We start from the raw sequence: 288,358 nt of genomic DNA, 5'->3' as shown, positions 1-288,358 counted from the left end.
TTGGATGGTGAATATAATTTGCAAGTTATAATGATAATCGGCTTAATCTTAATGGAATTTTTGTTCTGAGTGCCGCTCAAGAAAATGGTTGTGTGAATACGGAACATTTTGTCTTCGATAAGCATGATGAAATTTTGAATTAAATCTAATCTTTTCAACATATTTATTCAACCACTACTGCAATGCTAACCAGACTGAACTTTAAATCTTTAAACAAGTACATTCAATTTAAAAAAAAATCCTTCTCGTAGAAACGAAGCATCACATTCCCTTTATCAAAACAAAATGATAAGTAACGCTCTTGCAACACTGAATAAAACAAAAGGGATATAAACTCAGAACTGCCTAACTTTGTCCGACCATCCGGAAATATTCTAAACAATGCTCACTGTGTCAGCCCCCCCTACGTTGGCCACAGCCTCCGTTCCATTGCTATTCACCCCTTTTTTCCGTTTTGTTCTACCCAAAAGAAATAACCAGTCGGACGGGTTGGAACACAAACCGAGAAAGTCATTTTGATAAATAACTTTTGCTATTAGATAGACACATAACTTTTTCTAACACTCCCGCCACCACCGTCACCACCACCCGCCGTGATCTTCTGATTCTGATAGTATGGCTTTTCAAATCCCCCAAGAATGCCCGAACCTGTCGAATGACCACTGAGACTGCCGCCATTCCTGAGCCCCGAGTTTTGTGCCATTCGCACAAAAGAAAATGTGACCACTTTTCACCTAGCTGTGAAACTCTTTTCCTATTTCGATGTCGCACACCGGTTCCTTACCCCCTTTGTTATGGTGTGTGTGTGTGGCAATGCTCAGGAGATAAGCCGGAGATAAATAGGAATGAAAAGTGAACGAATTGCTGGCAAAAGTTAGAGACTTGAAATGAAATGATGCTTAATTTACAATGGCTGACAACAAGAACGACGGGTGGAAGAGATGCAGTCGTGAGCTTGGAGACGATGGTTGTAGATACGGAACATTCGTGGAATGATTAGTTTAGTGTATATTGACAACCGGAGAATTAAAGCGAATTTGTAGAAATCTTTGATTCGAAAACTTTTGTAATTTTTTAGTTAGATCATGAAAAATAATCGAAAATACATCTTGAGAACCATTCGCTAGATACAATTAAAGCATCAACTGAACGGAGGAACGGTTCGTTTCGTTGTTTTTACAGAACTTTTAATCAAAACTGGTTCTTCCAAGTGAACTATTTTGCCTAATTTTTAGTATATGTCCCTTCACACAACGTAGAGATCAATGGTGTGGTAAGTCTCCAAAGTATCTCAACACATGATTATATTTCAAACACAATTTTATTTTTAAAAACTTACCCAAGCTCTAGAAACACTAACTCAACTCAAGACTCGACAAAACAAAAAAAAATAGTGTAAGATTAAAAGTAAACACCAGTTCCATTCCCCTAAATGTTTATACCACACGTCCTCATTTCATAAACAAACCCAATTTTCCACTCTCTTTACAAGACAAACATCACACAAATGGAAGCTTTCTCCTGCAAATAAAACGCACATTCCGGAGGCCACAGAAAGACCTTCTTTTCCCATCAGCAAACAGTACCACATTCACCTCACATTGTATTCGAACAGACCTGCTGAAAGCTGCTGCTTGCAAGAAACACATACATACACGCACATACCCCCACATTGTGTCAGAGAGTAAAAACAATAACAATTTCCTGCCCCAGTTGGCCCACTCTTCCAAGTTCATGTAGAAAAACCAAACAGAAAACATCCGTTTCCACACGACCTGTAAACCCTGTTCCCCCTCCCCCGTGAAAGTGTGAGTAACGAAACCGGAATCAAAACGACAGAAAACAAAAAAAAAACGAAACACATGCAAAAAATGAAGCAAATCGGTTACAAATGTTATTCATACGGCTTTTCCGTCTCACTTCCGTCGACCGGATTTTCAAAGCGTAAAGAAGCGTGCTTGCTTGCTTGCCTGCTTGCGAAAAGCTTCTGGAAAGTTGGAAATCCTCGCCGGTCCTCTCCTTACAGCAGCCACCGACTCGTTTCGTTTCCCCTTCGTCGTGTGGTGGTTCGGATCGAGTAGGTAAAGTGGTTGATGTTTTTCGAAAGTCGGCACACGAAAGTGAATATTTCTTAACAACCATATGCAACGGTAGGGGGCCCGAGAAGTGATCCTGTTTTGATTACACCCAGCATTTACTCTTCGAGTCATTGGAAAATTTAATGCGAGGTACAATTACGTGCAGTGGTAGAGCGGGAGCGCCGTAGGATTCATGAATCGATGTCAGATGCAACAAATTGCAGGCGTTCTGCTTACTGAACTAGAGGTGGAGTTCTGGGTTTGATATAATGCCAAACACACACGCTCCTCCCTTGTTATTTAGAAATGATTTTACTTTGTAAGGTCATATAATTTTAGGATTATGCTTTTTTTATTCAGTCTGTTTATTTGAAAAGCATAACAGGTTTAAGGTGCCATTTTACTTTTTTTTTAACTACAATGAGCTTTTTAAAACCATATTCAAAAAACAAAAGTGCAATTTTTGGACTATCTTAAAATAAGCGACAATTTTAGACTAGCTAAAACTTAATAACGCCCTGGTAATAAGGAGAGCGATTAAGTATTTACGAAGTTACGAGCACGTTGACGTACAAACGCTCGAATCCTTCTTGATGATACACGCGATTGCGAAGTCCCTACGTCCGCACATATATGAACCGTACAATGAATATCACACTCAGAATCATGGCCCGCTGCAATTGGCCTTAAGCAGTGCTTTAGTGGGTGACAAGTCTCGTCTCGTGTGTAATTGTAGTGAGTGGTTCTGCCGAGAATCAAACTCTATAGCTCCAGTGGGACAACTCTCGAAAAAAAAGAAATAAATGCGAGTAAAAACAGAATATTCAAATATTTTCTATGTCTTTTGTATTCAAAAGGACTTGTTCTTTACGCAGATTTTCCAATCACGCATTTTTTTTCTTGTGGGTTTTTAAACAGAATAGTATCGCGTGTGACAGAAGACAAGTGAAAGCTATCGCCAATTTCAAAACCAGGAAACAGACCCCGATCATAACTCGTAACTCGATTGAAATTGCAATTATCCTACAAAACCTCGACAATCGCATTGAGGCGAATTGCTTGCTATCAGTTACCCAGTTTTGTTTTTGGAGAAGAAAAGGAACGAAGCGATACTGTTATCAGAAATCTAACTCATGTGCACAAGAAAAAAAAGAAGCTAGTTGTCTGGATTCTAAGCCATGGAGGGGCTTTCGACTCAGGATTTTCTTTGAATAAAACTGGAGTTTTGTAAAGGGACTTTTTAAGATTGTACCAAAACGCAATATTTTTATACGGATAGTCCCGACTCCATTTTATTTTTAGACACGTCAACGCAAGAACAATCTCGTGGAATTGCAAATCGCCCACGCTCGCTGGACAACCCTCACCCTATTCACAATTAAATGCCATGACGTTTACTGCCACAAAATATTCAACATTGAGTGGTCGCGAACAGATTAAACTTGCAGAACATGCCTCTGGCTACAAAGCCCTTCTAACAGCAGTTTACCATACTCTTGGAATCATTGAAACTTCACTTCTGAGCGATCATCGAATCTTGATAGCACTGTTCGACACAACATCGGGAAACAGAAAAAACAGAAACAATTTTTGAAAAAAAAAAAAATGGAACCGGGCGTTACAGTTTAAAGCCACAGTTTATAAGCGAGAACTAGAGATGTATAATAAAAAAGATTCCCCGATTCTGTACCCGGTTCAGTTTACGTTCGAAGCATAATGGGCTGGCCATCGAACGAAATCAGTTTACTTCCATCGTCAAAGAGATGGAGCTTCGAACAAAAACTGTTCAAGAAGTGTGACTCGGTGCATGTAATTGGGTCATTAAGCTGTTTCCCGTTCCATTCGTTAAATATATAGTTTTCCGTTCCATTCGATAAATTTTAGGTCCAATGTACATAATATAACATTATTTGAAAAAAAAAAACGTTGTAATACGTAAAAACGATTTTTTTGTTTTTTAAAATAAATCTTATGTAAACTTGGAAACCATACATAGGAAAACTGCGGTTGTTCACATCTGGCCTATCAAGACAACACCCAAAATGAAAAAAATCTATATCCATTGAATGGTGTTTATGTCAAATAAAAACCCTGCGGGAAAACCGGGAAAGCATGTATTAATTTTTTTTCTGACAGGGCATCATTTATCGTGAAATTCGATATTCTGATAGTGTCAAATCCAGACTGTCAACATATTTCTTTATTTTAAATTTTAATATTAGTTTCTGAGTTGGAAAAAAAAACATGGTTGCAATCACGAAAATCAGCTTTATCGATGTATGTCATAAAAAATATTTTTTTTTCTTCATTTAATGACCCAATTAGCGGGAACCAACCAGTAACGAGCTTCAGTCAGACGATTTAAAATCAGTATTCAGTTAAATCAGTTAAACTGAGTTAAATAATGGTTGATGACGGAAAAGATTTTAAAATTTAATTCTTGGGTGATGGTTTGAGAGCGCTGATAAGGGTTAATTTGTTTTCCAAAGAAATGTTCTCTGGGTGAAAGATTTTTGTTCCAATTGGCCCCCGTTACGTTGACTAATAGAAACCGACTTAAATCACAATTATTTTTGTTCAACATTTGCGGCTCGGTGCATGAAATTAGTGAATTGGCTTCGGTCGAATGTATTGAAATCCGGTTTTTCGTTATGTATGCTACTCTCTGACCATCAGAAATGAAAATAATTGCCTCTGCTAGTAGTAGGTAATGACACAAACTGATTCATTCACCAGCCGTGTACAGCTACAGTGTACACGGCGCTGACCGAGATGGGTTGAAATTTTTTACCATTTCCGAGTAGTTTTCGAAAGAAATTTCAAAATAGTTTTTCGTTATTAATGCCTGTCATACATGCCCCAAAATTTTATAGAACATTGTTGAATTTATTTTCGATAAAATGGCTAATAAATTGACTAAATCCATGCAGCAAAGCAAAATATATAGGCTTTCCAAACCTCACACGACTTTCCTTTCGAAATTTTAAAAAGGATCCCTATAATGAAAGGTAAGTCGTTAGTGACGATAAAAATGGAGTGGAACTTCCTAGTATGAAGGGTTACGCCGTGGTACAGCTTTTGAAAAAGCCATTTTTATTGGCCTACTTTCAGGCCCCAAAAATAATATGCTACTTAGTAGTTTGGATTGGATTAGTTGTTTGCATTTCTATGACCTCATGTGGAATATCATTCCACAGTATTGATTTGTATTGGCCAGTTTGGAAGTAATGTTTGGTATCAGAAACGACTAAAAATTCACCGTCCGGCATTCAACCCTATTAACAATTTGGATTTTGTCGAAGTTTTATTGCCACCCATAATACTTAGATTGCACTTGTAGCGTGCTATAAAACTACAAGTGTTAATTGGGCAATTATCCATCCTTTGCATACTACCAAAATATCAGTTCCCAACTCGAACAACCAATATCAATAGAGTTGGGTTTGCATCACATGGCACATCTCGAGGCGACCAACGAGCACCGACGGCAACAACGTACACCACATTTCTGCGGCAATAACGAGCAACATGCGCGATGAAACGAACAAAACAAAATGCCAATACCCAGCCGGTTCAGTCTGTACTGCGAGAGCGATCGGCAAGCGCCGGCAACAATATTTCAGTTCTCGCAGGAGTCGATCCGCCGATGCGAGAAAATCCACACAAAGCAAAATTGAAATATCTGGCGATTTACCCCCGACTGGACAGGCAGCGCAGTTGGGCATGCGCGGTTTGCTTGTTTGCAAGGTGCTAGGGGATGCTGAAAATAAAAGAATAGATATTCACAGCGCATTGGGTACGCTTCTTCCGTTCCGCGAGAGATAACCAACGAGCACTGACGCGCGGCACTATGCACCACCTCTCTGAGGCGAGAGCGGAAAGATCCACACAAAGCATAAAGCAAACAGTATTTTTATATTTTTCTTTTTTGTTCGTCATACCGAAAAGGAAATATAAAAAATTGTTGTAAAACCACATAGCGAAAAACTGACATCCAATACAAGCTTTCCAATAGCATGACATTTGTGCACTAGTGCTATATAATAGCATTAGTACCACATAAGCGGGCTGTCAATCTCTGCACTGTGCCTTTTCTGGCATAATACTGACATTATATCAGGATTAGCGGCTCTTTAAGACTATATGTAGATCTAATGTAGATATTAGGCTACGTTATAATGCTTATCGGTTACCTGGGACTAACAGTACTGACTGCATTCGTCCTAATCTTCTCTACCGACAGTGTTGCACACTGTCAGACTGTTCTTTTATTTCTATTTTAAACCTCTTTAACGATAGCAATCAGAACATGGACCTATGAGAGTTTGTTAACTTTTTCAGTCTCTCATTGGACCATTATTACCGGAAAGATTTCTGATGAATTTGACATTTTAAAGTCCATAGTGATGTAACGTGACCGACAAATCTCAGCTCTGAAATTTGGCATCAACATTACAAATTCGAGCATTTTGCAGTTCCAGATTTTACGTAAGCATGAGCCGTTCTAGGCCGCCAATGTGGTTAAAGCGACTTTGGTTAGTCATTTTTGATCTAGACTGGCAAGTTCAAGTAATTTTGCACCCATTTTAATATGTTTTGCCTGGTTTTGATATCATTGCTATGTGGCCGCACTTTTCAACCCGTAACTCCGGAACCGGAACTCCGGATCGAGAAAAAATTCAATAGCGGCCGATGCACAGTGGATTTTTTTTGCCAAAAATGCGCGAAGAATTATTCACGCGAAAACGGTAAAGCGTACAGCAATGATGTCTTCTAGGATGTTTGATAAAGATCCAAGACTTTCATTATGATGTTAGAGTTATTGTGATTAATTCCTCTTGAAGATATTTGATACAGTTTGAAAGTATGAAAAGTAGGATGAAGTCTTCCGAAATGTCAAAGAACTTGTTTTTGCGAACATCTTTACTGCAGACCAAAAATCTCTATTTATAGTACACTCGAAGTTATTGACCGTTGTTTGTGAATTACCCCTTCAAAGCTTTTATTCAACATAACTTCTTAAATATCGTAGATAAAGTTTCAGCATGGTCAAGAAAGTTGTTCGTCTTATCAAGATACACATTTTTCCAGAAGAAATCATTGGTCTATCTCTTGCGACTTAGAAGTAACAATTTTTGGTAAAATTAGCAAAAGTTTTAAAACCTTGTCCTGGAAGACGTATTTAACTTCAGAACAGTCCCGTCAAAGATCACCCGATACGAGTTTTGAGGGATACATAATTTAGTCCCATCCAGTGCGATTGCCATTCAAAATCTTGGTTCCGCCGACCCCGTGCTCCAGTAGATCTACGCAAAATCCGATAAACTCGAATCAATGACCACACCGTCTAACTCAACTTTGCGAGCGGGCATGTAGACGCGGTAGTGTTCATGAAAGACTTGTCGCAAACGTCAATTTGCTTGCTTCAGGTGGAATACCACGATTTTAAGCTATTTCGAGCGAACTCTCAAGATATGTGACTGAATATTTCAGCGTCAGTTTGTTCGAAATGTTAAGCATAATTAGCGGATTATCGTTGATCTCAAAGAAGATCAGATATCGTCCAATCGAGTGCATGGGGTGCTGCTATGAAAACCAAGCGAAACCGTGAAAAGCTGAACAGAACATTCCGGCTGATGGCCGTACGATTCGCGAGTGCCTACAGAACAATTCGTCGGAGGCAGTATGCGTTATTGCCGGGATGATCCCCATCTGCATCGCCCTGGTTGAGGACATGGAATGCTACCAGCGAAGAAATTCACGTAACGCAAGGAGACTGGCCCGAGCGGACTCTTTGGCTAAATGACAGCAGGAGTGAGACGGAGAAAGGAAGGTGGACCACCGACTCAGGGGTGTGAACTACCATTTGACGCAGTTTTCGTCCGGGCACGGCAGTACTTGCATCGCTTTGGACATGCTTTGTCACCCCTTTACCCCTGGAGTGTGCGAACGTACAAGAGACACGGGAACACGTGGTCTTCGAATGGCCTAGGTTCGAGGAAGTTCGTAGGGGTATGCCTGGTGTGACAGTTGATAATACAGTCGAAGAGATGTGCTACGACGAGCATACCTGGGACGCTGTCAACAGAGTGGCTACGAGCATACTCTCCGAGCTGCAGAGGAAGTGGCGAAGGGATCTACAAGAAGCCACAAATCGGGTTTCGAGAGAAATTCCGCGGCCGGGGAACTCTCCGACTGTGTAGACTAGATCCACCGCCGGGGACCAGTTGAGTAGTACGTGACGAGTTTGGATCGTCGGAGCGCTTGTGAACCGGACGTCAAGCTGGACCGACCTCGACACCCTACCGGGTAGCTCGTGAGTAAGCTAGATCCACCGCCTGGGATTAGACCGAGTAGACCGCGTCGCACAGTTAGCAGTAGGTCGTTGGAGCACCTACTGGATGGCCCGTTGAGTAGGCTAGATTCACTGCCGGGGACTAGATCGAGTAGTTCGCGAACAAGTGAGGGTAGGAGCCGAATGGCTCATAAGGAAAGTAGAGCGAAATGGAACGAGAGGGAGCCTAAGGGCTCAATAAATTATAGTGCTAAAACCAAAGAAGAATCGGTATCGGGAGAACTTTCTTCGCTGGGGAACTTTCCGTCCACATAAGCTAGATTCACCACCGGGGACTAGACTGAGTAGAGCGCGACTAGACACCACCAGTCGCGGGTCGTCGGGGCACCAGCGAACCGGACGCCCTGCTCCACCGGAATCACCGAACTGACCTCGACACCTGGCTGGTTGGCTCGGTTTCGGGAGAACTGCTCTCGCCGGGGAATTCTCCGTCGAGGTAGGCTAAGCCAACCGTCGGGGACTAGACCGAGTAGCTCGCGAACAAGTCGGGAGCTCAACGAGTAAATGGCGCTGAATTGTACGAGAAGGTAGCTTGCGGTGCTAACTGGCACAAAGGGAGCCAAGTCGTGGTGCTGAATGGCATAAGGGAGCCCAAGGGCTCGGTGAATTAGACAATCGGAAGTTTGCCGCCCAGATTGTCTTCGTAGGGGACTACTACTAAATAGTTGAATTAGAGTGGGTGCTATGCACATACAAACCCCTCCCCGAAGTAATGCCGTAAGGTAGTGCCGGGCAGGAATCAGGTTCTGGGCCCAAGCCCAAGCCCGTTCTCTGAGACATTTGGGTTTTTGCACATTTTTTCCGTCTCAGGGTTTTCTTGGAAATTTTTAATGCTCTCTAAAAAACACATGCACACATAGACACACACACATACAGACTTTTTCCGATCTCGACCTACTGAGTCGAATGGTATACGACACTCGGCCCTCTGGGCCGGAATTACGTTGGCTATTTTCAGAGTGATTTTTTTTTCTCAAATTCGAAAAACAAATATATCATGGTGATGGGCGATGGTTTCAGAATTTTTTTCTGCGAATTTGGGTGAAGCGAATTGATAAAAACTTTTATGCATTATAATGTATCATTTCATTAACATTCTGTAATTTTTTCATGCAAAAATTTCGACAAGCGACTCGGTGACGAATCTTTCTGGAGAACGTCTCTGGAAAAACACGATTTGCAGTGTTAACTGCCATTCAAAAACTACTTAACCGATTTATTTCAAACTTTTCATACACATTCTATGAAAAAAATGCATAATCCCTACGTTGAGTTTTCGAGTAGTTCGTCGAATCTTTTGCAAGAAAAAATTAAATTGAAATGATACAATATAATGTACAAAAGTTTTGAGCAATTCACTTCGCCCAAATTAAAAAAAAAATCACAAAAAAATTGTTTGTGCTGAAACACTTAACGCCCCCTTAATTAAATCTGTGACATTACAGAAAAATCGGCGAATGTGGCAAGACGAGTGTGTGTATATTCCAACGTTGCCGAAAATCAGTAGCGTCTACCACTTATTATACGTCCAGACAATACAGTCCACATGTTGCTCGTTTGGCAAGTGAGCATCGACTGATATAAAACGAGCATGCACGACTTGTATGAATAACTTTTCCGTGTGTGATTAGCCTCTTGTCCAGTTACTCCTATCCCTATCACCCCGCGGTTCCAGCTGGGGTACAAGTAACCATAGGAAAGATCGGGCAACCAACCCCGGTGGGACCATAGTCGTATGCTGACAGGGAAGGGGGGCTCCTCTTTTCGGAGGGTGAGTCCATCCAAGCGTCTGTTCCCCATGTTAAAGGCGGCTCAAAACAGCGTCTGTTCTCCATGTTAGGGGCGGCTGATGTATCGTCCTCGTGTCAGCGTGGGACTCTAAACAGAGCTGACACGATGGTCTTCCGGCGAGATAGGGGGTTGGGGTAGGCCCAACAAGCCGTCCTAGAAACCTAACCGTTACGAACAATGCAGAAGAAAGTACGAATCAGAATGCAACACGGAACGAGACAGAATGTGGAGCGATACAAACAAGCACGGAACAGGCAAACCTCGGTCCTCCGGAGAAAGAAGCGGCAACAGGAGGAACGAGATCGCGAAGCGATGGAACAACTTTGCCAAGTAAACGACACATGGAAGTTCTTTGAGAAGCTGAACAATTCGCGAAAAGGCTACGTTCCGCAAGCCGATATGTGCAGGGACTTAGACGGTAACCTTCTTACCAACGAGTGTGAGGTGATTGAGAGGTAGAAGCAGTACTATGACGAGCACCTCAACAGCAGGTGATGCAGCAGAGGAAGAAGGTGGTATGGCAACGGATCTAGGAGCACGCGCAGAAGACGATAGGCTGCCAGCCCCTGATCTTCAAGAAGTCAAGGAGGAGATCGGTCGGCTGAAAAACAACAAAGCTGCCGGTGTAGATCAACTACCCAGCGAGCTGCTATTAAAATACGGTTGTGAAACACTGGCCAGAACGCTGCACTGGGTAATCGCCAAAATTTGGGAGGAGGAGATTCTTCCGGAGGAGTGGATGGAGGGTGTCGTTTGCCCAATCTACAAAAAGTTGGTGATAAGTTGGATTGCTGCAACTACCGTGCGATCACATTACTTAGCGCTGCCTACAAGGGGAGCTCGTGGGACACACATCATTTATTCAAATCGGCGTATGAAACAATCGATTGAGATCAGCTATGGCAGATAATGCACGTGTACGGTTTTCCGGATAAGCCAGCACGATCAGTCAAAGCGACGATGGATCGGATGATGTGCGTTGTTCGAGTATCAGGGACACCCTCGAGTCCCTTTGAATCTCGAAGAGGATTACGGCAAGGTGATGGTCTATCGTGCCTGCTGTTCAACGTTGTGTTAGAAGGTGTAATAAGGAGAGCGGGGATAGACACGAGTGACACGATCTTCAGGAGGTCCGTCCAGCTTCTTGGCTTCGCCGAAGACATTGACATAATAGCACGGAATTTTGAGGCGATGTCGGAAACGTACATCGGACTGAAAGCTGAAGCCAGCAGGATTGGACTTGCCATCAACGTTTCGAAGACATAATACATGAGAGGAAGAGGTTCTAGAGACGACAATGTGGACGTCCCATCGTGAGTTCGGATTGACGGTGACGAAATCGAGATCGTCGATGAATGATACCAGCAGAGAAATTCAGAGACGGATCTTGGCGGGAAATCGTGTCTACTTTGGACTCCGGTCGAACAAAATTCGTCGCCGCACGACGACCTTTATTAGACCGGTGGTCCTCTACGGCCACGAGACCTGGACTATGCTCGTGGAGGACCAACGCGCCCTTGGAGTTTTCGAACGAAAGGTGTGTCTATGGTGGCGTGCAGATGGAAGACGGAACGTGGCTCAGGTGAATGAACCATGAGTTGCATCAGCTGCTGGAAGAACCATCCATCGCGCATACCGCAAAAATTGGACGTTTGCGGTGGGCTGGACACGTCGTAAGAATGTCGGACGAAGATCCGGTGAAGATGGTTCTTGAGGGCGACCCTACAGGAGCACGGTGGATCGACCAGATAGAGGACGATCTGCGGACCCTTCGAAGACTGCGAGGCTGGCGGCAAGCAGCAATGGACCGAGTGGAATGGAGACGGCTTCTGCATACAGCAAGAGACAACAAGGCTCTAGCCTGAACGGTAAGGTAAGTAAGTGTGTGATGAAACGCTTAGTTGTTTCTTTTTGATGGCTCTGCCTGAAATAGGCTTTCAAATTTTGCGGTTTCCCTGTTGTTTTCGAAGGGTTTCCTAAAAATCCTTTTTTGATTTATTTATGATAGTCGTATATTTTGCGAAATTGAATACAAAACACGTGCACATACTTTCGATCAGATAGTACAAAAATATTGCGATTTCGTTCAATAGAACGACATTTAAAAACTGGGAAAATTTCTCAGCAGAAATTTTTGCAACGGAACGCCAGTATTGAAACGTTAGGAAGTATTCTACATAAAAAATAGTTTCGTCATGTTTTGCTTCTGTGAATGTATCTAGTTGTGGTAAATATTGGGAAAACCCGTTTAGCGCTACTGCAATTTACCAACTGCAACTGAAACTGTAGATTGATATATTTGTCAATATTCTCCCAGTTATTTCAAACCACATCCAGACCACCATTTCACATACTGTGTGAGAATAGCAGTTCAGCATCTCCAAGAGAATCTAACCGGAAACCACAATCAACTTCGGATCAACAGACTGAAGTGCTGTCCTTGCTTCATCATCGACCTTGCGTGAGGTGTATTTTGGCAAGTGACATATCACCTGCGTAACGTTCACCGCAGTTTGAGATAGAGAAATACTGCTTGATTGGCTAATACAAGGGAGATGCTGGGGAAATTTGTTAAACCGCAATTCCAGCAGTAACTGTGCGGTATTTCGGTGTAGCTTACCACTCAATGAAAATTATTGATATGTCAGCATTAACGGGTGTCACTAGGCACTGTTTGTTCGAAGTGTTGATTAATGATGCAGTAAATTTTTTTTTTAACTCGAGTGTCTGGTTCGGCGGTTCCAAAGTGAGGTGTTAATCTCAAAAACCAATCTTGGTGGTTTCTGAATCCAACCAAGAACAAATCCTAATATCAGGCGTGAGCAGATTCGTTAGTTCGACGTAGTAGGCCATGTTTCACGATCCAGTACCCAGGTTTCCCTTTTGCTTTATTCCACCTTTAACCGTCACTCGCAGAATCGTCCAATGTATGGGCACACTACCTATATGCCAGCTCATGACAATTCGCCAAACAAAACATCCCGTTTTCGTTTGCGCTGTTGTATACAGATTTGATAGCCAACAGCAAATTACAGCTGCAGCAGCACATGCACAGATGACGCCTCGGAAAAGCTCTCCTCCTCCACCAGTGCAGTGCCTACATACAACAAGCACAGCTCACTGTGATGCTTCGCCGGAAAAACAGGATGCTGAGCTGACTTTTCTTGTTTGTTTTCATTAGTTGAAATTTTAATTAACTGTTTGTCGAATACGAACGCTTTGTGTGACCGCTGCAACGGTGTGCACACGACGCTGCATTTCCCATTCCTTCGATCACGATTGTGAAGTGGTTAGTTTGTTGTTTGAGACTACCTACCTACTACTACTACTACTAGGTACTACTACTATTGCTGCTACTACTGCTGCTATTCTGCCGGATGCGAAAGTTTTAGACAGAGCATCTATTATTCAAAATTTGGCCACCGCAAATGACTCAATTGTTGACACGGTAGTCGGAATGAGTAAGAGCAATGTTAAAGTAAATTGTCAACTGGAATTCGGGATGAGTTTTAGCGAGAGTTGAAAAACTCTGCTCCGATGATAATAAATGATTAATTTTAACTTTTCATCGCAGTAAGCTTTGGTATTCGTTTCCGCGTAGTGTGTTTTTTTTCTTCGCTCAAAACCGCCCTGAAACTTTGGGACGCTGATTAATCCAAATTTTGGAAGACAGTGCAGTAAGCCGTTTTTAATGCCGAAAATCAATTTATCCGTAATTGCTACAACTAAACTTTTCCATCCAGTGAAACCGAAGCAATGCGACATGATATGACTACGCTGAATTGCCAGTAATACCCGACTTCGTTACAGTATGGAATCGATTTAGTCCCCAGGGCGGCTAAGCCTCCCTCACCGGAACCGATTCAATGTTCGTTTATTACTGCAGGTCTCAGCAAATCTTCCCTTCGTGGTTACGCCCAATGACCTTAATCTTCCATTTGCGGTTTGATCGTTAAATAATTTTCGTTTAACGTTTTACGATAAGTACCTACCGTTCGGGAAAACGTAACCTTTCTCCACCAGCATCAGTTTGGTTCGGCAGTGCTCAACATTTTTGATCCTGTTCCGTTCGTTCGCTTCAAATTCGTTTCATTCGTTCGGTAATTTTATTTATCGTTCGACTCCGACCACCTTTACCACGTCAAGCTTCAGTGGAAATCCCCCCAGTATCTGCAGCGTAAGATACCTCGAGTAATGTTACGCGCCAATGCCGCGCCACACCGATACAACCGAGCTCCTTAAAAACTGTAATTTGCATATCGAAGGTATTAAATTCAATAACATATTTCTCTGCTTTCCGCTAAATTGGCTTCATCTTTTTTTCCAGAGAACACCAGGTATTTCGTGTCGAACTGATTCTTCCGTGGGGGAAAATCCTTCGAAATCGGTGTTACGTTACGGGAGATGGGCCCCCGAAAATCAATTTATTGCAATATACGGTTATGGAAATTGAACACCAATTCGGTGCGGAACATTGGCCGCCCGGGGTGGTACCGAGTCAACCGACCTACTGTGAGCAACGGATGACACCCAAATCGAGAAGAAAAAGTCCTTCTCCCCGGTGGTGGTGCTTGAAGCGTTTGCCTGTTTAGCGGATTATTGAATTCTTTTCGGCTTGCCGAAAGTGATTGAGTGTTTGAAATTTGACCTGCCCTTATCAAGTTGATATCAGCGAGCAGGGAATAGATTGTTTGTCGTTGGTTAAGCGTTGTATCGTTTATCGGTTTATGAATCTTTTTCCAGGTTTTCGACGGATAATAAATGCTTTTAGCGAAAATCTATACAAAGTCAGGCGCTAGTCTCTAATTTAGCAAAATAAAAAGTGTCCCAAGCTACTGATGATTTGGCCATAAGACCATGTATCTCACTTTTTAGATATGAACAGTATTGTTGTAACAGAGAACAGCTGAGGTTACAAAATGTTTTTTTTTTGTATAAATCTTATTCTATTCAACCGGATTACTCTTTTTGGTGTTCTATGGTAAACTGTACACAATCTCCCGAATCAATTATTTAGACCCGAAAACACTCCCACAACTAAATTAGAGGCTAAGAACAAGAATGGGTAAAAGTTTTGTTCAACAGGGTGAGTTTAAATTTTCTGCTAGATTATCATATTTGGTATATTTAGCACAACCTTGGGCAAAAGTGGATCAAATGGTTTGACAAAACATTCAGGGTAAGATAGATATGGAATATTATCATATTTTTGCGGAAAGAAATTAAGAAGAGATTGGCGTCAATCATCAATTTCCGTCATCTGCTGACTACCCCCTTCCAAATCACACACATATGGTGATTTGCAGAGTTTATACTAAATAAATTCTGAAACCATTCTTATGAAGAAATGGAATATTTCTCATCTCAGAGATAAAGTGGTATATCGTTATAAACCATCTTTGCGCTAAGCTTCTTATGTTCCATTTTTTATCCTGCAAGAAAAAATAAGAATTTAAGCTGTTTCTTTAATTAAAATTCCAACCGGAGTCACTGGCACAAGTCACTTGAAAATATTGAAATTTTCACAGATTCATTGAATTATCAAACTTTCATTTCGGTAAAATATATAAAAAAGTTGTTTTGGTTCTCTATTCCATTGAGTCTTATTTATTCAAATTTTTTGCCTTTCTCATATAGAAAGGTTATGCAATCACTCTGAAAATAGTGAAACTAATCTGTCATATGCCTTTTGGCTCAGTTCGTCGAGATCTGAAAAAGTCTGTATGTGTGTATGTGTCAAAAATGTCATCCATTTTTCTCAGGAAATGCAATCTCATCGGCTGCTATAAAATAACGATTCCGGGGTTAATAATCACTACTTTGGATGAGCCGTATTAGTCCTTTTCCCTAAATGTAAAACCTGGTTTAACTTGAATATAGAATTATAGAAAGAATACATGGTAAAACAGGTTGACACATTTCATGCGGCCATTCTAACTATCTACAATCGATTCCTAGGATCTTTTTGTATAAGCAATGCAACTATAGATCAACTGCATGTAGACTCTTTCCGAAATATTTTGCCATGTTTAATTTCCCGTTTTGAGTTTGAGAAAAAATGGGGTAAAACGGGTTCACATGTTTCGTGCGGTTATCTATCTATCTTCACTCGTTTCTTGAATTTTTTTGCATATGAAACACTAGCTATGGTAACCCACATTCAGTTTTCTTCCAAGCTAAATAGCCAGTAATAAACATAGACACAATCAAAAAGGGGAATTATTGGCAAAACAACCATGACAGCGTTATTTACGGTCATTTTAAATGCATGCAATCGATTCCCCAGCTATTTTGACATAAGGAGTGCACATTTTCGATAGCCGCACTTAGCGTTCTATCACGCTATGGAATAAAGTCGCGTTTTTTATACTTTTTTCCCACTGTGCAGCCCCATAATCCTTTGATTATTGATCATAATATTACAGAGCAAAATTAAAAAAAATGTTTTTTTTAATCTTTAAGGTAAGAAAATATGCACAACAAAGCTTTTATACATTCCAATTGTATTTGTTTCGTTTGCCAGAGCCCATCAGGAGTAGCCAAATCGGGTCTTTACTGTAGGTCAACAATTCTCTATAAAACAAACAAAATGGAGATTTTCGGAAGAAAGTTAACGAGTAAATGACAGAAATCAATGCATTAAATACATTTTGATGTATGATATGGCAGATTCTGGTTGAGCAAAATTATTATTGTGCTTAACATTATTAATATTTTCGAAATGAGGTACAAGATTTAATGTCAGAAAGCGATTATCGGTGCCATCTTACATTCTTAAATGGCGCCACCTTGTAAAACAAAATTTCCCAACTATATGGGTATTTTTAACCGTTGTGTGTTCAACAAAAAACATCTTTAACAGGCCGGATACCCGCAAATTGAAGTGGTCATAACTATAACTTTCTTAAACCGATCTGAATACTTTTAGATATTCTGGATTCGTTCCAAAAATAGCAGTATTGTAAGAGTTTTAGCAAATTTTGCACGACCGGAAGTCGCCATCTTGGATTCCAAAATAACGTCACTCATCGATTTCCGCAATTTACCTGTCATGCCCGTTGCAAAAATATCGAATATCTGTTATGTAATCGTCAAGCCGGTTGCCAGAATATCTTGATTCACTTCACTTGCTTTTTGATCGTTTCATTCTATCTGCTATTTTTTACAGCGTTTATACATGTAGATCTTTAGACCTGTCCTTCCGTTGAATCTCATACTATATATTTAATACAGATTTTTTGGACAATTCTTGACAATGTTGAGAATACAATATCCTCTGGCAGCTTGGGTTGCAAATTTTGACAGTAGAGTCTGTATTCTAGTCGCAATCGAAATGGAAGTTTCAGGCGTTCACACACATACACACACACACTTCGTAAACGAGTCTAAATGCATGTTACATGTATTTATATCATGATGATGATGGTCCCACCTCATACCCCCCAAAGGTGTCTCAGTCTCCTACACTACCGTGAAATTTAATACCCAAAACTGCACGAGGTGTTAACTGCTTGTGCGAAAAAGAAACTTCTATCAGCAATCCTCATAGGGCAGATTGATTCCAAACCGTGTGTCAGCGCTGAATTGAGTCAGTAATTTATCTCCGGCCAGACAAATGGGTCATTAAATGAGAAAAAAAAAATTCTTTTTTTATTACATTTTTTTATTACATCGATAAAGCTGATTTTCGTGATTACAACAATGTTTGTTTTCCAACTCAGGAAACGTGAAAATAATTTAAATTTAAAATAAAGATATATGTTGACAGTCTTGATTTGACACTATCAGAAGCATTTGGCATATCGAATTTCACGGCAAATGGTGCCCTGTCAGAAAAAATGAATGTTTTCCCGGTTTCCCCTAAAAGAAGAGACGACAACAGGCTTCTTGCTCTTCTTAATTTTATCTACCAGGTCCTGTAGTAATTCCAAAGACAAGCATCCATCGTTGCCGGATTCCATTTGCATGACTTTCACAATTGCTGTACCTCAAATATCGACCCTCAGTCAAGAATTCACAATACTGCGCACCAAAAAAATCTGAATTTTATCGTTGACGTAATTGCAAACATGACACAATTCAACAACTCGTAATTCACGAAATGACGGAACATTACCGTGTTCCGTTTAATTTTACATGATACGTATACTTTACATGCGCAATGACATAAAATTACACTTCATACCATTCAGAACAAACGCTCTATGTAGAGTAAAATTACATGATTCAGGAAATTAAAAATTAAAATCAAACGTAAAACTAAGTCATTTTTGATGCTCGTATATGTCAGGAGACGTAAATTTACATTATTTTTTCTAGGTGTGTAGCTGCATTTAAAAATTGAATTTTAAGTTTATTTGTGTCTCTCTTAACAATACACGTAGTTATATCGTCATTCAGGGCATTTATTCAATTTGCAATTTGCATGTATATGAAATGTAGCCAAAATAAACTCAGCAGCACTGTTTTTCATTCCGTTTGAAAATATTATCAACGCTCTTGACTGGCAAAACGACCAATCAGAAGCTGATTCAATATTGAGGTTAGGACTGGATCAAATTGGCTACGCGATTGTCTTCTCTTCTCTTAGGGTTTCCCGCAGGGTTATTTTTATTTGACATAAACACTATCCAATGCATATAGTTTTTTTCATTCTGGGTGTTGTCATAATAGGCCAGATGTAAACAATCGCAGTTTTCCTATGTATGGTTGTCTATGTTCACACGAGATTTGTTTTAAAAAACAAAAAAATCTTTTTACGTATTACAACGAATTTTTTATTGAAATAGTGTTATATTGGACCTAAAATTTATCGAATGGAACGGGAAACTATATATATATATATATATATATATATATATATATATATATATATATATATATATATATATATATATATATATATATATATATATATATATATATATATATATATATATATATATATATATATATATATATATATATATATATATATATATATATATATATATATATATATATATATATATATATATATATATATATATATATATATATATATATATATATATATATATATATATATATATATATATATATATATATATATATATATATATATATATATATATATATATATATATATATATATATATATATATATATATATATATATATATATATATATATAATGTGTGGAATTGAACTGATTAGCAGCGAAGCAGGCGCTGATTTATGTACCTACGTACCTTGCTGCGGCAATTTGTTGACACAAACGGGGATGCGCGACTAATGACAGAAACTTGATTAAAGTGCTCAACCAAAGAGCAGTTTAAACTCACCGCAAGAGGATAATCCTATGTTCTCGAACCACAAACTCAGATAACACTCTTGCTGCTTATTTCACTAAATTGAAGGTATACCACTCGTTGCTCGTTTGTATAGGTACACAGATTTTTTAAACGGGCCGCGCACAAATTTTTCGAAATATCACCTGGCATCCCTGGATTATCCGCTAATCGAGTAATTATTGAGAGCTTAATCGGTTAATCGACCTACATAATCGAGCAGAGATAACAGCGCCTCTATAGTATGAAGGTTGGAAGCTCGATGTAAAAGTGGATACGTGTGCGTGTATAGAAAGTACCACTTTTAGCTGAAAAAAGTGTTGCTATTACTGTCTCAAAACAGAGTTGCCAGTTTTCCTGAAACGGGGTGGATTTGATTAAGTTCAATATCGAAAGTACTCAATTTCGAATAGGCGGAAGAAATAATGACAACACTATGTTTTCGATCTACAAGTATCCTTTGTTCCAGGTCGTTCTATCATTTTCGTTTTCTCAAAGCTTTGACTGTGTGAAAAGCAGCGTCGTTCTTTCGTCTTTTTCGCCTGATTTTGGTAAATGAAAAAGACCTTCTTCGACTATGGTTCCGAGACAAGATTCAGGATCTTGAGGTACCCGTGAAATCTCTCAGTAAATACCGATAGAGAACATATTTTCGTAAGGCTTCTCGCGCTTTCCTAATGTAGACATGTAACGGCTACGTCACATTTAAAACATTTTGAATGCGACTCGAAATCGGAGGGATCCCCTCCTTTCCACAAACTATGGTGACAATGTCTTCGGCGTAGTTCGTTCTTTCGAATCCCAAACCTTTCAGTTCGTTGAGGAGGCCGTCTACTAGCAGAGACAACAGAAGTGGTGACAGTACCCTTCCTTGTGGGTTGCCACTAATGGTTCTCACGATTACTATCTAGCATCCCAACGACGGTGGCACATTCCAGCAATGCAACATTTCACCGAATCGCTCGACAGTAGCTTGCTTTGTATGTCTTTCGATTCAGTCGAAAGCCGAATCGATTCGAAGACAGCATTGTCGAAGGCTCCCTCAATGTCTGTGAAGAACGACACTGCTTATTAATTGGAGTGTAGGGCATGCTGAACCTTTTTGACAAGATTGTGCAATGTCGTAACGGTTAATTGTCCTGGATGATAGGGTAATTGTTTATTGTTCAATGGTTGCCCTATGAGAAATTTGACTTGTGAGCGAGTTTTGTACGTCTTGGGCTGATCAACGTCATGCCTACCATAAACAGTATGAATACCCTCATTCTCCTCCAGTATACTGACACAAATCCAAAAAAATATAGCTCCACCTAAAAACCTGTTTCATACGTGGTAATACGATATCCAACCCTTTTTTTGAAGCTGAAATATTTCTTCCAAATTATTATTTTTCCTTTTACTTCTATATCTTAAGTTAGATTCATACTAACACTCACCAACATAATCAATTGCATGCCCTTTCATATACACTTACAATCTGTCTCATTCCAAACGTACAAACACTTGTGGCCTTCGCCATAATACAAACCTGATCACATACGCGAACATGCAATTGCAATCATCCAGACATACTTACGCCCGCGATCTCGCCAACTTGAAAATACCCTGGTAATTAATTAAAAGTGCACCTATAAATTTACAAACGCAGTCTCAAGCATTCACCCACCATTCGCGTGATCATGAATCGGCCTCCTAGATAATATAAAATATAAAATCACAATACGGGTCAATGAATTAACCAAGTCAGCACTTGCATAGTTCTATTTACTTCAGACCCGGTGTTGTAACCACACCGTTGATCTCTACTACCAGGGCGGGTATGTAAACACGGTTCTTGCTAATTAATCCCCACAATATTTATTCACAGAAAATAGTAAGTAAAGTAAACTTTCGTAAACATTTCCGTAAATATCACGAATAACCATCATTCTAATACTTAACAGTGCTGATTATCAAACATCGATCCTAAAAGATCGGATTTAAAAATATGTGATTTTTTTATAAACGATATCTTCATGCTATATGCACATATTTAGTAAAATAACGAAACTTTTCGTTTCAATAATGAAAAATAGCTTCGTTTTCGACGATACATTTCGTGCAACCTACACTAAATAATTAAAATTACGAAAATTTTATAATTTGTTATAATCAATTATTGGGCTATTTAAATCAGGGCTTCATCTGTTCAACTTTAATAATTCTTCATGTACCATGGAGAAATTTATCGTTTCGTTTTGATAATAGAATGGAATGTCACTCCGACCTTATAGTTAAGAATGTCGTAGTCCTACGCCAACAATAAAACATAATTCCAGATTGTATTCCCAAGTTAATATTCCAACGCTGTATCTGCAATTTCCCCGAAGCATACTTCCAAACAGTCCGAAAGCATTATTCATTTCCTTGATGAATTGGTACGATGAAGATGACGATGATGATGACGGGTGATGAGTTGAGTTATTTGAAGAGAGGACAACATCAAACGCTGACATTGGAATAAAACCAACGCAGAACTCGATCTGGCACTGTCGCATAAACGAAGATGAAGAAAAAAGTTATCGCGATAATGATAATCGTGGACACAGGGAGGCAATAAAGCGAGAACTAGAGGAGTAGGAAAATAAACTACTTGAAAGTAAATAAAAGTCACCAGCACACAAAGACAAACCGGGTGGTGGAAACAAACGGTGCGAAGAAAAGATTTACCAGATGAACAAACGGGAAAATTCTGCTAGTTTTAGGAAGAGGAAAATCTCAAACCAGACGTTCCCTGTTTAAGAAGGCGAAACCCACCGTTGGTGAGTGCTGTTTGGCGTTTTGGTTTTGTGTTTTTTTTTTTTTCTTCGCTTCCCATCCCTTCCCTAGCTCGGACGTGGGTTCCCGCGGGCTTGGTAAACAAAGGAAAACTAAATCCATAAAATATGAGCAAGATTGTGATCGCGGATCCCGTCGTGTGGGGGTGCGGAAGTATCTTTCGCGCTATGCGACGCTTTTTTCGCTCTTCTTCGCCACATTCATTGTAAATTTCGGAAGGCAACTTCGAAAATGGGGTCGGAAGAGTGAAAGTGCTGAAAATAGAACACTAGGAAATGCTTTTTGTCGGATGGGGAGACGCCTCGAGCAGAGCGGAGGGTGCAGTCTTACCGCACCCAAACGGCAGAACCGGGAATTGAACGAAGCAGTTTTCGCTAAAAGCTTCGTGGCATAAAGGGTGCACACGGACGGAGATCGGGTGTAGGGTTAATGCAACATTCATAACGTAATTTAAAACATAAATTTAAATTTATGCTTTACACAGTAGCACGGTAGCAAAGTTTTGACCATCTTGCCCGAAGTTTAACGACGATAAAACTGGAAAGACAAATTATATTGGGAGCTGCATCCGTGGTGTTTGGAGTTTTACGAAGTTGAGTTTTGTTTTATCCGGGAGGTGTAGAGCTTTGCCAGCTGTCACTGGGTGGACGTCCGAGCTTGTGATCGAATTATTTGTTTATTCGTTTTTCCAAACATACCGCATCAGCCGGCACTTGGTCCATCATGTCAAAATTTCACGCGAATCTTCGTGCGAAAGTTCACGCGGAATTTCACGCGAAGTCTCACGTGAAATTTCATGCATAATTTTCACACGCAATTCTGCGTAAGATTTTGCTCGAAATTACCCATGAAATATCGAGTGAAATTCCGCGTGAAATTCCGCATGAAATTTCGCGTGAAATTTTGCCTGAGATTCCATGTGAAATTTCACGAAATTAAAAAATTTCACGAAATCACATGAAATTTCTCACGGAATTTCACGAGAATTTTCACGCGGAATTCCATGAGCAATTTCGCGCGTAATTTCACGCGGAATTTCACGCGAAATTTCACGCATAATTCCACGTGAAATTTCAAATTAAAATATATCCAACTTGAAAAGGGTTTTCCCACTCGATCCATTTAGACTCCAATCCGATGAATAGAAAATCAGTAGCAAGATCTACATAGTCTCTATGAATTCATTAAATGACGTTTCAAAGGTAAAATTTAAAAGTATGTTTCATGATGTATGTCCTACAGTAAGCTTGGAACATAATGATTGTAATAATTATTTTGCTTAATAAGGATAAGTTCAAATATTTACTTCATTTCATATAATTTTGATTTAGAAGGAGGGGGAATAACCACAACACCTATTGCATCTAGATACGTCACTTACTCAAGTTCATTTCTTAACTTTTATTTTTTTAGGTTCTTTGCCAAATTAGCCTCTCAATTAGTTATGGAATTAGCGTTTCGGCTTCATCTTATCAGAATCCGACAATAACTTAGTGACAGGACTAAGCCAGTTAGCTTCATTTGCTGTTTCAATTTACCCCCTTTTGCTTGTGTATCTTTCTTTTAGTTTATTAGTCAGTAAAAAGATCATACACATATTTATTTATATATTTAGCATATTGAACAGTGCTCCCTTCACTGCAGTCAGCAATCTCACACACACTAAATGACGCATCAGAGATCGACAATCCCTTGCTGAAAACAAGAAGGTACACGGAAAACCCCGCAATCACAAAAAATGAATATTGCAATTTTTGATTTTTGTCTGGACTGTTTCAACTAAAAATTGTTGATTCAACTAACTGTCCTGTTGATTTTCGCATCATCAATTGGCTGAATAAATTAGTTGTTTTTGAAAGCTGTCAGTTTTCAGAAAATAAAGACAGCAAAAAGGAAACAAAAATTTGCAAATTTTATTTAACCATTTCTTTAGTTGAAAAGGATACGTCAATTTTCTCGCTATGTTCATTTTGTAAAATTTTTGAGGCTAACATAAAAGAGCTTGATTTTGAAGTTTAGATTAATAAACCAGTTATAATACTTAGAAGTGCCTACCTAATTTAGTGATATATATGTGAATTTATGGAAGTATTTTTATATAATACATCAGGTAGACAACAAATTGCATGATTCGACTGATGTTCGAACGTGAGCAAATCTTCTGGAACCAGGTGTGTATGTTTCATGTGTTTTTACAAATCAGCCATCCAATTTTCTCACATGTTAACAAATGTTAGACATTAGAATAGGACATTAGTCTCCATCAGTAAATTGATCTGTATATTCTATCATTGCATAAATAATTGTTCCATGCAAATAGAGAATCTAGTGGAACATGGAACCATAATTCGTATAGAAAGATTGACTTTCTATACTTTTTATAAAATAGAATAATTGTAAACGTATTGGCGCTGAACAGTGTTAATATTTATATTTTCTAGTGATACAACGCGTTTGGATAAATCAAGCCATTGATATGATAGCAATAAACTTCTTCGAAGATAATTTGGCTTTTTATTACTGGGTAATAAATCCTCCTTATAATTAACAAAATCGTTAGCTGTTACAACTGGTTGGGATATTTTCAATAATACAATTGATTGAAACAACCATCTTGGTTTTTAGTTTCAACACGCACCAATCTTGAAATCAACAATTATATTAGTTGTTACAACTGTTTGGGAATTATTCCAATATTACAATTGACTGAAACAACCATCTCGGTTTTCAGTTTCAACTCGCACCAATCTTGAAATCAACAATTATATTAGTTGTTACAACTGTTTGGGAATTATTCCAATATTACAATTGACTGAAACAACCATCTGGGTTTTCAGTTTCAACTCGCACCAATCTTGAAATCAACAATTATATTAGTTGTTACAACTGGTTGGGAATTATTCCAATATTACAATTGACTGAAACAACCATCTCGGTTTTCAGTTTCAACTCGCACCAATCTTGAAATCGACAATTATATTAGTTGTTACAGCTATTTGATGAGCTGATTTGGATGATGTGTGTCTTTGCTAACTGACAGCATCACATTTTCAACTAGATGATTTAGTTGTTTCAGCAACTGTTTTGTTCATTCAAAAACAAAAATGAAAGTTTAGAAAAATCAACAATCGTTTAGCTGTACCAAATTTTAACCAATCGATTTCAGAAATTCGACTAATATATTAGTTGCTATGCGATCGGGAGCGTTTCCGTGTATGTTCTACATTTTTGTAGCAGTAAGAAAAGAAATTTCCAACCACCAGAACCCCCAAAGGGATCCAAGTGTTACAGAGGATAGGAAATTAACAAGAGAGTAAGAAAACGTGCTACGTTTAGCAAACTCTGCTACATACTAAGACAGAGACAGAAGCAAGACGAAATTTCCTCTCCCCACCTAAAAACATATCACATCAGCAGGCACGGTTCATTATCTTGGATCCCCTAAGCGCACGTCGAAAAGTCAAACAATTCCTCCTTCGTCCGACGATCCAAGCAAGCTAGCTAGCTAGCAAACAAGCAACCAACGCTCGCCGTACCCGCGACGACTCTGAGGCGTGCCACTGCGGATGACTTTCATTTGTGATTTATTTATGAAACTTTTCGATGCGAAATTTCGCCATGTTCCCCTGCTGATACGGGACACGCACCGGGACACTGACACACGAGCGACACTGAGGACAGATAGGCCACGACAAACGCCACATTCGAACCAACGACGTTGGAACAATTGAGAGACTCACGCAGACGTTGGACCACACGTCACAGCACCACCATCCATGTGGGACAACGTCAAAAGCGTCGAGGATGACACGACACGCACGGAACTTCTGGGTGCTGATTTTTTTGTGGCGTTCCTCGTATAGACTAACTTATGTATGTGTATATGTTCTGCTGAAAATCGGAAGACGAAACAACAATAAAAGAGCCATAAGATAAATTCAATTAAAATCTTGCTCGGTCTTCCTTTTATCGGATGGTTCCCTTGAGGTCGCTGGGTACCGGGGGAATTGGAGGAGTCATTTGGCAGGGGGTCTAAGTTTTGGCGACATATTCGCTTTAAAGATTTCACTCGATCGATAAAAACGAACTTAATTTACTGTTTTGCCAAGACAGTTCTAACCTATAAAAACAGCATTAGAATAAAGTACCCATTCAAAAAATCGATTACGTCTCCTCAGTATACGACAGCCGACTGGACCAGTAGACGTCAAATACTTTTTGTGTTTGCTCAAAACGACTGATAATGAATGACATCCCGTTAGAATAGAAGTTCTAATTCTGATAGCTAGACTACTTTGCTTCCGGGACTTCACTCTGAAGCAGTTATTTGCATTGTAGACACAAGTTTGAATTTAGCGTCTATCTGGTGCCCAATCGATGCTAAATTCTGATGAGACGAAGTCGAAATGCAATCCATGACTTATTAAGTTATGGATAATGTGCCCTTCTCGCGCAAAAAGGGTATTCATTCAAATTTCTCCTTAGAGAGTAATAGAGCACGGAATAAATTTAACCATTCATAGCATAATTTCCATGAATTATGATCTCCGCTACCTCATTCGAGAGACCAACCACAAAAATGTAAATTTTCGTAATTTGCACCGTGTCACACACACCAAAGTATCAACCTGCATTCGTTCTCAATTTTAAATGGCTGCGCAAAAAAAAGCGACAATCATTTGTTTAGCAAGTCTTTTTTGCTGTTGTTGTTGTTGTTGTTGTTGTGAGTACGTGTTTTGATTAAAACAAAACTTCGCGTATATAAAATTGTGAAATTTGCATCGTTGCACCCCACAAACGTGACACGCCCCGCAGCGACAGCACAGAAATGAGTGCGCTGAAGCTGCACCTCAACAAGACCCGTTCATTCCGCAAGTGAGAGGATGGGGCGAGAGGGGTTAGTCCAGAACACGGGTACCTATACGGAAATCGCTGGTAATTATTTTGTGCAGCCATTGTAAATGTGTGTTTGCTTCCTTGCAGTTGTTTTTTTTGTGTCCGTGGCGGTAGATTCAACAATAGTTGTGCAACGCAGGCAGGGAAGAAATGATTTTGTTTCAATATGTAGTAAAAAACACTTTCCCACTCTTTTCTGAGTTGGTCTAGTTCCCACGAGTAATTGGTGCGAGAGTTGGACTTTTAGTTTAGCTTATTTTGCTTTCAAAGTTTATTTCCCCCTTTTTGTCATGCCTTTGTGGTATAATAATACAGCATACTTCGTTTTTTTTTCGAGAGTTGTTCAGAATCACTGACTACAATTGCAGATGAGACGGGAATTGTCACCCACTAAAATACTGCTTGTACGGTTCAAATAATATATGCGGGCGTTGGGACTATACAATGGCGTGTATCATCGCGAAGGGCTCGAGCATTTGTATGTTAGCGTGTTCGATCGGGTGGGCGTTTGTATGTCGCGTGTGCTAGCGTGTATTTAATTTCGCGTGTAGAACTGCGATTTTATAACCGCATGTCCATTTGCATATTCACGTGTGTTTTTAGATGATCGCGCGCGGATCATGCATCTGAAACTTAATTTTAGGTGTACAGTTCAGATGCAAGAATAGAGTAAGCTCTCCCATATTTTTAGAGATCATAGTCACGTCACCATGTAACGTGTTGTGTGGCGGATACAAGTATCATTTTATTGGTCTAATTGAAGGCGTGGACCTGGGCTGTTAGGGCCGAAAGTAGGAATTTCCGGACGTTACCGATTCATGATCGCGCGGACACGAGCGTTTGTAGGTTCACTCTTGAAACCACGTTTATAAATTTATTAGTGCTTAAAGCTTTACTTAGTCATCGGGACGTTATCCTGTTTCTTTGATCGTGGGCGCAGATGATCGCGAAGGACTCGAGCGTTTGTATGTTAACGTGTTTGTCGCGTATGCTAAAGTTCCCGATCATGTCGCCATGGTATTGTCTAGCGAATATGAACGTAATTTTTTATTGGTTCAACTGTAGGTGTGAGGCTGGGCTGCTAGGACCGAGAGTAAAGACGTCCGGACGTGACCGATTCATATTTGCGCGAACGGTGGGATTGTAAATTTAAAGGTGCTAAAACGTTCATTTAATTACCGGGGCGTTCTAATGTTGGCAAAATAGGCGTAGATATGTGTGGATGATTGCAATTGCATGTTCGCGTTTGTCAGCAGGTTTGTGTTATCGCGAAGGCCACGAGCGTTCGTACTTTTGGAAGAGGAGAGATTGTGCAAATATATGAGAGAATATACAATTGATTGTGTTAGTATGAATCAAATTTAAGATAAATAAGAAAATATAAAATGCCGAATAAAGCAAAAAAAGATTCAAAAGGATTAAGTGTATAAATTAACCGATATTATTTTTGGTACATATAAGTAATGGAAAATCAAACTACTTGAAGTAGTCTAAATGCCAGTTAATGATAATTATATACCATTAACGACAATATCATTCTGTTAGCATTTTATCATGATATTTTGACCAGGAATGAATGATTCGCGAGCGTCGGTAAATTAATCGTACCTTATTTTATCGAATCCGATCTTTCCGAATGAGTGTAATTGAATGCACGAATTGAACATCGGAAAAAAGTAATCAACGAATCTTAGGAGGCCACTATTCTATCATATACGTCAGTTCTGTATTCATTCCCTGACCCAATTGTCACGAGTACTCAGACGAACACATACAAAGATAGACATGCGACTAGCACATAACAATTGTACTCTAGTACTAAAAACTATAAAGATTACTACTCTAACACTACTAGGTTCCTACTTTTACATTTATTTAATTAGCCTGTGCATGATGACGAAGTCGACTGATAAATGTCCACCAACACTGCAATTAAACATAAACAAGGTCCATAAAACCTCTCGGCTTACTCGATGCACCACTATCGAGGCGTAATGCAATAACCATCGTGAAGCAATTGTCTGTCAGGCGTTCCTTAAAACTGGTGCACGAAACTATGCTTGATGATGTTTGAAATACAGTCAAACTTATCAACCTAGAGGAGGGAAACACGATCAATTGTGTTTTTGCCGCATTAGTGAAAATATTCCAACCAAACCATTGAAAATATTCAAGCTTCGTTGCAGTCAACTGCAGATAATTCTGAGGCTTCTACCTGAGGCGGAGATGTCAGTATCATCACTGAAAATTTACTTTTTAAAGCCTGCGGATTTATTTGGAAGAAAAATTTGATATAGGATTGGTGCGACGCTTGACCCTTGAGGGACGTCTTGAATTTCCGCGCGAAATTTCGCGTGAAATACCACACAAAATTTCGCGTGACATTTTGCACGAAATTTTGCGTAAAATTCCGCACGAAATTTCACATGAGACTTCGCGTGCAATTCCGCGCGAAATTGCACGCGAAATCTCGCGTGAAACTCCGCACGAAGTTTCGCGTGAAATTCCACGTAGAATTCTGAGCGAAATTGCGTGTGATGTTTTCTACGAAATTCTGCATGAAATTCCACGAAAAATGCCGTGTGAAATTTCGCGTCAAATTCACGCTGAATTTCGCACAAAATTTCGCGCGGAATTTCACGTGAATTTCACGTGAAATTTCGTTCGAAATTTCAAGCGAAACTTCACACCAAATTTCGTGCGGAATTTCATGCGAAATTTAATGGGGGATTACACGCGAAATTTCGAGCCAAATTTCGCGAGAAATTTCACGCGGAATTTTACGCAAAATTTCGTACGGAAATTCCCGCGAAATTGCGAATGGAATTTTACTCGTAATTTTATGCGATATTTCACGCAAAATTTCGAGTAGAATTTTTTGCGAAATTCCGTGCAGAATTTCACGCAAAATTCCGGGCAAAATTTCGTGCGGATTTTCACGCAAAATTTCATGCGGGAATTCTCGCGAAATTTTATGCGGAATTTCACACAAAATTCCACGAGGACTTTCATGGGAAATTCCACGCGAAGTTTCACGTGAAATTCAACGCGGCATTTTGTTAGAAATTTCACTCAAAATTTCGTATAGAATCTTACGCGAAATTTTTTTGCGGATTTTCACGTAAATTTGTGTTGAATTTTACGCGAAATTTCGCGCGGAATTTCACGCTAAATTGCCAGCGGAATCTCACGCAAAATTTCGTTCGGAATTTCACGCAATATTTCGCACGGAATTTCACGTGGTGTTTCAAGTCGAATTTCGTGCGGAATTTTACATAAAATTTCCATGTGTAGTTTCACGCTAAGTTTTGTGCGGAATTTCACACAAAGTTTAACGCGGAATTTCGCGCAAAATTTCGTGTGGAATGTCACGCAAAGTTTCGTGCAAAATTTCATGCGAAATTTCGTGCGGAATTTCACGCAAAATTTTCTTACGGAATATGTAAATTTCGTGAAAAATTTCACGCGAAATTTTGTGAGGTATTTTGCTCCAAATTCTACGCGGAATTTCACGCGGAATCTCACACGAAATTTCGTGCGGAATTTCAAACAAAATTTCGTGCAGAATTTCACGCAAAACTTCGCGCGGAATATCACGCGAATCTTCGCGCTGTATATCACGCTAAAGTTTGTGCGTAATTTCACGTGAATTTTTTTGCGGTATTTTATCCGAAATTTCACATGATTTTTTTTCGCAGGATTTGACGTCAAATTTCACAGGTAGTCTCACGTCGTATTGCTAGCTGAACTTTACGCAAAAATTTACGTGAAATTTCATATGAAATTTCACGCAGAATTTCACAACAAATTTCACGTTAAATTTCACGAGGAAGTTGTCTCATAGTTTCGCGAGAAATTCTTAGCTCAATTTTACGTGAAATTTTATGTAAAGTTCAGCGTTAAATTTCACGGAAAATTTCATGTGGAATTTTAGTTTAAGTATCACGCGGAATTACACGCGAATATTCGTGTGAAATTTTTCGCGCAAGATCACGTGAAATTACACGCATAATGTCACGTGAAATTTCACGCGGGATTTGAGAAGAAATTTCACCGGCATTTTCATGTGAAATTGAGTGAGGAACTTCACGTGAGACTACGTATGAAATCTGATGTGAAATTCCGCGTAAAAATTTATATGACATTCCGCCTGAAATTTCACGAAAAAAGCTGCGGAATCACGCAGAACTTCAAGTAAAATTTCGCGTTGAAATTTACACAGAATATTAAGCGAAATTCCACGTGGAATTTCACACGGAATTTCATCTTAAGTTTCACGGGGCATTTCAAGTAAAATTTAACGCTGGACTTCACACGGAATTTGACGTTTAATTTTAAGCGTGATTTCATGTGAAAGTTCACATGAAGTTTACACTGAATTTCACGTGAAACTTCACGTTGAATTCCACGCGGAGTTTCACTTAAAATTTCACGTGACATGTCAGGCACAGCTTGACGGGAATTTATACGCGATATTTGACGTGAAATTTCACACGTATTCTCACGTCAAATACCTCGCTGAATTTTACGAGAAATTTCATGTGGAATTTCAAAGGAAATTTACGAGGGATTTTTTAAAGGAAATTTCACACGGAATTTCATGGGTATTTCCACGCGAATTTTCAAGGAAAATTTCAAGCTTAATCTCACGTGATATTTCAGGTTGACTTTGAATGAATTTTTACGGAGAATCTAACGTGAAATTTTACGCGGAATTAATGCGAAATTTCCAGGGAAATTTTACAATGAATCACGGCGGAATTTCATGCGGGATTCACATTAAATTTGACTTAAAATTTTTCTCGCGTTAAATTTCAGGTGCATTACACGTGGAATTTCACGGAGAACTTCAGGTGAAATTATACACGGAATTTCCAGGGAAACTTTACGTGGAAACTTACGTGGAATTTTACGCGGAATTCATGTGGAATTTCATGTGTAATTTGACGTGAAATTTCTGTCGAAATTTCAAGCAAAAGTTCAAATGAATTTTCCCGCGAATTTCCAAGTGAAATTTTTGTGGGATTCCGCAGGAAATCTCGCGCGAAATGTGAAATTTCAGGTTGATTTCATGCGTAATTTCACGTGAAATTTTACGCGGAATTTCAAGAGAAATTTTATTTGGAATTACACGCTTAATCTTACATGAAATTTTAGGTTTATTTCACGTGATATTTCAAGGGAAATTTCACGTGAAATTTCACGCGGAATTTCCAGGGAAATTTCATTCGGAATTTCCAGAGAATTTTTTTTGCGGAAATACGGCAACATTACACGCGGAATTTCACATGAAATTTGACGCGAAATTTTGGTTCACATGAAATTTCTCGCGGAATATCGCGCGAAATTTTACGCGTTATTGCGGCGAAATTTCACATAAAATAAGATATGAAATTTCTGTCGGAATTTCTCGCAAATGTTCACATTAAATATCACAGGGAATTTCAAGGGATATTTTATGTGGGCTTTCACGGGTGATTACACGCGTAATCTCACGTAAAATTTACGATTCACTTCGCTTGAAATTTCAGGAGGAAATTTCACAAGCATGCGAAATCCCGTAAAATTTCACGCGGAATTTCCGGAGAAATTGTACGCGGAATTACGGCGGAATTTTACGCGGAAATTCATATGCAATTAGACTTAAAATTTTGGTCGGAAATTCCCGCGAAAGTTCTCATGAAATTTCATGAAGAATTTCACGGGAAATTTCAAAAAGAATTTCATATGAAATTTTACGAGGTATTTACAAAGAAATTTCACCCGGAACTCCACGAAAAATTTTACGCTGAAATAAAACGAAATTTCACGGGGAATTCACGTGAAATTTCACATGAAATTTCACATGAAATTTCACATGAAATTTGACATGAAATTTCTAAAGGAATTTCTCGCAAATGGTCGCATGAATTTTCGCGAGGCTTTTCAAGGGAAATTTTTTGTGGAATTTCACGAAAAAATCCCGCGTAATCTCACGTCAAATTTCAGGTTGATTTCAATGTGACGTGAAATTTCGGTCGGGATTTCTCGCAATAATTCACATGAAATTTCATGCGGGATGTTACTTGGAATTTCACGAGTAATTTCACTCGTAATATCACGTGAAGCTTGAGGTTAATTTCACGGTTAATTTGAAGAAGAATTGTACACGGAATTTCACGCGGAATTTCACATGAAATTGACTTAAAATATCAGCAGTAATTTCTCGCGAAAGTTCACGGTCAATTTCTGGTCGAATTCACGCGGAATTTCTAGAGAAATTTTATGCAGAATTTCACACGAACTTTTACGCAGAACTATCGCGGAATTTCGCATGAAGACATGAAATTTAACCTGATTTTTACGGCATTTTACGTGAAATATCAAGAAGAATTTTATGTGAAATATCGCGCGGGAGTTTCATGCGGAATTTCAGGTGAAACTTCACCTGGCATTTTGTGTGAAATATTACGCGGAATTTATTTTACATCAAATAGTTCGCGAAGGTGGCGGGGGAATGGCGGTCCTTAATAACCCGGCTCACCAGACGTCCCCTAATTAAGATCGTCCGATTCGCACTCGTGTTAAGGTATGGGAGCGTGATGATTAGGGCATTGTAGAAAATCATTCATTTTTGAATTCTCAAAGCCCCTTTCCTTTCATATTGTGACAAATGTCAAAGTAAGCTCAGATACCAAATTTCACATCATTTGGACAATTTTGGACCCCCGTCCACTTCGATTGAAGATTTTGAAATTGATTCTATTGGAAAATATGGAGGAAAAATATATTGAATGCTGTAACATTTATTCCTGAACTTTACCGGTAACGAATCTATTATTATTTTGTTCCTAAGAATTTTCCACGTTCAAAAAGGAGCATTTTTTGAAAATTGATTGAAGAATAATACAGTTAGATAGTGAGGTTGTATGGCCTAATTATTTGCATTTAGTGTAGCTAGTGAACGGCTCCACAAAAATGCGAACGAGCAGGTTTTAGCAATACAGTCCCGGTGAAAGTTACTCAAAACGAATTCGTTTTGAAATGTGTGATTGATCCTAGGCGATTGATACTAAATGTAATTGTTTTCCATCCAGTATCTTTATCCGATCTTTTCGTAGACCACACCGTCGATCTTTACTTCACGCGATGGCACATTGACGCGATAGTAGCGCGTTAAAGGCATATTTGGATACACTCTCATTTACTTGCTGTTGGTTGGAAACGAAAACTGCGAGCTCAAAAGAAATTTCCAAAAGATTAAGCCAATGCTGATTTTTGTTCTGGGTAAGGACTACATAAACCCTAGTAAGCAGTTCTACAAACACTTCACATTCTCCGGTGCATTTATTGTAAAGTTTTAAACGGTATTGTTAGACATTCTGACCCAATTCCTGCCACTGCCATTCGATCGATTCTATTAAATCCAATCGATCATCCCCTGTTACAACTTACAAACAGCGGCATCATCCCCTAACCTCAGTCAGTGACCTTGTAATATCGGTTAACTGTCACCACATCACCATGTACCTACCGATCAAATCCCATACACACACACACACGCACGCACACATACACACAAGCAACGGTATAGAAAACGAGGATATGCAAATTAATCGACACACGCAAGAGATGTCGAAATGCTGCTGAATGTTCTGCCTTCTTTGCATGTCGAGATGAGGTTTCAGCGCGCCCCACATCAAATGTGACAGCCAAGTGCGACATCAAGAGTCGCGCGGGTTGGGTGAATGAGAGGGGGTCGGGAAAAATTTGGTTTTCAAGTTCTCCGCTCCACGGGCGTCCACCAATGTGCGGTGTGTTTATGTATGTGTATGTGATTCCCATCCGATCGGATGGACTCAGGGCGCGCGCGGATTGCAGAAGGAAAAGACCGGTGTGTCATAACATTAGCTCCACTGATGGATAAATTTGTTCCTCGTATGTAACCCCCTTGTGCTGGGCGGATTGGGAGTAGGAAGGGACTGTCAGGATAATGCGGATGAGTGTCGGTTTGGAGTTGTAGAGAGGTACGAAAAAATTTGAGGGATGATATGTAGGATGAGAATTTGTATGAAAAAGATAAATGTCGGAACAAATTTTCCTAACCACAGAATGATTTTTTTTACAAAAATCAATCAATTGACTATTTTAACTCACAGCTTGAAGGAAGCACCCTTGCCGAACTGAGAGAACCTTTGAATATTCGCGTTGCTACAAAGTGGGAAAATATTATGCTAATCGAATACATCATTTCTCATTGCGAATGCTAAAACATGTACAGGACGACCTTTCCGTTGTGCTGCACCATCATCGGCGTCAGAGTCCTACTTAGCGCGTACGGGTAGTGGCGGCAGAAGGACCCGCTGATGGCTGGGGTACTTACACGCGGGCTAAAGAAACAGTGAGAACAGAAATGTTGAACCCCATTTTAACGAATGTAATAAATGTACCAAGCTGAGCTTATGATAATGAGAGTGTGACTGAAAGTGGTACTTGGCCAGTAACCTCAATACGCTAGTTGAACAAATTGTTGGGTTTTTGTTTCATTAAACGGTGACAGAGTGGCCAGTTCAGGTTTGCGTCATTTTATGGTTTTGAGGAGGATGGTACATACTTTGAAACGTATCACAAAATTAGTGTCATTACTTTCGACAGAATGGTGCCGGAATTTAGTGATTACGATCAGTACAATAGCGGTTATCAACGTTCAAAATCTCACTCTACTATTCTACCAAAATTTCGAAACGTAGCTCACGTCAAGATATATAACTGAACACACGTACTGAACCCCGTAAAATGAATACATAAAATTAAAAACAATTAAATATCAGTCCTCAAAAACCTCACGGCGTAAGTGTTCGGTAACAAAAGCCGTTATTCACACATAAACACGAGCAACAACAAAAAAATTGCCCGACCACATTCGTGTTATTAAATTTGCCAACTGCCTGGAACCCACTGTTCCGTTAAATTGTTCGACAATTTCGTAGCATATAATTGGGCATTCATAGTTCGGGAAACAATCAGATACCTACACCTACCCACAGCTCTCGTTTGGATTTTCAGCACGTTATCCGCACATCGGAACGCGTAAGCCAAAAGTTCTCCCGTACAGGCAAGTCCCACTGCACCCGAACTGCAACCGACGGCGACGACAACGACGACGATGGTCACAAGAGATACCATTCCCTCCTGGGGGACCCATCCAGTTCCCAACGGGATAATATTAAATTAATTTTCAATGGATATCCACCGACTCTCCGACACGTTCGGTTTTTCCGTTCCGTTCGCAGTTCGGGGGTCCATAATTATGCATTAGCGAAAAGTTAATCCTGTTGTGTTGGCTGGCTGCTGGCTGGCTGCTGCTGCTACAGGATTCCATTCTTTCTTGTTTTATTCGCTTCTCTGGGTTTCGCGAAAGTTTTGACCGGAAAATGCTTCTTGTCCACAGTGTACCGTGTCGTACCGATGCTTGGCTTAAAATATGCTTCCTCCTACGAAAGAAAACTTCGGCAGTCCGCGCGCCGAAATTCAATGGCCATCCAATGGACTGGAGCTAGGAAAGAAGCGACGCTGATCGAGTGCCCCGAGGTAGGACTCCAAACGGCGAAAGGAAAATGTTTATTTTTCGAACAAGCGTTCACTATCAGCGCGCCTCGGCATCGAAATTGTCATGAATATTAATCGTCCGCGGTGGCGACTGCAGCAGTTGTAGCAGCGGGAACAGTGGTACCCCAGTCAGCAGGAAAGTTTCGGGGCCAAGCTGATGTTCTGACCTACGATGTGAACTGTGATGAGATGCCTAGAATTGGGGGTGGAGAGTGTAACGAATCCAAACTCCCGGTTATTAGCAGCACGTTTCAATTTCCGCAAGGGCTCTGTGAAATATATTAAGATTAGTTAGGTTGTAAACTTTTTCTTACAAATTCACGCGATATTTCACATGCAATTCCACTTGAAATTTCACGTGATATTCCGCCTGATATTTCGCGTGGAATTCCATGTGAAATTCGGCCTGAAATTCAGCGCGAAATGTCGTGTGAAATTCTGAGTAAAACCAGGCATGAAGTTCCGCGTGAAATTTGTCGAGAAATTCGGCGTAAAATATCACGTGGAATTCCGCGTGAACCTCCACCTAAAATTGAGCGTGAAATTTCGCGTGAAATTTCGCATGAAATATTGCGTTAAATCCCGCGTGAAATTCCACGTGAAATTCTGCGTGAAATTGTACGTAAAAATACAAGTGAAATTTCAGCAATTCCGCGTAAAATTGCGCGTGGAATTTCGCGTGAAACTCCGCCTGAAATTCAGCGCGAAATTTTGCGTGAATTTCCGCATGAAATAATGTGTGAAATCCCGCGTGAAATTCCATGTGAAACTTCACGTGAAATTTCACGTAAAAATCCACGTGAAACATCGCGTGAAATTTGACGTGAAATACCGCGCGATATTCGCTTGAAATTCGGCTGAAATTTCACCCAAAATTCCGTGAAAAAAAAATCATGTAAAATTTCACATTAAATACTACATTAAATTCCGCATGAAATTCGGCGTGAAATTTCACGTGGAATACGACGTGAAATTACTCTTAAAATTTCACGTAAAATCAACGACAAATTCCGCGTGAAATTCAACGCGGAATTTCACGTGAATTTCCTAGTGAAATTTCACGTAAGATTCCGTGTGAAACTTCTCGTGAAATACTGCGCAAAATTCCGCGTGAAGTTTCACAAAAAAATTCACGTGAAATTTCGCATGAAATGCCTCGTCAAATTCCTCGTGGAATTCCACGTACAATTCCGCGTGAAATTTCACGTAAAAATTGACGAGAAATTGCGCGTGAACAGCCCGGTGAAGTTTGTCGTGCGATTTCACATCAAATTCCTCGCGAAATTCGTCATGATATTTCACATGACATTCGGTGTGGGGAAAATTTCACGTCAAATCCCGCTTGAAATTTCGCATAAAATTTCACGTAAAGTCAACGTGTAATATCGCGTGAAATTGCGCGAAAAATTTCACGCGGATATCCACGTTAAATTTCGCATGAAATGCCCGGTGAAATTCCCCGTGAAATTTCGCTTGAAATTACCTGAAATTCCGCTTGTAATTTCAAGTGAAATTCCCCTTGAAATTTCATATCAAATTCCACGCAAAATTTCGCGTAAAATTCCGCGTGAAATTCGGCCTGAAATTCAGCGCGAAATTTCGTGTAAAATTCTGAGTAAAACCACGCATGAAATTCCACGTGAAATTTGACGAGAAATTCGGCGTGAAATATCACGTGAAATTCCGCGTGAACCTTCGCCCAAAATTCAGCCCGAAATTTCGCGTGAAATTGTGCGTGAAATTGTGCGTAAAAATATACGTTAAATTTCAGCAATCCCGCGTGAAATTCCGCGTAAAATTTCGCTTGGAATCTCGCGTGAAGCTCTGCCTGAAATTCAGCGCGAAATTTTGCATGAAATTCTGCATGAAATTCAGCCTAATATTCAATGCGAAATTTTGCGTGAAATTCCACATGAAATAATGTGTGAATTCCCGCGTGAAATTCCATGTGAAACTTCACGTGAAATTTCTCCACGTGAAAAATCGCGTGAAATTTGACGTGAAATATCGCGCGATATTTCGCTTGAAATTCGGCTGAAATTTCACCCAAAATTCCGCGTGAAATTTCACGTATAAATTCATGTGAAATTTCACTTAAATGCCACATTAAATTCCGCATGAAATTCGGTGTGAAATTTCACGTGGAATACGACGTGAAATTACCATCAAAATTTCACGTAAAATCCACGAAAAATTCCGCGTGAAATTTTACATGAAATTCCGCGTAAAATCTTAAATGAAATTCCGCGTGTTTGACGCGAAATTCAGCGCGATATTTCGCATGAAATTGGGCATGAAATTTTACGTGAAATTCGTCGTGAAATACCTCGTGAAATTCCACGTAAAATCCGCGTGAAATTTCACTTAAAAATTCACGTGAAATTTCTCGTGAAAATTTTCGTGAAGTTTGGCGTAAAATTTCACATCAAATTCGGCGTGAAATTCCCCTTGTATTTCACGTCAAATTCCGCGCGAAATTTCGCGTGCTTTTCCGAGTGAAATTTCACGTGAAATGCCGTGTAAAATTCCGCGTGAAATTTTACAGGAATTTCCGCATGTAATTTGACGCGAAATTCCGCGCGAAATGTCGTAGGAAATTCGGCGTGAAAATTGACGTGAAATTCGGAGTGGAATTTACCTTGAAATTTCACATCAAATTCCAAACGAAATTTGACATGAAATTCCGCGCGATATTTCGCGTGAAATTCGTCATAAAATTTCACATGAAATTCGTTGTGGGAAAAATTACACGTCAAATTCTGCTTGAAATTTCACGTAAAGTTTGCGTGTGAAATTTCGAGTGAAATGTCCCGTGAAATTCCGTGCGAAATTTCGCATGGAATTTTACGTGAAATTCCACCTGAAAATGCAAGTGAAATTTCACGCAGAAATCCACGTGTAATTAAGTGTGAAATTTCGCATGAAATGCCCGGTGAAATTCCGCGTGAAATTCCCCGTAAAATTACGCTTGAAATTTCGTGCAATATTTCGCATGAAATTCCACTTGTAATTTCACGTAAAATTCTGCCTGAAATTACACGTGAAATTTCACCCAAAAATCCACGTGTAATTTCGCGTGAAATTTAGCTTGAAATGCACCATGAAATTGCCTGTGATTCTGCGTGAAATTCCATGTGAAATTTCACGTGAAATTCCCCTTGAAATTCACGTCAAATTTCACGTGAAATTTCGCATGGAAGCTCGCGTGATATTCCGTCCGAAATCGCGCGCGTTATTTCACGTGAATTATCGCATAAATTTTTTTTTTGTCAAATGCCTCGTGAAATTGCGCGTCAAATTTCATATGAAATTCCGTGCGATACTTCGCGTTAAATTTCGCTTGAAATTGTGCGTAATATTCGACGTGAAATATCTATTGAAGTTTCACGTTAAATTCCGCCTGGAATTATGCCTGAAATTCCGCCAGAGACTCAGCGCAAAATTTCCCATGAAATTCTGCGTGAAATGCCCCGTAAAATTTCGCGTAAAAATTCACATGAAAGTCCGCTTGAAATTTCGTGTGGAATTCCGCCTGAAATTCTGCGCGAAGTTTTGCGTAAAATTTCACGTGAAATTTCGCTTGAAGTTTCACATAAAATTTGATGTTAAATTTCTTTTGAAATTTCCCGCGAAATTTCGCGTAAATTCACATTAAAATTTTACTTGAAACTTCGCGCGAAATGAAAATTCCACATGAAATTCCGAGTGAATTTTTGCGTGAAATTCCACCTGGAATGCCCCATGAAACTCCGCGCGATATTTCGTGTGAAATTCGGCGTGCAAAATCACCTGAAATTCGGCATGAAATTTCCCGTGAAATTTGGCGTGAAATTCCGCGTAAAATTTCACGTGAAAATTCGCGTGAAATTTGACGAAAAAACTCCCTTAAAATTTCACGTTAAATTCCGCGTGAAATACCGCCTGAAATTACACGTGAAATTTCACGTAAAATTCTGCGTGAAATTTCACGTAAAAATTCATATAAAATTTCACATGAAATTCCTTGTAAAATCTTGATTGACGTGAAAATTTGCGCAATATTTCGCATGAAATGAAATTTCACGTGAAATACCTCGTGAAATTTCACGTAAAATCTGTGTGAAATTTCACGTAAAAATTCACGTGAAATTTCTCGTAAAAAATTTTGTGAAGTTTGACGTAAAATTTCACATCAAATTCGGCGTGAACTTTTTCCGCTCGTTTTCTCAGTTTCATAGGAACAATGTGGTCATTGTCAGTAAAGCAGGCCACCTTTTTATAGCTGTAGCAAAGTAAGCTAGATCAATATCCTCGAAAAGATAACAAAGTTGCCGGTTCCCAACCTAAGTCTACGTTGAATCTCTGATTGAAATGTTACATGATTTTTGGTGTTCCTGGAAAGGTTTGAAACTCTTTGTTTTTTTCTGAATTGACGTGGTGCTGTGGCAGAGTTTTTTCTTGCTGGTATATTTGGCAGCCTTTCAAAAGAGAAACAAATATTGTCACAAAGGTTCATTTGCTTGCAATTAGTGCAATACTGCTTACATGATGAGCGGCACAAGCAACCGACCATGCAGACGATCCTTGTCGAAGAAGACTGAAAGCAGTCTCGCCAAAAGGTCACCCGACACTAGTTTGAAGGTCCGGTGTGATTGTCACTCAAAATCTTCGCTCACTGGAGCAAGGGGTCATGGAAACAGACCTTCCCATCCTTCAGTAGATCCACGCATGACAAGTTCAAATCGATAACTACACCATCGATCTCAATTTTATGAGTAGGCATGTAAGCGCGTCAGTTCTTCATGAAAGTTTTGTCGCCAGTAACTTTATTTGATTGCTTTGAACCAAACATCACAATATAATAGAATCGGAAGACCGGATACGGTCGAACCTAGTTCAATGTGTTTGATTTTAAATGGAAGCTGGGATCTTTGGCAACGTCTTGTTCGACATCCATTTTAGGATCATTTGGGTCAGTTGAGTTTTTTATTTAAAAATCTCTCTTTAAAAATTAAAAATACCAGAGAGGCAACTTTTGCCAAAACATGAGAAGATACAAGATCCGTTGTTTCATGCAGTTCTAAGATATTTGGCATAGAAAATAAATTAAAAGCAACCTTTTCAAACCCCAGTATCAACTCAAATCCAGTATTTTCCAAGTTTCATAAAGGTTATCTTAAAACGAAATTCAGGGTGGCAGTAGATCTCGACGTTTCATTACACATCCTAAGCCGTTTAGCATAAAAAATTCGAATTCAATTTTTGAATATTCTAAGAGTCTTTTTGTGTTTTTTTCACGGATGAAAATTTTTGCACTTTAGCCGTTTTGCGCAACCTCTTAATTATTATTTGGAGGTCTACCTGAAAAAGAAAGCCAAAGAAGGGGCCCAAAACTGAGACTCCGACAATGGCGCCAGAAGACCACGCTACGGCTCTGACTGTATGGTTTTGCTTTACTCCTCTTTCAATTTTTTATCGTACTGCTCTTGATTGTCACAATATTCATATATTTTTTTCTAATATATTCTAGTACGTAGTACGAATATTATGTCTGTCTTTTTTCTGAGCGACATTCAAAATCCAATGGAAAGTTGCAAACGACCACACGGCTATAGAAAGGCATTGGGACACGCGAAATTACGAACGTGCTAGCCTACGCTATAAAAAAAACTACATACAAGCGGTCGATTCTTTTACAATAATACAAATGCGGTCGTAAACGCGATCAATCCCGCAATCATGAAATCAAGAAATATTTGCTAACATTTTTTTGCCGCGCGTTCAAAAAAAGTTCACGCTATTGAATACATTCCAATGAAATTCCTTCCGAACATGAAAATATATCGCGCGATTAACTACCTGAACATTGCCTATAAATCCTTTTGAACTAATATGCCACTCCGAACAAGCACCGCCACATCCAAATTTCGTTCTAATGAATTATCCCCTCAGGCCCTCACTTACCTATATTCCATCGCATCGAAAGGTACGCTTCCTAAGAGTTCTTTCGAACTTGGCCTGTTGTTGATGATGACGGCGGCGGTAAGTGGCTGTTGACTGGTTATTCGTCGTTGTTGTTGTTGCTGTTTGTTGCTTGTTACTTGTTGTGCCAAGACTCGAAACTTGATGCGCCATCAGAAGAATGCCAGCCACTCACTCCGTTCACTCAGGTCGCACGGTTGTAAAATGTAATTTAAAATGGTAATATTGCTACTTTTAGCTTCAGCTAGAGCTGATGGAAAAGTAGGGTAACTCTGCTAAGATACCGAACCGACTGACTAACACGACACGAACAATTTGCGAACATCACGACGATGAAGAGCTAAAAGCGTTTGGAATTATTCAAATTTTGAAAACGGTAGCAGCTCCGGTAGATCTGTGTCTTCGCTCTAGTTCATCTTGAGTTGTTTCTAAGAAATCGGTAGTTAGCCAAAAGTGTTTGTTTTGAAAGTCGTCAACATGATTTAGTTAATACTTTCAAATTAGTACAAGTCAGTCATTATCTATCTTATTTTTACAAATGTATTTTGAAACAAGAGTTCAACCAAACTAGTCTAACAAAATTGGAAAAAAATTCTTCAATTCTACAAACGATTCCGTTTTCTATATCCAAAGCACAGAATGCTCCTTTCGAAAATTTCCCACAATGAACACACTTAACGAACCACATAATACTTGACTTTCACTGAAAATGGTACATTTGATCCTCTTACATTCTGATGGTTGAAATAATTTGCATAATGCATGACCAGAAAAGATAAACTTCTACAGATATGCAGCACTTTTTTCTACGACCGAGCAAACCCAGCAGCAACCAACCCCTCTTTTGACCCACAGAACCCGCAGGCATGCGACTGAGAGCATTTCAAAACAAGTCAAGCTAAAATTAACCAAACTACGTACATATCTACATACATACAGGGGAACATGAGTGGGGGGAGAAAAGGGGCCACGTCTCTGCTCATGTCCAGGAGCAAAATGTCACATGAGACGGAAATCATCATCCCCAGTTTGGCAGCTTAGCTAGTTTCAGCTGGGTTGGGCTGGGCTGGGATAACATTTCGCACAGGATGTGTACCCCAGTTGGCTGACCAGACTGATCTCCTCAGTTCGAGTGAGTGAGAGTCATCGTTTCTGTATGACTCTGTGTAAACCAAACGACGACGTGAATGGAGGGAAGTTCAGAGACATCATCATTAGCATAATTGAAGAAAAATTGGATGTGGTGTATTATGGCAGTTATCGCATCGCTGTCCAACTGCAGTTATAGCATGCAAGTTAACCATGCATGTTTCCTGAGCATTAGGAGCCACTTGGCTTATATTTTCGAGCCATGAAACAAGAAAGCGAACAGTTACTGGAATGACATCGTATCTTTTGAGAAGTGGCCGGCGGCAGCTTGAGCATTTTTGTAAATATTGTCACTAGTCGTATTCATGAAGATGAAATAGTAATTTTATAAAAGGTTAGCAATCATGTTAAATCAGATTTTTAGTGTTTCGAATTTTCCTCGTCAGTAGCTAAGAGCTGACTGGGTCGCTAACTAGACACTTAAAGGTGCCCCACATCAAATTTTATCAGTAGAAAATCAACCCATTGGGTATTTTCTCTTGAAAATTGAGTAGAACAAGTTTAGAGTGTATTGTTTACACTGTATTTTTATCGCTGTCAGGTCTTCGAAAATTATAAAAAAATGGCGTTACCCGAAAAGCAACATCGCGAATTGATTTTGCTCAAGCAACTGGAAAATCAAACTCTCTCGTCGGGACATCGGAAAACAACTTGGAATCCTGCAGTCAACGGTGAGTCGAAAGCGTCTGCTTTCTTTGTTGCAGCAACACGAGGGTCCTACGATCTTCTGGCCGGATCTAGCTTCGTGTCACTATCCAAATGTTGTCCTGGAGTGGAATGAAACCAACAGGGTCAACGGGTCGAAGAATACTGGGCAAATATGAAGCAGGCACTACGGAAGCGGTGGTGGGTTTCCGTACAGAGGAAGCCGCAGCCAGATGTTGTATGGAACCTACTCAGCAAGCAACGAAAGTTGAACAAGCCTTTATTACGAGGGAACAAGTTGAACAAGAATTGGACAAGCCATTATCCAGCATAATTGTTTGTTGGGCTAATGAGTGGAGTTAACCGTAAGGTGCGATCGTACGGTTATGGTATTGAAGTTGAATGAAATAAATACGCCAAAGGCTTACTAATGAGTTATATATTATTGTCAGCAGCGTACATTCTGTGATGCCATTTAATGTGGAACACCCTTTAAATCAACAAAAGACACACGATGTATGTGTGTGGATGACACTATAATTTCCGAATTAATCTCTAAATATATCTCTAAATAACCACGGTTCAATGCCAGATAAATCTCGGATCAATCTTAAATCAACTTTTGCCAGAATTGTAATATGCTACAATTAGCATGAATTATGGCAAAAATAAATTTCGAATTCTAATGTGAAGGATGCTGCGATCGAAACTTTGAACTCGTTTTTCTCGAAATCAATACGATGTCACTTAGTCCGGTCTGACTTAACACCGACCATATTGTTGCCGGATTGATCCCGGATCAATTTCAAATTAAGACCGGATTTCAAATTAGGACCTGATTCCGGATTATTCGATTCCGGATTGAGCTCCCAGAGCAATCCCAGATCAATCAATCAGAGCCGGATAATAATCGGGTCAATCCCGGATAAATACCGACTATTTCCAGATACCAGTACCGGATCCGTACCATTGCCGGACCAATCGCGAAATAATCACGGATCAAAGCCAGATTAATCTCGGGTCAATCGCGAAAGAAATATAGATCACTCCTATTACAGATTTATCCCAAGTCAATTCCGGATCAAATAATCAGTGCCGGATTAGCATCGAATTAAATCTCGATCAACCCGCTCCAATCCGACCTCGGATTAATCCTGGATCTACATTATATCAATATTGGAATAATGCCGGATTAATCCCGTGTGAATTCCAGGTCAGTGTCGAGTTAGTTTTGGGTCAGTATCAGATCAGTGCCGACTAATTGTCAGATCAATCTCGATTATATCCCGAATCAATGATGGATTAATCCCGGCTCGATCACGGATCAGTACGATATCCGTAAAGAATTGGTGACAGATCAATTCCGAATCATTCGGCATTTGGATCAATCACAGCAATTCTGGATCAATCAAACAGTATTGTATCAGAGTCTAATCAATCACGGATCAGTACTGTACCAGTGGCGGATCGATGAGGGACCTTTCCCTGATCAACCACGGAGTGATCTCGGATCAATCAGTTCAGTGTCGTATCAGTGACGGATCAATTACTGATCACGGCAGGACTGGCCATAGATCTACCCCTGAATAATCACGGATTAATTCTGCAGCGGTACCGAAAAAAACGTATATTTCCTTTTCAGTACAGGATAATATAAGATTTACACCTTTAGGATTTGATTCAATGTAGGTTCAGTACCGTGCACGGCCATTAATATTCTACCATATTTTCAAGTGCGAATGCGCACATATAGGTTATGTGGAAGAATGTTAGTGAATATTGATCTATCACCTATTATTATTGGCTTCTGATCAATCACGGATCAGTGTCGGATCGGTGACGGATCCGTCGACTATCAACCAAGGATCAATCTCGGAATAATAAATCAGAATGGAATCAATGCCGGATCGACACGGTCCATTCATGGATGAATCGCGTGGCCAGCCCGGATCACTCAATCAGTACCGGACCAGTATCGGGTCAATACCCACTTAGCCTCTGATCAATCTCTGGTAGATACCGAATCAATAACGGATCAATATTGGATGAATCTCGCAACAATTCTGAGTCAATCCCGTGTCAGTACTGATGAGTCAACGCCCGGTAAATACCGCATCACGCAGTAATCCAGGATTAATCAGTGCCAAAACAGCGACGGATCAATAACAGATCAGTGTCGAATCGGTGACGTATCTTTCCCTTTGCCATCGCATATTAATTCTACGGTAATCCCGATTCAATGAATAAAGGGCGAACACGAAATTATTGCGACACCGAAAATGTCATGCCAATTTTCTTATAATGTTTAAAATCAAACCAAAATTTTAGGGTAGTTTTATACATATATTTACTTCAAAAATCAAAAGAAAAGTTAATCGATGGAGCCTTAAGTATAAAATTGAACGCATTTTCGCTTGATGTCCTCCATCAAAGTCTTTACAGTGTCATCCGGTACCAGTTTCTCAGTTTTTTTCCATTTTCTTAACATGTCCTTCTCGTCTTTGACTGTCTTCTTGCTCTTCCGAAGTTCCCGCTTCATCATTGCCCAGTACTGCTCCACCGGGCGCAGCTCCGGACAGTTTGGCGGATTCATGTCCTTTGGAACAAAATGAACAGGATTGGCCTCATACCACTCCAGGACACTTTTAGAATAGTGGCATGATGCCAAATCTGGCCAAAATAGCGGAGCTTCGTCGTGCTGCTGCAAGAACGGCAAAAGGCGCTTCTCGAGGCACTCAGATTTGTAGATCTAGCCATTTACTGTGCCCTTTGTCATGAAAGGCTCACTCCTCAGTCCGCAAGAGCAGATGGCCTGCCAAATGAGATATTTAGAGGTGAACTTCGACATTTTCTTCTTTATAAATTTGTCGTCCACATAGAACTTGCTCTTGCCGGTGAATAACTCCAACCCCGGAATTTGCTTAATGTCGGCTTTTATATACGTTTCGTCGTCCATCACACAGCAGCCATATTTTGTCAGCATCTTCTCGTAGAGCTTCCGTGCCCGAGTTTTAGCCGTCGATTGTTGCCGCTCGTCGCGGTTTGGGAAGTTCTGTACCTTGTATGTATGTAGTCCAGCTCTCTTCTTTGCATTCTGGACGTATCTCTGCAACATGCCGATCTTTTTAGCCAAATCACGGCTTGAGACGTTGGGATTTGCTTTAATCATCCGCTTCACCTTTCCCTCCGTCTTTTTGTTCTCCGGTCCCGGTTTTCTTCCAGCTCCTTTGTCGTGGTTCAGCGTCAACCGCTCCTGGAACCGCTTCAACACTCTGGAGACGGTTGAATGGTGAATGTTCAACATTTTTCCCAACTGCCGGTGCGACAGGTCAGGAAATTCCAGGTGTTTGGAAAGAATTTGTTCTCTCGACTCGCGTTGGTTCACCTCCATTTTCGTTGAATCGAAAAACACGACTTCGAGTTTGACAGCATGTAAACAATACACATCAATGAGAAAGTGTGCAAAATTTGGTTGATTTTTACCCAATGGTAAAAAAGTTATGCCCTGTTGAATGTGTCGCAATAATTTTGTGTTCGCTCTTTAAGTTCAGGATCAATTCTCGATCTACCTTAGATCAATCGCGGGCACATACTGAACTAGCGACGGAACAGTGCCGGATCGATGACGGAGTATAATCTGATTAATCAAGGTAGGCAATCCCGGGAAATTGAATCAGTATTGGATCAATACCGGATATACGATGGATTTATCCCTTATCAATCGCGGATCGATCACGGATTAGTCTGTATCAGTACTGGAACAAAGGTAGGTCCTTCACTAATGAATCCCTGATCAGTACCGAAGCAAATCCCGAGCAACCTTGGTTCATACTGGATAAATACCAGATCAATTATTGGATCATTAATGAAGCGATTCAGAATCGGATCTCCTATCAGTCCATGGTCAGTAGAGCATCAGCTCAGTGCCGCAGCATTGTCGTACAAATCTCGGATTAACGATGCCCGATCAGTTACGTAACCGTGCCGTATCGATGTCAAGTGTATCCCGAATTAACCACAAATCCATCTTGCAGCACTCCCTGATCATCACCGGACAATTCACGGATCAACTACGAATCGATAAATCATTTAGTAGTTTGTTTACATAGTGTTTACGTTATTTTAGCTCTAGTAAAAGATCTATTTTATGTATGTTATACCTACCGTTTTTCGGTGAAAACAACTCCAGTCGCTTGACTCACCAGTGAAATTGTTATGCAAAAGTACCTTATTTTGCCGTGTGAAAACATTGCCAGTCTACGGGGCAATTGTGACACTGCGACACTGTGTGTAGTTCCCCATCAAACACTTTACACGCTCATTTCGTCATCTGCACGCGAGTAGTGGGAAGTGCTCCCCACACTCCAACTTGGCGCACAGCGACACGGAATAAAAAAGTTGGATATAAGGCGGCTTGAAATAAACAAGGAGTTATAGTTGCAAAGTCATGCGACTCGCCCGTTAATGAGATTGAGAAAACTGCGTGCCGCGGACTATTGATGTATTAAACAAATAAACAAATCGGTAATATCACAAACAAATTCTTCGGCAATTTAGGATCGATCAACCAGTGCAGAAGCAGTGCCGGGTCGGGGTCGAATCAGTATCAGAGAAGTGTCAAACTAGTATCGAATCAGATCCGGGTCAGTGTCTGATCAGTGCCGAATCATTATCGGATCTGCATAGAGCCAATCGGAAACCGATTCTGCATAAATCCGCATAAATTATTAGCACCGTATCAGTGTCGGTGAAATCTATCTGAAGGAACCATTCCGGTTCGATTTCACAGAAATTTCGGATCACTCAATCAGTGCGGGATCAACCACGGATCAGTACAAGATTAGAGCCGGATTAATGCCTGGATTGGTGCCATATCAGTGTTCGATCAGTATTCGAACAGTGCCGAATCAATGTCAGATAAGTTGGGATCAATATCGGGACAGCACAAAAATCAAGAAGAAACAGGATCTTCGGGAAGTCAGTTTCAGCGTTGAGTAGATTTGCTACTAATACTGTTTGAGGAAACTTTCTACATTTTTGCAGTGTGTCGAGACCGATCAGACGACATCGAGCAGGATACGGTGGAAGGTCTAGAGTAGTCCGCCATAGAAGATCTCGTAGTGCAAGTCGGATAGATCTCTTCTGAACCCGTTCAATTGGTAAGTTCTATGTAAGCTGGCGAGGACTCCAACTCAAAGAAGCATTTTCAAGTAGTGGGTGAACCAACGAACAGTATAACGCCTTCATACAATGCGAATCCTTGAAATCCCGGCCGAGCATATAAATGAAATTGAGTTATCGGGTTGCATTAGAGATTAAAGCTGAGCGATGCTGATTAAATGTTAGCTTCGTATCCAACAAAACGTCGAGACACAATCAACTCTAGTGATTCTGTGCTCATCGATTCGGTAGTCGTCGTATATCGGACTAAACATGGGTTGAAAAGTTGTAACTTGGCATTTTGCAATGCTAATAATTAACCAGTTTTTACGGATTTAGTCGTCGATAGATAGGACTACGAGGTACAATTTTAAATCATCGGCGTAAACCAGTTTGCACACCAAACCAAGCAGCAAAGCAGCGTCGTTGAAGAATAATACAAACAGTAGAGGTCACATGTTGCTGCCTTGAGGGACTCTAGATTTGTTCGTAAATTTAGATGAAACACAAGAGCCAAGCTCACGTAGGGAGTGACAAGTGTACATGTAGGATTCTGTCACTCAAGTACGAATTTAGCCATTTAACAAAATTCCATGACGCGCCCAACCGTGACATTTTTGTTAATATTATTCGAAGGTCAATCCGGTCGAATGCAGCTTTTAAGTCGATTTGTGCCTATTTTCTATCTGCCTCTAGAGCGAGATCACAACTACAACCACCGTTGCCAAGAGCCTCAAACACCAACTGTCAAAAATTCACTTTGGGGGGAAATTCCGGACGAACCGTTAATCGTCCAGCATAGCCGTTAACAGCTAGCAAGAGAGAAAAGTTTTTTTCTATCGTTGACTGCTATGTACCGTGCTGGGATAATTACGGCTTCTACAGAAGTTCTCTTCAAAGTGAATTTTGACATTTGGCTTTTGAGCCCTAATCATATGTTTGTCGAGATTTGATCTATTTAATTTCCCTGCTAGCCAAGGGATAGCATAAGGGTTTGTGTATTGGGCCTGAGTCCCAAGGGTTGCAGGTTCCAATCCTGCCTCTGGGAGGATTTTTTTTCGCATGATTGCTTTCGTTTAACTCGCCATTTCGATCTGCTTTCCCCGTTGGATACCAACAAAAAAGTCTTGAACAGGGTATTTGTATTTACGTCAAAACCAACAATATGAGTTAATTTCTATATTAACCTGCTATACTCCGAAACTTTCCAAGAATATCTCTGATAATAATTTTAACGATGGAAGCAAAAAAATCGCATTTTGAAGCTGGTTGATGAGTAGACTCCCTGAAGACAAATGTTTATCATTATAGTGGAATCAAACCGAAAACATTTCTTATATGAGCGTTAATCAAGATAACACGAAATGAATAATTTTGAAACAGGCAGTTTTTATTCGAAATCACTGTTCATTAGACTGGTTCAATTTTTGACTTTTAACTCCACCAGACTCTACTGATTCCTTTTATGGCTCTGAGTAATTGTGCAAATTTTGGTACCGATCGGTTGTGTCTACGGACCCTCCAAAAATTTCAAAGTTTATATGGAAGTTTGTATGGAAAATTGGTTAACATTGAAAATAAATTCTTAAAAAATCACCTCATCAATCAATTAATCAGAACTCTATTTATTTCTAAAGGTATTCTTCTACTGAACACATTCGGGGAACATTTTAAGTTTATGAAAATTCACTGAAAAAAGCTATTAACTAAAGAAACAGCATGACTTCAAAATAAGTGGATTTTATTATTAATCATAACAACCCTGTCTGAATAGCTCCATCGTTATAAAGGGCGAACACGAAATTATTGCGACACATTCAACAGGGCATAACTTTTTTACCATTGGGTAAAAATCAACCAAATTTTGCACACTTTCTCATTGATGTGTATTGTTTACATGCTGTCAAACTCGAAGTCGTGTTTTTCGATTCAGCGAAAATGGAGGTGAACCAACGCGAGTCGAGAGAACAAATTCTTTCCAAACACCTGGAATTTCCTGACCTGTCGCACCGGCAGTTGGGAAAAATGTTGAACTTTCATCATTCAACCGTCTCCAGACTGTTTGAAGCGGTTCCAGGAGCGGTTGACGTTGGACCACGGCAAAGGAGCTGGAAGAAAACCGGGACCGGAGAACAAAAAGACGGAGGGAAAGGTGAAGCGGATGACGTCCAGAATGCAAAGAAGAGAGGTACAGAACTTCCCAAACCGCGATGAGCGGCAACAATCTACGGCTAAAACTCGGGCACGGAAGCTCTACGAGAAGATGCTGACAAAATATGGCTGCTGTGTGATGGACGACGAAACGTATATAAAAGCCGATTTTAAGCAAATTCCGGGGTTGGAGTTTTTCACCGGCAAGAGCAAGTTCTATGTGGACGACAAATTTAAGAAGAAAATGTCGAAGTTCGCCTCCAAATATCTCATTTGGCAGGCCATTTGCTCTTGCGAACTGAGGAGTGAGCCTTTCGTGACAAAGGGCACAGTAAATGGCGAGATCTACAAATCTGAGTGCCTCGAGAAGCGCCTTTTGTCGTTCTTGCAGCAGTACGACGAAGCTCCGCTATTTTGGCCAGATTTGGCATCATGCCACTATTCTAAAAGTGTCCTGGAGTGGTATGAGACCAATTCTGTCCATTTTGTTCCAAAGGACATGAATCCGCCAAACTGTCCGGAGCTGCGCCTGGTGGAGCAGTACTGGGCAATGATGAAGCGGGAACTTCGGAAGAGCAAGAAGACAGTCAAAGACGAGAAGAACATTTTAAGAAAATGGAAAAAAAACTGAGAAACTGGTACCGGATGACACTGTAAAGACTTTGATGGAGGGCAGCAAGCGAAAATGCGTTCAATTTTACACTCAAGGCTCCATCGATCAACTTTTCTTTTGATTTTTGAAGTAAATATATGTATAAAACTACCCTAAAATTTTGGTTTGATTTTAAACATAAACATAAGAAAATTGGCATGACATTTTCGGTGTCGCAATAATTTCGTGTTCGCCCTTTACAAGTGTAAACTAGACTTGCCATCCACCGTTCACGTATCCCAGTCAAAAAGGGAAAGTTGCTGGCTAACGGGGGGCTATTTGCCAACTCGGATGCGCTAATTGCCCATCAATTTGCCAGCAAATTGCTGGCAATCAGGGGGCTATTTCAAATGCAACATTTGGGCGATTTGCCGCCGTCATTTTTTGCCGCCCTACCCGCCCTCAAATCGCGCCCAAATCGCCCAGGGAACGCGCCATTTAATCGCCCTTAATTGCCTAATATGAAAATTACAAATAATACTTATTTTCGGATTCATTATCTACTCATATAAACTTATCAGTACACTAGGTAATCACCACCAAACCATAGAAAGAATCAATGGTGAAATTGGTATTGCACAACAAGACTTACAACAATCTGACGATCATTATGACTTTAGGTCCGAGATCTTGTTACACTGTACTTACACACGATTCCACAATTTCCCACATTCGTTGGCTAAATGAAGTGCACTAGGCAAACAAAATACCAGCGAGAACACGGCAATTGTTTAAAAAACAATTTTAAGCTTAAACCAAACCTGAACCGCCATGTTTGAAAAACGCAAAAAATAACCAAGTCCATTTCAGCCGCCAGAAAATTTGTCTAAGTGTTGAAATTGTCTTTAAATCGCATTCGCAAATTGCATTTGTTCCTAGGGGCAATTAGCCCAGGCGAGTTGAGTCAAACGTCAAACTGATTAAATCGCCTGACCATGTTCGTCCGCATTTTTTTTTGACCGGGATGGCAAATGCAGCTATTCAAACAGGGTTGCTATGATAAATAATAAAATCCACTTGTTTTGAACTCATGCTGCTTCTTTAGTTAATAACTTTTCTCAGCGAATTTTCATAAACTTAAAATGTTTCCCGAATATGTTCAGTAGAAGAATACCTTTAGAAATAAATAGAGCTTTGATTAATTGATTGATGAGGTGGTTTTTTAAGAATTTATTTTCAATGTTAACCGATTTTCCATACAAACTTCCATATAAACTTTGAAATTTTTGGAGGGTCCGTAGACACAACCGATCGGTACCAAAATTTGCACAATTAGTAAGGACCATAAAAGGAATCAGTAGAGCCTGGTGGAGCTAGAAGTCAAAAATTGAACCAGTCTACTGTTCATAGTCATGTACTGGAGCGGCGCTTACAACGCAATAATATTTTCGCTCGTCGGTCAAATTGCATTGACTAATCACTACGCAGATATTGACTGCTTTCACAATAACAAATACAAATTTCTCTTCGAAAAACGCGTTTTAAAACAATCACCTGATGCGAAAAAAACCCACAAGGACATCACGAGGAGGAGATACGGGCACACAACGTGTCCACGTTTGAAATTAAGATTTTCTACCTACGCCATATATGAACGGCCCCTATTACTATTATGTTTGGATAACCAACAATTGAAAAAATATTAATATTATACCGTTCATCCTCTCTTACCATCGTATCTACTCTTATCTTTTAATGTTTGTGCTTCCGCCATATGGGTAGTACAAGCATTAAAAGAAAGTACAACTCCTAAGCCCGTACGATAGCAACACTACGAGAAACGGAGCCCACAGGTGCGACAAAGTGACGAGCAGCGGAGGATGGGGGGACAAGGAAAAACTTTCACACCGCTCGAAATTAGTTCTTCAGGGTATTTAATGGCTACTTGTGTCAAGTATCTCTTACCCCTTCATAGTCGGACCCGAGTGGTGGAGCAGCGCAGCGAGCCTCGGCAGGTCCGGGACTTTAAACAGCACTTGTGTGGTACTTGGGTTCGGGAAGCTTGGGAAAATACTGCACCCCAACGACTGCAGTGAGCAGCGCAAAAGGGTGTCGAGAAGAACCAACAATCTCTCTCTATCTCTATCTCGCTCGAGCAATACGACTTTGAGGTTATAAATGATTCAAAGATAAACAGGCAAGCAAAAGTGGTAAGTGCATTCTGAAGCTTCGCTTGGAAATGGAAGGCATTTTTAATCTATTCAGGTTGGTGTTTGCTCTTCTGGTCCCTTTTATGTCACCATTGCGGGGATGCTTGCCTGCACTGCTGACATAACTGTACAAGATCGTCATTATTTATTAAAAAATTGGATTCATGTCGTCGACGGTTCCGTCGGTAATTTCATTTGGATGAGATTAAATGGAATGCGAACGTCCACTTATGGGTCCAATTGCTCTAAATCATTCTTAAATGTTTTTGTAAACAAGCAAGTTTGAAACCATAACTGTCCTTTCTGTTTTAAAGGGTGAACAGTATTAACAAATATCACCATCTGCACTAGGCATCGTATCCAAAGACAAGAAGTCGACCACCCAGAATTGTCACAGAAAGCAGCAATCGCAGAATGAGAACTTCAGGATCAGGAACAGCCCCAAGCACGTACGCACACACATACGAACGTGTATAGAAACATTTGACCATTTAACTGTCAGCAAGTAGGGAGGAGTCTGAAGTCACATTTTCTCCGTCGGTCCTCGGGCGAAGGGAAAACGTGCAGGGAAACGAAATTAATCTCTTTTTTCATTCGTTCACAAGCTCAACTGATGACACTTTACACGTAACACTTAATTTCCGCGTTTACGCTGCTGGCTGCCGGTTGTGAAAACGGGAGATGGGGAGGGGGATAATGGAGCTAAGTTGGGTTGAAGAATGTTCGGAAGTATCTAGCGAACAAACGAGCCAGCTGCCGTCATGCTGGGCTTAATCCGCAGCGAACCCCTCCGCGCGTTCACAGAAAGAACCGTACCGTACGCAGGAATGTTGAACAGGTACAATTGCCTCAGTTCTGAAAAGGTGTGTGGCGGGAAGCATTCCGCCGGAGGCGTCACAACAACAAAACCTGGGAAAGGCGTTATTAAGTCGTAATTAATGCGTGCCATATCGTAGTCATTATCACCATCGCTTCGATGTGTCTGCGTTTGAGTTAGATTTCCCTTCCGCCGGAATGTCGCTGTTCGTAGCATGATTTCCGCAATTATTAGTTAACACGTTTCGGTTCAAATTTTAATGAGCGTAACAAGTTCGCAGCTGCCGTGGACGCTTAGTCTGTGAAGTAGTACATAATCGGCTGAAGCGATTTAAGGGAATCCAATTGCATCACAAGAAGAGGTTCATCCAATTCGCCCGTTCAGCCTATTGTTGTCCAAACATTCAGGGAATAAAATAAAACGTTAAACTTTGTCCACGTTCGTTTTTTTAATTCTATAGCCATATCCAAATGAACAAACCTTTTTCTTACCATTGCTCAGATCTTATACAACGTTTGGGCCAACATGTTTTTGTGCGGAAACCTATTTTCACTCATGTTTGGATTCAATTGCGCTACCTTAGAATGCATTCGGAACTGTGCTGAGCTCCAGCCCGGCACTGATGGTAAATCTACTAGACAATTAAGAACGAAACGTTTAAGCAGTCAAAACAGTAAATGATGCTTATATTGAGCTCTGGTTCTCACTCCAATGAATTGACAAATGTATGTAACGTTCTTCTTTGAATCTCTCACTAATTGGAATCATCATTGAGTGGAATTGAAAAGGACCATCATTTTATTTACAGTATGAATATGGTTAAAACGGTCATTTTATTACAAACAACGTACTAGTATTAACCAAAAGGCGTTTTCACACAAATAACTTGTCATAAAATAAACAGAAAGGTGGAGAAAAATAAATCAACACTGCACCGCATGCTGCCTGAGTACAAGTACAAGTAAAATCTTTACGGACACAGTTAACCTCATTTTTCTTGACAGATCAATAGTACTGTTTACATGGACATTAACGACGCTGAATTCCCTGGATAAAGCCTCGCAATCTTCATCGTTTGTTTACCATTTATCTGTCTGCTCTCAATCCAAAGAAAATTACAGACACTTTATATAACAGACTAGTGGAGAGAAAAACAGTAAACAGTACTTCGCTAGACTGTGTATAAAGTGTCTGTAAAGAAAATCACTTTGAATTCTTCTCGAACGCCGGGCGAATGACCAGGAGGGCAACTTACTTTTCACCACTGTTCCATATGTTCGTTCACTTTTCCTGTAAAATCTTCTTTATATTTTTGTTCGTGAAGGTGTAGAAAATTTTGTTGTGTAATTGTAAACACGTAATATAGGATTTAGGTAGGTCTCCGCTCTCCTTTTAAAAAATACGTGTGGGATGGTTAAGCTGCTCATCGATGACAGCTATGCGACGAGGCGGTTGGTGTTTGTTATGATCGAGTGCGGAAGGCGGCCATCGTGAAAAGAGAGATAGCGACGGTAGTCCAGAAGATTATTGCGCGTGTGCGACGGTAGATTCCCGTCGAAAGTGCCGGCCCGTGGTTCGGGTGCGTAAGTTTGTGGTGTTGGATCGCCGGAAAAGGAGACACTTGCTTCCCCGGGTAACTACAAAGAACCCTGTGATACCACGTCGCTGTGGAGGATCAACTGAACGAGCATAGCTCTCCTCTACAGTTCATCGCAAAGAAGGGATAACGGATCCACCAGAGGTAGTTTACTGCGGTATCTACCTGTGCCATTCATGGTCAGTGATTGGACCCGGCGATTAGTCGCCCTGTCGCTAGGGAAGTTCCAACAAAAGAGCCTTGCTCACCTCCCTAGCTAATCGAAAAGGACCACTACGATAGCAGCCAAAGAAAATCGGGATAACTTGGCCGTTGTAGTCCCTGCCGGTCGAACGACCCCGTCACCTTCCTGCCAGAACTAGCAGTAGCGAATCAGCAGTGACAGCGAACAGCCAAAAGGGAGAGTTGGACAAAATAAAAACGGTAAAATTTAGTCGGTTCTCACGGTAAAGAGGGACAAGTCTGTCTTTGCCAGGAGACATGCTGTGGACTTAATAATCTACGACGAGCTACACGCCCGCAACTTCGATATCGTGGCGCTGCAGGAACTTTGCTGGACGGGACAGAAGGTGTGGAAAAGCGGGCATCGAGCGGGTACCTTCTACCAGAGCTGTGGTACAACCAACGAGCTGGGAACCGGTTTCATAGTGCTGGGCAAGATGCGCCAACGTGTGATTGGGTGGCAGCCGATCAACGCAAGGATGTGCAAGTTGAGGATCAAAGGCCGTTTCTTCAACTACAGCATCATCAACGTGCACTGCCCACACGAAGGGAGACCCGACGACGAGAACGAAGCGTTCTATATGCAGCTGGAGCAGACATACGACAGTTGTCCTCTGCGAGACGTGAAAATTGTCATCGGCGACATGAACGCACAGGTAGGAATGGAGGCAATGTACAGACCGGTGATCGGGCCTAACAGCCTGCATTCCGTATCAAATGACAACGGCCAACGATGTGTGAACTTCGCAGCCTCCCGTGGAATGGTAATCCGAAGCACCTTCTTCCCTCGCAAAGATATCCACAAAGTCACCTGGAGATCACCGGACCAAGTAACAAAAAATCAAATCGACCACGTTCTAATCGACGGTAGATTCTTCTCGGACATCACAAACGTCCGCACTTATCGCAGTGCGAATATAGATTCGGACCACCACCTGGTTGCAGTATGCTTGCGCTTAAAACTTTCGACAGTGCATAGCTCTCGTCGAAGCCGAACGCCGCGGCTAAACATCGAGCGGCTACAAGATGGCAGAGTGGCTCAAGAATACGCGCAGCAGCTGGAAGTGGCACTACCAACGGAAGAGCAGCTAGGTGCAGTTGCCCTTGAAGATTGCTGGAGAGATATCCGATCCGCCATAGGTAGCACCGCAGCCACTGCACTAGGTACGGTGGGCCCGGACCGAAGAAGCGACTGGTACGACGGCGAATGCGAGCAGTTAGTCGAAGAGAAGAATGCAGCATGGGCGAGAATGCTGCAACACCGCACGAGGGCGAACGAGGCGCGATATAAACAGGCACGGAACAGGCAGAACTCGGTTTGCCGGACCAAAAAGCGCCAGCAGGAAGACCGAGATCGCGAAGCGATGGAGCAGCTGTACCGCGCTAAAGACACACGGAAATTCTACGAGAAGTTGAACCGCTCGCGCAGGGGCCACGTACCACAGGCCGACATGTGCAGAGATACAAACGGGAATCTTCTCACGGACCAGTGTGAGGTGATCCAGAGGTGGCGGCAGCACTACGAAGAACACCTGAACGGCGATGCAGCAGACGACGAGGATGTCACGGTAACGCACCTGGGAGCACGCGCGGAACACATTACACTACCGGCTCCGGATCTCCAAGAAATCCAGGAGGAGATCAGCCAGCTCAAAAATAATAAAGCCGCTGGGGTTGACCAAATACCAAGCGAGCTACTAAAACACGGTGGCGAGCCACTGGCTAAAGCGCCGCACTGGGTTATTACCAAGATTTGGGAGGAGGAGATTTTACCGGAGGAGTGGATGGAAGGTGTCGTGTGTCCTATCTACAAAAAGGGCGACAAGCTGGATTGCTGTAATTACCGAGCAATCACCCTGCTGAACGCCGCCTACAAGGTACTCTCCCAAATACTATGCCGTCGATTATCACCAATTGCAAGAGAGTTCGTGGGACAGTATCAGGCGGGTTTCATGAGCGAACGATCTACCACGGACCAGGTGTTCGCTCTTCGTCAAGTACTGCAGAAATGCCGCGAGTACAATGTGCCCACACATGATTTGTTCATCGACTTCAAAGCCGCATACGACACTATCGATCGAGATCAGCTATGGCAGATTATGCACGAGTACGGATTCCCGGACAAACTGACGCGATTAGTGAAGGCGACGATGGATCGGGTGATGTGCGTAGTACGTGTCTCAGGGACGCTCTCGAGTCCCTTCGAATCACGCAGAGGGTTACGGCAAGGTGATGGTCTCTCGTGTCTGTTATTCAACATCGCGCTGGAAGATGTAATAAGAAGAGCAGAGATCGACACGAGTGGTACGATTTTCACAAAGTCCGTTCAGCTACTTGGCTTCGCCGATGACGTTGATATTATTGCACGAAACTTTGAGAAGATGGAGGAAGCCTACATCAGACTGAAAAGAGAAGCCAAGCGCGTCGGACTTGCCATCAACACGTCGAAGACAAAGTACATGATAGGAAGAGGCTCACGAGAAGAGAATGAGAACCGCCCGCTTCGAGTTTGCATCGGTGGCGACGAAATCGAGGTGGTTGAAGAGTTCGTGTACTTGGGCTCACTGGTGACCGCCGACAATGATACCAGCAGAGAGATTCGTAGTCGCATCGTGGCAGGAAATCGTGCTTACTTTGGCCTCCGTAAGACACTTCGGTCGAACAGAGTTCGCCGTCGTACGAAGTTGACCATCTACAAGACGCTGATTAGACCGGTAGTTCTCTACGGGCACGAGACCTGGACCATGCTCGTGGAGGACCAACGCGCACTTGGTGTCTTCGAACGGAAAGTGCTGCGTACCATCTACGGTGGAGTGCAGATGGAAGACGGCACATGGAGACGGCGAATGAACCATGAGTTGCATCAGCTGTTGGGGGAGCCGCCCATCTGTCATACCGCGAAAATCGGACGACTACGGTGGGCCGGGCACGTAGCCAGAATGTCGGACAATAGCCCGGTGAAAACGGTTCTCAATTGCAATCCGACCGGTACAAGAAGACGTGGCGCGCAGCGAGCACGATGGATCGACCAGGTGGAAGACGATTTGCGGACCCTTCGCAGACTGCGTGGCTGGCGATGCGCGGCCATGGACCGAGTGGAATGGAGGAATCTTTTGTATACGGCACAGGCCACTTCGGCCTTAATCTGTTAATAAATAAATAAATAAATGCTGTGGACTTTAGTGATTCGTAGTTATGCTGCTCAAGCTCGACCCCCATTAGCAGAAGACAAATTTAGGATATTAAGCCTGTTCTAATGACCCTGCCACTCCTGGTTTTCCGATCTGTGTACTTCACATCATTGCTCTCCCTTGGCTCTAAATTTTCATAACTTTCCCTACCCAGTACTATATTATATTTCCTGATTGTACATCATATTAACATGATTGAATCTGTTTCACAATATTCCGCCACGTTACTCGGTCAGTTGCTGCTTGTCTCCAACCTCTCAGGTGCCCGATACTCGCCAGGTTCTGCTCCACTTGGTCCAGCCACCGGGAACGCTGAGCTTCTCTCCGTCTTGTACCTGCCGGGTTGGAGATGAAAACCAACTTGGTGGGGTTGTTGTCCGGCATCCTCACAACATGGCTCGCCCACCGTACCCTTGCAGCTTTCGGATACTTGGCTCATCATAGAGTCGCGCAAGTTCGTGGTTCATCCTTCTTTTCCACACGCCATCTTCCTGCACACCACCGAAGATCGTTCTCAGCACCCTTCTTTCGAAGACTTCGAGTGCTTGCAGATCCTCCTCGAGCATTGTCCACGTTTCGTGCCCGTAGAGAACCACCGGTCTAATCAGTGTTTCGTTCGGTGGTGAAGCTTCCTGGATCTCAAAGTTTTGTGGAGCCCATAGTAAGCACGACTTCCAGAGATAATACGCCTTCTGATCTCCCGACTGGTGTTATTGTCCGCAGTCACCAATGAGCTTAGATAGATGAACTCGTCAACCATCTCGAACTCATCGCCGTCGATCGTAATACTACTGCCCAAGCGTTCCCTATCGCGATCGGTTCCGCCAGCCAGCACGTACTTCGTCTTAGACACATTTATCTTCAGTCCTACTCATGCTGCTTCGCGCTTCAGTCGGGTATGCAGATCTGCTACCGTCTCCTTGTTTCTACCGAACTGTCCGGACCTCGTGAAAATCGTGCCCCGCATGTTGAACCACGCTCTTCGCATTACACCTTCCAACGCTATATTGAACAGCAGGCAGGCAGGACAACCCGTCGCCTTGTCTTAGTCCCCTGCGTGTTTCAAACGGACCCGAGAGTTCGCCCGAAATTTTGACACAACACCTTACACCATCCACCGTAGCCTTAATCAGTCTTGTCAGCTTCCCAGGGAAGCCGTTCTCGTCCATCATTTTCCATATGCGGCTTTAAAATTGATGAACAGGTGATGTGTAGGGACCTGGTACTCACGGCATTTTTGGAGGATTTGCCGTATAATAAAGATTTGGTCGTTTGTTGATCTTCCGTTGATGAAACCGGCCTAATAACTCCCGACAAATCCATTTACCAGCGGTGATAGGCGCCGGAACAGAATCTGGGATAGCACTTTGTAAGTGGCATTTGTCACTGTGATCGCTCTGTAGTTTTCACAGTCCAATTTGTCGCCTTTCTTGCATATCGGGGTGATGACCGCTTTCTTCCACTCATTCGGTTGCTGTTCTCTGTCCCAGATTCTTTCGATTTTCACCTTGAAGAGTTCCGCACCTAGACCATGCTTACCAGCTGCCTTGCTGTTCTTGAGCTGTTGAACAGCCTCGTTAACCTCATTCATAGTGGGCGCCGGTACATCCCCGTCGGCTGTGACACTGACATAATCATCCTCCTCGAACGCCCGGTTGTCCGCCCACGTACCATTCAGATGTTCATTGTAGTACTGCCTCCGCCTTTCGACTACCTCACGTTCGTCTGTCAAGATGCCACCTTCCTTGTCTCTACACATTCCGGCCCGCGGCACAAAACCGTTGCGAGAGTCATTCAGCTTCTTGAAGAATGTCCGCATTTCCTGAGAGTGATACAGCAGCTCCATCTCCTCTCTCTCAGACTCAACCAGGCGGCGCTTTTTGTCCTGAAAAAGACGAGTCGCTTCCATCGATATGACTCCACGTTCTGATGAGTGACTTGAAGCAACCTCGCTGCGCGTGCTGCATTCTTCTCGTCCAAAATCTCTTGGCACTCGCCATCGAACCAATTGTTCCGTCGACTCCTCTGTACGTATCCCAGGACGCTCTCCGCAGTGCTGCTTATGGTTGCTTTAGTCCTGGTCCAGCAGTCCTCAAAGGGAGCATCGATGAGCTCCTCCTCCGGTGGCAGCGCTACTTCAAAATGCTGCGCGTACGTTGTCGCGACGTTGATTTCCCTCAGTCGGTCCAGGTTATACCGCGGCGGGCGCCGGTATCTTACACTGTTCACTACGGATAGTTTTGAACGCAGTTTAACCATTACCAGATAGTGGTCCGAGTCGATGTTAGCGTCGATCATGTCCGAGAAGTGCCGTTCATCAATCAGAACATGATCAATTTGCGTCTCTGTTTGTTGCGGTGATCTCCAGGTGTATCGGTGCAGGAAGCGGCGCTGGAAGAAGGTACTCCTTATGGCCATGTTCTTGGAGGTGGGGAAACCGATTAGTCTTAGGCCGTTCTCGTTCGTCTGCTGGTGGGCGCTGAATCTTCCAATTACCGGTCTGTATTCCACCTCCTGGCCAACCTGAGCATTAAGGTCGCCGATGACGATCTTGACATCATGTCTTGGGCAGCGATCGTATTCACGCTCCAGCGGCGCGTAGAATTCGTCCTTGTCGTCATCGCTACTTCCGAAGTGGGGACTATGTACGTTAATTATGCTAATGTTGAAGAACCGGCCCTAGATCCTCAACCTGCATATTCTGTCGCTGACCGGGCACCATCCGATCACACGCTTTTGCATCTCCCCCACCACCATAAAAGCTGTTCCCAGCTCGTGTGTATTGCCGCAGCTCTGGTAGATGGTGTGGTTCCCACGAAAGACCCGCACCGTAGACCCCTTCCAACACACCACCTGCAGCACCACAATGTCGAACTTGCGGTCTTTCACTATATCGGCAAGTATGCGAGTGCTCCCGATAAAGTTAAGCGACCTGCAGTTCCATGTCTCAAGTTTCCAGTCTCTTGTCCGTTTCCGTTGCGTACATCCGTGCCAATTTTGTCCATCCGAAATTTCTTGTTGAACTTCCTGACCATGTTATTTTTATGGGAGGCTAGCTAGGCCTGCGCCAACCTTGCAGTAACGCTGAAGGATCACGGGAGGAGAGAGATTTGAGCTAGGCGCTTATTTAAAGGCGGTGCTGGCTCGCCTTGTCAGGGCTGCTTTAGGGCATGTCGTATTTAGGCCTAGAATGTGTAGGGCCAACTACCTCGTCCTACCACACCCGCAGTCAGCCCCAGCTACTGGTTCAGGTCGCGAATCACAACTAGTAGCTATCGCGACTAAGCATTATCCACCACCTATGACCCGCCCGGTTGCTTGTAGCTCAGCTTCCCACATAGCGTTTCTCTACCACCACAGGTTCCCTACCCAGTAATCTCTAGCTAATTGAATGTCGTTAAAATGTAAAAAAGAAAATGTGACTACATAAGTCGAAATAAAAAAGGGAAAAAAGTAAAATTTAGTTTATTTGTTTTCCCCTTTAGTTTGTTTACATACGAAAATCCGGAATTCTTGTAGAGGCACCTAAGCCGCCCTGACAAAAGGGTCTGCCGAGCAAATAAGAACTCGAGTAGTGGCCAAACCGCTGCTTACATACAATATCATAAATTAGATTCATACTAACACTCACTAACACAATCAATTGCATATTCTCTCATATATGCTCACAAATTCTCTCATTCAAATCACACAAGCGCTCGTGACCTTCGTGATAACACAAACCTGGTCACAAAGGCGAATATGCAATTGCAATCATCCACGTATTACTACGCTCGTAATCTCGTCAACATGGAAACACCCTGGTAATAAATTAAAAGTTCTAGCACCTATAAATTTACACACGCGGTCTCAAGTATTAACTCACCGCTAGGGCGATCATGAATTGGTCATGTCCGGAAGTCCCTACTCGAGGCCCTAGCAGCCTAGGTCCACGCTCTCTGTCGGATCATGAAAATAAAGCTCATATCCACTAGATAACACGTTCCAAGGCGACATGACCGGGAACTCCAGTGATATGGAAGAACTCACTCTCTTCTAGTATTTGAACCGCACACCGAAAATTAAGTATCAGATGCAAGAACTCACGCGAATATGCGAATGAATACACGGTTATAAAATCGAATTTATACATGCGAACGTACATACACGCTAGCACACGCGACGTGCAAACACCCATGCGATCGGACACGTTAACGTACAAACGTTCGAGCCTTTCGCGATGATACACGCGATCGTGAAATCCTTACGATCGCACATATCTGAATCGTACAATGAATATCCCATTCAGAAACACGGCGCACTGCAATTAATTTTAAGCAGCAGTGTTCTAGTGAGTGACAGTTTCCCGTCTCGTCTGCAATTGTAGTGAGTGATTGTGACGGGGAGTCCTCCAAGACCCTAGCGCTTCAGCTCCAGTAGGGCAACTCTCGAAAAAATGATTAATAACACTGAAGAGGCAAAAGACTAACGAATAACTCCCCGGTCACTGTGTTCATTGGTAAGGTTTGGTTAAATTGATGAAATCAAAATACTTAATTTTAGCAGCAGCTATTAAAGCTATTTAAAAACACATGGCACGCAGTAAGTCAGCATATATGTAGGAATGTAGGTAGGTGCACAGAAAAATGAAGCACCCAAGTACGTACTCCATTTGTATACTGCAGGTGGCAATGACAGTAGTAGTAGCAGCAGCAGCAGCGTTCCACAGGGGAGAACTGTCATCGTTAATTCAAAATGAAACATTGCAGAACGCTCCCATACGGGTACATCCTCGTATAGTAACATTGCACATATATGGAAACTGGTCCCCATTCAAACGCTGCTGCTGCTGCTGCTGCCGTTGCTACTGCCGCACCTAGATAGCTATGAGAGCTTATCATGATGATGCACAGAGACTGACGAAAAGCAAATGAAAAATTGCAGATGCCACCCGAGAGAAAGAAAGTGGTCCTGATGGCGAAAAATGGATATTTGCTCAGCGGGTGCACTTCTTTCGAGAAGCGTCTTTCTAGAGTGGTTTTAATTTCACTGCTTTGAGAGAAACTTCAAAAAAAAAATCACTACACAGATACGAAGAGTCTCAATCGTGGGAAAATTAGTGACCAGGTCAACACATTGATCCGCCACCGTTTATTCAACGCTAAATGCTAATGCGTTGGTATGCGATGGCATCTGAAAACAGCCAAAAACTCCCTCGAGATTTCCACCCATCCGGGATTTGCTGCAATGGAACAATTTACCAGTCAGCATTGTTATTGTTGATCTTGCCAGTACCAACTCCAAAAACTACCGCATTTGACTTCGACTTTTCCGTTCCGACGGTACCGGATGTGCGGCGGCAACCAGCGCGGTATTACGTTAGTACATACGCTCTTGTAATCCTTTTGTGGACGCACAAAGTGGGTTCAGAATTAAAGCTTGAGGACACTGGCTGTCGCTATCGGATACCCACAGCATGTTCTGTTCCGTGCACAGTCGGAAGTATATAGGAAGTGTTTCTTTCGAGTTTTCGTTTGTGTTGCGCAAATGCAATAGCAGTGTGCTGGTGGCGGAAATTTCAAAACTTTTCCAGCAACCGCTCATAGTTGCAAACCAAAAATCAACATACAATTCGTTTCGTATGTTAGATTGTTCATCCTGTGTGTGTGCGGCAACATTTATGGGTAACCGGCTAGAGTGCGGCGTCGTCTTCGTTCAAGTTTGATGGAACGGTATGTAATTGTTCCATCCTGATACATAAACTTTCACAAATGGGAATATTTTCGGCATCAACATCTCCGACGCGGCTTTCGTTGGGTGTTCATGCCCAAAACAAACAGCTATTTTGCTAATTATAAAGTTCACATTCTACAGAACTTCAACAGTCATCTCCCGGGGAATTTGACAACTTTATCGATAGTCGATAATTAGGCCAAAAGTTTGCTACCCACCCGGAAGACGGTAAAGTTGAGTCCCGTAACTCGTACCGTATGCGCGTGTTCAACTATAGTACCTCACATACTCAACTGTTTCCGGAGTTGCTTGCCTGCTTGCCGGCTCGTACCTCGACCGATTCAGTTCGGTTTTATTGGTGGGAAACTTTTCCGTATCCTTTCCGTAGCCTGCCTGCTTCACTGAACTGAGGCAACCTCAGCTGGGTTGGGGAAAAGCAATGCAAAATTAAAAATTAACCCACCATGAAGTACTTTTACTTGTACCCTACCGGGGATTCCCACGTGTGGCTATATTGCTCAGGTGGTGCACATGTGAGTACAACATCATGCCTTTTACTCTGTATATATGTACCAGCATCACAGAGGAGACACCAGAAATAAAAGTGTTGTCTCTTCGTTCCAGACTCGACTCTGTCGAACCCAGCCAAGTCATAAGATACCAGGTTGCCTGTATTTGCGTACGCCGATGCTAACGGTAAAGTTTTGCAATTAAACTTTTCAAATTAGCATGATTTATATGGTACATGGTTGCAACTGACAGGCACACGTGGTGATCGGATGATTTCGATTTCTGCGATTCGGATCCTGCTATTATCGGTAATCATTTAGATTGGTTTCATAAACCACCTACTTTGTGCGATGATTTCTTCGTTTGCGGGAGACCGTACTGAAAATTGCATTTGAAACATAATATTTGATTAAAGATGTCCTGTCTCGAGTTTCTATTAAGTTACGGCTGACTTTTAAACTGCCTTAAGATTTTCGACTTAAATTTTTAATCAAAATTTGGAAATTCTCACAGAATTTCAGATATCTCAAAACAAGAGTTCTTTTAACTCCGTCAACTTTTGCAGCTACTAATGTCGTTTTCGATTGCGAACCTAGAAACTAACCCAGGTTAGTTGCCTCAAACAAACGTTTTTAATGGAACTGAGTTGGGTTCTCGCAAAACAGCGGTGGTTAGAGCGAACCCGAAATATATTTCAGGTTAGAACCCAACCCCGTTTTCAGTTTTGTGGCTCATAACCTAGATTTATTTATTTATTTATTTATTTATTTATTTATGTATCATCGGACATTATAGTCTAAATGATTCGAGTGGGAAAAAGTCCGTTTGAGTTGGCCTCCTCCTACCAGGCGCCACCCTCAAATGGACGTAAAAACCACTATCTTTTCGTAAGGTTAAAGTATAAAGTCAAGTAAAATTACATGTCAGGTTTCTTATTACTAATACACATAATAATCACAGTAAACGCAATCTTCTTAAATTGCTTGCAAATATTTTCGAGGAGTCACCAAACTCAAAAGCAGCGTCAGCACGAGAAAAGGTTCGAATCATTGAAGACAGTGGCTCATGGAATCCAAAAGACGTCCGATGGAACCTCTGCAATAATAATGATGTATCTCGTGTTCTCCTTGCTACTCGGAAATCTAAGCGGGACAGCAATTCAGGCGCATCGCATTCTCCATTTAAGATTTTCACCAAGGTAGTAGCTTGCTGGATACTACGACGACATTCTAAAGTCTCCAAATTGAGCAGCTGGCAACGGTCACGATACGGTGGTAAATTTTGCGGGTCCCGCCAAGGCAAGTTCCTAAGAGCTAAGCGTATAAACCTTTTCTGGACTCTTTCCAATTTTAAGCACCAAGTTAGATGATGCGGATTCCAAACCGGTGAGACGAACTCGAGGATTGGTCTAACCAATGCGCAGTATAGGGATTTTAGACAGTAAGGATCCGTAAAATCCCGTGAAATCTTCGAAATAAATCCCAACTGCCGATTTGCTTTCGCAATTATGTTGGTCATGTGAGAATTGAAGGACAGTTTGTGGTCAAGAATTACACCCAGGTCACAGACTTCTTTGACTCTTTGTAGCGCAACCCCGTCGATACTGTAATCGAAGATTAACGGATCGTTCTTCCTATGGAACGTCATCACGGAGCATTTGGCAATATTTACGGTAAGCTGATTCATTCGACACCACTTCACAAAGCGATCCAAAAGTGCTTGCAGCTGGCGGCAGTCCTCGACTGACTGGATGACTAAGTACAGCTTAAGGTCGTCAGCAAATATGAGCTTGCACCCGGAACCTAACACTACTGCTACATCATTAAAAAACAGTGAGAAAAGTAGTGGGCCCAGATTGCTGCCTTGCGGTACACCTGATCTATTGGTAAACGGAGCCGATATACAAGAGTCCAATTTCACACAAAGCGTTCTGTGCGTAAGATAGGAGCGTAGCCACGATGTAAGCTTGTCGGACGCTCCTAACTTGTACAACTTCTTGAGAAGAATTTCATGGTCGATTCGGTCAAAAGCTGCTTTCAAATCTGTGTATATAGTGTCCACTTGTGTTTTCTTCTCCATGCAATTGATGCAAGTTGACGTAAATTCGAGCAGGTTTGTTAAAACGGATCGCCCGGGCATGAAGCCATGTTGGTCTGGGGAGATGAAACTTCCTGTACGGCTGAGGATGAATTGATTGACAACAATTTCAAACAACTTAGATCCAGCTGAAAGATTCGTTATTCCGCGGTACTGCTTGATATTTCGCTTATCTCCGGCTTTGAACACTGGGAACATGTAGGATTGCTTCCAAACTTCGGGGAACTTAGCCTGGTCAAATGATTGGTTAAAGATGCGAGACAAAGGTTCAGCCAAAGCGACGGCACAGCGACAGTAAACTGCAGCTGGAATCCCATCTGGTCCAGGGGAGAAAGAGCTTTTTAGCTTTCTTGCAGCTGCTATTACCATGTCGGGTGAAACCAAAAAGGTACTTAAATCAGCGATATCTTGCGGAACAGTTCCTAATGCGATTTCGGTTTCCTGATCAGACGCTGAACAGGGAGCAAAGACGGAGGCGAAATGATTGGCAAACAATTCACAGGCTGTTGCAGTGGACGACGCTGCCTTTCCATCGAGGTACACATTGGAAGGAACGCTGTGATTTTTCCGTTTAGAATTCACAAAGTTCCAAAATCCTTTGGGATTACTTCGTAAGCCTACTTGAACTCGTTGTACATACGATCTATACAGAACAGCGTTGAGATTCCGGTATGCTTCACTGGCAACGTGAAAATCGTGACTTGTAGCCGGCGATCGTTTGCGACGAAGTTTGCGTTGGCATGCATTTCGTTTTCGGCGAAGGGATCGCAGCGTCGATGTACTCCACGCCGGGGAAACAGGCTGTCGTTTTACCGGGAGATTATTCTGCAACCAGTCCTGAATTACTCGGCAGAAGTTCATAGTCATAGTCGCTGTTTTCTAGATGCATTGACCAATCCAGATGGAGCAAATAATCACACAGCTCGGAAAAGTCAATCCTGCGATAATTCAGCTGTTGGCTAGTTGGAACAACTACCGGCATAGCCGGACAACTAGGCGATTGCATCGTGACAACTAGCGGAGGGTGCTGCGTGTCGACGGGTAGAAGGGGGGATACTGACTTCTCGACCGAAATGTTGTGGTGCATCGAGCAGAAAACTAAGTCAAGGACCCGTCCGATTTGATTGGCGTGTACATTAAACTGGTTAAGATTTAAAAAATCCATTCCCTCAATTAAGGCGGAACTTGTTGGCGGTAACTGGGCAGCATTTTTAACTTGGATTACGTTGTCTTGCGATAACCAACTCAAGCGTGGTTGATTGTAATCTCCGCAAACCAAGACAGTGTCCTCAATTGATCCCTTGTCACAAAGCTCACGCACTGATGCAATGTGTGACTCAATCATACAGACATCTCTACTGTTGTTTGGAGGAATATATATTGCGCAAAGAAAAAGCTTACGTCCATTGATGAATGCCGATACGCAGACTTGTTCCAAATTAGTCCCATGGGTAATGTTCACACGTGAACTAGAATGTTGCTGAGCAACAGCGATCAGAACACCTCCGAAGGTGGATTTCGTACTGTTGGTTTTGTTCCTATCGCAGCGGAATACATTATAGGAACTGCCGAAAAGTTGAAGAGACTCGATCCGATCATCAAGACCAGTTTCTGTCATAATAATGACATCGAAATTGCAATCGCGTACAGCAAGAAAGGCAGCATCAATTTTGGTTCGTAAGCCACGTACGTTCTGGTAATAAAGCCAGATACCGTTGAGGTGATCATGTGAAACAGTGGGAGATTGTGTCTGCAAATGGGTAAACTCTTTCAACGTGTGTGTAGCATCAGACCTAGCTTCGGGAAGACATATACGCTCTATATTTTTACCTGACGAACCAGGGTTGGCACTAGTTTCCAAATGATTTCCCGAGCTTGTAGTTTGAGGCCCAGGTAGGTTGGCGTGCGTGAACTGCAACGGCTGTAATTGCGAGGTTTCTCTCAATGTGATTGCAGTATCAATCCTAGCTTCGTGAAGACATATACTCTCGAATTTTTTACCTGGCCAACCAGGGTAGGCACTGGTTTCCTTTCCGGACAGCTCGCTTATTACAGGTAATTGCTACGAGTAATCAATCCTCGATCTAGCCAGCTTTAGGCGCCTTGAATAAAGCGGGCAATCCAAACTCCACGCAGCGTGATTCTCGTTCATTTTCTCGGTGGCAGACTGTGCTGCTGCATTCATTCCAACACAGTTCACACACTTCGCGTTAGCGGCTTCGCAGTTTTTGGCTTTGTGGCCTTCCGCACATTTTGGGCAACATACTGGCTTGGAGCAGGCCTGTGCTTTGTGGCCATATTCAGAGCAATTGTAGCATCGGAAAACATCGACGTCTTCGAAGATTCGGCAGCGGTCCCAGCCAATGTTGACACGTTGAAGTTTTAGCAAGCAGTTGTAGGTGTTGGCATCAGTTTCCAATGTTATTACAAAGGGATTGTTCTTCACATGCTCTCGTTTCTGTGATTTCACGATCTTAAGCTCACAGGATTCCGGCAGACTGTTCTGTGCTTTTAGTTTTCCAATAATTTCATCCTGGGAAAACTCTTCCGAGATTCCAGTCACTTTGATTCTCGGTTTGAGCGGTTTTTGAATCTCGATATCATATTTCTCGGAGAGCAACTCTTTGGAAGTAGACACTAGTTTTAGAGCGAGTTCGCTAGAATCACATCTAACGGCCACCGCGCCATTATCTTTAAATCTCACATCTTTGACAGAGAATGTAGTCGGATCAAGGTTAATTCGGATGTCTTTTTTAGTTATTTCAGCTACTTGAGAAGTTTTAGGCTTGAAAATCACCGTTTGTTCAATCTTTCGCACAGTTTTTGACTTCGGTACTGGCGTTTTATTTTCACACTCAGTAAAAGCTGGCGAAAGATTTTCATTCTGCACAACATCGTGCTCGTTATCACGGATGATTCTGCGACGCTTTCCAGACCTTAAAAGACCACCTTCCTCAATTGTGGGAAAATCGCATGAGCTATTTTTCAGTGCTGGTCGCTCTATCGTACCTGTCCGTTTTGCCTTCGAGCGTGACAGAGCTTCTGTGCCACGTACTGCGCTTGCGTATGTACTGGTTGTATTGGGACGAGCAATTGAGTCGACTTCGATCGAATTATGAGCTGCAGCAACTTCATTTCTTATCACTTCCTTTAGTGCAGACATCATTCGGGGGAGCATGGATTTTTCAGCCTCGCAAATACCAGCTATAATGCCCTTTTGTATCACGCCTTCGAGATTATCCACAACATCACTCAACACTTGCATTTTCTCGGCAATCTCAACGCATCTCTTACTCGCGAAATTAAGGCAGAGTTGTTTTTTGCGACACTCCGAACACACGTACTTCAGAGCAACGTTGTCCTTCATAGCATTCGCCGCGGAAATGCTCAAATTCGAACATTTGATGTGCAGAATTTGCATGCATCCACCAAAACAATGAACCCGATCAGAGTCGGTAGAAATCTGCTGCGAACACGCATTACACAGCGCCGACGACATGGCCTTCTGTGTTTGCTTTGGTCCGCACCTCTTTCTTCGCCCGGGCGCGGGCTTTGAACGTTGTGCTGTTGCTGTTGTCGGTGTTTATTTTTGTTTGCCGCGGGAGAAGAAACAGATTAAAGAATTTACGCCTTGATGCGAAATCACTCGTTCAACTTCACAAACAAACTAGCTCAAAATTTGAAACTGGTTTCAAACAAACGGTTTGACAGTAGTTAGGTTCAAAGCTGAGTTCTAGAGAAAATTTTCAATAGGACGTAAGTAACAATGAGAGATTCTCTCTTCTGTTCATTGCTCGGCCATTTCAACATTTACTACTCTACTCTTTGCATCATATTCTAGTAAAAACCGTCGGCTTTCGATATGTACTGGAAAATTAGTGCAAAGTGTGGTAATGACGTCGTAATAAACGAAAGAGAAAGTAAACAAAGAGAGGCTCTCAATGTTACTTACGTCCTATTGAAAATTTTCTCTAGAGTTAGTTTTTGCCTCAAGCGAAAACAATCAGGGATTCCAGGTGCACAGATTTATCTGTGTTTCACAGATTTTCAACATGCTGCACAGATTGCAAAAAACTGCACAGATATCAACAGTTTTCTGTCTTAACGCACAGTTTTCCACAGCATTCTTTTAGAATGCACAGATTAGCACAGATTTCTCAATATTTAACCTTGCGCTTAATTTTTGACTCGCGCAAAAACCAAAAAAAAGGTCACCACATCTTGTTTTCAGCCAAATTTGTACGTTTTCCGTTACACAGAGAGACACAGATTTTTCAAAAAATTACTTGGTATCCCTGAAAACATAATAAGTAGACGGCTTGGCATCACTGCAGTATAATTGAATGGTTTCATTGTTGCTCCAAAAGAAATATTTTTTTGATAGGTTTGCAACAACCATTAATGTGGTTTTCGTTTGAGGCGAAACTGAGTCAGTTCCTAACCCCAACTGCTGTCAAAATGTATAAACTGACAGCGGTTGGGGTTAGAACCTGACTCAGTTTCAGGTTCAAGCGAAATCGCCATAAGTGAAAAAGATATAAATCTAGAGAAAATTTTCAATAGGACGTAAATAACAATGAGAGATTCTCTTTGAGGTCTTTCTCTTCTTTTCATTACTCGGCCATTTCAACATTTACTACTCTATTCTTTGCATAATATTGTAGTAAAAACCGTCGGCTTTCGATATGTACTAGAAAATTAGTACAAAGTGTTGTAATGATGTCGTAATAAACGAAAGAGAAAGTAAACAAAGAGAGGCTCTCATTGTTACTTACGTCCTATTGAAAATTTTCTCTAGAAATATACAGTTTTGATAAAGTACTTGTTGTGCAATGTGAAGAAAGTGAAAAATTTGGTGCATAGCAGTCGAAAGTTTCAAGTGCTGGGGCAGAGCTACGCGCCCAATTCCTACATACAAGGGAGTATATTTTTTCTTTCTTTTTTCAAATTCATTATCCAATTGGAGTTTTTACTGTCACTGCTGATTTGCCTTTGTGGAGGGGTTGCGGTTGACCGAGTGAAAATTACATTATGACCGAACACAAAACCACCACACATTGTTAATTCCCCTCGAACTTGATGTAGTATCTTATTGATGCTCACAAATTATTGTCCACAAAAGCCGGATTTATGTCGATTGTGATGTATCGTAAGAAATAGAATTTCCCTGGTCATTCGCTCACTGGATGATGTTTTCAATATCCTGGTTCTCAATCACCCAACAGCGCTGTCAAAGACGGCAAGGTCAACTGTGGGCATTTTTACATAATGTTTACCGAATGAACTTGAATTGACAGTTCTCGGTGGCTTGTTTACATAGTGAACATCCGTGGCAGGCAAACCCCAAAACTGACAAAGCAAACAAAATATATCATGAATTGTCAAACATGAACTTTAATCCCTCTAGAGTTCTGTCTTGACCTTGTAAAACTCAATAGTTAAGTGAAAGGTTAGCATACAGAGGTGTTTTCAGTGTTTTTTCTTCTATTAAATGGATTTCTCGACAAACATATGATTACGGCCTAAAAGCCAACTGTCAAAATCCACTTTGAATGGAAATTCCGGACAAACCGTTACGCGCCAATCACAGATGTTGGTAAAAAACGAAAGAGAAAAGTTTTCTCTTTCATAAACTGTTGTGAACTGTGTTCGACTAGTAACGGTTTGTCCGGAATTTCCATTCAAAGTGGATTTTGACAGTTGGCTTTTAGGCCGTAATCATATGTTTGTCGAGATTTGAACAATAGATGCAGAATTAGTAGGTTTGTTCCAGTAACAGGAAAGGCTGGATGTACTGGGAGAATAGGGTGAGAATATTCGCTTATCTGTGTTTCTGTTCCGGTAGCGCAGAAACATGTTTTTTATACATGAGTAACTGGGAGTAGGAGTTGAGTACTGGGACACACTTATTATGAGTTCAATCAGGAATATGTAAAGAAAAAGGCTTACGGGTAGCCGCCGTGACTTTAGATTGGTTTATGTCGTGTGTGAATTATGTTGTGTAAGTTATCGACCTTTAGTCACAAGGAGGTTGTTTCCCTTTCATTTATTGATATGCCCTTCTCATAGAGCAATTTGGAACTACTTCAATGCATACAGAGTCAAGTTTCTTTTACAGCAACAGTGCCGATTTTAAAATTTTAGAAAACAGACATCCATGATCGAACAAAAATATTTAAAAAACGTGTGTAAACATTTGAATTAATATACGATAAACACTAGCGCCGCCACACCAACCTATCCCAACTATCCGTCAAATTCATTCCGGAACCGGTTCGAAATCCTGAATGGATTCAGTATGGAATCTTACTAAAAGAAAACAACCGATTCCAACTCTATCGGTTGATGCATTTAAGCTGGAATTCATGCTGGAAGTCTGAACCGGTTCCGGACTAGTTTGACTGGGTAGAGGAATAACCGCTGTCAATTCTGTCGAACTCAGCCACAAAAAACATGACGACAGTAGCGCACCTTGTTTTGGATATCCCAACTACCTTCGAAACCGTTAGATATTTTACACAAGTTGAATGCTGAAGATGGACGTCTGTTCTCTTTGGTGATACTATTCGTTTTTCATGACTTTGAATAGGTTTTACATAACTTTAATAGGTACATACACAAAATTGTATAGCGTCTGCTCAGATTCGTAGAGGTGCGTGTGCATGGGGTGACGAATCCTATTTTTTACTTCAAACTGTTATGGTTGAAATAAAGACAACTGTTAACTAGGCATGCGACATTCCTTTGGCTTTTGAATATCCAGAGATGAAGACTTTCAAAGGGTCCAGTCTGCGAGGGAGTGTCTCTCCGGCGAATTACTCGGTCACATTTCAATCTTTTCTTTATGAAACTCAAATATAAGCTCAGTAACCCATTGGTCAGTACACCTTTTTATTGACAGTCATTAACTGTAACTAAAATAAGGGGTGAGGTGTATAGATCATAGAGGTAGATTTGGTACATCCTAGTGGATCGGGGGATGGAGACTGGCTTGGGATTGGTCATTTTTGCTGAAGTCTTAGAAGATACACTTTGGGGTTTTTGCCTACTAAAAAAGTGTTGGTTTTTGTAATTTTTCGTACACAGGGGTTGAGTAACGGGTCAGCATTTCATTTCATCGGTTTAGGGCGAAACTCATTAAAAGCATGGGCTGTTCGGGCTGAGTAGGCAAACCGGTTTACAAAGCTAGCATAAAAAACGCGCGGTTGTACTCGGTTTTGTGTTCGATTTTTAAGCTCGGTCGTTCCAGGTGGTGGGGTGCTTATTTTATACCGTTCATGGTGCAGTCCAGCTAGCATAACAACGTGCGCGAATAGTGATAACATATGAGGCGGCACCTTATTCAATATTTTTCGGAAAATGAAACAGATGGATGTCTCGAGACAGTAGAATAATCGGTTTTCATTATATCGTATTACTCTTAGAATGTCGTCTTGCGCCGGAATAAAGAAGAGAGGAATGATAAAATCGCCATTTGATTCAATTAAACACAAGCAACACTCCCAACAGTTGGCTGTCCTAATTGAAATTGCGTTTTTTTCTTTTCAAAACCGAACACTTCCGTATTTAACCAACACACGATAAATCTATCACAAATTCTCGGCAGCCGGCTGCCCAGAGCAATAAACACATGATAACATTTTTGAGAGAGGCATAGATCGCATCACTTATCAAGGTGAATCCAGACTTGTGCAACTTTTCACCCCATCCTACTAACAAATATTCCTTCCCGTGACAAACGTGGAGATGCAGAGGTATACACGGTCTCCATAACAACGTTTGTTACACTAACAATCCTTTCCTTCCTCGATGACTGTAAGGGCGTGGCCAGCGCTGTTATTGGCATTTCAAAGTATAGAGCTCTCGAAACGTGCATATTGTGGATGGATAGCTACTCCCAAGCCCCATTCGTTGATTCTCTGTGCAATTTCGCTAGTTCTGGCCAATCACGGAGTAGCAACTACGAATTGTGCGGTCATCATGCTCATGCTCAAGCGAAAACAACATAATAGATCTTGTCGGTATCAAGATCAACCGAATAGTCTCTTTAGAGAAAACACCGACATTGGCAGCACGGCCGAGTGGTCGAGGACGAACCCAGTTAAACTTATTCCGGAATCGGTTCGGATTTCTGAATGGAATCATTATGGATTCCAAATCAAATGCAACAACCGATTCCGACTCAGAATCGGCTGTTGCATTTGATTTGGAATCCATGCTGACTCCATTCAGGATTACGAATCAAATTCGGAATGGTTTGACCGGGAATGTGTGCGATCAAGACGGATACAGGTGTGCACATTTTTTTCTACCTGTAAGTGCGGTTGTCATTTTCCGTCGATAAAGCCGAAAAAACAAGAGGATATTAAGAAGAAAAGCCCAAACAAATGACGTAGTGGGTCTTTCCGTTGCCATAAGTTATGTTTCGGTTCAGTCATAATTATTTTAATCGGTATTTTCGAGGTAAAAAGTGTCCCTAAGTGTTCGAATCGGTAGAACCGAGGAAAAGGCTTTTTCTCACTTTTCATCGTGTGCCAAAGAATCAGAATGCTTGTTCGGATGTTTACGTTTACTTCAAGGGCTCCGGACGCCATGCTTAATTTTGCAAGTATGAAACTAATACACTCAAAAGCGTCAAATGTTTCCACCTCTCTTTCTCTTCATCTTGGTGTGCGATAAACTAAACTACCCTCTAAGAACGGTTAATTTCAAAATCGTCCAATGAAGGACGTTCGTTGAACCAATGTTGGACGACATCCAAATAACCGTTCTACAGCTGTCGATTTTGAAACAATTTTTTGGACGTCTCAGTGGGTAGCTAAGCGTTTGCGTGTAAATCGTTACGGAATAAAGAACGTGTATAACCGCTACATGATTAGTGTATCCAATAATTGAACGATAGCTCCGAATCATTTATTAGCGACGAAGGACAAAAATACGAGAACGGGCAAATTTTTAGTGTAGTTAGTAGCTGCTTTAACTTGTTTACTTATGATCTTCCTAGAACCGGGTAATCCGATAGAACCTTAGATTCTGAAACAAAAACCGTAAAAATGAGTTGGACCAAAATGGCCTGTAAAACTGGTAAAGTAGTTTCAGGGGGAAAGTTTTTCAAAACTAAATTAAATCACATCCGAACTGTTGCGCTTGTACACCGGAAAGAGATATTTCATGTTTCATTTTCATCAGATCAACTGACGGCAGTGTTGCACGATTGCGCTAAATGATTTGCTGAATACACGCTAAAGTGTAACTAACCGCTTAACGTGTAACTACAACGGACCCGAGTGGGTCACAATTTCACAATACACTCGCTTGCTTTACATTCACATAAAAACACTTGCGGTGCGTTTGTGCAAATGAAATCATGGTCTATCGAGGATTTCAATCGCGTGATACCGGGTCCTTCGGACACTTTCCGAAGCACTATTTTTCACTATTAAAACTGTATTACGAGAACACTGGTCTTTCGAACCGCATGTGTATCAGTGCAGTGGTTTTCGGACGCTTTCAGAAACGGGTAGATCAAAAAGTGATGGACAGTTCACGTGAAAATAAGTGGTCAGTGAACTATTAACATGAGCAGTATCGCCAAGTGAAGACCGCCAAAGTGCATCGAAAGAGGATTTTTAACAAAGCTAGTAGAAAGCGTCGCCATTTTGGATGCCACTCGGCACTATGGTAAAGACGTTGCGGCACCATGGCGAAGTGTACGGGTCTACTCATTCGGACGACATCGCAGGATTGGACTTGCCGGCGGCAGATCACCGCACAGAGATAGCCAGCGCTTGATGTTGGTAAGCTAGATAATAGAAAAAAATCAAGATTTTTTCTTGACAGATGTGTCCCTGATTTTAATCGACCTGGAATTACCATGGTGACAGTGTAGTTTAGTACAGTGAATGACAATAGTATCCGAGTGTCGATCCCGGCGGATACACGAGCATCAGCTTTTAAAGACCTTAGAGGGTGTGCACCTGTTGGTCCAGAATTACAAAGAGGGCAGATATGGACAAGACTCCGAATGCATGGACTGAAGGAATCTCACAATATTTCGCATTTGTTAATAAGCTTGATTTGTTTAAAGACGCTGGGCCTAAGAAATATGCCGATTCAGATCCAGATGTGAAGCAATAAGCAGTGGAACATTGGAACATCTGAACTATGAGAATGATCGAGTGTTGCAGGAATTCGAAGAAGGTTACAATGCTTTAAATCATCTATACTGATCTTGCTGCCGAATTTCTTACCACCATCGCCGCTAGGACTCCAGCTATCGATTACTGGAGATGATGGTTTTGGTACGCACCAAGTAGCGAAATTTTCAAAGGTGAAGTTGCCTGAAATATGTGTACGCTCTGGTTAAAGAAGTAGTACGAAGGAACTAAGACGGCGATGATTCGTCTACCCCTAACCACTTCTGGCAAGGCGCTGTTCGCAGGCAAAGTTACGGTCGGATGATCGAGATACCAATTGAGAGCCGCCCTACGAGTGAACAAACAATTGTTTGGGCTTTGGATATTTGGCAGGAGCTTGTAAAGCCTAGGATGTGCAGGAAATGCGGGGAGACGGATCATATGGCGAGAGACTGCACGCAGAGACCGAAGTGCATACTTTGCACTCCAGAGGACAGAAACAACCATAAAACGGGTGGCTTCGTGATCGCCAACATCAACGGCGCCTAGTGTGCGGCTGTTACGCACCTCCAAGGTGAAAAAAGGAGCAGTTTACCTTAATCCTGGTGCAGGTAACTAGTCGGTGGTTATTTCAATGTCTGGGGTGTGGCATCCTGCAAGAGCTCAAGTATTCAACAAACACCTCGTTGAGGCACTTCGGCTGAACAGCGGGACCGAGAACGTTAGGACAGCATATGTAACAATAAATATTGGGACGGCTTGTGACGCCACATTGCTGCGAAAACTGGAGCAATGCAATAGATGGCGTCCAGCTTACTGATGTAATGAGACGACCTGTACGCTACGTATTTTTGGTCTCAGATCCAGAAGGCGAGTTCAGAGAACAAGATCGGAGCCAGTTAGAGAGGAACACATGGCGGCATTTCTAGGCGGAAGCTAGGGCCGCTTTGAAATGGGAGTCCAAGATTGCTACAAGGAGCTGTACTGAGAAGCAGACACCAATACCTGGGGGACGCGTACCGAGTTGTGATGGTGAAGATGAAGGGCTTGTCGACACCACTTAAAATGTGCCAGGGTAAGCTGAGAATAATCGTTGAGTCTCCTTTCGAAGAACAAACCGACTACTGCCGTCGACACTGTACGGCGAAGAGAAAGGAGCAAACACGAACCATCGGCAATTGATTAACGACGAGCTCCCAGAAGCGTCGATGTGAATAAAATCTAAGAAAGCCCACAGTCCGGATGGAATACCAAACGTGGCGATGAAATCTGCTGACATGCCCGGCCATATTCAGGATGGTGCTGCAAAAATGTCTAGATGAAGGTAACTTTCCCGAAATGTGGAAGGTACAAAAGCTGGTGTTGCTACCAAAGCCAGGGAAGCTATCTGGCGATCCGGTCTAGTTTGGGCCCATATGCCTGCTGGATACAAACGGAAAACTCCTAGAAAGAATCTTCCTTAACATGATCATGAAATGCACGGAGGGCGAACGCGGACTGTCCAAGATTTAGTTCGGATTCCGCAACGGAGTATCGACAGTGGAAGCAGTGCCGGAGAGTGCCGAAAAGATATCTAGACAGAAGTGATAAGGAGATCGATACTGCGCTGTGGTCCCGATGAGTGTAAAGCATCTAAAGCAGAGTACGGCTGTAGGAGACAAACGAAGCGCAGAAGTCAAAGCGATTCACAGCGGGCCTTCCTCAGGGCTCCATTCTCGGCCCAACTCTTTGAAACGGAACGACGTGCCTATAACGGTGATAGGTGAGACACTTGAGAAAGCGAAGGTGTCGGTGAAGAAGTCAATAGACGCGATCGAGACGTCGGAGGGTATGTGATTGCATCGAATCGTGCAATTAAGCAATTGGGAGTGACATCGATACTATGATATGGGGTTTCTAACAGGGATGCGATGTTGAAAACCCAACAGAACCGCGAGAAGCTGAAAAAGACGTTCCGGCTGATGGCCGTAACAGTCGCGAGCGCGTGCAGGAAAATATCATCGGAGGCAGTATGGTCCATCGCCGGGATGATCCCCATATGCATAAGACTGACGGAGGATATCGAGCTCTACAATCGAAGAAACACCAGAAATGTGAAGAAGATGGAAAGAATCGATTCGATGGCGAGTTAGCAGCAGGAATGGGACAATACGGAGAAGAGAAGGAGGACCTACCGGCTCATCTTAAACCTGTCGATGTGGGTCAATAGAAAGCACGGAGAGATGAACTTCTACCTAACACAGCTCATGTTGGGCCTGGGCTACTTCAGGGAGTATCTTCATCGGTTCAGCTACGCAATGTCACCGTTGTGTCTGGAGTGTGGGAGGAATCAGCGGAACATCTGGTCTTCGAATGTCAGAGGTTCGAAACGACTCGTAGGGAGATGCTTGAAACGGGAGGACCGGATATCGACCCGGATAATGTCACCTACAGATTGACAAGCGACGTAAACACATGGAACACGGTCAAAAGAGTGGTGAGGCAGATCATGATCGACTTACAGCGGAAATGGAGTGTTAATCAGCAACAACAGTTTCAGGAAAGCATTCACCACCGGAGTAATCGCTCAACCCGGAATCATCGGACCGACCACGGTACCCTACCGGTTGGCCCGAGAGAAATATAGCGAACACCAAAGAAGAATCGGTATCGTGAGAACTTCTTTACGCGGGGAACTCTCAGTCGACGTAAGCTAGATTCACCGCCAGAGACTAGACTGAGTAGACCGCTAGGAGACACCACTAGTCGCGGGTCGTCGGGGCACCAGCGGACCGGACGCCTTGCTTCACCGGAATAGCCTGACCGACCACGACACGTGGCTGGTTGGCTCGGTTTCGGGAGTACTTCTCTTTCCGATGGAATAGGCTAAGTCCATAAACGGGGATTAGACCGAGTAGTTCGCGAACAAGTCTGGACTGGATGGCTCAACGAGGACATGGTACCAATTAGAACAAGAAGGCAAAGGGCTCAAGAAGTGTGGCTGCTATGCACATAAAATAACCCTTCCCTGAAGTAATGCCGCAAGGTAGTTCCGGGGAGGATTCAGGAAATAATAGTTGTTTTGGTGGGCAGGGTCGCTCCCCAACCCCACTCCCTGAGCTATCTTTTCAGGCTGCAGTTGCAGGAATCCTCTACATATTTCGCCAGTTCAAGGAATCGGATCAACCCGATAAGTTTCCGCCAAACTGATGAAAGCAGAGGGCAGTCCCAGATTCAGGATTATACCAGCTTCCACCGAAGAAATGGAGTTCTCTGTCCTACCTGTACTTCTATAGTGGGCGAGTTGCAATCCTGCCGAGTGGGATTTTCCAGAGTATTACATAGACCTGCTGAATGAAAAGCGAAAGAAAGCTACACTATCGGGACCGACTCCGAAATAAAAACTAACGTAGCAATAATATTTGTAGATAATTTTGTTATGTAATGTCCATTTTTTGGTGTTTATCAACACTTTTGAGAATAATGTTAACCATTACTGTTTCCTACAGCTTTATCGCCACCAACCGGTCCGAACGGTGTTGACCTGATCGACCGACAGCCGAAATAACAATCCCTGGAGCACAATTATCCAATTTTGAAAATAACTCGTTCAAACTCTCGGAATACACACGCACACAAAGCATTCATTTAGCACCGGTTGTATGGTTGTGTCAGCGCCTGTTCCTGCCGGTTTGATGATTTGTTTCCCGCTGTGTAGCTGTGTTTAGCTCAGCTACATCCTGTATACCGGGGCTTGGAATTGGATCTGCATGGAGAGTAAAGTTTACTTTCCAATTCCCACTGCTGTGATGAAGTTTTGTTTGGCTTCTGTTGGCAGAGCGGGACAATTCTTGCGGCTAAACTTCATCCCCGCAGAACTAATGTGGACATTATTTGCGTTCCCCCGTGTCGTGGTACGGGGGATTGCTGGTTTAACGTGGGGGCTGTCGTGTTAGGATGAAAGCTTGAATACTGTACCACCAATTATCAATTAGTAATTTTCCGAAGATAGCACATGTCACTTAAATGTCATACGTAGTTAGTGATTTAAGAAAAACAACAAGGTTGAAGCGAAGGTCAAGTTCCGGTCGCGATGTAGCACCAAGAAAAAGTATCGGTGCATACGGTTTTCTCTTCGCTGCTGCTGCTGGATCACATCAACAATAGGGGGGAAAACTGGCGAGCAAAAGTTTAATGAATCTGCCAATTACAGACGGCACTGAACGAGGTAATTATTGTACACTTCGAACAGCGATGACAACTGGTAGTAATTTTCATTTCCTCTAGTGCTTCATATTGTTTGCCCGGTCGATGATTAATTAGAAGGGGAGATTCATCGTTCTGCTGCCAGTAAATGCCGGGGAATAAGACGTGCACTGCAAGTTTTCCATTTCATTAATTAATTCTACAACCAATGATCTCCAGCTTTTCCCATACTCCATTTCCTGGGCTGATCCGCGAAACTCCGACTCGGAGGGAATGGGAAACCTCATCTCGGGTCGAGAAATATATATGTATGTATAGAAAAAATGGTCCGGATTCATTTGCATAACTAATCCTCTCCATTACGAGGGAGAGCTTTTAATTCATTAAAAGAATTTATAACATAAACCATTCGAGCCTTTCGCGCTTAATAAAAGTAGCCACCGCAACTCATTCGTTCAACCCCTTTTTATTTTCCACGTTTCTCTTTTTCCACGTCTCGTGAGAATAGAAACTCCTGTCGGACTTTTCGCTGAATGGATCACATCGTCGATTCAGAGGTTATGTCGGTTGCTTTTCACTGTTTTTATTTACCAGATGCCCGACTCTGACTTCAAAGAAGAATAAGTTTTTGTCGTCTTTAGTTTGACGATATCTGACATAAAGCCTAACTCACGTTATGCATAAAAATGCGGTTATTTTGATTGACTTACGGGGACATATTTTTTCCACATTCACTTTTAAGTATCTGCCAGTTTATTCGCGCAACCCAAAAAGCCATTAAATCCCCGCTTTCAACTCCCTCGCCCATCATGCGTAACATCGCAGACACCGGCGTCGGTCATGCGATTCACTTTATAACTCACCGAACTTAAGGGGGTATATAGATATATTGAAACGGATAATCCAGGAAATCATGCACACTTTTATCGCTGGGGATTTATTTTCATTTTACCTGTCGATTTTGAACACTTGCCAGGAATCAAAGTACAACCGTCGTTCCCCCGCCCGGACGCTGCGCTGGTGCTGATATACCCTACCAAGCACCAACACCAGACACCATATCGACGCGAGCGAGCGAGCGTGGAAATGAAATTTAACGATTGGGAGTAAATTTTCGCACTTGACGCGCCTGATCCAGGCTTATTCCACGCTTCGGCTGTCTCGCTGGGAAATTGGGAAAACCAGTGTGCGTGTGTGGGAAGAAGGTGTCGCGTTTCGCACCATTGCAATTTAATGTCAATCTTCTTGCCGTCGCGTGTCAAGCAGCTGCGGATGGCGATTCTTTTGGTTTTTGGGCTACCGGGGGAGAAAAAAGCGACCGTCTTTGAGAAATTCGAGTTCTTGGTACGGAGCGGTACTTGGATCGGCATAGAAGCAATGAATCTTTTCGCGGAATTTTTCTACTGATCGGTGGCTGATTTCGTAAATCCTGAAACATTATTTAACATTTTTTTTCGTCTCAGAGAGTATTGAAGTGGATTGTATAAAATATGGCGCCGATAGAAACGGTGTTTGGATGGACTATTTCCGACTATTGTCGACCGACCATCCGGAACCATCCTCGAACGTCGTTTGCTACACGGAAAAATAAAATAACCCAAAGAATAAGTCCTTTAAACGTACTTTTGAGTTGTGCGTTGCCTTCGCTCTTATTAGTGTTGTCAAAAACAAAACTAGAGATTCGACTCAGTCGAGGTTTTCCGTGGAATAAGGTACTTTTGAGTTGTTTGGGGTATACTCAAAATCAGGTAAATGCAACTTAAATTTAAGTATATTGAACTCAAGGTTGTGTATAAGTAATACCATTCCGTAAAGAGCTAAAAATCCTTGGCGTGATAATCGACCGTAAGATGACATTCCTTCCACACTTTAAAGTCTTTCAGCAAGGAGCTGAAACAGAGCCTGCTGGTTCTCCGGAAGGCTGTTCGTGTCGCAAGACAGGCACAGCAGGCTTACGCCAAGAGGGTGGAGTGTCGGGAGAAGTCCGACATAGGTACCCAGACAGGGGCCTTCCCCTTCCTCTTCTATGGAGCAACCATATCGCTCGAAGCGGCGGCTGAGTTCCTCTCGAAGGGCAAGGGCAAGCGCAAGACGGCGTCGAACGCGAAGCGCCCTAGGAAGTCACCAGGCGAGGGAGCAAAAACCAACACCACACGACGTGTAACCGTCACGGCCGAACGCCGTTTGTTCGAGGTAAACCGGGGCAACAATGAACCCGCCGGGCAGAGAGAAGGCACCAGCAACTCGGTGCAACCGGGGCAGGGGGCCGTAAACCCCTGGACGCTGGTCACCAAGAAGAAGCCAACACCGACACCGGATGCACCGCGGCCCGCGAAGAAGGCCAAGGACAGAGGCAAGCCTTGTGGTTAAAAACCGACAAGGACAAATATGCCAACGTCCTAAAGTCGATGAGCCTCTCGGCCCTCGGGCAAGACGTGCGCAGCGTGAGACGCACCAATACAGGCGAAATGCTTTTGGTGCTGAAGCGAGGCGCATAATCCAGTGCAGTGTATAAGGCCTTGGCCCAAGAGGTCCTGGGTGAAGGCGCCCAGGTGAGGTCGTTAGGGGCGGAAATTACTCTCCAGTGTAAACAACTGGACGAGTTCATGACCGCAAGGAGCAATGCGACTTAACAATCGAGCGGGCCTCTGTGCGCTTGAGAGGGGGACTCTCCGGCACCCAAGTAGCCTACCTCAGGCTACTGAAGGCAGATGCCAAAAAGGTTACCGTGAAAGGTAAACTGAAGATCGGCTGGTCAGTATGCCCAATTAGCATACCCCAGCCGCCTTCAGTGGATAGGTGCTATCGGTGTCTTGAGTCCGGCCATAAATCGTACGATTGTAAGGGTACAGACAGGAGCAAACTATGTCGTCGCTGCGGCGAGGAGGGGCATAAGGAGCGGGGCTGCACTAAGGCGCATAAATGCCTTATCTGCACCGCTAAGAAGCAAGCCCGTAATCATGCTATGGGCGGACCTTCGTGTCCCTTCGGTGAGGCAAATAAGAAGAAGCCGTGAACGTTACACAGCTAAATCTTAACCATTGTGCAGCAGCCCAACAGCTGCTGTGGCAGTCGGTCTCGGAGTCGAGGACAGATGTCGAACCTCCTATCGGACCCGTACAACATCCCTGCCGGCAAGGGCAATTGGGTGTCGGACGGGCCTGGGATGGTGGCAATCTGTACAACGGGACGGTTCCCGGGTCAAGAGGTAATAAACTCCTCCGCCGAGGGTGTTGCGATTGCCAAGATCAATGGTGTGTTCTATTGCAGCTGCTACGCTCCACCAAGGTGGCCCATAGAACAGTTCTACCAGATGAACGATAGGCTCTCGTCAGACCTAGTGGGCCGGAAACCGGTAGTTATAGCGGGAGACTTTAACGCTTGGGCAGTGGAGTGGGGCAGCCGCTGTACAAATAGCAGGGGCCAAGCGCTAATTTAGGCGCTTGCGAAACTCGACGCTGTGTTATCCAATGATAGCTCCCCCAAGTAACAATTGAAGTTTTATAGCACGCTATAAGTGCAATCTAGGTTTTATGAATGGCTATAAAACTACCATAAAATCTAAATTGTTACTAGGGCCGCTAGCACATTCCGTAGAAACGGGGTGGAGGCATCGATTGACGTAACGTTTGCCAGCCCGGGTCTGGTTCCAGGCATGGATTGGAGGGTAGACGAAGGCTACACCCATAGCAATCACTTAGCAATGGTGTGCAGTATCCGAAGGCGGGAGATCCCTGTCAGGTACGCGGGCGGAAGTCCAATCACTTCGACAGCGAAGCTTTCACGGCGGCCCTGGGACTGGAGGCCAACACCGACAGTCTAAGCGGGGATGCGCTGGTAGCTGTTCTGTCACGCGCGTGCGATGCCACTATGCCGAGAAAAACACTGCCAAGAAACGGCAGATGCCCGGTATACTGGGGGAGTGGCGAGATTGCTGCTCTACGGTCAGCCTGCCTCAGAGCTAGACGTAGGATGCAAAGAGCTCGCACCGAGGATGCAAGAGAGAACCGCCGTGAAGTGTTTCGAGCTGCGAAATTGGCCCTTAACAAGGTCATTAAAAGCAGCAAGAGAGCGTGTTTCGACAACCTGTGTGAGAGTGCCAACGCGAATCCGTGGGAAAACGCCTACAGAATCGTGATGGCCAAGACCAAGGGGTGCCCCTCACCCCCAGAACGGTCTCCGGACCGGATGGCGACGATTATCGAAGTACTCTTCTCGTCTCGAGCCGCAAGCCCCTGGCCACCTGCACCACGAGACAGTGTGGGCGCGGCCGAAATGGTGGCTCCGGTGACGAATGAAGAACTACTCGCAGTGGCTAATTCCCTAGCAATGAACAAAGGTCCAGGGCCGGATGGAGTTCCAAACAGCGCTCTCAAGGCAGCGATCATAGCGAACCCGAACATGCTCAGGCTAGCTATGCAGGAGATGCCTTGACGAGTGCCGCTTCCCCGATAGATGGAAAAGGCAGAAATTGGTGCTGTTTCCGAAGCCCGGGAAGCCGCCAGGCGACCCATCGGCTTACAGACCAATCGACACGACTGGAAAATTGTTTGAGAGGATCATCCTCAACAGGCTAACCCCGTACTCAGAAGGTACGGACGGCCTGTCAAGCAACCAGTTTGGTTTTCGAAAGGGTAAGTCAACGGAGGACGCTATCAACTCAGTGATAAAGACCGCTGAGATAGCGATCCAACAAAAAAGGCGAGGCATTTGATACTGTGCGTTAGTGACACTTGTTGTGAAGAACAGATTCAACAGCGCAAGCTGGGATGCCATCGCGCTCTCGTTACACCGGCTTAGCCTACCGGTGGGTCTGTACCGGATTCTGGAAAGTTACTTCCAGAACCACGTACTGCTATACGAGACCGATACCGGTCAGAAAAGGGTCCCGATTACTGCCGGAGTCCCGCAGGGCTCGATCCTAGGCCCGGTGCTATGGAACCTCTTGTATGACGGGGTTCTGAGACTGAAGTTCCCTCCTGGGGTCAAGATCGTCGGCTTTGCTGACGACGTATCCTTTGAGGTCTACGGAGAGTCAATCCCTGAGGTAGAACTAACCGCAGAACACGCGATCAACACGATGGAGCAATGGATGAGCGCGTGAGGCCTGGAGCTCGCTCATCATAAGACGGAGGTAGTTATCGTCAACAACCGCAAGTCGGCACAACATGCAGTTATCCATGTGGGAGAGGTCGCGATCACTTCACAGCGATGTCTGAAGTCTCTCGGAGTAATCCTAGACGACAAGCCGACCTTCGGCAGCCATGTCGACTATACATGAAAGAGAGCGTCGACTGTTGTTGCGGCTCTATCGAGGATGATGTCCAACAGCTCAAAGATGTGCGCCAGTAGACGTAGGTTACTGGCAGGCGTTGCCGTATCTATCCTCAGGTACGACGGCCCGTCATGGTCAAGAGCACTGAGGGTAACCAGTTACCTACAGAAACTGGAGAGCACCTACCGCGTGATGTGCCTCAGAGTGATATCTGCCTACCGCACGGTATCACACGATGCATCCTGCGTGATAGCGAGCATGATGCCAGTCGGGCTGGTCATTCGGGAAGATGAGGAGTGCTTCGAGCTACGTGGAAATAGAGGAGCCCGCGAGCGTACCAGGGTGACCTCGGTCGCCAGATGGCAGCGTGAGTGGGATAACTCCTCGAAAGGTAGGTGGACCAACCGGCTGATACCTAACATATCGAGCTGGGTGGGTAGACCCCATGGCTGCTTCCGACAGTACCTCCACAGGTTCGGGCACGCGGAGGTCCCAGCCTGCCCGGACTGCCCAGGTGTAGACAAAACTGCCGAACACATACTGTTCGTATGTCATCGGTTCGACGTCGAAAGAAGAGCAATGCTTGAAGTCTGTGGCTGGGACACAACCCCTAGTACCCTTATTCAGCGGATGTGTCAATCGGTGGAGAAGTGGAACGCAGTCTCGGCTGCTACCACCCAGATTGCCTGTAGGCCTGTACTCACATGGTATGTCAGAAGTGGGGCCTAAGAAAAATGTCCCACATGGGATGCCAGGGGGAGTGACAAAGGTACAATAGAGTGGCACGATTGAGAGTGAATCAGGTGATAGGGTGAGCACCCAAGTCAGCCTCACATGGTATGGGTGGGGCGAGCACAAAAGTAAGCCTAGCAAGGAACGAAAAAGGTGAGCACAAAAGTCAGCCTCATGTGGAGTGTTTGAGAGTGAATCAAGGTGCGATAGAGAGAGCACCCAAGTAAGTCTCATACAGGACGTATGGACGCGTGCGTGAGAGTGAATGAGTTCATTAAGTACAGCCACCCACCCCCCCCCCCCCCAGAAGTAATACCCAGAGGTAGATCCTGGGAGGAACGATGACGGAGCCCAATGGGGTTTAGTCGGTATTAATGGCAGCGTCACCATTCGAGCCCGACACGCTCCCAGTACACACCGTGCGGTAGCTTGGACACCTACCAATAGCACGTGTACTGGGCTAGGACGTAAACGTCTTCTCCATTGTAAAAAAATGCCCCTCTTCCCACAGTCGCACAGCTACATCGGATCAATAATTGCACCTGGCACGACCGCGGTCCACCAGAGCAGGAGATCCTCCCCGGGCTGCCAGAGCCAAATTCCTGCAGATGGTCGAACAAAAATACTCAAACCATCTGCACATCTACACAGACGGCTCAAACTTGGCGAGGGGGTGGGCGCGGGGGTGAGCGGAATCGGAGGGGGCCTCGCCCGTCGTCTACCCTCCATGTGTTCCGTGTTCTCCGCGGAAGTCGCCGCCATCGCAATTGCGGTTACCAACAAACCCGAAGACACACCGACTGTGATCTTCTCCGATTCTCTCTCAGTCATCAAAGCGCTGGAATCAGGGGAGTCCAAGCACCGCTACGCCCAAGCCATAGAACAATCCTGTGACCCATTAACTACCATATGCTGGGTACCCGGATACAGCGGAATCCGCGGTAACGAGGATGCTGACCACTTGGCCGCGCTCGGGCGACACTCTCGCGCCCTATTCTCTAATGGGGTACCGTCATCCGACATCATCAGGGAATTCAAGGCGAAGACCTCTGCGCACTTCATCACTCACTGGAGGATCCTCCGAGGCTTCCCCTGAGAAGGTAAAGGGAGACCTCGAAAAGTGGACAGACCGCGAAAACCGAGTTGAACAAAGAGCGCTATCCCGCCTTCGCGTGGGACATACGAGGCTCACCCATGCCCACACCATTACCCGCGTCGACCCTCCAATATGTTCATCTTGCAGTACTAGACTCACGGTGGAGCACCCACTAATAAACTGCAGGGAGTTCGACAACCTACGGCGGCATCACAACTTGCCCTCCTTGATTCGAGAAACACTGGCAAACGACCCAGCGCACGAAGAGGCACTACTTGCCTTCCTGAAAGATGCCAATCTTCACTAAAGCAGACCGCGAACAGGCTAACTTCACACCATCCACTACTGCAACCACTACCACTACTGTTCAGCGGGCACTCCGCCACACCCGGACCGGGTGCGGGGGAGGTTTTCCTGTGGCCCTTCTACAATCGCAATTCTTCAACCAAACTACTACCACCGCCCAGCGGGCCCTCCGCCACACTTGGACCGGGTGCTGGGAAGGTTCTCCCGCGGCCCTTCTACAACCGCAAGCCGTCAGCCTAACTACTACCACCGCCCAGCGAGCCCTCTGCCACGCCCAAACCGGGTGCGGGGGAGGTTCTCCCGCGGCCCTTCTACAACCGCAAGCCGTCAGCCCAACTGCTACCACCGCCCAGCGGGCCCTCCGCCACACTCGGACCGGATACTGGGGAGGTTCTCCCGCGGCCCTTCTACAACCGCAAGCCGTCAGCCTAACTACTACCACCGCCCAGTGGGCCCTCCGCCACACTCGGACCGGGTTCTGGGAAGGTTCTCCCGCGGCCCTTCTACAACCGCAATTCGTCAGCCCAACTCCTTCCACCACACAGTGGGCCCTCCGCCACACTCGGACCGGGTGCTGGGAAGGTTCTCCCGCGGCCCTTATACAACCACAAGCCGTCAGCCCAACTACTACCACCGCCCAGCGGGCCACCGCCACACTCGGACCGGGTGCAAGGGCCTTCTACAACCGCAATTCGTCAGCCAAAATGCTACCAACGCCCAGCGGGGCCCTTCGCCACACCCGGACCGGGTTCAGGGGAGGTCCCATCACTAACCGAAAATAACCAAGTCACCCACCACCATCGTTCAGCGGGTCCACCGACATACCACTACCGGGCGCTGGGGAGGCTCTCCTGCGGCCCTGGCAAGCTGCCTTTATTCCGGCGCTCAACACCTCATCGACCCAATAGCCACTGAACTCAAAGAACATAAACTTAATTCTGTGAAATGTATTGTAACTATCTCCCTTCTTATGGCGAATGACCCTGCGCGGTTAAAGCCCAATAAATAAATAATAATAATAATGATTTAAGTGCTAAAACCCGAATCATTTTTTGTTCCATATGCTTTTTGTTGAATGTGTAAAGTACACTATTATAACGAAAACAAAGAAAAATCCTTTACAAAACTGCAAAACTGTAATGTGTGATGGATATGATCAAACATAAAGAATAAAGCTAAATATCAAATACAATGACAGCATCTGAACAGAAAAAAATATCTGGCTAAATGAATACCCAATCTGTTGAAGCTAGTTTCCAATTTTTTCTGCGCCTGAACATTCCACACATCATCCACGGTAGAGTATAGAAATTTGCCATCCCGCACACATCTGATAACGAAAGCATCATTTGAACCAATTTTTGTTGATTATTTATGCAAGGTCAACAGTTAGTAACTTGTGACAACACCACGGGGACATTAATTGGTTTTGAATCGCCAGCAGCCCACTAAACCAAACCAACTCACTCTCTAATAATCTCCCTAGCCGGGGACCAGCCAGAACCGTGGAAACCGAAGCGTGAATGAGTTGGTTTCAATTAAAATTGAAAATAGAGCGGTTTTGTGCAGTATCGAAATCCACTACACAGCTCATTCTGACCCAATTCGCAAAGCTAGCGTAAACTACTCGAACAGCCTAAGTTGTAACGTCAGCTTTGCCATCATCCGTAGCGAGGGGGAAGCGTCTGTCCATCCACATGACAGGCGAAACCGACCAGAGCCAGTGATGACCCACCCGGCCCAGGCAACCGGTCGGACATCAAACATATCTCGGTACGCGCGCTAGGCAACTCAACTCAACTCAACTCAAACTCAACCAACCAACACTCTTCAAAGTCACATTGCATCAAAGTCGACAAATTCCGCCATCCACGGTACGGTTACGGACTACGTATGGTCCTGCATCGTCGTATCGCACCACCAACCGATCAACCAACCAACCGACCGGGCATCGATAGTCGAGGTAGGTGCGCTCACACCCTCCCATGTTGTTTGTGTACGGGAAATCAATTTTCCGTTCACATATTTGTGCAATCTGGCCACGGGCTTCGTGCGGTTCGATTGACGAAAAATTGCATTTCCATATGTACCGAAGAGGTGCGCGTGGTTCTATCGAAAAACATTCGCTACGCCAACAATTAAGTAATTGGAGGTGGGTTTTATGATCACACTGAAAATATTATTTCTTCATTTTTCCCTTTTTTTCAAATGGACACAGATTTGTGATGGGATGAAAATAAAAGTTCTACGATAAATTGAATCAACCGGCAAGTTTCAAACTGTTAGGAAGCGTATCCATCTCACAGTGTAGTGTAACGTTGATAACATTCGACTTGCGCCAGGATCAATCGTTGAATGGGACTGTTAATGTTCACAGTTTGTTACTTTGAAATAAACTCTCAATCGAAAGTCTGCTGGCGCCACTAACTTGCGTCTCAACAAACATCAACTTTAGCACTCATTTCTCGATAGCGATAGCGATAGAACGAAAACCGCTCGGAGCTTCTTTCAAAAGTCGTAAAATTGTTATCGGGAAGCCCAACTTTTCGTCTCACATTTACCCTGTCGCCCCGAAAACTCACTCCAACACATACGAAGGGACTTGGTGAAACGAAACTTCATATCGGCTGCCTTCCATCGGTTGCTCTTCGAAGCCACTCAATTACTTTGGCCATAAAATAAAGTTCAGCGCTCCGTCATCAGTCGCATTCGAACCAAATTGAAACACTTCTTCCGTTTCAATCAAATCTACTTTCCGAGCATCCCATCCCATCCCTCCGACCGACGATCGACTAGACTAGTCCCTTCGTTCAGGGCTTCCGGCTAGCAATCGACATAAATTACAACCTACTTCCGCCCTTTTCAAGGTGCATTATTGCTTCGTCTCGTTTCCCCCTGATTCCTAGATCCTGGATTCCAACCGAAAGGGTTGCAGCCAAATTTCGGCTGCTGCTATTCATCTTTTATCTTCCACTGTTAAGACCGCCTGTCGATTGCCTGCTTATAAAGTCAGCCAATCACTTGCACACACTTTTCGGAATAGAGGCACTTTTGGAAAGTGCACACCCCCTTAGAAAGGGTGTTCGCCTACGCTGAAATTCAGAGTCGAGTTTCTCGTTAAACAATTCTCCGATGATGAGAGGTTAGGTTTAGTTTTCTCCCTGCTGCAAAATTGATTCCGTTTGTCTAGGCAGCCAGAATGCATGGCAGTGTTTGAAAATCACTTGGAAATGAGTCTTGAGAGTTCGCTGATTAGATTCACATTCGTATTGAAGTACGGTGGAATGGCAAAGCTGGATAAATGTTACTTGGTTGATCCCAATGAAACTAGATGGATGGGTAGCTGAGAACATCTCAGCTATGCATCTATCTGTGGATTGCAGCCATTTGTTATAACATTAAATTTAACTTTGGCACTTCTAATACACAAGAAAATTGACTAGTTCTACACTGAAAAGCTGGCTCATTTGGTGCTGAAATTTTCACAGGACAATCTGGTCGCCGAAATAGATCCTGAAAGTATCTGAGGTAAACTTCTCATAATGGAACTTTAGTCTGTCCTGCTTCGTTCCTATTGATGGTTGACTGTAAAGGAGAAATTTACTTGACTATCTTCACAGCGATAACGGACGAAAAAACTCCTCTACAGTAAGCTTCTTCCTACAAAAATGATTTTTCCAACGCAAACTCACATGCAGCACAGCATTTCTATAATCGTTCGTTTCAAATAGCCCAGCATGACATAGAAAAGTGCACACGATAAACTTTGCACACAGAAAAAAACGGGTGTAAATTCGTAAACGGTTAACGGTGTTTAACCGCTTATTGTACCGTCCGAACGTTAGAGTCATGATGTTGCTCGTTTGGCATGCGAGCGACGAATGATTCTAACGTATACGCGTTACCTCTATTTAAAACTTCTCGTATTTGATTGAGTCTTTTAGGTGCCCCATATTGACTGACCAATGAGCGATCTGCGTTTGACGGCCAAATGCAATCATGCTGCCGCTGCTACGGCGTCAAAACGCAAACTGATTATTTGTTTCTGGACCATGTCTTATACGTGTGTCGTAATTTATTTGACGACATAGAGGCCGTGCTAACAACGCTGGCTCGCATGGTACTGGTAATTACTACTTTCACAAAATCCGTTATTTCCGTTATTAATGTACGATTAGTTCACGGAAATAGTTGGTGCATATTTCCAATCAAAAAGCGCAACAATCAATTTATTCCATTTAATACAACGGCGGAAATTCACGTTCAATAAATTGAGTAAAACTACTGCCGAAAATTTCGGAACGGAGCCCCTGTATTGGGACGTTGGAAGTCTTTTACTTGAGAAAAAAAAACTTGTTCTGGACGATATCCGTCCCGCCTGATGATGTCCATTTTATCTAGCCCGGGGACAACTTGACAGCTGCTATACAGTCGGGTCTCCTACTACGCGGATTCCTACTGCGCGGTACCCGCGTTGTAGGATACCCGTATCTTATGGGATTTCGACTAATTGGGGCTGTGGCCGATTATTTCGTCCGTGTCAACATGTAGCGCCATACTTTCTTCGGCAAAGCTGTTGTACTCACTTGGGCCTACAACTAAGAGTAATTGGGTATCCGATTAGTTGAGAACTATGCCACCAGGGGTGCTATGAAGAAAGAGTAAATAAATCGAAATTCTCGTCGTAAATTCGACTATCATCAAATGGATTCAATGTCAAATATATCAAGACCCTTATTATTTTGAAAGGTGGTGTCTTCGGGGAATTTATAAAAGAAGTCCAGAGCTTCTGGATGGTAGAAAGTAAAACTCGCAATTACCCCACCAGGCGGCGCTAGTGCTAATGCGAATATTCAACACATGTTAAAATAATTCTATATCTCAACATCCTGATTAGATAGAGTAGTACTGTCTTCAGCAAAGTTGCTCGAGAGGTCGAGGACTACCCAACGGTAACAGATTAGTTTGGAATACTCGCACTATGCGGCGCTAGTGAGCGTAGAAGCTTTCAACATTTGGTAGATTATAATATATCTCAAAACTCTAATAACTTGGAAAAATGGTGTTTTCGGCAAAGTTCTCGAGGAGGTCAAAAGGTACTAGATTATGAATAGATTAAACTGAAATGGACCCACCAGGCGGCGCTAGTGAGCATTTTCTTTCAAAGCATGTATCTCGAGATCATGATCATTTGGAAGGGTGGTGTCTTTGGCAATATTTATAGGCAGGTCGAGCTCTGTCGTACGGCGAACAAATTAGTTCAGAACTCGCCCACTAGATGGCGCTAATGAGAATAAAACTTTCTTAACATTATAGATATATTTGTAAAGTCTGATAATTTAGGAAAACGCTGTTTTTGGTAAAGTTCTCCAGGGGGACAAGTGCTGTTTGACAATGTATAGAAAAATTTCGATTTTACCCACTAGGTGACGCTTGTGAGCACGAATTTTTCCTTTAAATTTCAGCATCTCAATATAAAGGCAGTTTAGAAGGGTGGTGTCTTCAGCAAAGTTTCTCGAGAGGTCGAGGACTACCCGACGGTAACAGATTAGTTTAGAATACTCTCACTATGTGGCGCTAGTGAGCATAGATGCTTTCAGCATGTGGTAGATTGTGATATATCTCAAATGTCTAATAACTTAGAAAGATGGTGTTTTCGGCAAAGTTCTTTAGGAGATCAAAGGCTACTCGATTATGGATAGGTTAAGGTTGAATGGACCCGCCAGTTGGCGCTAGTGAGCATTATTTTTCATACCCTGTATCTCGAGATCATGATTATTTGGAAGGGTGGTGTCCTTTGGCAATATTCATAGACAGGTCGAGCTCTGTCTTAAGGCGAATAAATTAGTTTTGAACTTGGCCACTAGGCGTCGCTAATGAGAATGCAACTTTCTCAACATTATAAATATATTTCTAAAGTCCGATAATTCAGGAGAACGCTGTTTTTGATAAAGTTCTCCAGGGGGACAAGTGCTGTGTTTTGGATTAACCCGGTAGGTGACACTAGTGAGCACGCATTTTTCCTTTCAGTTTTTGCATCTCAACATAAAGGCAGTTTAGAAGGGTGGTATCTTCCACAAAGTTGGTCGAGAACTACCCAACGATTAATTTAGAATACTCTCACTATGCAGCGCTAGTGAGCGCAGAAACTTTTAAGACCTGATAAATTATGGTACATCTCAAGAGTGTCACTTAGAAAGATGGTGTTTTCGGCAAAGTTCTTGAGGAAATCAAGGGCTGCTCGATTATAGACAGACTGAATTAGAATGGACCCGCCAGGCGGCGCTAGTGAGCAAGCTTTTCATATTTTATTTCTCGGGATAAGGATAATTTGGATGTGTGGTATCTTCGGCTAGATTCATCGACAGGTTGAGTTATATCTTACTGTGATCAGATTAGTTCAGAACTCACTCATTGCTAGGGAGAATACAACTTCTAGTACGTAATAGCTTAAGTCAAAAGTTTGATAATTCATGAAAATGGTGTTGTCAGATTAACGTGGATTTCAGTTACTATGTGGCATTAAAAAGAAAAAAATGTTTACGAATTATAGCACCTCAAAATCATGACAGTTTAAAAGAAGGCTTTCTTCAGTGAAATTCATCGGTAGTTCTAGAGCTGTCTGAAGATGGCTGATTGGTTTTGAATACTCTCATAATGCGCCAGAGAATGGGTTGATGAATTTATCTTCTTATCCGTTTTGAGGCTACTTCAGAAATTTAAATCAAATTAATAAAAAATCAGAGCAGTAAATAATCTATTCATAATCGAGTAGCCCTTATTCTTCCTCAAAAACTTTTCCGACAACACCATCTTTCTAATTTATTAGACTTCTGAGATAATTCATAATCAATCATATGCTGAAAGCTTCAACGCCCACTAACACCGCATAGTGAGAGTATATCAAACTAATGGGTTACCATTGGGTAGTCCTTGACCTGTCAAACAATTTTGTTGAAGACACCACCTTTCTAAACTGCCTTAATATTGAAATGATGAAATTGAAAAATTTGCTTGCTTACTAATGTCACCCAGAACACGTGCTTATTCGCGTAACCTAGTATTTACCAGACTTTTAAAAAAGATCTACAATATTCTGAAAGTTTTATCCTCCTTAGCGCCGCCTAATTAGTGAGTTTTAAACTAATCTGTTCACCGTAAGGCAGAACTCGACCTGCCGATGAATATTACCAAAGACATCACCGTTGCAAATTATTATGATCTCGAGATACAGAATATAATATATACTGGCTCACTATCGTAACCTTGCGGATCCATTCCAATTTAATCTATCCATGATCGAGTAGTCCTAGAACTCTTCAAGAACTTTGCCGAAAGCGCAATCATTAGACATTTGAGATATATCACAATCTACCGCATGCTGAAAGCATCTACGCTCACTAGCGCCACATAGGGAGAGTATTCAAAACTAATCTCTTACCGTCGGGAAGTCCTCGACCTCTCGAGAAACTTTGTTGAAGACACCACCCTTCTAAACTGCCTTTATATTGAGATGCAGAAATTTAAAGAAAAAAATCGTGCTCACTAGCGCCACCTAGTGGGTAAAATCGAAATTTTTCTATACATTGTCAAACAGCACTTGTTCCCCTGGAGAACTTTACCAAAAACAGCGTTTTCCTAAATTATCAGACTTTAGAAATATATCTATAATATTAAGAAAGTTTCATTCTCATTAGCGCCATCTAGTGGGCGAGTTCTGAACTAATTTGTTCGCCGTAGGACAGAGCTCGACCTGCCTATAAATATTGCCAAAGACACCACCCTTCCAAATGATCATGATCTCGAGATACATGCTTTGAAAGAAAATGCTCACTAGCGCCGCCTGGTGGGTACATTCCAGTTCAATCTATCCATAATCTAGTATCTTTTGACCTCCTCGAGAACTTTGCCGAAAACACCATTTTTCCAAGTTATTAGAGTTTTGAGATATATTATAATCTACCAAATGTTGAAAGCTTCTACACTCACTAGCGCCGCATAGTGCGAGTATTCCAAACTAATCTGTTACCGTTGGGTAGTCCTCGACCTCTCGAGCAACTTTGCTGAAGACAGTACTACTCTATCTAATCACGATGTTGAGATATAGAATTATTTTAACATGTGTTGAATATTTGCATTAGCACTAGCGCCGCCTGGTGGGGTAATTGCGAGTAATACTTTCTACCATCCAGAAGCTCTGGACTTTTTTTATAAATTCCCCGAAGACACCACCTTTCAAAATAATAAGGGTCTTGATATATTTGACATTGAATCCATTTGATGATAGTCGAGTTTACGACGAGAATTTCGATTTAATTACTCTTTCTTCATAGCACCCCTGGTAGCATAGTTCTCAACTAATCGGATACCCAATTACTCTTAGTTGTAGGCCCAAGCGAGTACAACAACTTTCCCGAAGAAAGTATGGCGCTACATGTTGACACGGACGAAATAATCGGCCACAGCCCCAATTTGTCGAAATCCCATAAGCTATGGGTATCCTACAACGCGGATTCCTTTTTCACGCCCCCAGTTAATCGCGTAGTAGGAGACTCGACTGTATATTGAACTCATAAGCTACAAAAATAAGTTCATTTCATGGCGAATTGGCGGCTCAAATGAAGTAACATTTGAAAAAGGTACATTGTACTAGCCGCAAAGTGGTTTTTTGCCCCTATTTAATAATTTCCAAAGTTGTTTGATTTGCATATAGGGCAGACTAACCATTAAATCTAATATTCTTATATAATGCCAGAAAAGGCGAAATATTGTGCAATTACTGTGCAGAGATTGACAGCCCGTTCTCTGCATTAATAATGCCATTTTATGGCACCAATGTACAACTGTAAAATTTGTAAGCCTATCATTCAGCTTCCGGCCTTATCACGATCTACATGGATAGTCCCCAATGGTGAACTCACCCTACTCCGACTGATAGCTCCCCGACGGAGGAATTCCCCCGACACCGATGCCCGCTTCCTTGAGCAATTCAGCTCCCAGATTTATCGAGATCCACTCGGATATTATCCTACTCCGACTGAGAGTTCTCCAGCAACGGGATTTCTCTCGGTACCGATGTTTGTTTCGTAAGCCTATTAGCTCCCCTTTTCGTCACGATTCTGTCGGGTACTCCACGGTGGCGAATCTACCCTACCGTGAGTTCCCCAGGCGGTAGATCGCTCCCGATACCGATGTACCTTACTGTGAGCCATTTAGCATCCCCCGCTCCGTCTACTCGGTCTGGTCCCCTAGGGTGGATCTAGCCTACTCACGAGCTACCCGGTAGGATGTCGAGGTCGGTCCGGTGATTCCGGTGAAGCCTGACGTCGGGTTCACTGGCGCTCCGACGACCCGAACTCGGTGCTACGCCGCGTACCAGTACCGTACTCCACGGCGGTGAAGCCAGTCTACACCGTCGGAGAGTTCCCCTGTGGTGGAATTTCTCCCGAAACCCGATTTGTGGTTCCACGGCGGCGTTCTAGGCAATGGTGCCACTTTGTTGGTCCCTTCACCACTTCCTCTGCAGCTCGGGTACACTCGTTACCACTGTTTTTTTATTTCTATTATAGAGGTTTTTAACCTTAAGGTCATACGCCTCTTCAGGTTAGAAAAAGCCCTTATGAAAAATTTCTAACCCTATGTGCGGGGTCGGGACTCGAACCCAGGTGCGCCGCGCACAAGGCAATCGATTTACCAACTACGCTACGACTACCCCCAACCAATTTGTTGAAAGTGTCCCAGATATGCTCGTCGTGACACATCTCTTCGACGATATTGTCAACTGTCACATCAGGCATACTCCATCGGACTTCTTCGAACCTAGGGCTTTCGAAGACCACGTGGTCCGGTATCTCTTGCACGTTCACACACTCCTGGCAAAGCGGTAACGAAGCGTGTCCAAACCGATGCAGGTACTTCCGGAAGCCATTCCCGGACTGCGTGAAATGGAAGTTCACCTCTCCATGTTTCCTATGTACCCATGCAGACACATTTGGGATGAGTCGGTGGGTCCACCTTCCTTTCTGCGCGTTATCTCACTCTTGTTGCCACTTAGCCAACGAGTCCACTCGAACCAGTCTCCTTGCATTACGTGTATTTCTCCGCCGGTAGCATTCCATGTCCTCAGCCTGAGTGATACAGATGCGAATCATTCCGGTAATTACGCATACCGCCTCCGACGATATCGTTCTGCAAGCGCTCGCTTCACGAACAGCCATTGGGTTGCGCTTTGAGTTCAGCGAAGCAGCCATACCTCAGTACCCTCCAGGAGACGTCTCGTGCTGCCTCTTGCTCCTCTGTGATTCAGTATAACCCTTGCAAATGCGTTAGTTGTCCTCGCAGTCTTCTCACATACATAGTCGACATGGCTGTTGTAATTTAACCGATGGTTGACCATCACACTCAGCTGCTTCAGCGCACGCATCGATGGGATGGATTGTCCCCCGACCCAGATCCCGACATGCTGGATTTTTTTACGGTTGCTGACCAGCACTACCTCGGTCTTCTGATGAGCCAGCTGCAACTTGACGTCAGCCATCCAGGTTTCCACGCTGCCTATTGTCTCTGTCGTGAACATCTCCATCTCTTCAAGGGTCTCGCCTGTTATCGTTAGGACAACATCGTCTACAAAACTGACGATTACAACTCCCCTGGGCAGCATGCTATCCCACTCCACGGCCCAAGCGTCTAAGTCTCCTCCTATAACAACCAACGTTCGTCCGACTAACGAGTCGGTTAGTGCGTCCAGCATCCTATTGTACTGCTCGGGTATCCATCTCGGGGGAGCATAGCAGCTAGAGAAAAATACGCTGTTGATCCTAGCGATTACGAAGCCATCGTGTGTGTTATCAACCACCTCTTGGAGACTGGGAAGCCGTCCATTACTTGTATTCCAGCCATCCCTGCACTATCCACCACCTAGTTACCATTATCGGGAGGAACACGATACGGCTCTGCAATAATTGCAACGTCGCACTTCGGTTCTATTGTCGACTGCCACAACAGTTGCTGTGCAATGCCGCAATGATTGAGATTAAGTTGGGTACCTTGGTTGCTTGCAGTTCCTCGCCAGGTGTCCGAGGTCAAAGCATCTGAAGCATCGCTCCAATTGCTTGGAAACTCGCGGAGTGACTCCGGATAGCCGCCGGTACATCCAGTTTGCAATGCTCGATCAGTGCACTCTTCAGTTCCTTAACGGTCGTTATCTCATCTAGACCCTTGCACTCGACTACCGCTTCCTGCGGCAGGGCTCTCACGTTCGCTTCGCATTCCAACGATTTAGCAACGAGCTCGCGGTAGGTCGAGCTCTTGACGGAAGGATTCTTCTTCAGCTCGAAGATCATCTCGCCCTTCTGAGTGCGCCTCGTTCTGACAACGTTCTCTCCCAACTCCTTTAGCTCTGTATCCTCTGTCACTTTCTTGAGAAGAGCGGCGTAGGACGTCGTATCGTTCGCTTCGTCGATCAGTGCATCTCCTTTTGGCGCCTTCTGACGAGCCGAAGGTTTTGCTTCCTTCTTCTGCTCCCTTTTCGCTGTTCCTTCTTCTTCTGCTGTTTCCCGTGTTTCTCCTTCCGACCTACAACGGTACTCCAGCTTTCTCCCGGTTGGGCGTCATCTTTTTCATCGGCATCGGACACAGCATCCTCGAGCGTCTGCTTTTCGGGTTCACCTGGTCTTCCGTCTCCTGGCGAGGATGTTGCTCTCTTTGGGGTCACCGAAACTGGCGTGTTCTCCACACCAATCTGCTTCTCCTTACACTGCTTCGAAGGGGCTAGGAAGATAGTAGCCTTAGCCGACGCCAATGCCCGCTCAGCTACATCAGCCCTCAGCGTTGCCGTGTCATACTCATTCACGGCAGACAGTAGCGCCTTCTAGATTTTAATGACCATCTCCGTAATGTCCTTATGGACATTGTTTCTCGCGTCCACAAACTTGTGCAGCTCCTTCAGCAAGCACTTCGCTGCCACTACTTTTGACGTCTGTGGGGTGTAACTCATCCCGCTCTGCTGTAGCTGTTGTTGCCACTGCTGCTGCTGCTGTTGCTTCCCCTTCTTCTCCTGCTCTTGCTGAATGACTTCAGCTACTATTGGTGGTGGTGACCTCACCAAACCACCTCTGGCGAACGGATTCACTGCGCCTGCTCCCTATGTCCAATTCGTGATCCGTGTCCTGTCCGTTGACGTTCGCCATGTCATAATCAGGATGTTACTGGCGTCGATCCTGATGTGCCGGTTGGCACTCCGGTTGGACTAGAGTGTTTTTATTGTTAAGATCTTAGATTATTGGAATCTTAGGATCTTAGCAGAAGCGACACAGACTCGCTTCGTCGGAGCTGCTTTCGAAGTTATGGCTTTTTTAGAGGTTTAGAAGAGCCCAATCTAAACCCCACCATATCCTAGTAAAAATCCCTAACTCGCAGTAGGGCTCTTCGTTAAGCCCCTAGACTCCCGTCCCTCCTGTCCCTGCTGCCGCTTTGTGTGTGTGTATGTGTCAAGTATGTCACTCATTTTTCTCAGAGATGGCTAGACCGATTTGTCCCAACTTAGTGAAAGGTTCAATCTTCTTATCGATTGCTATTGAACTTTGTGTCAAACTTAATTCCGGTTCCGGAGTTACGAGTGCGATAGCACAGAAATTTCCCATATAAACTGGTACCACTATAATATCAAAAAGATTGACTTTTTTGGATTTTGGCACATTTTTGCCTTTCTCATATAGAAAGGTTATGCAAACACTCTGAAATTCGTCAACCTAATCGACTGACATAGGGTTTTTAGGAGTTTAACAGAAGCGTATCAAGGGGGGTACGAAGAGAGGTTCCCTACTTTCGCTGATAACCCCCTTTCTCCCATTTAAACCCCTCTTAGATTACCCCCATCAGACCACCTGCCCATCCATCCCTCGTACCCCCGCCCCCCTCACCCACATCATCTTTATACCACCACTATATCACAAGTCATACCAAATTAAGCCGGGGAGTGGCTCGTTCATGGGTTGTTCACCCTCCTCACCCACCTACCTCCGCATGACCAAATTAGCCAGCAGGAAGACAACATTGAACTAATGCTGATTAGGCTAAGTATGATATTTTTTTTGTTTCAAGTGTGTAACCGTCGACACGTAGCTCATCAGGTTCGTGGCAGATGCAAAGTGTACTAAGAATGTAATAGACATTTCTACAATTGGTCGGTGTTAAGTCAGACCGGACTAAGTGACATTTTATTGATTTAGAGAAAAACGAGTTTAAAGTTTTAATCGCAGCATTCTTTACATTATAATTCGAAAATAGTGTTTGCCATAATTCATGCATATTGTAACATATTACAATTCTGCCACAAGTGGAATGTAGCCCAAGCATCTTGCGGTTTGATTTTGTCAAAACGAGGGGTGATTCAATTGACACAAAAATTTGGATTTTTATATATTGGACCTAGATGAGTAATAATTACTCCAAAATTGGTTCAAATCTGTGAAGGTTGATTTCAAGTTTCCATCTTTTTTTATCACTTCGCGTCAAAAGACCTACATTTATTAATCCAGTACTCTACAAACACCTACTAGTGGACTCCACAAGAAACAAATCGTCCGAACATTTTGATTGATTTTATTCGTTTTTTTTTGTCCCTAACACCCTCCTAGCCCAAGCACACCTGAAATACGAATCAATTCAGTTCCACCCATAACTTACCTGAAGAGTAATTGAAATCACGCTGATTTACAACTGACCCCGTACCACGCTCGGGGAACAGTATACAGGACGCAATATGAAATATGAACTCGAGCAAAGAATATTTCATTCACCTTCTCAAGGCTCGTTTCTGGTTCAACTTCAGACCGCAATTTCATCATTCATTATTTCCCACACTATACATACCGATTCGAGCTTGCTCCATCACACAATGGGGGGATTTTCCGTTGCTCTGTTGCTCCACATCACAGCGATGGAAGGGGAAAGTTCCGGAAAACGGGAAAGAAAGAATGAAAATATTGCACCCATGTTTGGATGTTGTGGCCCGGTCCTGCTGCCCCTCTCGCGCCGGATCGGATCGGATCGGTGGAATGATTCACAGCACCAATTTGAATAGAAATCCGCAACACGGTGTGTTGACTTTCAGGGAACCGAAACCGGGACTCTCTGTAAAGAGTACTACTACTCCGTAGCTCTTAGCTAGGTAGGTAGGTAGGTTAGGTTAGGTACATAAATAAAGCAATTTTGCTGCGGGGAGCAAACAGCAAAGCTCAAAAAAGCGAATCATTGCTGTGGATTATGGTGGGTGTTGCTCTGTCCCAATTGAGCAAACAAATAATAGATCCCTTGGCGAATGGATTCTTGGAATGTGATTGGAGAAAATTAGAATTCACTTTGGCGGTTCGCTGTTTGGGATGTTTCGAGCGGGGAAGGTAGGCATAGCAGCTGAAATGGATGAGCGATTTCGTTCGGTTGGCACCTTTAAAATTTTGCGAAAATTAGGTCTTCGAATGACCTTTTCTTACTAATGGTCAATCGGCAAGTCGAGCATGGTGGTGGTACTAGAGCTGGATTCTGATTGTGCTCGACGGGTTTTTTTTGACTACGTCTTATACTGTTCTTCATAAACTGTTCTGCACAGTTCTTAGCTGTATAATAGCACCAGTGACGAAAGGAATACTATGCACTACACACTGATGCAATAAAGATGGAACAGTGGACGGCCAAGTGTGGTCACTTTTGCATTTGGTCAGATCCGTAGATTTGCTCCTAGTTACTTCTATTCGCTTTCTTGTGTCTAGATGAAGCTGAATTGTAACTTTGGAGCGTTTTTCAGTAATTTAAGTTAATACTTTTCAGTTTTACATCCAGAAATAGTCCATATTTTGTTTTTGAACGAGGAATCAGTTCTTCTCTTTTCGCTGGAACTACCAATTTATGACATCACACAATTATTTCTAGTAGCTCTTTTTATTATAGTTAATAATTGAAAAAACCACATCTTTATTAGATTTGCACACTATGCTTTACCTACAAAAGAACGAACACCGACGCTAGTTCATAGTTGGCCTGCGAGCGGAGACAATAGCAATTTTTATCGATGCGCGACAGAGAGAAGCATGCAAGCTGATAGCTGATATATGCGAAATCTAAAATGTGAAGGTTCCAACTTTGAGAACTAATTCGCAGATTACACAATAGAATATTAACGATCATTAAAGAATAATAGATCAACGGCATGTACGGCTGGCCAAGGCACCACCAATATGGACATTGCGTGGTTGACCTTAGACTCTTAAAGGAATCTTCTGACCAGGGCACCATGGTACCACGACATTCTGGATACGCCCAAATAACGTGCTCGATGTCGTGGTAAACCTTGCCACACACGCATATTTTACTCCCATTGTGTTCGATATGAAAAAGACGTGAATTGACATAAGGCTGGATCTGATTTTAGTTCCTCCAACCATGCTTTCGATTATACCTTAGGGATAATGGAATGTAACCATCATCGCATCAGATAATTTTGTGATATAAACCTTCAACCTATAGAAGGCGGATAAATTGATAAAGATTCCGAAACTAGTGAACTCTTCGATACGTGACCCGCGTAGAATTCATATTTATTGGCAAAAATATTTCGGATCTCCCACGAACACCGGTCATCCGGAATTCCACGAATATCCTGTGCACGTGGCTGAGGTACGCTCTCCTAAATTTGATTTGGGATTGTAGCTCTCCAAGCCAACAGATTTTCCAACAATCAGTAACGGATTCCAAATCGCGTTTCGGATAAGCAGATGAAAAGAGTTAGCTCAGGATTGGAATATGATCTCGGGCAGTAATTAAGTGAACGTTTGCACCTAAAAAATTACTAACGCTGTCTCAAGCATCAACGCACTGCTCGGGCAATCATAAGTCGGTCCCCTTCGGAAGTTTCTGCCCTTGATTCTAGCAGCCCAAACTCATGCCTTCTGTAGAACCAATAGAAATAAAAACTAGACAAGACATCCACGCGCGATCATTGAAGAACACGCGAACATGCGAATGGCCACACGCTTATAAAAATAATGTGTCCACGCGAAGTTACATACACACAAGCACACGCGACAAAAACGTCAACATACAATCGCTCGATTCCTTCACGATCATCTACGCACAACCACACCCACGATCCCGTAAACAGGACAACACCCCGGTGACTAAGTGAACGTTTTAGCACTTATAAATTCACAAACGCGGTCCCAAGAGGGAACCTCCAAATGCCCGTGTTCGCGCGATCATGAATCTGTTTCGTCCGGAGTCCTCTATTCTCGGCCCTAGTAGCATAAGTCCAATGCCTTCAGGTGGATTAATCAAAAAGATGAAGCTTATATCGACTAAACTACACATTCCATGGCGACATACAAATCGAATCTATGCACACGAAGTCACATACACGAAACAAACAAACATACAAATGCTTGAGCCCTTCGCGATTATCCACGAAACCTTCATCCGCGCTCTCGCAGAGCATGATAACATCCCGGTGATAATATGAACATCTAAGCATTTATAAACATTCAAACGCGGTCTCAAGCGTGAACTTGCAGTCCCCTGCACTCGCGCGATCATGAATCGGTTACGTCCGGAAGTCTCTACCCTCGATTCCAGAAGTTTAGGTCCATGTCTTCAATTGAATCAACTGAAAAGAAAGCTTTCGTATCCACTGGACAACACGTTCCATGGCGACATGATCGAGAACTCTAGTGATATGGAAGAACTCACTCTGTTCTAGAATCTGAACCGCACACGAAAAATTAAGTATCAAAGTCACGCTATCATTCTAGAACACACGCGAATATGCGAAAGGCAAACGGTTTTAATATAGAATTTATACACGCGAATTTACAGACACGTTAGTACACGTGACATACAAACGCACACGCGATCGAACACATTAACGTACGAATGTTCGAGCCTTTCGCGATGATACACGCGATCGCGAAGTCCCTACGCCCGCACATACCTGAACCGTACAATAAATATCACATTCAGAATCACAATTGGCCTAAAGCAGTGTTTTAGTGGGCGCCATTGCCTGTCTCGTCTGCAATTGTAGTGTGCGATTCTGACGGGGAGCCCCTTCCGAGAACCTAGCTACCGGATACTTGGCTCACCATAGAGTCGCGCAAGTTCGTGGTTCATCCTTCTCCTCCACACGCCATCCTACTGCACACGACCGAAGATCGTTTTCAGCACCCTTCTTTCGAAGACTTCGAGTGCTTGCAGATCCTCCTGGATCTCAAAGTTTTGTGGTGCACGACTTCCAGAGATAATACGCCTTCTGATCTCCCGGCTGGTGTTATTGTCCGCAGTCACCAATGAGCCTAGATAGATGAACTCGTCAACGACCTCGAACTCGTCGCCGTCGATCGTAATACTACTGCCCAAGCGTTCCCTCACGTACTTCGTCTTAGACACATTTATCTTCAGTCCTACTCGTGCTGCTTCGCGCTTCAGTCGGGTATACAGATCTGCTACCGTCTTTTTGTTTCTACCGATTTTATCCACGTCGTCAGCGAAGCACACGAACTGTCCGGACCTCGTGAAAATCGTGGCCCGCATGTTGAATCCCGCTCTTCGCATTACATCTTCCAGCGCTATATTGAACAGCAGGCAGGACAACTTAGTCCCCTGCGTGTTTCAAACGGACCCGAGAGGCCGCTCGAAATTTTGACACAACATCTCACACCATCCACCGTAGCCTTAATCAGTCTTGTCAGCTTCCCAGGGAAGCCGTTCTCGTCCATCATTTTCCATGGCTTCACACGGTCCACCGTGTCATATGCGGCTTTAAAGTCGATGGACAGATGATGTGTCGGGACCCGGTATTCACGGCATTTTTGGAGGATTTGCCGTATAGTAAAGATTTGGTCGTTTGTTGATCTGCCGTTAATGAAACCGGCCTGATAACTCCTGACAAATCTATTTACCAGCGGTGATAGGCGCCGGAACAGAATCTGGGATAGCACTTTGTAAGCGGCTTTTGTCACCGTGATCGCTCTGTAGTTTTCGCAGTCCTTTCTTGTATGTCGGGGTGATGACCCCTTCCTTCCACTTCTCCGGTAGCTGTTCCCTGTCCCAGATTCATTCGATTATTCGATGCATGCATTCCGTCAGTTTCTCCGGACCAACCTTGAAGAGTTCCACTCCTAGACCCTCCTTACCAGCTGCCTTGTTGTTCTTGAGCTGTTGAATAGTCTCGTTAACCTCATCCATAGTGGGCGCCGGTACATCCCCGTCGGCCGCGACACTGACATAATCGTCCTCCTCGAACGCGGCCTGATTGTCGGTCTGCGCACCATTCAGATGTTCATTGTAGTACTGCCTCCACCTTTCGACTACCTCACGTTCGTCCGTCAAGATGCCACCTTCCTTGTCTCTACACATTTCGACCCGCGGCACAAAACCGTTGCGAAAGTCACTCAGCTTTTTGAAGAACGCCCGCGTTTCCTGAGAGCGATACAGCAGCTCCATCTCCTCTCTCTCCCAGACTCTTCCAGGCGACGCTTTTTGTACTGAAAAAGACGAGTCTGCTGTTTTCGCTTCCGTCGATAGGACTCCACGTTCTGACGAGTGGCTTGAAGCAACATCGCTGCGCGTTCTGCATTCTTTTCGTCCAATATCTCTTGGTACTCGCCATCGAACCAATCGCTCCGTCGACTCCTCTGTACGTATCCTAGGACGATCTCCGCAGTGCTGCTTATGGCTACTTTAGCCCTGGTTCAGCAGTCCTCCGGTGGCAGCGCTGCTTCAAGATGCTGTGCGTACGTTGTCACGACGTTGGTTTCCCTCAGTCGGTCCAGGTTATACCGCGCCGATATCTTACACTGTTCACTACGGATAGTTTTGAACGCAGTTTAACCATCACCAGATAATGGTCCGAGTCGATGTTAGCCCCCCTTACGTCGATAATGTCCGAGAAGTGCCGTCTATCAATCAGAACATGATCAATTTGCGTCTCTGTTTGTTGCGGTGATCTCCAGGTGTATCGGTGCAGGAGGCTGTGCTGGAAGAAGGTGCTCCTTATGACCATGTTCTTGGAGGTGGCAAAATCGATTAGTCTTAGACCGTTTTCGTTCGTCTGCTGGTGGGCGCTGAAGCTTCCAATTATCGGTCTGTATTCCACCTCCTGGCCAACCTCAGCATTAAGGTCGCCGAAGACGATCTTGACAGGCAGAGATCGTATTCACGCTCCAGCTGCGCGTAGAATTCGTCCTTGTCGTCATCGCTACTTCCGAGGTGGGGACTATGCACGTTAATTATGCTGATGTTGAAGAACCGGCCTTTGATCCTCAACCTGCACATTCAGTCGCTGACCGGGCACCATCCGATCACACGCTTTTGCATCTCCCCCACCATCATAAAAGCTGTTCCCAGCTCGTGTGTATTGCCGCAGCTCTGGTAGATGGTGTGGTTCCCGCGAAAGACCCGCACCGTAGACCCCTTCCAACACACCTCCTGCAGCGCCACAATGTCGAACTTGCGGTCTTTCACTATATCGACAAGTATGCGAGTGCTCCCGATAAAGTTAAGCTCCTGTCTCAAGTTTCCAGTCTCTTGTCCTTTTCCGTTGCGTACATCCGTGCCAATTTTGTCGATCCGAAATTTCTTGTTGAACTTCCTGAGCATGCTATTTTTATGGGCGGCTAAAGAGCGAACACGAAATTATTGGGACACCGAAAATGTCATGCCAATTTTCTTGTAATGTTTAAAATCAAACCAAAATTTTAGGGTAGTTTCATTGCCCAGTACTGCTCCACCGGGCGCAGCTCCGGACAGTTTGGCGGATTCATGTCATTTGGAACAAAATGGACAGAATTGGCCTCATACCACTCCAGGACACTTTTAGAACAGTGGCATGATGCCAAATCTGGCCAAAATAGCGGAGCTTCGTCGTGCTGCTGCAAGAAGGGTAAAAGGCGCTTCTCGAGGTACTCAGATTTGTAGATCTCGCCATTTACTGTGCCCTTTGTCACGAAAGGCGCACTCCTCAGTCCGCAAGAGCAGATGGCCTGCCAAACGAGATATTTGGAGGCGAACTTCGACATTTTCTTCTTCTTAAATTTATCGTCCACATAGAACTTGCTCTTGCCGGTGAAAAACTCCAACCCCGGAATTTGCTTAAAAAAGGCTTTTATATACGTTTCGTCGTCCATCACACAGCAGCCATATTTTGTCAGCATCTTTTCGTAGAGCTTCCGTGCCCGAGTTTTAGCCGTCGATTGTTGCCGCTCATCGCGGTTTGGGAAGTTCTGTACCTTGTATGTATGTAGTCGAGCTCTTCTTCATTTCATTCAGGACATAGCTCTGCGACATGCCGATCTTTTTAGCCAAATCACGGGTTGAGACGTTGGGATTTGCTTTAATCATCCGCTTCACCTTTCCCTCCGTCTTTTTGTTCTCCGGTGCTGGTTTTCTTCCAGCTCCTTTGCCGTGGTCCAACGTCAACCGCTCCTAGAACCGCTTCAACACTCTGGAGACGGTTGAATGGTGAATGTTCAATGTTTTTCCCAACTGCCGGTGCGACAGGTCAGGAAATTCCAGGTGTTTGGAAAGAATTTGTTCTCTCGACTCGCGTTGGTTCACCTCCATTTTCGTTGAATCGAAAAACACGACTTCGAGTTTGACAGCATGTAAACAATACACATCAATGAGAAAGTGTGCAAAATTTGGTTACTTTTTACCCAATGGTAAAAAGTTATGCCCTGTTGAATGTGTCGCAATAATTTCGTGTTCGCCCTTTAAAAATGCGTTTCTCATCACACTAACCTTGTTGGTGTGCCACGAAACTGCTACTTAAGGAAGCTAGAACATTTTCCTATACAATCAATTCGAGTTTTTGACGGAATGCCTACTGTTGCTCCTATTTTGTGCGAAAATATCTCCCCTCTTCACTTGGGGTTTCTTTTCGAAACACTCTTATTTTTCTTGTTCTCGTTTTCATTGCACTTTTTCAAATGCACTTTATTCACACACCACTGCAAAAACACTCGCGAAACTTTAATCGTTTACTAACAAAACTTCAAATTTTCTGCCAATGTGCAGATGACAAAAGGAAAATGTTCAGAAACTCTCATTTGTGCGTTTGAATTTTCACTTCAGATTTCAGTTTTTCTCAATGTAAACAAGCGAGTCGGTGCCTTGCAACGTGGCTTCCACATATCTTCACCTTTTAAGTAGAAATGACTTGCATCTACATTGAATACATGTGCGTACAAAATTCCACATATACAAACTACCATCAATCACTCTTCGAAGTTCGTATACACAAATATAATAGATGGATTTTCGATGGTGCAATACGTTACTATCTAAAGACACTCAATTTTTCAATGCTCAGTAATCTCAATTTAATCTTGACATATGTGCTCCAGTTATCAGTTTCGACACAAACAACCGACGCCGGCTTCATTTGGCAGCTCTACTCCTTCCACCGAATCATACACAAATGCGTAACAAACACTAACCTCCCATTCATCATATGTTTATTTGTAGGGCTGAAAGTGAACACTGTGACATTATCAAGCACAACAAACGGGATTGTTCCAAGCAAACAAACGTCAATCCAAGCAACGAATTATTATTTTCTCCCAGCAAGTCACTAATTGATCCCAGCATGCGTTCATGCCTCACATGGCATGCTGTGCTAGTCCTATTATTATTATTATTGTAGCCTTTCTTGTCTTTACCAATGACATGTGGTCAGTTCCGGTTAGCACAGCCTGTCTGTCAGTGAGGGGCTCGTGCATAAATGGTGTAGCTTTTTTTCCTTAGGGATTTAATGTCCTCCACTTCTGTTGTAAGTTGTCAAGACGTCCTTCAAAACCAAAAATTTTAATTCAAAACAGCCTCCTCCTCCTATCCCTCTTAGCAAACGTCGCCATAAAAAATGTACTACGTCATTTCTGAACGGTTCCCAAAACAAATTTCGTTACAACAATCACGGAGAAATAATTCCACATGCTCGGTTGGAATAATAAATGAGTTATTCCGCCAGTTAGACAATTAATGCACGCAATACGTCACTTTTCTGCTTCATTATTCGGCTTCGTGCATGTATTATGAAGCATGTGGAGTGGCACTTATATGCGAAAATTGTTTATTCCGTTTTACCATTTATTTTATTGATACATGATTTAATATTTGATTTTGGGTAACTGGGACAATGATTAGTGCCTGATCCTCCGTGATTCAGTGGAGTAGCTAGATGTTCGTCTTGAAATTTGTCAAAATTTTAGAACGAGCTCATAAAAATAGTGTGTTCCAAACCATTTTAATCATATTCTCAAAACATCCCACTTCTCACTCGATTCCAACTCTATTCGAAACTAGCTGCCTGGTAACATGATCCGATGTGGACCGATTTCCATCTCGTTTCCCCGAATGGATAGACGATCGAACAAAGAACCAACTTTGTCCCCACATATCAGCAAATAAAAAAATATCATCTCCGTATAATGACAGTGATGAAAAAAAGAAACAACAAAAACAAAACAACACAAATTTACATATTTCCCATCTCCGATTCTCGGTTGCCGACGAGAATTACCACCTCTCCGCCCATCCCCAAGGAAAACCCAGTGCAACATCAGCAAAAAAATATGAGACAATTTGCAGTCAACTGAAGTGAAAGCGTGCTGTTTTCTCGCCTGAAAATGCAAAACTTCATCGCCACCCTCTGGTCCCTGCTGCTGCTGCTGCTGCTGATGCCGTTGCTGGTGCGCTTGATGGAGCTTGCGTTCAACGTTGACTGATATGCGCAGCACAAAAGTTGGCGGTTAATAGTTGTTGTGTAAGGAATTTAATCTGCTTCCTCTCTCTCTGAATTACAATTGCCACTCAGCGCATTCTGCTAGGCATTCATCATCCGGGACGTGTTCCGATTACGCTCTTCTGTCCCAGTCCGAGTCTGTAAGGAATCGCCGGGAAACTAATTACACTTCATTTCCATCGATTTCACCGCGGACAATCAAAGCAGCTCGCTGCTAAACATAAATCATCTTATAATGAAGCGTAATCACGTTTCCCATTACGGAATACAATTACAACCGTGGCAGCAATTGTCTTCGGGGTCCGGATCATCACACAAACACCACGAACGGAAGCAGTTGTATCCTATATGTAACTGTGTAGATCGGTTTAGCCTTTTGAAACAAAGGAGCGCGAACTGTTTGTAGGTCCATCATTCGCGGCTGTGTGCGTCATCTTGGATTTAATAATTCTGTCAAGGACACTCATCATTCGGGGTGCAGTTTAACTGGCATTAGAGAAGAGAGAGGGGGTGACAACGAAACACATTTTTCTACGATTCGATCTTGATGATATAATACATGTTATTTATGTAGTAAAAAGTGGTATATAGTTCCACTCTGTTGTTGATTAATACATACATGTATGTTTTTTCAGTTTGTAAAATTCACGGGAAATAACTTTTTGGCTTTCTCAAATAAAGAAATAACTTTAACCGAAGACTGCATATTAGGAAGACTGATATGTCTTTCCTTCCTCCATACAAATACAAACGAGAAGCGACAGAGATCAAAGCACCTCTATTGTATGAAGGTAGGAAGCTGGATGTAAAAGTGTATATGTGTGTGTGAATCACTATTGGGGTTTTCGATTGATTGACACCGGTGTAGTGAAGTGCACTGGTTTTGCACTTTCTAGCAGAAGTGTCAATGGAACATACCCAGTTTTCTGCACTGAAAAACGGTGCAGTTTCAGTGCACTCCACTACACCGGTGTCAATCAATCGAAAATCCTATATGGGAAGTATCACCATATGGCATTGCTGTCACTGTATCCAGAATCGGGACAGAGTTCCCAGTCTTCTTGATATGCACTCTTCGCTTTAAGGCAGGGCCCGGAGTGCCGAGATTCATATACCATTCAATTCAGTTCGTTGAGATCGGAAAATGTATGTGTATGAATGTATGTGTAAGTGTGTATGTGTGTGTAATTGAAACACAAGATTCTCGGAGATGGCGGAACCGGTTTGCACATACTTACTTTCAAATGAACGGTATAACGCTCCCATAAGCTGCTATTAAATTTTTAGTTGATCCGACTTCCAGTTCCGGAGTTACTGCCACACAGCAAATTCCCATATAAACTGGTAACACAATGATGTCCAAATAATGTAATACATATTCAAATAGGCATAGGAAGCTCCAGCCAGCTGATAAAGGGGGCGGGGGGGCTCGCCTTCTTTTTGCATTAACATATATTTAGAAATATTCCAAAAACATTCTGAAAGGTAGTTCGTTCCTGCCATCTTCTTTCCCTAATTATACATATACAAATTACTGTTTGGAAAATGACTCAGATTAAAACTAACACATGTTTCCGTTAACCATAAGGCAGCCTTTTGTCATTCGCTTCTAATTATTCCCAATGACAGAATATCTTCTAAATCTTTGAAGATTAGATCATGAATGTTATTATTAACTCTTGCACACCATTTCCAAATCTCCTTGGATTTCGGGCATCTTTTGATACGGTGTTCGTTCGTATCTTCTTACCCACAAATATCACAGTTCGTGTCAACAATCTGACCTATATTATTTGCTTCCAATTTTGCTTTATTTGGATTTAAATCATTTAACAGTATGAACAACATTGATCGATCGACATTTAGAAAATTATGCGAAATGTTAGACCATAATACATCCCAGTTCATTTCAGCGTATGCTTCTTCAATTTTTGGTTTTATCGTATAGTTATTCAGAAAGTGAGAGTATATCAACTTGGTTGAATCGAGTCCATTGATTGTTTTGATTTCATTTCGTAGTTATTCTTTCACATTCTACCAAGAGCTCCAGGATATTTAAAAGAAACCAGAAATTTTGCCTGCTTCAAGATCCCATCACTGTCCCGATGATAAAGCAAATTATTTATGAACAAGGCTTTTGCCTTGGATTCAACTTCTACAAGTTGAATGCATCCTTTTGCATAATATAAATATAATTGCTCCCTTTGTGTTTAAAAAATGGCTCCGTTCCAAACAAATTACCCAACAATTCATCGAATATTAGCTAGTGGAAGGAAATATTTAAGCCAAGTACCATAATTTTGATAGTGCATAACAATTGATCCAAAAACTCCTTTCCATTAGGCTCAGGTTCCTGTCACGATGAATGTTAAGATAGTTTCATAACTAACGTTGATCGTAGTAATCCAGTTTTGGCAGAATGTTATTCCAAGAATTTTTAAACCATCTACTTCCTTTGGTAAGTGTGGACCGCAACACAAATTATTGATTCTCATGTAACGAGATTTTCGAAAATTAACGCGTAGATTTGAATGGATGGCGAAAGAATGAAGGATTTGCATTATCAAATCAAATTCTTCGTCAGAATGGATAAATATATGTATATTATCAGCATACGCAACTATCTTGATGAACTTATCGTTTACAAGCACACCAAGCAAACTATCGTAAAGCTTATGCACCAGTGGTTTAATGTACAAAACATAGAATGCCATGCTTAAAGGACATCCCTGCCGATACTGAACGATAAATCTTGTACTTGCGAAGTTGCGTTCTTATACAGATTCTTAAAACAATGAATCAAACTTTGTGGAAAATTAAATTTTCCTAACACCCTCCAAAGAGAGTCGAATATTATCAAAGGCTTTTTCCAGATCTATACTAATCAACAAACCTTTGACTCTGTTAGATTCCATACTTTTTATGATTAATTTGCGTATATCTGAGAGATTATTGACGCTCGAGCTGTTAGATAAACAAGCAGTTTGACCAGGATCGAGCAGATCATTGAGTTTTTTTTTTCAACCGATTGGCGATTACTTTTGCAAGTTTGTAGTCCGTATTTAAAAGACTTATAGGTCGGTAATTGGCCAAGGAAGTCACTTCACCTTTTGTTTTTTGGGACCAAGGTGATTATTCCTTTCGAAAACTCAGTTGGCGAGCATACGTTGCCTGAAAGGTAATTGTTAAATAATTTTCCCAAGTCTTCTTTGACTGCTTCAAAATGTGCCACATAAAATTCATAAGTTAAACCGTCAGCTCCGGGTGACTTTTCTTACCGCAGGCATTGAGGGTCGTGTAGAGTTCCATCTCCGTAATGGGGTGGGTTAACATAGTTTGTTGTTGGTGGTGTAATGTTTTGTTGATGTAATTTAATGAATCTCCTATTTCATCATTTATATCAATCTGAGCTTGTTGCGAAAATATTCAAAAACAATTGTTCTGCGCTTTTGCGGGTCTGATGTCACAATATTCCCATGCACGACCTCAAGGCATGATGATTTCATGCTATGATTTATTTGTGCAGAGATTTGAGATTTGATAAATATTCAAAAGTTCATTTTCAAATGTATAGTTTGCTTTGTTGATTCTATAGCTATAATTCCTCAATCTATCAGATTCAATAACCAACAGCCTCGATTTGATTATACAAATTTCATCGCACATTACTCCACTCAATAATTGTCTTTGGTAAAGGTTATTAAAATTAGAGTAAAGTTCATTTTTTCTATTGTGGATCCTTTGATTCAATGCCCAACTTTCGTTTTTATAGAAACTTCGCGCCTTTCTTTTGAATGCGTAGTTCCACAACGCGCTATGATCGCTTGCAAAAATATGGCGACTTGTAATTGACATCATATTCCGCTACGAACCTTTGAACCAACTCTTCTGGATTCAGCAGCGACGCATTTATTTTCCAATACCCTTGTCCTTGGAATACTAATTGATCTTTCTACACACTAATCTTAAGAATCAATGTCTTATGATCAGAGAAGAGCACGGGGGTGCTTTTGAAATCTAAAACATTACGCCGGAGTTCTTGTGTAATGTAAAAATGGTCAATTCGCCACGAGGAACCGTTTCGTATGAAGGTAAAATCTTTTTTTTACAGGTAACCGCGGCATCAATCACATCGATTCTACTAGTTCTTTAAATTCTGGACAAAAATTATTGCAGACTGATTTGGTATTGTTGCTCCTAGTGCCTCTTTCAACTTTAAATTCATCGAAAGAGTTCTTGTTCCCAAGGATCTGTTCACCTTTTTGTAGCCAAGGTCTTCGGATCCCGACGATGCCTCGCCTGATTCACCAGCTCTGTTCGGAGACATCTTATTTCTTACCCGCTTTCTGTCATGAGTAACCTCCATTCACTGTTCGTTCTGTTCTATGTGGACTTTGTCTGTGCTCTGTGTACTGAATTCTTTACTACCGCAGATACGTCTGCGTCTGCTTACTCCTGCATCCGATGTCTGCTTGACTCCACTCTCTTTTGGGTTCTGGACCTGGTTCATCCTAACTTCCTTATCCAAGGCTACGATGCTGGCTGCTGTCTTTTCTACTGCTACTGCCTTTTTCTCCGCTGCGCTCTTTAATGCTTCAACCTGCTCTGCACGCTGTCTGGGGTTAATGGTTCCAATGACGGTCATTTCCATTTCACCCGTCCGCGAACTGTTTGTACCTGTACCACTCGGCGAGCCAGCAACCACATCCTTGAAAGATGATCCTATTAACAGTTCGGTCGGTTGACGCCGTCTTGGACACTCTGTTTTTGGTGCTCCAAACTTTCGCATACAAAACATTTGCTCTTCATCCCCGCGTGGAAAACACGTTCCTGAAAGTTTCTCACGTGCAAAGTTGCAGGAATTTTGCTCAGGGCGAAACCAAATAGGGAATCCTGATTCGAGGGAGTACTTCTCTCAAACAAGCCGCTGAATTTTACCGAACTTGGCCATCACAGTCGCTATTTCGCGGTCTTCGATTTCTGGTGGCAAATTGAACAATCGGCCGTATTGGAAGGAACCAGACCAGCAGACCAGAAAACAAACATTTTGGTCTCTGTGCATGCAGAGGAGATACTCGCATGTTAACTTCAACATTTTCTCCAAAAACGAGAAAATCTCATCGTCCTTTGGTTCCGAAGAACCCTTCCCGAACTGAATGAGCATGGAATTTGCGTGAGCACGCGGCAACTCCATCCTAACCTTACTTTTATAAATTCCGATTCTATAATAAGTGCTCGATGCGCAGCACTAGTGCTCCGCACAATAGAAAATACACAATGCTTGATAAGTCAGGTTTTCCTTTCGAGTACGTTTTCAAATATGCCTATCTCGCACGACGTCTGAATCAAAACTGACTTGGTAAACTATATCTGATGCACGGTTTGGAAAATGGATTTCAAAATTTTAGATTAGATACTTTCGAAATAGTGTAATCTATGTGTTCCTTCAAATTCAGTTTTGAGTCCAGCAGACTTCTCAGATCCTTGACGGACAATTCCCGTTTTAGGATAGTCTGTAAAATATTATAGTCGTAGGGGAACTGGGGGCAAGTCCGACACCTTAAGCGCAATCATTTTTCTAAAATACCACAAAGCTCCAAAAATTGTATATTCTGTGCGTAATCCTTGTTTAGATGGTTCTTAACAAGATATAATTTTTTAAGCGTTTCAAAAATTTGGATTCATTAAAAATTATTGGTTGCCAAAAAATGGAGAAAAATAACATTTTAAAAACGCTGCGGGTAAGACCGACACCCGGAAGTGGCAAGAGCGATACCCTTGTTAGCTTTCTTTTTGTCCAATTTTTTTCAATAAAAATGTTTTGTGTATGTGTGATAAAGTGTAACTATGTGTTTAGGAGTATGTGTGATACAAATGCATACTTTCTGGAATTTCATCGCGTAGCAAGAGGAAGAGCATACGAATGTGTGGTGTGAATAAATTATGTTCAACACTTGGTTTGTATTATGGTAAATATTTTCCCTCTTAATCTCTTCAAGCTTTATTAGCGCTTGTGAAGCCATTCTAAGAAGCAAGATCCGTTCTGCAAGAAGAATATAGCCTCTGTTATTAAGATTCATTCACTTAGAAGTAACATACGCTTTTGTAGTAAGCTATCCGATTCATGTTATGATTTTTCGGAACTCTGTTGATCAACAATCCGGCAGTCGATGGAAATTGTTCTTCAATATCATTTTAGAATCTGATATTAGATTATCCTTTTTCCTTTTGTTTTATAAAAAAAACTATGAATCGCGCTCAATTTGATTTTTTAATTTTTTGGTCGGCTTGAGACAATACTGACAAGGAATAAATGCAAATACCAGAGTTTCCGTATATTTCAAATATTAACATGATGTTATAAAAGTAGAATACTATAAACAACTCCCAGTCGTTCGCATTGAATCAAAAATGAACTCAACCATAAATAAATAGCGTGTCGATCTTACCCCTCCTAAAACTGTCGGTCTTACCCCAACCGTGCACATTTTTGTTAAATGTCCAATAAACAGTGTTGGAATACTCAAACTTATCCTCAACGCAGATAAATAATGATATGGAGAGTAGATTAGAATGTTCGGCAAAAATACTGGTGATTTTCAAAGCCTTTGTGCTGTTAAAACCTTAAAGAGTTTCAACTAAAAATAACATCCAAGTGCGCATCAACTTTGTTTTCGTATGTTTTGTTTATTTTGTGACGTTAGATGAATCTATATGGCATCTGTATGTCTCGAAATGCTCAAAATAATCGTACTAATGATATCCTGTTATTATTGTATGATTCAAAATTTGATATCTATGAAAAGTCGTGGGGTGTCGGGCTTACCCACGGTGTCGGACTTGCCCCCAGTTCCCCTACTGGATGGTAGAGTGTTTCCGGGCGAAGGAGATAACTGAGCATTTAGAGGGATTCAACTTTGGCCTGTTAACCTTGCACCAATTTGTGAAGATATCCAACTGAGACTGCAAGAATTCGGTATCGGTTGGTGTTTTGATAATACGAAATAATTTGAAGTCATCAGCAAACGATAGTTTCATGCACTTGATCGAAAGATTTAAGTCATTCAGGTGGAGTAAAAATATCAAAGGCGCCTAGATGACTGCCCTGTGGAACTCCAGAGCTTGCTGCAAATGGGGATGTCGTGTTGTCGTCAATTTTTACAGTCATTTCACGTCCAGCCAGTGGAGCCAATTAAGAAAAGAGTCGCCTAATCCAAGCCTGTTTAGCTTGGAAATTGTTTTCTGATGTTTGATTTTGTCGAAAACTGAGGAGAAGTCAGTATATATGGGATCTACTTCAAGTCTTGTTTGCAATGAATTGATGATGAATGATGTGTTGTGGACCGCAAAGAATTTTGACTTTTTTTTCGGAACACACCTATGTCAAATGGTAATTGGATGTACAGATCATATGCAAAATATAAGCTTTTCCCGATAGCTCTAGTTCACCCACAAGCTTCTATAGTATTATATATGGAAACACAGAATTAAAAACTTAAAATTCATTAAAACATTTCACAGTACCTTTGCATACCTCAAAACTTATGGTCGCGTGGCTTATTTTATAACGAACAACTTTGCTGAAGATTGCATATTGATTGGAGGTTCCTCGACAAAGTTATTTAACTTTGAAGACGAACCGATTTTTTTGAAAATTCCTATTCTAAACATGTGAGAAAAAGAGAGGCAATACATAACTTTATGAGAATATCTGTTTACTGCAAAATCGGATCAATTTGCAATCTCCGGCAATATTGATCCTTGCATCATGAGCTATATATCCGCAGATTTTGGGATGCACAAGATGACACTGGCTTTTTTACTGAATTTATTGTTTCTTTTTTCATATATTTCCACATACAAACTTCAAAACTCTTGTGAGTGAACTAGAGTTTTCGGAAAAAGCTCATTTGATACACGATATGTGAAGCCAACTATCGTTTGATTTAACAGAGTTCTGAAAAAGCCAATATTGTTCCTGGTCTTGGTCTAATATGTAGGCTATTAAGTTAGTAGAAGTTGGTCGCTTAGGCACAAGACCCTGTTGGGTTTCAGATAAATAGTCGGAGCAGTTGTGAGTAATGAAATTCAGAACAATCTTTTCAAACAGCTTTGATACTGCGCATAATGAAGCTATCCCACAATAGCCACATTTATCTTCTTTTTGAAGACTGGAAAAATGTACGATTGTTTCCATAGGCGGAAAAATTCCTGAATGCAAAGAAATATTAAAGAGCATTGAAAGTGGAACGAGTAAACTATTTGCGCAGTTCTTCACCACAACAGCTGCGATTCCATCAGGTCCGGTACTTTTCGAAAACTTCAGCTTAGAACATGCTGAGTTAGCTGTAGTAGTCGTAATAGTCGAATGACAGCCGATGGAGGTTATTGGTACCATCAGAGATTTGTTGGCCAGTTTAAGTTTCATCGCAGAAAACACTACTGAAGTCCTTATGAAATAAGGAGTTTGACGATTGGATGCCGTCAAGTGACATATGTGCGTTTCCTGACAATCGGTGAGAGTGGCGAAAAATTGGCAAATCTTGTATAGAAATTATTTGAGCATATCCCAAAACCAAAGCCTCTTCGGTGATGACTGAACCAATTTTCACTAACCTAGTCTCAAATGGAAGGTATAATTTGAAATTGGCTGTTGCACCTCCCATCCTCCCCCCCCCTTCTCTCACGCTCTCCCAAACACTGTCACCCCCCCCCCCCCTCCCCACGCACCATCTCAGACCAACCTCACATCCTATCCTCCCACTAATTATACCCCTACCGTCCACCACAACCTCGCATTTCAAAATAGGTTAACATGAAGACACCATTGAATTCTCGAACAAAATATTATATTTTTGTTTGTTTCAAGCGTGTCAGCGTCGACATGTTGCTCATCAGGCTCGTGGCAGCCGTGCTCCCATTTATACTTACCAAGTGTAATATGAATGTAATAGATATTTCCACAATGTTATATTGAACATAACCAGCTACTAAATCATAGCTTTGATAAATGAGAAAGGTTCAATTGCGCCACTAGGTGGATTGAAACAGATTTTAGAGAAATAAATCAAGGCCGAAACTACGTCAACATGTTCCACTCTTCTCACTCACCAAAATATTGAACTAATCTCTGACCATATAAAATTTCAGTAGGCTTAGTCCCAGTCAAGTCCATCCGTACTTTAGAAATTACTACAGGAGTAGCCATTGTGACAAGAAAAAAACCCGAAATACAAATAAAAAGGCTGAGCCAACAAAACAATGGCAACTAGGTACTAGTAACCCGTCGAAAATAGTTCGAGGCAATATTTGAATTCCGTCAATTCTTAATCTCGTCAACTCAGCGCACACACACACAAAGTTTCCTAAGTAACAATTGGTGATTTATAGCATGCTACAAGTGCAATCTAAGTTTTATCAGTGGCTATAATACTACCATTAGGGCATGTTCAGGAGCGTTTTATTTTATATAGCGTTTTTTATATTTTCAAAGTAGAACTGGAACTGAAACATTCACATCCCCAGCAGAGCGTTTTGTTTCATAATTTCGAACAGCTTTGTTTTAAAATTTAAAACTGTTATACGGCGCCGTTCTATTTGTCGCTGATTTTAAAACACGATTAGAACTGTTTAAAAACATGGAGAGTACTTAGTACAGACACTTATATCCGATAGACTGGGGAACAATAAATTTGAATGCCGTAACGCTGAAGGCATAGCGAGACATAAATTTTAAACTGAATGGAACACCTGATAAAACTGCTGCTGGGGACAGCAACTTCTAGTTTTAAAATTTTCAGTTTTATATTATAGAACTGTCAAAATTATGAATCTAGATATGAAACACTCCTGAACATGCCCTAACCATATTCATCATAACATCATCAATAAATTCAAGAATCTCGCATTAGCTTGTAGAACTAAAGTTATTGCAATTTGGTTGTATTCCGCTGAAGCAGTGCTGCCAGGGACAGCATCAGTCAGTGCAATTTTTTGGTATATCTTCGTTGTCTTAAAATATCACAGAATTAAACCAAACAATTTACACCGTGTTTTGACAATCTTTTCAACGCAATGGGACTATTGTAAATATTCTGGGGGAACTGGATTTAGCATTGGAAATTAAAAATTGAGCAGCTTCTAGCACTGCGAAAGTATTACATTTCTTGAACAAAACAGTTTTTTGGGTTTCTTTACCCCAACAGTTTCAAGAAAAAATAAATTTTGGAACCCCATATGCACTAGAATATAAAAATTGGACATGAAAGGGTTTAATCAAATACTATATGTACTGTATTTGTAGCCCTGAATAGGGGAGTATGTTTGTGGGTCGATGGACAGTAGAAGTTATTTCGAGCTGGTATACTGCCGTTCTATGCATAATTGTCCCATGGAACAATTAAGCTTATAACGACCCTCGTGACAAAAAGATATAAACTGAATAATTTGAAACTTATTATTTGCCAGCATACGTCGGCATCGAAGGGGCTGTGCCAACGCTATGAGCATAGCAGCTCGTCAAGCTAATAGAACCCACCAATAACGGCGCAGATGATTACTGTTGTTAAATTTTAAGAATAGTGTTTCTTTTTAATGTAGAATACATTTAAGGTTTCAATATAGGGGTCCCGTTTCAAAATATCGGCTGCGGCGCCGCGTCAGATTTTGAACGTTAATAACTTTTATCATACTTAACAGAATGATTTGATTTTTAGGCCAATTTGTTGCAAATATGTTCCTCTATGCTGTATTAAAATTTGAAGTATGTATAACATGTACTAATAACAAAAAAATGCGTTTTGAAAAATCTTTCGAAAACGACTCGGAAAAGTGAAAATTTTCAGCCCATCCCGCACAGAGCCGTCGTTATGGTAGACCAACCGAACAATAAAATAATGAAAAGTTTATATATAGGTCCACTACATGTTTGTTCGTATGGTTATTCGCATTGGGTTGCTTGACGAGAGCACTTGGTGGGGGAAAGACGGCATATTCCTTTGGTTAGGCCATTAGAAGCCGGACGGAAAGGAAAGGCTCATGCACGGCACGAGAACGAGGGAGAAAGCGATAGTAGTGCATATTAGCGCGATTATATAAATATCTGTCGGTCGGTTTTTCTCATCGTTCGTATTCGTTCAAGCACTAGCAAGCAGCCAGTCCACCGAAGAAAAGCAGTCGGCGATGACGACGGCGGAAAAAGTGCCCCAGCTACTGGTGACTCATCGCAACCCGATCAGGAACTGTCGCCCTGCAAGAATTTCGCCCCAACTAAAGGGCAACAGAGTAGGCTATCGTTCCAGCGTCTGGGTCGTGAGATTGTGCAGGACTGCAAAGTCGAGCTACGCTTACAAAGCTCAGTCGTAATGATGCCCCGAGAAGCCAACGATGCCTACTTGGTCGGTTTGTTCGAGAATGCAAAATAGTGCTTTCTAGCTCACCGTGTCCGCGGGGAGTGCGTCTGAATTATGCTCCCGCAATAAAACAATAAACGGTTCTTTACAGGACCAATTAATTGTGTTCTAATAAGAATTAAACTGAAATTTACATTTTATGGTGTATAACAAGTAATTTTCAGAAAGCAATATAAGAAATACGATGTGTGGAAAGAAAGAAAGAGAATTTAAATTATCCTCTCGCTCGTTTTCGTGCACTGCTTTTCCATTCCTTTCTGCTGCTACTACCATCATAACTAAAACGAATGTGCGTGTTCCCCCACCATCTCATGACCAGTGTTGCCACAATTGCATGTCGCTATTACAATTTGAATTATTTTATTGATCCTCTCTAGTATTGATAAAATATAGAACGTGCAAAGTACACTAGTCGCATGCTTTTATTCGAACTTTTTGGCAGCCTCCGTTGATTAACTGCATAAATCGATTTGTTTGTGCAGCTCCTTGCTAGTAGCAAACTAAATAGCCTTTATCAGCGCTAACAAATAAAACAAAAGAATTTAAATTTGTGAAAATCTTTTCCTTCCTTCTTTTCAAATCTGCAACATTCTTTGAAAATATTGTTTGAATGTTGTTATTGAAAAACTGAACATGCAAGTTTGCTAGCACTGGCCACTAGATTGAAGGCGATGGAAAGACAGAATATTCGTTTTGGTTATGCTAGTATTGGTAGCCGAACGGAAAGGAAAGGCGCAGGAATGGCACGAAAACGAGCGAGAGTGCGATAGTAGTGCTTTCTCGTATATGAATATTGGTCGTTCGGTTTTGAAGTAGAATACTTCTAACGTTTCAATATAGGGGCCCCGTTTCAAAATTTTCTGCCAGAATTTTACCCGATTTTTTAAACGTGAATATCTGCCTTTGTACTGAATGAAAAAATAAGATTATTACGCTATCTGATTGGAAATATGTACAACAATTTTGTATCCAATTCGGTAGTATGTACAATTACTAAAAATAGCGGAAATAATGGATTTTATGAAAGTAGTAATTATCTGATCCATGATTGGTTGGTACAATTCGCTCAAAAAGCAAGCGTTGCTGGGACTGCCTCTTTTTCATCGAAAGAACTGTGACGGGTATAAAAAGAGAGCACACAAGAAAAATTCGTTAGTTTGTGTTCTGACGTTGTAAGCGTAGCAGCTGCTGCGTTTCATATCAGCACATTCTTCTATGGTAGGTAATAGATACCATGATTGCCGCCAGGCGCTGATGATTCTAATCACGAAATGACGTGACAATTTTTGTATTTCAATATCACACTATTGACAAGCAAAAATGAACAGATCTCGAAAACGTGAAAACTCCCATACATCAGTCAATCTATCCCCGGCAGAGCCGTCCATAGGGAGCAGGTTGGTAATTCAAACGAACACGAAAGTTATAAATAAATGTGCCGCGTGCCTGTTTGAATCAGTTGTTGCTCTTTTGCCAGACAAGTAACATCGTGCCTATAGCGTCTCGTACGATAGATTTGAGCACCCAGCACACTACTCTTCTATGAATGACGTCATCATCGACTATTTAAAGAATATCATTCCTCGAGCGACTTCATTCTCCCCTCAAACATCGGGTCGTAAAGAACAGCAGTAGCAATCATGCATGTTGACAATGCGCTGCGATGAGTGCTATATTTGATCACTGCTACCGCTGGGGGTGATCCGTGTAACTAGCGCGCGGCTGGAAGAGTTGGCAAACCTCAGTTGAAGCTGACTGCATGTTATTATTGTTAAATTAAAAGCCCTTTTAAGGGCTATAATAATAACAAACAATAAAGAACAAATTGGAATTTTTCCAATCATTGATAGCGATAATCCAATTGCGCAGTTTAAATTCGTTATTTGTTGCTTGCGCGTATATTGACAATCTGAAATTTGCAACAATCTGTTATTTGTTTAAATTTATCCTTCCGAAACAACACAAAAATGTGCAGCTACTTGAAAAACATTTCCAGGTTGATCCTGTGATTTATTAAAAATAGTCTTTCGGAAACATAATCCAAAATTCTGCAATGTTTCAGAAAATTGGAGGATGTGACAACACTGCCAGCTAGCGAAAGCCGTACCAAAAAGAATCCGCAAATATTTTTTAGTTATTCTGCATGAAGGCAGTCCTTCCATCATCAGTGCGAAAGTGATAAAAGCCGATGTCACGTTTCAAGTTATCAGTATTTCATATTAGATGCTGAAGAGAAAGGTAGTTTCTTTTCATTTCGAAATATTTATCTGATGTAAGTAACGTGCGGCTGGAAGAGATGGCCTTTTTTTGAAGCTGACTAATTGTTTCATTCTGCATGTTATTTTTGTTAAACCAAAAGCCCTTAGCTAGTTTAGTATTTTTCATTCCATAGCACGCGTGTTTGTGTATCCCACAAATAGTCCTTTTCAGGATTCCACCAATGGTCCTTTTCAGGACCCCACATACAAAACAGTTAATTTGAATGATTCCCTTAAAATCGTTCTTTTTAGGACCCCAAATATAAAACATTTCAGAGTTAATGTTAATTAAACCACCGAATATATAAAGATACATATGTTATACTTTCTTCGTTTACGAATCATTTGATTTATGACCAGTTATTTTTCTATCGTGCTTGCAAACATTTGATTTGATAGCAGGTATTTAAAGATAGATGTACGGTTTTGTTTGTGAGCATCATTAATTTATGTTCCCATTTCACGGATTTGAATAAAACTTTTTTAGAGCTTGAATTTATCACACTATAGGTTATCGATTTTAATTTAAAAATTCAACAATTATCTCTAGTGAAGAATAGCATGCCTGTGTGTAGTTCTGAAACAGTCGATGGCATTAACGGTTTTTAATTTGGCCACGGATAATATTGCTTGCTCATAAAACTGGCTGCATTTTTATTGTCATCGTGGTCGTGTCTTGCACACAACACTTATTTTTTTCAGAGCTGAATAAATAGATTGGCGATGGGGTGCTTTGGTGCGAGAACCGCGCTCTCTTGTTCTTTAACCCTTAAATGCGCAATGTTGTTTTAAAACAACATTGCGAAAACCATCTCAAAATTATCATAGTAACGTATTAAAATTGTTAGACAATTTTGCTTTGCGCCTTTAAGGGTTAACTTATATGTGGCGTCAGGTGCTTGTACAGATAAATTCACCCCGACGCGCATTCCAGTGTGCACCGTGGTGAATTTATCTGTGTGTTTGTTTCCTCCGGCAAGCCGTAATGCGTACTGGTTGTTTCGTTGTGTAAAGGAGATGGTGTTGGCTTATTGGATATTGATAATATGATTTTCTGTTCATGATTTGATACGAGTTACTTCGGAAAGTTTATTTACGAGTTTATAGAGCATTTTTGCACTACCAGGGGAAATTTAAAATACTTGGTCGTCGGAGCAAACTGAGAAAAAGTTTTACGTATCATCATGTTTTAAACTCAGTTAAATAACGGCCCGGAAAACAGATTAATTGTATCCACATTAAGCCCGGCTTATTTTGTGTGCGGCTAAATGACACAATGTGCTTTTTACTTATTTTGTTTGCGAATATCGCGGCTACACAAATGAAAAGCTCCATTATTGTGAAAACTTCACTCTAAGATACCTGCTTGGTTAAGGTTCGAGCATATTATTATTTATGAAAACATGGGGTAAAACGCGCCTCCTAAGGAAATATGATCATAGCTTAGCTATAGAACATTAATTGGGAGAATTTAATAAATATAATTCAACCAACATTTCCCCCTGTAATCGCAATCATAACGCTTTGAAAAATGTTCAAAATTTTAATGATTCACAACAACAACGGAACAGAAAGCTCGTTGGACTAACACGTAAATTTGTTTTCTGTTGAGATTTCACAAAAGTGTAGCTTTAAATCGTCTTAGGTTATGCAATTATTAGGTTCTGTTTTAGATTAGAAAGATGGGTAGGTAATGTCAACGACAAACCGAAATGAAGTAGCATACGTTTTAAATTGTTAATACGAATGCTGCAATTTTTACTAATTTCTGAAAGGCGTTATTAAAATAAGTTATTTCGGTATTTCTAATGGAAATAGAGAAATAACGGTACAAGTATATACGACTCTCTACTGTTGCCAAATGATTTGATTCACTCTCATTATATGGTCTTTGCAGGGTTACCATATGAGAATAAATATGTTAGAATATTTTAGGTTTCGATGTACGTGTGCCGATATTTCGGTATTTCCATTAGAAATAACGAAATGGCTGGTTTTAATATAACCTATCAGAATATAGTCAAAATTGTAGCATTCGCATTAACATCCCAAAGTGTATTCTACTTCACTGCGGTTATGTCTCCGACATTACCCACCCATCTTTTTTTCTTAGAAGCACAAACTTCGCTTCGGTATGGTCAAAATAAATGAAGCTATCTCCCAGTAACAAGACTTAAATAGATACACAACGCTCCATTGTTTTAAACTTTTTAATGTAAGGATGTTAGGATTCTGCACCGGTAAAAGTCAAACAGAGAAATTATCGTACGGCATCAGCAAACAGCAAATAATGCAGACAAAACGTTTGGTATGGGAAAGTTAGTCGCCCCCCTGCTACCGGCAGCAGCGGTCGTTATTTTATTTGTACACTCCAAACATAGTTTGTGTGTGTATGTATTTGCTTACTGTGCCATTTTGAGCGGAGCACCGGGATTTGATCCGGATAGTAACCGTATTCCATAGGATACCTGCCCCGTGCGCTGCTAGCACAGAATAGGCCGCATGAGATTCGCCGTGATGATGAAAACATACTTTTTTCCTCTCTCTCTATTCGACCAACGCGGAAATGACAATGAAAAGGGGAATATTGTCTACATTGTTTGCGTTGAAAATTACTCCAAATGGCCGTAAAAACGAACGAGCTTTGCACGCTCTGTTTACCGTTCATAACAAGCGTACCGATTGAATCATGCACCTCCTCTAGTTTTGCCGATATCCAATCGGGACCGAGTCTGGCAGTGGCAGCACAAAAAAAGTGGTCACTAGCACTCGGTTCTCGTGTGTCATGAAAATAAATAAATGTTTTAATGATAGGAAACATAAATCCTTCTTTAGCAAGTTTGCGGTTATAATTGGATGTGTTAGATTCAGTTGAACAGTTGAGCAAACTTCGGATAACTGATATGATTGGAATTAGTAGTATTCTAGTTGAAGTGAATCAATTGCAGGTTATGTCAGAACAATATTCTACCAACGTTGTTCATCCTTTTTATACCAATAAAATGATTTCAACAAGATAATCCTTATTATACTTACTTATGGCGTTGGAATCCTCGAGTCACACAGCTAGAAGGACTTTTCTTTCCAAGAAAAATAATAAACTTTTCACACATGCATTCCCGACCCGAGCCCAAACACAAACAAAAACACACAAACGTACCCGACTAAAATAAAGTGTTTTTTTTTGCTACTGTAAGTACTACACAGAAACACGCTATTTGAGTTAGTAACTTTTCTGTTTGTCTCTTTTCAGCCATCTCAATTTTTATTTTCCTTTCTTTCTTCCTTTCCTTCCTACTACCGGCATCACATCGAACCCATCCCACAGCCTGCTGCTACTGTCTACGATGGGAAACGCTTCCAGGCAGGCTGCGCTGACGAGCCGGACACAAATCAATATTTACAATCTGATATTTTATACATCAAGCTTATTTTCCCCTGTAACTTTATTAAAACTTTTTCCTTCGTTACGCTCGCGCGTCAAAACTTTCTCCTGTCAGTTTCACATCGTACACACACACATCGTACAGTTTAGTGAGCGTAGACATGTGTACATACGGGGGCAACCCAATTCCAGTGGAACATTTAATTTCGATGGGGAAAACTGATTTTTTCTTCTTCCTTCACATACGTTGTCAGCTTGCTAACTTTTTTTTTCTTCGTGACTTCAATGAAAAGGCGGAAAAACTTAGATGCCTTCCGAAAATCACATACTTCACACACACACACCCGTTACAAGCAAGCAGACTAGAGCGGGTCGTAGAGTAAATCCCTTAGTTCCTTTCCGGTTCCGCTTCCGCTCGGCTGATTATTATGCAAATAATTATCTCAAAAGGGTGAAAATCACGTAACTCACGGAAATTCACGTACTCTTTAAAGGGATCGGTAGGTACGGTTTTGCTTCTCCCGCCCCTCGCCACCATTACGACGACAGGAACAGGAACATTATGTGGCAGTGCAAAGTTTGTGGATTGAATTAGCTGTTGTTGAACGATGCCATTCTCGCTGATGGAAAATGGGGCGGGATGAGTACGTGTGTGGGCGTGTGTTCTCCAGAGGTTCTTTTTTTCGCTAATTTGGCAACGGGGGGCTTGTCGGATGTCTAGAATGTGTGCAGCGATGGTGTGGGGAGAAGAGTGAGCAATTTGGTGATTAGCAGTAGCAGCAGGGGAGCTGAAATAAAGGTAGAAACGTTTCTGTTATTACATGTTTTTCGAAAAAGAATTATTATAAAATTAAATTCAAGAAATATTTAAAGATAAAAGCAAAAATGGTTAAACAGAACAACTTTAATATCGCAGAATTTTTCGGAGGTTCGAATTTTGTATGCCAATCACATTTGCTCGTTCAGGTTGAAAAGAGCTGTTAGATGTAACTGTCTGCTCTGACAGTATCGCGCGTGAGTTGGCAAACTGGTTTGCCCAAACGAGCTCGGACCATCGTTATTTGATCATAAATACTTCATCTTTGATTATTTAAACGATTCCGTAGAAATCGTTACATATCACAATTTCAAATTTACGAACTGGAAGCATTCTTCGAAGAGACTATGGCTATTTTCAACGATTGTAGCTCCAAGTGAATTGGATACGGTCATGGATAAAGCAAACTCATTCTTAGTAGCAGCATGCAAGAGACTTGTGGAGTGCTTGCCGAAATTGGTAAACTCAAAAAAGCCTTCACCGACGACTTCAGCTGAATTTTTTCAGGTAGTTTTAATTCTTGGACATTTGCTCGAGAAGTTATGGTAACGGAAAGGATCAAATGGGCACTTGAAATTTATAGGGGATTTACGGGGAATATGGATAAAGCAAAAGATTCACTCGTAGACTGCGTCCGAACATGCCAACCATTGGCGTAGCTTGCAAACTTGCGTCAAAACAAAAACTTTTCTGCCCTATGTGAGCCCGAACATATCCGGCCCTATTCTGCGTGGCGTGTGACGTGAGGTTATTAAACTCACCCCACTTTACGTGACTTTTTTCACCCGATTCTGCGAGTCGACTCGGGTGAGGTGAGATTCCCCATTGCGGTTAAATGGGTGTCTCACGTCACCCGAAGTGACTCTACAGAATTGGGTGAGAAAAGTCACGTAGAGTGAGGTGAGATTAGTCGTCTCACGTCACACGCCGCGCAGAACAGGGCCGATCAAAGAATTCAATTGCATTATTCCAACCACAATTGCTGTATTCTAGTCAAGGCAGTAACAACTGGACATTGCAAGCTCAATTAACACAAGGCTACTATTCAGTGTGCTGAGTATTATTCGTGTGATCTTTGTGAATCCGAATACGAAACCTCATATGTTTCGATACGTAACTACGCTATAATAATGCAATTGCGTATCTTTGATCACATTCCTTCACAGTCACCCTCGCAGGGTTCCTTTTCCACGTCAGATTTTTTTTGCTAGTTCGTTATCGTTATCTTCACTGTGTTACCGAAGTCCCCAGACGCCATCGTAATCTCACCCTTTGGATATTCTCGGGTGGAGAATCTATCTTACTCTGACGGAGAGATCCCAAATGCGGGATTGCCTCAAGAAACCGATACCCCATTTTTCCGTGAGCCGCTAACTTTCCGTTCTACGAAAGCCAAACCGCTCTAAGGTTCCGCCGAAACCTCTGCAAATATTTTCTAGCATAATGCGTTCAGTTCCTCTGCCTACGTTGAGCCTGTTAGCTTCTAACTTTGTAGCGGTCTGCTCGGATAATTGCAGGTGGTGAATCTACTCGAATTTATCCTATTTCGGTGGAGAGTTTCGCCATAGTGCAATCGATAGATGTTTTCAAGAGCTGCCAGTTTGATTGCAGTTTTCTCGGATATTCCTCGACGTAGAATTTACCGTAGTACGATGGAGAGATCCGGTAGATTTTCTTCAGACACTGCTATCCCGTATTTCTCCATTTCTACATTGTGTTCGTCCATTAAAATCTAACTGTACCAGAAACTGACCAAGTAGATGTTGAACTAACATTCCTTCCCTTCCTCGACGATTGTAAGGACGTGGCCAGGTGTACGCTGTGATGCTTGTTCCACTATAAAGAATAAGCGTTAATTCCAAATGTGTCTTTTCTTGCGGCACGATGTGGTGGATACCTTGGTAAATATTAGCTGATCATTGTACAACCACAATCGTATATGCTATGCTATGCTATGCTTCATTCAAAGGTATTCTAAGTATCCCTCTAGATCCCCCTATGAATTATATATTTATCGATAGGACATTGCTGAACATAAATATAATAGGTTAAGCTACTACCACTTGCTACTCTGTAAACTGTAGTGTGTGCAATGCATCTATCTTTCCACCAAATCCCAATCCTACTGTTAAATGACTATCGAGTGAGCTCTTGCAGTTTCTGATTTGGAGTGGGTTATCTGCAAGTTCTCTCCTTCCATCCTAGTTCAAATCATATCGGACCCTTCCTTCGTCTGATTATACAGCTCTTATGGCGTCTCTCTAAGTTACGTTATTACGATGTCGTCCAAAACTGTCTACTTCCCTAGGTAACTTAAGCGATACTACGCCGTTGTACGTCCTATTACGGAGTGTTCTACAACGGATAGAGTCTTGTTGGACTCCTGGAGTAATTCTAAGCGATACTCATAGCGCCCACTGTAGACATCCCTTTCCAAGTGTCGGATTGGATCTTTGATAAACTGTGATCGCTTTCTGTAAACGTAGGAGAGGATTATCCTATTGAGGACATTCTCATCCAAAAGCATTGGTCTAGAAAATGAAGGATCCACGGAAGCTTGCTTAGTTTTGACTGCATCAAGCAGTTTCTGTCAAAGATTGAGATTCTAGAAGTTTCCAGAACATGTTCGAGAGTGCGTAGAATGACGCTTTGGGATTTCACCCGATCCGGACGCTCTCTTCACTGTAGACCTTTCACAATTGCTATTAGTTCTTCGCCTGAGACTTGTTTCACTTCAGTGTTATCCCGCTCTATCCCGCCGTACGATATAATTGATCATATCGTAGGATTGTGTATTGGACTGCACCCTACTGCGACAATATTTAGTTTGTCAAGAAACATTTCCTGGAGTGTCATAGGAACTCTGCTCTCCGCGGTTGCCACACGACATGTATCGCCCCAGAGAATTGCCTAGAAGCTCCAAGAAGTTGGAGAGTAGATGTTCCCATTTTTGTCGGATCCCGCATGTGGTACAGGGCGTATGCCCGGTCCGCAGTATTGAGAGGAGTTTCAGTTCTTTCTAGTCCTGTCGGACGTCCCATTTGTCGGGGAGTTCCATAATTTTCTGCAGATGTCCCTGGGACGCTCACCAGTGACCGATGAAGCTGTTGTTGAGGGCCTCTGCGGAATGCCGGATGATGTCTGTGGCTGGCATCTCCTTGGTAAGGGTTCTTCTGGCTCTTCGAAAGCTCGCTGCCTACAAGTCTACTTCAGCGTTTAATACCACTTTCTGCAGTAGAAACGAAATGAGAAGGAGCGAGTGGGCATGTGCGCTGTAACCCTACCGTACATAGAACTGAATACGTGAGGTGGCAAAGAAATCCCGCACGACTGTCCTTCAACGAGACTGGTGGTTGCGTCAACCCAGAAAACACCACGTTACGAAGAATCGACCGAAAAGGCGGATCGGAACAATCGGTGAAACACCTCGTAACGAAAAAGGACTACGATGGGAAACTTGGCACATCGAACTGCAAGTCAGTTTGCTTCCCTGGGCTCGAACGAATTCTACACGATGAGCTAAAAACTCACAACTTCAAAGCCGTAGCACTGTAGGAACTTTGCTTGGCGGGACAGGATGTGTGGAAAAGCGGGCATCGAGCGGATGCCCTAACGCGTAATCAGGTAGTAGGCGGTCAGCGAGAGTATGTGTGTGTGTAGATCAAAGGCCATTTCTACAACTACAGCATCGTCCACGTGCACTGCTCTCACGAAGCGAGACCTGAGTACGTGAAATATGCATTTTACGCGCATTAGGAGCTCGCGGAAGAATGTGAAGCTCGTCATCAGTGACATGAACGCCACCTATGAGATCACTTGATTAACAAACTGAGAACCAAATTGAACACGTTCTAATGAACGAAAATTTCAAATGTTCGCGCCTTCCGCAATGCGAATAGAGATTCGGAATCGCCTACAGGAAGATCGGGATACCGATGCGACGAAGCATCTGTACAGAGTTAAGAAAATTCTACGAGTAGAAAAATTGCTCGAGCATTGGCGATGTGCCACAGGCACACCTTGAAGAACATCGAAATAGCAGTAGACGACGAGAGTATCGCAAGAATCAGCCCGGGGATACGCGCAGCCAACGACAGATTCCCAACCCTTAGAACTGTCTATGATTCATGATGAGATCGGACGCTTGACGGTTGATAAAGCCGCTGGCAACGATCAACTGTCATGTGAGCCGCTGAAACACGGAAGAGAGGCATTGGTTAGAGCGCACCACTGGGTGGTTTCAATATCTAGAAGAAACAGATTTTACCAGAGCGGATGGATTGAGAAAGTAGTATGTCCCATCTATATAAAGGGGTACAAGCGGGATTGCAGCAATTAGTTACCGAGCGATCACATTGGTCAAAGTGTTCTCCCAAATTCTTTGTCGACTTCTACAAATCGCTTATTGAACCGGGTGTCCTCTACGGTCAAGAAACCTGTACTATGCTGGCGGGAGACCAACGTGCTCTTAGTGTTTTCGAATGGATCGTATTGAGAAGGATCTACGATAGGATGCATATGAAAGACGGAATGTGGAGACGGCGTATGAACAACGAACAAAAGTAGCATGGAGAACCACCTATTGTTCGTTCAGCGAAATTTGGGCGGGTGCGCTGGGCTGAGCATGTCGTCAGAATGGTGAACAACTCGGTCTAATTGTTCTAGAAACTAATCCGACAGCTACAAGGAGGAGAGATCTGTCAAGATGAAGGAGACCTGAGGAGTCGTCGGGCCCTGCGAGGCGACAAACAGCCATAAACAGAGTAACCTGGAGAAGGCTTCTTGATACAGCAAATGATAACATGGCCTTAGGCTGATTGGTAAGTAAAGTATTTAAGTGAAAGTTTAGCAACAAGTATCCCAACCTTCTGACAAAATCATTGTAGTGATAAATCCTCCTAGAAATTATAATTGAAAACAAACTCTTCAAAACAGTATTTATAGACCTGATGTCTTCAGCAAAGTTGTATGGAATTTCATTTAAAGCGTCTTTATTGAAGATATGAAAACTCTATGTATGTAGCATATCGAGATATAGCACAATATTTACGAAATTATTCTTAAATCCAGTTTTCTTCAATATTACTGTAAGCTTCAAAGACACATGGCTTGGATAAAATGTTTATTTTATTGTTTATTAACAGCAGAGGAGATTGATCATATACAGTAATATCATAATAACTTGCGTTGAAGGATCACTTTCGCAAATAGACTAATATATCTCGATGCCCTAAATATATGGAGCTTTCGTGTCTTCTGCAACGTTATTTGTAATAAAATTCTAAAGCAAACAAACTGCATTGCTGGTAACATTTGTTTTATGAAGGACCACCGCGTCTACATGCCCGTCCGCAAGGTTGAGATCGATGGTGTGGTTACCAATTTGAAATGCTCATGTGTGGATCTACTGAATCACAGGTTAATTGTTTCATGAAACCCTTGCTCCAGTGTCTGAATATTATGAATGGGTCATTGTATTGCTCCCGGCTAGGTGTGTACGACAGGTTATTACTATCCCAAGACATTTTAAATATAAAACACTGTTCTTTCCGACACATTTACCGACCGAACTATCCGCTTGGTCCGGCGAGCAATAAAACAACAACGGATGACCGATTGCTTTCTTGCTTTCGACATCTTTACGTTTACTCTACGCTGTTTGTTTACATCTGACATCGGACGGAATGAGCTTTCCAGTGCACGGTGGGACAGGAACGAAAATTAGCAAGACAAAACCTCTAGCGCTTTGGGTGTGCTTTCTTTAGTTGCTGTGTTCAGCAGAGTGTCTTGGTTTTATCTGCGCCTTATTTTGATGATGCAAATTAATTTGGAATTGCACTGCGTAGGTGGTGCTGTGATACTCACTCAGAAACTCGATACTGTCTTTGAACTTCAACGTCTGCTCATTTCGGGAGCTATTAATACGGCTTCCGGGCTATTAATTTCAAAACAAGATATCTCAAGTTTATCAAAATATGCATCCGCCATCTTTTCACATTTGATAGGCTAAGGGACGTTTGTTTGCCCAAAATTGCAACTTTTTGAGAAAACTGACTGTTAAAGTCATGGCTCATATTTTACTTCCAATGTGCCGAAAATTTGCAAAGTTTTCCAAAATAGACGCAAATTATCAATTCTGATAGAAGTGTTAAGTGGTAAGTGATATCGCAATAACTTTGTTACTTGAAGACATAGGGCTTAAATATCCTCAACAACTTGTCATAGTTTAGAACGTTCTAAAACTTTGCCAAAGACACCAAACCTCTAGGATAATAAGTTAGAATCGCAGTGCCACCTATGCAGTGACAATCCAAACTAGTTTGCATCATCAAAATAAGGCGTAGATAAAACCAAGACACTTTACTGAATACAGCACCTAGAAAAAGTGCACCCAAAGCGCTAGAGGTTTTGTTTTACTAATTTTCGTTCCTGTCCCACTGTACAATGTTGTCTAATAGGTTTGAATCATACGCCGCAAACACGAAAAATCGCTATTTTAAACTAACTGTAAAAATTCGTCACGTACCCTTGTAAGTAGGGATTACCGCACTACTTGGGTTCTAATACTTATTTGCCCGGCTGACCCTAGTTGACAGGGCGGCCTTGGTGCTTCTACCCAAAATTTTGGATTTCGAAGGCGCAATAAACAAAAGCAAACTAAGCAAATTAACTAAATTTTACCGAGTTTATTTTCCACTGATCTCCGGAACTGTACTGTAACGCGGTGAATGAGGACTGGCGAGCGGAAGTGGAAAATACAGGACTTCGACCAAAAACTTTTTGTTGAAGAACTTCGTGCAGGCAGTATCACTCCAATTCTGAATTCCGATGAACCATCGGAAACGCTACCGGCGCCCGGCCTACTGGTGAAACAAACGGTTCGCCACCCTCCATGCTGCCTACCTAAAAGCCAGAAGACGCGTTCAGAGGGCAATATTTAAGACAGTCCGAGAAGAGCGTTAGGTGGCATACCGGCCGGCCAGGACCGTTTCCAAACGTGAGATAGTGCTGAGCAAGTCCACCTGCTACAGGAGTACAGAGAAATAGACGCCAACCCTTGGGGCAACGCTGGCCAAGATCAATGGTCCATTCACGCCAGCTAATAGGTGCACTGAAAAATTGAAGAATATCGATCGAGGAAGGTCTTTTTCCGAAGTTCGACCCAACCGAATGACTGCCTACATCGTACGTTGATGTAGACGCTGGAAATGTTGGTGACGATCGGGTCTACAACGAGCTCTTTATAATGGCAGGGCTGAAAGTCAAGGAAGCTCCCAATCAGGACGGTACCCCCAAGGTGGCACTAAAGACCGCTATCATTTCTAGACATTTTCAGGACAATGCTACAAAATGCCTGGAAGAAGGTTACTTCCCGGATAGATGGAAGATCCAGAAGCTGGTGTTGTTGGCAAAACCAGCGAAGCCACCTGAAAATCCATCACCGTATCGGCCTATATGCCTGCTGGATACTCTTGGTAATCTTCTGAAAGGGATCAAGTTCAACCGCCTGCTGAACTACGCTGGAAGTTAGAATTGGCTATCGCAGAAACAATTCGGATTTTGGAAAGGGATATCAACGGTGGATACAATCCGCACAGTCGCAAAAGAAGAGCAAAAGAGAAGGGTTAATTGCTACTGCGCCGTGGAAATGATCGACTTGATCGTGTAGCGTTCAACAGCGCCAACTGGGTGGCTATCACCGTAGCGCTGCACATACTACGGATTCCGGACTACCTGTGTAAGGTTCTGAAAAGTTACTTCCAGAACCGAGTGCTGGTCTATAAGGCTGAGGTCGATTATCACATGGTGTCATGCTCGGCCCAACGCTGTGGACTGTGATGTACTACCCAGGCGAGTTGGGATCGTCGGCTTTGCAGATAACGTCACGTACTGCCGATATCCGGCAAGTCTTTGGAGGAAACGGAGATGTTGAGAATATTGCAGAACATCGATGAGGTTCTGCAATATGCAGCGAGAGATGTCTCAACCTAAATACCGATGGCCTGGGCCGCTGCGCTGAACTCCAAACGGATCCGGATCAAGCAGCTGAGCAAGCTTCGCTGATCGTGTCGCGAGCGCGTACAGAACGATATCGTCGCTGATAGTATGCGTCATTACCGGGATGATCCACATCTGCATCACTCTGGCTGAGGATGTGGAAGGCTAAAAGCGGAGGAATACACGAATTGCAAGGAGTATGGGGATCGCTAACTCATTGGTCAGGATGCAGCAAAAGTGGAATAGCGGGGATAAAGGAAGACGGACTCACCGGCTAGTCCCGATAGTGACAGCGAGCATGCATAGAAAGCATGGAGTGGAGAGGTATACTTCCATTTGACGCACTTTACATCCGAGTATGGATGCTTCCGGATCTAGCTGCACCGCTTGGGACATGCTTCGTCATTGCTATGCCCGGAGTGTGTGAATGTGCAAGAGATAACAGAGAACGTGGTCTTCGAGTACCATTACCTGGGACTTTGCCAACAAAGTTTACTCTCTGTACTGCAGAGGAAGAGACGAAGGGATTAACAAAGCCGCGCTGTCGGAGCCATTCCGTCGCCGAAGAACTTTCCGTCGGAGCCATCGCCGGGAACCACTCAAGTAATATGCGACGTCGCACCTGGTTCAGGTCGTTAAGGCAGCAGCTCTACCGGAATCGCCGGGTCACCTTCACACCCTAGCTGTTGGCCCATGGAGGAGACTGGAAAGCAGTAGAAAAATCGAGCTTTCACCGCGCGGGAACTCTCCGTCGGTGTAATCTAAGTCCATCGCCGGGGACAAGCTGAGTGGTTTAAGAAGAAGAACTAGTTTCAGATCGTTGGAGTGTCAGAGTACCGAAAGTCACGCTTCACCGAGAATCGCTGGAACGACTTCGGCATGCTACCGGTTTGTCTGTGGAAGAGGGTGTATTCAGGGTAACAGCTGACATCGTACTGATTTTCTTTCAAAATTCCCATTGAAAAAACGCGATTTTTTCCAGAATCGATTTTCCGCACTAAAAGGATCGATGTAGCAAAATCAATTTTATTTTTCAAAATACACATCACTCAGTCAAGTTTGTTTACAAAAATCTCTTTAACCCTTTTGAAAAATTACTATTGAATTATTTTAGCGGCAGTAATGCCAGTTCCCTTTATATAATACCTGGCAGATCTGGCATCTTTATTTTAGTATTCCCCACTGGAAATTCATCCAAATGCTGTAAAATTATGGGGAAACAAGGCAAGTTAGGTAATCAGTAGAGTCTGTGGTATGGTATACTCCCGTACAGAGGAATGCGCAACACCGCCTAAAATGATGTCCTCTTCTTTGTTTCTGGCACCCACAGTTTTTGCTGTCACTTTGAGTGACTTCAACCGAGTTACACAATAAATTACTATGGAATGAAGTGAAAATATTGCTTATAGCACTTTATTCATAATACTATTCCATGTAATTTATTTTACATTGTTACAAAAAGTATAATAAATTGAAAATAGGTTTTCGTTTAGTCGATTGAAATATTTCGCCATGATGTAATTTCATTCAACGCTAATACTTTTCTTGCATGTTCTCCGAAAGAAGAATGTTTGTTTATTTTGCACGATAGGTAGCCGTCTGACTGTTCGATAGTTAGATTTGGCTTCACTCTGTGCGAGCCTTAAAAATAAACAACGCCTTTGGTAATCAGAATATGGGGTTAAATGAACACTTCACGCTATTTTTTTATTTTTTTCCAATAGTTAGAGGTACCAAATCATAGCGGCAATATACTGCAACGAATCCGGGGATACAAAATAAAGCGATCCCGCATATACAATATTTTAACGAGGAAAGTATATTGTTGACAAACTTGGGAACTTCTTTTTTCTCCGTGTGCAGCTAAGATCACGATTTATCCGGGATAACAAGCTCGATATCATTAAAACGGAATTTTGCCACTGGCAAATAGACTTAACACAAAAAGCGAATGTTATTTCATATATTTTTTTTGGGCGAAAACGCCAAAAACCTTTCAAACCTACCAAATTATAACGAAAGTTAGCCTCTGGTAATGCGCCACCACCGCTAAAAAGCTTTCAACTTTCACCGCCATTTCGACCCTTGTTCGGTATCTGCCGACCCCCCCGCTTCCCCTGATCGTGATCTCCGCAGTAAGTGTCAGCAGTCAGTATACACACAGTGAAGATGGCGGCCTCTGCCAAAGCGAGGGGGGCAAAAAATCCGCATCGATATTATAAATTTTAAATAAAGTTCGCAATGATGCGCCGCCTCCTGCGATGGTACGGTGGTAGGTACGTTTCGTAACGTTATTTCACCCCATTTTCCTCTTGATTGCTGTTTTTTCCTTCTCTCTCTGTTACAGGCATAAGCATCTGACAGTGGATCCTATCATAAAACGAGAAATTTTATCTTTGGACTTTGCGGATGGTTCATTATGTTCGGTCAGCCAGTAGATTGCTTCTTCGCTTTGGACGCTGCTGGCACACTGGGGATGCTTGAGAAGCTTTTACCCCGGCGCGCTAACCATGTTGTTATGCTTGCCGATTGTCCTGGTCCTCGGGATGGTCGAAGGAATGAAGCTGCGCTAATGAAATTGAATTGGTTAAGAATGATTTTTGATGCTATGAGGATTTTCTTTGGACTTTGGTGGAATGGATTATGGTGGAACGATATCGGATGGTTTGATAGTATTATGCATCGGCTCTACACTGACTATTACAAGAGGAAATATGCTTCCATAAATATAAGTATACTTTTCTACAGGTGTAATAGTTTCGCCATTTTATTAAACTAACCTCTGCCTCCAATGAAACATACATTCAAATATCCTAGCACACTCGCTTCAAGCGAAAAACGAAGCTTCTTCTACTCTTTTTCGTTTCTTGGAAAAAGTCCGTTCTCGGAAGGGTCCTACATATGTATATCTGAATTTGCTTGTAACTGATAAAAGTATCAAAAGGAGCAACATTCTGATCGCTGCCCAACTCGTGGTTAACCCGTGGAATGGGATGTGTGTAGGAATGCATGCCTATCGGAAGCCGGAAGAATTTCATGGAAGCAAAAGTTCAGCGGCCCCGGGAGCAAATGCCAGTGAACCATTTTATCTTTTTGCTACGGTTCAGGATTTTCAATTTTGCTGTATACCTACATAAAATGTAGCGTAACTTTTACGCTACATGAAAATGCATATTCTTGTGCGTGAGTCCGATGATGCAGACTAAATCCTGCACATCATTTTGATGTGCCATCCTGAGAAATGCTATAAACAGAAATTTTACCTTTTAAAATCTCCAGTAGTTTATCAGTAACACATTTTCAAAAAACAATCTAGCAATTTCTTTAATGTCACTCAAACTGTTGGATTATATAGTTGATATTTTCCTCAGTGTGTAAGAAATGTGTAGCAGCCATTTCCCGGACTGGATGTTGTTGGCCCGAATCAAAACTCGTCGAAAATAAACGAGGTACATTCTGTAGTGTCAAACTAGCGCCCAGGTGGCGAAATTGTTGTAGATCAACGGGAAGCGCTCCAGAAATTTTCTCCCAGATTGTTTAGGAAACCTGTCATCTACTTGTTTGCCCGGTTTACTGACACTTTATGTGGTATACCTCGATTGAGCGGTAGCGAAGTCGAACAGCACATGCAAAGCACATGCAACATTGGATGGTAGACATAAAATAAATTTGTCAACGCATGTAAAATGTAAACAAAAATTAACTCCAGATGAACTTATTTTCAATTGATATTTCGACGAATTTAGTTTCGAACTAGTAAAACGGATCCATTTTCCGTGTTGCGACTACTGTCAAATGGCAGATGGAAGAGGGCCTCTATCATTGGGCTGGATGTTGTTGGCTCGAATCAAAACTTGTCAAAAGTAAACAAAGTTCATTCCATAGCGTCAAACTTGCTCCCAGGTGGCAAAATCGTTAGAGTTAAACGGGGTGCTGGAGCGTTGCCAGAAAATTTTTATTTTCCAGATTAAATTCTAGGAAACTTTCCAGTTAAGCTCAGCCGGAATGCTGGCTGCTTCTAATTCGTATTCCGACTCCAGTGACAAAACCGATTCTAGTTAAAATCCGACCCGCCGCACAGTGGGAAAAAAGTATCAAAACGCGACTTTACTCAATAGCTTGATAGAAGGCTAAGTGTTGTAATCAAAGATGAATACTTCTTATGTAAAAATGTCTGGGAAGTCGATTGCAGGTATTTAAAATGACCTTAAAATACGCCCCAATTCTCCGCAAAACTAAAGTTTGAAGTTAATCCTGGCTTTATATTTCGGTAAAAGGCTATATGCGGCTGATCAAAAGTGATGATTCTTATGTATAAAAATCCAGGTTATCGTTTGAATATAGTCAGACTGGTCGCTCGAAACGTATGTACCCGTTTTACCCCAACTCTTCCCATAACTCAAGTATAAAGTCAAACCAGGCTCTACATTTCAGAAAGAGGCTGAATGCGGTTGATCAAAAGTGGTATTTCTTTTGCAAAAAATTCTGTGGAATCGATTGAAGATAGTTAGAATGGCCGCACGAAATATGTGTACCCGTTTTACCCCAAATCTTCCCATATCTCAAGTGAAAAGTTAAACCTGACTGTGCTTCTCGAAAAGAGGCTGAAGGTGACTGATGAAAAGAAGTAAGTCTTATATAGAAAAGTCCGGGGAATCGGTTGAAGATAGTTGGAATGGCCGCACGAAACGTTTGTATCCGTTTAACCCCAATTATTTACATAATACAAGCGTGGTGATACACCTTACTCAATATTTCAGAAAGAAGCAGAAAGCGATTGATTAAAACTAATTTTTTATGCCAAATAATCCAGGAAATCGATTGAAGGTAGTTCGAATGACCGGACAAAACACGTGTATCCGTTTTACCCCAACTTCTTCCCATAGCTCAAGTGTGAGGTTAAACCTGGCTGTACTTCTCCGAAAGAGGCTGAATGCGGCTGATGAAAAGTAGTAGTAATATGTAGAAAAATCCGGAGAATCAGTTGAAGATAGTTGGAATGACCGCACGAAACATTTGTATCTGTTTAACCCCAATTATTCACATAATGTATGTGTGAAGTAGTGTCTTACTCGTTATTTCCGAAACAGGCTGAAACCGGCTGATTAAAAGTAACTTTTTTATACTATGTTGCGTTTCGGCTTCGTCTCATCAGAAACCGACACTAACACATTGTCGGAATAGATTAGCGCCGGCTTGACGCAAATCCCTTAAAACTAAAACACACTATGTGTTTCAATCAAACGACTGATCAAACGTGATGTCCCGTTCGAGCGCTAATCTATTCCGACAATGTGTTAGTGTCGGTTTCTGATGAGGCGAAGCCGAAACGCAACATAGTATGAAATAAGGATTTGTGCCCTCCTGTACAAAGACTGGTTTTTACCATCAAATTTTCACCCTAGTGAGAAATTTTGGTTTTTACCAAATTTTCCTCCTTAGGGTGAAATATAGCATAGAACTTTTTTATGTTAAATAGTCCAGGGAATTGATTGAAGATAATTCGAATGACTGGACAAAATATGTGTACCCGTTTTACCCCAAATTTCTCCCATAGCTCACATGTCAAGTTAAACCTGGCTGTACCTCTCGGGAAGAGGCTGAACGCGACTGATGAAAAGTAGTTATTCTTAGGTACAAAATTCCGGGGCATCGATTGGAGATAGCTAGTATGACCGCACGAAACGTGTATACCCGTTTTGCCCCAATTCTTCACGTAATGTATGTGTGAAGTTATACCTTACTCATCTTTTCAAAAACAGGCTCAACGCGAATTTTTAGTACATAGAATTAGTATTTTTCATCAGTTGCACTCAGCCTCTTTCGGAGAAGTACAGCCAGGTTTAATTTCATATTTGAGTCATAAATTGATTCCCTGAAGTATTTAACATAAAAAATTACTTTTTATCAGCCGCTTTCAGCCTCTTTCTGAAATGTTGGGTAAGTATAATTTCACACAAGTGTAAGGGACAGAATTGGGGTAAAACGGGTCAACACGTTTCGTACGGTCATTTCAAGTATTTTCAATCGATTTACACAAGAGAAACTACTTTGGTGAGCCGCTTACAGCCTCTTGCCGAAATAATGAGTAAGGTATAACTTCACACATACATTATGTGAAGAATTGGGGTAAAACGGGTATACACGTTTCGTACGGTCATTCTAACTATTTTCATTCGATTTCCCGGAAGTTTTTACATAGGAATTGCTACGTTTCATCAGCAGCATTCAGCTTCATTCGGAGAAGCAGAGCTAGGTTTAACCTCACACTTGAGCTATGGGAAGAAGTTGGGGTAAAACGGATACACAGGTTTTTTGTCCGGTCATTCGAACTACCTTTAATCGATTTCCTGGATTATTTGGAATAAAAAAATTAGTTTTGATCAATCGCTTTCTGCTTCTTTCTGAAATATTGAGTAAGGTGTATCACCACGCTTGTATTATGTAAATAATTGGGGTAAAACGTATACAAACGTTTCGTGAGGCCATTCCAACTATCTTCAACCGATTCCCCGGACTTTTCTATATAAGACTTACTTCTTTTCATTAGTCACCTTCAGCCTCTTTTCGAGAAGCACAGTCAGGTTCAACTTTTCACTTGAGATATGGGAAGATTTGGGGTAAAACGGGTACACATATTTCGTGCGGCCATTCTAACTATCTTCAATCGATTCCACAGAATTTTTTGCAAAAGAAATACCACTTTTGATCAACCGCATTCAGCCTCTTTCTGAAATGTAGAGCCTGGTTTGACTTTATACTTGAGTTATTGGAAGAATTGGGGTAAAACGGGTACATACGTTTCGGGCGACCAGTCCAACTGTATTTAAACGATAACCTGGATTTTTATACATAAGAATCATCACTTTTGATCAGCCGCATATAGCCTTTTACCGAAATATAAAGCCAGGATTAACTTCAAACTTTAGTTTTGCGGAGAATTGGGGTAAAATGGGTGTATACGTTTCGTGAGATGATTCTAAATGTCTTCAATCGATTTTCTGGACTTTTTTACATAAGAAATATCAATTTTTGTCAGTCGTTTCCAACTTTCTTCCGAGTTATATATTCAGTTTTGAAAATAAACTCAAACGAAAAGGAGAATTGGGGCAAAACGGGCATGATAGCGTACCGTGCGGTCATTGTAAATACTAGCAATCAATTTTTCAGCCCTTTTTACATAAGAAAAACCTTACCTGGTAAACGACATCCAGCCTTTTCAAAAAATGTCGCGTTTTGGGTCCATTTTTTCCCACTGTGCGCCGTCGGAAGCAAGCGAACCCGTGATCCACTCGTCAGTCACACTGGCGGAGTCAGTGAAGATCACTGTCGGTTTGTTCGGGTTTGTCGTTTGTCGCGTTATAGCCGTGTGGATTAGGTGATTCAGCTGAAAAAATGGAACGGATACTGGGTAGTTTGTAGAATGTTTCTTCGTTGGAACTGAAGATTCCTACTGAACTGTATGTAAACTGTTGGTATAGATCACCATATGACCATATTTTGTGTTCAGAGCTTCGTTGAAGATCGCACTAACTTCATGGGACGGGTCATCTTCTTTAACTGTCTTTTTAATTGACCAATCGATAAATGGTCCTTCGCGACTGATGACTTTGATAAGACGGCTTCTGGATTGCACCTCAGCTTTCATCTTTGCAAAGTGAGGTCGAAAACAGGGTTGCCAAAATTAAATCTGTAGTTTTGTCCTAAAAAATCTTTTCATCCGTGTTTACTTTTCGAAAAAAACTGTGTCGATATCCGTATCAAATCAGTTGAGTCGTTTAACCTTTTGCTGGATATCTATCGAAGGTATTAATTCCTATGACTGATTTGAAAGTCAAGCAAGGACCTGTTTACATTTTAGCATAAGCATAAGCATAAGCATAAGAGATCGCCCGTAGTTGCTACTCCGTTATTGACCAGAACCAAATTAGGTTGCAAAATGTTGATTGGAACAACATGCTTGGGAATAACATGATGAGCCACATTGTACAATCTATTCCGATCCCTGCATGCTGATCAATACCAACGCCGGCTACGTCCGAATGCAGATCTTCTGGGAAAGGAAGGAATGTTAGTTCGATACATGTTGCTACTAGAGACCGAGGAATCCTCTGCATCTCCACATGTATCACGGGAAGGGGAGAGTTGTTAGTGAGTGTGCCAATAGCGTTATCATGTAATAATTGCTCTGGGCAGCCGGCTGCCGAGAATTTGGGAAATTTATCATTTGTTGTATTAATACGATTAGCAAAATAAGCAACTTGAACTCCGGATAGCCGGCTATAAGAAGCACTGCTTATATTTTTTAATAATATTCAATCACGCGACGAATTTATTCGTGGTTTCTATCGTGTCGGTGCTGATTTTACCCGGCGATCGTTTGAATAAAATGAGGAATCTTATACCGAAGGTTCATCAGACTCTTCCATAGATGTCGCGGAGTTGGTAGTTTGGAAGGAAACAAGGTCTAGGATTCGCTCCAAGCAAGCGATGCGACCTGTAAAGCATAGTTTATTAGGGATCATCCATAAATGACGTAGCATTTTTTGAGCAATTTTTACCAGCCCCCTCCACCATCGTAGCATTTCGTCACAAACCTCTAAATACTCCCTGGTAATTACGTAGCTTGACGGTAACTCTCCCCCCCCCCCCTGTCCCCGTGATTTTTTTTTAAATAAAAACCGATGTTAGTCATTCCCCTTTGAAAAAGCTACATAGCCTGACATGACCCCCCACCCTCCCGTCGTCACACATCATCACAAAATGCAAAACTCCCCCCTCTCCCATACAATGCTACGTCATTTATGGATGATCCCTTAGTTTGTAGTTCAGTTAGTTTTCGAAAACACGATCGCTCGAAAAAGATCTTGTTTACTTTTTTGTTCTTTTAAAATCTGGGTAGCCGGCTACCGAGAGTATCCTATGTTTTCTAAACAAAAGCAATTTCAACTCCACACAACCGATCGTGGGAGTATCTCTACGATATATTTTTTGGGTTGCAAACTATCGAGTGATAACACGTTATACAGACAAAGAGTTATGATAGCTCTAGATGTTATAAATCAGCGAAAGTGTTTCCTATTTCTAATATCGGATTGTTTGTGAAATACATGTATACGAACGATTATATCGAACATTGAAGGGAAATACAAAGGATCGTTAACCTGATGGACGGGCTTGTTACCAAAAACGGAACTTGAAATTAGATTCATTAAAACAGACGCGGCGAATTTTCAGTACGTATTGATCCGCGTTCATCGATACTAGTCAAATTAAAGTCTTATTGGAGCTGATTATTCACTTACCAATAGCGTTTTCAATATAATAAACTTTCCCCAAAAGTTGAACAAAATCTATTTTCACACATCGTCGAACCTCCTGTGTATTGAAAATGTCCAAAACTATTGATTGTCAACTGCCAATAACTTTCCCTTCAATATAAAACACTCCCGAAAAGTTGGCAAAAAATTCGATTTTGACACATCGTCGGACCCCCCCCCCCCCCCCTGTGCTTAGAAAATGTCCAAACTATTGATTTTCAACTGCCACAACATGTCCTTCAATAGTTATTTATTTCTAAACAATTGAAATTTAACCGCATCAACTTCAACTCGAATAAACTATAGACACTCATAGTAATAGACCAGCGAAGGTACTTTTATCGAGCCAAACGAACTGTCAAAATCCGGAGCCAAACGAGCATGACGTCATTCAATGCAAACAAGCAGAACAAGTATTGCGATTTTATTTAAAAAATTATATTTTGTTATTCACAGTAGGCTTCACTTTTCGTGTTCGTATTGGTATTTCACAATGTTATTTAGAAATATATTTATTGTGTTCAATATAACTACACAAAAAACATTTTAGTTATGCTCGTTTTCATCAACTTTGTGTTGGATTGGATTGGATTGGATTGGAAATTGGATTTTTTTCTCAATTTCTTGTTGCTCAGTATCAAACATATAACTTCTCTTTTGATTCATATATTGAACCACTTGAAAACTTATTTTGATAAAAACAGATGATCGAATACAGTCGAGCACGTTCGAGCTTGCACATTTTTGGGTGATGCCAGTTTAACATGCTTGTTTTTCTAGTTGCCAGTTTTGCGATTCTTACATCCGCGAGTCTATCACTATGAGTGTTCATAGAATAAACGGGAAAGTAACGCAAAATGTATCGCGATAACCACCGATGAATTATCGACGATGACGATGAATCCGACGATTCATTATCGTTAACGGAGTTTCCGATGACGTTGACGGGTGGTTAACGTTATCGACGATGACGATTAATTATCGATTAACAACCCTGAACCTTAAGGTTCGCCCAGGTTAAGTCTTCGGTACGGAGCAATACCTCGACCTAGGAACTTCTAGCATGTTGTTAGTCGCCTCTTACGACATGGGAGCAGTTCCCAGAGGTTCTATTCTTGGCTGAAATAGTGCAAAAAGATTTCAGCCCGCCGGACACCACACGGCTTTAGCAAGGACCTGTTTACATTTTCGTAAAAAACACTACAAATCGTTCTGATATTTTACATCCAGAAACTTGAACTTTATCGATGTGCACAATGCAAAAATAATTTGATGACACTACACTGATTTACACAAACAAGCACTGGTTGGAAAGGTTGAACATCTGGAAACGTATTGGCAATGATGATTTTATTTTTGGCTTAATATTTTTCAAGCTACATCTTTTAAGGTGAAAGTATTTTTTTTGACATTTTTAAAATCTAGGGGTTCGATAAACTTAATCAAAACGATGTACAAGCCTAGAAAATCAGCAGTTTTACTTTTATTTGAAGAGTATGAATACTGAAAAAAAATAATAACACAAATGGTTATTCAATTAAGTAATTCAGGAAAGAAAATTAGGAATTGGCAAATGATGTAAAAAATCATGAAACCATGTAGAAAAATGTTAAAAAACGTGTATTTTTCAGCAGCTGCGTCTAATTTTGCACTTGCTAATGACTTCTTCGATGTTCTCGTCGTCGCCAGACTGTGGAATAGAAATTGTGCATTCCGGCTCACGTGGTTGCTTCGCTGCCGGACGACCATGTTTGCGCTTCATAACAATTTTTTTGGTTTTTTTTCTTCTCTTTTACAATCAATTTTCGATTCTTTTTTCATCTGATTCTGCCGTTTTGCTGTCTCTTCTTTTTTCTTTTTTCAGCAGCTTTTTTCTAGCTTCGGTGGTTGTTTTTTTAGCAGTAGTTGCTTACTCAACTCGTAAAAACTCCAGCATCAGTGAATGAGTGAGAAGTGCAGCTTTACGTAGCTTTCGGCACCGATTAGATGTTTTGCGCAGTGGGGCTTTGGGAAAGTTCTCAAAAGTGAATATTTATTTTAATAAAGAGGGTATAAGCTGAGAGAGACAGACAGAGAAGTGTTACTGAAACTGAAAATATTATATCTAAAAATAGTTTTTGTAACTTAATTTCTCAAAAATCTGTATATCATACAGATTCTTGATTTGAAAATGGTAGAAAAATCTGTAAAAATACAGATTGTTGGGATCCAGGGCAAAACGGATGGATCGCTAGTAGTAGAATTTCAGACCGCTTCCGCCAATATCACCAATAGTGGAAATCCGTTAAATGACTCACTGTACTCTTCATTGCAACGAACTAACTATTTATTAGGAGTTTGCCAACACCCCTTCCTTGCTGATCTGGTGTCTGACAATGAACTGCCGATTTCTCCAATTTCGGCAATCAGCTGGTTGTGAGAACTAGCGAGAACGAAAATTCCATGCACGAGAGCAAATTGAAGTAGCTCAAGATAGATCGTTGCAGTCGTGGTAGCCCTTCATGCACGATGTGTGATACTGGCAGCACTGTCGCTACCAAATAATTGAGTCGACCTGCAACACAGATTATTCTGTATTTTTGATAACCCGTCGTCGGCGAACATCATCGGTGTTACCGTCGACCGTGAACTCGACGGTAACACCGATGATTTTCGCCGTCGATGAAATCTACCAGGGCCGTTAGGTAGGAGCCGGTTCCTCGTCCTTTTCTGAAGGCGAATTACCTCCAATCAACTAGGTCATTTTCTTCCAGTATTGTGGTGAGCTATCGATTAACCATTTTTTCGACAATTTTCCCAAACAGTTGGTTAGGCTAATTGGTTCGTATCCCTTTGGAATCCCCAGGAAGGGTATCAGACTTCGGGCAACTTCTTCAGTAAACTCGAGCGGCAATTCCTGATAATGGGGTATTTCAATTTTCATCACAACGCCTGGGGATCAGCTAACAACGGATCACGCGGAAATATCATTCTCGAAGCAGTTGTAGACGCAAATGCCATAGTTCTCAATGACAGATCTACAACATTCATACGTGGACTACATAGAACATGCATCGACATAATAGTTTCAGTCGAAATCGTAAATAAACTTCGATGGAAGATAGAGAAGGACACACACGGGAGTGACCATTTTCCAATCAACATCACAGAAAATGATGAACCGCCTATGCCAACCAGGAGACGGAGGTGGAAATTCGGCAAAGCTGGCAACTGGCAAGCATATACTGATTACGTTGAAAAGAACATAAGCCCAGAAACAACCCCATCGTTGGAACAATTAGGTGACAATATAGTGGCGGCAGCAAAGACAAATACACCAAAAACTTCGATGAAACCAGGTAAAAAAGTAAAACTAAAAAAACCCACCAGACGACCCCCACATAGAAGACCGGTTGCAAAAGTTCCGTGATGCCCGTAACGAATGTCGCCAAGTCATCCGTGAAGCTAAACAAACTAGCTGGGAGAAGTTCCTTGAGGGGATCGATAGTAGAACATCAGTATCAGAAATGTGGAGGAGGATCGAAGCACCGGCTGGCAAAAGACGCCACAACGGTTTTACCACAGAGAACATATGTCCATCTTCAGCATTCAACTTGTGTACAATCTCTAACGGTTTCAAAGGTAGTTGGGATATCCAAACCAGGTGCGCTACTGTCGTCATGTTTTTTTGTGGTTGAGTTCGACAGAATTGACAGCGGTTATTCTTCTACCCCTGTCAAACTAGTCCGGAACCGGTTCGGACTTCCTGCATGAATTTCAGCTCAAATGCATCAACCGAAAGTCGGAATCGGTTGTTTTCTTTGAGCAAGATTCCATACTGAATCCATTCAGGATTTCGAACCGGTTCCGGAATGGATTTGACGGATAGTTAGGATAGGTTGGTGTGACGGCGCTAGTGTTTATCGTATATTAATTCAAATGTTTACACACGTTTTTTAAATATTTTTGTTCGATCATGGATGTCTGTTCTTTGTGGTTTTATTCTACAACATAACAACGGATTAAGAACCGACGATCCTTTCGAAACAGCAAATACCCGGTCAAACCATTCGGAATTTGATTCGGAATCCTGAATGGAGTCATTATGGATTCCAAATCAAATGGAACAACCGATTCTGAGTCGGAATCGGTTGTTGCATTTGATTTGGAATCCATAATGACTCCATTCAGAAATCCGAACCGGTTCCGGAATGAGTTTAACTGGGTATCTTTGGCAAATACTACGCACGAGAGGCTACACGAATATCTTCAAACGGATCAAAGCAATCGATGAAAATCAACTTATTCAGTTCATTGACGAACCCCTAGACCAACTAGCGGACTACAACACGGACTTCTCAATGGCCGACCTGCTATATGGTATTGCCAAATCAAACGGAAAATCTATAGGGCTCGACGATATAGGATATCCAATGATAAGAAATCTCCCAGTATCAGGTAAAGTAGGTACTGCTGAAATCAATTAACAAAATATGGACAGAAGAAGTATACTCAGTTCAACGGATAAAGAGCATTGTCGTACCCATTCCCAAACCGGGAAAAAGTGGGGATAGATGAACCTAATTTCAGTTGACTTTTCGACGAGTTTTGATTCGAGCCAATAATAGGAGGCTCATTTTTCGTGTTGCGACTACTGTCAAATGACAGATGGGAGTAACAAGTAGTTAAGATAGACTGGATTAGAAAAACTCTAGAAAGAGATCTGCGGAGAGAAATACAATGATAACACGTCCAATGTTATAAGGATAGGCAATGTTCGATTGGATTCGTCTTTTGACAGCTAAACGCGAATCCAATCGATCCAAGATGGAGTCTCCGCAGTTCTCTTTCTAGAGTTTTTCTAGGCTGGATGTTGTTGGCTCGAATCAAAACTTGTCGAAAGTAAACAAAGTTCATTTCATATCGTCAACCTGGCGCCCAGGTGGTGAAATCGTTAGAATTCAGCGCTGCCAGAAAAATTTTATTTCTAAATTAAATTTTACTAAACTTCCCAGCTAAGCTCAGCCGGAATGCTGGCTGGTTCTAATTCGTATTCCGGCTCCGATGAAACAACCGATTCTAGTTAGAATGTTTAAGGGGTACCATAACCGAGGCCTACGAGCCGAAGCGGCGCAAAGCCGCTGAGGATCCGCCGGGCGAGGTGGCCACCGACCCGCCGGCCGAAGCAAGCGAACCTGTGATCCACTCATTTGCCCGGCTTACTCAAACATAGGGGCTATCCCTAGTTTATCGCGATGTGGCGTAGCCACTTTGGGTGGCGGACACAAAATAAAATTGGCAACGCTAGCAAAATGTAAACACAAATGAACACTCCGGGTGAACCTATCGTCAAATGACATTTCGACGAGTTTTGATTCGAACCAATAATATGGGCCCTATCTTTACGTTGGTAGAACTACATAAGTCGTTAGAGAAGTATTACTCGAAGTAGTGAGGTAAGCAAGTGAATCTATGTTTTATTAACTCTCTTTCAGGAAACGACTTTTTCTAATATCCAAAAGCCTTCATATAATAAAAGAACCAGTTTTGTTTATTTATTTAGGAAGTGACGTTGGGTTTTGGATGGGAGTTTCTTTTCCAGCTTTGAAAGAAATTACTTTTGTGTGTAATTTCTCCAGAAGGAAATCTCCTTTAGATCAATTCCAAACAAAATTCGCTGGATAATGGACTACAAGTGTTTAGGCTGAATACAGTACTTGAATGTTATTCCATTGGCTTTATTAACGACTCCACTCTTCTTCTAGGAGTGGGAAATCATCCACTCAGCACCAAACCGATCAACATAATTTTTATCCGCGTAAGCCTCATATTTACTTTTTATATTACCTTGTTCAATTTGTTTTATTTTTGTGGAGATAAAAAAGGAAATAAAGGTTCCATCAGTAGATAACGATTTCTTGAAAGATGCATTTTTACACACACACACACACACATATGTACATATAAAAGTGGTATTTATTCTTTGTCTTCACTCGGGTGGGGAGCACTTGGTGAATGAAAAACTACATCGCAGCATTGCGATAAAAGTAAGATATAATAATAATAAAAAACGAGAGCAATCTTCTACCGAAATGGCAGGGATTACAGGGAAATTGGAATTCTACGAAGAAGAGGAAAAAACTGGCTGTAAGGGTAACCGATATCCCTGGGAAAATATTGTTGGTCGATGTCGGTGTTACATTTCTGACTGGGCCATGGTTGCGAAATAAAATCAATGTGTTTGCTGCTACTCCGCTGCGACATTTTTACCATCTGTTTCTACTGAAACTGAGAGGGGTTACAACATACGACCAGCACCGTACCTCCTGTCCCACCAGACCTGGGGCAAATCGAATCTGGTTCTTCCATTATTAAAACAACTGCAGCATCCCCGGTGAATATGATTTGTCCAAACGAAAATCACCATGATTGTATCGTCCCCCCCCATTTTTTGCCCTGTTTGACTTTCCAAAGTTTGTCGAAGCTTTCGCTTTTATGGGTTACTTTTTATCGCCACGCCATCCAGCAAAGCAACGTCAATTGCCCTGTGATCCATCGTCACCGTCCTCGTCTCCGTTTGGTTCGAAAGAGAATGGTTCGGCAGAAATATGGAAAACTGAAATTTGATACCAGCCATAAATCAAATCATTTTTTATTCATGTTTGATACAATAATTTCGCCAAGTGCTCTGCAGATGTGCGCGGAGTTTGATTCGCTCTCTGCGGCAATATATGGGGTGAGCGTTTATTCTTTTCTGTGCTAAACCCCCGGGGGGCACAAAACCTTTCCGATGGGTGGGAAAGTCACGAGGTACTTTTCTTTTTTACAAGCTAGCATTCGCTGCATATGTTTCAGTTCGATTTGAAGAAAATAAAGGGAACATTACCGATGACTGTGGAATTGATACAAATTTATGACGGACAGTGGTGTACTCTCTGGGAAGGGAGGGTAAGTTTGTGAAGATTTGGTACTTCAAATTATTCAATTCTTAAGTATTTTATTTAGCTCAATTGAATATTTCTGGGTACTAAAACTATTTTTTCTTGAGGATGATGAGGTCAAGAAACACGAAAAACCTTTTACCATAAAATTGTACTTCCAGTGCTCAGTTAAGTTCGTTACTGACACAGTTAACCTCACTTTTCTTGACAGTTTACTTTACACGGACCAAGAAAAATTTTGTGGACGACTAGATTCGCAGAGGTGGATAAGAAAACCAACCTGTACGTACATTCACCGGTACGGTTCTCAAAATCTCAACACGCGTAAGCGAGTGATGCACATCGTATTCGGTTTTGATTTCGTTCACACGGTAACCGAAATCAAAACCTCAACCGAGTATCAATTTCTAAAACCAAACCGAGTCACTCAGCAGCGTTTACATGTGTGCACGAGTTTTAACTTGTGTTGATGCATTCGTGTGCGTGTGCATAAATTCGTGTGCAGTGCTACCGAAAAGGGAACTAAATTCAGTCCAATAAGTTGTTGAGAGTCGATGGGGCAATCTCGAAATGGCTGGTTCAGAGCAGTTGTTAACAGTTCAACAATTGATGTTTGTTTCAATGCTGAAAACCAAGATGGCGTACACCAAACTAAAAAACCGCTACCTTGTCTTTTATTTATTTTTATTTATTTCTCTTTTTTCATCTGACCTTCATGGTCTACCTGAAACGCTGAATGAGCAAAAAGCCCATTTGAAGATTAGACCTATCAAATGCGCGGAAAACCTCATTATCTTTTGATAAAAACACATTATACAATATTGCACATTACATCACATTACATTACATTAGATTTCATTACAATACATAACACTAAATTTGTTTACAATACATTACACTGCATTGCATTGGATTTAGTTATACATCTAACAAATCAAAAAAATTATCTAAGTTACATCTAAGTGCACTAAGTTAGTCGTTTAAGCATATTTCTAAAAACATCACATGATAAATAGAAGTCAAAATATTCATAAACTCTATTAAAACACTTATAGGTTCGTTCTGTCCATAATCAATACTTTGATAGTCAAGTCTTAAAAAGTCCCAAGACCTTAAACTTCTAGAGGGCACATTTATATTAATCTACGACAGTATACATATATGGAGCATCTACTTCGCCAGTTAGCACTTTTCCTATGGAAACGGCTCGGGATATATCTTGCCTTTTTGCAAGGGTATCCATGTCGAGTAAACGACAGCGATCAATATAGGGCGGCAACTCAATGGGGTTGCACTATTGTAGGGATTTAAGAGCATAACGGATAAACCTAGCTGGTATCGATTCAATCCTGTTAGTCCAGATACCGGTATAAGGGCACCAGATGATAACCGAAGCTTCGAGAATGGAGCGAACAAGAGAGAATTACAATGCTCTTAGACAGTATGTGTCGGTAAACTCTTTGGCTACTCTAATGATAAAACCAAGGTTTCTATTGGCTTGTGAAATAATGTGGGAGTAGTGATCTCCGAACGACAATTTAGTATCCAGCAGTACGCCAAGGTCCCTGACAACTGAAAGTCTTTCAAGTGATTTTCCAGAGATAGTGTAACTCCACGAAATTGGATTTTTTTGCGCGTGAAAGAAATTACTGAGCATTTGGATACACTAAAAGTCAACCGATTTCGAGTGCACCAATTACAGAACTCATCTATTTGCCGCTGTAGTTCAACGCAGTCCAATTCACAATAAGAAACAATGTAAGACCATCTGCATAGATGAGTTTGCATCCTGGTGGAAAGATGCTATTACAAATGTCATTGAAGAACAAGGAGAACAGTAAGGGTCCGAGATTGCTACCTTGGGGTACACCCGATAGATTTATGAAGTTATGTGATTTGCTATTTCCCAGTTTGACAGAAGGATGCGGCCAACAAGATATGACTTAAGCCACTTAGTGAAGTTAGGTAAAGCCCCCAGTTTCAAGTGATCGACGCGATCAAACGCCGCTTTAAGGTCAGTGTAGACAGTATCTACTTATGCTCCGTTTGCTATACTTTCAATGCATTATGAAGTGAACTGCGCTAAATTTGTGGATGTTGATCGACCTGAAAAAAACCATGTTGATCTGTCGATATATAAAGGGCGAACACGAAATTATTGCGACACATTCAACAGGGCATAACTTGTTTACCATTGGGTAAAAATCAACCAAATTTTGCACACTTTCTCATTGATGTGTATTGTTTACATGCTGTCAAACTCGAAGTCGTGTTTTTCGATTCAACGAAAATGGAGGTGAACCAACGCGAGTCGAGAGAACAAATTCTTTCCAAACACCTGGAATTTCCTGACCTGTCGCACCGGCAGTTGGGAAAAATGTTGAACATTCACCATTCAACCGTCTCCAGAGTGTTGAAGCGGTTCCAGGAGCGGTTGGTTGACGTTTGACCACGGCAAAGGAGCTGGAAGAAAACCGGGAACGGAGAACAAAAATACGGAGGGAAAGGTGAAGCGGATGATTAAAGCGAATCCCGACGTCTCAAGCCGTGATTTGGCTAAAAAGATCGGCATGTCGCAGAGCTACGTCCAGAATGCAAAGAAGAGAGCTGGTCTACATACATACAAGGTACAGAACTTCCCAAACCGCGATGAGCGGCAACAATCGACGGCTAAAACTCGGGCACGGAAGCTCTACGAGAAGATGCTGACAAAATATGGCTGCTGTGGGATGGACGACGAAACGTATATAAAAGCCGATTTTAAGCAGATTCCGGGGTTGGAGTTTTTCACCGGCAAGAGCAAGTTCTATGTGGACGACAAATTTAAGAAGAAGAAAATGTCGAAGTTCGCCTCGAAATATCTCATTTGGCAGGCCATCTGCTCTTGCGGGCTGATGAGTGAGCCTTTCGTGACAAAGGGCATTCTGTCCATTTTGTTCCAAAGGACATGAATCCGCCAAACAGTCCGGAGCTGCGCCCGGTGGAGCAGTACTGGGCAATGATGAAGCGGGAACTTCGGAAGAGCAAGAAGACAGTCAAAGACGAGAAGGACATGTTAAGAAAATGGAAAAAAAACTGAGAAACTGGTACTGGATGACACTGTAAAGACTTTGATGGAGGGCATCAAGCGAAAATGCGTTCAATTTTACACTCAAGGCTTCATCGATTAACTTTTCTTTTGATTTTTGAAGTAAATATATGTATAAAACTACCCTAAAATTTTGGTTTGATTTTAAACATTATAAGAAAATTGGCATGACATTTTCGGTGTCGCAATAATTTCGTGTTCGCCCTTTATTGTACTCATTTGTAGCATGTTCAGTAGAGACATGCCGTCTAGTAGAGCTATGCTAGATGTCGAAATGTATGAGTCGGAAGGTTCAGCGTAAGCGTAACCGAAGGTAGTGCTTTTCCACACAAGACCAGGCTGGTTGTAATTTCCAAATAACAAATGATAAGCTTGTCGTTCTAGAGAATTGACAATGTCAAGTGCGGAGTGCAGCGAGTTGATTTCGTCGTTCATTCATGTTTCTATCAGGACAATGTCATCGTGTTCTGCGTCAGATACAGCTACGAACAATAGGGCATATTGTGACAAATGTCAAAGTAAGCTCAGATGCCAAATTTCACATCATTTGGGCAATTCTAGACCCCCGCCCACTTCGCTTGAAATTTTTGAAATTGGTGCTATGGGAAAATGTGGAGGAAAAATATATTAAATGCTATAACTTTTGAAGTAGCAATCAGAAAATTACAATTTATACCTCTTTTTAAAGGAAATAACCTTAGTATTGGAATGAAGGCATTCTTGTTACAAGAAAAATACGGAAAAGTGGGGTACTGGGTCATTTTGGCCCCAAAATTCCCCATTTTTTAAAAAATTTCTGCTCCGTGGTGCAAATCATACATATTTTGCAGTTTTTCTAATGTGAAAAAATCTCAGAAATCGAACGGAACCTTTTAGACCTTTAGATTCGTATGCGTTAAAATTCAATAACATCAAATTTTTTGACATTAACTCTGTAAACCACATTTTTTTCATTAAATGTCCTAATACCTCAACTTCACCTATTTTTCCAGGTATGAAACTTTTCTCAAATGATTCCTAAGCGCATTTTTCACTATAAATAGTAAATTAAATAAGAGTTTTGTTGTTAAATGGAGTTAATATGTGCGATTTTATGTTAAAAATGTGAAATCGAGACTATATGTAAGATAATTTGATGTTTCTGAATTTTGCCGGGAACGAATCTATTTTTATTTTGTTCTTAAGGATTTTCCACGTTCAACAAGGTACAATTTATGAAAATTGAATGAAGAATAATAGAGATATATGCACGAGAAAATGATAAAATTTAATATGAATGACGAAAGGCCCTATAACCCCAACTTCTCGTATTTGGACAAAGGTCAAAAAGGTTTCGTTCGATTTCTGAGATTTCTTCACATTAGAAAAACTGCAAAATATGTATGGTTTGCACCACGGAGCAGAAAAATTCAAAAAATAGGGGATTTTGGGGTCAAGATGACCCAGTACCCCACTTTTCCGTATTTATATAGAAACAGGAATATCTCCATTCAAATACTATGGTTATTTTCTTTATAAAGAGGTATAAATTGTAATTTTCTGATTGCTACTTCAAGAGTTATAGCATTTAATATATTTTTCCTCCACATTTTCCCATAGCACCAATTTCAAAAATTTCAAGCGAAGTGGGCGGGGGTCTAGAATTGTCCAAATGATGTGAAATTTGGCATCTGAGCTTACTTTGACATTTGTCACAATATGAGAGGGGGGGGGGGGTCTTTCGAGAATTCAAAAAAAAAAATTGCAATGCCCTAACGAACAACTCATCGATGTTTGTGCGTAGTCCTCTTACGTTCTGGTAGTACATTCTGAGCTGAAATCGGGCATTTCTTAGAGGGGCTTTACCTGTGAAAACAGTCATGTGGTTGTCATAGTCTTGGCGAATAATTGCATGAAACCAAGAAATGTAGATATGTCTGATTCGGCAAAGTTGTCTAGAGCAGCGATTCTCAACCTTTTTCGTACCACGGACTCCTTAGAAATCGCCCTGGGTTGTTGCGAATTCCCACGGATAAACATCGATTTTGTATGCTATCAATATGTTATTTTCAGTTTGTTAGGAAACAAGACTTAAAATTTCAATCTAATGGGCCATCATTTTTAATATAATCCCGCCATTTTGAATTTCTAATTTACGACTCAATTCAAGTATAGTATAGTTTCAGTTTTGAAATATTTTTGTTATGTGTTTCTGATCGGGATATCATACCCAAAATAAATTTGTTTAGATTTCTTAATAAAAATACTAGCAGCACTAGCATAGTCGATAAACATCAACCCGAATACACAATCGCAACACAACCGAAGTTTGGTTTCGTTATTCTCATGTTTCCTTCCCATACTCGTGCTCGTGCACCGGTAAACGAAAATCAAAACCAAACCGCGGTGCAGTACAAAAAGAAACTCGGTTTGGTTTTCGTTTCTTGTTGAAACACAACCAACGGTAAGACCGCACACAGTGTAAAGGAAACACAAATACGTGTGGAGGTTTGGTTTACCGCACCGGTACTCAACCGGTATTTTCCCATCTCTGCTAGATTCGCTCGAAGCAAATCGCAAAAAAAATAGTTGCGATTTAAAGCTGCATGTAGACCGCAAGATGGCACGAAGGTGCAATGACGATGTACTTATTTTCATCTGTCAAAGCGCATCCAAAAATTAAAATTCAATTTTGAATTTTATAAATTCAATCAATTTTAGCATTAAATGTCATATCTTCTGATGCAAAGGAATATCGATGAAGAAAATATGTTTTCTGCCTCTGAAAAATATCTAGATGGTAAATTTCTAGTTATATTACTAAGAATTCGTTCTTCCGGTTTCAGTTTATACTAAAATGAAATTCGGAGATTGAAAGCTTGACAAATAAACACGATAATGAGCGAAAATCACAGGATTAAAGATGGCAAATATTGACAGTCAATGTTATCCACTGAAAAATCTTATTTCTTGGTATACATTTTCCGTATCTAAAACAACCAACCTAACCTCAACAATGCAAAAATAATTCCGGATCTCAATAATTCGCAATAAAATATCGTGTTCGACTGAATGTTTTGGTGCCAAACGAAAGAACGAGTGTTTTCTTATCACCTGTAATTAACCTTTTTGTGAAACTATGTAATGTTTATCTTAAAACAATTAAAATAGAACATCCATCCTATATCACCAATACAAGAAAAAAACTTTCGTCATCATTTGACTGGTACCAATAATGAAATCCAGTTGGCGCGTCGAGCAGATAATTTTCTCGTTTGAGAGCCAATTTTTAATGCTGATTTCGTTTCTGGCTTGGAGTCGCTCTACACGCTACCAGGAAATAACCTACAGAATAAGTTCTTTTAACTTAAATTTAGGTACTTTTGAACTGTGCGTCGCTTTCGCACTTATTAGTGTTGTCAAAAACAAAACGAGAGATTCGACTCAGTCGAGGTCTTCCGTGCAGTAAGGTACTTTTAAGTTGTGTGGGGTATATTCAAAATTAGGTAAATTCAACTTAAATTTAAGTAAATTAAACTCAAGGTTGAGTTATTATTTTTGCCGTAGTTAAATGGAAACTACCTTCAACACGGTTTACCTTATTTTACCTTCCAGCACGATACCACGAGATTGAGTCAAAAGTACTGAATTTTAGGTAGTTTTTCGGTGGCGTGTAGATTCGCTCTAATGATTACAAAATTCCTGCCCCTTGGCAACCCTATAACATCAACTTACGCGGTTTATCGTGCGGATCGAGGTGCTCGTAACAGTATCCATGGTCGCGGCGGGGGAGTTTTAATCGCTGTTTCTTCCGCACTTGCCTCCTGTGAGTTTGGTGTGAATAGTTCATCAAGCATTGAAGCAGTTTGGACGAAGATTACTACGTAAACGAAGAACTACTTTATTGGAGCTGTTTACATTCCTCCAGAAAAACGACTTGATTGTTCTATTATGCAGTTCCACCTAGACTCCATAGAGCGCGCTTCTTCTCAGGCAGATACAAACGATGTGATGATAGTCCTTGGCGATTTCAACCAACCAGGACTCATGTGGGTTTCTTCTGGACGTGGGTACGCTTACCCTAACCCGTTATCCTCGACAACAAATCCTGCCAGCCGCTTACTTCTGGACGGGATGGCTTTTCACGGACTAAGTCAAGTAAGCACGGTTTCCAACCATCAATCTCGTTTTCTTGACCTTGTCTTCGTCAATGAGAATGCTTTGCCCGAGTGTTCTGTGAGTGAAGCTTCCAGTGTGACCGTTCCTTTGGATAACTATCATCCCGCTTTAGAAATATTCATTTCCACCATTAGTTCACCACTATATGAAGAAGCTTTAGCTGTGAATCGTCGTAATTTTCACAAAACGGATCTAGTAGCTCTACGCCGCTCACTGTTGCTGATTGACTGGAGTGTACTACTTGATCAAGTGGATGTAGATGTTGCAGTTGATTTCTATAATCGGTTACTCCTTGACTGTGTTGAAAAATCTGTACCAAATTATCAACCTCCCAGGAAGCCTCCCTGGTCGAATGCAATGCTTCGGAATCTGAAACGCATCCGTGCCAAAGCTCTATGTGCGTACACAAATCGACGATGCCCTATTCTCAAGCGCTTTTTCGCAATAGCCAGTAATGAGTACCGCTGTTATAATAAATTGCTGTACAAACCGCGTCCAACAAAACTTACGACGAAATCCGAAGACTTTTGTTAATACGAAGAGGAAGGAAACGGGTCTTCTGTCTAGGATGGTTTACAATGGCGAAGTAGCGACTACGACGGCGACAAAGTGTTCCCTATTTGCCAGTTACTTCTCGAGTGTCTTCACTAATGATGCGCCAACTGCCATCGAGCTCGACAACGCGTCCCGTGATGTTCCCGTTGGTGCGGTGGATATGGATGTATTCACCATTTCAGAACAATCGGTTCTCTCTGCAATACAAAAAACGAAATCGTCGTATGCTCCAGGACTAAGTGCAAGACCTTCAGCTGTTCTGAAAAAAATGTTCGGATATTTTTGCGATTCCACTGAGGCACCTTTTCAATGTGTCATTTCAGCAGCAAAAATTCCCCGATGATTGGAAGGGTTTCAGTCATGTTTACGGTACACAAGAAAGGTGACAAAGGCAACATCGAGAACTACCGGGGAATAACTTCGCTGAGAGTCGAGTCAAAAATTTTCGAATCACTTGTCAACGAGGTGCTGTTCTCTGCTAGTAAACATTACATAAGCACTTGTCAGCACGGATTTTTTCCCGGTCGATCGGTGGAGACGAACCTGGTCTCCTTCACATCCTTTTGTATGGAACAAATGTCCAAACAATTGCAGGTGGACACGATCTACACAGATCTTAAGGCTGCTTTCGACACTGTTAACCATGATATACTGCTAACGAAGCTTGATAAACTTGGATGCACTGCCCGATTCTGCCGTTGGCTTCGATCATACCTTGTTCACCGTCGTTGTTCAAATTGGTGACAATGAATCTGAGTTCTTTTCCAACCATTCTGGAGTTCCTCAAGGTAGCACACTTGGTCCGCTACTGTTTTCACTGTTCGTGAATGATGTGGCTTTCGTCTTAATGCGTGGAGGGAAACTGTTCTTTGCCAATGACTTGAAAATATTTCTAATTATAAGGAAAGAAGCCGATTGCCGTGAGCTACAGTATCTCGTTGATACCTTTTATAGTTGGTGTAAAAGAAACATGATGGTTCTTAGTGTTGCTAAATGCTTTGTTATCAGCTTTCATCGAACGAGCAACATGTTTACTTTCAACTACAACATCGCTGGAACTCAGCTGCAACGCGTTGATCATGTAAAAGATTTGGGTGTCATCCTTGATGAAAGGCTAACGTACACTCATTACTTCTCAGCGATCATTGACAAAGCTAATCGTCTACTAGGTTTTATGTTCAAAATATCCAACGAATTCCGGGACCCTTTGTGCCTCAAAGCGTTGTATTGTTCGCTGGTGCGCTCACAGTTGGAATTCGCAAACGTCGTCTGGTGCCCCTACCATGCAACTTGGAGCCAAAGAATTGAAGCGTCCAGCGCAGATTCATAAGATATGCGTTACGTCAATTGCATTGGAATGATCCGCTGAACTTGCCGCCATACGAAGACCGTTGTCGATTACTAGGACTGCACACTTTAGAAGATCGTAGACACGCGTCGCAAGCTACCTTCGTATCTAAGCTTCTTCTCGCCGAATATGATGTTCCCGATCTCCTATCACAAATTAACCTCTACGCACCAACCCGTGTCCTTCGTCCTCGAACACTGCTGCAGACTGAAATGCGTAACACTAACTACGCTGCCAACAGCCCGATACTAGCAATGGTCCGTCGCTTCAACGATTTTACCGACAACTTCGACTTCGTCATTAGTTCTGCACAGTTTAGAAATCGTCTGTTATCACTTTAGGTTAATTATTTGTAATTTAGTTCATTAAGACTCATTGTCAGATGGACGTAAATTGTTAAATATAAATAAATAAATATCATATGGAGTTTGACTGCGACAAAAGATATAAGGGGCGTTATAGCTATAAAGCCCCAAACAAAGAATTATGTTCGGCTCTATACACGATATTCAAGCGTTCCACACGATGTTTTGCATCTTGTGGGATGATTTAATACCATATTATTCAGAAAATCAACATTTAGTAACTAATTACAGCTTTTATTCATTCGATTCAAAATTAATGTATTGATTTTAATGGCAGTGATGCTGGCTGTACAGAGACGTCCTCCTTGACAGGGGCTGCAAAATCCATATACAATGACAGCTCTGAGCGAACCTGGAACGACTCTGATCTAAAACCGTAATCACTATGTTCATCATTGTGTAGGTTCATTTGTGACGTCACCGTAAAGTATTCAATAGAATTCTCCTAGAATATTTACAATAATTCATTTGTGTGAAAAACGAATTCATAGACAGTATAAATTAATAACTTCATGCAAATTCTGCTTTCACTCCGCCACGAACATACATTTCATCAAACTCGAAAGAATTCAGTATCGTTGTTTGCGTATCGCCTTAGGGTGCATGCAGTCGACCCATACGATGAGTCTGTCGGGCGTTCTCCCGTTAAAAAATCGATTTTGGGAACTCTCATATCGATTGCTCATTCGATGCGATATCTTGAACCCGGTCGTGATTGAAAATTTCGAAAGGCTTGTTGAGCTCAATTCTCAGACCCGTTTCATGTCCCTGTACTTTGACTACATGGCGCAGAATATTAACCCTTCTTCTTACAATCCCAACCGTGTGCATTTCATAAATACTTCTGAATCTACTGTTTTCTTCGACACATCCATGAAAGACGAGATTAGTGGAATTCCGGACCACATACGCCCACAAGTGGTTCCAAACATTTTTTATAATAAATTCCGAGAAGTCGACTGTTCTAAGATGTTTTATACTGACGGATCAAACCTCGAAGGGTCCACTGGCTTCGGTATTTTCAATCAAAAGTTCACCGCCTCAGTGATCCTGCTTCAGTTTACGCCGCAGAATTAGCTGCCATTCAGTATACCCTTGGAGTCATTTAAACATTACCCGCAGGCCATTACTTCATCGTTTCGGATAGCCTCAGTTCCATTGACGCTATTCGCTCGATGAAACATGGAAAGCACTCCTCGTATTTTTTGGGGAAAATACGGGAGCTACTGAGTGCTTTATCTGACAACTCTTTCCAGATTACCTTGGTATGGATCCCTTCTCATTGCTCCATTCCGGGTAATGAGAAGGCAGACTCCTTAGCTAAGGTGGATGCATTAGAAGGAGACGTTTACGAAAGACCAATTTGCTTCAGCGAATTTTTCAGTATTACTCATCAGAGAACCCTCGAAAGTTGGCAAACTTCGTGGAGCAGTGGAGAGCTGGGAAGGTGGCTACATTCGATAATCCCTAAGGTATCGACGAAACCTTGGTTCAAGGGGATGGATGTGGGTCGTGACTTCATTCGTGTGATGTCCCGACTCATGGCAAACCATTACACGCTGGATGCACATCTCCGGCGTATTGGGCTCGTGGATAGTGGTATCTGCGCTTGTGGCGACGGCTATCACGACATCGAGCACATTGTCTGGGCGTGCACCGAGTACAGTTCCGCTAGGTCTCGGCTAATGGATACCCTGCGGGCCCGAGGAAGACCAACCAACGTCCCGGTTCAAGATGTGCTGGCAAACCGCGATGTCCTCTATATGTCCCTTATATACACCTTTGTGAAAACCATCAATATACAAGTCTAACTGCCCCTTGTTATTTTCCTTATCATTCTCAGAACGCTCTTCCACCTGTATCAAAGCATCTGTATCGAATGAGCCAACAAACACGGGACCTACGGCACGAAAATAACACGCTTAACTCGAAATGTAGCCGATCCACATCTGAGCCGTACTACGAAATCGTCTGAAAAAACCCCTGCCATCTTGAGGAGGACCACTTGGCGTCCCAGTACATGATTCCCCTGATGAAGGCCACCCGAGTTTGTAATCCATCCGTTGATCTCACGATGCCTGAAACTGAAATAATTTTCTCTCCCTGCCTGCCATTTGTCTACCCTCCCTCCCCTGACTCTTATACCCAGAAGTAACACCCCTCCCCCCCCCAATATCATCACGAAGCATTTAGCTCTTCTTGTCTCTTCTAGTTTTAACTATTATATTATATAATCTCGTTGAAAATGCCCAACTCACAAAAATAACTATAATTACGAATCTTTACAAAATTCAATCATGCCCTTTAGTTATTCCTAGTTTTAAGTTAGTCGTAAAAAAATGTCCCCCTTAGTTAAACATTATTTGCTCCAATAATTTCACTGATAAAAATGTCAAACCATATTGCCATAAAAACTAAATGACCCCCCTAATCTTACGAAAATAATATTATCCCCTTGTGTAGATATATAAGATAGCTATAAAATCGCATTAGTTTCATTTAAAAAAAATCAATATGTAATCCCCTAGTTTTAAGCAATTTAAAATGTAAAACAAAACAAATTTGGCACCATTAAGCTAACGCAACGTGCCTTATCAAATAAACGATTTGAATAAAAAAAACTTCATGCAACTTATCGACAAGCAAATAATTTAAATGAAGTAATGTCCCTTTAATACATCCATCATTTACGTCTTCAACAAAGTTATTTCTAATATTATTCCCAATAACTTTGCCGAAGACATCAAGTCTCTAAATAATGAATGAAGAGTTAATTCTTTATTATGTATTTGTATGGAGATTAATCACCAAATTAATGTTTTCAAAAGATGCGCTGCATTCTTTTAAAAACTTCTTTGAAGATGCTGAGCATCCAAAGTTTACGGACTTAAAACTATATATGATCTTGACCGTAAGAAAAAACAATTTTTAAACAATTACACTAGAATTCAAAAGTGCATAACTTGAGAATACGACTTTGTATGCGAAATCTAATTACGCCATTCAACTCAGTACTCAAATGTACACCAAAAATAGTCACTTGGGTCACTTATTTTTATTTTGATCAAATTTCAATCCGACTGGGTAGCTATTTTTATAATAAACAATACAAAAAAATTAAATGCGCATCAAAACCAATCCTGACGTACTAGAGACAAATGTAAAACGTCATTTTCCCTCATTTTCCCTCTACTTTCCGAAAAACAATATGCGGTCATAGAAAACTCAAGTTGTCTTTTTGTCGACCAGTGCACAGTGGTCCAGATCGCTAATTTAGGAGGAATTTTTACTTTCTGACAAACCTGTATAATTTAGCCGTATCATGTCTTAGGATGAATTTGTGTACTTTAGAAGATGCTTCTTTTTATTGGAATAGTTATTAGGGTGGTTCTAATTTATCTAAAATACGAAAATAAACTTTTTACTGATGAAAGATAGAGCTCCACAGTCTTCCACAAAGTTGTAAAGTAACTTATTTTGAATAAATTTGCTGAACATATTAAAGCTCTATCTCTTTTAGTTTTTGTTATACAAGAAATTAAAAAAAAAGATTAGGGTGTTCCTGAAAAAACGTTTTTTTAGTATAACTTTCGTATCTTTTACTTTTTGTTAACACAACCTTTGAACAGCTTATTGAAAACTTCAAGCCGAGTATTTTTCTCCAAGACACCGAAGGTCTAACTTTTTTCTTTAAAAAGTTATGGACACTTTTCGTTAAAAAAATAGCCTATTTCAAGGCTCAATATCGCTGATGCGGGCACCTAAAATTGAATTCTGTTTCCACCACATGAAAGACCATACTTATTAGTATATTTGAGCAAAAATTGGCGAACACGATATTTTTTTAAAATTTGCAATTTAGATTTAAAGTTTGTAGTTTTGCAGGTTCAACGCATTAAAGCATTTACACACATATCGTTGTATTATGAAAAAAGCCACTTTCAAATATCATTCTCTCATCGCAGCAAGCTTTGCATAAGTGAAACGACTGTCAAAAAAGGTTTCTGATTTTATTCGTTTTAAATAAAACTAGTAAATATGGATATTAGTCGAAGAAAGTTGGCGAATTTGCTTATTGCTGGTAAAAAGACAGATGAACTGCTTAAGTTCATTACAAGTAGTAATCCAAATGTAAAATTGAGACTTGTTAATGTTCGAAAGAAATTTTATATTTTGTTAAAACAACCTTTGAACAGCTTTTAGAAAACTTCAATCCACGTTTTTTCATAACTCTGAAAGTCTAACTTTATACTTTCAAAAGTTATGGAAACTTTTCGCTCATAAATAGCCCTTTTTCAAATGTCATTATCTCTGATTGGGGCAAATAAAAGTAAGTTCGGATTGAACCATAGAAAAGAACATACTTTTAAGTATATTTGAGCAAAAATTGGAAAATATTATTTTTTTTAAGCATGTAATTTTAAATTTACTAACCAAAGTTTTAAATTTTATCGCATAGCGACATAAAAGAAATTGCCTAAAGCCTTTGTATTTCCTTTTCTGTTTTGCTTACATATCAACAATACAGAATGTGTTCATTAAAAATAATTTGGCTATGACAACAATTTATGATTTATATAAGGAGAATTTATTCAATGCCAATTAATTCAAAAGTAGATGCATTGCATTTTCAGGTATATCCAGCGGTGCTCGTTGAATTCGACGTTTACATTTAAGAGAAATTATAGGATCTGATGAAACAAGAAGTCTCTTGAAAACGTCATCAAGATTGACGAGTCGATCGAATTTGCGTGCGTGGAATTCTCGGAATCTGCGAATACTTTTATTCCTGGTTTCTTGAACTTCTTCACTGCACATACCTACTGGCAGCATGTTATGTTGAATAATGCTTCCTCCATGGACCAGGAGTTTATGCACGGTTGGTGAGAGAGCGTACCAACCATACAGGCGTACATAAAGCAATCGTGTATCTTCGGCGTAACTCCGGTAAGCATCCGCGTTAATTCCCAATTTGCTGTTGATGATTGTTAATAGCACATACATACGTTCTAGCAACATTTCGTCCAACCCGGTTTCTTCTGCAACGACATCTCGGTTTCTGAAAAATTTTCGAGCTGTGTTACCATCGTTAGAATTTCCGCCACCTGGCAGAGGTTCGCTAATACGAAGACCTAAACGGTCACGTAACGCTTGTCGAATTTTTATTTGTCGTTCCTTAAGCTCGCTGGTATTTTTGCCTACGCGCCAACGCGGTTTTGCTAGAGCTAAACGGTAAGCAATATTCAATAGTAACTCCATTGCTCGTATTAATGCATGTAAAGGTGAAAAAACATATAAACTATCCGGTGGATCGCTGGCTTCCAGTAAAGGATCATTCAATCGCTTTCCGGAGCGTTTGCATATATAACACGCTTGAGACGGTGTGCCTGTTACGTCATTCACTACCTTCGTATCAACCATGGAAAATATGAAGCTTGAACTAATCGGAATCTTGCGCATATTAACATTTACTATAGTCGGGACTAATTCATCGATTTGCTTGTTCATCGCGGCAACTTCATCCTTTGTTAGTTCAGGATTTTCCTTCTTGAAAATTAATTTTACTGGTCGGCACAGGGATACTGAAGATGGAAAATCATTATTCCAAAGAATGCAATCTCTTGACTCATCTTTCCGGCGACTAACTACACGTAAAGGTACTATAGATAGAGCAAATATATGCGAATCGTTATACTCGAATAGTTCTCCATTTTCATCTTCGTCAACGCACATTTGCTTGTATCTATGTTCAAGTGGAAAAGAGACTGTCAGTCAAAGTTTAGAAGAAAAATAATGTTGCCTACCGGGAATGGTTGCTGCTTCCATCGCAGCCCCACTTAAAGATAACAAACGTATTATCCTCAGGATGCAGTGGTAGAACTCCAATATTCAGAAACGAGATGAGTCGTTCCACGGTATGGTTAACAAGAGCTTGAAGGGGAACATACGCACAAGAAGGCTGAACAGAAATTCCTGAAAAAAATTGTTGATTCAGGGACGAATCTTTGAGAATAGTACATACCGATCGGATAGCATAGTTTCTTTTCTTCTACTATTTTATTATACGCGGGATAAATGTCCAAACCCTTCTGCATAACTGAGCTGCGTATGTTTTGGTACTGCGCCTTAGAAAAATCATTTTCACAAATAAATCTAAGTGCCTCCTCCGCAGTAAACGCTTCTGCAATCGGGACAGCCATAGATCCTAAATTCTCTACGGTAGATCTGACGGGACTTTTCGACAATCGTTCGATTTGTCTGCCAACTAAACGGAAACCAGTAGAATTAGCGTTGACGGCTGACGCTAAACCAAGTTCTTCCGTGGAATACTTATCGCGCAACTTTCCTAATCTTTTTATTTTGGCTCTGCGACATATTTCGGAAAATGGTTTCCTCTTTCGGCCTTTACCTTTACCTTCGACTTCGAATCTTAGCTTTCCTTCAAGCCACACAAAATTTTCCAGCTCAAACCGAATTTGCGTGCGCTTACTCCGAATCCACAACCTTCTAAATTCCAACATGAAGATTTTTATTTTCTTCCGAGCACTAACAAGTCTCAATTTTACATTTGGATTACTACTTGTAATGAACTTAAGCAGTTCATCTGTCTTTTTACCAGCAATAAGCAAATTCGCCAACTCTCTTCGACTAATATCCATATTTACTAGTTTTATTTAAAACGAATAAAATCAGAAACCTTTTTTGACAGTCGTTTCACTTATGCAAAGCTTGCTGCGATGAGAGAATGATATTTGAAAGTGGCTTTTTTCATAATACAACGATATGTGTGTAAATGCTTTAATGCGTTGAACCTGCAAAACTACAAACTTTAAATCTAAATTGCAAATTTTAAAAAAATATCGTATTCGCCAATTTTTGCTCAAATATACTAATAAGTATGGTCTTTCATGTGGTGGAAACAGAATTCAATTTTAGGTGCCCGCATCAGCGATATTGAGCCTTGAAATAGGCTATTTTTTTAACGAAAAGTGTCCATAACTTTTTAAAGAAAAAAGTTAGACCTTCGGTGTCTTGGAGAAAAATACTCGGCTTGAAGTTTTCAATAAGCTGTTCAAAGGTTGTGTTAACAAAAAGTAAAAGATACGAAAGTTATACTAAAAAAACGTTTTTTCAGGAACACCCTAATCTTTTTTTTTAAATTTCTTGTATAACAAAAACTAAAAGAGATAGAGCTTTAATATGTTCAGCAAATTTATTCAAAATAAGTTACTTTACAACTTTGTGGAAGACTGTGGAGCTCTATCTTTCATCAGTAAAAAGTTTATTTTCGTATTTTAGATAAATTAGAACCACCCTAATAACTATTCCAATAAAAAGAAGCATCTTCTAAAGTACACAAATTCATCCTAAGACATGATACGGCTAAATTATACAGGTTTGTCAGAAAGTAAAAATTCCTCCTAAATTAGCGATCTGGACCACTGTGCAGTGTGGGGACACGTAACGTGAAACCAAAACTTCAAAGTAGCGTTGCATTCATCATTTGAGTTCCTGGTCGACGGCGCTGATGGTTGGTCCCCGGTCCATGAGTTGATGGGTCGTTATCCAGTCCAGATTGTGGGAACCGTCACCTCTCTGGCGTCGGTGTTTGGCCTCGAAGCGAAAATAGGCCGATGGAAAACAACCAGAACTAGAAGAAGAAGAAGAGTTCCTGGTCCCGAAATACTTCTAGCTAACAACTCCGAGCAGTTTCGATTACTAATATACTGCCTATAAACCCCGATTACTAAATTGTGCCACGTTCTATGAGATTTCCTATCTACACGACAAGGACCTGCGATTATAGGCAGTATAAATTGAATAGAAGTTTCATACTAATCAATTTAAAATTTTCAATGTTCATTTACATGATTTACAATTTCTTTTCGAAAGCAGATAATACTAAATCACCAACAAAGTCCAGTTTCATAGAGCCACTCTGTATTAAAACGATTCGCCGATGCATACACAGCTTCTGACCACCATTGCACGTAATGCTTTTCGTGTTTCAAAAGATTTCCCTAATACATATTCAGCCACTACGCACCCGGCATGAGTTCCAGCATGAATTTATAACCGATTCGATATTCCCACGGTAAGCGTTCCATGCCGGACAAGATAGCTGATGTAATTTTCCGCTACGATGCAGAAAACGCCCCCTCCAAACGGGCTCCAAAATGGAACCTTTCCCAAGCAACCACACCGGACCGGATTGATGGGTTGCAGATTGAATGATTTAGGCCGCTCATTCCTCTCCTACGTTCATATGTATCTACTACGTACGTACGTACGGACAGTGTTATATGGTCGAAAGCCCCGAACTTACCGAATCCAATCCGCACCAGGATATGGTTCCGCTGTAGGCTGCTACCCGCGCCGCCGCCGCTGCTGCTGCTGCTCATGCCACCGATAATCCACGACCAGCGGTGGCTTTGCACGGCAACTCGCGCGGTCGTTTCACGTCCGGCCGTACGAACGGCATCAATCGCCGCGATACACTTGATGTGCAAAATGGTTCGATCAACCCCTTTGGGAAATAGCCGATCCACAGGAAGGTGCATTTCCAGGATACGATATCTCAGCACGAAATTATCGCTTTCAAGGCTGGTCTCTTGCACGGGTTGCAGGTAATCGATGGGAACCTGAGAATAGAAAAAAAACAGAAAACAGATCAACACTTACACGGCTAGTCCGGGCCGGGACATGATATCGTTTTACCGCTTTTTCATTGACGAAAAAGTACAACCGCGTCGCCAGGCTGGACATGTCCGAGGTGCAGTTAGCCTCGATGGTTTCCCCCGGGTAGTAGGTCGCCGCCAGACCACTAATGATTGGGTCATGCTGCGGCAGTACCTCCACTGTCATATTTCTGCTTCCGGTGACGAGGGCAAATTTGGGCGCATCGCCGGAAATTTCACACCGATAATCGCCACCGGAATGCCGCTCCAGGTTGGTCAACCGAATCTGGCACAGGTACTGGTTGCACAGGTTCTCGTTCGCAATCACGACACCGTCCACCGGGAAGGTTTTCGTTTTCGGATTGAGCATCGGAGCGTATCTGCGGTTTTGCCATCGAACAGGGGGCAGTGAATCGGAATGTTATTTGGGGGTAATTGACTTACAATTGTGTGTTCGGGTGTGTGAGTACGTGAAAGTTTGCTGGAAATTTACAACTAAACACGATTTTTTACCTGTAAAATTCCTGATTGCCTTTATACCACTTGACCGAGTTCAGCTGGTGGGGACCGAGGTCATACGAACAGGAGAGCGTTACCGTCGCTCGATAGTCCACAATTTCGGGTACGTTGATGTCTGTCAATCGTAGTGCCTCCACTTGGCGACATTCTGAAACGAAAGGTTTGATTTTTTGGTTATTCCACGTAGGTTTTTAATGGGTTTAGTGGAAAGCTTGGCAAATCTTTACAATCTAGGATAGGATTAGGATTGTCAGGATACTTGGATTCATCATGCAAAGATACACGCTTGAAAAATGGTTCAATATCGCTTTATTCTCCAAATTTAAAGAGCAAAAAATTGAAACAACGATGAAGCTTATTTTTTGTCTACAAGGGGATGAAGTTAAGAAAATTTTCGAAGTATTTTGGAGAAGCCATTGAAAAATTGGAGTGAAGTAGAATAAACTTTTGGATGCGAATTCGAATGCAATTTTACGGGTTACTGACAGAAAGCCATTTTTCCGACATTTATGCAAGGCTAAAATCATCGATTCCTGTTTGCTAGCCATAGAAAAGGATTTTGTTTTCAGGGAAGAAATAGATTACGTAGCAAAATTTGATACTTCAAACACAGACTAAACACTCGAAAACAATGCTTTGCCCAATTTAACGGCCAGTTCCAATATATTTTTTGTTGGGACTGTGATCACATTTGCGTTGAAGGCTCCACTGGCATTATCACAAGTATGCGGGGGATAGACCACTAGTGAAAAATTATTACCATTCGTGAGGGATACCCCACTAGCAACCTGAATGTTTGGTACCGTGTATAAAACGAACGGTTGATATTTTTTAGACCAAGCTCTGCATTGTGTTATGTCTGGTAGCCTGTGCTCCAAATACCATCTACTATCAGAACGGAACGGAACAAATCATTTCTTCGTAACTATGAACATTCCAACCTGGTCGGAGCTATAAATGTAGTGGTGTAATGTCCTGTCGCGCTTTGAATGTTGTGATGATACAGACAAATAATACTTTGGTCCAAAACCAATCTATCGGTTAAGAGCATCTTTCGGCATGTTGATCAGATTAATTAACGCGTAAGCCACACCCGTGTGCGATTCGTTCCGAAAAAGGCGTATTTGTTTTTTAGTAGAACATCTACGTGCTAAAATTAATCAAATTGCAGACGTCTTATTAGCAGCAATTGGCGCGTACAGGCGATAAAAAGATACATACTATTGTTAGTCACGGGAAAATATTCAAATACGTTGAATAGCTAACCATAAAAAGTGATTTAGGCGTAAAATTTTTGTAACACGTTTCCGCTATTAACACGGGCTGGAACAAATTAGTCGTTTTAGTAGCAAACAATCCAGCCAATATTGTCGTCTCAGTACATCGGCCACGATGTAGTGAATAAACAATGGTGACGCATGGTGACACCGACAACTATTCAGCCGACTTACATTGAAAATTTACTTTTGAAAATTTGTAAAAAATGGCAAAATTTTGTAAAAATTGCAATAAATCGACAAATTTCGTAAAAATTGCCTAATATTGTAAAAATGTCAAAAATTGCTAAATTTGATGCAAATCGCCAAATTTTGGAAAAATCGCCAAATTTGGTAAAAATTCTAAAATTTTGTAAATATGTATCGCAAAGTTTTGCAAAAAACTGCAAATTTTGCATATTTCGCAAAATTTTGTAAAATTGCAAAATTTTGAAAAAATTGCAAAAATTTTGTAAAAATCGAAAAATTTCGTAAAAATTGCAAATTTTATAAATTTGAGTAAAAGTTGCAAATTTTGTAAAAAATGAAAATATTTGTAAAAATCGCAAAATTTTGTAAAAATCGCCAAAAATTTAAAGTCGCCAAATTTTGTAAAAATTGCAAACTATAAATTTTAGTAAAAGTTACAAATTTTGTAAAAAATGAAATTTTTTATAAAAATTGCAAAATTTTGTAAAAATCGAAAAAGTTGCAAAATTTTGTAAAAATTGCAAAATTTTTATAAAATTGAAAATTTTTTGTAAAGATTGAAAAATTTCGTGAAAATTGCAAATTTTATAAATTTTAGTAAAAGTTGTAAAAAATGAATTTTTTTGTAAAAATCGCAAAATTTTGTAAAAATCGCCAAATATTGTAAAAATTGCAAAATTTTGTAAAAATAGCCAAATTTTGTAAAAATCGCAAAATTTTGTAAAAATCGCCAAAAATTTAAAAAATCGCAAAATTTTATAAAAATTACAAAATTTTGAAAAAATTGCAAAAATTTGGTAGATTGAAAAATTTCGTAAAAATTGCAAATTATAGTAAAAGTTGTAAATTTTGTAAAAATTGCCTAATATTGTAAAAATGGCAAAAAATGCTAAATTTTGGAAAAATCGCCAAATTTTGTAAAAGTTCCAAAATTTTGTAAATTTGTATCGCAGGGTTTTGCAAAAAACTGTAAATTTTGCATATTTCGCAAAACTTTGTAAAAATTGCAGATTTTAAAAAAATGCAAAATTTTTGTAAAAATTGCTAAATTTGTAAAAATTGCCTAATATTATAAAAATGCCAAAAATTGCTATATTTTGAAAAAAATCGCCAAATTTTGGAAAAATCGCAAAATTTTGTACAAATTTTAGTAAAAATTTAAATCGCCAAAAATTATAAAAATTGCAAATTTTATAAAATTTAGTAAAAGTTGCCAATTGTGTAAAAAATGATTTTTTTTTGTAAAAATCGCCAAAAATTTAAAAAGTCGCAAAATTTTGTAAAAATTACAAAAGTTTAAAAAAATTGCGAACATTTGGTAAAGATAGAAAAATTTCGTAAAAATTGCAAATTATAGTAAAAGTTGTAAATTTTGTAAAAATTGCAAATTTTTGTAAAAATTGCCTAATATTGTAAATATGTCAAAAATTGCTAAATTGTGGAAAAATTGCCAAATTTTCAAAATTTTGTAAATATGTATCGCAGGGTTTTGCAAAAAACTGCAAATTTTGCATACTTTGCAAAATTTTGTAAAAATTGCAAAATTTTGAAAAAATAGCAAAATTTTGAAAAAATTGCAAAAATTTTGTAAAAATTGAAAAATTTGGTAAAAATTGCAAATTTTATAAATTTGAGTACAAGTTGCAAATTTTGCAAAAATTAATTTTTTTGCAAAATCGCAAAATTTTGTAAAATCGCCAAAAATTAAAAAAGTCGCAAAATTTTGTAAAAAATTATAATTTTGTAAAAATTTCCTAATATTGTAAAAATGTCAAAAATTGCTAAATTTTGAAAAAAACGCAAAATTTGACAAAATTGCCAAATTTTGTAAAAATTCCAAAATTTTGTAAATATGTATCGCAGGGTTTTGTAAAAAACCGCAAATTTTGCATATTTCGCAAAATTTCGTAAAAATTGCAAACTATAAATTTTAGTAAAAGTTGCAAATTTTGTAAAAAATGTAAATTTTTGTAAAAATCGCAAAATTTTGTAAAAATAGCCAAATTTTGTAAAAATCGCAAAATTTTGTACAAATTGCAAAACTTTGAAAAAAACTGCAAAAATTTTGTAAAAATTGCAAATTTTAGTAAAAGTTGCAAATTTTGTAAAAAATGAAATTTTTTTAAAAATTGCAAAATTGTGTGAAAGTCGCCAAATATTGTAAAAATTGCAAAATTTTGTAAAAATAGCAAAATTTTGAGAAAAATGAAAATTTTTTGTAAAAATTGAAAAATTTCGTAAAAATTGCAAATTTTGTAATGATTGGAAAATTTTGTAAAAATTGGAAAATTTTGTAAAAATTGCAAAATTTTGTAAAAATTGCAAAATTTTGAAAAAAATGCAAAAATTTTGTAAAAATTGCAAACTTTATAAATTTTAGTAAAAGTTGCAAATTTTGTAAAAAATGAAAATTTTTGTAAAAATAACAAAATTTTGTAAAAATCGCCAAAAATTGAAAAAGTTGCAAAATTTCGTAAAAATTGCAAAATTTTGAAAAAAAAGCAAAAATTTTGTAAAAATTGGAAAATTTCGTAAAAATTGCAAATTTTATAAATTTTAGTAAAAGTTGCAAATTTTGTAAAAAATGGAAATTTTTCTAAACTTTTGTAAAAATCGCCAAAAATTGAAAAAGTTGCAAAATTTTGTAAAAATTGCAAAATTTTGTAAAAATTGCTAAATTTTGTAGAAATCGCCAAATTTCGTAAAAATCGCCAAATTTTGTAAAAATCGAAAAAGTTGCAAAATTTTGTAAAAATTGCAAAATTTTGAAAAAATTGGGAAAATTTTGTAAAGATTGAAAAATTTCGTAAAACTTGCAAACTTTATTAATTTTAGTAAAAGTTGCAAATTTTGTAAAAATAAATTTTTTTGGAAAAATCGCAAAATTTTGTAAAAATCACCAAAAATTGAAAAAGTCGCAAAATTTTGTAAAAATTGCAAAATTTTGAAAAAAATGCAAAAATTTTGTAAAAATTGAAAAATTTCGTAAAAATTGCAAATTTTATAAATTTTAGTAAAATTTAGCAAATTTTGTAAAGAATGAAAATTTTTGTAAAAATCGCAAAATTTTGTAAAAATCGAAAAAGATTTTGTAAAAATTGCAGTTTTGAAAAAATTGCAAAAATTTTGTAAAGATTGAAAAAATTCGTAAAAATTGCAAATTTTATAAATTTAAGTAAAAGTTGCAAATTTTGTAAAAAATGAAAATTTTGTTAAAATTGCAAAATTTTGTAAAAATCGCCAAATATTGAAAAAATTGCAAAATTTGGAAAAGTGTCGCATAATTTTGTAAAAATTTGAATTTTTTGAACTCGCCAAATATTGTAAAAATTGCTAAATTTTATAAAACTCGCAAAATTTTGTAAAAATTGCAGAATTTTGTAAAAATATGCAAATTTTGTAAAATCGCAAAATTTTATAAAAATTGCAAAAAATTTAAAAAAATTGCAAAAATTTTATAAAAGCTGAAAAATTTATAAATGTTAGTAAAAGTTGCAAATATTGTAAAAAATGATTTTTTTTTGTAAATATGTATCGCAGGGTTTTGTAAAAAACCGCAAATTTTGCATATTTCGCAAAATTTCGTAAAAATTGCAAACTATAAATTTTAGTAAAAGTTGCAAATTTTGTAAAAAATGTAAATTTTTGTAAAAATCGCAAAATTTTGTAAAAATAGCCAAATTTTGTAAAAATCGCAAAATTTTGTACAAATTGCAAAACTTTGAAAAAAACTGCAAAAATTTTGTAAAAATTGCAAATTTTAGTAAAAGTTGCAAATTTTGTAAAAAATGAAATTTTTTTAAAAATTGCAAAATTGTGTGAAAGTCGCCAAATATTGTAAAAATTGCAAAATTTTGTAAAAATAGCAAAATTTTGAAAAAAATCGCCAAATTTTGGAAAAATCGCAAAATTTTGTACAAATTTTAGTAAAAATTTAAATCGCCAAAAATTATAAAAATTGCAAATTTTATAAAATTTAGTAAAAGTTGCCAATTGTGTAAAAAATGATTTTTTTTTGTAAAAATCGCCAAAAATTTAAAAAGTCGCAAAATTTTGTAAAAATTACAAAAGTTTAAAAAAATTGCGAACATTTGGTAAAGATAGAAAAATTTCGTAAAAATTGCAAATTATAGTAAAAGTTGTAAATTTTGTAAAAATTGCAAATTTTTGTAAAAATTGCCTAATATTGTAAATATGTCAAAAATTGCTAAATTGTGGAAAAATTGCCAAATTTTCAAAATTTTGTAAATATGTATCGCAGGGTTTTGCAAAAAACTGCAAATTTTGCATACTTTGCAAAATTTTGTAAAAATTGCAAAATTTTGAAAAAATAGCAAAATTTTGAAAAAATTGCAAAAATTTTGTAAAAATTGAAAAATTTGGTAAAAATTGCAAATTTTATAAATTTGAGTACAAGTTGCAAATTTTGCAAAAATTAATTTTTTTGCAAAATCGCAAAATTTTGTAAAATCGCCAAAAATTAAAAAAGTCGCAAAATTTTGTAAAAAATTATAATTTTGTAAAAATTTCCTAATATTGTAAAAATGTCAAAAATTGCTAAATTTTGAAAAAAACGCAAAATTTGACAAAATTGCCAAATTTTGTAAAAATTCCAAAATTTTGTAAATATGTATCGCAGGGTTTTGTAAAAAACCGCAAATTTTGCATATTTCGCAAAATTTCGTAAAAATTGCAAACTATAAATTTTAGTAAAAGTTGCAAATTTTGTAAAAAATGTAAATTTTTGTAAAAATCGCAAAATTTTGTAAAAATAGCCAAATTTTGTAAAAATCGCAAAATTTTGTACAAATTGCAAAACTTTGAAAAAAACTGCAAAAATTTTGTAAAAATTGCAAATTTTAGTAAAAGTTGCAAATTTTGTAAAAAATGAAATTTTTTTAAAAATTGCAAAATTGTGTGAAAGTCGCCAAATATTGTAAAAATTGCAAAATTTTGTAAAAATAGCAAAATTTTGAGAAAAATGAAAATTTTTTGTAAAAATTGAAAAATTTCGTAAAAATTGCAAATTTTGTAATGATTGGAAAATTTTGTAAAAATTGGAAAATTTTGTAAAAATTGCAAAATTTTGTAAAAATTGCAAAATTTTGAAAAAAATGCAAAAATTTTGTAAAAATTGCAAACTTTATAAATTTTAGTAAAAGTTGCAAATTTTGTAAAAAATGAAAATTTTTGTAAAAATAACAAAATTTTGTAAAAATCGCCAAAAATTGAAAAAGTTGCAAAATTTCGTAAAAATTGCAAAATTTTGAAAAAAAAGCAAAAATTTTGTAAAAATTGGAAAATTTCGTAAAAATTGCAAATTTTATAAATTTTAGTAAAAGTTGCAAATTTTGTAAAAAATGGAAATTTTTCTAAACTTTTGTAAAAATCGCCAAAAATTGAAAAAGTTGCAAAATTTTGTAAAAATTGCAAAATTTTGTAAAAATTGCTAAATTTTGTAGAAATCGCCAAATTTCGTAAAAATCGCCAAATTTTGTAAAAATCGAAAAAGTTGCAAAATTTTGTAAAAATTGCAAAATTTTGAAAAAATTGGGAAAATTTTGTAAAGATTGAAAAATTTCGTAAAACTTGCAAACTTTATTAATTTTAGTAAAAGTTGCAAATTTTGTAAAAATAAATTTTTTTGGAAAAATCGCAAAATTTTGTAAAAATCACCAAAAATTGAAAAAGTCGCAAAATTTTGTAAAAATTGCAAAATTTTGAAAAAAATGCAAAAATTTTGTAAAAATTGAAAAATTTCGTAAAAATTGCAAATTTTATAAATTTTAGTAAAATTTAGCAAATTTTGTAAAGAATGAAAATTTTTGTAAAAATCGCAAAATTTTGTAAAAATCGAAAAAGATTTTGTAAAAATTGCAGTTTTGAAAAAATTGCAAAAATTTTGTAAAGATTGAAAAAATTCGTAAAAATTGCAAATTTTATAAATTTAAGTAAAAGTTGCAAATTTTGTAAAAAATGAAAATTTTGTTAAAATTGCAAAATTTTGTAAAAATCGCCAAATATTGAAAAAATTGCAAAATTTGGAAAAGTGTCGCATAATTTTGTAAAAATTTGAATTTTTTGAACTCGCCAAATATTGTAAAAATTGCTAAATTTTATAAAACTCGCAAAATTTTGTAAAAATTGCAGAATTTTGTAAAAATATGCAAATTTTGTAAAATCGCAAAATTTTATAAAAATTGCAAAAAATTTAAAAAAATTGCAAAAATTTTATAAAAGCTGAAAAATTTATAAATGTTAGTAAAAGTTGCAAATATTGTAAAAAATGATTTTTTTTTGTAAATATGTATCGCAGGGTTTTGTAAAAAACCGCAAATTTTGCATATTTCGCAAAATTTCGTAAAAATTGCAAACTATAAATTTTAGTAAAAGTTGCAAATTTTGTAAAAAATGTAAATTTTTGTAAAAATCGCAAAATTTTGTAAAAATAGCCAAATTTTGTAAAAATCGCAAAATTTTGTACAAATTGCAAAACTTTGAAAAAAACTGCAAAAATTTTGTAAAAATTGCAAATTTTAGTAAAAGTTGCAAATTTTGTAAAAAATGAAATTTTTTTAAAAATTGCAAAATTGTGTGAAAGTCGCCAAATATTGTAAAAATTGCAAAATTTTGTAAAAATAGCAAAATTTTGAGAAAAATGAAAATTTTTTGTAAAAATTGAAAAATTTCGTAAAAATTGCAAATTTTGTAATGATTGGAAAATTTTGTAAAAATTGGAAAATTTTGTAAAAATTGCAAAATTTTGTAAAAATTGCAAAATTTTGAAAAAAATGCAAAAATTTTGTAAAAATTGCAAACTTTATAAATTTTAGTAAAAGTTGCAAATTTTGTAAAAAATGAAATTTTTTTAAAAATTGCAAAATTGTGTGAAAGTCGCCAAATATTGTAAAAATTGCAAAATTTTGTAAAAATAGCAAAATTTTGAGAAAAATGAAAAATTTTTGTAAAAATTGAAAAATTTCGTAAAAATTGCAAATTTTGTAAAAATTGGAAAATTTTGTAAAAATTGCAAAATTTTGTAAAAATAGCAAAATTTTGAGAAAAATGAAAAAATTTTGTAAAAATTGAAAAATTTCGTAAAAATTGCAAATTTTGTAAAAATTGGAAAATTTTGAAAAAAATTGGAAAATTTTGTAAAAATTGCAAAATTTTGAAAAAAATGCAAAAATTTTGTAAAAATTGCAAACTTTATAAATTTTAGTAAAAGTTGCAAATTTTGTAAAAAATGAAAATTTTTGTAAAAATAACAAAATTTTGTAAAAATCGCCAAAAATTGAAAAAGTTGCAAAATTTCGTAAAAATTGCAAAATTTTGAAAAAAAAGCAAAAATTTTGTAAAAATTGGAAAATTTCGTAAAAATTGCAAATTTTATAAATTTTAGTAAAAGTTGCAAATTTTGTAAAAAATGGAAATTTTTCTAAACTTTTGTAAAAATCGCCAAAAATTGAAAAAGTTGCAAAATTTTGTAAAAATTGCAAAATTTTGTAAAAATTGCTAAATTTTGTAGAAATCGCCAAATTTCGTAAAAATCGCCAAATTTTGTAAAAATCGAAAAAGTTGCAAAATTTTGTAAAAATTGCAAAATTTTGAAAAAATTGGGAAAATTTTGTAAAGATTGAAAAATTTCGTAAAACTTGCAAACTTTATTAATTTTAGTAAAAGTTGCAAATTTTGTAAAAATAAATTTTTTTGGAAAAATCGCAAAATTTTGTAAAAATCACCAAAAATTGAAAAAGTCGCAAAATTTTGTAAAAATTGCAAAATTTTGAAAAAAATGCAAAAATTTTGTAAAAATTGAAAAATTTCGTAAAAATTGCAAATTTTATAAATTTTAGTAAAATTTAGCAAATTTTGTAAAGAATGAAAATTTTTGTAAAAATCGCAAAATTTTGTAAAAATCGAAAAAGATTTTGTAAAAATTGCAGTTTTGAAAAAATTGCAAAAATTTTGTAAAGATTGAAAAAATTCGTAAAAATTGCAAATTTTATAAATTTAAGTAAAAGTTGCAAATTTTGTAAAAAATGAAAATTTTGTTAAAATTGCAAAATTTTGTAAAAATCGCCAAATATTGAAAAAATTGCAAAATTTGGAAAAGTGTCGCATAATTTTGTAAAAATTTGAATTTTTTGAACTCGCCAAATATTGTAAAAATTGCTAAATTTTATAAAACTCGCAAAATTTTGTAAAAATTGCAGAATTTTGTAAAAATATGCAAATTTTGTAAAATCGCAAAATTTTATAAAAATTGCAAAAAATTTAAAAAAATTGAAAAAATTTTATAAAAGCTGAAAAATTTATAAATGTTAGTAAAAGTTGCAAATATTGTAAAAAATGATTTTTTTTTGTAAATATGTATCGCAGGGTTTTGTAAAAAACCGCAAATTTTGCATATTTCGCAAAATTTCGTAAAAATTGCAAACTATAAATTTTAGTAAAAGTTGCAAATTTTGTAAAAAATGTAAATTTTTGTAAAAATCGCAAAATTTTGTAAAAATAGCCAAATTTTGTAAAAATCGCAAAATTTTGTACAAATTGCAAAACTTTGAAAAAAACTGCAAAAATTTTGTAAAAATTGCAAATTTTAGTAAAAGTTGCAAATTTTGTAAAAAATGAAATTTTTTTAAAAATTGCAAAATTGTGTGAAAATCGCCAAATATTGTAAAAATTGCAAAATTTTGTAAAAATAGCAAAATTTTGAGAAAAATGAAAAATTTTTGTAAAAATTGAAAAATTTCGTAAAAATTGCAAATTTTGTAAAAATTGGAAAATTTTGTAAAAATTGCAAAATTTTGTAAAAATAGCAAAATTTTGAGAAAAATGAAAAAATTTTGTAAAAATTGAAAAATTTCGTAAAAATTGCAAATTTTGTAAAAATTGGAAAATTTTGAAAAAAATTGGAAAATTTTGTAAAAATTGCAAAATTTTGAAAAAAATGCAAAAATTTTGTAAAAATTGCAAACTTTATAAATTTTAGTAAAAGTTGCAAATTTTGTAAAAAATGAAAATTTTTGTAAAAATAACAAAATTTTGTAAAAATCGCCAAAAATTGAAAAAGTTGCAAAATTTCGTAAAAATTGCAAAATTTTGAAAAAAAAGCAAAAATTTTGTAAAAATTGGAAAATTTCGTAAAAATTGCAAATTTTATAAATTTTAGTAAAAGTTGCAAATTTTGTAAAAAATGGAAATTTTTCTAAACTTTTGTAAAAATCGCCAAAAATTGAAAAAGTTGCAAAAGTTTGTAAAAATTGCAAAATTTTGTAAAAATTGCTAAATTTTGTAGAAATCGCCAAATTTCGTAAAAATCGCCAAATTTTGTAAAAATCGAAAAAGTTGCAAAATTTTGTAAAAATTGCAAAATTTTGAAAAAATTGGGAAAATTTTGTAAAGATTGAAAAATTTCGTAAAACTTGCAAACTTTATTAATTTTAGTAAAAGTTGCAAATTTTGTAAAAATAAATTTTTTTGGAAAAATCGCAAAATTTTGTAAAAATCACCAAAAATTGAAAAAGTCGCAAAATTTTGTAAAAATTGCAAAATTTTGAAAAAAATGCAAAAATTTTGTAAAAATTGAAAAATTTCGTAAAAATTGCAAATTTTATAAATTTTAGTAAAATTTAGCAAATTTTGTAAAGAATGAAAATTTTTGTAAAAATCGCAAAATTTTGTAAAAATCGAAAAAGATTTTGTAAAAATTGCAGTTTTGAAAAAATTGCAAAAATTTTGTAAAGATTGAAAAAATTCGTAAAAATTGCAAATTTTATAAATTTAAGTAAAAGTTGCAAATTTTGTAAAAAATGAAAATTTTGTTAAAATTGCAAAATTTTGTAAAAATCGCCAAATATTGAAAAAATTGCAAAATTTGGAAAAGTGTCGCATAATTTTGTAAAAATTTGAATTTTTTGAACTCGCCAAATATTGTAAAAATTGCTAAATTTTATAAAACTCGCAAAATTTTGTAAAAATTGCAGAATTTTGTAAAAATATGCAAATTTTGTAAAATCGCAAAATTTTATAAAAATTGCAAAAAATTTAAAAAAATTGCAAAAATTTTATAAAAGCTGAAAAATTTATAAATGTTAGTAAAAGTTGCAAATATTGTAAAAAATGATTTTTTTTTGTTAAAATTGCAAAATTTTGTAAAAATCGCAAAATTTTGTAAAAATTCAAAATTTTTTGAACTCGCCAAATATTGTAAAAATTGCCAAATTTTATAAAACTTGCCAAATTTTGTAAAAATCGCAAATTTTGTAAAAATCGCAAATTTTGTAAAAAAATTTCTAAATTTTGCAACAATCGCCAAATTTTGTTAAAATCACCTGAAAATCCAAGAGTAAATATGTAAGCAAAATTTTGTAAAAATTGAAAAATTTCATAAAAATTGCACAATGAACCAGGAGCAAACGCTTTTCCACTGACGCAACATTTTCACACCGGCCACGTCCAATGCTGGTCTACCGGGGAAGGAAAAAAGTTCGATTCTCGCTGTGTTAGTAGATAAATGAAAAAGTCAGGATGTATGTTTTCGTAGACAATATGATCTTAGCAATATGTAGGAATGTCGCTCTCGAGCAATTTCCGAAAATTTTATCCGAGCAACTAGAACTCTGGATAACCGGCCATCGTTAAAGTTGTTTCGAGATCGACATTTTTTCAAATATTAGAAAATTCCCCCCTCCCCCATATAATGCTTCGTCATTTATGGATTGTCCTTTAATTTGATTCGATTTCGCTACAGCAGTGTTGCCAGTGACAGTTTCCGTTAACGGTGAAAAATAGAATTAGGCATCTTCGTTGTCTTACAATATTATTGAAAACCTTTAAAGCATATCAATTTACATTGTCTTTCATCTAATTGGACTCGCCTAAATATTGTACGAGAATTGAATTGAACATCGGAAGGTTAACCCGCTCATGCCCATGTTGCTTGTGGATAACAACGTTTTTAAACAGCTGTAACTTTTGATTGAGGCAAGATTTGCTCACAAAAAGGAAGTATTCCGATGGAGCAGTGCTGCCAGGGATAGTATACGTTGACAACGGAAAATTATTTTTTCATATATCTTCGTTATGAGGCAATATTTTTGAAAACTGATAAAAATTAACAATTTAGACTGACTTTGGCTACATTTTCCATGCAATTGGACTATCGCAAATATTCTCGGAGAATTGTATTGAGCATTGGAAGGTAAAAATTGAGCAGCTTCTAGCACTGCAAGGATAGCACCTACCTTTTTGACATCATATGTTGGTTGTTTTCATGTAACTTTAAAATGTTTCACAATATCGCCTTGATGTCAAAGAGAAAGTTGCATGAAAGTTTACGGGCCTTTTGAAAAACCTATCTTTGTTGATGGAGAAACGCGACTAACTTATGAAAAGGTCGCAATAAAACAAAATAATTGTGTTGTTAAAACAAAAGTTAAAATATCTCGAGAACTACTACATTTTAGAAAATTTTTGTTAAGAGCATTTCGATTTAAAATGGCGTTTAGAATCATATTCAAAAAGAAAATTGTATTTTTGACTGCAAATAGTAAGAATTATAAAAAAATGTCAAAAGTTGTTGTTAGGAAAACTTTTTTATTGAAAGCTTCTCCAGGATCCAAATACACTAAAAAAGTTGCTTTTACGTCTTTAAAACGATAAACATTGACATTTTTTGATGGGGTAACGCGAATAACTTTTAAAAAAAGCATAACTACACGAATTAATTGTTTTTGAAGGAGCAAAATTTCAAATATCTCGAAAACTATCGCATTTTGGAATATTTTTGTTAAATGCATTTTGATTTTAAATGGTGCTTAGAATTATATTCTGTAATAGAATTACAATTTTGTATGTCTATTAATATGAAATTTAAAAACATGTGCGAAGTTATTGTTAGGAAAACTTTTTTACCGATTTTTTCTCCATCATGCAATCACATTTAAAATGTTTCTTTTCTCTTTAGGTTTTTGGTAACAAAATATAAAAATTTTAAAAAAGGGGTTTTTTCGCTATTTAAACTTTTATCATAAATTTTTGTTTTTTTGAAAAATGACACAACATTTTTTTCAGTGTATATTTTTTTCAGACAGAAGTATTCATTCCCTGTAACTCGTTCTCAGATAATTTTGCTGTATAAAATACAGTAATCGAACAAAAAAATTTTGAAATTCATACACGTAGAAACGTTTACGACCTTTTGAAAAGTTGCTCTTGAGTCAAAATAATCTTATTACCTGTGGAAAATATTTAGTCTTGCATGACGGTGAAACGTGTAAAGTTGCATTGAAATCTAAGATGGTCGGTCACGATTTTAAAGATTTTCGGACGGATCTTCGTGGAATTCCTCTGACTTTTCGTGTTTCTTGATCTCACCGTTTTCAAGGAAAAACAGTTTTGAAACCCTACATGGACTAGAAAAAAGTTGGGCATGAAAGAGTTAAGGTTTGCACAGTTTCTAGTGTTGCGAGAGAAGGGCATATTTTGATCAAAGCAGGTTTTAGTGTATCATTAGAATTTTATGCACAGAAAAAATTTGGCCGTGAAAAGGTTAAGATAGTAAATGTAAGGGAAAGAGACAACTCATTTTCGCTCAAACTATGCGGAGTCGTTTTTAGTAATTGACCAAACAAATGTCAATTTTGTTATTTCTCTCATGCAAACAGCTTTCCGTGTGCTTCACAACCCAGCCAACTTGATTCCTAAGCGGCAAAACATCAACCATATGGATCCAAAAGTGCCGATAGACCGATATATTTTCCAGCCTACTACGTTCATTTGTTTCCCTGTACCAGCCGAACTACGGTCACGGTCGTGATTTATGAGTGATAGACCTCCGGAGATGTGTACCTTTTCAGCTTGTTATCCTTTTATCCGCACGAGCAAAACCAATCAGGGCCGGATGCGTATACACATATGTACGTCTGGCTCTGCCATAGTCGGATCAGTCGGACCGAGTTTAACAACGGTGCTGACTCGGAACAGCTGACAGCAACCGGTTGTCAGGGGTAACTGAATTTAAAGCCCCCTCTTGACTCAGACGGGATTTACTGATTTTGTCTTTCGTTGGAGAGGTGTGTAGCGGTTCCAACAACGACAAGCCTTGTCAAATGGGGGTTGGCATGTTATGAGTATTTAGCACGCACCGATGAGTCGTTTGGAAATTTGATGTTTGCCGCCTTTCAAAGCGAACCTGTATTTTCGACCTCGAGCTCATTTCAAATTTTAAATTGTGACTTTCTAAAAAAATACCGGATTCCCATAAATAGGAATTGTTTTTCAGTTCGTTTCCCATTCACAGCTCTATCGAATAACATAATATACAGTCCTATCAATTCCATAGTTCATTAATCACGACCGATTCGATATAATTGAGGAGCTCATCCCATCAATCACACAAAAACCCCCAGCAACCGAAGGCTCCGTTCATATCTTAATTGCATTTACTTCATGCGCTCATCTGGTCCATTTGAGCATCGACATTGTTCAACATTCCGGCCCCCGAAAAGCCGATCTATTGTGTAAAAGTTGATGCAATGATCGTCCCCCATTGCATTCCGAACTAACTAAACTAGCCCAGCAGGCCCAGTTGGATGAATGTTTTGTGTGCAGTCTCTGCAGGAAAATGGTCGGATGTTGGATTGGAATGCATCGTGCTGCTGCCAGCTCCCCGGTTCTATATTGTTCCAGTACAAAAGCTCGAAAACCGTCAGTCGGAGATCGTTCCAGATAAAAGAATCATTCTACTAGCTACTAGCACGGCTGTTTTCCAAAAGCTGATGCCATAGCGATGTAACTGAGGAATGAGCGGTCAGTCATCCGTAATCGGCCAGTGGCCGATAGTGGAGAAGTACCTCGCCGTCGTCCCGTTCAGTGTAGGTAGTAGTTAACTAACCAACCGGACGCATACACCATCATCATCATCATCAACTATTTCATCATCGTCAGTCGCACCCATTCACCAAAATCGAGCCATTCCTCTTCACGGCAGGATGAATTTCAATTCCGACGATTTTACAGTGCCAAACGCTCGCATTGTACAATGAGTAGCGGCAGCTGCAATCCGGCATTAGGTCCTGCTAACTAACTCCGTCGATGGTGCCAGGAAAAATACACACATTTTCACTCACTCGGTATTCAAATATAGAATCGACAGCCTACGCCTGCGAGGGTCAGAGGTGCCAGCTCTGTTTTTGGCATGGTTCCGCTATCTAATGTGAAACTTCACTTTGAACTGAATGTGAGACGAAGACTTTCAAGAATCTAATTAAGCTAAATTGCCAATCCTTTTAACTACAATCCGGTTTCACAATTTTGATCATCCGCTTCGAAAAACCTTGCATCCGGTTCTTAAGTGTTAGAGTCAATGATGATGGTAGCGATTCTACTAATTATAAAAATTCTTACTGCCCTGGTCTGAAACCTTTTTTGCGTAGTACATTACGCACATATAAAACCCAACTCGCATCACAAACATAGTAGGCCTTGTCTTTCGCAGACGTAAAAACTATTTCCATCAGTTGCTAGTGAACGTGTTGTGCGAAATGTGTGAATTTCAAGCACGTTCGCTGCCAATGCCATACCGTAGTGATTGATTTCAAAGGCAGCTCGTCACGTCCCTTCGTCGATTAGTGAGTTTATTTTTTTTTGTAAAAAAATGTGCGGTAAATTAACCGTAAAGTTTATGGCATTGATAATTTGTGGGATGATTATGGATTATTCAGGGGCTTTATTTTGACGATACAGATACAATGAGACATGTTTGTTTTTGGAACACATCTACATGCAGCAATATTCTCTAGTTTTGATACTGACGAAGTTATATGTTGTTGTTTGTGAATGACTATTTAAAAATCAAGATAAATTCCAGACGGATTCTCGTACAAAAAGTTTTAACTGGCCGCAGCACTGGATAATGTCGCCGACAAATTAAAGTTTGTTTGCGCTGATAAATTCACCCGAAAACAAACAATCTGTCAATGACTTTGCAACTACGTACTCAAAAACAAGGTTTTTATCTTCAATAACGATGAACTCGATGCTGTTCAAGTGAGAGAACATTGGAAAATGTATACTAACTTTCATTAAGGCCCACAAAGAACCAGTGAGGTTGTGACCATATTTGGCAAGCTGTCGCTATAGCTACGAAATGCTACGGCAGTCTACTTTCTGCCTCTGCCACAGTCCGACCTACAATCGTGCCAAGTGAACATCAGGCCTCTCGATCTACTGTGCATTGTTTTGAGAACAAAGGAAATATTGGATTATTATTGTCATCATGCGTCAAGTTGACGAAAAAACTCTTCTCCGACCCAAAGCCGCGCTCGTTGACTTTAAATTTTGTTCGATACGACCGAGTTTTTGTGAAGTGAAGTTGCAGCTTAGGCTTTTGGATATTGCGTACCTTCAGTACCATCATCTACGCAATGCAGTATGAATATCATTCAATACGTTAGCCCAAGCCTAGCTTTTCGTTTTGTAAAACAACTTGAAATACGTGGTTGAAAATTGAAAATGACAACGTCGGAATTGAGATTCCCGTGTATAGAGCTATACAGCTAGAAGAAGCCACAGTTTTCGTCGCGGAATATCACGCATTAGGGCACATGAAGCGCGTAACGGACTACTCCGATTCCATGCTACAATATTCTGCAGCACGCTGTAGTGCGCGAAGATAGAACGACGGCCAAAGTGAGGGTTGTTTTCAACGCATCGAGAAACACCTCCAGCAAACCTTCGCTGAACGATATTCTTCTAGTAGAACCAATTCCGCAAGAAGATCTACAGTCAACCATCATACGAGCACGAACACACCCCATCATGTTAATTACCCACATCAAGTAGATCTACCGCCAAGTCCTGATAGACGAACAGGACACTTCACTTCAGCGAAGTTTTTGGCGAGTTTCCCCCGACGCTTTGATGCAAATCTTTATACCAAATATCATAAGGTATGGGACGACCCGCGCAGCATACCTTGTACCGAGAGTTTTTCAGTAGCCCGCCGACGACGACCGCGACGAATATCCCAAAGCAGTAGAAGCTCTACGCAAGGGTTTTTACGTCGATGATATGTTCGCTGGTGAACGCAACGTGGCAGAACTTCGGAAATGGACGTTCAACGATCAAGCAGTACTGGGGAATGCTCCACCCGAGAATCGTATTTGACATGGATGAGTAGACCAAGATCGACTCATTGGACCCGTTGTAACAACAGTTAAAATCTGCATGTCGACTTTCTGGACCTTGAAGGACGATAACGGAAAGAATTGGAGCTGAAATAACGAACTATCGGAGTAACAATCACGACTCTCTCTCTCTATTGAACGGTTGAACGATCGCTGCATTCTACTCCACAGTCCCGAATTAGTCCAGCTACATTTCTTCTCCGACTTGAGTTTCACTGCTGACTGTCAAATCGAAAGTTGTACTCCTTTAAAAGTGGAGCATTTCATCTTTTATCAGCTGAGCTCAACGAGTGGGTGGCGTCCTTGCTTCAAATCACTGCAGAATTAATCTTATGAGTCGTTTCGTATTGATTTAAATCTTCACCGTCCACCCGGGATACGTTCGTGGCGAATCGAGTTTCCAAGACTCAAACCGCTGCACAAAATTATTCTTGGAGTCACACGGCAGGCAAGCAAAACCCAGCAGACCACATTTCCAGAGGAAGACCAGCAGAAACCCTTCTGCAAGGCGATCTTTGGTGGCCAATTCAGCAACTCAATGCCGAATTCATCGTAGAAGCACGAAAAGCACCGGTAGCGGTAGATTTAACCGCCGTCGAATCATCATTCGTCAACGAGTTCATCGAAAAATTCTTCACTTTTCAACATATTGTCCGAGTAACCGTTTAGATTTGAGAGTTTCTTCAAAACTATCGAAAAATTTCTACAGTACGAGCGGAACTAGCACACCTTTCAGTCGACGAATGGAAAGAAGCAGAAACGACGAGCGGACCGCGTCCCAAACTGTTTGGGCAATCCATGGCTCTACCATTCCCATCGACCAGCGTCGACTATTTGGAACTGATTCAGCCAAAACTATCCCCTCGACAAGCTGCACCCATCGGAACATATGAGATGGGGTTCGTGTGTGCTTTGAAACAAAAGCAGTGCACCAGAACACTGTCAATATGATTACCATCAGTAAAACCACATGTCAATGAGTTTCCTCGACAAGCCATCGGCGACGTCAAGATTCCATGAGAGTGGTGACAGCACACCACCTACAAGGCATCCGCAGACGCTCAGTTTACTGATCTCTACCTGTCTTAACAATGAGTACAGATGTCGGTTACTAAGTATTGCGTGTATCCTGTTCGTGATATATAAAAACACTCCATGATCTTGTGCTACATCCAAAATGGTGTAACCGAAAGATACATAAAATCAAACTAAATGTTTGTAGTTATAATCATGAGCATATATACTTAAAACATACATACGTTAAAATGAGCTGCTACTCACTCAAACTAACATCCCGAATATAAAACTCAATTGAATATTCCACTAATTTGAGAAGGAGAGAGATCCGACCGATCGGTCTAACTATGTGGCCACGCTAAAGAACGATAATATCCTCCTGCACAATTACAAGCGTGATTTTTTTTTCATAATAGTTTTAAGGTGAATCCGTCTTTTTTGAAGTCGACAAGTTTTCTGCGTAGAGGTCCAAGTTCGTAGGTTTTGAATTATGATATGTGACGTATCTAGTAAAACGTTTAACTGACAATGATCATGTTTTTTTTATCTGATAAGCCAATTAATGAGTCATACCGTCAGAGCAGCGGGTTAAATCTAACACCTCGTTCCAGTTAGATTGTGCAAACACTGAGCGATTTCCTATAATAAGTATATTAAAGGGTGTCCCACATCAAATTGCATCACGGAAAACACGCTGTAGAAAATTACCTAGTGGACCGATCCTTTTCAAACTTTTAGACAATAAAATTTAACCCATTAGTAAGCTTTTAGAATATTTATTTCATTTATCTTCAATACCATAACCGTACGCTCACACCTTACGCCTAACTCCACTCATTAGGTTCTGTACAGCATCTGGTTGCAGCTTCTTCTGTATGGAAACCCACTTTTTCTTCATATCTTCCGTAGATTTGACCTCCTTGGGATAATTTCCTGGATAAGTGCCTGCTTCATAATTGCCCAGTATTTTTCGATGGGCCTTAGTTCCGATGCGTTCATGTCCTTGGGTACAAAAATGACCCTGGCTGGCTTCGTACCACTCCAGGACAACATTTGAACAGTGGCACGTGTACAGTCCCGGTAGTCACGAACGGCGCACTCCGTTTGTTTTCCACATGAGCAGATCGCTTGCCAAATGTTGTATTTATCGGCTAACTTTGAAAGTTTCTGCTTCCTTACTTCCTCCGGTACATCAAACTTGTGCTGGGCCCCGGAAGTTCGCCCTCACGTTAGTCGCAGCATCCATGATGAGACAATTAGGCTTCATCAGCATCTCGGCGTACAGTTTCCGGGCCCGTGACTTTCCCACAGTATTTTGCCGTTCGTCATGAATTGGAGCTTTTTGCATTTTGTACGTATGCAGTCTCTCCTGGTTTTTGGCTCTCTGTACGAAAGACATGGACATATTCATTTTTTGTCACAACCCTGACCGAAGCATTGAGATTCCGCTAAAACGCTTCCATTATGATCCTGATCACTAATAGAACATCCATTCTGATCGCATTTCTCCTTCCGTTCGATGCTCAGAGTTTGGTGGTAACGTTTAATCACACGACTCACCGGTGACTGTGCGATTCCGAGTTTTTTTCCTATGTCCCGATGAGAGAGTTGAGGATTTTCCAGGTGCTTGCGCAAAATCAATTCGCGACGTTGCTTTTCGGATGGCTCCATTTAATTTAATTTTCGAAAAACTGACAGCGATAAAAAATCACTATAAACAATGCACTCTAAATTGCTTTTACCCTAATTTTCAAGATAAAATGCCCAGTGGGCTTTTTTTTCGACGTCTTTCCGTGATGCAATTTAATGCTATTTAAGTGCTACATAAATGTTGAGCGTCTCAAATTAATATCTGATCTACCCTAAATAATTTGATTGGTTATTTGCATTGAAATCATCAAAAGTCTTATCAAGTGGTAGTGAGTAGTATTTCCTGTCTATAAGGCATGTGAGGAATTCCCCGAACATCCACTCAAAAATCGTTTAAATCGTGACTGATTCCGATGAAACTTTTCACGTTTCACTGGCATGGAAGACTTAAAATTTTCCACAGTAAGTAAGATTATTTTGACTCAAGAGCAATTTTTAAAAAGTGCGTAAAAGTTTTGACGTGCAGAATTTTCGAAAAAAAAAAGTTCATTACTGTATTTTATACAGCAAAACTTTCTGAGAACAAGTTACAGGGAATGAATATTGCTGTGCGAAAAAAATATACACTGAAAAAAAATGTTGTCTTATTTTTCACAAGAAAAATTTAAGTTAAAAATTGTAAAAAACCGTTTTTTTAAATTTTTATCTATAAGAATAAGAACAATAAGAACCTAATTAAAAATAAACATCTTGAATATAACTGCTTCTGAAGAACTTATCGGTAAAAAAAAATTTCTAACAACTTTATACATGTTTATAAATTTCATACTAATTGACACACAAAACTGTAAATTTATTACAGAATATAATTTTAAGTATCCATTTAAATCAAAATGCATTTAACAAAAATCTTCCAAAATGCAATAGTTTTTGCGATATTTGTAAGTTTGCTTCAACAAAAACAATTAATTCGTGTAATTGTGCCCTTTTTATAAGTTATTCGCTTTACCCTATCATAAAATGCCAACAATTTAATGTTTATCGTTTAAAAAAAAATGTGGATTTTCAATGTATTTTGATCAAAAAGTAAATAAAAAAGTTTTACTAAAAACAACTTTTAACATATTTTTGTAATTCATACTATTCGCAGTCAAAAATGCAATTTTCTTTTGAATATGATTTTAAACGCCATTTTAAATAAAAATGCTTATAAGAAAAATTTTCTGAAATGTGGTAGTTCTCGAGATATTTTAAATTATTTTATTACGACCATTTCATAGGTTATATTATTCAACCATAGGGTCTGATGATTAAACCGTGTAGTTGAATCATATGACGAATTTCGTGCTAAATCGTATTCAGATTTGGCAGCACCCTCTCAGATTTTAATGAAACTCTCTGTACATGAAGACTTTGTCACAAAAAGTCTCTGTGCATACTTTCTTTTTCCAAAAATGATCTAGACTGTCTTTTGAAAAGGGTCGAACTTTTTTTACCATTTTTTTCTCAAATGGCTGTAGTCTAAAAATGACAAATTCTACAAAAAAATGTCGCAGGACTTATTTTCACAAAATTGGTAATATTTTTGAATAATATATTGAAAAAATCCTTCATCGACTCCTACACTGAAAAAAAAATCGATTTTAAAAATTGAAAGTTGATTCACAAAAAAACCCATCTATGATTTAGATGGAATTTTGTTCCACGATCCCTAACTACCGTGAAAAACACTTTCACGGCACTTTCAAGGAAAGAAAGTTATTTGAACTTTTCCTTATCCAAACTGAAGTTTTTTTCAGTGCATTTTTATTCAGGGTCCATAGCCCAGAGATCAGAACCCAGAATCCCGAGGAGAGAATCCAGACTTCAGATTCCATAGCCCAGAGTCCCGAGGAGTGAGACCAGAATCCAGAGTCGCGGGTCCTTAACCCAAAATACTAAGGCGAGTCTAGAGTCCACAATCCAGAGTTCAGTGTGGAGAATGCAGAGTCCAGAGTCCTTAGCGCAGCGATCAGTACCCAGAGTTCCGAAAAGAAAGCTCAGAGTCTAGAGTCCAGAGTTCCGAGTACAGAGTTCAGAGTCCTGAACGCAGAGTTCAGATACCAGAACCCAGAGTCCAAAAACTAGAGACTAGAGCTCAGAGACCAGAAACCAGAGTCTAGAGTTCTTATCCCAAAATACTGAGCCCAGAGTCCTCAGCATATAATCCAGAGCGCAGAGACAAAGTCCAGGGCCCCTAACCCAAAATAGTGAGACTAGAGTTTAGAGTCCAGATTCCAGAGTTCAGATTCGATAATCCAGAGTTTAGATTCCATAGCCCAGTGACCAGAACTCAGAGTCCCGAGGAGAGAGCCCAGAGTCCGGAATCCAGAGTCGCTAGTGCAGAGTGTATTGTCCAGAGTCCACAGTTCAGAGTCAAAAGTCCAGAATCAAGACCCAGAGCCCACAGCTTAGAGACCACAGTCTACAGTTCAGAGTTCTTAGTACAGAATCTCGAGGCGAGAGCTCAGAATCCAGATTCAAGGATGCAGAGTTCAGAGAACAGATTCCAGAGTCCTCAACCCAAATTACTGTGGCCAGAGTCCAGAACTCTGAGACCAGAATCCAGAGCCCGTAGTACTTAACCCCAAATACTGAGGCAAGAGTCCAAACTCCAGAGCACAGAGCCCTGAATCAAGAGGGCAGAATCCAGTGTCCATAACACAGAATCTCGAGGAGAGAGTCCAGAACCCAGCGTGCAGAGTGCAGCATCCAGAGTTCAAAGTCCAGAATCTAGAGCTCAGAGTTCAGAGACGAGAATTCTGAGACCAGAGTTCAAAGTCCAGAGACCAGAGTCCTCAACCCAAAATACTGAGCCCAGTGTCCCGAGTTCAGAGCTTAGAGTCCAGAGTCCGTCCAGTGTCCCGAGTTCAGAGCCTAGAATCCAGAGCACAGAGCCCAGAGACCAGAATCAAGAGTCCCGAGAAGAGAGCCCACAGTCCAGAATCCAGAGACCCAAGTACAGAGCCTAAAGTTCAGAGTCTAGAGTCCAGATTCCAGAGTGAAGGCTCAAGACCCCAGATACCAGAACTCATGGTACAGAGTAGTACAGAAATTTGAGGCCAGCGCAAACAGTCCATCATCCAGTGATGAGAGTGAAGAGTCCAGAATCTAAAGTTCAGAGTCCATAGTCCAGAAGCCAGAGTCCCGAGTACAGAGTCCAGACTTAAGAGACTAGAGTTCGGATTCCAGAGTCAACCCCCAGAGACCATAGTTCAGAGTCCAGAATTCATAGAATATCCAGCGTGAATAGTGCAGAGTCCAGAGTTCACATTCTAGAATCTAGACTGACTGGGTTTTTTCGGAATGGTTTTGACGAGTAGGTGCCAGAAATGTATCTCTAACGCAATGTTGAAATCCAAGATGGCGACTTCCGGACGTAAATTATTACGATTACACTTCGGATTGTTTATCTTTGCACAGCACATGATATTGTTTAACTTTGATTTATGCAATTGATCCATAATGATAATTTTACTACAACCGTTGTTATTAGACTGCTTTAAGGCCTTAGTTTTATAGTACTGTTATTTGGTAAAATGAGTATTGATGCAGGTAAGGTACAGGTAGCCAGGGTGTATGCCAAACGAATACCAAATTCGTTACTGATACTTTTTGCAGGTATCGCAGGCAACTTGCAGTTGGGAAATTGGATTCTGACATGATTATGACTTTCATTGGATTAGTTTTCGATAAAAATACACTGAAAACAAAAATTCAGTTTGGACAAAGAAAAGTTTTTTTCGAATAACTTTTTTTTCTTGAAAGTGCCCAACTTGAATTTTTGACGTTAGGTAGGGAACATAATTACCTATCTTGGAACAAAATTTCATCCAAAGCAAAGATGGGTTTTTTTGTAAATTTTTAAAATTTTTGAAACCGATTTTTTTCAGTGTAGAAGCGGATGTAGAATTTTGTCATTATTTTTATTCAAAAATTTTGACTAATGAAATGAAAGTCAATCAATTTATTTAATTTAGAAAGCGTGGGCTTACCCTCAGTAGAGCGCTGAGTGTATTGATTATGTTTCACAAAGTAAGAGATAATTAATTAATTAAAAAAATCGATTAGATTAAAAGCATAGCATGGTGTTGTACTATAATTTATAATTTTGCAATTGTCGGAGAACAAATAATAAATTATGTTTACGATAAGGGTGTGTAACACATTGTACCATATGGAATCGGAGAGTAAGCTAGCATGCGCTGTAACCTGGTTTTACTGAAGACACTCACGCTGTTGAAAAAAATGTATTTTCAACCGTAACCGTGGTTATGTCCTGTACACAACCCTTTTATTTTTTACCGATAAGTTCTCCATCATGCAATTACATTCAAAATGTTTATTTTCTCTTTAGGTTATTATTGACAAAATATAAAAAATTTAAAAAAATTAGTTTTTGTTCAATTTAAATTTTTTACATAAATTTTTGTTTTTGTGGAAAATGACACATTTTGTTCAGTGCATATTTTTTCATATAGAAGCATTTATTCCTTGTAACTCGTTCTCAGATAGTTTTGCTGCATAAAGTACTGTAATCGAACAAAATGTTTTTTAAATTAATGTGCGTTGAAACGTCTACCCCCTTTTTGAAAAATTTGTTCTTGTGTCAAAATATTGCAATTGGCAGAGAAAATCATGGAGATTCATAAACCGAACACAACTGCAAAGTTTAGTTCGAATCGACGATGTTTTTGCGGTCGGCCGGTTCCTCATGGAATCCCTCATGTGTCAATAGCACAATTCCCGTGTATGCATGCACGAGGCATTTCACTAGGATTTGTCATGCAATTTTTGTTGAAAGCTACAAAGACGGAATGTAGTACAATTCTAGCAGTATTCTTTTTGGAAGAATGGTTCTTCCTTTAGTATGTTTGGAAAGATTTCATTAGAATCATGCGCACGATGCCATAGAGTCCTAGATAGGTCCCGCACGGACCTGACTGTACGTTACCTTTTCTTGACATAGTAAATCCTCCTCAGCTTATTGACGTTGGCAAACGACTTAAAGCTACTCCTTCAAAGCAATATCAACTAATATTATTTATATCATTTTTGCGCTTTCCGTCGATTAGTGACGACACTAAAGTTGGGTCCCAATTTTAAATCCTTGCTTCTGTCCCACAATCATCGTATAAAGAAATTTCACCACCACCACCACAAATCCTAGCGCAAGGCACCGCTGCTGCTGCTACTTCTGCTAGTCGTTGAAAATTAACCTAATAGGATGCCACCGATGCCGGCTTAAGTGGCGTGAAAGCAAGCGCTAATTTGTTGGCAAATTTACGACACTCCTTTCTCGGTTCGCCCATTCAACACAAATGCGGTTTCCTCAAAGCGTGCACAATTCCGCGTGCGGCTCTGCACCAACAACTATACCCCTTTCGAATGGGCGGCCGGGAAAAAGCTTCAACCGTGATTCAGAGCAGCGTAATTAAATGCTGCGGTTTCACTGCCATACATCTGAACTTGACAATCCATGTGTTTCTGAGTGTGACTTTAGCCCGCTGCCAACTACCTATACCTTGGCTTCTTCTGCTTTCTTCTGCGAACCATTTTGCCGTGTACAGATATGAGTACTAGATCTATTCAAAACATTTCACCACGAAACGCGTCGCCGCTGCTGCTGCTGCTGCTGCTGCCACCACTGCTGCATGCTGGTGGTGTGGGTAAAGTGGAAATGTTCATCACCTTGAGCGTTTTTGCTTCAGCCGTGATTAGTCTACACGAAAATCTTCAGCTCATCACGGCACCCATTTCCACCACCCGTCGGCATCCGAAATTGGCATTTGAAGCATGCGACGAAAAAGGTGCTAACGAAAAACTTGCTCGGGAAACTTCGTTCACTTCATCAGGCATTCCGCACTCTACCAGCACCGGGGTTGGTGTGCTATTCGAAGAAAACTTGAATTTTCTTTTAGGACCCGGCGGTAGTGTTAGATAGTAGCTAGTAAAACTTGAGCTCAGCGTGAGGGTAGAGAAGAATAAACAAAATAAATTCCATATCTGAAAGTTTATCACGCGGTTTTTTCTTTCATTCACCCACTGACTGACGACGATCGAGCTAGTGCCAGTGTCGGTGGTGGTTGGTCGTAGGGAAAACAACAATGAATTGCTGCAGGGTCCCATCACGTCGTTGGTCGCGTGCTCGGTTACCTTCAACGAACGGGACCATTCCAGGAAACGTTTGGGGTTTCCTTTCGTGCTGTCACTAGTGCGGCGGTCCCTTCTGGTGGCAGAGTCAGAGTTGGAAATAAGATTTTCGAATAATTTTAGATTGTGAGGCAATGAAAAGGCTTCCAATTTTGTTGTTTTCATAGGAAAGATTAATGGTGGCTTTGATGAAAAATATATTAAACCACTTATCATATTTTTCCGGTTGGTTTTCCGTCACCATCTGCCAATGGGCTTGTGGTCAGATATCAAAAAATACATGTGAATAAAGACAAAATTTAGGCTGTCATTTGCAGTTACATTGTTTTCAAAAATTATAGTAGATCTCTAGTCTGAACTTGCTACACGGAAACTAAAACCAGCCAACCCTTAATCCAACCCGCGCCGTACAATTGCCATCAATAACACCGCTCGCTGCTGCTCGAGGGACCACTTCATCGTTTGAATTGCGAAAAGTTTGGCGTTCTGTGACTTGTGTGCCCCCTTCGCAATCTCTCTTTCTATTTCCTGTGGACCTTGCGCGCTAACGAGAAGCGATCCCCAACCCTGAACTACCTATAGTACACACAAATGGTACCAACATGTAGTTTGAGCGGCGACCGGTGACGGCGGCCGAGTCTGGCACACACACAAATTCCCATTCATCCACAGCCCAAATGAACATTTGCATTTGTATTATGTGTACCCTACATTCTTGCACGTTTCATTGTTATATTTTGCGATTGTTGCCGCTACGCAGGCGAGAAGGGTGGAGGGATCTCCCCCTCACAAACCAGTGCAGTGCTTCTTGACCTTTCTCAACGAAGTATGTGAAGTACGTGCAACGATTGTGGGTGGATTGCTGCAAAGAACGGATAAAGAAAAAATACACGTGTATATGCATAAATAAATAATAATCAACATTTGTCGTGTCGTCGCCACTATCGCCTTCCAAGGACGCGCAGATTCCGAAGCAGATTCTGCCTGCAAGCCTTTTTTCTCCTCTATCGCCTCGAAGATTGCTGCCCCTCGTGAATGCACATACATGTCCTACAGATGGCGACACCAGCGAAACAGTGTTTATGGTGGGGTGAAACCACCCAAAGGAATGGTCACGGGGGCCGATTCCGACCGAGAGTACACCAGCACGTCGTCGCTGACTGTACTGGTACCCATAAGTGCCATAACGACGTAGCGACGTTTTCGGATGGTCGGAAAATTTGGTCCCCAAACTGAGCTGCAGCTGAGGCGGCGAAGAATGACAAAACGATGACGATAAGCTTCGGAATTGTATTTATATCTGCATTATTTGCCCCGGGGTTGGGACGGGGACGAAACGGGAAGGCAAGGACTGCAAACAAAGAGATTTGGTAAATTGATCCATTGAAGCAAAATTGTTTCATTGTTCCTAACTGTGCAGATTAATCTTCTTTGAGATGATGGATGGTGTTTGGAGGAATGTTTCAATTTATATGTACAGATTCAATTTGTTTATTTGACACTAGATTAGTAACTGTCCGGCAATTAAAGATCGGGCCCATGTGTTTCCGAAACATTTGAATCTGAAATGAGTAGTTAAATGTCATCGAAAAAACTTGTGTCCGAAAACTTACATCGGATATGGCAGGCGATTGGTGGTTGCAGTGAAATTAGGGCTATCAAAATCACTTATTTTGTGTACCAGATCAGACAAAACAAAGTTGTGTACGATTGTATACAATCAACCTACCACTTACCGATATTGCTTTTATGGAAAAAGATTTGCACCTATTTAGTGATATATTTGCATTTATCTAAAGATACATATGAAAGGTGTTAGTTCTACTCTACCCATTTCAAGGATTTCTGTTCATACACTACATTCTGAGGTTGCCATCATATACAATAAGCCTTGCACGAATACGTGAAAGTGTGAATATATTCACACTTCCAAAATGAAAAATAGCATTTTTGATGCCTTGAGTTTGACCCAAAAATTTAAAACAAATTTATTTATCACATTCCGGTGAAGTATTGTACTCTATCATCGAATTCAGTAAACTAAAAGGCGACTAAGTTTAAATAAATGCTGGCGAGCGGTAGGCTATAGATGCGTTGTTGTAGGATTCACTGGATCAACATAAAACGATGAATCAAGTAGTCATATTCAGATGGCGCTGCAGACGTTAAGAGGAAAAAACGGGCATACTTTTTGGTAGCTACCTACCTGTCGAAATTATTCGAAAGGAGGGAAATCTTATTCTTATGATTACTGATTCAGTAATTGAATGCTAATCGATTATCAAACACGAGTGTTCACAAAAAATTATTTTTATTCGAAGATGTTAAATTATCTAGGTTTGTCACGTAGGTTTACCATATACTCTCATCAATCCAAGCAAAAATTAACGTCCTGAAAATCTAGAGCTAAAGCATAAGCATAAGCATAAGAGATCGCCCGTAGTTGCTACTCCGTTATTGACTAGAACCAAATTAGGTTGCAAAATGTTTATTGGAACAACATGCTTGGGAATAACATGATGAGCCACATTTTACAATCTATTCTGATCCCTGCATGCTGATCAATACCGACGCCGGCCACGTCCGGGAAGGGAAGGAATGTTAGTCCGATACATGTTGCTACTAGAGACCGAGGAATCCTCTGCATCTCCACATGTATCACGGGAAGAGGAAAGTTGTTAGTAAGTGTGCCAATAGCGTTATCATGTAATAATTGCTCTGGGCAGCCGGCTGCCGAGAATTTGGGAAATTTATCATTTGTTGTATTAATTCGATTAGCAAAATAAGCAACTTGAACACTGGATAGCCGGCTATAAGGAGTTTTTTAATAATATTCAATCACACGACGATTTTTTTGTGGTTTCTATCATGTCTGTGCTGATTTTACCTGGCGATCGTTAGAATAGAATGAGGAATCTTATACAGAAGGTTCATCAGACTCTTCCATAGGTGTCGTGGAGTTGGTGGTTTGGAAGGGAATTGGGTCTAGGATTCGCTCCAAGCAAGCGATGCGACCTGAAAAGCATAGTTTATTAGGTAGTAGTTCAGTTAGTTTGCGAGAATACGATCGCTCGAAAAAGATCTTGTTTAGTTTTTGATTCTTTTTAAATTCTGGGTAGCCGGCTACCGAGAGTATCCTATGTTTTCTAAACAAAAGCAATTTGAACTCCACACAGCCGATCGTGGGAGTATTGCCTAGAAAAGCTGATCTTATTTGCGTAATGGGCCGAATCACTATTTATTGCAACAGTATTTAGACAGAATTTGCTATCTTCTCTACGATATATTTATTACCTTGAAAACTACCGAGTGATAACACATTATACAGGCAAAGATAGCGCGAGATGTTATAAATCATGGAAAGTATTTCTTATTTTTCATATCGGATTGTTTGTTGAATACAAGTATACGAGCGATAATGACGAACGCTGAAGGGAAATATAAAGGATTGTTAACCTGATGCATGGGCTTGTTAGCAATAACGGAGCTTGAAATTAGGTTCATAAAAACAGACACGGCGAATTTTCAATACGTATTGACCCGTGATCATCGATACTAGTCAGCTTAGTCGTACTGTGGCTAATTTCCGATCAACTATTCATTTTTACGGCAATGTTTTCTCGACTAGATCTCTTCGCACCCTCTCATTCTGCTACTATCGGCAGAAGACTGATAGCACCCAGTCGTCGCCGGTCTAAGGACCAAATGTCATCAACAGACTTAGACTCGCGTGGAGGCATGAGATAGGAAACTTGTGAGAATTTTGTTATCCCACCGTTTGACGACCACAAACAACGACAATGAATGCGGTTCATTTACACCACGACCAGCATCAACGCTTTCGTGTGCGGCCCTCTCCCTTTGAATGTGCAGAGCATGGTGTACAAAGCAAGAGGATAAACTAAAGAGACTAGAATAACAAAAAGACGCCATGTTCCGTTTGGAATTTTAATTCGACTGAAGAAACTTATAGTTGAATTCAATTTCCAAGCGGAACATTGACATTGACGAGGCTATGCTCTGTGGTGGTAGTATCGATGATAAATGCTTCTAACCCTCTAGTGTTCACTAGTGTTTAGCGTAGGGTTGCCACCCCTCCGGGTTTGACCCGGAGACTCCGGTTTTCGGGAGCGATTTCTGGCCCCCCGGGTATTACATATTTTTTCCGGGTTTGGTGGGAATAAGCAAAATTTAATTTTTTTGGAATTAATTAATTCTTTACAAAACATTTAAAAAGTCTAAGTTAAGGTTGGACAGAGAATGCGCATAATTCGCAAACGAAGCAGATCTTCATAAAAATGTCAGATCTTCATAAAAATCAATCAGCGTATGTAGAATGTTGTTACAGTACTGCTGATTGATTTTTATGAAGATCTGACATACGGTGTGGAAAAAAACTGCTTTTTTCGTTTGCGAATTTTACCCTTTCTCTGTCCAACCTTAACTATTACTCTGATTCAGATTTATTTTTTCCTACTAACCCTTCGTTTCAAGGTGACGAAGATGAGTTCACCAAATATTGCTGATTTAGTTTACAAATCAATGAAAATGAAAAACCAATCAACTTTACTACAAATTAAGGAAACTAATATTTCGCTATATGCTACAATTGAAATGTTGAATCCCAGTTAGTCGCTCAAAATAGTGTAAAAAAGTTATTTTACTGCAATTTTGCTAAATCACTTCACTGTTAGTGGTACTTATCACCACCTACACCAAGGTATGGCAGATTTGTTCTCATCCAACTGATTAGGTCAATATCAAACAAGTTCTTCCGGTGTGTTTGCTACTCCTGCAGCAACCTTTAACTGTTGGCTAGGGAGGTGACATTAAACCGATAGAACCGTTCTCAAGCGTGAAAAATTTACAGCTTTACTTTAACGTAGAAATAAAAAGTGATTAAAGTACTCTAAAATGCCGAGCAATTGCTTTGATTCCGATTTCTAGTTCCACTCAAAATCCACCATCCCCAGGTCAGTTAAAATCTCCGGGTCAAAGCCTCTCCAGAGGTGGCAACCCTAAACCGGAGTCGATTTCTTACATAGCACTCAAAAATTTTGCACAATAATTGGAACATTCCCGAATATTCCACCAAACTGACGTCACTGCAACTCACGCGGTCATCATTCAGTGCGTATGCTGATGTAGATGATGGTAATGACGTCGGTGCTCCGATGGTAGCGACGGGTGCGCTCGTTCATTCTCGCTGTCTCCTATTCTCTCGGTCAATTATAACGGTTCTTTGGCTAGCGGGGATTGTAACTGTATTTTTGTCAGCGCGTCAAGCGAGTAGTGAAGGGCAATTTGAGAAATAAATTTCTATTTTGCTACATCGATCTTTTCAATTCGAAAAAATCGATGTTGTCAAACATCGAGTCGGGAAAAATCTATGCAAAAATCGATTTTTTAAGGTAAAAAGATTAATTGCGGAAAAAATCGCGTTTTTTTCAATGGGAATTTTGAAATAAAAATCGATTTCACCAAATTGGTTTTATTGAATCAAAAAAAATTAAGTTGTCACACATCGAACCGAAAAGATCGGGTGCAGGAAACTGGAAAAATCGATTTTGAAAAAAAATCGCATCGACATCGCCTTTTCCTACAAGTGAGTCGTTCACAGTGGGCGGCAGGGTGAATATGTATAACTATTATGGTGTAAGATTCCTTCTTGCGGACGCAACAGTGAGTAAAATTGTTTGATAGTTGAATGGCTGGCGTTCAAAAGGGGCTAACCCACATTTTTCCGAAATCGACCATTTTGCATTTTTTGATAGATCTAAGTAATCCACGTGTACTGCCATTTAAGGTAACCCCAGTACTAGCTGGCGTCCAAAAGGGGCTAACGGTTAGCCGCTAACCCAACATTGAGTCTTATGGAAATTCAAGTTTTATCGTCCGGTTTCCGAGGTTTTAAGAAAAAGTAGTCTATCGATTATATATTTTTTTATATATTATTTCCTATTTGATTATATTGTTTTGTTTGCATTACATTTCTAGTTTAGTATATTGGGTGTTCAGCCACAAGTGGTGACTTTTCATCCCTATTGTTTACATGATTCAGTTAATTATTATTAAGTTATAATATGCTTTCGCAGTTAAGTTTTTTTTTCAGTAGGATGTTTTAAACCTACTTGTCTTCTGAATAAGGAGCTAAAGAAATCTTATAAACTAACTTATAAACTATAAAGAGAGCTAATCGATGCTTATAATACTGTTCGTCATAATTTCTAATGTTTCTATGTTTGCAAGTCTGTGCAACTCATTTGTGCTAAACCAGGGAGGACGCTTTAAAATCATTTTCAGAATTTTATCCTGAATTCTTTGAAGCGTTTTCTTCATAGTAGCACAACAACTTGCCCAGATTGACACTGCATATAGCATTGCCGGTCTAAATATTTGTTTATAAATTAATAGTTTGTTTTTTAGGCAGAGCCTAGAATTCCTATTTATAAGAGGGTATAAACATTTTATATATTTGTTGCCTTTTGTTTGGATTCCTTCAATGTGATCCTTCAAAGTGAGTTTTTTTATCGTAAATCAAACCCAAGTATTTAACTTGATCTGTCCATGTTAAATTCAAACCATTATATTTAATAATATGGTTATTATTTGGTTTAAGAGAAGAAGCTCTTGGCTTATGCGGAAACACAATCAATTGTGTTTTTGCCGTATTAGTGGAAATTTTCCATTTTTCCAGGTAATCATTGAAAATATTCAAGCTTCGTTGCAGTCGACTGCAGATAATACGAAGACTTCTCCCAGTGGCTGATATGCTAGTATCATCACAGAAAAGTGACTTTTTACAGCCTGTAGGGTGGATGTACCAATAGTCGCATCCTTAAAGAAATTTTTTGATAAAAAATCGATTAATAGACCTATGGGCAATGTTAATACATTAAACGAAAGCTTTCAGTCCCTACTTCATAGGAAAAATATAAAGATAACTTAATAAACAATTTATGTATCCAACACCGCTTGTACCACTATAGGAACACATGTACCAATAGTGGTGCAATCGCTAATTTCGGTTCCTATTGTTGCAAATCCCATTGCTTTCTTATGGGACTTGCAACTACACTGCAGGTACACTACATCAACTATAGGTGCAAGGGAGCTCAAAATTCTAAGAAAATCATTTTTTTCAATAGTTATTTGAGCAAATTTCAAGGATAACAGTTTTATTGTCGCATAATTTTAGTGCGATGAATCGATAAAAAAATATTTGTTGATGGTTGGTATCTTAGTTAGGCGTATAACCCACTACTGCAACTATTGGTACACCTCAACTATAGGAGCACCCACCCTAGGTAGATTTGGAAGATCAGAGGTAAAAATATTGTACAGTATTGGTGCGACGCTTGATCCTTGAGGGACGCCTGCTTTAATGGGTAGCTTATTAGATTTACAATTCTGATAAGAAACCTGTAGGGTACGGTTAGTAAGATAATTTTTAATTATCTTTATTATGTAAATTGGAACATTGAAATCCCACATTTTGGCAATTAAACCTTTGTGCCAAACACTGTCGAAAGCTCTTTCGATGTCTAGAAGAGCAACTCCAGTGGAATAGCCCTCTGATATATTTGCCTTTATCATGTTAGTTACTCTCCCAAGTTGATGAGTAGTTGAATGTCCAATACGAAATCCAAACTGCTCAAGAAGAAAAATAGAATTCTCAATGATATGTGACATCATTCTAGTTAGGATGATTTTTGCAAATAATTTACTTATAGAAGAGAGTAAACTAATCGGTCGATAGCTAGATGCTTCTGCTGGGTTCCTATCTGGCTTCAAAATAGGAATAATCTTGGCATTTTTCCATCTTTCAGGGAAGTATGCTAATTCAAAACATTTGTTGAATATTTTGACCAAGTATCTCATGGTGATTTCGGGAAGGTTTTTAAGAAGAATGTTAAAAATTCCATCATAACCTGGAGCTGTCATATTTTTTAACTTTTTCATGATGGATTTGATCTCATCATAGTTTGTTTCAACAATATCGTCTAGAGACAATACTTGATTTGAAACGTTTTCATATTTTTGTAAGACTTCGGTTTCAATAGGACTCACAACGTTGAGATTAAAATTATGGACGCTTTCAAACTGCTGAGCAAGTTTTTGAGCTTTTTCTTCGTTTGTAAGAAGTAAGTGGGTACCTTCCTTCAAGGCTGGAATTGGTTTCTGAGGTTTCTTAAGAATCTTAGAAAGTTTCCAGAAAGGTTTAGAATTTGGCTTGATTTGTTCAACCTCTTTCGCGAAATTTTCGTTTCTTAAGAGTGTGAATCTATGCTTAATTTCTTTTTGTAGATCCTGATAGATACGTTTCATAGCAGGATCACGAGAACGTTGGTATTGACGTCTTCGAACATTCTTCAAGCGAATCAGAAGTTGAAGATCGTCGTCAATAATAGGAGTATTAAATTTTTTCTGTGTTGTTGGTACTGATAAATTTCTAGCATCAACTATAGATATACTTAAATTTTGTAATGCCGTATCAATGTCAGCTTTATTTTGTAAATCAAGGTCATGATTAAAATTATTCTCAATATAAGTTTTGTACCTTTCCCAATTCGCTTTGTGATAATTGAACACTGAGCTAATGGAATTGGAAACAGCTTCTTGAGAAAGTGAAAAAGTTACTGTAAGATGATAAGAATCAAAGTCAGCATGTGTAATCAATTCGCTACAAAGGTGACTTTGATCTGTCAAAACCAAATCAATTGTTGATGGATTCCTTACAGACGAATAGCATGTAGGACCATTCGGGAACAAAATTGAATAATAACCAGCAGAGCAATCATTAAAAAGTAGTTTACCGTTGGAATTGCTTTGAGCATTATTCCAGGCTCGGTGTTGGGCGTTAAAATCACCGATTATAAAGAATTTCGACCGATTTGCTTGCTCGCCAGTGCCCTGAAAAGGCAAATAGGCTGCAGCAATAAAAATGATACCAAGATTAGTTTCAACTTCGATACCCAAACTCTCGATCACCTTGGTGTTAAGAGATGGCGTAACGGAATGTTTGATCCTGCGATTAACCGCTATTGCGATTCCTCCGCCGAATCCAACAATTCGATCAAATCGATGAATAACAAAATTAGAGTTACTTTTCAATTTAATATTTGGTTTTAAAAAAGTTTCGGTCACAACGGCTATATGCACATGATGTATCCTCAAGAAGTTGAAAAATTCATCTTCGCACGTTTTTAATGAACGAGTATTCCAATTTAATAAATTTAAATGATTATTTAGAGTCATTGTTAAACTTTAATTTCATTACAATTTTGTTAGCAAATTCCCAACCCGCTTGAAAAGCTTCAAACATGGAAGTAGAATTTAACATGGCAATCATCATAGGTAACATAGACTCCTGTAGGTATTTTAAATTTTTCTTCCGTTACGCTACCTAGATCCATTGGACTAAAGGAAGCGTTGGGTGGCAACGAGATTGAGAGCGCGGTACATTTTTTATTTGTTGTTTTTGTTGTCTAGAACGAGAATTTATATTTTTTTCTCGAACAGGACAACCCCAGAAATTCGATTTATGATTTTCGCTACAATTAGCGCATTTGAAACTTTTTGTGGTTTTTTTTTCGCCGGACAAGTATCTTTCGTGTGCGATTTATCACCACAGATCATACATTTGGAATCCAAATGACAATTTTTGGTGCCGTGCCCAAAGCCTTGGCATCTACGACACTGGGTCAGATTTTGAATTCTGCCCCCATGTCGTCTATAATGTTCCCACTTTACTCGCACGTGGAACATAAAACATGCTTTTTCAAATACTTTCAAATTATTAACCTCATTACGGTTAAAATGAATTAAATATAGCTCCTGGATAATTCCAGAGCGTACTGGCGTGTCATCGCGGGTAGCCTTTCTCTTCATAAGAATAACTTGTGAAGGAGAAAAGCCAAGTAAATTTTTCAATTCGTTGGATATTTCATCCAAACTTTGACCTTGAGGTAGCCTTTTCAAGACAGTCTATCTGTCTTGAAATCATATGAATAAAATTTATATAACTTCTCCGTAAGATACTGGAGTAGTCGTTTGTGGCCAATCAATTCCTCCGCTGTAACTCGACATTCTCCTCTTCGGCCAATCTGAAAAGTGACTTTTACGTCCGGAAGGAACGTCGAAAACTCAGTTCGAAAGGCTTTGAAGTCGGAGATCATCACTGTTATCGGCGGAGGTGATTGCGTTTTCTTCTCATTGGCATTATGCGCAATGCGAGGAAATTTAGAAATCTCATCAGCTTCACATTCGGATAAAACATCGAATGAGTTGCTGCAGTCAATTGAATTTTCGGGTGGAGCTTTAATTTTTGGCACACGGCCTTTCTGGGAGGACCCAGGCATGTTGGAAGAATTAAATATTTCTTTAGGCTGAATTGTTATTGAAAAATGTTTTAGTCTAGAAAAAGACTGATTGAGTACAAAAAGTAGGTAGTCTTGAAAAAGACTAATTGTCGAAAAAATATAGGTAGTCTTGAGAAAGACTGATTGAGCGAAAATATAGGTAGCCTTGAGAAAGGCTGTTGCTGTTGAAAAACTCTAGGTAAATCCGGAGCTATCAAGATTTGTGACCGGTTCGAGCGAAGATTCAAGTCGGTATGAGTCTATCGATTAAATTTTATGTTGTAGCTCACATATCGGTGAACTCGATTTAATACTGTTTTTGGTTGGATTGCATTGTACGTTGACGTTTCGGCCCAAATAGTCGTTCCTGAAGGTAAGGACGGTCATACACTTGCTATGTATGGTTATTTTCTATCTAATATATATTTCTTGCACAAATGTATATTATTAAGCATATTTTTACGAAGGTATCATGCCTCTATATCAAAGTTTACCGAGCAACAAGGAATTAGGAGAAAAACGGTACATTGTAGTCGGAGAGTTAAAAAAGGTGGAATCAATTATCATCTTTCGTTATAGAGTTATGGTGTCTTCGGAAGAGTTGCTGTATGGCACTTAGCGCTTTATTTGATTGAATCATTCTAGTTCGAAATTCAGTCGCTAGGGCGGCGCTGCTATCAACTTTTTAATAAAGCTAGATAGAAATGTGGTGTCTTCGAGAAATTTGTAGGTCTCGTCATTTTAAACATATCTCCTGAAGATGCAAACTTTGTAGGTCCTGTATGTTTCGAGATAGAGAAGGTTTTAGTTGAAACATTTACTTACAGATTATGTTATATTATGTTATATTATTTAAAATTACCTGACATACAACTTTGCCGCAGACACCATCTTTCTATCTCGTTCCATTAAAAAGTTGAACTAATAAGAAATGATCAAATAAAACGCTAGATATCACACAACAAAGACCAAAGACACCATAACTCTAAAACGAAAGATAAGGAAAGAACTTGTGAATTGCGGGTTAGCCCCTTTTGGGCGCCAGCCATTCAGTTCAATATGATTTCCGATCAAAGTGGGTTTTTTCATTTGAATTCGGTACTACCTACATCATTACCAGTATCTTTTTTTTATCTTTTTTTGCTCATTTATCATTTATCAAAGATACCATTTTTGTCAGTAATGAGTTAATTCTATAAATTTATAAAAAAAACCGTACCTTGTCACAATTAGCAAAAGTAGGTGAAGTTGGATTAGTTAGAGTAGTGTCTGCTCTCTCTCTCTATTCAATGCATTAGGTCAAATGGTAGGATGAATAAGGGTGCGTCGTACTCGAGTTTTTGTTCCGGAAGGACTAGGTTAGGCTAGCCGTTTTTTCATCACTCCAACACCATTGAGAATGACAGTAAAAGTTTCACCATGTATCACAGGTAACGAATTCCGATTTTCATTTCGACATGATTCTTGAAACTCTGAATTAGTGCACAGTGTTAAATGCTTAGACTAAACTATTGAATGTTATCAGTAGCACTTTACGTGTACGATGGATTTGGATAAGGTAGATGCAAATTAAAATTATTCTAATCAAATGTTCGTGAAATTATAGAGGAAGATCGTCAGGATGGGATCGTGATCTAGTGATGGGATCTATCGTGATTCACTAGGATTTTAATTTTGAGCAACTGGTATGAGAAAATACATTCGAAATGCAGTCTGTTATATCCTACCACTCCAATCTTTACTCTGATTAAATACATTCGTAAATAGAACGAAAATGATTATTCAACGCAGGAATTTATTCATCTTTTTTTGCAAGGAAGCCCTTTCGTGCATTGTAAATAGTTGCCTGAACAACCAAAAAGTTCGAATAAGGGAGATACATAATCTTCTCTTTTAAGTAATTTTGCTGTGCGTTTTATGTTCTGATAGTGACTTAAGCAGCTTTCAAGTTCAATTACAGCTTAAGCAGCTTGACAGTTCGCTAGGAGTTGTATAGGAATTTTAAAGTGTGCCTTTTAAGCAATATCCAAACTTCTGGTTGCTTGAGTGGTTTCGTTTCTACGCTAAATTTTCACATATTTTTTCATCTAATCCATTAGGATCGATGTTTGACAACATCGAGTATATGAATATGATTTATATGAAAGAGATCGATCTGGTAAAATCGACTTCATTTCATAATGATCAGCACTATTGGGTTAACTAGAATGATTGAGATATTTTTAAGTTACATGCATTCTCCTAGTAATTATTTTATGTGAATAAATAATGTGGGGCTTATTAAGCAAAAACCGAAATTAGCGCAAAACAAATTTCTTGTGTTGATTACAAATCTATTTCGCTCGATTTTACCTGATCGATCTCTTTCAGTAAAAAAATCGATATTGTCAATCATCATATCATATGTCATTATTTACGTCATTAACAATTCTTTTGATTTGTTATCACGGGCAGCAGCTCCAATACGATGGCCAGATATTCACTGCTACCAGGTAGATGAGTGCTGAGGCACCGATACTCAGACCAGCACGAACCAAGCGGGAATTTTGCTTTTCCTTTCCTCCTATATCGCGACCAGACGAGCGCATCTTGCCAGTGCAGGTGAACCGCGCGAATGATGCCGCACTCGCATACGACCCCCAGTTTTGTACTCGGTTCAGTTTACGTTCCAAGCCAAAGGGGCTGGCCATCGAATGAAATAAGTTCACTTGCATCGAGAAAGAGGAGCAGCTTCGAACAAAAACTGTTCAAGATTTGCAGTTCGGTGCAGGTAATTAGCGGAAACCAATAAGGAATGCCTACAGTCAGATGTTTAAAAATTGTGTTTTTACGTGTATTAGTTGGTGAAGAATGTTCAAATGCAATTCTTGGTTGAAGAACTGATAAGGCCTAATTAGTTTTCCAAAGAAAGGGTTCTCTGGGTGGGAGATTTTTGTTCCGATTGGGCCTCGTTACTAGCATAAACTAAATGTTACAGTCAGTTCACGGAGCCGGCTGAATCTTAATATTCACCTTCGCTCCCGATGTTGAAATGTTGTCCATCCAACAAGGTTAACTAAGAGAAACCGACCAATATCTCAATTTATTCCTGAAGATTAACGGTTCGGTACATGAAATTAGCGGGAACCAATCGCGAACGAGCTTCGGTCAGATGATTTGAAATTCATACTATGTTGCGTTTCGGCTTCGCCTCATCAGAAACCGACACTAACACATTGTCGGAATAGATTAGCGCCGGCTTGACGCAAATCACTTAAAAATAAAACACACTAAACGGCATAAACAGAACTTCTGCTCGAACGGGACATCACGTTTGATCAGTCGTTTGATTGAAACACATAGTGTGTTTTAGTTTTAAGGGATTTGCGTCAAGCCGGCGCTAATCTATTCCGACAATGTGTTAGTGTCGGTTTCTGATGAGGCGAAGCCGAAACGCAACATAGTATGAAATAAGGATTTGTGCCCTCCTGTACAAAGACTGGTTTTTACCAACAAATTTTCACCCTAGTGAGAAATTTTGGTTTTTACCAATTTTTCCTCCTTAGGGTGAAATATAGCATAGTGATTTGAAATTGTTTTTTTTCATCGGAAATGAAAATGATAGCCTCTGCAAGTAGCACGTAACGAGCCAAATTGATACATCCGAGAGCCATAAACAGCTAACAAATATTTCCTGCTCGGTATTGTACAGCCCTCTGTTCGCACCAAGCTGCCAAATACGAATGATAATAGAAATAAATCAGTAGCGGACCTAGATTTTTAACTTTTCACCATTAAAGTGTTCGGTTGGTGCACCATATTGACGGCTCTGTTTGAGCTGAGCTGAAAATTCACCATTTCCGTGTGGTTTTTGAAAGATTTTTCGAAACACAGTTTTATCGTTACATATACTCCAAATTTTACTACAACATTACTGAACATATTTTTGACAAAATGGCCTAAGCATCAAATCATTCTGTTAAGTATAAAGGAAGCCAACCGATATTTTGTAAGGGGACCCCTATATTGAAAGCTTAAAGCTACATTAAAAAATTGCTGAACGCACTAATACGGTTACAGATTGTCAAGTACTCTATAGAAATACAAAACAGATACGTCGCCAAATTCTATGCGTTTTAGCATTTCGTCAACGAACGCAAATCGCTACAACTTTCCAGTAGAGTTACTATATTCAGAGTTCAGCGGACACAAAAGCCAGAAAACTGGCAGCTCTTATTTCAGGAAGAAAATACTGGCATTCCATGCAAATGTTCAAGCTCTAACTTAATAATTTCATTGTCGTCGTGAGTAAGAACTTTACATGTACGAATAGAAAAACCAATTCGAAGATATGCTGATATGATTTCATACTATCTCAAAGCGGCCAATTTCTTCACATGATGAAAACCGGTTTTCACTGAAAACCAGTTTTCGGGTTGCTGGCGGCCAATTAGGCAATCCATGAGACGTTTCTGATCAGCTGATTATTTCTGGTTTACTTCTTCTGACGTTACTCCGAGGGGTGGGACGTCCAACAATATCGTTGGTTCGATCCAACATCAAAACGAATCGGACTAACGAAAGATGTTTGTCGGACGAGTTTTTCTGTTCGTGGGGGTAGACCTGTTGACAGAACCCATCGCTAAATTGTCAAACAAACGTCTAATGGATTGCCTAATCAGCTGAAAAGTGGTTTTCAACGAAAACCGGTCCAAGTGAAAAAATTGGCCGTAGGTGTCACAGAAAAAAATCTTGTTCTTTTCGTTTCTCTATAGTTTGATAACACAAGAAAAGACTATAATCACAATACTTTTTCCATAGAGAATATGTTATGTGACTACAGACACTTTATATAACAGACTAGCGGAGAGAAAATCAGTAAAACTAGCAACCATGAATGTAAACTGGCATCACGGAAGCTCCCACAAGCTTTGCATGGGCTTCCTCTTGTACTTCCCCTCTCAAAATTCTCATGCTCGTTTGGCTGCACTTTTGGACAGTCCGTTTGGCATTTTTGACACTTCTCTAGTCTGTGTATAAAGCCTAACTATGAATATAGTAACTATATTTTCCAGAGTTAAGAAACCTTTTGATGTGTAATGTCACACCTACAAATGTCATCATTAATCACAAGCAAACCATCTTTCATTCACAACGGTTCCCATTTTCAATCTGGTTCTCTTCCGTAGGTATATCGATATAAATTCCTCCGGGAAGGACGGGTGCTGCGGTGTTGTAAAATGTTTAAAAAGCACTTCTGATGGAGAGCCAAACCCAACTAAAACACTCAATAATAGAGAGATACAGAACGAATGAGACAGAGAGAGACAGAGAGTCAAAGGGAAACGGATGTTTGGGGTAGGTAGTTCGAAGTTTCAATCTATTTTAATTTTCCCTGTCTTAAGCAGTTTGTTGGAAATGAACCTTGAGGCATTGGCCTGTGGAAACGAGGGGGTATCCATGCCGTGCAGAGTGGGTGAAATTGATGGAGAGGTTGAGACGGGGCTCACCCCACTCTCTCCAACATTAGAGAAGCTGTTGTTTCGGATCGAAAAGTTTTCCTTATAAATTGCATTATTTTATCTGTGGCTTCGGTGTGGAAACGTGTTTGTGTTTAAGTTAGGCTAACAAATTTGTTACCCCGCAGGACACCGATGATCGGTTCGCTGTTGGAAGGGGGATAGAGTTACAGCCAAGGGGCGGAGGGGGGTTTCTGACCGGAGTTAACGCTTCGAAGGTTGTTTCGGCTGATTAATGAAACTAAGCTCGAGTCGATGGACGATGGTGGGGACTGAAAAGGGAGCGGCCACTGTGACTGAGTGGTTTTAACCATTCGAAATTAGAATAATCAAAAACTGGGCGATCGGTGGGGTGTGGGTTGGAGTGGTCGTTCGTCGAGCAGATGGTTGAATCTGAGTGGGGTCGGCATTTGTTAGGCCTAAGGAGACAATTTGTGTCGGTTGGAATCGGTGTCGACACTTTGGTGCGAATTACACCGAGGTCAGTTGGTCAAATAATTGAAAGTCATTAATTATAGAGGGCTTAGCTTGACAAGTTAGAAGGTTTGAGCAAATTTGACCGCTTGTTGTGAATGGATGTTTACAAAGATGCTTAAAATATCATATTCAGCTGTAATTGCCATTTGAATCAGAACGTTATGATTTAAAACTAAGAGGATTTAGTTTACGATAGACACCCGAACAACCAGAAGTAGCAGCTTGAAACACGAATAGTGTTTTCATCAATCCGGCGCGAGCTTAGTGCTGTCACTAAGTTAGTGTCGGATTCTGATGAGACAAAGTCGAAATGCAACAACCATAACTAAATTAGAAGATTAGCTTCGAACCATCTAAGGTCAAAGGCAAGCACAAACTACTCTGTAGTACCCTCAATTCACGATACCCTGCCACCCAGAAAAACGTAAACCAATCACACGAACAGTATCGCATACTCAGGACCATGTCCCTGTCTTCTCACCCAACTGAGTGGATGTAATCTTGTTATACCTGTTTTGTTTCCTTCCCCCCGTTTGAATCCCACGACAATCGTATTGTTCCCAACCAAACAAATTTTACACATTTACCCCATCACAACGGGGAAAGAGATAGAATCAGGGGTCGGTCCTAGTTGGTTGCTACCGGTACAACGAATGACGAGAGATCTCGAATTACCTCGCCAGGAAACGAAACGATGTTGTGCATAATTAAGCTACTAGAAGCAAAGGGGTGCCTACCAACAAACTACTAACCAACCGTGAATAGGAACAGTTTGAGGTGGGTGATAGTGGAAACGGCACCATCGCCAGCGGGACGGAGTATTTCCCGAGGTTTGTTTTTTTTGCGCGAGGCTCGGTGTGTGTCTATGAATAAAAGAGTTTTTTTTTCTGCGCTCGCCTCGATGCACAGTCCCTCGTGGACGAAAATATACTTTCTATTAATGTTAGAGGCATTATTTTTTAAGTACGCCGAGTCTTTGTGAGGTAGTGCGCTTTGTATGCAAAAATAAAATTAGGTGATTACAGTCTGAGTTATTTTTGAGACAGTTTATGGTTTCTACTGTTTGGTAAAACAGACATTTTTTCGAAGCTTATTTGGATACCATCACCAGGTGCGCTGCAGAGTTTCAGTGAACTGGCAGCTGGATACAAAGAGAATTAAAACTGGCTGACGTAGTAATACCTTACAGAGTGCATTTTTAACACCCACTAGCAGAGAATTTTAATATGACTTACTGGCGTCGGTATTATCAGACTGTAGGAGGCAGAAGTAATTGAACATTCGCAGCATGAGTACATCCGAGCATATGTCGATATTAATATATTCCAAACGATTCACTGGTCGGCGACCGATCCTCACTTACTGGGGATTATCAAAAAAGCAATTGACAAAAATGGTCACGTCCATATTGGTACCTACACACCAATCAACAGTCTCGGTAATGGTGTGTCACTTATTTTTTTACTCTTTTTTCCGAGACTTGCAATGGTACCAACACCGTTACTTGCACATAACATGCAAATCAATTGCATCGAGCATCGAAAAGCACTTCAATACACGCTTTCATCCGCTATTAGGGTATAACAAGTAAAAACCGGTTCAACTTACCCCTTTTCAGTATCAATAAATACACTGTATACGCATCCTTAACAATACCAAAGCAAACTTGGGTTCGAAGCCCCTCAGCGGAAATAGAGGAACTGTGTGGAATCGATTGATGTGTGGCGGGAATTGAAAACATCCTGGTGTGTTGTTTGAAGTTCAAACTGTAAAACCTTTCATCCCAATTGAAATACGAGGGTGGGAAAACGAGTTAACACCGAAATTAAATTAAGTTTAATTTTTGTTGTCTAAATTCATCTCGTCAGTAACTAGCACCAACAGGGTGTCTAAATTAGTACCCAAATTAGCACTAGTTAGACACAAAAAATCGAAACAGCTCACACGACCAACATTGTGTACGCATAAAGTACCCAGTTTGTCCCTATTTATGTCCCGGGAAGCAAATACAGAAGCTCTGGTTTGCTGACGAGAAAGCGAAAACGAACTCTTGTCTTTTGGTTAGGCAACCAACCGCCTGGCATTATGCAATATTAAATTCCCAAAGTAACAGTGTATTTTTGTTCATTTTACTGTTTTTCGACAATAAAAATATCTGACTCCACTAACAGCGCCGGTGGTTGAGTGGTAAGCGTGACCGCAACTTACTCCAGTTGACCTGGGCTCAATTCCAGCCGAGGTCGTTGAGATTTTTCTGAGGTGATAAAATCTGTGGTCACGCCTTCCTTCGGAAGGGAAGTAAAACCGTTGTTCCCGGTCCATGAGTTTGATGGATCAATATCTAGTCCAGATAGTAAAGTCACCTCTCTGGCGTCGGTAAAGAAGAAGTAGAATCCAACTTCTATACTTACTAACAAATATCCTCTCCCCATGGTATTTGTGGTGTGCACAGTAGTATATACGGCCTCTAACAAAAGCAAGTATCGGACTTCCGCGATCTACGTTAGGGCTTGGCCGTCGCCGGTCAATTGATCAATAAACACTTTAGGATTACCAGGAGTTGCACATTGAAAGATGTTCCGCTACTCCCAAGCGTAATTATCTACTAATTCCCTGTGCAACTTCAGCGAGTCCAGATCGATAGCGGAGTAGCTCAAGCTCAAGCTCTATAAAAATACCAGACTCCACTATCTGGAGCTAGGAGTCGTTGAAAAATTCGAGAAATTACGGTAAGGAACACATAGCCGCAGTGTTGACGTAGGACTATTTGTTGGCGTACCACATTATTAATATGTACGCATTAGGTATGATTCACCGGGTTAAGCAAAAATTTCCTGGGAATGTTAATAGTATCTCGTTCGGCAATCTACTTAGTAAAACAATTTTATTACCGAGTTCTTCTACATAAAATATATATAAACATCTGTCAATAAGAGTATATACTTTTCGGTAAATTTCTTCCGATAAATATCAAGGAATGCTTGCTAGTTCAGTAATTCGAAAATAAAATTTGACGAATGACCAGTAAAAGTAGCATCCTTTCGTTAGGATTTTTTAAGATTATACAGACATATTTTACACAAAATAATTGTCCTACGTCAACACCCCTAGTTTTTGCTATTGTTCACTGGTAAAGATACAAAATTGATCATTAACAAGCGCAAAGTTAAAAAAAAAGTTAATGGAAGCAGTTTTCTAATTTAATTCTTTTTCCATTATGTAATTGTCCTAATAAGGATGGTTTGCTGATAACTGTTTTGTCATTCAAGTCGAGAACCCTATTAAACGACTCGAATCTTGCCGCCACAGCTCATACACACAGTATAAATCAGCAATTCGCCATCTCGGTTCTGTTGTACCATCGTTGATGCTGGGAACTTCGATTTACAAACTCGTTCCAATTCACAGAGATGAACGTTTCTATCTGGCAGCTCATGTCAACTGACTACAGGAGCTTGATCAAATCAATTAGATTTTCCATTACTTTCCGTCATTCTCTCGATTAATTACGTCGTGTTTCAATCCTCTGCGCACTTGAGCCATTTAACCTCTTAGCTCGGATATTTTCCAGCGGTAAATAAGCTCCTGATTCCATAAGCCATTTAGCTTCGATTTCTGTGAGCTATTTAGATCCCAGCTTTGTCGCGATTTACTCGGATAGTTCCCGGAGGTGAACTCACCTTACTCCGACTGAGTGTTTCCCATGCGGCTGAATTTCTCCCTATATCGAAACCTTGAGCGATTGGGTGGGATTTCTCTCGGCACCGATGTCCGTTTAGTGAGTCAATCAACCCCTACGGTGGACCTAGCCTACTAAACGGGCATACCGGTAGGTTTCGAGGTCGGTCTTTTCCAAAAGAACTTAGAGAATTCTATTTGAAACATTAGGCACATAGTGAACGAACATGTTACATTTTTCGATGCATACTGCGCCACTTACGCTGACGTCACAAATGAATTCGAGTGTTCACTTTCGATAGTTCACTTGTACTGTTTACGTGGACTTAGAAAAATTCATTGCGATTTGCTTCGAGCGAATCTAGTCGTACATCAAAGTCCTTATAGACGAATTTCGCGCTAAATCGTATTCAGAGTTGCCAGAGCACCCTCTCAAATTTTAATGAAACTTTCTGTACAGGAAGACTTTGTCACAAAAAGCCACTTTGCATGCTTCGTTTTTCCAAAAATGATCTAGACAGTCTAGTAAACGGTCAAACTTTTTTACTTTTTTTTTTCAAACGGCTATAGTCTAAAAATGCTATATCCTACAAAAAATGTTATAGGAGTGATTTTCACAAAATTAGTCGAATTTTTAATAAAAATATTGAAAAAATGCTTCTTCGGCTCCTACAGAGAAAAAAATGATTTTAAAAATTTAAAATCGATTTACCAAAAAAACCCATCTTTGATTTGGATGAAATTTGGTTATAAGATAGGTAATTATGTTCCCTACCTACCGTAAAAATTGGGCTCTTTCAAGGAAAAAAAGTTATTTAAATATTTAAAAAAACCTTTTCTTGTTCAAAATGAATTTTTTCAGTGTATTTTTATTGAAAGCTACACCAATAAAAGTCATAATCATCTCAGAAGCTAATTTCCCAACAGTTAAATGCCTGATACATGCAAAAAGTATAAGTAACGAAGTTGGTATATATTCATAACAAACTTGAATGAGGACAAAGCACAGTGGGACGAGCCCGGACTTAAGTCCATATATGAAGGTTATGCGATATTCTCACTAGTATTTTTCTCGTATCAGCTGAGCCATCAGCCATCATTTTCACGAGATTTTAGGTGATTTGAATGCAAAATGAATTTTTGACAGCTGTTTGAAGGGCATAACTCAAGTGTTTTTGCATTATTTGACCATAGGAACTATATACGGTTATTCTCATTTTTCAAAGAAACGGTTGATTTTATGAATTGCATTACTTCACCAAAATTATCCGTGTGATAAAATTACATAGTAAAATCGCCAAAAATAAGTCACTAGTTGGTTTAGTTAGTGTTTAGATAACTGTTTGTCATGAATTTTTATTGAATTCGAACTTCTAAAGCGATAACAACAACGACGTCCGTGAATGCCCGCGATCACACTATGCTCATTCGAAAGCTTTTCATTTTCTCTTTAAAATGAGCCTATGCTAGTTTTGCGAAAACTTGCGATAAGCAGTCAAAATTTGAAAAAACTGTGAATGGAGACGCATGGTTATTATTGATATTTAATTTGAATATTCACTTCATGACTAGAATAATGACACTAATTTATGCACAACTTTCAAATAACATTTAGAGCATGATCTACAAGGGTATTACTAGTGATCAAGAGTAAGGAAGTGGGAAGTATGGTGAACACAGTTGAGTTCTAGTCATTTGGTTGGACTATTTTTTCCAAGTTTGCATAGCACTAATATAGCTTAAGGGTATGCGATATTATCCAAATAAAATAAGACCATTTTTAAATGAACCACATACGCGAAAAAAGGATTTTGGATTTATTTTAATTTAAGGTATGAAATAATCAATCTAAGCAACTTAAAACACACCTGCGAAAACAAAATCGTTAACCATCTTGTTGATTAGTGAATGTAAATAAATATTCCACTAAGACGCTCAAAATGTTTGTTTTGAAAATGAAAAAAAAATGTAGTTTTCATACCAATACTAATGAATTAAACGTTCCAAAATTAGACAATCACATCTTATTTGATCGTTAAAAATAATATAGTCATTTCTATAGCCCCATAATGAGATGTCAATCAATTCGTTTCAATACGGAAAACAAATTTCAAAATTACAATTGAAAGAAATCTTTATAAAAGACAAAATATTTACTTTTGAGCCACTCTAATGAGTAGTAAAGTTAATTTCTATTTTCTATAACCAACATAGGAATTCAGCACACAAAAATGTCTTTAAAAAAACTTGAACCTTCACAACAAAATAATTATTTTTGAGCCACCCTAATGTATAATGAAATTTTTTTTGCAAATGTTAATATAAAAAACGATTTAGCACACGAAAATTAATATACACAAATTTTAAGAACGATTTAGAAAAAAAAAATATTTTTGAGACACCCTAATGAATAGTAAATGTTCATTTTTGAAATGTTTTAATATCGAAAACGAATTCAGCGTACCAAAATTACATAAAAACGTCCTATATGAACCGATACGGAAAAGTTTGGACTTTAGTCCACCTTTTGTTCTAAGTCGTGCCACTGTGCAAAGATAAGCCGAGATTTAACTAAATTTCACTTGTCCGTGTACGAAGAAGTATCTTGTGTATGTACCCGCTCGGGAAATAGAGATTGATGGTGTAGTCTCCAACATGGGCCTCAATTACGAAGTATGGGATTCGCTCCTTCAAGAACCCTTTGCTTCGGCCAGTGAAAATTCTGGTTCGCAAGCAATTGCGTATATATAAGGAGTATATGAAAACAACTTATTTTCCATCAGCCATCTTTCGCCGAATCTGCTCCTCCAAACTTTTTGTGCCGCGAGGCATTAACTGCCGTCGTTGCAAGCAATTGGGCCTACAACGACTTATTGTAGAAACAAGGCACGCTGTGGAAAATACGGAGAGAATCATGAAAAGTTTCCCTACTGTGGAGAGTCTCCGCATGCTCTCGACATATCCCGCACATAAATTATGTAGGGATAAAATGAAACATTCTTTTAAGGAACGCTCCGATAAGAAATGCAAAAGAGAGCTACGCCAACGACAACGACTAATTTCTATGTTTCCTTGTACACTAAAGAGCGAGAGTCTGACCATCCCATTGTAGGATCATCTTCTAATGTGCCTATAAATTTCCGAAAGAAGAAAATCAGTATTTCTCTCCTAAGCTTCCTCTTAAGGACCTGAGAGTGTCCCTTGAAGGGTGCTGATACAAAACCGAAGTAAGTGGTTCCTCGTCTCGGTAATCTTGGAAACTAGCAGGAATTTCCACATGGGACATCAAACACCCGAAGTGTCCCTATATTTCAATCCCTACATTTTCCCCTAGGGTTTACACAATGCATTTGCACTACGATTAAAGGTCAGACGAAACGAGCACCCGACGCGAACAACCGTGAACAGTCTCCTACTTCGTGGAGGCCAGAGATTGCTTAGAATTGTACGCGAAAGGAACTTTTGAACGTCGGATCGCCCGAATTTTTCCCAATATACGCGACGCTACAAATGCAAATGAAAAACTTGATGAAAGCTGAAAAACGCGATTATTGGCATCGGTTCGGCGACGGGTTAACGGACGGATCATCAGAGAAGGAATGTTTCGTCTGGTTGCTAGGGCCTACGTTGTGTATTCGATTCATCCTGTGATTGGAATACACGGAACGTTCGTCGTATGATGACAGCTATGCATCGCTTTTATGCTAATTATTATGACAGTAGTGGAGAGTGCAATCATAAAAGAGGCTGTGCTACCAACATTCTTCCCACAAAACTGATGGTTTTATATTTACCTATCAACGACAATGCCCACATCGTTATAGTTCCAAGGAGGCTCTCCAGTCGATGGGACATGGAAAACACTTCTGGTATTTTCTGTAGAAAACATAGAAGTTCCTATGTGCTTCATCCAAAAAATTAAACCAAACTACCTTAGATTGAGTTCTTTCTAAGTGCTCCATTGCGGGTAATGAGAAGACGGACACTTGGATTAGAATGATAATGAGAAGGGCGACATTTAGGCATTAGACGATGATATTTATGAAAGATCGCGTAGCTTCAACGACTTTTTAATTATTTCTCCTCAGAGGACGCTCGAAAATTGGCAAATTTCGTGGAGCGATGGAAGCTTAGGAATCCCAAAGGTATCAACCAAACTTGGTTCATAAGAATGGATGAGGGTCATGACTTCATTCTGGTGATACCTCGAGTCATGTACAATAATTATACGTAGAATGTCCATCTCCGGCATATTGGGGTAGTGAAGTGCGGTCTCCGCGCTTATAGTGGCGGTTATCGCGATATTAAACATGTTGTCTAGTCGTGTGCTAAGTGTTCTAGTACCAGATCTCCGTTAAACGAATCCCTTCGGGCTTGTTCCAGTCCAGTCCGAGATGCTATACCAAATTCGTTGCAGATACTTTTTGCATGTATCAGGCAACTAGCAGTTGGGAAATTGGATTCTGAGATGTTTGTGACTTTCTTTGATTTAGTTTTTGATAAAAATACACTGAAAAAAATTCAGTTTGAATAAGGAAAAGCTTTAAATAACTTTTATTCCTTGAAAGTGCCCAACTAGAATTTTTGACGGTATGTAGGGAACATAATTACCTAACTTGGAACAAAATTTCATCCAAATCAAAGATGTGTTTTTTTTGTAAATCGATTTTTTCAGTATAGGAGTCGAAAAACAATTTTTTCAATATTTTTATTAAAAAATTTGACTAATTTTGTGAAAATCACTCCTACAACATTTTTTTGTAGGATTTGTCATTTTTCGACTATAGCAATTTGAAAACAAAAATGATAAAAAAAAGTTGGACCCTTTTCAAAAGACAGTCTAGATCATTTTTGGAAAAACGAAGCATGCAAAGTGGCTTTTTGTGACTAAGTTCTCATGTACAGAAAGTTTCAATAAAATCTGAGAGGGCACTGCCAACATTTGTTCGAGTTGGCGCGAAATTCGTCTATATAGGAAGATCATAGCATGCGTCAAAACGAAAACTGCCTCTGTACTAGTATGTGTGACAGTTTCTATGGTGAATGGTAGCATCTACGTCATGAATACCACGTTTTGTAGGCTGTCTCTGTTCAGTACCAAGTGCAGTTTTGATACATGCAAGGACATTATTTAAATGGACTTGTGTCGTCTAAAGTTTTTTTCTAAGTTCATATAAACAGTACTTGTGAACTATCAAGAAAAGTGAGGTTAACTGTTTCAGTAAAGAACCTAATACCAGTTTTATCACTGCTTGCAGAATGATCTTGAACACTCACCCATTGTCGAGTGTGATGATTTTCGATCAAATCCTCTTGGCTTCCGTAAGCCGTAAGCATTTTCGGCTAATCCATCGTCCCCTACAATCGGGCAAGCCAACCCGTTATTATTATTGTATCCAGCACTCGTGACCGTACTGTTGCCGCTCTGGATGTCGCTGATGGAGTTGTTTTCGTTTCTGGTGTAGGTATAGTGCTGCGGTCGATGTTTGTTTTTATTTCGCCCTTTTTCGGTCCCGGTCTAATGCTCGCTCCGAACAGACTTTATTGAGTTTGGCTGGGTACTCAAGACACGATTCGCGAATATTTTTCTCTAATCGACGCCTGCACGCAATACAACATCAACAACAATAACAACCCCGGAACGGTAAGTAAACAACAGGCTTTCCCCCCTTTTTTTTCTCTCTCTCGCTTAGTGGCAGTTCGAGAGTGCGGATAGGATCCTTTTCGAGGGTGAGCAGCAGTGAAAAAGGACGAGAAGCTGTTGATAAGTGAAACAAGTTTATTTACTGGAAGGAATGTGTGAATGTGCCCCACCAAAAAAAAGGGGGAATGTAGCGGGAAGCGGGGTTTCTAGATGGTTATAGCTTGTGAAAGTTGAGTATTGTTTACAGAAAGAGGAAAATAGGAACCGATCGGTGGAGTTCCAACTCAATATATTTTGGAGATTGATTATATATGAAGTAGCAAATTTGTCTTTTTGCTTTTCGAACTAAAGCAGTGACGCCGAGCTACTCCTTTGTAGTTTTTTTGTTATCCTAATACACAGTGTATATTACAGGCAGCGATGCCAGTTTATTGCAACATTAGCCCCGTGTACAAAAGTACACCCTAAATATGGTTTTATAAATTATTTAGGGACTGTACCAAAAACCAATTTTAAGTTGAAATTGTATTCATAAATGCACATATTGATATTCAGTGCAATTTTTTGAGAATTTTTTATGTTTTTGAAAATTCGGAACATAATCTGCAGGTAATTGTGTAAATCGTGGAATAGCTGGACGTGTTCTGTAGCTTACACCATTGGTATCCTTTTTTGCCGCCTTATTGTTGAGAACACGAAACCTTTGTACATAAAATTGTTACCACAGCTCGCCAAATACCGTCTCCGAGTATCCGTGAAAGAATTTGCAATGGTAATGGTTGACAAGAAGACTAGTAACTTCGTGAAATTTTGGAAGAATCACTGGATGCTTAGCACTCCAAGGTCTTCAGCCGCTGCAATTCACCTGTCTAAACGTATGATACCATCTCCGTCTAACCTTGGGCTCAATGTGAAAAGGTCACTTGATTTCAAGAGGGCTACCCGTTCGTTTTTGGCCAAAAGTAACAGCTCGAGATCCTGTTGTGAATGACTAACCTACCCTTAGCATGGATCAGACACACCTCGTTGGCAACAGATTTCGCTTCAACAACCGTCTGGAAGCTATCGAGGTAATCGCAGTGGCCTTTAATAATTGTTTGCACTGCCTGCGGGAATTTGTCGAAGAAGTTCATCGCGTTCTTGTTTCTAACATACTGTGCTGAAGTTGGTTGCTCCGAAGGTTACGAATCTATCAGAAATATTGTCGGACTCTTATCCGGATTATCACGCCACAGAAAGCGTTGAGAATAACTGTCGGAATCCCTTATGCGCACTTGATGGAACATCTCCTTGATAACGCTGGACATTGCCACCGGGTATTGTCAAAATCGGAGAAAAACAGTGGACAAAGGCGTTAATAGATCGGGCCCGGGCAGGAGGAAATTTAGACGGAATTTAGAGTAGTACCGTCTACCTTGACAGCCGCGTCCCATACTAGTCTTACTTTTCTCGGTTTATTGGGATTAGTAATTGCTCCTAACGGAAGATACCAAATCCGCCTGGGATCGGCAGCTGACAGCTCTTTATCCGTCGCACGATGCGCGTAACCCTTTCGTTGGTACTCGACAATCTAGCGCTGGCGATGGATTTTGGTGCATACGACGTTCCAGGCATTCCAGGCGCCGCAGATCGATGTGATCATGCTTCCATAGCAATCCAGTCTTGAACCGGAAATCCACTCGAACCGTCGTTTGCTCGAGAAGTTTTCGAGCCTTCCGTTCACTTCACTGTTTCACATCGGAATCCTCCGCAGAAATGTTGCCTCTTACCATTACATTGAGACTCGCCATAGCAGACGGGTAAGTTAAACAGTTCAGAAGACTCGCGTGCATTGGCAAGACTTCCGTAAACGGACCAACTAAGTCGCGATTTTGCAGTAGTTGGTCCTCTATTTCCTTCTTTGATTTTCTTCGGAATATCTAGCGGTAAGCCTCGAAGACCTATCAATAGTTTCGGTTTAGATTCTTCGTAACTGTGAATTTTCAGATCTTTTAGATGAGCTAATCTATGCTGTAGCTCTTTGAAGCGTAGGGTTCGCGATGGAAGATTGAGGCAACTTATTGTTCGGGCGTTTTTTGGGGGGTATCGTTTTTGTCCATCGATCTCCGATCTCTTCTAGTGTAACTAGCTGCGAATCCTCTTCCGAGTGAGACATGTTGCCCATCCATTTCAAAACCAAGGAAATCGTGGGCCTTTTTAGCCCAATGGCTCGATCGATGTTGTGGACGTCCCTTCGTAAGTAAGTATTCACATTTTGTGCCATTCCATGGACGGCACAATCCGATATAATATTGGCTGTCCACAGTGATGATAGGCGTGATTCTCGGTAGACGGATTCGCAGTAGGCTTGTTCGCCCTGGATGTTTCGGAATGTAGTAATGAATGATGCCGGAACTGACATCCGTTTATCTCGCATCAATTTGTACAACGACATGCTCGACGACACCATGTTGATTAAGACAAATTCTACACAGCTTCCAAGAGTGGCCGATTTTCCAGCGATCATCGACACAACCTTGCATAAACTTTACACATTCTTCCAGGCGATGGTCTGCTTCCCTGCATACCAAACACGTTTCAGAGGAGTCCGATCTGTTTTAGGTCGCTCATGGGTACGACCTTATCGGTATGGACATGAAGGCTTCTTCTTCTCCGACTTACCGTGATTATCTACTACCTTGCTGACAAACTCCACCATAGCTGCCATGAAGTGAGTCATTGCCGGGATGATTCCCACGTGCATGACCCTGGCTGAGGACGTGGACACGTTGTTTCGTGGCAGTAAGAGTGGGACAACGCGGAGAAAGGAAAGTGGACCCCCCGACTCATCCCAAATGTGTCAGTGTGGGTGCGTAGGAAGCATGGGCGAGGTGAGCTTCTATTTGACGCAGTTTTTGTCCGGGTATGGATGCTTCCGGAAGTACCTGCATCGGTTTGGACAAGCTTCGTCACCCCTTTGCCCTGAGTCTGTGAACGTGCAAGAGACACTGGAATACGTGGTCTTCGAATGCCCTAGGTTCGAAGAAGTTCGACAGTTGACAATATCGTCGAAGAGATGTGCTACGACGTGCATATCTGGGACGCTATCAATAGTGGTTAGGAGTATACTCTTCGAGCTGCAGAGAAAGTGGCGAAGGGACCAACAAAGCGCCATCGGCTAGAAAGCCACCGTGTACCCGCAAATCGGGTTACGGGAGAAATTCCGCCACCAGGAAAAGTCTCCGTCGGTGTAGACTAGGTCCACCGTCGGGGACCAGTTGAGTAGTCAGGGCGTCATAGCATCGGGTTCGAGTCGTCAGAACGCCACTGAACCGAACGTCGAGCTTCACCGGAATCTACCGGGTGAGTAGGCTAGACCCAGCGCCGGGAATTAGAGCGAGTAGACCGCGTTGACTAACTAGCAGAGGGTCGTTGGGGCGCCAGTCAATCAGAAGCTACACTCCGCCCGGAATCGCTGGCCCGTTGAGTAGGCTAGGTCCACCGCCGGGGACTAGGTCGAGTAGATCGTGATGAAGTGGGGAACTAAATGGCTCACGGAAACGAACATCGTCACGGGAGACTCACCGCTGTGGACTATCCGACTATATCGTGACGAAAAATGGGAGCAAAATTGTCTCACGAAACGTAGGGTGAGTTCACCGTCGGGGACTATCCGAATGGATCGTGGTAAGACCTGGAGCTGAATGACTCACGGAAACAGGAGCTAAATGACTCGTGGAATCAGCATCTAAACGGCTTACGGGGACGAGAGCTAAATAGTGACGCAATAGATGTAAACAAAGGGCAAAAGAACAGGCGAGAGTTAAATTTAAGCTCAACGGTCGAGCCATTGCATGAATCAAATGAGGCTCCCAGATAGGGCAGAAGAAAGAGGTCTGACGAAGGCGCAGCGAGCCCCCCTTCCACGAAGTAATACCATGATGTAGTTCTGTGGGAAGAAAAAGGAGTAAAGAGTGTTTTAGTGGTTAGGCACGAACGTGAGTTATGAGTCCCAGACAGTGCCAATACTTTACTATAAAAAACAGCTGCTTCAAGTTCAGCTCGAGGCGGAGCCTCCGACTAGATCCAGACTTGCTCGAAGCTGTTTTCGATGAATCGGGAAGACATTTAGAGCATGTCCAATCTCGACTCACACCCGAATCCGTCGCACGAAAAATGCCACCAGTGATTACGTTTATCACACTGAACCAAATTATCTGCTGGGTCAGGTCGCTTACAGGCAACACAATTGCGTGTTTGATACACGGGTAAGGGTTATGTTGAAAACGTCTTCGTTTTGCATACTTTGACTTGTTCAGGTAGAACAAAGGACACTGCTTTGGCAGTAATTATTTATTACACAGCTGTAAATTCAGATTTGATTGGGAAAAATGTAGTAAATAATATACAGAGGTTTACTTACAATGCAGTGTTCAGTTTCAATAAACCAGTTTCAATGGTCTTCAGTAGTCGATTGTTTCGTTTTCTTCAGCTTGAATTATCATTCAATAGGATTCTTATAAATTAATTCAATAGGATTCTTATAAATTAAACCTACCGCCGCCAATAGTATTCTTATAAATTAAACCTACCGCCGAAAAGATAAACAACAGCTAGGAAATCAGTTTTTATTCACTGTTGGTATAAGGGGACATATTATTGGTTCGAATCAAAACTCGTCGAAATGTCAATTGACGATAGGTTCATCCGGAGTGTTCATTTATGTTTACATTTTGCTAGCGTTGCCAATTTTATTTTGTTCCCTCCACCCAACGTGGCTACACCACATCGCTTTTGCGCGTTAAACTAGGGATAGCACCTATATCTGAGTAAACGAGTGGATCACAGGTTCACTTGCTTCCGACAGCGGGCCGGTGACCACCTCGCCGGGCGGATCCGTAGCGGCTTTGCGCCGCTTCGGTTCCTAGGCCTCGGTTATGCGGCTAAGCCCCATCGAAATGGTACCCCTTAAACAGAGGTTCCTGAAGCGTATCGGATGGTTACCGGAACCCAGTAAAGTTCAACTGGAAAGGAGCCGGAATTCTGGTTGGTTCTAATTAGTGTTCCGGATCCAGTGATATAGCCGATTTTAACTAGAATCGGTTTCGACACTGAAGCCGGAATACGAATTAGAACCAGCCAGCATTCCGGCAGAGCTTAACTGGGAATTTTCCTAAAATTTAATCTGGGAAATAAAAAAATTTTGGCAACGCTCCAGGACGCCGTTGAACTCTAACGATTTCGCCACCTGGGAGCTAGTTTGACGGTATGGAATGAACTTTGTTTACTTTCGACAAGTTTTGATTCGAGCCAACAACATCCAGCCCCGAAGATCCCCTGTCAAAAAAAGAGCGGACGAACATGGTCAGGCGATTTAAAAAGTTTGACGTTTCACTCAACTCGCCTGTGCTAATTGCCCCTAGGAACAAATGCAATTTGCGAATGCGATTTAAAGGCAATTTCAATACTTATACAAATTTTCGGGCGGCTGAAATGGACTTGGTTGTTTTTCGCGTTTTTCAAATATGGCGGTTCGTGTTTGGCTTAAGCTAAAAATTGTTTTTTGAACAATTGGTGTGTTCTCCCTTGTACTTTGTTTGTCTAGTGCACTTCATTTAGGCAACGAATGTAGAAAATTGTGGAATCGTGTGTATGTATAGTAGAACAAGATCTCTGACCTGAAGTCTTAATGAACGTCAGATTGTGATAAGTTTTGGTGTGCAATTCCAATTTCACCTTTGATTCTTTCTATAAGTTGGTGGTGATTACCTAGTATACTGGTAAGTATATGTGAGTAGATAATGAATCCGAAAATAAGTATTATTTTTAATTTTCATATTAGGCAATTGAGGGCGATTAAATGGCGCATTCCGTGGACGATTTGGGGGCGATTTAAGGGCGGGTTGGGCGGCAAAAAAATGACGGCGGCAAATCGCCCAAATGTTGCATTTGAAATAGCCCCCTAATTGCCAGCAATTTGCTGGCAAATTGAAGGGCAATTAGCGCATCCGAGTTGGCAAATATCCCCCCGTTAGCCAGCAACTTGCCCTTTTTGACTGGGACAGATCATTGTCCACGGCAATTGTCAGGCAGTGTTGTCGATTGTGTTGTTACTGTAGCCACAACTGTAAATGCGGCAACTACTATTACTACAACTACTACAACTACTCAACTATTGACAGGTGTCGTGATTGATCGGAATGACACCGACAAATGAATGGGAAACAAAAGATTGAAAACTAGTATAAATAGAAGAGTGTCTGTTTGTCACAGTTATTTATTTTTTGGTTTATTAATTCGCATATTTTTATATGGAACTCAGGATTGAAGGCGGTTGAAGGAATTGATTTTATGGATAACCATTTTAAATTAGAAATTTAGTAATTGAGGGGAACCTATCACGGAAGTGTTTATGGCGACCAAAAAATAATTTGTTTGAAAACCGGCTCCTGCCTTAGCTGAACCAGTGGGTTAAAATTTTAAACTCACTTTGTGCTAAAAGCAATAATCTTTGATTTGGGTAATAACATCAATCCTTCCAGGCAATAAAACTTATCTCCATTAGCAAATATGGCAAAACACACACGTCGTTTCAAAATATATCTAAGTGCTTGATGTATCAAATGAAGAATTATTATTCCAATTTGTCTCCGTTACTCGGAAAATTCAACCATTCGGATCGGATGAGACGCTATTCGGAGCTACTAAATTAAGCACATCAAAACCATAGAAATTAGATATCGCCTACCCTCCAGAAGCTGCTTCCCATCCACCACAAAGGCAGCATCATATCGTCACATCTCAAACACCTACCTCCCCCCCCATCCCCAAGAAACAACAAAACCGGCACCGGCAACCTGTAATTGATATTTATCTACAAGAATCTTTCCGTTCCGCAAAAGTTCCCTGAAAAGGACGACAGAAAATTATCATTTTTACTGCCGCTCCGGCACTTTGCGAATACCTCTTCGGCGGTGAATAAAGAGATTTATCACTATCACCATTTTGTCACCTGTTTCGTCTCGTTCTTCTGCTCCGTCAACCCCTGCTGAGGGGGTTCGCACGCGACGACGAATTCCTCATTAGCGTTCTTAGAGAGCTAGGCCTACCCATCCACATCGCATACAACCGGCAATCTTAGAAGGCGGTGAGCTACGGAAAGGACCATTCACTATAGGCCTGCCTTGATGGGTATCTCATCGTCGCATGGTCGTCGCAGTTGTCGTCGGCGTCGTCATCATCGGCGTCGTCATCATCGGTGGCGGCGGCGGCTCGCGGTACACACAGTTAGTCAGCGAGTCAGTCAGTCAGTCAGTCAGTCAGTTAGCGAGATGAACACTCCGGATAATTATTTCAGACGCCAGTCCGGGCATGGTTCTGGTGTCGTAATCGGCAGACAAAGGAACCATTTTCCATCCACCCGTAGGAACCTAGCAGCGTGGTGAGGGGTTGCTAACAGTACACGGAAAACCGATTCATCACAATTTCAACTAAAAAATTAGTTGAGTTTTTGGTTTCGTCTAGTTAATATTTGGGCGAACTAAGTTTTTGTTGAAAACAATAATCCAACGCTGTTGGTTTTATGCTGTTAGTTTCAGCCTGGACACGAACGTTTCAGCCTAGCACAAAACTTAAAAAGCCTACCTGAACTAAAGCTTGAAACGCTTGTCTCAGCTTGTAACGCTTGTTTTAGCCCAGACACAATTGCATATGTCGTTACACTACCTTTTCAGCCAAGACACAAACGACTGGAATTCAACTAATCTCATTGTTAAATTAAACTGGTTCATCGTAAAATACAACATAGGATATTTCAAACGATTTGTTTCACCGACTGACGGATGAAGGTATGAAATTAAATTGTTGAAATATTCCGTATGCAAGTAATTCACACGTAAATATAATATAGAGTTATGTTTCTCATAGTTTTATCTTTCAATAAACTGCACTCTTAAATGAGACGAAATAGCCAAATGTATTTAAGGATTGTTGGTAATTGATTTATGATTTCAATTTTAGATGAAAGGTATAATTTTTATTTCTTTTCTTTTTAGTCAGCCAGCACTACAAAAAACTTCATACTTATTCCACATCTAGTTTGGAATCTCAAAAGATGAAAAATAATTATCATATTGCATATTACATTTGTTAATAATTGAAATTTTACTATATAATCGACTAAATCTGAAATAGAATGATTTTTACAATTTTCGACAATACTTTCAACTTTCAGTATACATGTATTGAAATTTTTTTAATCAAAATCATCCCTTTATTGAAATGTTTTTAAAGAAAAACTAGGTAAAACCAAAATGAGGTCAGTTGAATTTCTGTTTTATTTTCGTACTGGTACAGGTAGTTGCGTCCAGGCTAAAACAAGCTTTCCAAGCTGAGACAACTACCTACCGGCATAACCGTTATGCCCAACGTGTATGAACATAGTTGCTGTCGCTACCTTTATGTATTTCAGTAAGGTGTGCATCTTGGCTACTTTGCTGTCATTTCGTATGATGTGCGTCTTGAATCAAAATCAATAATAATTTTCAATAACTATTATTTGAGAATCTCGCAAAATTAAGGGAAAATTTAGTTACGTTTTTCATTTTTCTGTTGAAATCAACTAATTAGAAAAATAAGAATTTGTTTTGTTATTTTCTTCATCGAATGGTTTTCAGTGTAATCATCGCTTTAATCGTGACCATCGTCAGTCGTGAAACAGACAAAGATGTGACAAGAGTGCGAACTGAAGTTGACAATGATCTCACGTTAAGGTGATTTAGTATAAATTTTCTCTTGACATTTTTGCCTCTACGAACGGGGCACTACAACAACACTTCACCCGGGTCGTCGAAGCAAAACTTTTCATTGGACCATCAAAAGCTTTTTCTACCGTTCCCCAACTCTTCAACTACAAGATGTACCGGTAATGTAATTGAATACTTTTTTTTTGAAGCAACTCGGTCTTCTTCATCGATTCCATGGAAAACCCAACAAAATTTGCTTTATCAAAGAATTAACTTGTTTACCAGAAGCAACTCCTGCCACCCACTCCCACAGAGTGGCACAAGATGAACAACCAGAAACATTCAGGCAAACTCTGGCTGTTGTTTTTTTATTCGTTGCGCCCTCTGCTTCGTCAACTTCAACAACTGCTCGGCACTGCTCTCCAGTGCCACTAGGTCCCCATCCAGCTTAACCCGAAAGTTCAAGTGTCACTTGAAACGTTTAAGCTTTTCTTCGCCTCCCTCCCCCCATGCCACTGCTGCAACCACCGCTGGGACCTCTCAGACCACAATGCTTGCTCCGATGTGGCAGTTGGCAGTTGACGGTGCCTGTCGTAAGTGCATAACATCATAACGAAATAAAGAGGAGGAGGGAGGAGTTTGGTTGGAAATATGGCAGAAGTAGAGAATGAGAGAGAGAGGGCGGCTTTCGATCAATGACGATGATGGCCAACATACTTTACCGGGTCACAAGGGACTTCTTGCTTTGCCATCTGGCTGCTGACAGCCTGTCAGCGGGTGCAGTCAGGCAGGGGTTAGCCAAGGATCTTTTTGAATTGAAGGAATAGTTGCGGTATTGGAGAAGTGAGTTCAGAAATACTTGTTACTTTTTAACTAGTTATTGTTGTTGGAATAGAAAGTTTTCGAAGATTTTTGTATGAAAAATAAGTCATAATAATTTCTGTTAAGACTATCGGAAAAGATATTTACAGTAGCGTTGTATCCCTGAAGTTTTTTTTGTTACATGATACTAAACTTGGTTAAAATATTGCGTCTTGATATTCATGTAAAAATGGCCTCAACTGGTTGCAGATTCAAGATATCATAAAGAGAATACTCTTTCGAACACAACCCCAAATGGCTTGCCAGATCCGATTATGTGGCGAATTACGAGAATACAATACAATTATGGTAGAAATAAAAGTCCCGTACATTTTGAAAATTCCGATTCGATCCTCATTTGACAATTTTCCTGGTATCCTGGTATCCAAAGTACAAACATTAAAAGTACCTAACATGAAAAGTATGCTGCAGATATTTAGTGGTGGCAGCAGAATCACAGACCATAAGAAACAAAACGAACTGCTCTCGGCAGTCCCACCTAACTAGTGAGTTCCTTTAGCAACGGTTTTTTTCGTTCAGTTTTAACAAAGCTCCGACAGTCAGTGGTTTGAGTGCAGGCTTAAGAGGGCTTTAGTGAAATGGTGCAGAACTGCTATGGCGGTGGCCGGGAACAATCGCAGTGGTGTTGTGGTGGTCGTTTGGTCTGTTCAAAGTTTCCCGTTTTTCATGGAATGTGTGTGTATGCTAAATATAATTTATTTTCCTAAAAGATTGTCATCGTTTAATGATAAACAATGTTTTCAACAGGAGATAATTATAATAAGCGCATTTGAATACAGAGGAAAAATGAAAATAATTTAATTCATGTTTGGCTAAAAAAACCTATTTCGCAAGTGATTCAAACTTATTAGTTGCAGAGTTATTGCATTTGGGCCGCAATCGAGTTGCTGATATTGAGAGATATATTTACAAATTGGACGAATTTGTGCAAAAATAAAAAAAAATACATTTTCAAATGAAATTCGTTTTTTTCCGATTCGGATTCTCCTCATCAGTAACTAGCACCATGTTGGTACCAGTTAGATGGTAAATGTAATCTAGTACCAAAATTAGCACCAGTTAGAGGCTCAATCCTAAATCCAAAAAGTCATACGTCTTACATGATCTAAACTTCTGACGTATTCTGAGTGATATCTTTAAAGGCAAGCACCGAAATTCTGGTTTGTTTGTGAGATAACGAAATTCGAAACTGTTGTAGGTTAGGTATTGTGCCCCTCCGCACAAAAAAAATGTTCGTAGTACCGAGCGTTTTGGTTCGCAAACCAAAAACTTGCGCTATCTCATTAGCAATCCAGAATTTATGTGCTTGTCTTCCGAGACATCACTCGGAACAAGCTAGAAGTTTGGATCATGCAAGACTTTTTGGATTTGGGATCGGGTGTCTAATTGGTGCTAATTTTGGTACTAATTTAGATTTATCATCTAACTGGTACCAAGATGGTGCTAGTTACTGATGAAGAGAATTTGAAAAGCTAAAACTGGTTTTAAGCTAGGTCAGAATCACTCACTACAATTGCAGAAGAAACGAGAAATCTCATCCGCTAAAAAACTTCATAAGGCCAACTGCAATAAATTATTAATGTGAAATTTGGGTTCGGGTCGGGCACGCTTTTTAATTTTTTTAATGCGGGTGTTCCCGAAGTCGGAACAAACACCGTTCTTTTAGTTGATTACTGCACAGCTAAAAGGCTGCAATTTATTATATCTCATTATTCGCAATTCAATGGTAAGTATTCTAATTTTACATACATTTTCAGTGTTTTTCTTCTATTTCAGGTTCTTACTGTACTGTGGATTGCTGATTTTAGGTTTCTACAATGGCAATGGTAGGTTTAGGTTAGGTTTTAGCGGGTAAGTAATGCATTAATGTAAGTATATAGTTCATAATTTCTAGGATAATTAATTAATAATTGCTTCGTACCGTAATACTCCTAATTCACCTTAGCTTCCTTTTACAGCGTGGCTAACTGTACGGTCCCGATACCGAATATAATAAACTACTTTCAACTTGTTAACTCAATCACTGCAAATGTGCTGATTAATCGACCTATTGTGTTGTTTTGATGATTCCGTCTGTCAAAGTTCTAGCACTGACCGGTCGTGACGTTAGGATAGCGAGGGATAGGACATTTGGTTCACCAGTGACGCGCCGCAACAAGGGGTATCGGCGACATCCCCCGACCCGTGAACCATTGCCGGTCCCGCAGCGGCTTCCTCCGACTTCTGGTTACAGCTTATGACGTCTAGAACAGCGAGTTTTACAGCAGGTCTCTCGAACACGCCTCTATTAGTCTGTACTGTTGCGCGTCTCACCTGTCCGGACTTATCCGGGAAGGTTTCCAGGATGCGTCCTCGTTCCCAGCGGTTCCTCGCATGTTCGTCGACTATGACGACAAGATCGCCAGGTTCCAGGGGCTTCACTGTATCGAACCATTTCGCCCGCCGTGTCAACATTGGGAGATATTCCCGGATCCACCTTCGCCAGAATTCGTTTCCAATGTGCTGGGCCAGCTTCCAGTTGTCCCGAAGAACGTTTCCTGTGATCGTAGGTTCGCTTGCTGGTTGCTTGATTCCGTTCGAGCCATGTAACAGGAAGTGATTTGGTGCGAGTGCCTCCTGATCTGCAGCTTCCAGGGGAACATAGGTTAACGGTCGCGAAGTCACAATACCTTCGGCCTCCAGTATGACCGTTTCTAATACTTCGTCGCTAGGATGACGGGGACTGTCAGAAACAGTTTTCATTGCGACTTTCACTGACTTGACCATGTGCTCCCAGGGTCCCCCATGTGCAGGGCTGCAGGAACGTTGAAGTGCCACTGAGTGTGTGCGTTGGTGAATGTGTTGGCGCAGTCTACGACGATCTCTTGAAGTTTCTGTTTTTCTTCCGACAGCTGGCAATTGGCTCCGACAAAGTTAGTGCCATTATCGGAGAAAAACTCCAGCGGCGCACCCCGTCGGGCCACGAATCTCCTAAAGGCCATCACGCAGGACGATGTTGAAAGACTGTGTGCTAGCTCCAGATGAACCGCCCGTACCGTAAGACAGGTAAACAAGCAGATCCATCTTTTCACCAGACTGCAGCCGACTTTGACTTCGAAGGGCCCCATGTAGTCGACGCCAACGTACGTGAACGGCCGGACGAATGGGGTTAGGCGTTCCTTCGGAAGTGGCGCCATCTGCGGCGACACTGGAACAGCTTTCTGTACCTTACAGTACTGACAACTCCTGCCAACTTTGCGTATGAGCGTTCGAAGCTTCGGAGTATAAAACTTCTGGCGTAGTTCGTTGTACACAGTTTCTCCGTTGGCGTGAAGGAACCGTTGGTGGTAGTAATTCACCAGAAGAAAAGTTATGCCGGAAAAGGGAGCAGCGAACGCAGTGTACTCCGTTTGTCAACGCTGCCATCGATTTTTGATTGATGAATCTCTTCACTGTATGCCTGCGATTGAGCCTGACGCCAAAGGGTTTCTTCTGCCTTTACGAAATCCTCTTGATCTGGATTTTGTCTTCGGTGTTTACTATTCCCAATATGCTTCCAGCTTCTTATCGCCCGATGAACGTAGGCCATCGTTCGAACTAAACGATTCCAATTTGAAAAGCGTTCGATGTCTACGATCTCCTCCGACGTCAGATGTACAGCTACCATTTGTATTTCTTCGATTGACGCAGCTACTTCATCTACCTTGTTTGATTACTTTGGCCACTGGTCTTTCGCGTTTCGTAGGAACCCGCCTTGAAACCAGCGACTATTCGGATCAAACGATGGTCCTGAATTCCACTTGGTGGCATCATCCGCTACATTTAGCTTCGAAGGTACGTGGTACCACTCATCTACGCTGGTGAGTGAAAGAATTTCTCCGACTCGGAACGAGACGAACTGGTGATATCGGCGACTGTCCGAGCGAAGCCACGCCAGAACTGTACTGAAGTCCGTCCACAGGCAGCGTTTATGTATGTTGAGAGTGAGTGCCGAACAAACGTTGTGCAGCAATCGTTCTCCCATCATAGCAGCTTGTAGCTCCAAGCGCGGGATGGAGAGTGCACGAAGTGGTGCGACTTTAATTTTTGCTGCTACTAGCGAACACCAACTACCGCCGCTGTGTGCCATCCTCAGATACACTACACACGTGCATGCCGCTACGCTAGCATCCGTGAACACGTGAATCTCGATTTCGTCCACCTCTGGCGTTGTAGAATTCCCAAAGAAGCAACGCGGTACTTGCACTTCATCAATCGTCTCGTACAGCTCGATCCATCTACTCCACAGATCATACAGTTGCTCTGATATGGGCTCGTCCCAATTTGTTCCCGTTCTCCAAATCTCTTGCATTAAGATTTTTCCCTGTACTACGAAATGCGCCACAAATCCCAAAGGGTCGTACAGCTTCATCACGATTCGTAGCACCTATCTCTTCGTTGGAACTGTTTGGCCACTGCCCAAAACGTCTACGACCCCATATCGGTCGAAGGTGAAGTGATCGGCTGATGGAACCCACACTACACCTAAGACGCGCTCATACGTGTGATCGTTGTCCAATACTAGTGACTTACTGTCCGGCGAACTAGTTTCCCCAAGACGATCAAGAACCTCCTGCGAGTTGGACATAATTTTGCCGAAATCGAACCCCGCTGCTGCGTGGATAAACTGCACTTGTTTGACAAGCTGTACTGCTTCTTCTACCGAGTTGACACTGTCAAGGAAATCATCCACGTAATGGTTGTAGATGATTGCGTTTACCGCTCTGGGGTATGATTCCGCGTATTCGAGAGCATTTTTGTTCTTCACGAACTGAGCCGTGCACGGGGAACTGGTTGCCCCGAACATAGCGCCGTATCGGCGACAGCGGGTGCGGGTTGGATTCGAGTCGGGTACGGGTTCGGAATTTTTTTCATGTCCGGGTACGGGTCGGGATCGGGTTTTGTATTATAAAATCCGTGTACGGATCGGGTTCGGGTACGAAAAAACTCATACCCCGGCATTCTAATCAGCTCTTATACGAACTTTCCACTACGGTTGTTTAGTGAAATCTTCTGACAGTAATTAATGCAGTTTTTAATGAGGAACTTCTTAGCACATTAAGTTCTGTTGAAACTTTACCATTCAGTGAGAAATAAAGTACACTGAATTGTAAAGTTTAGGTGCTATTTATGGATAATATTTGTTGTTTTTTTTCTGTTGATTTTTTAGAAAAATCCATAAAATCTGTATTTTGTAGCAAAAATCTGGAATTTTGGTCGCAAAATCATTAGAGAAATCTGTAAAATTCAGACTAATCTGTATATATGGCAACCCTGCTTTAAACACATTTTGTGTACATACTCGAATACGCTACATTGCTAAAATAAAGTACCCATTATCGCGTAGAAAACTACTTATTTTCAATAAAAGTGGAATAACCCACTTAATGGGTAAAGAGCTTGTACTCATTATTGAGGACGGAGACGTTTTATCTATTATTTTTCACAGAACAGTTACAACGAAATGTATAAAAAATATTTTTATTTTAAAAATAAAGAAATAAACATCCATTTCACATTATTTCCCGCTCATAGAATTATACGAATCTCGACATGAATGGTCTGAAGCCACACATCTAAATAAAATCTGTCACTAGTTAGAATATCGTTGCCAAAATTGCGGAACTGACACATATTTACAACAGTCTCAGTAGTTTAAACAGCCGTTGTTTTCGGAGCATTGCTGAAATGTTCCGATTCCGCCACGGTTTCGGCTACGAGTTGATAATTTGCAGGATCCGCTAGGATCCAGAATTTGCAGGTTAAATCGTTTGAAATTATTCTTAAAGCATTTTTAACCCATTATTAGGATCAACATTTCCATTGGCATTACCTCATCGAGTGGTTGTGAAATGGATAAAAAGTACCCATTTTTTGGACAATTCGAATAACTTCCGAAAATTTGAATACAAAAAATGGGTAAAGTTTTTTTTACCGTGTATAGACTTATCTAGCTGCGTTCGTATTTTGCCATTTTGACGTTTCAAATTGAAGGAAAACAAATCGTTTACACGGCGATTTGGGAGGAAAACAAACCGCTTCTGTGCTTAAGGGGAGGGCGGTAGTATAAAAATGCGAGAACTCAGTGTGCGTATTTTAAACGTCAGATATCTCAACTCGTACAAAAACTCGTGCACCTATCCACGAGCGCAGTCAAACTCCGTGTTCATCCAATGTGTACGTACACAGATTCGTGGCACCAGTCCCCACACACTTGTGCTGGTGTTGGCACAATTTTCTGTAAGCGTATCTTCCATACGTGCACACACACTACATACCCGGTGTACGTACGCGGGTGCATTGTAAAACTGTACACCGTTCGCCTGGGTTCTGTTTGAGACGAACAGGTACACCGAGGCATAGTATGTTTGCACGCGTGCTTGTACCCATACGTAAACTTATCCATGAAAAGACTAAGGCCCGAACACAATCAATGCGGTTGCGGCACGGTACGGAGGTAATTTTTTTAAACCAATTCGATTACATGCGAGTACCAACAATGACTACGATATGGTTCGGTGCGGACACTGAAACATTTAAAATTTCTCAAAACATTGCGGGAAGCAAGTGCAGCTCGTGAATGCGGCAAACAGGTATTTAGCAATTAAATTTTGAATGTATTTGTTTAGCCAGTAACTTTGAATTTACAGTATACATTTTATACAACAATCTGTAGCCAACAATAATTGTAATCGTTTGATGTATAGATATGCTTATGTCATCGTTTGGAATTCAAAGTTATCGCGCTTGTATGCCACAGTTGCTTTCATTGTGGTTCGAAATTGCGGCAAAAGCTTCGGCATCGATTTTAGCTCTCGCCGCCACTAGCCAAAGATTATATCCGGCTAATAGGAAAGTGTCAGCTTTGTGTCATACACAGCCGATCCTTCTCTCTGATAGTCTTCACTGCATCTCCTACGTAGTCCAAAATATGAAGGAGTTTGACATTGGTGCTGATTGTGTCGCGGTTTCGAGTTGGAACTTTATTTATGGAACGATTTTTTATAACCACAGTAATACCCCGATTACATTTCGAAGAAATGCATGAGCCAAATAGTTGCAAATGGCTGTAATTTCAGAATAATTGCAAATAAAACTAAATTTCCTACTCGTTCCTTTCAAATTTTGGCAGTGGTAAGCTTTTTCCGAGAGGAAAATAAAGTTTTTGTTGCAAGCTACGACTCACTTGCGAGTGAAAAAAAGCAAACTTTATCACTTTGCTAGTTCATGAGCTGAATCATAGGTGTCGCGTTACTAATTTTGGTTTTGCCGCAAATCGCCAATGGAATGAACTGTGTTTACTTTCGACAAGTTTTGATTCGAGCCAACAACATCCAGCCATAACTCTCCGAGCTCTCGATCGAAGTAGTTCGTTTTCTGGTGCTGTGCATAAAGTGAACAAGAATATATATTGACAGTGAAGGTCAACTATTGTTTGAGGCAGTCTTTGTTCGCCGGTGCCCAGGCTGGTGAAGTGAATACCAGAATTGCCGGACACGCCGCTATATAAGCTAAGTATTATTTTTCTTTCTTTCGTTTCCCTTTCCCCGATCGGTCTACTTTTCCCTTTCCCCTGAATACAAGTTTCATCTCTCGTTTACACCACGTGCTATCCTCGTGCCTAAATGGCCGAGGGCGAAGGAACATTGGATGGGAATGATATTCCCATGGATTTACCGGATAAACCCGATATTACTCCCTCCCCTGATTCCCCCAGTCCTCCCCGTATTAAAACATACCCAGCCAATTCAAATGGACCCTGGGTGGTGTATTTCCGGCCCAACACGAAATCGCCCAATATTCTAGAAATATCACGGGAGCTGACTGCTAACTACCCGACCGTAGCTCAGATAACACGTGTTCGAGCTAATAAGATACGCGTTATAGTAAATGACCTCGATCAGGCAAACCAGATTGCTCGCAGCGAGCGTTTTACGAAACAATTCAGAGTGTATGTGCCTTGTAGGGCAGTGGAGATCGATGGAATAGTCGCCGAACCGGGTCTAAAGTGCGAAGACCTGTTGAAGTACGGGGTTGGCTGCTTTAAGGACCCTTCACTTCAAAAGGTGAAGATTCTGGAATGCAAGCAATTGTATTCCGCAAAAACAGAAAATGATAAGACGACTTATTCTCCGTCAGACTCGATTCGGGTGACTTTCTCCGGGTCTGCTCTTCCCAACTATGTCCTCCTGGATAGGGTTCGCTTACCCGTTCGCCTGTTTGTACCGCGGGTAATGAACTGCAGCAATTGCAAGCAACTGGGCCACACAGCCACTTATTGTGGCAATAAAAAACGGTGCGGCAAATGCGAGGGAGAGCATGAGGATGACGCTTGCGGTGGAGAAACTGAGAAGTGTATTTACTGCGGGGGCCCTCCGCATGCTCTTAAGTCATGCCCGGTGTACAAGCAGCGCGGGGATAAAATTAAGCGCTCCCTTAAGGATCGCTCGAGGCACTCTTATGCAGAAATGCTAAAGAATGCTTCGCCATCTGTCCCTTCCGAAAATTCCTTTGCTCTTTTGGCTGGCGTTGAGCAAGAATCTGACGACCCACAAGAGGGAACATCATTGGTTAACCCAGGGGAATACAGGAAGGATTAGAAATCTAGCCTCCCCTACATTGCCTCGTAAGGGTGCCAAGGTGTCGTCCACTCAGAGTGCGCCATCTACAACCAATAAATCCAACGGAAGTGATGCACAAAAGCCAAAGCAATTTGCTCCAGGACTTGGAAATATTAATTCTACCAAGGAGTACCCACCACTTCCAGGGACACCAAAAACCCCAAGTGTCCCCTTTTCTCAAACAGATACTCAGTCCAGTAGCGGACTAATGAAATTTTCTGACATAGTGGACTTAATTTTCACAGCTTTCAATGTTACTGATCCTCTTAAAAGCCTTCTGACACGTTTTCTCCCTATAGTGCAAACATTTTTGAAGCAGTTGACTGCTAAATGGCTCCTCCTTGCAGCGATCGTATCCTTCGATGGCTAAGTCATCGAACGAGGTCACCGATTCGATCACTGTTCTACAGTGGAACAGCAGAAGTATCCTCCCGAAAATCGATTCCTTTAAATTTTTACTAAATAGTTTAAAATGTGATGCTTTCGCATTATGTGAAACTTGGTTAACTTCCGATATAAATCTCAACTTCCACGACTTTAATATAATTCGTCTGGATCGAGAAAACCCCTATGGAGGAGTACTTTTGGGGATCAAAAAGTGCTATTCTTTCAACCGAATTAACCTCCCTTCGACACCAGGCATTGAAATTGTCGCTTGTCAAGTTCTAATCAAACCTTTGCATTGCTTCAATCTACATTACTCCTAGAGCCTCGGTAGGGCACCGAACGCTTTGTAATATCACGGAATCCTTACCGGCACCGCGGCTAGTTCTGGGAGACTTTAACTCGCACGGTACGGTATGGGGTTGTCTTCATGATGATAATAGATCAACATTAATCCAAGATCTTTGCGACAATTTCAACATGACCATCTTAAACACGGGAGAAATGACGCGGATTCCTACACCACCAGCACGCGCAAGCGCGTTGGATTTATCGCTATGCTCGACATCGCTATAGTTAGATTGCAGGTGGAAGGTGATCCCTGATCACCACGGTAGCGATCATTTTCCTATCGTAATTTCTCGTATGACCTCACACGGAACATTGATTGGAAGAGTTACGCGACCGCGATATCCGTTAAAATCGAATCCACTCAAGAACTTCCTCCGGAGGAAGAGTACAGGTTTTGGCTGGCTTGGTTCTCGACAGTGCGAATCAAGCTCAGACTAAACCAGTACCCAGCGCGAATACCCATGGACGGTCTCCCACCCTGTGGTGGGATAGAGTGCTCAGAGCTGTACGCGGAAAAGTCCACTGCATATAAAGCCTTCCGGGAAGACGGGTTACCCGCTAGCTATCAGCAGTACGCGTCGCTAGAAAGGCGAATGAAGAGTTTAATAAAAGCCAAAAAACGCAGTTATTGGCGCCGGTTCGTCGACGGGTTAACGAGAGAAACAGCGATGAGCACTCTTTGGGGTACGGCTCGACGTATGCGTAACCGTAATAGTACCAACGAGAACGTGGAATATTCAAACCGTTGGATATTCGATTTTGCCAAAAAGGTTTGTCCGGATTCCGCCCCGGCACAGAAGATCTACCGCACCGCGTCCCCTCCCGATACCGCGAACGAAACACCGTTTTCGATGGTGGAGTTTTCACTTGCTCTCTTGTCATGCAACAATAACGCCCCAGGGTTAGACAGAATCAAATTCAACTTGCTGAAGAATCTGCCTGACACTGCAAAAAGGCGCTTGCTGAACATATTTAACAAGTTTCTTGAGGGTAACATTGTCCCTCATGACTGGAGGCAAGTGAAGATAATCGCCATTCAAAAACCAGGAAAACCAGCCTCCGACCACAACTCGTATCGGCCGATTGCAATGCTGTCCTGTATTCGGAAGTTGTTCGAGAAAATGATCATGTTTCGCCTCGACAATTGGGTTGAAGCAAATGGCTTACTGTCAGATACACAATTTGGCTTCCGCAAAGGCAAAGGGACGAACGATTGCCTTGCGTTGCTCTCAACAGAAATTCAAATGGCCTATGCTAGTAAAGAGCAGATGGCATCAGTTTTTCTGGATATTAAGGGGGCTTTTGACTCAGTTTCTATCAACATTCTGTCAGAGAAGCTGCACCAGCATGGTCTTTCACCAATTTTAAATAACTTTTTGCTAAACCTGTTGTCTGAAAAGCACATGCACTTTTCGCATGGCGATTTAACAACATCGCGATTTAGCTACATGGGTCTTCCCCAGGGCTCATGTCTAAGTCCCCTGCTCTACAATTTCTACGTGAATGACATTGACGATTGTCTTGCCAATTCATGCACGCTAAGGCAACTTGCAGACGACGGGGTGGTCTCTGTTACAGGGCCCAAAGCTGCCGACTTGCAAGGACCATTACAAAATACCTTGGACAATTTGTCTGCTTGGGCTCTTCAGCTGGGTATTGAGTTCTCCACGGAGAAAACTGAGTTGGTTGTTTTTTCTAGGAAGCGTGAGCCGGCGCAACTCCAGCTTCTATTAATGGGTGCAACGATCAACCAGGTTTTCACATTTAAATATCTCGGGGTCTGGTTCGACTCTAAAGGTACCTGGGGATGTCACATTAGGTATCTGAAACAGAAATGCCAACAAAGGATCAATTTTCTCCGAACAATAACTGGAACATGGTGGGGTGCTCACCCAGGAGACCTGATCAGGCTGTACAAAACAACGATATTGTCGGTGATGGAGTACGGGTGTTTCTGTTTCCGCTCCGCTGCGAACATACACTTCATCAAACTGGAGAGAATCCAGTATCGTTGCTTGCGCATTGCCTTGGGTTGCATGCACTCAACCCATACGATGAGTCTCGAAGTGCTGGCGGGCGTTCTTCCGCTAAAAAATCGATTTTGGGAACTCTCATATCGATTGCTCATCCGATGCGACATTCTGAACCCGTTGGTGATTGAAAACTTCGAGAGGCTCGTCGAGCTTAATTCTCAAACCCGATTTATGTCCTTGTACTTCGACTACATGGCACAGAGCATTAATCCTTCTACGTATACTCCCAACCGTGTTCGTTTCCTAGATACTTCTGATTCTACTGTATTCTTCGACACATCCATGAGGGAAGAGATTCGTGGAATCCCGGACCATATACGCCCTCAAGTGATCTCCAATATATTTTATAATAAATTCCGAGAAGTCGACTGTGACAAAATGTTCTACACTGACGGATCAAATCTCGATGGGTCCACTGGCTTCGGTATCTTCAACAATACTATCACCGCTTCATTCAAGCTCAATGATCCCGCTTCAGTTTACGTCGCAGAATTAGCTGCTATTCAGTGCACCCTTGGTATCATCGACACTCTGCCCACAGATCACTACTTCATCATTTCGGACAGCCTCAGCTCCATCGAGACTCTTCGTGCGATGAAGCCCAAAAAGCAATTCCCATATTTCCTGGGGAAGATACGGGAGTCCTTGTGTACGTTATCTGAAAAATCTTATCAAATTACCTTTGTTTGGGTCCCCTCTCATTGCTCTATCCCGGGCAATGAAAAGGCCAACTCATTAGCAAAGGTGGGCGCATTAAATGGTGACATATACGAAAGACCAATCTGCTTCAACGAATTTTTTAGTATTTGTCGTCAGAGGACACTCAACAGTTAGCAAACCTCGTGGAGCAATGATGAACTTGGACGATGGCTACATTCCATTATCCCAAAGGTATCAACGAAGCCTTGGTTCAGGGGGATGGATGTGGGTCGGGATTTTATTCGTGTAATGTCCCGACTTATGTCCAACCACTACACCTTGGATGCGCATTTGCGGCGTATTGGGCTTGCGGAAAGTAGTCTGTGCGCTTGTGACGAGGGCTATCACGACATCGAGCACGTTGTCTGGGTATGCGCCGGGTATTTGGACGCCAGGTCTCAGTTAAAGGATTCCCTTGGGGCCCGAGGTAGACCACCCAATGTCCCAGTCCGAGATATACTAGCAAATCGTGATTTCCCCTATATGTCCCTTATTTATACTTTCATAAAAACGATAAATATCCCAATTTAGCCCCTCTCTTTTTATTTATCGTTTTTAGAAGTTTCCTCTTGCCGTGTGGAACCGATATGCTTCAGACTGCCACTATGTAACCGCCGTCGCCCTTATCACTACGGAATCTGAAGCGAGAGCGACTCGAGGTCCGAAGGATTCCCTTTGAAGGATCCCCCGCGGGTCCGAAGAATACCATCCGCCAATCCGACCTACTAGACCGAGGCGCAAATTTGTTTCGCTGATCTCCCGTTTGCCTGAAAGTTGCAAGTTTTGCTCTTCTCTACCGGTCACCATCTACGCCTTCTCTCCCCTGTCCTTGATACAACTACTTCTACACCGATTTTGGAAATGACCAAGCATAAGTATCCGATAAAAAATCAAATTTGTATTCCGTATTCCTAGTTTTAAGATAGTTGTAATATCTACTCTTTGTTAAAACTATTGTCCCCCATCTTGTAAATAGAATTGTATCCCTAGTTTTAAAACATCTGTGAAATTTTTCATAAATATTTGTTCCCCCTTTTGTGTACCAAACTATATTGTTAGTTTTAAGATAACTGTAAATATTTCCTAAAAAACTATTACTATTGAATTCCTTGTTTTAAAATTTTTCATAAAAAAAATCTTTTGCCCCCTCTCTTATATATAGAATTTTTTTTTCTAGTCTTAAGATAGCTGTAATTTTTTTCACTTTTATAAAAAAAATATTTCAACATTGTAACCTCCTAGTTTTAAGATAATCAAAATGTAAAAACAAAAGAATTCGGCACCGCCAAGCTAACGCATTTGTGCCTATCAAATAAACGAAATGAAAAAAAAACAACATCCAGCCATGAAATATAACGTTTTTACTGTGTATTCATCGATTTTCTCGCGAGTTGTATTAAGATTTCTGACAGCTCATTTATAACCACAGATGCAAACCCTACTAAAGACCTTATGATTCAATAGCCTAACGACCTGTTCAGGGTATCATCCAAAGAATTAGTGGAATCGTTGAACTATATGGGTTAAAGTTCGTGTATATTTTTTTTTATATTAGGAAAGTCAAACCAAAGGAGTTTGGTTTGTTTTCCTCACGAAATACCTAACCTCAATCTGTTTTTGCAGCGCATTTTTTTTGCTTTCTTCACGAAACAATTCGGCACCGTTTCTTTTTTAACGGGAATAGAAAGGTCAATAGGGAAGAGCAGCTGTCATTTGACGGATTGAGAAAAGGCAGGAAAATGTAAATAAAAACGCAAAATTGTTGTGCAGTTTTTCATGAGCCAAATTTTTGTTCAAAATGATGAAGCTTATCATTTTCAGTGTTAGGTACTATTTGTTTCTATAAATACAATCTAAATCGATGCTTGAAATGAGAAGCAATGTATTTGCGATTGCGTAAACCAGCCTTGCAAGCAGTTGTTCCACAGCGTTCGTTGATTCACATCACTTTTTACTGGAATGAAAAATACGTTTCTGTTTGTTCCATTCATAATTTCAAGTTTATGGCGTTATGCTCTGGAATTTTTAGGAAAAAAAGCATCCATTACGTTGAAATAATCGCTATAATAAGGAATTGAAGAATTGAAAAATCCGACATATTCCTCACAATTGTGTTCACTTGTTCTTCTACAGCTTTGTTCATACAGCAAAAAAAGATAGATGACACACGAGGGAGCGAAAGAGACAGTGACATTTGAACAGCCCCGTCAAAACTGTTTATTGCCTGAAGCCGCCATCAAATGCCAGTAGCGCTAGCTACGCTTCAAATGTTCAAGCTGAGTGCATATCAGGAGAGTGACGACACTGTCAAAATTGGAACAATGATTATTTGTCAGTGTCATTCCAAACGAGTCAAATCCATGTATTTTGAGAGGTCGTTTGTTCGTTTGGAATATTACTGACAGATAATCATGACCGTTGTCTTCACTCTCCTTACATACACACTCTGTGTTCAAGGTCTGTTCACATGAACTGTACAACACTGTTTAAAAGTTCAGTTCAAAAGAAGTAATAATTTTTTTTTTTTTTGAAATTCGTTTATTTGACACGGCTCATAGCGGTAGCTTAACGGAGCCGTGGATCTTTTATACGTTTACAATATATGTAAAAATAAAAGATACAAACAAGACTTAATTAATTGGATCTCGTGCGCGCAACTTTTTATTGCTAGCGGAGACCTTCTTTCGCGAGGTCTGTTGGCAAACAGCTTCAGGGGGGTCATTTAATTCTCTCTTGTTTTTCACGTCCCGGTCGAAGCTGGCTTGGTGTCCGGGATCAGATGTTCTCCCTTGCTTCTTGCACTTATTGTTGATCAGTGTAAATCCGTCGTCATTGTTACTGCATTCGTTGCCGATGTTGCTTACAGTTGCTTTTGGGGTGCTGGATGATTCTTTTGCGGTTGTCATTATGCTCTGAACAGCTGCCACAAATTTGGCCACCGTTTGTGGTTCAGGCATTGGTATTGAAAACTCTGTTTTAGGTTGGTTTGCCGTAGATGAGTTGGCAATCGGTTGAGATGCATTTTCCTCTGCATCTTCCGCGCAAGGTTGTCCATGATGAGCTGTCTGATTACAATACTTGCACGTAGGAGTTTGCCCCTCATGGGTGCATAGTGTAGTTTGCATAATTGTAGTTCCGTGAGTATTGAGTTTTATTGCCAAGTAGGAGGGTATAGGCCTTTCAACCCGCATCCTCACTACAAAAACGCCGTTAGGTGTACCCGGGAAGAAGTTTCTCCAAGTATCAGGTGTAACGGATTCTACTTCTCCGTATTGCGACATGCATTTTGCAATTGGCTCAGGAGGGGTACGAGGTGATAGGTCATATAACCTTACATCTATATAATCATTCTCAATGTATACGGGAATCTTAATTCCAACGTTGTCACTTTCAACCACGTGTTTTAAATTGTTCTTCAAAACGAAACGCTCGGCTTGTGCTAACGTGTTGAATGATATTAACACTACATTGCGAAGATGATGGTACTGAAGGTACAAGACTTCCGCAAGCCTAAGTTGCATTTTTACCTTCAGAAGGTATTCCACTTCACTAAAACTCGGTCGTTTTAAACAAAATTTAAAGTCAACGACCGCAGCGTTGGGTCGGAGTAGAGCTTTTTCGTCAACTTTACTCATGATGACAAGAATAATCCGATATTTCCTTTGTTCTCGAGACAATGCACACTAGATCGAGAGGCCTGTTGTTCACTTGGCTTGATTGTACGTCTGACTGCGGCAGAAGTAGAAAGTAGACTGTAGCACAGTACCAAGAAGTAATAATTAACAATATATGAGAAATCACGCTTATTCTGGCATCGCTTCTTCTCCACAAAATCCGAACGCTTTTATCACCTGAGTACCAGTTAAGCACATCAAAATGATGTTTTTTGCAATCGATAAGTTTCAGGTCAAGTTAACAACATGGCCCGTAGCTATGTGAACGTTGATTAAAGCGCGTTCACTGTAATTTTTGGCAACTATCCGAGCCAGGAAGCCAGCTTATGTTGGCTTCACTCATTTTTCAAAGAAACGTCAAAACTTTCACTCTCTTGCATTTGAATATCTTTTGAGAGCGAAGCTGCCGGTGTTGTTCGGCATGAAACGAGTTGAAAATTATCTTATCAAACACATACGAAATCGTTCTAATAATTTAATGTCGTATATTCTTACTATACGACAATTATAATCATATCGCCGGACATCATAACTACGTTGGACCTAACTAGACCATGTTTTTATTCATAACAAAAAGTTTCAATAATGTAAACAAAGTGCAGTTTTACAGAGAGATAGGATTTTCTAGCTGCTAAGCGCTCAGTTCTTAATTTAAAAGTGTTTGTAAATATCTCTACGGGCATCAACATGAAACATACGTTTGGGGGTACGATAGGTCAAGCAATTAATTTCAATTGAAGACCAGCCATTTCCCAAAGCTCCACTGCGCAAACCATCGAATCTAGGCCGAAAGCGACGTAAAGCTGCACTTCTTACTGATTCAGTGATGCTGGAGTCTTTACAAGCTGAGCAAGCATCTACAGCTAAAAAAACAATCCCCGAAACTACCAAAAAATTTGTCGCTGGAAAAAGAAAAGAAAAAGAAGCGGCAGCAAAACGACAGAAACGGATGGAAAAAGAACGAAAATTGATTGAAAAAGAGAAGTAAAAAGAATCCAAAAAACTGCTATGAAACGCAAACATGGTCGTCTCGCAGCTAAGCATCCACGTGAGCCGGAATGCACAACTTCTATTCCACACTCTGGTGACGACGAGGATACTGAACAAGTCATTGGCAAGTACAAAACCAGACGAAACTGCCGAAATTTTTCATTCGCACTTCCTTAATTTCTTACCTGAATTACGTCAATAAATACCATTTGTTAATTATTTGTGTTATTAATTTTTAAAGTATCTGGAGTATTCATACTCCTTAAATAAAAGTAGAAATGCTGATTTTCTAGGCTTGTACATCGTTTTCTTTAGCTTCGAACAAAGTGCCCTATCGCACCCCCGGATTTTAAAAGCATCAAAAAAGTACCTTCGCCTTAATAGATGCAGCTTGAAAAATATAAGGCCAAACATAAAATCATTATTGCCAACACGTTGCCAGATGTAGAACCTTTCCAACGAGTGCTTGTTTGTCTAAATCAGTGCAAAAATACCATCGCACGAGCTCGCCAAAGAACTCTACTCTACCGAAGAAATCCACCAGTCTGATGCATGCTGTTTGTTTACACTTTTTTGCTATTTCTCTAAACCATTTGCGGTGGCGCCAATATACACGGGAAGGTCCCAATAACGAGCCCTGTGTCTATGGACCTTCGGTTCGTGACTCGATGCAGGATTGAGAGCTGACCGGGTCATCGATTCAGCATGACTACTGTTAGGTTGAAAGTAACACTTTTAAATTAGTCAAGAATAGTAATCATAATAAAAGTTTTATTTTCAAACTAAGAGTATGCGACGGTTGTTTTTTTTTGCTAAGAGCGAAAAACTCTTATTTTTACCAATATTTTTTTTCTATGTGTAGTATAGCTTTGCTAAAACTAATATGAGCTGAAGAGCTGTTCAGATGAATCGGTTCTCTTCAATGAACTGAACGGTTCGGAACCGCCCGCTGAAAAGAGCTGGTTTGCACATCTCTAATGTCGTTTTTGCTTGAAGCGAAACTGAGTCAGTTTTAACCCCAACTGCTGTCAAAATGTATGAACTGACAGCGGTTGGGATTAGAACCTGACTCAGGTGCGGTGTCAAGCACAAACGCTATACGTACAATTGTTGCTGAGAAACGAATTAGTATAGACAACAAAGAAGCAATGATGCACACATGGCAATCGTAATGCGTTCACACACGCACTGATGTTCATTTGGTGTTCGATCAACCACGTCATTTATCTGCCGTAGAGGTGATTCAAACCGCTTTCTCATTCTCCCTAGCGCGTGTGTGAATCTGTCGATGAATGCGAAATGAGCGTTTCATCCGATAGAAACGACCATTGATGGAGACTGTCGAACTTCATGTGCGTACAAGGTATAAGTACACAGGTTTGTGGCACCAGTATTCTCCTTCATGCACGAGTGCTGTCGTTGACTGTGTGCGTACACCGTACATCGTACACGGGTGTTTGAACAGAACATTGTACAGCTGTACACTGTTGGCTTGGGTTCAGTCCAGTGTTTGAGTCGAACTTGTACACTGAGGCACTGTATGTTCGAGGTTGCATGCGTGCAGGAAATTTTGTACACATGTGCAAATTTACCTTAAACCCCTTACACGTTCATTTTTTGTCTATTCTAGAGATATTGACTAAAGTGGCTTTAGAGAAGACATTAACAGAAAACACAGTCCAGTTCAGAATGCAGTCTGTTTGGTTTGTAGGGGAATGTGCCAATTTTTTCCCTGTTTCTAATGTCATCCTAGCCATTTGAAGTCGCTGGTTAGAGCAGCATCAACTATTTTTGTTCAACGCATTGCCTCAAATGGTGGTGCGATAATTACGGCATCCGATTCGAGTTTTCGTTGCGCTCACGTAAAAGATATTCACCATTCACAGATTATTGTTCTTATTTTATTGGTTCTTAGGAACGAAGCAAAGATATTGATACCAATTTATACGTATTTCATGGATTGTAGACCGAGTAATTAAAGAAATAATTCGGTATGATCCTTATTAGAGTCAAAATAAGCAAATCAATAACGTACCCCAGATAGCGAAACAGTAAAGATTTTGATATTCTATATTTCGGGGCAAGTTTGCAGTTTTACGAAAACACGGATCTAGATTCTGAGAAAATTGCCAGTTGGCCCCAATTGAAAGTATTGTGAAGTATATAGAAAAATCATCGAAAACCAGCACAAGCATTAGCTGAATGAACTTAGCTCTGACACATCATGAGCCAGAGCAACAGAATTAAGACACGGTGCAGCATCGTTCTTGTGCACGCCTGGTTGACGGAGTTGTTTTTGTCAGATGGGCTAACTGTAGCCGGAGATAATTTAGCATTCGTTGATGGTTCAACATGTGTTGGTAGTTGGACAATTAGTGGATTAATTGGAGATGGTGAAGCTGCTGTATTTGTTTTAGTTGTAGATATATTACGCAGGGTTTCTCGTAGTGCGTAGATTATTTGCAGTACTGACAAATAGGACACTGATTATTATAAGTATACAGCATGATCTAGGCACAGTTAGAGCCATAGCGCAGGGTCAGGAAGGAAGCAATAGAGTGCTTAAGTCGCATTCTAATCTCTCGAATAGCGTTTTTAATGTCCAGGAAGAAGTTCCTCCACGTATCGTATCTAATGGATATTTTTTTTTTATTCAAATCGTTTATTTGATAAGGCACGTTGCGTTAGCTTAAAGGTGCCAATTTTGTTTTGTTTTACATTTTAAATTGCTTAAAACTAGGGGATTACATATTGATTTTTTTAAAATGAAACTAATGCGATTTTATAGCTATCTTATATATCTACACAAGGGGATAATATTGTTTTCGTAAGATTAGGGGGGTCATTTAGTTTTTGTGGCAATATGGTTTGACATTTTTATCAGTGAGATTATTGAAGCAAATAATGTATAATTAAGGGGGACATTTTTTACGACTAACTTAAAACTAGGAATAACTAGAGGGCATGATTGAATTTTGTAAAGATTCGTAATTATAGTTATTTTTGTGGGTAGTAGAGTTGGGCAATTTCAATGAGATTATATAATATAATAGTTAAAACTAGAAGAGACAAGAAGAGCTAAATGCTTCGTGATGATATTGGGGGGGGGGGGGGGGGGGTAGGGGTGTTACTTCTGGGTATAAGAGTCAGGGGAGGGAGGGTAGACAAAGATGGCAGGGAGAGAAAATTATTTCAGTTTCAGGCATCGTGAGATCAACGGATGGATTACAAACTCGGGTGGCCTTCATCAGGGGAATCATGTACTGGGACGCCGGGTGGTCCTCCTCAAGATGGCAGGGGTTTTTCCAGACGATTTCGTAGTACGGCTCAGATGTGGATCGGCTACATTTCGAGTTAAGCGTGTTATGTTCGTGCCGTAGGTCCCGTGTTTGTTGGCTTATTCGATACAGATGGTTTGATACAGGTGGAAGAGCGTTCTGAGAATGATAAGGAGATAACAAGGGGCAGTTAGACTTGTATATTGATGGTTTTCACAAAGGTGTATATAAGGGACATATAGAGAACATCGCGGCTTGCCAGCACATCTCGAACCGGGACGTTGGTTGGCCTTCCTCGGGCCCGCAGGGTATCCATTAGCCAAGACCTAGCGGAACTGTACTCGGTGCACGCCCAGACAATGTGCTCGATGTCGTGATAGCCGTCGCCACAAGCGCAGATACCACTATCCACGAGCCCAATACGCCGGAGATGTGCATCCAGCGTGTAATGGTTTGCCATGAGTCGGGACATCACACGAATGAAGTCACGACCCACATCCATCCCCTTGAACCAAGGTTTCGTCGATACCTTAGGGATTATCGAATGTAGCCACCTTCCCAGCTCTCCACTGCTCCACGAAGTTTGCCAACTTTCGAGGGTTCTCTGATGAGTAATACTGAAAAATTCGCTGAAGCAAATTGGTCTTTCGTAAACGTCTCCTTCTAAGGCACCCACCTTAGCTAAGGAGTCTGCCTTCTCATTGCCCGGAATGGAGCAATGAGAAGGGACCCATACCAAGGTAATCTGGAAAGAGTTGTCAGATAAAGCACTCAGTAGCTCCCGTATTTTCCCCAAAAAATACGAGGAGTGCTTGCCTTGTTTCATCGAGCGAATAGCGTCAATGGAACTGAGGCTATCCGAAACGATGAAGTAATGGTCTGCGGGTAATGTTTCAATGACTCCAAGGGTATACTGAATGGCAGCTAGTTCTGCGGCGTAAACTGAAGCAGGGTCACTGAGTTTGTAGGAGGCGGTGAACTTTTGATTGAAAATACCGAAGCCAGTGGATCCTTCGAGGTTTGATCCGTCAGTATAGAACATCTTAGAACAGTCGACTTCTCGGAATTTATTATAAAAAATGTTTGGAACCACTTGTGGGCGTATGTGGTCCGGAATTCCACTAATCTCGTTTTTCATGGATGTGTCGAAGAAAACAGTAGATTCAGAAGTATTTATGAAATGCACACGGTTGGGATTGTAAGAAGAAGGGTTAATATTCTGCGCCATGTAGTCAAAGTACAGGGACATGAAACGGGTCTGAGAATTGAGCTCAACAAGCCTTTCGAAATTTTCAATCACGACCGGGTTCAAGATATCGCATCGAATGAGCAATCGATATGAGAGTTCCCAAAATCTATTTTTCAACGGGAGAACGCCCGACAGCACTTCGAGACTCATCGTATGGGTCGACTGCATGCACCCTAAGGCGATACGCAAACAACGATACTGAATTCTTTCGAGTTTGATGAAATGTATGTTCGCGGCGGATCGAAAGCAGAAGCATCCGTATTCCAGTACCGACAGTATCGTTGTTTGATACAACCTAATTAGGTCTCCTGGGTGGGCACCCCACCATGTTCCGGTTATTGTACGAAGAAAGTTGATCCTTTGTTGGCATTTCTGTTTCAGATACCGAATATGGCATCCCCAAGTACCTTTCGAGTCGAACCAGACCCCTAGATATTTTACTGTGAAGACCTGAGCGATAGTTTGACCCATTAATAGAAGCTGTAGTTGTGCTGGTTCACGCTTCCTTGAAAATACAACCAGCTCAGTTTTCTCCGTGGAGAATTCGATACCCAGCTTAATAGCCCAAGCAGACAAATTGTCCAGGGTATTCTGTAATGGTCCTTGTAGATCGACAGCTTTGGGTCCCGTAACAGACACCACGCCATCGTCTGCAAGTTGCCTTAACGTGCAGGAATTGTCAAGACATTCATCAATGTCGTTGACGTAGAAATTGTATAACAGGGGGCTTAGACATGAGCCCTGGGGAAGGCCCATGTAGCTAAATCGTGATGTCGATAAGTCACCATGCGAAAAATGCATGTGCTTTTCCGACAACAAGTTTAGTAAAAAGTTGTTTAAAGTCGCTGAAAGACCATGCTGGTGCAGCTTCTCTGAAAGAATGTTGATCGAAACTGAATCAAAAGCCCCCTTTATATCTAGGAACACTGATGCCATCTGCTCTTTGCTAGCATATGCCATTTGAATTTCAGTTGAGAGCAACGCAAGACAATCGTTCGTCCCTTTGCCTTTGCGAAAGCCAAATTGTGTATCTGACAGTAAGCCATTTGCTTCGACCCAATTGTCGAGGCGGGATAGGATCATTTTCTCGAACAACTTCCGGATACAGGATAGCATTGCGATCGGACGGTACGAATTGTGGTCGGAGGCTGGTTTTCCTGGTTTTTGGATGGCGATGACCTTCACTTGTCTCCAATCGAGTGGGACAATGTTAGCCTCGAGAAACTTATTAAATAAGTTCAACAAGCGTCTCTTGGCAGAGTCAGGCAGATTCTTCAACAAGTTGAATTTGATTCTGTCTGGCCCCGGAGCTTTATTGTTACACGACAAGAGAGCAAGTGAGAACTCCACCATCGAAAAAGGTGTTTCGTTCGCGCTATCGTGAGGAGACGCGGCGCGGTAAATCTTCTGTGCCGGGGCGGAATCCGGACAAACCTTCTTGGCGAAATTGAATATCCAACGGTTTGAATATTCCACGCTCTCATTAGTACTGTTTCGATTTCGCATACGTCGGGCTGTTCCCCAAAGAGTGCTCATCGATGTTTCTCTCGTTAATCCGTCGACGAACCGGCGCCAATAACCGCGTTTTTTGGCTTTCATCAAACTCTTCATTCGCTTGTCTAACGTCGCGTACTGTCGAAAACTAGCGGGTAACCCGTCGTTCCGGAAGGTCTTAAACGCGGCGGCCTTCTCTGCGTACACGTCTGAGCACTCTTTATCCCACCAGGGATTGGGAGAACGTTTTTGTATGTTCGCGCCGGGTACTGGCTTAGTCTGAGCTTGATTCGCGCTGTCGAGAATCAAGCCAGCCAAAAAGCTGTACTCTTCCTCCGGAGGAAGTTCTTGGGTAGATTCGATGTTGTCGGATATCGCGGCAGCATAGCTCTTCCAATCGATATTTCGTGTGAGGTCATACGAAATATTGATTGATTTCAATGGCCTTGAACCGTTATTGATTGAGACTACAATCGGCAGATGGTCGCTGCCGTGGGGATCAGGAATTACCTTCCACGTGCAATTTAACCGCAGCGATGTTGAGCAAAGGGACAAGTCTAAGGCGCTCGGGCGCGCTGGAGGAGCAGGAATCCGTGTCATTTCACCCGTGTTTAAAATTGTCAAATTGAAGTTATCGCAAAGATCCTGAATTAAGGAAGACCGGTTATCATCATAGAGGCAACCCCATGCTGTACCGTGAGAGTTAAAGTCTCCTAAAACTAGTCGCGGTGCTGGCAGGGATTCTAAGATGTCTTGTAGCCGTCGGTGCCCAACCGCGGTGTTGGGGGGAATATATATGGAAGCTATGCAAAGGCTTTTGCCTTTGGTTGTTACTTGACAAGCGACAACTTCAATACCTGTTATCGAGGGAAGGTTAATTCTGTAGAAGGAATAGCACTTTTTGATCCCCAAAAGCACTCCTCCATAGGGGGTGTCTCGATCCAGGCGAATAATATTAAAGTCGTGGAAGTTGAGATCTATGTCGGAAGTTAACCAAGTTTCACATAATGCAAATGCATCACAACTCAAATTATTTATTAAAATTTTGAAGGAATCGATTTTCGGGATGATACTTCTGCAATTCCACTGTAGAACAGTGATCAAATCCGTGACCTCGTTCGATGAGTTAGCCATCGAAGGATACAATCGCTGAAAGGAGGGGCCATTTAGCAGTCAACTGCTTCAAAAATGTTCTTACTGTAGGGAGAAAAGCTAACATAAGACTTTTAATAGGATCAGTAATATTGAAAGTTTTTATTATCCAGTCCACTATGTCCGAGAGTTTTATAATTCCAGTGCTGTGATTACTCTCGAACTGAAACAAAGGAACACTTGGGATTTTTGATGTTCCTGGAAGTGCTGGGAACTCCTTCTCTGAGCTTAATCCTCCGAGACCAGGAGCTAATTGCTTCGGTTTGGTTGCAACACTTCCAATAGATGTGACTTTCGGAGCCCCCTCAAGGGACACCTTCTGGCCTTTACAAGGAACTTTACGAGAGGAAGTGTTCCTCCTCTTCCTATAAATTCTAGGCACCCTAGTAGATGTTCCCTCTTGTGGGTTACCAGCCTCGCCCTCGTCAGGAGGCAAGTGAGTATAGATGTTTGCTGAGGATGGTGGCGTAGCATTCTTTAACATTTCTGCGAAAGAATGTTTGGATCGTCCCGCAAGGGAACGTTTCAGTTTATCCCCGCGTAGTTTGTACGCGGGACATGCCGAGATATCATGCAGACTCTCCGCACAGTAAGGACACTTTTCGGCTTGCTTACTGCACGAATCATCCAGATGATTCTCCCCGCATTTTCCACAGCGGGCCTTATTACTACAATGGGTGGCTGTGTGACCCAATTGTTTACACTTTGTGCAATTCATGACCCGCGGCACAAACAGACGCACAGGCAGACGAACCTTGTGCAAGAGGACGAAATTTGGCAAAGCGGTACCAGCGAAGGTCACCCGATAAGAGTTTGATTGGGGGTACGTTTTTGAACCATCCCCCGCAACTACTACTGAGTGCAAACGTTTGCACTCAAGTATTTTAACTGGCTGAAGTAAGCGGTCTCTGAATCGGCCAACCCCGTACTTCAGCAGATCCTCGCACGTCAAACTCTCATCGGTTACGACGCCTTCGGATTGTACTCTTACAGCCGGAATATACACGTTATAATCCCGCGTAAAGTGCTCACAGCAAGCAATATCGTTTGCCTGCTTTGAGTTGGCTAGCAACACCCTTATCTTGTCCGAGCGGACCTTTGAAATTTCGGTCACAGCCGAGAACCGTTCCGTCAGGTCTCTAGAAATCTGAAGAAGATTCAGTGATTTAGTCTTGGGCCGAAAGAAGACCACAAATGGACCAGTTGAGAGTTCTGGATAGCATTTGGGCCGGGGGGGAGCCTTAGAAGTTGAACCCGATTCAACTTCCATTTGACCATCCGGAGAGGGAACCATAGAAAACGTCAACGCACGGGGTCAGCGCCCGCGGAGACGGAAGAAAGCAATAAATGTGTTACAAAAGACAAAAACCACTTAGCTTTAAACTGGTGTCCAACGACGAACCGATCCAGCTTATACAGCTGGCTATTGTTTAATCCTCACACGCGAACAAAAGACTGAGGACCGAACCGAACTGGCAAAATAACCTTGAATGCGGATTAAAACTATTCTTTATCGCCTCACACAGCACTACGGACTAGAAAAAACAACCTCTGACTCGATGGAGAGCTCGAAAACGAATGTATCTAATGGATAGAACTCCTCGGTGTTGCAACATGAGCAGTCGAATGGTGCTATCCGTTGTATGCGGAGACAGATCATGTAGTCGTACCTCGATTGCGTTATCTTTATAATACACGGGAATCTTGACTCTAACATTGTCACACTCAACATGTTGTTAACGAAAATAAATTGATTTCTATGTAACATTGCGTACATGGTGAAACTGGATAATCATCATTCAGCAATCGCTCAACATTTTATCGTTCAACAATCGCTCAACTTCTCGTATGAGTGGTCTAACTTTTGAAACATTTGAGCAGTGCAAACACGCCGCAATGAAATAGTATTCTCTTCACTATCACTGAAGCTCATCTCGATCGATAGAATCTTCACTGCTGAAACGAGAATAGCGCTACTTGACTTCCCTATCACAGAAACGAGAAGAACAATATTTGAATTTCTATGACGCAGAGCACATGTACCTAACGCGAGTGGTTAACAGTATATTTCTCCGGTTTGCTAGTCGTGAGAGATGTCTTCACTGGATGGAATCCGACTGGGGGATATCCTTTGTATTTTTATTTTATTTCTTTTACATTGTATAGTCTACCGTCAAATTATACCTTTTCTGCATGAAAGACCCTTGGCTCAGTTGAATTAACGCATAGAGCTCTGTCAATTATACGAAATTATTGTAAAAGAAATAAACTAGCATTTTTATATAAGCAATGATTTTGAAGGAAAATTACTTCATTTGGAAAGCTTGAATATAAATCCGAAGTGGTTTTTGTAGAAACAAAGCAGAATTTAGGACTACACATCATTTTATAATGCCATTATCTCATATTCTCTATTCGGAGGTACGAGGCGCGCAATCGGGTCCACAGTTATAGTAGGCACCATACCAATCGGAAGGATAATTTAAAAATTCATTAAATGAAACAACTTGATCGAGAACCTAGCACAGCTGCCATTCCGACAGGAAAGGAACAAAAAAAAATCCCAATCACTTTAGAACTGGAAACTGTATCTCACATTCACCTCGCAGGGCCCACATTTCCGGGAAATCGGAAACACCACTCTAGACATCCTTCGAACGGCATCCAGTCCCCCCGACAGGCAGCCAGCAGTGCATTAAGGATTTCCTTTCCATTCCTAAATTTAATTTTGAATGAATTTACCGGAAGAACGCTTCCATCAACGCAACGAACGGTTCGCTTTCATCTCCGACTCTCGTGTTCCGTTTTTGCCGTTCGAAAATTACGAGAAAAACCTTCGGATGCCTTCATGTTCCCACTTATCGTTGGGGCAGCCGGTTGGATATATGTTCGTATCTTGGTTGAAGAAATGAAACGAGAGAGTAGAAGGAAAAAAAACAGTTCCAACTAGAGAAACCCAAATTTTCGTTCTTTTTTTTGTGCTGATTCTGTTGCTGCTGGTGTCGTTCCATTCGGATCGGGGGGAAAAAGTGCTAATCCTTGTCTATCCTTTTTGGCTCTTCACACTGTGTAAGCCAACGCGTTCGTATTTCACATCCATAAGGATGATACTTCTGCGAAGGTTTTCCTCCGTCGCTTATCATAACACGTGAACGATAAAGGGGTGGAATGGACAAACACCGCGTGAATACTAATGCCAGACAGAAGTTATCCTGTTTTTTTTCGGTTGGTGTTTGTCAGTGAAACCATGCGTGCGTGGGAAATTTGGTGCGATAAAAGGGATCTTACCTTCAACTAGAAGTGCAACAACCCACAGCAAAATCCAAGGATCAAACCAGCAGCGCATCATACCGCCTACTGCCAGTGTCATTTTTTTGTGTTTCGTCGCTCGCTAATCCTCTACTCTGCTGATGGCTAACTTAAAACATAAACCGGGAAGAGGTTCACTATCGAATCTGTACCATACAATTTTACGTTACGGCTTATCACAAGTCTCACAACAGGCCGCAGATATACTGCTTCGCATCCATTTTTCAGCACCACTTTTCCGGAGGCGAGTGAATAGAAATCCTGCAAGTGACAGCTGTTTCTCGCCGCCGAGCATACTTCATGGTTTTTTGGGTGATTCCGTCCGTACGAAGAATCGACTAGTCTTATTATTTTGGCTACCGCTGCAAAAAAGAAATGCTAGGACTCGCCTCTGCGTAGTCTTGGGCGTGGTACTTTTCTTTATTCTCGCAGCTTGACACCGTTCTACCGTATAGATACCACCGACGACGACGACGACGAGAACGACGGCGACGAAAACGGCAACGAATAACGGATGATTGGGTCGTGAGAGGCTGTGAAGGTGACAGAAGAACGATGACGACACCAGTAGACGCCACGAAAGAATTTCTTCTCAGAACGCCCAGCGACGCACTTTAGCAGGGTGGAAAACCGGCCGTCATACGCAAGGATTCGGTTGCAACTAAAATAATCGAGAGCATCCCCAGCATCTGCGTGCTGTTCGAGCCGTCCGAATCGAAGCCCGCAGTCATCGTGGGAGAGAGCGAGAATATTGTCAATTCGTCATCATCATTGGCATCATCGCAGTCGTCATCAACGTCGTGGAGCATCGGAGTAACACTTTCTCTCAGGGAGCGGCTTTCTCCCGGCAAAAAAAACCATCAAGCAGAGTGAAAGTTGTTACAACCCGCGAGAGACGACCGATCCCGATAACACTGCCAGCCAGTGAACGAACAAAAAACCCGGAGAGCAAGGAAAACCGATAGAACAGAAATGAAAAATCAGAAATGACGAAAATCTTCCTGAAACATGTTCTCATTGTGTGACAGTGCAACTTTACGTATTGTTACACCTCTCCCCACTCACCCAGCCCAGCTAGAAGTAGTGAGAAGAAACGAAGCAGGCCGCGCTTCTTCGAAGCGCAGTGTGTGGTGGTGGTACCGTCTCGTCAAGGCCTCATTTCCCTGCATTACTACGTTTGTCTGTTTCTTTTTTGACTATCAAATTGTGTTTTCCACTTTCACCCAATGGTTTATTCATGCAAAGTAGGTTGGCATTTTGTATGCATATCAGCTGGGACTTGACGTTGGGGGGATCAGTGACGCGCATAGTGTCGTGCTTTTGGGCGGCAATTATCGATTTTCTAAAGTTTGTCCATTTTAGACTTTTTGATTGGTCTCATGGTATTCCCATCGGATAAGAAACTTTTGTATTATAAATACAGATAAGTCTAGAATTAGGCTTGGCAGCGATGTGACAAATTGAGTTTGCTTCTAGGTATTTCTAAGGTCGATACAGACAACCCGCAGTTGGGCAGTTTTGGGCTCTAAATGAATCCATTTAAGTAAAAATAGATCTTCATCTAATTCAGAATCCATTTGGATAAAGATAATTCAAACCCTAGGAACAATCGATTTGAACCCTTTCTAGAAATATATCTATTATATCGACTCTGCCTCATCAGTACCATAGCAGACCGACTTGGCCACCAGATAGAGGCTGATCTTATGCTCTTTAACAATCAACCGGTTAGAAGTGACGTCCCGCAAGTACGTCAGTTATGTTTGCTGACGAAAAACAGCGAAATCGGAGGGAGCTTGGCTTCAGCTAGCAAGCCAATCGCTGGTTGCAACGATTGACAGATGTCAAACACTCGTCAAAAAGAGTAGCTTAGATGCATTTGCTCACATTATTAAGTGTTGTAAGTTTCATTGTCAAAGTAAGTTTGACATCAGATTTAAACATTCAGATGCTCTTTAATTGGTTAATTGCACAACTAGCGGATGACCAACTAAAAAGAGTTCCAGTTAAAAGGTGTCCAACCAGTGAATCACAACTGTATATCTTCCAAAGCGGAAAATTGGCGACCAAGTCGGTCTGCGCGTTATTGATGAGACGAAGTTGAAACGCAAACACCTTGACTTACTAAAGTTGAGTATTGTGCACGATGGACAACTACTCTTTATACATTAAGCCATGTAGTTCTACACGAGCCATCGTACTCCTCTGCCTACGTTGAGCTATATTCAGCTCCCATCTTGATTGCGAACTACTCAGAAAGTTCTCCAGACACCTATCCCCGTTTTTCTCAGATTTAGTGTTACTCTTAGTAATTCAACGAGACTGACTGGTGGTCTGTTCGACTTGCAGAGAGGTGACGTCACTATCTGGACTAGATATAGACCCATCAACTCATGGACTGGGGACCAACGGCTTTGCTACCCTTTCCGAAAGAAGACGTGACCACAGAATTTTTTTCATTTTCTGGTTCCGTAGGTAGAATCGCCAACATGCCGGCCCCCGTTGCAACCCTCAGTTTCAACAACCAACTGAGAGCTCTCTTTGTCGATGAGAAGCATCCCAATTTCGGTGACTGTCCGCTTTTATGTTCCTGCAGCCATGTTCACGAGCACCTCGCGTACATGACCGTCTGACCCGACGATCGTTTCGGTGATGCGACCTAAAGGCAACTGTAACGATGGGGTGATGTCCTGCTTAATTTGTATAAGTTGGCCCAGCTGCACGTCTGCCGTTACTTGCATCCGTTTCAAACTTTGCTGTAACTGGCTCAAGTATGGATAAGAGTGGTCCTCCGATTGGGTAATGACTTGGTGTCAGAGCTGACGTGTCGTCTAGGGAGTCGGTCAGTGGAGCCGGAAGTTAAGAACGGATTCGGTTTGGGCTATTACGGTTAGCAGTTAATCCATGTTGGGCGCCTTGCAACCCATTATGCGATTAAAGTGGTACTTGAAGAGTTTCATATCAGCCTTCCAAAGCCCACCGAAATGTGGATACCGATCAGGTATAAAGCGGAACGTGATTCCACTAGTTGGACAGTAATTGTCCCATCGCTTGCTCTGAAACTGTTCGCGAAAGGCTTGGCGCACAGCTCGTAACTCGCGATCTACATCGACGAAAGCAGTCGCGTTAGCGCAGTGCCGTTGTCCGCGGCGTGCCACGAAGCGTTTCACGGCGTTAATACACGCGACCAACATTAGGTCTGCGACGACCTCGAAATGCAAGGCATTCATCACTAGACACACGAAAAGCGATCCTCTCCCTGGTCGGTAATTTGCAGTTGTTGTACTAACGGTCGAATTAACTTGGCGCGATCCGAGAACCTGTAGCAGAATACGAAGTCAGCGTGGCTAACGTGAAGAGTGACGACGGTTAGAGATTCTTCGACGGTTAGAGATTCTTGTTGAATAACGTGGTTATCCAACAGCGAAACCACGCACTGTGGCCACTGCTGGACGAGAGTCGGGACGAAACTCGGACCATTCCATCACAACGCGTCCTCCAAGAAATCGCTTGGAAGTGAGCCCCGCAAAATCCTATCTGCAGGATTCATTTCGGTTGGAACGTGTCTCCACTGTGATCGTTTGGTTGACCGTTGAACTTTTGCCACACGAATTGAGACGAAAACTTTGCACGAAGTAGACTGTGACTTGATCCAGCGGAGCACTATCGTAGAGTCTGTCCAGTATGTAACTGGGTCGTTTAATTTGGTCGTTCTTTGTATTCTATCCATCAAATGGCTCCCTAAGAGCGCTGCGCTGAGTTCCAGTGTTGGAATTATTTGTCCTTGAAATGGAGTGACACGAGATTTCGATGTGAGTAGTCGTAGTAAACCGGTCCCATCTGGGGAGGTTGCGTAGACATAACTTACATAACCATGTTTAGATGCGTCACAAAATCAGTGCAGAGAGCATTGACAACTAGAGTTGACAAGCACTCTTCGAGGGATTTCTACACATTGGAGATGATGAATATCCGTGCGATACTTCTTCCAACACAAACTATACTCCACTGACAGTGCGTCATCCCATGGGAAGTTCTCCGCACATATTTGTTGTACGAACATCTGAGCATTCATTATTCGATTCGATTCACTTGACCAAGCAGGCCCAGTAGATCGAATAGACGAGCCATTTGCAATACGATTACATTTCGAAACGATTCCCAGTTCTTGTTACGTGGAAATGTTGAATTTAAATGTATTCGGATGAGGATACCGTAGCAGTCCAAGTGGCTTTACGGCGGACGCCCGATCGATTTTCAATTCCGGCGAAGAGTCCCATAACTCGGGAGGAACGCCAACGAGAATGGAGAAATCATTGGAAGCCCACTTCCTGAGTACGAAATAAGCGGTTTAGAATTCGAGTAGCGTGATGCGGTGAACTAGCTAGACGGTAAGTAACGGTTCGCAGTTGATACGTTCGAATGGATTCTGATGAATAGTTCCGCCATAGAATTTGTTGGTATCGAATATCCTCGAAGAAGTGGGAGGCGCGGGGGGGGGGGGGACAAAGTCTATCAAAAAATCTTCTCCACAGTAATGGTAGCGTGGTAGCCCAAAATTGATGATAGGGGAGTACAGAGTTGGGTCTACCGTTAGTCCCGCGTAGAGAACATCGTTCAGTAAAAGCTGTGTTGAACCTCGGCAAGGTCCATCCAGCACTACAGTAATGACTTCCCATCTAGCGTTATTGAAAATGTTCGTATATCGTTGTTACGGCAAAATAATGATTTCTCGTTTGAGTGCCTTCTTGGCTATCTCGGTTAATGCCTAGATAGCGTCCATTCCGAAATTCGAATAGATTCTTCGATGACCTTATTGTTGGATCGTCCATAGGAAAGAGCTCTTTAACAATAAGTGTGCTAGGGTATATTTCTAGGAACGTCGTGGGACCTGTCCTATGCTCAGGCCCATTTCATTTCCTCAGCTCTAGTTTGCTGATGGTCCCCGCATTTTCTATTATGTGAATCCCCGCCCAAAAGCCGAAGCGCAGGCACCTGAAACATATTTTCTGTGGCTCTAGAAGTGCCGTTAAAGGGCCACCGTACGTTCTGTTCCATCTGATTGACTTTGGCTCATATCTAAGGTTCGCTTGCGCTTTAATTGTGCACTTCACTTCGCGTTCCTTTGTGATTGCGCCAGGTTCCTTGCCCTCGACCACCACCTTCTCATTTAAACCGCTCACGTTCGTCTTCTTAGCGTCGTTCTTTTACTCCTACTGTTCTTCCTTTCCCTTCTGTTTTATCTTTCTTCCTGGATATCGACGGTCCGTCCACTGCTTTTCACAATTCCGTCGTTCGCCAATCTGTTGCACAATGCTAGGTTTTATTCAATTCCTCCTCCGATCCTGACGTGTTCCTTACTCACGGAGAGAGTATACCTGCCACGCTTCGGCATCTCATGAGCTTCTGCCTTTACTTTCTCTGCGATTTCGTTAGTACCTTTCGACAGCTCTCTCTCTCTCTCTCTCTCTCTCTCTCTCTCTCTCTCTTTCTCTCGAACAACGCCATTTCTTGAGCGTTTGTTCAAAACGTCATATCTGCAATGAGTTACTCTCTTTGTTTACTTTCTCTTTCGATTTTTACGGCGTCACTATAACACTTTTCACTTATTTTACAGTACAGATCGAAAGACGGTGGTTTTAACTAGCATATTATGCAAAGAGTTGAGGGATAAATGTTAAAATGACCGAATTATTAACAGAAGAGAAAGAAAACAAAGAGTAACTCATTGCAGATATGACGTTTTGAAAAAACGCTCAAGATTTAAGCATATTCGGCGACTTTTTCGATGGATGGGATGCAGATATTTGTTTGTTGTTCTTACATTTTGCATACTTTTCGACTTTTTCCTCAATTTCATCATTTTAGCCAACCCAATTTTCAGATGTTCTTGGACAAAGAGAAATAGCGCACGTTCTCGATCTATGGTTGACAAAGCTGTATTATTGTGCAACACGAGGCCACACTCTGTCGCGTTTCACCTCTAATACAGAGCTCCTATCCCTTACCGTAAGCAAAACCGCGTTAATTGAAAAAATCCGCGTAAAAAAAACTCGTAAAAAATCGCACAAAAAATCGCGTTAAAATACCTAAGTATATGTGTCATACAAAATAAAGCTGTCGGTACAGTTAATGCTTATTTTAGGCCGCCCAAAACTATTCCATATTCTCTTCAAAAATGAAATCCAGTTTTCTGTTGTAGCTGTAGGTTTGCTAGCAACGCTCGATAATTTTTTTGACGTAGGACTACGTCTTTGTTTTCGATATGGGAGTGCACGTTGCAAATTCAACAAAAATGGTATGTAACGCAAAGCGGTCCAATTTTAAACGCTTATAATTCAGCCATCTTACAGTAAATTTTCATTTTTTTTGCGAATATCGCTCAGAAATACTTCTATGAATAGATTCCAATAGATAAACCCAAAGATTTTTGATATAATGGCATTAAAATTTTAAATAATGTTCAACATAGTTAAAATACCACACATTTGCACACAGAAGGCTGCGCTTCTCTAGTCTGGCACGACAGATTTATGTACCTAACGCGCAACGCTTCTATGAATGACTTCACCATCGACTATTTAAAGAGCAGATTTGGTCGGGCAAGCTCAGTTAACTCTTGGACAGCAGGCAGAGCAGAGCACTGCGCTGCATGCTCCCACAGCCAGTGTAGCAGAGGCTAGCGTCGTGGTACTAGTTGTCTCTTTCGCACCACCCATCATCACCAGCGTTGACTCATTTTGCATGGTGCGTATCTTCCATTCGTGTACGGACACGATGTACTGGCACAGCTTTTTGATTCAAGCGCGGTACACCGTTCGCTTGGGTTTATTGTTTGAGGAGAATGTGTAGGTATATCCAAGTGTTGCGTGTATGATAGAAATGAGCTTTCGTTGCGCGAAGCGAAAGCTTTCGGTTTTTCTTTGCGCTATCGCCTCCATGACAGGTTAAGGAGACGAAAACTTTCTTAGCAACAAACTCACGCGAATGGATAGAAGATTTCCACTCAACCTATCCCACTTTGATTCTACCAATACATAGGTACTACAAAGCCTATTTATGAATTGATGCACTGTTACTCAAAAAATCGCTGCAAAAAATGCATCTAAGTCCATCCATAAAACTATTTTCGATTCTTGTATATGTTTTGCTTCGATATATGATTAAGACCACTGCATTCGCTACATTTATGTGTACTTTAGGAAAATTACAATAACGGCAAAATAAAGCTATAAAGCTTGTCCTATACAAGAACTGTGACTGTATTGTCTAAAACATGATTTTTAAGCATCGGTCTGGTTGTTTACCGCACACAATAGAATTTTTTTAAAAATTTAAAGCAGTTCCAGATATTAGTTCGGTTTTCCATCACAGTTTTCTGTCTGCTTTCTTTAATCGGATTCGATCGCTTATTGTAAATAAAATGACCTGATGAGCAAGACGATTTGATTCATGAAGTGAACTGTAGAAAGAAATGTTTGATTAATTATTAATCCAAATGTAATAAGAAATTAAATATTTCACGTATTGCAGTCCTACGTCTGCAATTCGTACAACCCCATGGGGCTGTCCCTTGTAGTTTTTGGAGACTGTGTTGTTTTTCCCCTAAAGCTAGTTTTCTTTCTGTCAAAAATATTGAAAAAAATATAGCATAGGGATTTAAAAAAAAATCATTTGAGAAGGTTTTAAGACATTTTCGCGCTATTGAAAGTTATTAACGAAAAACAAAAAAAATTGGAAATGATCATTGAACTAACAACAAGCAACACTTCGATCATTGGCTGTCCGGAGTTCAGGTTGAGCAATCAACATTTTCGGAAATCGAGAGCTAAGATCACATTGTGTACCAAGACAGCTCCTGATCTTTTCCCTTTCCTACTAACACAATCCTAAAGTCTAAAAAAGTTAACAAATCTCGAGCCAAGTGTCCTGATAAGATGTATGAAACATGATCTCTAAATGTTAAGATCTGGGACGATGGTTGCACTCAATTATCCCTAAAATATCAACGAAGGCATGGTTCAAAGGGTTGGATGTGTGTGTGTGTGTGTGTTTTTACAATCCATCTCCCACTGACCGACAGTGCTTTTATGGAAGAAACTTGTCTGCATCTATTTATTGATAAATTTTGTATTATCCATAGATAGCTCTACTGTACATCCAACGACCCATTTCATGAATGCCTGTTCCTACACGTACATTCTGAGGCCGTCTTCATATACAATAAGCCCCGCGCGAATACATCCACGTATCAATTGGATATGTGCAATATATTCGCCCTGAAGAATGAACAATATTTTTGATTCTGGCACGTATTTACAGTAAGGTAAAACATATAATTGAAGAACAACACAAAACGATCTCACCAGCGTGTTGCTCTGAATTCGTTGATTGATGGCATTTCTGCAAAGAATTCTCCTCCATCCACAATTCACAATAAGTGAAATCGTTGCATCAACTAGTCAAGTTCAGATGGCGCTGTGGATGCTAAGTGAGTGTATTTTTTGGTGACTTGATTCGCGCACGTACATAGCAAATTAATTAGGATGTAATGATAAAATCACTACGCCAAATTACACTATTCTCGAGAAATTTTGTACCTACTAACACGTAACACAACAGGAGAAACGACCTACTAAGCGATTAACTACGATTTCCTGTTAAATATACTATATGTCACGGCAAAATTTTGAAAACCATCGGACGAACACAAAATCACTTCCAAGCGATTCGACAGTGCTGCCGGATCTCCGGCAGGATTCAAAGGGTTGGATATAAGAAACTTTTTTCGTGTGATATCTACGCTTATGTCCAACCATTATACGTTGAATGCGCATCTCTGCCCCATTGGGCTCGCAGGAGATAATCAATGTACTTGCGGAGAGAGCTGTCAAGACATTGAACATGTTGTTTGGTCTTGCACTGAATATCGTGAAGCCAGATCCCGATCCTTACAAACCCGAAGAAATCCGCCCTATATTCCTGTTCGTGATATCCTCGCTTTACGAAATCTTACAATGAAATGATAAATATGGTCTATTTACGTAAGATTTTTACATACATGGTCCATACCATATTTATCATTTCAATAAATATGGTATAAAATAAATATTCAAACATAATTATCCCCGCTATATTCCTATTCCTAGATTTCTTCGCAGTTAGTTAAGTTAGATTAAACAATATAAATAAAGGAAAAAAAAAACAAACATAGACTACAGAAAAACTATCAATCTGTTTACAATGAAATTCAAGAAAATAGAATATAGTGGATAGTTATTAGGAACTGAATTTTATATTATGATGTGATAGATTACTTTTAATTTTAATTATAGCATTCGCCACTTTTCGGGTGAGAGAAATCTCTTTTGGAAAAATCTCCAACCCTATGTGCGGGTTTGGGAATCGAAACCAGGTGAGCTGCGTACAAAGCAATCGATTTACCAACTACGCTATGCCCGTCCCCTATGACATGATAGTCTTAAGAACTTTTGAAACATGTTATGTAAAAAAGAAACCTCGGCGTAAAAAAGCTTTTGTAAATGCCCTTCCAAACAAACGTTTTATGAAAAAAAAAACTACTTTTACTCAAAAATTAGTATTTTTTTAATCTATTTATAGGTTAGGTGTATGGCTTTGAAGTCTAATTTTTAAACAAACAAACAAACTATTTTGTCTTCATCCGACGTTTTGGTCCGTTTGGGACCTTTTTCAAGGATTTTAAAAGTTTATTGATGTGAAAATTACTCTTTAACACTGTGGTATAAATTTTACCGAACAATGTTGTTTTGTTGTCAGATCTGTCGTACAAAACTCGATTGTCGAAAACAAAATTTTTCAGCTGTTCAAATAAAAGATAATCACCATATAATTATTATTTTCACCAGAACGTATTCTCTCCGTGTACTTACGATCATCTGTTCCGATCGTGCAATGTCTTTCCGGGATCGAAACGCTCGCCTTTTCTTTTTCTGAATTCGGTTCAGTCAATATCTTTCAAATAACTGCTAGCTTTAGAAAATGTCAATTCTTTTTGAAAGTGTTGAGTTTTTCTACATAATGGTGTGTGTGATGATACTCTGCGTGTGATTACATTAGGTTATTTCTCTCAATTTCTCTCTCTCTCTCTCTCTCTCTCTCTCGGTAGCAAGACTAGTGTTTGTGCGTCTGGTTTGTTTTGGTTTTCTCTTCGTGTTTGTGGTGTGTATCGTGTACAGTATACCACCATATGCTGTGTGTAAATTGTATGTGTCTGTTCGCTTGTTGACTGCATGATGGGTGTTTTTATATGGCAACTTTCAATCACTGAGAACTGACATACAAGTAAAGTTTTCAACTTGTGTTAGAAATAAAACTGTCGCTTTGAAATGACAACAGCAAGTAGCAACTTGCCACTGGCCGGCGCTTCGATCGGCCAGCAATCGCTATACGGGACTTGTGTGCAAACTTGGATACAATGGTGACTCACGCATGCGAACCTGTATGCGATGGTGATTATCAACGTATTTTCATATAAATGTTTACACAGGTTTTTCGGGCAAAGTTTGTTCCAGCTTATATGTCTGTTCTCTATGTTTCAATCACAGACAAATTTGATGTTTTGAATGTGCGATCAAATATCTCTGAACTGTCTAGCTTGAAACTGTTTTAGTGTTTTTGTTGGCTATTTTTGTTTCGAGGATATTATTTTCGCAATGTTTTAGTTATTCTTCAACTTTGATTGTTTGAGGTATTTCCCTAAAGGTTCTCTGGTAAGTTCATCGACTTTTGTGAACATAAACTTTTTGATTCCTTGAAAAGAGTCCCAAACGGACCGAAACGTCGGATGAAGACAATAGTTTGTTTTTGCTTAAAAATTAGGCTGCAAAGCCATACATACACCTAACCTAAAAATTGGAAACTGTCGACTCCAGTTCAAAAATGAATCTATTCAGCACGGATCAATACGTTAGCATAACGTAGCCATTGAACCTTTATGTTTTCACAATTTGAATAAATAAAACAAGTTAAACAGATTCTTGTTGACACAGTTACGTGCTGTGTGTTGAGATACGCTTACCTGGTGGTGCAGCATTAGTTGCGTTGTCCGTCTTCGTGATCGGCACTGCTATCCTGCAGTTCAGGTTCGGATGTTCTTATGGATTACCGTAGTAAATCCGTAGTGGTGGTGGGGGTTGCTAGTTTGGACGCACTTGGCACAATTGGTATTACCTGGCTGTTGGCAATGGCAGTTGGTTTCGTGATACTGGACGCGATCGTTGTTGAGTTAGTACTTATTAGGGCATTGCAAAAAAAATTTTTTTTTGAATTCTCAAAGGCCCCCCCCTCTCATATTGTGACAAATGTCAAAGTAAGCTCAGATGCCAAATTTCACATCATTTGGACAATTTTAGACCCCCGCCCACTTCGCTTGAATTTTTTTGAAATTGGTACTATGAGAAAATATGGAGGAAAAATACATTAAATGCTATAACTTTTGAAGTAGCAATCAGAAAATTAAAATTTATACCTCTTTTGGAAGGAAATAATCTTAGTATTTGAATGGAGATATATTTGTTTCTAGAAAAATACGGGAAAGTGGGGTACTGGGTCATTTTGGCCCCAAAATCCCCTATTTTTTAATGATTTTTCTGCTCCGTGATGCAAATCATACATATTTTGTAGTTTTTCTAATGTAAAAAATCTCAGAAATCGAACGGAACCCTTTTGACTTTAGTCCGAATACGAGAAGTTGGGGTTAAATGGCCTTTTGAAATTCATATTAGTCTTCATCATTTTCTCGTGAATATATCTCTATTATTTTTCACTCAATTTTCATAAACTATACCTTGTTGAACGTGGAAAATCCTTAGGATTATAACAAAAATAGATTCGTTACCGGTAAAATTCAGGAACATCAAATTATCTGACATATAGTGTCGATTTCACATTTTTATCATAAAATCGCACATATTAACTCCATTTAACAACAAAATTCTTATTTAATTTACTACTTTTAGTGTAAAATATGCTTAGGGATCACATGAGAAAAGTTTCATTCCTGGAAACATAGGGGAAGTTGAGGTATTAGGACAAATAATGAAAAAAATGAGATTTGTAGAGTAAATATCAAAAAGTTTGATGTTTCTGAATTTTACCTTTAACGTTTTTATTTTTGTTTTATTCCTCAGAATTTTACACGTTCAATAAGTTACATTTTATGAAAATGGATTGAAGAATAATAGAGATATATGCATGAGAAAATGATAAAATTTAATATGACTGACGAAAAGCCCTATAACCCCAACTTCTCGTATTCGAACTAAGGTCAAAAGGGTTCCGTTCGATTTCTGAGATTTTTTCACATTAGAAAAACTACAAAATATGTATGATTTGCCTCACGGAGCAGAAAAATCATTAAAAATAGGGGACTTTGGGGCCAAAATGACCCAGTACCCCACTTTCCCGTATTTTTCAAGAAACAAATATACCTTCATTCAAATACTTAGATTATTTCCCTCCAAAAGAGGTATAAATTGTAATTTTCTGATTGCTACTTCAAAAGTTATAGCATTTAATGTATTTTTCCTCCATATTTTCCCATAGTACCAATTTCAAAAAAGTTCAAGCGAAGTGGGCGGGGGTCTAAAATTGTCCAAATGATGTGAAATTTGGCATCTGAGCTTACTTTGACATTTGTCACAATATAAGAGGGGGGGGCCTTTGAGAATTCAAAAAAAAAATTTTTTTGCAATGCCCTAGTACTTATTACTGCCCGTTCCGTAGTGGTTGATTGTGCAACCGTTCGTCGTTCAGTATGGGACGACTGTGATGTCTATACTTGTCTCTGTACAAGCTTTTCCTTCCTTCGGCTGAACACAGAATTTTTACGTAGGGATTTGTTCTGGGTGCGTAACCAATATTCTCTGACAATATGTAACACCTTGGATTGAGTTGCTTTGCTTGGTTTGATGGGAGAAGATAGGTTTTGTCAATTGCATTCTCACCACACCATCCTTAACGGTATCCACTTAGCCGTATTTGTTGATAAAGTCTCACCGAATGGCGTAGGTGGTGAAATTGCACTGCATTGACTCATCCTCAGCATTTGCTCTACATCACGAACAGATGGTCTTAAGGCATACCGAAAAGTGTGAAATCAGCAACACAAACAGCCTGCATCGGGGGTATAAATTAGCGTCGGATTGTCACTTATTTTTGTTTACGTATCACACCGTAGCTGTAAGCAATGATATTTTAAATCAGTTTTCCATCAAAACGCTATACAAACCTGTAAGTGCTCTTTTGCTCTATTTCAGTTTGTGGAAGATACACATTGATTGTCCCTGAACTTTTGTACTAATTGAATTGTCGATTCAGATGAATGTACTTCAATATTCTTTTCGTGTGTTAGTAAAAGTTTTCACTGAAAACCACGTAGCTCTATAAAAGTTAACAGATGGTTTTTCTACAAGATACGAAAAGTGTTCGTAGTTCGCGAGAAATGCATACAAAGGTCAGGATAAATTACGCTTAACTTTGCTTAGTTCACCACCCCGTGAGATTCTTGTGATTGATCGAAAACCAGCTGAAATTCAACATAGAACTAAGTGCATGATACTTGGGAATAGCAAAGTAGCGCCAAAGTTCAAGATAAATTACGTAACAAAAAACTTTAAAACCTCAATCTTCCTCGTTTCAGCTCATCCAAGCGATGCTCATAATTCTTGGCAAAGTCTATACACACACACACCAACCAACCAACAGCGAGCATTTTCAATTTGTCAAATCGCATCATTCGTGGAAACGAACTTGCTCGCATCATGTCTACCGCTTGATACTATTAAGACGACGATGAAGACGGGGAGAATGGGGAAAAAACTTTTCGATTGCTTTCCGGTTACTCCTTTCTTGTGCACTTATCCCGATGCCGTTCCGTTGCTGGATGGATCCGTATATTATTGCATGCCTTGTGCTTTCTTTCACTGCGGGAATCGAGCGCTGAAAGCCAAAAAGTCAGCACTCGAAAACTGTCTATATAGTTGCATCCATCCACGTGTGTCTCTGTATTTGTAGCAACACATCAGTTCGGTTCGAGGTTCGGGGTTGTATCTCTTTCTACAGACCCCGAGAACTCAGGAGGAACAAGTTGCACGATTTCGACAAGAGATAGTATAGAAATTTCGAAATGTGTGTTGTGTTGTGTGTGTGTATGCATTTCCGTACGTCACGTCACTGCTACACACCCCGTATCCGGAATGAATCTAGTCGACTCATCAATTTTTGAAATGCACCCTTCCGATTACATGCTTTATCATAGGCGGCCCTGCCAGTCACTTGCTGAGGGGGGCTGATCTACTGCACGGTAACTACTGTTGATAAATTACAGCAGGCTGCGGAACGTACCGGAGTCAGTCAGTCAGGCAGTCAGTCGGTGATTGCTTTTTTGAATTGTTGCTCTTTGGAACAATAAGTTGCACGAGTTGTTGAACGTTAGCTACGACGTCCCTTCGCAGATTAAATATTTGCAATAGTATGCAAATTCAATCGTTGTAATTTACCTCTCAGCCCGACCGGACCGGGGAATCTGACGTGGTACGGAAAGTACTTTATTCAGTCGGAAAAAAAACTCGTTAACAGAAACAGAGAGCTAACTTCACACCATCGAACGGATTGTCAGCGCAAAACTTGTGATCCAATAAATATTGAACTTTGAAAAATCCTCTTCATCGCCATTTAAGCCGCTCACCAGCCTCAGCCCTTTAATCCTTTAATCACACTTTACGGTTCCACTGATATCATCTCTTCGAACGGTTTCGTCGCCCGGTAGGTAATGGTACCACCAACGCCAGCGAATGACGATACATCTAAAATCTAGAACTGAACAGCCGAACTGTTCTTTAAAACCGTTCTGATCAGAATATAGACATACAGATAGAGAAAGTGTAACTTTTCGAACATCATTTATCTTGTCCCAATTCTATCTGCCAACAGATGTGGCCGTAAAAATTCCCCGAAAGGCACTTTAGGAACATTGGCTAACAGTCAGTTGTGACTGTGGGCATCGGCGGCTTTGTTGATCCGTGTTCTATTTTTGGGGAAATTTCTCTTCTCTTCGGAATCCAATCAGGATAATCAGGATTTAATTCAAGGGTCTTGGTCTCACTTTTTTAACGTCTCTACGAGACACAGATTGAGATGTTGTTTCAGCGAAGACTTCGGAAGGATGCTGAAAAGGACGTGCACAACAGTGACTTCATTTAAATAAGTAACTCAAACCTAAGCAAATGGAAATGGGTACTTACCAGAGAACTTTTAGGGAAATACCTCAAACAATCAAAGATGAAATAAAAAGGAACACTTTTTTTCCGGCCTACCTTATTTGAAATGGCAACGGATTTCATTAAGTATCACCCCTAAAGTGACCCGCGGTTTGTCAAACCCCCCAACCATTTAACCCGCGAACATTTCGTGTCAAACCACAGCCATAACTTCCATTTTCGCGTCCCGTTTCTACCGTTTTATTCTACAGCTGGGGACCATCGTCACCGTCGTCATCATAATCATCCCCGTTGCGTTGGCTGGTTTATTGGACGGTTTTACGCAATAATCTGTCGTTTTGTCTTTGTCCCCCGTCGCGGGCAGGCGTGGCAGCGGTCCGTTTTATCACCAACCATCATAACCATCGTGACTGGTTGCAGTGAGCCTTTTTCTTCCCATTCCTTCTTAATTCATCGCCATAATCGTTTGCACGTTATATTTCCCTTGTGTTTGTCGACCGGTTCACCGCGTTTTTTTTCTTTCGCACTTTCGTTATTTTTTTTTTATTCCTTCCGCCCTCGAAGATGATCAAGATTGCAAGGAGCTTTAGTTTGGCGTGGCGGATGGACTGTGTCGGAAAAGGATTCGACAGAATGGACGATTTCGCGGTTAGGGGATAGCTGGGTTTTATCAAGCTTCGATGCAGATTCTAGTTTATTACTTTAACTTGGTTGAAGAGGAGCAATAGCGATAATTTTTGCTTGTTTGAGGTTCATCAGATTGTAGATGTCGTTGCACAGCAGGGTAGGGCACGTACCACATTCCCGTTCTGAGTAATATTTTGGATTCCATTGGGATCCTTGAGTAACTGTGATTTTTTAAGGTAAAAATTCTTTTAAAATCTAAATTAGTCATAGAAGATGCGTCTCATCAGAATTCGACAGTAACTTAGTGACAGGACTAAGCTAGCGCTGAATTGGCGTTATCTAAAAAAAACGAAATCACTATTTGTATTTCTGAGCAAACCCCTAGTCCTGCGTGATGTCACGTAAGAAAAAAAAGCTCTGAACTCCATTTCTTGTGGGACATTACGCAGGCTCAGAAACACAAATAGTATTTCCCTATCTGGAGCTAGCGCCAATCCGGAGCACAGTGGGACGAGCCCGGACTTAAGTCCATATATGAATGTTATGCGATATTCTCGCTAGTATTTTTTTCCTATCGGGTGGGCCATCAGAGACATTTTTGCGAGATTTTAAGTGATTTGAACGTAAAATGAATTTTTGGCAGCTTTTTTAAGAGCGTAATTCAAGTGTTTTTTGAATAATTTGACCATAGGAACTACATCCGGTTTTTTTTGTTTTTCAAAGAAATGGTTCATTTTATGCATTGCATTACTTCACCAAAATTATCGGTGTTTTAAAATTACATCATAAAATCGCCAGAAATAAGTCACTAGTTACTTTTGTTAGTGTTTAGATAACAGTTTGTCATGATTTTTTATTGAATTCAAACTTCAAATGCGATAACAACAACGACGCCCGTGAATGCCCGCGATCACACTATACTCATTCGAAAGCTTTTAATTTTCTCTTTCAAATGAGTATAAGCTAGTTTTGTGAAAACTTGCGATAAGCAGTCAAAATTAAAAAAAACTGAATGGAGACGCATGGTTATTAGTTATATTGAATTTGAATAATCACTTTATAGCTTGAATAATGACACGAATACATGCACAATTTTCAAATACCATTGAGAGCATGATCTACAAGTGTTTTACTAGTGATCAGGACTAAGGAGCCGAGTGGGAAGTATGTTTTTTAGATGGTAGAGGTATTAACACTGATTGAAAATCAGCAAATATTTTCAACCATCTGAAATAGGGTATAAAATGTTTCTGGAACTATTTCTTGCTAACTTGCGCAATAACTGTCAAATAGAGTGAAAACAGTTGAGTTCTACTCATTTGGTGAGACTATTTTGATCTGAATTTGCACAGCACTAATATAGCTTAAGGGTATGCGATATTATCCAAATAAAATAAGATAATTTTTAAATGAACCATATGCACGAAAAAAGGATTTTGGATTTATTCTCATTTATGATATGAAATAAGCAATCTAAGTAACTTAAAACACACTTACGAAAAAATCGTTAATAATCTTGTTGATTAGTGAATGTAATTAAACATTCCACTAAGATGCTCAAAATATTTGTTTTGAAAATGATAGAAAATGCAGCTTTCATATCAAGTAACCCACTAACGAAATAAATATTCCAAAATTAATCGAACACATCTTATTTGATTCGTAAAACAAAATAGTCTTTTCTGAAGCCCCATGATGAGTTGTCAATTAATTCACTTCAATATGGAAAATAAATACCAAAATTACCATTGAAAAAAATCATTATAAAAGACAAAATACTTACTTTTGAGCCACTCTAATAAGTAGTAAAGCTAATTTCTATTTTTATAATTAAAATAGAAATTTAGCACACAAAAACTTTTTTAAAAAAAATTGTATCTTCACTGCAAAATAATTCTTTGAGCCACCCTAACGTATAATGAATTTTTTTTACATGTGTTAACATCAAAAACGATTTAGTACACGAAAATTAATATACACAAATTTTAAGAACGACCTCGAAATTTTTTTTTTGAGGCACCCTAATGAATAGTAAACGCTTATTTTTGAAATGTTTTAATATCAAAAATGAATTCAGCGTACCAAAATTACATAAAATCGTCCTATTTAAACCAATACGGCAAAGTTTGGACTTTGGTCCACCTTTTGTTCTAAGTCGTCCCACTGTGCGGCGCTGGCTTCCTCCTGCTACTACGTTAGTGTCGGATTCTGATGATATGAATTCTAAACGTCTTTCAAATAACTAATTTAGTTATAGGTTTTGTGCTCTTTACGCGCAAATGTGGTTTAAAACAATTTTCTCCTTAGTGGAGCAAAAATAGTTTTTACCTAGATTTTCTGTGCTAAAGAGAAATCTATCATAGTGCACTTTTAAAAACAATTTATTCTGAAATCGGTTATGGACCCCTAAAAAAATATGGAAATGTGTTTTACTCGGAAAATTATCAAAGAAATAAGAACCCGAAGACCGCCTAACGATCTGATGCTTTTTATAGTAAGCTTTAAAAAGCTTCAAAAGTTGGCCTGTAGTGTATTGGCACTGTGTGGCACTCACAACTCACTTTCGTGGCTAACCACTAAAAAGTTCCCACGGAACTGCATCAAGCTTCGTGTGGGAACTCGTTGTACGTTCTTCGCACCACTTTCTGTTGCTCACGAGTTTTCCGAAGCTATCTAGGAGCCAGACTTGATCCATAAAATAGCTCGACCTTTGAGTCATTCAGCTGTCTACTCCTCTCTTGCTTTTCGTCTGTATCCATTATGTCGCCATTTTTTTCTCGTCTGAATGAGCTGTTTAACTGGTGATTCCTGAATCATTTAGCTCCTGTTTCCGTGAAACATTCAGCTGCCAGCTTTAACAACTACTTGGATAGTTCCCAGCGGTGAGCTCACCACACTCCAACTGAGAGTTCCCCGACGGAGGAATTTCTCCCAACACCGATACCCGCTTTCTTGAGCCATTTAAGTCCCAACTTTATCGAGATTTACTCGTATATTATCAGGCTGTGAAGCTACCTCACTCCGACTAAGAGTTTCGCTGCGGCGGAGTTTCTCTTGATACCGATGTCTCTTCCGTGACTTCCCAGCAAATTAGAATCTGGATTGAATGTATGCCGATATCGATGCTTGTTTTTATGAGCCATTTAACTCAGCTCTTCGTCCCGATCAAATCCTGGCGATGGACCTATTCTTCTCAATGGGCCGGTCAGTAGGTGCCGAAGTCTGTCCAGCGATTCCGGGTGGAGCGTAGCTTTTGGTCCCGGTGGTGTATCTAGCCTACTCATGAGCCACTCGGTAGGGTGTCGAGTTCGGTGGTATACTACTACCCTGGTCTCCGGCGGTGAAATTTTTCCCAAACCCGATTTGTTGCTACGGCGGCTTTCTAGCCGGGGCGCTGCTTCGTTAGTCCCATCGCCACTTCCTCTGCAGCTCAGAGAGCATACTCGTCACTACTCTGTTGACCACATCCCAGACACGCTCATCGTGGAACCAGTGGCGTAGTAAGAAAATTTTTCTGGGGGGGATATGAATTTTTTTGTATATATATGAAAAAATGTTCAAAAATATTCTGAGCAGGAAAAAAATGTTCATAACCAACAACTCAGGAAACGGGTTTGGGTAGTCAAGGTAGGAAAGCTAGCTGTTGGTATAGAATTAATACTCTTCCCCTGCGAGGACAATCTGGGCGGCAAACTTCAGACTGTCTAATTTACTGAGCCCTTCAGTTCCCTTGTGCAATTCAGTACCACTTCCTCGTTGAGCTTCCGACTGGTTCGCGAACTACTCGGTCAAGTCCCCGACGATAGATCTAGCCTACTCCGACGAAAAGTTCCCAGGCGAGAGAAGTTCGAAAGCTAGCCAACCTGCCAGGTGCTGCGGTCAGTTCGGCGATTTCGGTAGAGTAGGGCATCCGGTTTGATGGAGCCCCGGCGCGGTGTATCGTCGCGATCTACGCGGTCTCGTTCCCGGCGGTGAATCTGACTGTCGCTGACGGAGAAGTCCCAGACGAAAGAAGTTCTCCCGATACCGATTCTTATTTGGTTTCAGTACTACAACTTCTTGAGCCCTTTGGCTTAAGTTCTTCTTGGGCCACTTAGCACTACTTCCATGATGATCCATTCCGCTCCTCGACTTGTTCGCGAACAACTCGGTCTATTCCCCGACGATGGACCTGACCTACTCCGACAGAGAATTCCCTGGCGAGAGAAGTTCTCCCGAGATCGAGCTAATCAGCTAGGTGCCGAGGTCAGTTCGGCGATTCTGGTAAAGCAGGGTGTCCGGTGCACAGGTGCGCCGATGACCCGCGACTAGTGGTGTCTCGTCGCTGTCTACTCATGACTTGAAATTTCAATATGCACTCGGAAAATATATTTTTCTTCGCGGACTCCCAGCAATGACTTCGCGGCCCCCTAGGGGTCCGCTGACCCCAGGTTGAGAATCACTGATCTACATCATATCTCTGTTTACTGCGTTCCACGTCTTTACGTCGCTTGTCATTATGTTGGCTACATTATCCGGGTTGATGTCCGGTCCTCCCGTGTTAAGTAGCTCCCTGCACGTCACTTCAAACCTCGGACATTCAAAGACTCTGCTCGGACATTCAAAGACTTCAAACCTCGGACATTCAAAGACGCTCCGGTGTCTCCTCGACGATCTCACACTCCCAGCACAGTGTTGACGTTGCGTACCCACACCGATGAAGATATTCCTTAAGCAGCCGTGGCTCGATAGGAGCTGTTTCAGGTGGAAAGTCATCACTCCGTGCTTTCTATTGACCCACGCCGACAGGTTAGGATGAGCCGGTAGGTCCACTTTCCTTTCTCTGTATTGTCCCATTCCTACTGCCACGTCACCATCGAATCGCTTCTCATCATCTTCCTCATGTTTCTGGCGTTTCATTTTTTGTAGCACTTGATATCCTCCGTCAGGGTAATGCAGATGGGGATCATCTCGGCGACAAGGCATACTGCCTCCGGTACGCAATCCAAACTCGTACGACCAGCAGTCGAAGCGTCCTGTTCAGCTTTTCGCGGTTTCATTGTCTCCGTCACCGAAACCTCCATTTCTTCAAGTGTCTCACCGTTAGTGACACATCGTCCACGAAACCAACGATTTTCACTTTCCTGGGAAGCCGCAGTGTTAAGCCCCATCGTACATCCCATTCCAAACTGTTGGACAAAGAATGGAGCCCTGTGGAACGCCCGCTGTGACTCGCATTGCCTATTGCCCGTTTGTTCGTCTGGTACAGCAGTGCTCTACTCTGGAAGTATCTCTTCAGGAACTGGCTCATTCTTTTATGCCACGCTGCGGCATTGGTCTATTCGAGGCTGGATGGCTCGGTGACTTCCCACACTTTGGCAGCAACATCAGTTTCTGCACCTTCCTCATTTCGGGGATCATCTAAAGACTTCAGCAGTAGCATCCTGAACATGTCCGGATACGCCAGGATCGCAGCTTTCAGCGCCACGGTGGGTATTCCATCCGGACCGGGGGTTTTCTTTGATTTTAGTCACATCGACGCTTCTTTGAGCTCGTCGTTAGTCACTTACCACTCGGCTGTGTTACCTCCTTCTTCTTCGTCGTGCGGTGTCGGTGACCAGGTAGTTGAATCGTGATTCGGGAAGAGACCCTCAACGATTATCTTTAGCTTACCCGGGATATATTTCAGTTGGTGTTGACGGACCCTCGTCTTCGTCATGGCGACTCAGTACGCGTCCCCCAGGGATTGGCGTTTATTTCTCAGCACAGCTACTTATGGCAATTGGCTTGCTAAGCTTGATCTCCCGTTTTAAAGAGTCCCTACCTTCTCAAAACTTTGCTTGCGCTGCTCTCTCACTCTTCGATCTTACGCTCTGAGTCCGCCTTCTGGATCTAAGACAAGCAGCGTGTAGCGTACTGAGCTACTCATTTAACCCGTAAGCTGCACGCCGTCTACTGCATGGCCCTAGTTTTCGTGACATTGTAACGTCACAAGCCGTCACAATCCTTCTTGTTAGATCAGCTGCATCAACGTACTTGATTCCGTTGTTCGCCGAAGTAACTCAACAAAGAGGTTTTCGTTAAAGGCTTTCGTCTTCCACTTTAGCTTGCGGCTCGTAATTCTTCGTGCTGCAGCAGGGTTCCATTGGCCGATGCGGTAGCGAATCGCCTGGTGGTGGTCTCTATGAGGATACTTCTCTCACACTCTCCAGTCCATGTTCGCCGTCAGTCAAGAACTACAGAATGTGGCGAAATTTCTCTCGGTACCGATATCCGTTTCGTGAACCAATAAGCTCCCAGCTCCTCGCTTCGCCGCGATCTACTTGTTATAGTCCTCGGCGGTTGAGCTAGCCTCCACAACGTGCCGTCAGGTAGGTGTCGAGTCTGCAGCCAATTTTCCCTACAAGGAAATATTTTCACAAGATGACTTTTGCAAATGAAAATTTGAGAATTTTATTTAAAATTCTAGGCAGAAATTTGTTTAACATATTGAATTTTTTCAAAATTCTCCAAAATATTTCGGGGGGGGGGGGTTTCGTCCCCAAACCCCCCCCCCCCGCTGCTACGCCACTGCGTGGAACATTTCATCGCTGCTATTGTCGACTTGACAGTCGCCGGGCATACCCCTTCGAACTTCTTCGATCCTAAGGCATTCGAAGACCAGATGTTCCCGTGTCTCTTGCATGTTCACACACTCCCGACAAAGGGGTAATAAAGCATGTACAAAACGATGTATTCCGGAAGCATCCGTATCCGGACAAAAACACCCTCAAATGGAATTTCACTCCTCCATGCTTCCTATGCACACAAGCCGATACATTTGAGTTGAATCGCTGGATCCAGCTTCTTTTTTTTCCTTGTTGTCTCACTCTTGCTGCCACTTAGCCAACGAGGATAACGTTATAGACGGGTGAATGACCTATAAGGTTAAAACCCGCCTTCAATAAAATCAATTGATAACGTTATCTGCACAGCCTAAGATCTCAACCCCCCTGGGCAGTTCCATTGTTAACACTTCGTTGTACATTATATTCAAAAGGGTTGAGCCGAATATGGAACCCTGAGGGATTCCCGCCGTGACCCTAAGCGACGTCTGCTCCAAGTTCGTTTCGTAGACCAGTACTGAAAATAGCTTTTCAAACCCTTGTACAGAAGTTCGGGACTCGCATTCTGTGCAGGCTGCGGCGATCGTCCCCTCAGCTGGCACTGTTGAACGCGTTCTTCACGTCTATCGTTACTAGGGCGCAGTAGCGATTACCCCTTCTCTTTCGCTTCGATGATTTCTCCGCGCTCGCGATGACTGTGCGGATGACGTCCGCCGTCGAGATCCCTGGCTCTGCGATAGCCCGTTCTCACTTTTAGCACAGTTCGTCAGCCTGGATCTCCTGGTGGTTTCACCTGGTTTTGGCAGCCACATCTATCATCTATCCATCATCTATCCGGGAAGTAGCCATTGCCCACACATTTCTGTAGGACTATCCTGAGCATGTCCGGAAACGCCATGATCGCTGTCATCATTGCCACGTTAGGGGTACCGTCCGGACTGAGAGCTTTCCTCGCTTTCGGCCCTTTTGCCACTATAAGGAACTGGTCATTGGAGATTCGATTGTCACCAGCATTTCCACCGTCTGCATCGACATACGGCGTAGGTGGCCTTGCGGTTGGGTCGCGCTTCGGTAAAGGACCCTCCACGATAATCTTCATTTTGTCCGCGCACATTTCGACTGGCGTCGTTGGACCCTTCATCCTGGCCAACACGACACGGTAAGCATTGCCCCAGGGGTTAGCGTCTACTGCTCTGCACAGCTCCTTGTAGCAGGTGGACTTGCATAGGACTAGCTCGCGTTTAAAAGTGGCCCTTACACCCTTCTCTGACTACCTCAGAGCTTCTCTTGCTCTTTGAACGCGTCTTCTGGCTTTTATTCAAGCAGCCCGGAGTATGCTGAGCCTTTCGTTCCACCAGTACGCCGGACGCCGGTAGTTGCTCGGCTCAATTTTCCTCGGCATTGTTACAGCACATGCCCTCGCTACTGTTTCCGATAGCTCATCGGCTCTTGGAATTGGAGTGGCGCTGTCAGCACGAAGCGCTTCCATAAAAAGGTCCTTGTCAAAGTACTTTATTCTCCACTTCTTCTCGCCTTTCCTCACTCTCCGCGTTACAGTGCAATTCCGCCGACCAATGGTATAGTGGATCGCCTGGTGGTCGCTATGTGTGCACTGCTCACTAACTCGCCAATTCATATTATCCATCAGCGACGCACCGCAGAATGTTACGTTGATTGTGGATTCCAGGCCGTATTTAAGGAATGTGCTAGCGCAGTCTTGCATCCAGCTTCGCCGGGGCTTCCAACAGGCTGTATCCCCTTGCGTTGGTCAGCCTGCTGGCGTTCGTCCAACTAACAGGTCTGTTAGTGGGTCCAGCATCCGATTGTACTACTCTGGTGTCCACTGTGGGGGAACATAATAGCTCAATCGTAACGAACACACCGACCATCCGACTTTGATCTTACCGGTCGACATAAACTGGTTGGCTGCGGTTGGCGATAAGCGTTTCGCTGCTGTCTGTGTGCCACTGTACACCTTCATCAACCTGGTTGACGTCGGCTTTTTCTTCAGATTACATTGCTCTTTTAGCGTGCTCCTCTCTTCGTCTTCCCTTGTGATCTCATCCAGATTCCTACACTCGACCTCTGCTTCCTGAACTAGAGCTCTCACGTTCGCTTCTCCTTCCTTGACGACTTGAGCGTCTTCTCTGTACCTCTCCTGACGCGGCTGAAGCTCTTATTTCTTCTTTTTATTCTTTTCGTCATTTTTATTGTTTTTTTCACCTCTCTTCAACGGTTTCTATGGATAGCTATTTACCCTCCATTTGTTGACTGTTTCGCTGTCTTTCACCGACCTTCTTGGGTTCCTTCGGTTCTTCGTCCTCTCCTGCTGTTTCCTTTGTTCTTTTCGGTAGAACGGCAATACCGGTCACCCTTTCGCAATCTCTCAAGCCTTCCCTGTCTTTTCGGCATTTTCAGCTCTCTCCAGTAACGCCATCTGTTTGCATTCGGCTGCAGCTACAGCGGATTTGATGCCAATCACTAGATCCCTGATCTGTTCGTGCACGTTGTCCTTTGTTTTTCACGTACTCGTAGAACTCTTCGATGTTTTGCCCCAACTTCGTCACATTAGGTAACCCAGACTGCTGGTCTTCTTGGGTAATGCTTAGTTTTGGCATGTGCACCGGAAACCCTTGCCTTGGCATTCTATTGATTTGTCGCCGTTCGCCCTCGGTATGGCCTCCATGGGCTGGTCTCGCTGCTGCTGCTG

The 288,358-nt window shown here is 40.8% G+C and overlaps 1 protein-coding gene across 1 annotated transcript; it reads right to left on the bottom strand.

Annotated features, from left to right (window-relative positions):
• Positions 1–130,285: 130,285 nt before the first annotated feature.
• On the bottom strand, positions 130,286–263,827 carry LOC131683899 (uncharacterized). Its single transcript, XM_058966299.1, has 5 exons — positions 263,157–263,827; positions 174,199–174,352; positions 173,726–174,065; positions 173,334–173,649; positions 130,286–131,226 (listed from the first exon to the last, which is right to left on the bottom strand). The coding sequence occupies exons 1-5, from the start codon at positions 263,236–263,238 to the stop codon at positions 131,156–131,158; spliced, it is 963 nt and encodes a 320-aa protein (XP_058822282.1). The 5' UTR covers positions 263,239–263,827; the 3' UTR covers positions 130,286–131,155.
• Positions 263,828–288,358: the final 24,531 nt, after the last annotated feature.

This window comes from Topomyia yanbarensis, chromosome 1, assembly GCF_030247195.1.
Source record: "Topomyia yanbarensis strain Yona2022 chromosome 1, ASM3024719v1, whole genome shotgun sequence".
Classification (NCBI taxonomy): Eukaryota; Metazoa; Arthropoda; class Insecta; order Diptera; family Culicidae; genus Topomyia; species Topomyia yanbarensis.
This window is presented reverse-complemented; position numbering and strand designations above follow the sequence as displayed.

What these genes read in the sequence shown, in the direction of transcription:
- LOC131683899 (XM_058966299.1), bottom strand. Translation starts at nt 263,238, where the DNA reads ATGACACTGGCAGTAGGCGGTATGATGCGCTGCTGGTTTGATCCTTGG. An exon ending in TGTTGCACTTCTAGTTGAAG is followed by an intron (nt 174,353 to 263,156) that starts GTAAGATCCCTT and finishes CTTTCGTTTCAG; the next exon opens with AATGTCGCCAAGTGGAGGCA. An exon ending in GGCAATCAGGAATTTTACAG is followed by an intron (nt 174,066 to 174,198) that starts GTAAAAAATCGT and finishes GCAAAACCGCAG; the next exon opens with ATACGCTCCGATGCTCAATC.